Genomic DNA, 288,358 nt, shown 5'->3' with positions numbered 1-288,358 from the left:
TTTCCCTGTGATAAGTATGTAATGTCCATCCTGATCTCTTTTGATTGATTTTAGTTTGAAGTCTATTTTATTAGATATTAGGATAGCTACATCAGCTTGATTCTTAAGTCCATTTGATTGGCAAGTCTTTTCCCAGCCTTTTACTCTGAGGCAGTGTCTGTCATTGAAGTTAAGGTGTGTTTCTTGTATGCAGCAGAAGGATGGATACTGTTTTCGCATCCATTCTGTCAGCCTGTGTCTTTTTATAGGCGAATTGAGACCATTGATATTAATGGATATTAATGGCCAGTGATTGTTAATTCCTGTTATTTTTTTGTTGGTAGTGCTGTGTTTCTCTTCTTTGGTATTTGTTGGTGTGGAATTATCTACTGTCTGTGTTTTCATGGGTGTATCTAACTTCTTTAAGTTGGACTTTTCCTTCTAGTGCTTTCTGTAGGGCTGGATTTGTGAATATTGTTTAAATCTGGTTTTATCATGGAATATTTTTTTACTCTCTCTATGGCGATTGAGAGTTTTGCTGGATATAATAGTCTGGGTTGGCATCCATGGTCTCTTAGTGTCTGCATAACGTCTGTCCAGGACCTTCTGGCTTTCAAAGTCTTCATTGAGAAGTCAGGTGTTATTCTGATGGGTCTGCCTTTATATGTTACTTGGCCTTTTTCCTTTGCAGCTCTTAATATTTTTTCTTTATTCTGTATGTTTAGTGGCTTATGTGGTGAGGAGACTTTTTTTTTTTGATCCAGTCTATTTGGTGTTCTGTAAACTTCTTGTACCTTCATAGGCATTTCCTTCTTCAGGTTGGGAAAGTTTTCTTCTAAGATTTTGTTGAATATATTTTCTGTGCCTTTGAGTTGGTATTATTCTCCTTCTTCTATCCCTATTATTCTTATGTTTGGTCTCTCATGGTGTCCCAAATTTCCTGGATGTTTTGTGTTATGACTTTTTTGGCTTTAGTGTTTTCTTTGACTGACGAATCTATTTCCTCTATTGTATCTTCAATGCCAGAGATTCTCTCTTCCATCTCTTGCATTCTGTTGGTTATGCTTGCATCTGTAGTTCCTGTTTGTTTACTCAGATTTTCCATTTCCTGCATTCCCTCAGTTTGTGTCTTCTTTATTGCTTCTATTTCAGTTTTTCAAATCTTGGACTGTTTTTTTCACTTGTTTAATTGCTTTTTCTTGGCTTTCTTTAAGGGATTTATTGACTTCTTCTAATTTTTTGTTTGTCTTTTCTTCAAAATCTTTCAGGGAAATTTTCATTTCCTCTTTAGAGGCTTCTATCATCTTCTTAAAGTCATTTTTAAGGTTGATTTCTTCTGCTTCTTCTGCTTTAGGATGTTCAGATCTTGCTGATGTAGCACCACTAGGTTCTGATGGAGCCATATTGGTCTTTATGTTGTTGACTGTATTCTTGCACTGGCATCTACTCATCTCTTCCTCCACTCTGTGCAAGTAGTGTATGTGTCTGAGGGAGCCTCTTTTGGTCCGCTTGATATTCTCGGTCTAATGGGAGCTCTTGGTCTTACCCAGGCTCCTGGTCCAATCGATGCTGGTGGATTCTGTGTCTCAGGGAGTAGACCTTAGTCCAATGGACACTAGTGGGCTCTGTCTGAGGGAGCAGCTATTCCTATTTGGTGCAGGGTGGGACCTGTTTTCTTGGCTAGGGAGCAGGGGAATAGGCAGCTGGCAGATCCCTGGGACTCCAATGGCCCCCAGGGCCTAGGGGCTAGGAACCTGGTCTTCCCAGTCCAGAGATGGGGTCTTACCTATTCTCAGTTGGTGCAGGGTGGGCTTGCCTATGCTATTTTCAAAGGCTGTTTTAGGACTCTCTTCTCTCCTTGGCATTTCTCTTTCCCTGGGCCAGGTTTTATGATGGCTTTGTTAAGAGGCCAGTGTGTGCCTCTAGGTATTTCTAGAAACTGTGAGAGTGGGCTAGGAAGTTCTGTGCACTTTGAGAGTTAGGATGTATATGTTTACATTCCTATTCTTCCGTTCTATGTTTACATTATGATTCTTGCTTCATGACATTTGGCTTTCCAGTCTGTGTGATGAGAGTAGTAATGTATGGGGGCCTCAACCTCCCACAGTGAGAAGTGCTCAGCACTCGAAGATAAAGGAAATTTTCTTTATCAGCGTGCAGCTGTAGCCTCTAGCTACTGCTCAAAGAGGCCCATACCCAATAAGAAATATATCACGGTATATATATGTTTAGGCATTATCACAATCTTGTGACCATCTTAGGAGGGATCTTTTTTATCCCCTCTTCAGAGGAGATTTTTCCCAGAGCTAAGCATGTTTTAAAAAGCTGAAATTTGCAGGTTTCTAGTTAAGACAGTCGCTCTTAACAAACAGAACTTGCTGTCTAAGGGGATATTGGTGATGCTCATTTCTCAAGGGAGAAGAGTAGATAGATGTTTAAGAAAAAGAGAAAGAGAAAGAGGCAAGCAGGCTTATAAAACAGAAGTCAGTAGTTCAGTTTTAGCTGTGTTGTCTCAGATCAGTTTTAACCCATTTCCTAAATGAGCATATTAATCATATTTACTAAATGTTAATGCTTGCAATTTTCCTTTTCTCCATTAATAATTCTAGTGAAAGGGCCCTAAATTCTCCAAAAAGACAGTGGTATATGTGCTGACCATGACTTATTATGTGGCATTTGTATTTGTACAGTTCTGCTTGCCTCTTCAAGTGATATTTTTGGCCCTGTCCTGCACCACATAGCCTCACTAGTACTCCTGGTTTGATTTTTACCAAAGTTTGTCTAAGACCTTATTGCCAGAGACTGTGGTGCTGGAATTAAGTGAGTTTAGCAGTTTCAATAAAGGAGACCTTTTCTCTAAAAAGACAATCTCCCTTCCCTCTGAACTCTCACCAGCATTTCAGAGCCACAGGAAGGGATAAATCTAGTTTTATATAAGGCTCAGGCAAGTAACCCTACTGCCTAGAGTACACAAGATTTAAGGTGTTCTATTTAATTTAAAAGCTCTCTACTTCTAGGTGCGGTTACATATAAAATCATACTATATTATACTTTTGTTTTGTTTTGAGACAGGGTCTCACTATGTTGCCCTGGCTGGCCTTGATCTAGCTATGTAGACCAAGCTGACCTCAAACTAAGAGGTCTGCTTGCCTCTGCTTCCTAAGTGCTGGGATTAAAGATATGTGGCACCACGCCTGGCCTCCTACAAAATTTCGTTTAAAAAAAATGAAGTTTTGAAAGATAGAATGTCAGCATTTGCTGTATGTAGTGAGCCAGCACAACTGGCAAAAGCACTCAGCGGATTTGTGTATTTGAAGTTGTGTAGATTCGCATGTGTGAGGTGGGCTCAGCTGGGCTTCTTGTGCTAGCTTTGTTTGCCTCATGATGACTGATGCTGGTTGGTTAAGATATGTCACTCATGTGGACCGAAAGTTTTGCTGACTCTTGGCTAGGCTTTGTATCTAGAAAACACAATACAGGCTCTTCACAGTATGGCTCTCCAAGAACACCAGCACCAGCAGGTAATGGTTTTTCAGAGCTGTGTTTATGTCACATTTACTAATGTCACATTGGCCAAAGCAAGGGAGATGGCAAAGTGTAGGTCATTGTTCCAAGGTGTATATGAATATTTGAATACTGGAAAATGTGTCATTGAGAACCATTACTGGAATAGTTTACCATGGGAAATACTGTGCATTTTTTTCTGTGTAACTGTGGGTGAGAAATATTGGGTTGCAACATGTATACTTTTCATGACGTTTAAGTATGTAATAGCTAGTGGAAATGCTTATATAGGATCCTGTTTGGTATCCCAGCATTTATAGGAAAATAGTTCATACATCCTAAGTTTACTTTTATGTGGTGATATTTTATTTGTGCTGAAATGTGATATTTTATTTGTATATTAATAAATAAAGTTTGCCTGGAGATCAGAGGTCATAGCCATAAATAGAAGTCAGGACGTGGTAGCACATGCCCTTAATCAGACCACATGCCAGGCAGAGTCTCTGTATGTTCAAGGACACAGCCAAGTGTGGTGACACATGCCTTTAATCCCAGTACCAACCATAGAGACCTGGAGGTCTGTATAGACAGGCAGTGACGAGGAAGTGATGTGGCTGGGCTTAGAGCCAGTGAGAGGGCAGAACACCATGACCAAAAGCAACTTGGGGAGCCAAAGGTTTATTTCAGCTAACACTTCCAAGCCATAGTTCATCATTGAGTGAAGTCAAGGCAGGAACTCAAGCAGGAATCAAAGGGAAGGCATGAAGGAACACTGTTTCCTGGCTCATTCCCACTGTTTTATGCTTAGACAACTTTCTTATAAAACCTGGTGTTCAGGGTAACACTATTCACAGTGGTTTGAGCATTCCTACATAAATTAGTGACTGAGCCAATCCCTCAGTTGAAACTACCACAGATGTCTCTTGGTTGTGTTGACAACCAAATCTAACTATAGACTAGTTATGCTCATGTTTTATATGTTTTTTATATATGTGATATCATGACTGGACTCTAGCTGCCTCATGTTTGTGGGAACACATTCATGTGGAAAATTTAAGCATCTTTGGCTTTTCAGTGGAGTAAATCTGATTATACAGAAAGATGTTTTCTACTTGACTGTTACTATGATTTGTAGTAAACTTGTGTTTAAATGAATTCAATATTCTATCCCAGGCATGTATGTATATTTAATGTTGTCCTAACTGATTGCCAGCTCTTAAGTTTTTAATCATGTGTTTAATCCCTACAGACAAAGATATTTCCTGATCTGAAAGGGAAACCTTGATCAAGCCTTTTTTTTCTTATTTAAGAAAAGGGTATAAGAAATAGTACAGAGTGGGCTATTTCTACTGTGTATTTCTAGTCTCTCACCATATAAAGCACAGAACAAATACTATCTTATGTAAGCAACAAATACACACAGGAAAATGAATTCCTAGACTTTATGTTCTTATGAGTTGGAGCTGATGTCTTTGGTTGAAAAGAACTGTGCTGTTCTAGGGGTTGGTATCGTTTGAAGATGTAGTTATGGACTTTAGCTGGGAGGAATGACAGGACCTGGATGATGCTCAGAGGACCCTGTACCGGGATGTGATACTAGACATCTACAGCAGCTTTGTATCCTTAGGTAAGTCAGAATTACAAGAATTCTCAGGAACAAGTTATTTTTTCAGTAAATATGTGAACACTTATGAGGTCAATGATATTTAGGCATAAGATTCCAATCCAAGATAATGTCACCTTTTTTTAAACAAAAGGTTCATATCGGGCCCTTCATTGCCCAGTTCTTGAAACTGTATACTGTCATTCTTCAAAGGACCTGAATTATCAGTTTGGCAAAAATCCTATACTCTTTCCTAATGACAGGACACTGTATTCTAAAACCAGAAGCCATTGTCAAGCTGAAGCAAGGGGCAGAGCCATGGATGAGAGAAGAACCCCCAAACCAGAACTTCCCAGGTGAGTTAATCTGTCCTATGCACAGAGGCTAGGAAGAGGTAAGCTCAGTCAATGTAGTCATGTCAAGCTGTTCTCAGCAATGTCCCCAACTCCCACACTCAAGTGCAGCTGTGTAGTCTCCAAGGTGACTAATGTAATTTCACCTCCATATTTTTTTTGTCTTTTCATGTGCATGTGTGTACACATATATTGGGGGCACATGTGTGTATGCACACACTTGTGTGCAAACATGTGGAGGCTTGAGATTGATGTTGAGAATCACCCTCTACTCTTCCACCTTATCCTTTGAAGCAGGGACTGCCAGTCAAACCCAGGGCTTGTCTCTATGGCTGGTTTTACTAGTCAGCTTGAGGCTGGAATTAGAAGCAAGCCACTAGGTCCACCCACCATTTATGTGGGTTCTCTGTATTCAAACTCCAGTCCTTTTGCTTTTAGGGCAAGAGATTTAACCACTGGGCTGTGTCCCCAGGCACTTTCCCATTTTCCTTGGAGTTTATAAGATCCAAGGGATTCTCTGACTTTTAGATTTTTGTCTTGGTCAGTTTCTCTAAATTCTCAGTTGCACCTACTCTCCATTCTCAAATAGTAATTTTTTCAAGCATTTATTAATAATACATTGGATAATTCTTTCAGTCCTTAGTAATTGAATAACTAATTGGTATTGATGTTTTGTGGCTCTGAGGATAACAACATAAATCAAACAAATACATCTCCCTTTAAAGAGCTAGTATACATAGAGAACAAAGTTATGTAATTATATGAAAAAAGTGACAAAGAATGTTTTATTAGGATAAGAAAGAAAAATGGGTAATTTTAGGAAGAGTCTTTCTGGAGGCAGCTTTAGAGAGATTATTTTTTACTTCTTGGTAGCTTGATTTTTGAAGCATAATTTTCCAAAGTTGACAAATAATACATAGATGTATATACAGAATAGAGTGTCTATAACTGCCAGCTGTATGACTTTGGAAATGAGTAGTTGAAAACTGAAGTCAGGCAGTGGTTGCCAGCATCTTTAGTCTCAGCACTCAGGAGGCAGAGGCAGGTGAGTCTCTGAATTTGAGGCCAGCCTGGTCTACAGAAATGAGTTCCAGGATGGTCAGGATTGCCCAGAGAAACCACAAAAGAAAAAGGAAAAAAAACTTGTATATATAAAGGTCATCCAGGAAGCTGATGAGAAAAGAGGTCCAGGTATAAAACTTGTGTATCTAGACATCAAAAGTCCTAAATTTGATTGGTCAGTAAATAAATCACTGATTGGCCAGCGGCCAGGCAGCAAGTATAGGCAGGACAAGGAGGAGAATAAAGCTGGGAAGTGGAAGGCTGAGTCAGAGAGACACTGTCAGCCGCCATGACAAACAGCATGTGAAGATGCCGGTAAGCCACGAGCCACGTGGCAAGGTATAGATTTATAGAAATGGATTAATTTAAGCTGTAAGAACAGTTAGCAAGAAGCCTGCCACGGCCATACAGTTTGTAACCAATATAAGTCTCTGTGTTTACTTGGTCGGGTCTGAGCTGCTGTGGGACTGGCAGGTGAGAGAGATTTGTCCTGACTGTGGGCCAGGCAGGAAAACTCTAGCTACAAAAACCTGAGGTTTTCATCAAGCTGGATGAAGAAGCAGATCCATGGGTAGGAGAAGAATGCTTAGACAAGGGCCTCACAGGTAAATCAGTGCGTTCTGGGGAGGATGGGAAGAGCTGAGCCTAGCCCCTGGGGATTTGTTATTGGCAGTCTCTTTCCCAGTGCTACAAGTTCTGGATGTAGGAGATATAGGAGATCCTAGGTTTCAAAGTTAAGTGAACAAAAGGTTTCATGTTGAAGGGCCCAGATTTCTGTGGGAGATTGAAGTTAACATTTTCTCCTTCTCTTTTTAGAAGTAATTCTGAAACAACAAAGAGAATGAAAACCATATAGACTTCATTTTCTATGAATCTAGGAGATGACTGAAATATTGACATGTATGGTGAAATCCCTAGGAGCAGTGAACAGGGATACGAGCACTAGGAACTAGTGGAGAATGCCAAGGCTGTTGACATGAGAGGGACTTCTCAGTGATGCTAGGTGCAGCGTGTGATGCAGAACCAAAACCTTTTCAAAAGCAGTGGTCCAGCCAGCAGAGACCAGGATAGTGGGTGGATAGCACTTGGTTTTGCTGTGGTCCTGGGAAGTGGGTGTGTTAGGTTAAAACTGGAATTTGGAGAGCAATGTCTTTGTTTATGATGTGGAAGAAGATACTTGAAAACATCAGTGGATGCCTGTAGCATTCTTAGGGACAAGTGAGGACTAAAGAAATATAGGTATAATTCATACATGCACAACACACACACACACACACACACACACACACACACACACACACACACACCCAAGAACTATTTTGCTTAGGTGACAGAAAATGATCTGGTAGTCTGTAATCCTGGAAAGGCCCACTTTTTCCCCCAAGATAAATAATGATAAGGGAAGCAGTATAAAACACTCAGTTATTCGGGGGAAAATAGAGAAAATCACTAAGGAAAAGAAATAGCAGGTGAGAGGTGTTCAAGAAAAACAGTATAACACACAGTTTTATTAAGGGAAAAATAGAAAAAAAGAATAAGGAAAAAATTGAAGATGAGAGGTGTATGGCTTAAAACTATACTGATGTAGCAGTTATTTTGACTAAATGTTTCCATAGCTATGAAAAGAGAAAACCAAAACTAAAAAACAACCTTGAAGAAGCAGAGATTTATCATAAAATCTATCAATATTGTTATGTTAACTTATTTGAGACAAAAGGCATAAGTCAACACCTGCTATTGAGACTTAAAATCTGTAGCCACTAGGATGGAAAGACTTCTTTACCTTTATGTGAGCATTCCATAAGAAATGCTTTGGTATGGTTATGGGTTCATGTGTGAGTATGATTCATGCGTGGATATGGTTCATGAGTGGTTATGGTTTGTGAGTTTGGTTGTTTTGTTGTTAATAATTTTAGGTATCCAGAAAGTAGATGACCTGATTGAGATGAGACAGAAAAGGCCAGACAGACACCTGTGGCAAGTTGCAATCACAAACAGCAACACAGTGGAGGAGACAGTTGCATCAGGAAGAATACTGAATTTGAGCCACACTTCAAAGATGATGATGAACACTGAGGACTACTTACAAATGAGGACTGAGGTATTTATTGCATATCAGAATATGTGTCTCTCTTGTGTGCCTGATGAGATATATGCTGGAGAGAAACTGGGTTTCTGTCACATGTCTGAGAAATCCTTCAGATGTTCTGAGCTTCTTAGTCAATATCTTGAAAGTCATCATGGTCAGCAATATTTTGAATATAGTGGGAAAGAGAGAACTTTTAAGACAAAGATGATCTTTATACATAAGAGATCAGGAGAGCCCTCCTGTAAATATAATGAATATGAGGAAACCTGTAATGAGTCAGCTGTTATCGTCCAAAAGATAACTGAGGCAGGGAAGAAAGGTTACAAATGTAATATATGTGGGAAGACATTGTATATGAAACCTGTACTCACTAAGCATCAGGAAATGCACCCAAGTGATTACTGTGGTATCATAGTCATTGTGAGAAATCCTTTATTAATAAAACAAACCTAACAAAAACTCAGAGGAAACATACTGAAGAGATGTACTATGAGTCTAAGAGTTGTACAAAATCTTTTACCAGATGTCAAACTTCACTTTTCAACCTAGAACTCACACAGGAGAGAAACTCCATGAATGTTATGAATGTAGGAGGTCTTTCTACCATAAATTAGACCTCACTGTTCATCAGAGAGCTCACACAGGAGAAAAACCCTATGAATGTAATGAGTGTAGGAAATCTTTCAATCAAAAGTCAAACCTTAGCAGGCATCAGAGAACTCATACACGAGAGAAACCTTACAAATGTAACAAATGTGGAAAGTTGTTTAACCAGAAGTCAGATCTCATTTTATATCAAAGAACCCATACAGGAGAGAAACCCCATGAATGTAGTGAGTGTAGGAAATCTTTCTACAAGAAATCAGACCTCACTATAGATCAGAGAACCCACACAGGAGAAAAGCCCTGTGAGTGTAGTGAATGTAGGAAAACTTTTTATCAGAAATTAAAACTCATAGTACATCAAAGAACTCACACCAGAGAAAAACCTTATGAATATAATGAATGTGGGAAATCATTCTGCCAGAAGTCAAACTCACAGTGCATCAGAGAACCCACACAGGAGAGAAGCTCTATGAAAGTAATAAATGTATGAAATCTTTTTACCAAAAGTCACTCCTCACTGTACATCAGAGAACTCACACAGGAGGGAGACCCTATGAGTGTAATTAATTAGAAAAACCTTCGGCCAGCAGTCACACCTTAGTAGGCATCAGAGAAGTCAACACAAAGTATAAAGCATGTGAATGCAAAGAGTATAGGAAATCTCAACTATAAGTCAAACATCAGCAGGCATGAGAACTTACAGGAAAGAAAACCTCTGAATATAGGGAAACCTTTGGTCGGCTATCCATCTCAGAAAACTGAGGAGAACTTAGACAAATCTGATGTAAGAGACATGGGTTGGGTGTCTCCAAATCCACTCTTTTCTCTTGGGCAGACACCGAGTCCACATATCTCAGCTTCCCATTATGTAGGTGAGACCATGGCCCTGAATATTGTCTCTCAAGATATAGACACAAATGATGAGCATTGCTTCCAAGATTGGCAACAGATGTGATACTTCTAATTTTTCATATACCTTGGGCTGAAGTCAGATGATTCTTTATTGTGAGAAAAGGTTTTCATTATTTGAGACGAGTTGATTGAGTGAAGCATAGATTTCATCACCTCTATCCTAAAAAGTTTATTTGTGCTTTGTTAGTGAGAAATTAACTACCCCATTAAACTGTTCAATGTGTGATTTTTTTAAATTGCAACACAAACAGCCTACTGTTGCTAATTCAGTTTTTAAATGTGGATGTTTACTAGTTACTTTTCTCATTGCTGTGACAAAATTCCTGACAAAAGCAACTTACAAAAGGAAAGGGTTTCCAGGCAGTGGTGGCGCACACCTTTAATCCCAGCACTCAGGAGGCAGAGGCAGGTGGATCTCTGTGAGTTTGAGGCCAGCCTCATCTACAAAGGAAGTTCCAGGACAGAAACCCTGTCTCTAGAAACAAAAGGGGGGGGAGGCAGGATATTTGGCTCATAGTTTGAGGGTACAGTTTATCATGGGGAGAGGAAATTTATCACTGCCAGAGCTTGAGGTAGCTGGTCATATGCATTCAGAGTTAAGATGCAGAAGGCAATGAGTGTTGGTGCTCAGCTAGTACCATTTGTTCTTTTTTTTATACCAGTTTTAGGTGTTCTGTTTTTTTGTTTGTTTGTTTTTACAGGTCTGAACGTGTGGCTCTACCTGGCCTGGAACTCACTATGTAGACCAGGTTGGCCTTGAATTCACAGACCCTAATACTAGTGCTAGGATTTAAGAAATGCTCTACCATATCCAGCATCCTATGATTTTTTTATTTCCCACTTTGTCCCATGTAGTAGCAAAGACACTTTAAATGATGATTGTCCTGTAAAGTCTCGGGATTTAAATTGCAGCCTACTAATGGTCTCTCCTTCAGGAGGTTCCACATACTCCTGAAAGAATATGTATACTGTGATCTTTGAGTAAATGATCCTTTGAGTTAGCTATTTCTGTCTTCTCCAGTTGTTCTACTCCATTATATTCCCTCCTTTTTCTTTTGTCTAGTTGTCTTACCTTTTGTGATGAGTACACCTCTAGTATCTCACTCCTACCCTCCCCCAAGATCCCTGATCCTTGCGATTGCCATCAGATAAATTCAGACAAGACAAAAGAGCACAGTATAAAGGATAGGCAGGGTTTATTATAGGTTAAAGGAGGCACTAAAGGGTGACAGTGAGCAATGGCCAGAGGTACACTCTTGAGGGATGGAAGTAGGTGATGGTCAAATGGACCATCATTGAGAACACTCTTAGGTGATGTGAAAGGCCAGAGGCTAGAGGTCACTGTGCTGACCTACATGCTGAGGTAGGTTTTTATATTTTCTATATTAACCAGAGCAGACAGCTTTCTTGAGGAACACTTTCTTGTTTAAAGGATTAATAGGCCCACTTGGATTAACTCTTAAGGGACAATGGTATGTCTTTGTTCTTTAGTAGAAGGCCTTCTGTTGGATAGTGATCCTGTGATCTTCCTGGCAGTTCAGTTATGGTTCCATTTAGGGCTAACATCTAGGTTGGAAGGATTCTTTTCTGTATGTCAAATGTGTTGCTCTGATTGGTTAATAAATAAAACACTGATTGGCCAGTAGCCAGGCAGGAAGTATAGGCAGGACAAGCAGAGAAGAAAATTCTGGGAAGTGAAAGGCTGAGGCAGAGAAACACTGCCAGCCGCCACCATGACAAGGGAGATGTAAGTTACTGGTAAGCCACGAGCCACATAGCAATGTATAGATTAATAGAAATGGGTTAATTTAAGATAGAAGAAGTAGACAGATAACAAGAAGCCTGCCACGGCCATATAGTTTGTAAGCAATATAAGTCTCTGTGTGTTTACTTGGGTCTGAGTGTCTGTGGGACTGTCAGGTGAGAGAGATTTGTCCTGACTGTGAGCCAGGCAGGACCAGAAAAACTATAGCTACACTTTTCCTCTGGGCAGGTTTGAATACTGCTTACTGAAGTTTCTACATTCATTTACAAAGAATTAGAAGTACACCTATAAATTAGTTCAAGAAGATAGCCTAAATATGCTTAATGCATTTCTAAAATTATTTATCTTGCATAAAACTATAATTAAAATATCCACCTGCAAACCATGTGACTCGGTGGCCACACTGAAGCTTCCACTAGGAGTCTTCTTCCTTCTGTTTTGTTTGTTATATTGGATCTTTGATTTTTATTTTAAACTTTATTTTTGCAGGGGAGGTTGCAAGGGCAGAGGGAGGATGAGCAGATAAGTGGGATTGGAATGTATAATGTGAAATCCACAAAAAAATCTATAAAGGTTAAAAGAATTTTTAAAAAATCCACCTGTAACTGTGGACTGAGTTAAATTTCTTAAATCCTTTATCTGTTAGTTGACATATTTGTCTAATGTAATATTTGCTATAGCTTAAAAATGGTAAAGTAGATCAGTGCTAGCAAGGTATTATTCAGAATTTCAGTTGTCTTTTCATCCTCGAAATAATATGAACATTGTGTAAGAAATGGATGACACTTTGTTTCTTCTCACACTGTCTGTGGTAGTTTTGGTCTTGCTTATTTCTGGACTTTTTTTTTAAACTGCTGCGAGGCACCAGTTGTCATATTATCCATTAGGAGACTGGGTTTCAAGTACTACAATTTCTTCATCAAGTATTTGACTATCTCTATAAAACAAAGCAGTTTTCATTTGGCTCATTAATTAGCAGCCATGCCACTAACTATGACACTTCTGAGTGCATCTAATGGGGAATAGGTCTGCTTTTGTTAAAGCTAACAAAAGATTGAAGAGTATAGTAGAATAAAAAATTAAAATAATGATTTTTTCATTTTTGGCAACACATAAGATATACATTAGTTCTTCCAAATCATGTCCCTAGGACCCACTGTATGAAACATGAATTTTCTTTATCTACAACTTTAGCAAACAGGCACTGAAAGAGTGAGAGACAAATGCTTAATATAAAGCAACAAACATGATAATGTTTAGAAAAGGATTTCAAATGAATCAAATTACATACAGTCAGACAAGCAAAAATCATGCCAGGCAGTGGAGGCACAGGCCTTTAATCCCAGCACTTGGAAGCAGAGACAGGTGGATTTCTGAGTTCAAGGCCAGCGTGATCTACAGAGTGAGTTCCAGGACAGCCAGGGCTACACATAGAAACCCTGTCTCAATAAACCAATACCACCAACAACAAAATCATGGGAATTTAATAAAATAACTGGCCTGGATTCATAAAATGCTGGTGTTCTTGTTTCATTTATAGTTTTGGGTTTTTTTTTTTAATATCAAAAAGTACCTGACATGAGAAAAGGTTTATTTTTGGTTACAGCTTGTGCTGTAACCAGCTGGCTAGTTTTATGTCAACTTGACAGAAGGTAGAGCCATCAGAGAGGAGAGAGCTTCCAGTGAGAAAATGCCTCCATAAGGTTGGACTGAAGGCAGCCCTCTAGGAAGTTTTCTTATTAGTGATTGATGGAGGAGGGCACAGCCCATTGTGGGTAGGACAAGCCCTGGGCAGGTGATCCTAGGTTCTATAAGAAAGCAGATTAAGCAAGCCATAAGGAACGGGAACAAGCCAGTAAGCAGCATCCCTCCATGGCCTCTGCATCAGCTCCTGCTTCCAAGGTTCCTGCCCGTATTTCCTTCAGTGATGGCCTATGATGTGGAAGTGTAAGCCAAATAAACCCTTTTCTCCCCAACTTGCTTTTGGTCATGATATTTGATCATAGCAATAGTTACCCTAAATAAGACACAATTCCAGGCTCCCGTCTATCACTATGGGAAATTCATAGTAGCAGGAGATTGAAGCAGCTGTTCAGTCAAGGACAAAGAGAAATAAGTGCATGTGGTGCTGGTTTGCTTGCTTTTGCTCAGATGGCTTTCTCACCTCATACAGTCAGTTCACCTGGCCTAGGAAATAAATAGTGCTGCCCACATTAGGCTGAGACTTTACAAACCCCAGGTAAGCCTATAGGGAAACCTGATTTAGATAATTCCTCACTTGAGACTGTTTTCTATGTTGTGTCAAGCTGACAATTAAAATAACCATCACAGCAGGTATCTTAATTAGGGTTTTTATTGCTGCAATGGAACACCATGACCAAAAAGCAAGTTGGGGAGGAAAGGGCTTATTAGGCTTACATTTCTGGATTGCTGTTCATTACTGAACGAAGTCAGGACAGGAACTCAACAGGGCAGGATCCTGGAGGCAGGAGCTGATGCAGAAGCCATGGAGGGGAGCTGTTTATGTCTTGCTTCTCATGGCTTGCTCAGCTCACCTTCTTATAGAACCCTGGAACAACAGCCCAGTATTGGCACCACTCACCATGGATATCCCCTCCACCCCCACTGATCACTAAATGAGAAAATGCCTTACAGCTGGATCTCATGGAGGCATTTCCTCAACTGAGGCTCCTTCCTCTCTGATGACTCTACCTTTTGTCAAGTTGACACACAAAACCAGCCAGTATAGCAGGAGATCCTATTTAGATTAAAGAATACAATATTTAAGTGGATCTTGAATTCATTTAAAAACTGACAATAAAGGATATAGAAAAATTGGGTAAAGGTGAAGCATGAATCTATTTTGTCTTATCAATAAAAACCAGGAGTCAGATATCGGGGAATAACCTGAAAGATCAGAGAAGCAGAGCAGCCACCAGTGATTTCTTTCCTCTCTAGATCCTCAGATCCAAAAGGTGCAGAGATTCTGTCTCCACCTCCTGATTGTGCTGGGATTAAAGGCATCAGCCTCCCAAGAGCTATGATTAAAGATGTGAGTAACCACTGCCTGGCCTCTAAGGTTAACTAGTGGCTAGCTTCACCTCTGATCTCCAGGCAAGCTTTATTTAGCTTTATTTGTCAGAACACAAAATACATACAACAAAAGGAAAATATGTAACACTTAATTTACAACAGGTATAAATCTCTGCAATGTAATAACTGCATATAATTATGCAAAAACACTCTTGCTCTTAATATGTACTGACACAATAGGGATGAAATACCACAATGAATACCACAATGAATGCAATGTGTTCAGGATATATATATTATTCCTAGTGTGTGTATGTACACACACACACACACACACACACACACACACACACACACATATATATATATATATATATATATATATATATATATATATATATATATTGAAGAACAGAAAACAGAGAAGATAAACTGAGCATAGATGCAAAAACCTCTAATTTTAAATGAATGGCATGCCATTAGATTTAGAGCTAGGGATTAAATTGGAGATTCTTCTCTTTATGGCCTCCTTAACCCTGAGGCAATGCTATTGTCATATCTTTTGGTCTCTATGTTTTTTTTCCTTATTCCTTTCCATTTCATTCACATGGGAATGTATATGCCTAGCTTCTGTCCCCATTTGTGGTTACACCCATCTGCTTATATGACTCTCAAATGTACTAAACTACAAGTTTCTTAGGATTTTTTCCTTCATTTTATTTTTCTTATACTTCATTATCTGTCAATTGTTTTCTGAATTTAGAAATTTGTTAATCAACAGAATTGGAACAATTCAGATTGTTGGAGTTTTTGTTTGTTTTTTAAAAGACAGAGTTTCGCTGTGTAGCCCTGGTTGTCCTGGAACTCACTCTGTGGAACAGGCTGGCCTTGAACTCACAGAGATCCACCTGCCTCTGCCTCCTGAGTGCTGGGATTAAAGTACCATTTTGTGCTCCACCACTGCCCAGCAGGAATATTGTTCTTAAACTCTAGTAGTTGATTGTTGTAATTCTGCTAGTTACCTGCTTTTTATACAGTCCAGGATCCAAGCTCAACGGTGCCTTCTACTTTTAAGTTGAGTCTTTCCAGTCCTATTAACCTAATTGTGGTGGTTTAAATATAAATGACTCCATAGGCTCATATATTTGAATGCATAGTCACCAGTAAGTGGGACTATTTGAAAGGATTACAAGAATTCAAAGTTGTGGCCTTGTTGGAATAGTTGTGGAGGAAGTGTGTTACTAGGAGTGGGCTTTGAGAGTTCAAAGCCCATACCAGGTCCAGTCTCTCTCTATCTCTGCCTGTGAATCAGAATGTAGCTCTCAGCTACTGTTCCAGTGCCATGTTACCTACCTTAATGATAATAGTCTAAGCCTCTGAAATTGCAAGCAAGCCCCAAATTAAATGCTTTCTTTTATGAGAGTTACATTGGTCATGGTGTCTCTGCATAGCAAAAGAACAGTGACAAGACAGAAGCTGGTACCATGGGTTAGGGTATTACTGTGACAGACCTGACCATTCATGCTGTTTGTTGGAAGAATATAGAACACTTTGGGACTTTGTACCAGAAATCCAGATGGGTACTTTAAGTAGAAATTAATGGACCATCTTAGTAGGAGTATGGAAGACAGTGCTGAGGACAATTTGAACTGTGGAAGCTCAGATCAAGAAGTTTCAGAGGGGTAGTAAGTGTGGCAAAGAATGTGGCTGCTTTTTGACCCTGTCCAAAAATCTACCTGAGCCTGCAATGAAGTTTTGAATCAATGGCACTGGCAGAAGTGATTTCAAGACAGGCTTGTATTGACTGTTGTGTGGTTATTAGTAATCCCTCTTACACAGATCTATACTGAAAAAGAAAAAGCTGGGCAAACAGAAATACAAGATAGTACACTTTGAGGAAAAAGAGCACAAGGAAGTATAATTGAGCTAAGTCCAGTGCTGAAAGAGATTAAAAGTTTAAAGAAAAGCTTAATGCTAAATGGAATAAAGAGAGTAATGACCCCGGGGCAAGACCCTACCAGGCTAAGCTTCCAACTTGTTGAAAGAAATTAAAGGAAAGCTTAAGCAGTGAAGGAAACCATCAACCACAGAAAATTGATGCAAAAGTAATTGAACCAGGGGGCCAAATTCCAGCACCATCAAGCAGCAGAACTTGCCAACTTTCGCCTCATGGGTCTGAATTTAGAGTCAAGGATACAAGAAGAGTTGTGGAATCTCCTTCCACAACTAAGGAAAGCTGCTGAGGCCAGTTGTGTGTCAGGGGTGTCCCTGCATGGAGGCCCAGAGAGGCCAATACATGAAGCTGTGAACATGGTTGTGTTGTAGTCTCCAGGATGTTAGAGATGCCAGAGTTGTTAGATAACTGATGCCTTCATAAGACTGGGCTGTAGGTACACTTGTAGGGCATTTTCTTAATTAGTGATTGATGTGGGAGGGCTCAGCCCATTGTGGGTGAGGTCACCCCTGGGCTGGTGGTATTGGATTGTGGGGGTCTCTTGTGACCACCAAGGCCAGCATAGTAATGATACATGAGATAAGAAGGCAGTTCAGTTCAACAGGACTTAGTAGCCAATGTTGGTTCAAACTTTAAGAGTCTGACATTGGGTAGTTTATTTTAGGCATATTTAAGCATGGCCCAATTTGGAAAAAAAGTTTCCTCACTCCCATGTACACCACAAAGCTTAAGACATGACTAAATTGAAACTCTTGTAAAGTACAAGTAATATCTCCCATAAAGAAGATGGGTTCTATGGATTAACTGAAGAAACAGACTTAATAAGCAATGCTCATGGTAAGGGTCTCGGGGAGGATAGCACTATATCGATTAACTGACACAAACAAGCTCAAGCTAAGGATCTAAGAAGCCAGTGTGACTATTCACCACATCTGTTCCCAGCCTTCTGGGGGGAAAACAGGTTATATATCTCTTCCTTTGTAGAAAAAACCCTCTGTGTTTAACATTCCTGGTTTCCCTGGTGCTTATCTGAGCACAAGGACCGACATTCCACCTACAATGTGTTCTATTAAAAAAGCTGGCTAAGGAAGCCATGAGGAGCAAGCCAGTAAGCAGCATTCCTCCATGGCCTCTGCATCAGCTCCTGCCTCTAGGTTTCTACCCTGCTTGAGTTCCTGTCCTGACTTCTTCCAATGATGAACAGTGACATGGAAGTGTAAGCCAAATAACCCTTTTGGCCCCAATTTTCTTTTGGTCATGGTGTTTCATCACAGCAGTAGTGACCCTAACTAAGACAGTATCTGCTGAGATGAAGCCACACACACACATAGCCAAGAATGGACAGCTGAATTAAAAAAAATCAACAATTTCCAGAATTTAAAATCCTGAATCATGACATGACACTAGTGGAATTCAGGTGTTTCTGGTACATGGACTGCTCTCACCCAATGTGAGGTCGAACTGTTGACCTTGTGTACATCCTACTTCACAAATGAGTCTGTCAGATACGCTAAACCTATAGGCTGAAAACAATGCCCCAACACTGCGGAGAAACCTCAGGTGACTGTCCAGGCAGCTGGCTGTTTCTGTCAACTCACATTTTTTTTGGAAGCTGCTTGCATGCACTTCCAGTTTTTATTTTTTATTAGGTAATATTATTTCCTTCTTGGGTCTCTGAGGGAGTTGAAGATTAGCTAGTTATAGTTGAAGATTAGTTAGGATAGAAAGTGAATTAGGTACATTTTGGAGTTACCAAAATAGGATAGATAATGGAATTATTTTCTCTGAATTTGTCAAATACAAATGGACGAGACATTGTTTAGGTATTTATTACTTGTATATATTGTATATAGTTATTGTACTTTTGTATATAGTTTTTCTTATGTTAGTTATAACCTTTTTCCTTTTTTCTTTTTATTAAAATAGAAAAGGGGAAATATGGTGATATCTTATTTGTACTGAAATGTGATTTTATTTGTATGTTAATAAATAAAGTTGCCCGGGGGTCAGAGCTAAGAGCAAGAATAGCAGAGCCGGTAGGATTTGCTGAAGGAGGCAGAGGCAGGAGGATCATGAGTTCGAGGCCAGCCTGGGCTATACATAAAAAAGAAAAGAAAAAGAAAAAGACAATTACTAGTTTTAAATACTTTACATTGGATTGGATTGTTTTATATTATATACAAATTATATATATATTGAAATTGATATTGTTAGAAAATGCTATATGTATATTTCTAATTGTACTTATACCGTTCATTTAACAATGTAATGCAATTTTCTGATCTTTGAATGTTGTTATTACCAACTATTAGGATATAAAGAAATGAAAGTAGTTAGACATTATAATAGAACTTGTAGTCATATTAGGTATGTTTTCAAGATTGAGCAGATATATTTTAGATAGACAGGTCATCTTCAAACCCTTCAGAGATCTACAGAATATGGCATTTAAAATATTTTAATAACTTAGAAAAATTTTTTTTTGTTATGACTATGATACATGTCGGCTCCTGGCAGTAGCAATCTACTTCAGAGAGAATATGGGCATTGAAGAAACTGCATATGGAGTTAACTTTCATTGTGGCAAAAGTTAACCACTGGACAACAAAGTATCCTCGAATCAACTGCTGAAAAACAGGACAAAATAGACAGACAGGACACGAAACAAAGGACTACCGATTCTTGCCAAAACAAGTGTGGTTATGGCTTTATCAAAAGGCATCTTCTGAGGCCAGGACAATATGGCACCATCCCTGAAGTGGCCTTCACAATCCGGAAAAGGTACAACAACAACTTGTCAACAACCCTTGACAACAACTTGTAACCAACCCCTCTAAATAATGAAAATTATCCCAGACCCAAAACCCATTAAAAGAACAAAAAACCACCCGCCCCACACCACCTCTTTGGGAATGTGGGCGTCGTATTCTTAAAATTGCTTCCTGCTGGGTATGGGTGAAGGTATCTTTATCCTGAAAAGAAAAATTTTAGGTTCATTGTCAATTTCTAGGAAAGGTAACTATATCCTTTATTGTCCAGTTTGAGCATAATGCCAAAGTTCAGAGTTTATCTCAAGTCCTTACTCAAGTAGTATTTGAAATTGGATCATCTCAGCTAGCCCTCTAAAAATTGCTCTGAGCACGTTGCAGTCTAAAGCTGATCTGTAGATGATGTTTGTCAGCTTAGTGATATTATTATTGTCCACGTGGAATTGTTGTTGTTGTGGGGTCCCATCTTCTTCCCGGAGACTTCAGTTGATGTTAGGCCTAGCCGTGATTTCCTGCAGAAAATTGATAAGAGACTCGAACACAAAGACATATATATGCAGCTAATTGAAGCCTTTTTTTTCTAGAATTAGTTAGTACTCTATATGACCATTCATATCTTAACAAAGTTTAAAATGTATATATATATTAATCTTGTAAATTTTGATATAAAATTCATACTTTAAGAAAAATTTAAAGAATCAGAATAGAATCAAAGAGTTGAGATTAGTAATAGAATAGTCCCTTAATTAATTTGGTTTTTCTCCTGTCCCATAGCAGAAGATGGCTCTTTTCTTCTGGCATGATACAGGGAGTTTGCATTTTCCTTTTAACAACATGCTTGAGTTTAAAGAAGGAGAGAGCCATTCTTCAACTCCAAAGTCAGCTTTAAATTTTAATTGAACTGGGACTATTAAAAGACCAATAGTGTTAAATTTCTTTAGAGAAGAGCAGAAACAAACATTTAGGAAGACTTATAAAATTTTTTTAGATGATATACCCATAGGCCATTTCACTCTGTTTCCTGGGATAGATGATTTGTCCCTTTTCTTCAGTTGTCTCATTTGTCCAGTGTTCTTCAGATTCCTTAACCTTCATTCTCCTAAAAGACAAAAACAAAAACCTTTCCCCAAGACTAATTTTGGGGATGTTCCCTTTCGGCAAGTTATTATCTGATTAAATGAAAAGGCATGTGTTACTGGTATAAGTTAATTTAAATTGGATGTTCATGCTGGATGATGAACTATCACCTCCTCTAATTAAGAAGTACCTTATCAGAGATACCTCTGTATTCTCTAGAACAGACTTAAGTATCCAGACTACCTGTTTGAGAAGGCCTGGCAGATGTGCCAATTAAGCTTAACTTCCTCCTTTCCCAAGTCTTATCTCTAGTTCCAGATTTCCCTTCAGAGGCATCTAGCTGTACACAGGTTGCCTAGCGACTGAACACACCTTCCCTCAACCCTGCAGAAAAAAAAACGGCAGATAGCTTGAACAGATAGGAGCCAAAGGAAAAAAGAAGGCAGTTTTATTTTCTCCCATTGACCTAGCAACTTATATTTTTAACATTTTCTACCAATCACGTTTAAGATTATAGTTGAGCACATAAGATCCCTCTTCTTAGATATTACCAAAATTTAGCCTTTAGTTCATTAGTTACTTCCTTTTTGAGTTGCAAATGGTAATTAACAATGACTGCCCCTCTATGTGATTCTTATCACTCTTCTGTTTGACCCTGGAAGCCTGACAATCACTGCCTGAGGAAACTCTTACCTGCCTTTATGACCACACAAGAATTCAAGCCTGGTGACCTTGCTCAACCAGGAGACTGCTATTGCTTGGGTTTATAATTGGATTCCTGGGAAACTTGGGGAGAACTTAGAGATGGAGAACAGAGAGAGACAAGGAGGATTTTGACCAGAGAGAACGTGTGGACGAGATGGAAGATGTGGAAGAGTCAGATGGGGAAGTACTATCTGGGTAAGAACAAGATGAAAAGGACCTAGATGGGGCAGAATTAAGAAAGACGAGAGAAATAAGATAGAACTTAGAGGGAGCAGTAGATAAATAGAGAAATCAGGCAAGAAAGGAGCTAGGCATGAGAACAGAACTGAAGCTGTATAAATAGGATGTTATGCCAGAGGAATTAAAGCAAGCAGACTATAGAGCTCAGTGTGCTGAGATTTATTTCCCAAAAATAGTCCTCGCCATTCGTAATTTCTCTCCTGAGCCCCTGGGAAGTATTAATATTAAGGCTGGTCCTTCTAATATTATACAAGATTTTTTTCCACGTATACAATCATATGGTCTACAAATAAAGGCAGCTTTGTTTTCTCTCCCATAAACTGCGTATCTTTGCTTCTCTTTCTTTGCATGTTGTTGACAAGTACTTTTACTACAATGTTAAAGATATGCAGTGAAAGGGAACATCCCTACCTTGTTCCTGATCTGTTGGAAAACTAAGATGTTAAGCTGCATCAAATATATGTCTTTATCAAAACACGGAAGTTAGCATCTAGCTTTCCTAGTAATATACTAGTAAGAATATTAAAAATGAAAGTTATCCAAGATCACCTACTACTCCAAGTACTAAAAAACAGTTCATTTATTATATCAACTATAAAGTATCCAATTGAAACACTTCCATCCTAAAGTTTCAGTTTGGGAAGAACTGTGACAATAACTCTAATTACTACATTCCTTTAGTATGCTGTCTTATGATGTGTCCTACATCATCTCCACTCAGTTTACTGCGTGGCAGGGCTGGTGAAATCAGTAATTACTTATTTCAGGCATCCTTGCCAGTAAGGCTTCTTCTGTTAGGGTTCTGTCAACTGTAGGCATATACAAGAGACTAAAAAAGCTAAAGAAGGCTGCTCTTCCAGAGGACCTGGGTTCAATTCCTCGCACCCACATAGAGGCTCACAATCACCAATCATTCCCGTTCTGGGGAATGCCATGTCCTCTCTGGCCTCTGCAGGCACCTGGCATGCAAGTGGTATAGACATACATGCAGGCAAAACATCCATACATTAAAATTTTCACAAAGTACAAAAAGGGAGAAACAACCTTGTGGTACAGTCAGGAATGCCAGCAGACTGTCACATCCATGTGTTTAACAGTTGGATCCTATACCTGGGCAGCAGCTTAACAGGGGTCCTTATATGGTGGCACTGCCACACGGCAGCCCCAAAGAGCACAAAACAAACACACAAACGTCCTTCCATGCTATAATAGGAAGTCCACGCCACACTGAAAATCGCGGTGCAACGACTGCCTACCCCGCCAAGAACTCACCTGAAAATGTCCACTAAAATGCAAATGAGTCCATCTTCAACATATTTCACCTTCCAAACAATTATATGGAGATTCACTTGGGGCTGGAGAGATGACTCACTTGTTGCTCTTGTAGAGGACCTGGGCTTAACTACTATAAATGGTGGTTCACAACCATCTGTAACTCAAAGTCCAGAGTATCCAATGTCCTCTTCTGACCTCTGCAGTCACCAAGCATGCACATGGTGCACATACATACATACATGGAGATAAAACACTTACATATAAAATAAAATGAATAAATCTTAAAAAAATGTTTTCACTCAGTTGATCCCACAAAATGCTCAGAATTATGAGATATACTGTTGTTTTATGGGCTGAAGATGTAGCTCAGTTGGTAGAGTGCCTGCCTAGTATACACAAAGTCCTGGATTCAATCCCCAGCACCACATAAACCAAGCATGGTGGTGCACACCTGTAGCACCAACACTTCAGGAATTGGAGGCAGAAGGATCCGAAGCTCAAAGTCAGCATCCACTACTTAACAAAGACAGGGGCTACTGGAAGAAACAGATGAAGGAGGGACGACGGCACGATGGTTAAAGTAGTTGCCAAGCAAGAAAGACCGACCAGAGGTTCAGATTACCCGAATCCACATAAATGTTACGTGGGTGGGTATGTGGTGGAATAGTTGTTTAACTATGTAAAGATGTGTTGCATTTGTTTGTGTTGCAGAATGTTTAACTATTTAAAGATGTGTTGCATTTGTTTATGCTGCATTTGTTTAACTATGTTAAGATGTGTTGCTTTTGTAAAGATGTGTTCCTGTTTCACCTTGCCTGCCTAAGGTACCTGAGATTGGTCTAATAAAAAGCTGAATGGCCAATAGCTAGGCAGAGGAGGGATAGGCAGGGTTGGCAGGCAGAGAGAAAAGCAGGATGGACAGTATGTAGATGAGGTAAGCAAGCCTCAGGACAGTTCATAGATTAATAGAAATGGGTTAAGTTAAAAAAAAAAAAAGAGCTAGCTAGAAACGAGCCTAACCTAGGGCTGAGTATTCATAATTAATAATAAGTCTGTGTCATGATTTGGAGGTTGGCAGTCCAAGAAAGCCTGCTACATGGGTGTGGTAGCTCACCAGTAATTCCAGCCTTTGTAAGCAGAGACAGAGAATCCCTGGAGGAAGCTGGCTTAGCAAAACTATCCTTATAGATGACCTCTGGGTTTGACTGAGAATGAACAAAGTAACATAACAATCAAGGAAGATTGCTGGCACCAACATTGGGCTTCCACATGCAAGTGTACACACACATACACCCACACCTACCTGAACATATATTAATACATGCATGCATGCATGCATGCATACATACACAGGGAAAGAGAAAAATTACCAGATGAAAACCAGAAAAGCTTTTATAAATTAAGGACTCGTAGACGCCCAACCTCCAAGACTGGAATACAGTATACTAATTCCTACAGTAAAGGTGGAAGTATTACTCTTGAGAATGTAATAGTCAATTACAAAGTAGTTAAGAACCCATAGTGACCAGATCATGTTTTCTATCTATATGACAGTAAGATTTAACTGGGATATGGAAAACAGCATTCTTACAATTTAAAGTTCTTCATTTGTTCTTTTTTTTTTTTTTTCTTTTTTTAGATTGATGTCACTCTGTAGCCTCGGCTGACTTGCAAGTATGTAGTTCAGGCTAGCCTTGAATTCATTGTGATTTTCCTGCCTCAGTCCTCAGTCTCAGGTAGTATGATTACAAGTTTGAGCCACAATGCCCAGTTGGCCTCTCATTTTAAAGAAAATATTAGCCCAAAGTAGTGGTACACATCTGTAACCTCAGCACTTACAAGGTAGAGAGAGGAGTAATTTCATCTCTTCTCTTTTCCCAGAGGCGCATTGTGGTGGTATTGTGTTCCCCAAAATATTGTGTACCTTAATAAACTTATCTGGGGTCAGAGAACAGAAAAGCCACAAGATACTTAGGCTAGAAAATGTTAGCACACGCCTTTAATCCTAGCATTCCAGAGACAGAAATCCCTCTGGATCTCTGTGAGTTCAAGGCCACATTGGAAACAACCAGGCATGGTGACTCATGCCTTTAATCCCAGAAAGCAGCCTTTAATCCCAGGGAGTGGTGGTAGAAAGCAGAAAGGTTTATAAGGCGTGATGACCAGAAACTGGAAGCATTTGGCTGGTTAAGCATTTGGCCTGGTTAAGCTTTCAGGCTTCTAGCAGCAGCTCAGCTGAGAGCCATTCGGAGATGAGGACTCAGAGGCTTCCAGTCTGAGGAAACAGGACCAGCTGAGGAACTGGCGAGGTGAGGTAGCTGTGGCTTGTTCTGTTTCTCTGATCTACCAGCATTGACCCCAATAACTGGCCTCAGGTTTGATTTTATTAATAAGAACTTTTAAGATTCATGCTACAGCACATGTATCAGCTTAGAGAGATATTTTGGTGTTGTTACAGTGAAGGGGAGATTAGAAGGGGTGATAGCCTTTAGGTTTAAGGTAAGGATGCTGAAAAATATAACACGCAAGAGAGCCTCCCACAAGAAAAAAAAAAATAGCCACCTCCAAATGTTAATGCTGAAGCTGAAAAATCCTGTTTTGGGTTTTATTATTTCTTGATTTATGGTAGAAGTAATCATAAGACCTCATTTTACCTGAAGAACTCAGGTAAGAGCCAGTGCTGACTTGAGCATTTGAAGACCACTTATTCAGCTATAGCTCTGCACCTTAACCATTCTTAGTCTGTGGGCCAGAGCAAGGTAGAAAGGACAGGGAACTGAACAGGATTTAGAGACAAAAACCTAGAGACAAAGAATCAAAGTAAAAAAGTGTCTTTACTATCTGGATTGAACAATTCTTTCTGATGGTCATTTGGGTTGGTTAGGTATCATTTAGAGTCCAATATGAGGAAAAAGCTGTGTATTTAAATAGTTACAATAAAAAATTTTAAGAAATTATATTTCTCTACAACTCAAAATACCATTTGAAAACCTAGTATTTGCTTTTCTTTTTTGAGAATAACCTAATGACTGATTAATACTTCTGTACCAGTAAGAACAAATGCCTTAAATAATTTTACAAATTTTATTACTGTGTATGTATATGTTATGCACATATGGATGTCTGAGAACAACTCTGAGCAGTCAGTTCTCTCCCTCCACCTTCCCACAGATTCCAGGAATTGAACTTAGATGTCAGGCTTTCGAGGCACTTGCTTTTAACCAGCTGAGCTATTTTATCAACTGCTTTTTCTTTCTTTTTTAAAGATGTGTTCAGTTTATTTTTATGTGTATTAATGTTTTGTCTGCATGTATGTATGTGCACCACGGGCATACCAGATGCCCAAGGAGGTCAGGACATCAGGTCCCCTGAACAGTAGTTAATTATGGTTGTGAGATACAATGTGAGTGCTGGGAACAAACTGAGGTTTTCTGCAAAAGCAGTTAGGGCACTTAAGTGCTGAGCTACCTCTCCAGCTCATTTTTGCTTTTATTTTCCTCTTATATGATGTTAAATTAACAAACTTCATTAACTAAATTAACTAACTTTAGAAGTAGAATTCATTTATTAATAATTTAGGTGTTCTGAGAAATACTCTCAGGCTGCTAAACTATTATAGGGTAATTAGTCACTAAGGTACACATTAAAATGGTACCTAACTATAAGCACTCTGCAAACTATATGATAATATATATTAAACTGAAATATGTACAAGTTGTGATTCAGCATTTCCATTCCTAGGTACATATTCAATGGAAGTGTATGCATACATTCACCAAAAGACAAGAATGTTCTCCATAGCACTATTTTTTTAAATAGTCTAGAAGTAGAAATTCCTCAAATGCCCATTAATGGTAAAAGAACAAATTCTTTAAAAAGTGGATAAATACTATATGAAACAACATACAACAATATGGGTGAATTTTAACTTTGAGAAGTTGAACAAGGATATCCCAGGTCCTAATCTCTACAACCTTGAATATCACTATATCTGGGAAAAGACTTTGCATATATAATTAAGGATCTTTTTTAATCATTTTGGAATATACAGAGGTAGAGGAAGACCTGACTATAAAAGAGAACAGGTATGGTGACAAAAACAGGCTTTGGACATGGAAGAAAGGGCCATTAATAAAGAATAAGGAAGTTAGTAGAAGGTGAAAAGGCATCAAAACAAATTCTCCCATCACCTACCTGCAGAAGGAACCAGTCCTGCTGATACCTTGATTTTGAACTAATGAAACTGGGAATTCAGATCTGTAGGATTGTAAGAGAACAAATCTGTTGTTTTAAGTCACTAAGTCCTCATTACAGATAAAAGGCAACATTCACAAAAAGGAAAATTAAAAAAAGAGTGATTATATATGGCTGCATTCACCTCAAAATTTTTTCAAGGCAAAAACAATTTATAGCTCTGAAAAGAGAGGACTGTTAAGAGCCAGGCAGGGTGGTGCATGACCTTAATCCTAGCAGTTTCAAGGAAGATGGAAATTGATGTCTTGTAAGTGCAAGTCCATCCTGGGGTATATAGTGAGACCATGTCTAAAAAGAAAAGAAAAAGAAAGTTGTAGGGCTGGAAAAGCGGCTCCTCAGTTAGGAGCACTGGCTGCTCTCTCAGAGGACCTGGATTTGATTCCCAGCATCCACACGGGGTGGGGGGGGTGGGGGGAGAGGGGGAGAGAGAGAGGGAGAGAGAGAGAGAGAGAGAGAGAGAGAGAGAGAGAGAGAGAGAGAGAGAGAGAGAGAGAGAGATGAACAAGGACTTTTAAAGATATTCATGATGTCCTATGTTTTTATCTGAGGACTATGTTTAGTTTGCAAAACTTTAATCTGTGCCCTCTCCTGCACATATGGTATACATAGTTTTAAAAATAGGTCCCCTTTTGGCTATATGTGATGGGACACACGTACAACACTGGCAAGTTGGAAAATATTTAGTAAATAACTTTATTTCTCAAAAATTAGAGATTTTGTTTTTCTAAGATTAAACCATTCTAATGACTAAGGCAACAAATAATTGTGACTTTTAAATGCTAAAAACAAGTTACTGCTTAATGAACTTTGTTGTGCCCATAATTGGACATTACAAAAAGTAAAACTGTTTTCTGAAATAGCAGTAAACTAATGAGAAAGGGGGTACTACATACCAAATAACCAGTGTCTTCTGTACTTACCATTCTCAAAAGTAGTGAAAATGGTAACAGAAATTGCACTATAATCATTAAATACAAAAACAATTTATAAAACACATCAGAATTTTATTGCTTGAAGAATACAGCATATGAAATCACAAGAACATCAAAATGAAAAGTCACTAGGCTTCAAACATATAATACATTATCAGATGCAGTCAAATATTAATTAACCTGAAGTCTGCATCAGAAAGAAAAAGGTATGGAAAAATATCTAAATTGTTTACTTGAGAAACATACACTTAAAACAAAGTAAAAGAATGTTACAGTACAAATCAGAAAAGCCAACAGTGACTAACTTATTTTTGTAGACTAAACTACCTACCTTTGGTACTTAACCTTTTTGAAAAAACGATTCCTTCTATTTTTTCCAAACACTTCATGGGCATATCCATGAAATACCTCGAAATAACTTCAGCATAAAGCATTCAGCAAAATTACTACCCTTTTTACTACCTTTTCTGTTATACTGGGGAAGTATATGTATCTGATAAATGCATAACAATATATCCCTTTTTCTAAAACTGCAAAATATGAATATTAAGAAATCTAATACTTATAAACTTTACTTAGTTCTCCAATTAAAATTAAAATCCTGGCAGTTAGAGTCTCTTCTGGAGTTTGGTGAATACAGAAATTTAAATAACTTGGCAACTGACGTAGGAATTTAATGACTTGCTATTACCTTAGGTGGCATTTTTCTGTTTCCAAAATACAAGCAATACACCATTTCTCCAAAGACACTGGATCCTTCTCACAAACATTACCACACTTTATTCACTGAAACCAAATTAAAGCTGCTCCCTTTTAATAAGAAACTTAACACTTCATATAGGGCTGGTCAGTTATGACACTTTTTAATCAAACTCAAAACTTTTAAAGCTATCAATTATGATGATGGGGACAACGATGCCATATCAAAAGTTAGCACTGGACTCTTTAGGCCACCTAGTCAAGAAAATGTAAATGCTATGCTAAAACCAAACAATAAGTAAACTACATGTTAAATAATATTTTTAAAGCCCTCTTTCAGAACAAACATGTTTATTAGCTTTCATTTATTTCCCCAGTAAAGGTCTGAATATCCATGAGCCTCAGTTAAACCAGCGGGACCCAAGCAACTGTCTCACAATCCCACCTATATACTCAAGTGACATAAACAGGAACGAACTATGCAAGTAATACTATGAACAATTACTGAGCTGGAGTGAAATAGTAAGAATCATGACAATCTTCAAGATTAGCCAGTCTATGAAATGGCATAGTGTAGGTCAGGATAAATTATACTATAATAAAACTAGTCTTTACTGCTACACAAAACAGTAACGAAATCAAAAAACATAACTCACCAAATTTATACAACTACTAGTGAATACAATTCCTTCCTAGTTTTTGAATGTTTTGAGTTTTTCTCTCAGCAAGTATATTTATCTGAGCATATATAATTGTTGCCTGAATATATATATTCACTTTAAAAGACAAAAAAAATTTAGACACTATATAGAACTGAACTTTTTTCGCCAACCTGATTCAATGTATTCTGCATCATACCATGCCCCATCTCAATATAAAATTCTAATTTTAGTTCAGTTAAAAGGGCAGAGAAAATGCAAATACAGATTAAGAGAGCTGTATAAATTTCACTGTATTTTTATAAACCTGAAGTTTTCTGTAATACTGTTTATTGACCAAATAAAGGATTCACACTGCTCTTAGATTCCAGAAACACCATTACAAATTCAAAGTTGATCTTATACTGAACCTTAAATTTACAATAGTTCAAAGAGACAGTTTTACATATATAGCACAGTAGTTGAAACCTGACAGCAGATGTCTCTAGAATACCAATGGTAAGTCCACCAAGATGCATACACAATTACAGATAAGCATTTCTTTCATTGTTTTCTTATAGAGGAAACAAAAGCTGAGATGGTGAATTTCAGATATCATCATCATCTTCTTCATCTTGAGAAGACCCTGCCTGATTGGATGCGGTCGCTGAGGCTGCAGCAAGCTGGGCTTGCTGGGCGGCTTGCTGCATGTGAAGCCATTCCTGTTGGGCCAATTCTGCTTGTTGCTGTCTAGCCTATGAATTAAAAACATACACGCAAGCGTACACATTTTGGTTAAGTGTAAATTAAACTAACAGACTTATCAAATGTAGATATTTTCCAAGTACTATGTAATTATGACATATCAAGAAAACAAGAACTCTTAATATTTTTAGTTCAACTAAAGAAATTGAAAAGGTTAATAGAGGGACTGGAGATGGCTCAGCAGTTAAAAGCACTGGCTGCTTTTCCAGAGGATCTGGTTTTGATTCTTAGCACCCACATGGCAGATCACAGCTATCTGTTAACTCCAGTTCCATGGGATCCAACATCCTCTTCTGGCCTCTGCAGGCAATGTACACATGTGATATATACACTTAAAAAGGTTGATAGAGCCAGGTGGTGATGGTGGTAGCACACACCTTTAGTCCTAGCACTTGGGAGGCAGAGGCAGCAAATCTGAGTTCAAGGCCAGCCTGGTCTACAAAATGAGTTCCAGGACAGCCAGGGCTACAAAAACAAACAAAGAAAAGGTTGATGGGGGTGGGGGGCGGGAATCACATTAGTTGTTCTTTGGCTCTCTTTACTGTTTTTCTTTCCTGTCCCTTCAATTATAATTTTCTTATAAACATACTTTGTGGCTTAAAAGGTCTCCAGTACAGTTAGGGAAAAATACCATAGTGAATGCAACAGCTACCCTGATATTTTCTTCTGAGTTCCTATTATAATTCATGCTTCAAAAGAAACCTAGAACATAAAATGTTTCTCAAATGTATGCTATACTTTTTACATTTCATTGTCTTTCTTTATTTAAACAAGAAAAAAAAGATTGTTAACCAAACATAAAACTGCTAACAGCAAAAGAACTGAAAAAGCAAAGAACACTAAGACACTGACAGCTACAAGCAGCAGTCGACAATCTAATCCGGGAATAAAAGAAGAGGAAAGAACATTTAAAACTTATGTCTGGAGGAACAATCAAGTAGAACTGAACTCAGATCTCCAAAGAACAGGTATATCTGCTAAAGCATGAAAGCACGGAGACCTCACCTGTGGGGACCTACACCCAAGAAGGGTACAGGTTCAGGCTGGTTCTGTAACAAAGAAAATGCATATTGGATTCAGTTCCTACTACAAGACAAACTGGGTGTGGTGGCACACACTTATAATCCCAGCACTGGAAGACAGAGGCAGCCTAGGCTACAAGTGAAATCGTGTCTCAAACGACCTAATACATAAATAACTGTTCCTGGATTGGTCAAAGGAACTGGAAGAGGAAAGAAGAGAAGCAAGGCCTATTTGCTTACACTAGCCTCTATTGGTAGTAGAATCCAATGAGGACTTCAGATAGTAAAGCAGATGTACTTTGTAAATCTGTACACAGTACAAGGATCTCCCCATATATAGTTTCATTTTTTATGATTTCTGTTACCTGGAATCAACCAAATATTAAATGGAAAAGTCCAGAAATAAGCAAGCAAGTACCTTTACCTGCTGAGCCATCTCGCTAACCCATGTTATATAATCCTCATAGATTCTTATGAGGATTAAATGAACTAATATATACAAATTGCTTGGTAATATCATTAACCAATGTTTAGAACTCAATAAATATTGGAAAATGTTTTTCTTATTAGTTTATTTTTTAAGATTTATTTTATTATTTTAATTATGTATGTGTCTGTAGGGGATATGTGCATATGAGTACTGGTGCCCTCAAAGGCCAAAGGTGTTGGATCTCCTTGGAGCCTCCCAACGTGAGTGCTGGGAACTGAACTCAGAAAGAGTAGTATGCATTCTTTTTTTAAAATTTATTTATTTTTATGTCTATAATGCTCCATCTGCATGTACACCTGCATGTAAGAAGAGAGCATCAGATCCTATTATAGATGGCTATGAGCCACCACGTGGTTGCTGGGAATTGAACTCAGGATCTCTGGAAGAGCTGCCAGTGATCTTAACCACTGCCATCTCTTCAGCCCCAAGTAGTATGCATTCTTAACCAGAACTCTTTCTAGCCCTTCTTATTAAACAGCACTGTATCTTGTGCCTAATAATGTTTAAGGTTCAAATACAATGACATTTGGTGGTACAATTCCTATTATCTTGGTACTTGGGGGACTGAGACAGGAAGACTATAAATTTAAAACCAGCTTGGGCTATAGATCAATACCTTGCTACACAAAAAATGTTAATCAGATTTTCCTTGTATTCCACTCAAAAAGAAAGAATGAATGAATGAAAGAAAGGAAACTGGTTATTGCAATCATTTACATGAACCAGAGTCAAAGTGACCAAGTTCTAAACATCAGACTCTGTAATAAGCAATGAGCTGGAGAAAGAATACTCTAGGTATGTTGATTTATAAAGTGATTTTCAATAAAACCCTTGATTTTGGTAAATTTCCAATGAAATAATTTAAAACATTACTTACCTTTGCAAATAATTCCTGTTGCTGTCTCAGTAATTCTTCTTCAGGAATGCCAAGGTTTTCCAAGCGAGAACTGGCCTTTCTTCTTTTTAGTGCTACTGTTTTGCATTCTTGTAAGACTTCTTTTACTTCACTGATGTACGAGCCAAAGCCCAAACTTTCTAGTGCTACAGAAATGAAAGTATGAAAGATGAAAAAATATAGCTTTCCACTTATGTAACATCTGTTTTTGTGTTAGTTTCCTCTTGGGAGACAGTTATTTAGCAACTACCTGGGTGGCCAAGACAAATATCTTTATCAACCATTATTCTTTAAGTTTTATTTTTGTTTTTAACTGTGTGTATGCGAGAGAGAGAGAGAGAGAGAGAGAGAGAGAGAGAGAGAGAGAGAGAGAGAGAGTTTGTACACGTGAGAGAGAGAGAGAGAGAGATTTGTACACGTGAGTGTAGTGCCCACAGAGGCCAGAGATGAGGGTATAGCATTCCCTAGGAGATGGAGTTAAAGGTAGCTGTGAAGCACCTAATAGGTGTGTAGGAATACAGGTCCTTCTGCAAGAACACCACCATGCTCTTTACCTCTAAGCAATCTCTCCAGTCCCATACTCATCTACTTCCTTAATATTTGACTAGAGACTGGTTAAAACTAATGGAACATTTCAAGACAATCTTTATGTTTCCCTCTTTTAAAATTTCTTACAAGAACATGTGGTTTGAGTAAGAAAAATATCTTTCTTTGCCACTCATAGTAAATCAAGCATCATTAAGTCTGTCCGTTTCTTAAAGAATACAAAAAAAGGGGAGCTGGAGAGATGGCTCAGCGGTTAAGAGTACTGGCTGTTCTTCTGGAGGTCCTGAGTTCAATTCCCAGCAACCACATGATGGCTCACAACCATCTGTAATGAGATCTGGCACCCACTTCTGGCTTGCAGGTATATATGCAGGCAGAATACTGCATATATAATAAATAATAAATCTTTAAAAAAAAAGAAAGAATACAAAAAAGGGAAACATTTGGAATTTACTGGTTAATAACATAGTTTGTCCCATTACAAAAAAGTAGGCTAGGAACACATATTACGTTACAGAAAGATAGGGTGAAAGAGTAAGTTTTTCTTTCCTCCAGTGTACCAACAAAGAGTGGTAATACACACCTGTCCCTGGGTTGGGGATTTAGCTCAGTGGTAGAGCGCTTGCCTAGCAAGCGCAAGACCCTGGGTTCGGTCCTCAGCTCTGGGGAAAAAAAAAACAAACAAACACACTTGTCCCAATACTCAGGAGGCTAAAGTAGGCATCTCAGCTATTGAGATTCAAGAAGAAAAAAATATATACAGCTCCCTTTAAAGTACACAAATCAGCTTTTCCCAGCAGAGATAACCTCCCTACAAGAACATGCTTCTGGCAAAGGATCTTCTTTATTCCTCTCTAGAAGACAAGAGGAAATAAAAGAAAAAAAGAAAAAAAGAAAAAAAAAAAGTGCACCTGGTGCAGAGCCCCAATTCCTACTGCATAGATGTGAAATGCCCAGAATGCTATAAAATCCCGTTTTTTAGCCATGCATAAATAGTAGTGTTTCTTGAGTACTGGCTGCTCCGCTGTCCTCTCTGTCAGCCTATAGGCAGTAAAGAAGGATGACAGAAAGATGCTACTTCAGGAAGTAGCAGCACTAAAAGCACCTGAATTAGTAAGGAATCATCCCAACAAACACATTTTTGGATTAAAAACAACAACACACAAATCAGCAATTTCTAGTTTCTTATTTGTGGGAGGGAAGAATGTGACATTTTTCACTTAAAATACAGCAAGACAGTGTAAGTCAAAATATTCTTGCCTCACTGGCCTGGCATGAAGACCCGTGACAACCATGTCATCCATGGTACAGCACTCCCAAAAAACTAGGAAATACTTCAGGAACCGAGTATCATTTATTTCTATAATCTAACCAGTTTCTACCACAATGCTAAATGCTTAGCAATATTCAGTAAGCAAGTGTGAGACAGTAGAAGGAAAACAAAAACCTTGGGCTGTGGATGTAGTGCACTTGCCTAACATGAATGAGGCCCTAGGTTCAATCTTTAGTAGCATTTCCAAAAAAAGATCATTTTTAGAAAAATAATAAATAAAAAAAATAATAAAAGGGATGGTGGTATACACCTTTAATCCCATCCCTCAGGAAGCAGAGGCTGAGGCAGATAGAGGCAGGCAGATCTGTGAGTTCCAGGCCAGCCAGGGCTATACAGTGAGACTCTGTCTCCAAAAACAGAAAGGGAAAGAGACAGAGAGAGAGAGAGACAAAGAGAGAGAGAGAGAGAGAGAGAGAGAGAGAGAGAGAGACAGAGACAGAGACAGAGACAGAGAGACAGAGACACAGAAAATGGGGGGGGGAGAAAAAGAATAAAATCCAGAAAAGAAAAAATCCTACTGTAAAAAACAAATAGTTTATAGTGCAAATTTCAAATATTGGTATTATTTAGGCAACACAGCATGTACCATTCTTATTCTATGTTACAATTTCTCTGCAATCACTGTTTCTCTGATTTCAAAATTCACATTCACTTTCCAAAATACATTGACATTTAGGCTTTAGAGCAAAGCTACTCAAAGTATGGTCCAAGGACTTGTACCAGAGGTTGTGGTTATAATAGTTGTTGCTTGTAACAGTTAAGAGTGGAAATTCTGGGGGCTGGAGAGATGGCTCAGCAGTTAAGAACACTGACTGTCCCTCCAAAAGACCTAGTTCAATTCCCAGCACCCACGTGGTGGTTCTCAACCATCTGTAACTCCAGTCCTAGAGGATCTAATATCCTCCTTTGTGGGTACTGCACATGCATAGTGCACAGTCATACTGGCAAGAAATACATCCATACGTATAAAAATAAATAAATATTTTAAAAAATAGAATTTCAAAGTAAGCATTTAAGAATCTTTAACAGCAATGATAAGAGTATTTTATACCTGTTTGATCTAAAACAAAAATTGAAGGTTTAATTTATGAATTTTTAAATTTTGTTTTCAGTGATCTATTTTAATGTATTTACCAGTATAGGATGGACTGATATTAAAAAGGAAATACCTCTCCAATGCAAACAACTTGAAACTCATTGGCAGAATATCCTCAGTAACTTTATCTAACTTTAACTTTGACTACTTTCAGTTACTTTTCTCATAATGTAGCACAGGTTAAAAATGCAAAAGAATGATATAATTAAAATTTTTTATTTGAGCTTTGTAAATGCCATCATGTTGTAAAGTTAAACAATAATAGATTTTGGTTTTATTTTTATTTTCTTTTGGTTTTTCGAGACAGCCCTGGCTGTCCTGGACCTCGCTTTGTTGACCAGATTGGCCTTGAACTCCCAGAGATCTACCTGCTTTTGCCTCCCGAGTGCTACAGATTAAAGGCTTGCATCACCACATCCAGCTTGTTTTGTTTTTTTGAGACAGTCTCACACTCCATCCCAGGCTAGCCTGGTACTACTATGTAGCTCAAGCTGGCTACAAACTCAAACCAATTCTCCTAAATGCTAAGATAAAAGGCCTCCACATTAGCTTTATTGTAGCATAGTTTATAAAATTCTTAAACCCTATCTGATTTTCAATACTTGTGAATTATATCTATAATCAAGTGTTGTTTGTCATCCCATAAGGCAACAGAACATATTAGAACTCATTTAGGAATATGTGTTCACAAAAACCAGTAATGAAATAAAAGACTATTGGCAATAGATAAAAACTCTCTATTCATGTACCTGTGATTTTTAATACCAAGTCTACTTAAAACAACAACAACAAAAAAAGATTTAACTAAATTATGGTACTTTATATATTTATATATTTATTTGGTAATAAAATTATTTCAATTCTTATCCACACTTTACAAAAGTGCCTCAGAATATTTAATTTGCTCTATTAAGATAAAGCTAGGTAGCAACGAGGTGAAATGGCCTGAAGTGAGGTGTAGTTAATTAACTTTATTACTACAAACCCAAACTTCACCATGAAAACCTTTTTAAAATGTATATTAACAAAAAACAGGGGCTGGAGAGATGGCTCAGTGGTTAAGAGTACTGGCTGTTCTTCCAGAGGACCCAAGGTTCAAGTCCCAGCACCCACATGGCAGCTCACAACTGTCTGTTACTCCAGTTTCAGGGGATCTGACATCCTCACACAGACAGACCTGCAGGCAAAACACCAGTGCACATAAAATAAAAATAAACAAATTTCTCTCTCTCTCTCTCTCTCTCTCTCTCTCTCTCTCTCTGTATATATGAGATATTTTTATGTATTTACCAGTATAGGATGGACTGATATTAAAAAGAAAATGCAACAACTTGAAACTCATTGGCAGAATATCCTCAGTAACTTTATCTAACTTTGACTACTTTCAGTTACTTTTCTCTGTATATATGAGAGAGAGAGAGAGAGAGAGAGAGAGAGAGAGAGAGAAAGTTAAAAAAACCCACAAAATTGTATATTATTATTCCATACGTATATATCTTCTGTTTTTAAATAATCAATGCTGACAGAAAAACTTTTTTTTTGAAACCAGGTCTTACTAGGTGGCTGGCTTAGAACTTACCTACTTCTGCATCTCTCAGAAAAGCAATCTGAAAAGGTTGTATCTATCATAATTTTACCAGCTTCTCAGAGTTCCTCAGTAAGGATACACTTCAAACACCTAAAACATGTACCTTTAAAAAAAAGAAAAATTTCTCTGCTGTGCAGTGGTGCACGCCTTTAATCCCAGTGCTAGGGAGGCAGAGGCATGCTCATCTGAGTTCAAGGCCAGCCCAGTCTATACTGAGAAATCCTGGCTCAAGAAAACAAACAAACAAACCCTTAAAGCAATTACATATGAAATTACAAATGTATAAAATTTACACTAATTGGAGCAAAACTATAGATATTTATAGATATTCTTATATACTTTTTTTTTTTTTTTTTTTTTTTTTTTTTTGGAGATAGGGCTTCTTTGTGTAGTCCTGGCTGGCCTAGGACTCTGTAGATCAGGCTGACTTCACAGAGATCTGCCTGCATCAAGACATAAGCCACCACCATCTGGTTGCTTTGGTGTTTTACCTGAATGTATGTCTGTATCAGGGTGTGGGGTTCCCTAGAACTAGAGTTACAGACAGTTGTAAGCCACCACGTGGGTGCTGGGAATTGAACCCAGGTCTTCTGGAAGAGCAAGTCAGTGCTCTTAACCGCTGAGCCATCTCTCCAGCCCCTCTTACATACTTAATGGCAACATTACAGGAAAAAGGTACATTTATGAGTACCAACAGGTCAATTCACAGTTTTTAACATCAGTAGATTGCCATCATCACAGAAAACAGTCTTTCACTGTAACTTTCTGAGTCATGCATTGAACTAAGTTAGCATATTCCAAAAGTGAACCATTTAGCACACTGCTTGCTACAGCTGCATTTTTATTCAATCATCATGTCAATCAGAACTCTAAATATATCCTAGAAAAAAAAATGACCCTTCCCCCAAGACAGTGTGTTATTAGATTTTTGAAACAATCATCACTTTTGTGGTACAAACAAATGTTTAAGGCAGATCCTACTGAAATCCTCTACAGTTTTCATTAAAGTGCTAACGCTTGACAAAAGTGTTTTTTCTTTTCCTTTAAGAAGAGTCAAAGGGAATTTTAGCTTTTTTTTTTGGTTTTTCGAGGCAGGGTTTCTCTGTGTAGCTTTGCGCCTTTCCTGGAACTCACTTGGTAGTCTAGGCTGGCCTCCAACTCACAGAGATCCACCTGGCTCTGCCTCCCGAGTGCTGGGATTAAAGGTGTCCGACACCATCGCCTGGCGAATTTTAGCTATTTGTTAGAAAATCTTCTCAAAGACTTAGGACAACAATCAAATACACAACGTAAAAATAAAAACAGACAACCTGGCTTCCATTTTTCTTAATACTCAGCAAACCAAACCAATAGGAAAAAAAAAACAAAACAAAGAACCAGAGTCAAGAACCAAGTAGATGTCTGAGAATACAGCCCTGTCGTACAAGTTTGCCTAGCACATAGAAGGCCTTAAGTTTAACACACATAAAAAAGAACCAAACAAACAGCAGGGAATGGGGATTACAGAATGCCCATAATCCCAGCATTCAAGAGACTGAGGGAAGAGGACCAGGCTGGGCTACACAGTAAGATCCTGTTAGCATCCTGCTTCTCCTAACCCTGAAAAACAACAACAACAACAACAAAAAAAAATGTTGCTTTATTCTTAGGGGTTGTCTACTATGTATTGAAATAGCAGAGCACATATGTATGTAACATAATTATTTATATTAACATAGCTATGTGTATATATATATATATATATATATATATATATATATATATATATATACAGTCTGTGTGTGTGTGTGTGTGTGTGTGTGTGAGATATATATACCATGGCTCTACTCTCTACTGGGATTAACTTCTGGCATGCTAAATACTCAGCCTTAAGAGACACCCTTAGTACAGCAGGGTGTACTTTAAAACTACCTTCAGCACAGGATAAAAGCTCAAAAATGAATCACTTGATCTTTTTGTCAATCCTGACAGTGGAAAATGGATATGGCCAATCTGAACAGATGTGTTCTCCATTTGACCTTAACAGAAAAGTAAAAAAAAATTTTTTTTTTGGTTTTTCGAGACAGGGTTTCTCTGTGTAGCTTTGGAGCCTGTCCTGGAACTCACTCTGTAGCCCAGGCTGGCCTCAAACTCACAGAGATCCACTTGCCTCTGCCCCCCGAGTGCTGGGATTAAAGGCGTGCGCCACCCCAGCTGAAAAGTAAAATTTTAAAAGTTAAATTATAAAAAGGCAATCATACATGGTATGATTAAATGTTTAACTTCAAAAGTAATCAAGAAATTGTTTTAATTTCACTAGATTATTACAAAATAGAAGTTATTGCCTCAAACTGAATGCAACTTTCTCTTAAGAGTTCATGAAAAGCCACAGAAAGCATTTCTCCCAAAATTGCCAAAAGTACTTTTGTCTCCCTTCCCTGTAACCATCAAGTCTCCCAAATTCCTACTGCAAATCTTTTCCAAGATAAGGAAGAAATTGTTGAAACTTTTAGAAGTGCTTTTTAATAAAACCTTAAATATACATACACATCTAATGGGAAAAGCACAGAGAAAGGAGAGAGTATTTGCTAGCATGTGTCAGGCCCTAGGTTCAAGCAAGGCCCAGTACTTGTGGAGTGGGGGGGGTGTTGGCGTCACCTTTTGCATAACTTGTACAAGCTTTTAAACATTTTCAAAGAACAAAACAATCAAAAGTTGGAGTCAAAAAGAAAAATGTGGCACTTGGCTTTTTCTTACAGGAGTGCTTTGGGAACCTGGTGATGATTATTTTAGCACTTTTTTTGTTTTGTACTTTGAGACAGGGTTTCTCTGTGTAGCTTTGCGCCTTTCCTGGATCTTGCTCTGTAGACCAGGCTGGCCTCGAACTCACAAAGATCCGCCTGCCTCTGCCTCCCTAGTGCTGGGATTAAAGGCGTGCACCACCACCACCCGGCACTTTACCATTTTTTTAAAGCAAAAATACCCTTTTTTTTTTTTTTTTGGTTTTTCGAGACAGGGTTTCTCTGTGTAGCTTTGCGCCTTTTCCTGGAACTCACTTGGTAGCCCAGGCTGGCCTCGAACTCACAGAGATCCGCCTGGCTCTGCCTCCCGAGTGCTGGGATTAAAGGCGTGCGCCACCAACGCCCGGCCAAAAATACCCTTTTTGGAAAGCAATAAACTTTACAACATTGGACACACTCATGTTAATACTTTTTTTTTTTTTTTTTTAATTCAGTGCTGGTAATCAAACCCAGGACCTATGCATGCTAGGTAAATGATGCACCACTGAACTACATCCACAGCCCAAAAGTTTTTTCTATTCGTGTGTTCAAAATTAGTCTTTTCCTCTACACTGGTAAAAAGGGTCAGGTGAGGATGAGGTACTCTCTGACTCAACTCATGCTTGAAGTTCTGTCTAAAATTTAACTTTCCAAGAGAGAACTTTTAGGTTACTTTCTCGGGTGTCAATTCTTGTTGCTTTAAGACCTGACTGCAAACCATACTAGTTGAGGATGTTTGTTGAGCCTAATGTTTGCTTTCCTTATTTGCATTAGCTGGATGAAAAATGAAAAATGTCCAAAGAATGCTACATAGGTATTTTCTTAAGGTACAAACTGTCTCCTATGCCTTTGTGACTTTTTCTTTCTTTTTTATAATTTACTTATTTTTATTTTGTGTGCATTGGTGTTTTGCCTGTATGTACGTCTGTGTGAGGGTGTCAGATCTTGGAGTTACAGACAGCTGTGAGCTGCCATGTGGGTGCTGGGAATTGAACCCAGGTCCTTTGGAAGAACAGCCAGTGCTCTTAACCAGAGCCATCTCTCCAGCCCTTTGTGACTTTTTCATTAGCACTACTTAGTAGTGAAATGGAATAAGGGCTCTGTGACACTAAGTGGTTATGCTATTAGTAAGACTGCGCCCCTGGACTTTCATTTAAGCAAAGTCCCACACAAATGACTTACCTTGTATGACATGCTCTGGTGAAATTGTCTTCTTTTCCGACTTGTTGCAAATCTCATTGGCTTCAGAAGATATAAGGTGAATGAATTCAGTGCAGCAGTTCACTACCAGCTCTCGGGCATCGTTGGCCACCCGGACGTTAGGGAGGGTCTCTTTGATCATCTTATTTATAGCAGCTCTGGGAATAGTGAGATCATCATCGTTGCCAGACGAGGAAGCCATCGTACCTTCCTGTCTTTCAAGCTCCAACTTTTAAACTCTCGACTCTGGTCCACCACCACTCCACGGAGATTTCTCAAAAGGCTGCCCTCGGACAGGGATGACCGGGTCGGGGAAGCTCAGAATTAAGAGGGTGTAGAAACGAGGAAGGAGCGGGTTCGAGGGCCAAGAATACCCACTGTGTGGGGAATTCTAGTGCGAGTCTGAAGGGAAGGTCAGGGTGCTGAGGGCTCTGGGGACACCACTCCCACGGCTGGACGTCCGAGGGGCCGGAGAACCTCACTCGTACCGCCTCAGACGGACTGTCGCTGTCGTCTAACCGGACCTAAACGGCTCGCAAGACCCAGCAGTCCCCGCCCGGCCGCAGTACCGGGCGGACACCCAGCAGGCCCGGCTCTACAGAGCCGGAGCCCCCGCGGCCGCCGCCACCAGCAGCGGTTGCCGCCGCCTCGGCCAAACCATCCTTCGGGCACCCGCGCCGCCGCCGCCGCCGCCGCCGCCGCCGCCGCCGCCTCACAACATGTCTGCCGAGGCCGCGCGGGACGCACGCCGGCTGCCTGGGAACCGAAGCGGACGGGGCCGAAAACAGCCGGAGCGCGTGGCGGGGCCGCGGCCGCCCGAGCGAGAGCAGGCTGTGGAAGCTGGAGCGGCGCTAACGGTGGTCTCGCCACAGGCCGGGAAGGAGGTTTGCCGCAAACTGATCCCAACACGCTTTGCGCCACCGGAAGTCTCGCTCCCCAGGTTCCACCCTCCCTCCTCTACGGATTTCCGTGTGTACTCTCCGCCCTCCCCCTCCGAGGCGGGCGGGAACCGCGGGTCCTCTTAGCCCGCAGCTTCCGCCTGTCGCCGCACGGTCCTACAAGTCGATACGGCGTTTCCTCTGTCAGGCCCTAGGGGAGCTCGCTTGCTCTGTGGAGGGTTGTATGGCAGAAGAGCCGGCGGAGGGCCACGTGGCAGAGGAACCCTGGTCATTACTGAAGAACTTCCTTTTCCTATTTCCTTAGCTTAGGGCACTGAGTGCAAGGAGCAGACCGTGGACTCTGAATGGGACATGGGGAAAGTATATCCCTGTGAGTGTGTGTGTGTGTGTTTGGAGGAAAGGCTTTTATAACTAGCTAACAGCGTTCAGTGTGTGTGTGTGTGTGTGTGTGTGTGTGTGTGTGTGTGTGTGTGATTGGAGGAAAGGCTTTTATAACGAGCTAACAGCGTTCAGATCAGAGCTCCCTGTTCTCGTTTGAGAAAGAAATGAAATACTGAAAGTGGCTCTCCTCAGCAGCACAAATGGCTAAGATTAAAGCCAGCAGTCAGATCCATTATAGTAGAAATGTTTGGCATACCATGAGCTACAGATTACTGACTTTTGGAGGGAATAGAGAAACAAAATTGCATTATCTCAAGCAACTCGGATATTTGCTTCTTTCCAGGGTGGTTATTGAGAGGATGCCAGGGCTGCAGCCATCTTAGAGAAGGTAAGAATGGGGGCAGCAGGCCCTGGGAAACCCACCAGAGGATGTGCTGCCCCTAGACAATAAAGAGCCACATAAAAAAACGAGTTCCAGACATTTCCTGCCATAACCTAAAGGATATGATAGATTATATACTATAGGTATCAAAGGGAGCAAGTTTACTGCAGATAAGAAATGGGATGTCTTATTGTCAGAGAAATGGGTCTGCTGATGATATTGAGTGCTAAAAGATAAGGCAATTCCCTTGAAGCTGCAACTCTCCAATCAGTTCAAACCAAGCATCTCTAACCTAAGGTAAGCACCAATCCTGACCTTGTAACTACGTAGAGTTGGATTCTCCCCGATCCCCTACCCTAACTATTATAAAAATGTTGCTTGATTGCTACTCAGGGTCTCACCTGCTCAGCTGCTGCGTCAGACTGACAAGAAACCCGTGTTAACTCACAATAAAAGGACTCTTGGCCAGGCAATGGTGGCGCCCGCCTTTAATCCCAGCACTGGGGAGGCAGAGGCAGGCGGATCTCCGTGAGTTCGAGGCCAGCTTGGTCTACAGAACGAGATCCAGGACAGGCACCAAAACTACATAGAGAAAGCCGGGCGGTGGTGGCAGATCTTTGTGAGTTCGAGGCCACCATGGTCTACAGAGCGAGATCCAGGAAAGGCGCAAAGCTACACAGAGAAACCCTTTCTCAAAAAAACCAAAAAAAAAAAAAAAAAAAAAAAAAACCTACACAGAGAAATCTTCTCTCAAAAAACCAAAAAAGACTCTTGGCTTTTGCATCGGATTTGGTCTCTTGGTGGTCTTTGGGGGACTCTAGGTACAACAGTTATTAATAATTAGTGTCAGATTCATCACAGAAATTGTATTATGGTGACACAGGCCTTTAATCCCAGCACTCGGGAGGCAGAGGCAGGCATACCTCTGGGAGTTTAAGGCTAGCCTGGTCTACAAAGTTCCAGGACAGGTGGGGCTGTTAAACAGAGAAACCTTGTCTCGAAAAACCATTAAAACGTAAAAGAAAAACTCACATACTGTCACATTAATGAATAGTAGAACATTAAAATTTTTAAAAGGGCTTAAGCTACTTAAATCCATGCAGTTTAGTTCATAGTATTCTTCATTGATAGATTGGCAGGTGGGATGTTTCCAATATTTTCTTAAAGTATTTGGTTTCCAGGAGATGATCACTGTCAGCTACCCTCTCCTACCCACCTTATTAGAGCTGAGCTTAAACACCAGCCTTGAGTAATGTTTTCATTCAACATTTTCTCCAAGATGCTTGCTAGGAAGTGTAGATTCTTGATTATCAGTGCTATTAAGTTTAATCTTCGATATACAGAGTAAATTTTTTTCTTCAAAATAAATGAAACTTGGTTCAGATGTATCATCTTTTGAAGTGTTAGTTTACTATTTGTTTAAAAGATTTAATATATTGTCTAAATTTATTTGGGCCTTAGTTTATCAGTCTGAAAAAGCAACTTAGCAAAAATTATCTCCAGAGTTGTCACATCCAAACCTTGTTTCTGAATATATATATATATATATATATATATATATATATATATATTCAGAATATATATATATATAGAGAGAGAGAGAGAGAGAGAGAGATTCTTTTTCATATAACATTTATGCTTTTTAGAGTTGTGTGATGTAGATCAACAGAGCAAGTGCTAAATTGATATTCCAGTAATGGGTCATTTCTACAGATTCTGTGGTAATATAAGTAATGTGGAATGTGGAGAAAAAGACGTTGCTAGGATTAAAGGTGTGTGAGCCACCACTACCATAAAAAATTAATGTTTAAAAAGATTAGTCTGGTTTGACCTGTGAGATGGAATGGAATGGAATAGGAAGAGACAAAAACACTAGTTATTAAGCTATTCCAAAAACAAGTTAATGGTGTAGACAAAAGAGTACAGTGATAAAAGGATGGGAGGAAGAAACCAGGTATTTGAGAACAGAATTTACAGGGTTAATCTTTGTATTGCATTTACAGCAAGATCAGAGCATCATGCATAAATAGAGAAAAATGGTAGCTAAGAAGAGAAGGAGCTTTGGATGGAGAAATATAAATAACAAACTAAAAGAAGAGTGGAAATATGGGAGTCGTCTCTACAGAGGTGAGTACCACAGAGCCACTGTTGTTTATACTTTCACCTCCAGGGTTTTTGTTTTGTTTTGAACTTTTTGTTTGTTTGTTTGTTTGTTTGTTTGTGGGACAGGGTTTCTCTGTATAGTCTTGGCTGTCATGGAACTCCCTCAGTGATCAGGCTGGCCTCAAACTCAGATGGAGTGCCTCTGCCTCCCGAGTGCTGGGATTAAAGGTGTGCATCACTGCTCAGCTCAATCCCAGGTCTAAAATGCAGTATTTTTAATTTTGAATGTGCATAAAGACCTTTAAGGATGGAAAAGTACAAAGACATAAAGGAAAATATGTCAGTAAAGACTTTACAGAATTAAAAGTCTACTGTAAATGAAGTCATGGGGAGAGATGTCATAGAGAAATACTGTTAGAAGAACAAACTAGTAGGAGTCAGAAATGGTGGCTCACAGATGTAATGGAAATAGAAACAGAAGGACTGAAAGTCCAAAATCATTGTCAGCTACATAGTGAATGGAGGACAGTCTAGAATACCTGAGACCTTCTCTCAGACAAGCAAACAAAAACCTAAACTTTTGCCGGCTGGGGATGATGGTTTGCAATTAATTCCAACACCCAGAAGGAAGAAGCAAGAAGATTACCTTTAGTTATGAGTCATTCTGGTTTTAGGCTATTGCCAAGACTGTAAGGCCCTATTGCTAAAGATAGCACCTACACTACTCATGAAGAAGCTGGTGCCCACCTAGAGCCTTCACACCTACTGATTATCGTTCATGTACTGGAAGGTACTCTGCACACTACCAAAGGAGAGAGGTAAACACCAACCCATCTACAAACCCTTCAGTCTACAAGTGTGACCTACATGCAAGATATGCTGGTGCAATATTGGCACAAAGCTTGAAGGAGTAACCAACCAATATCTGATTTGAGTTAAGGCCCACTCCAAGAGATGGAACCCATACATAATGTTGCTTGGGTGGCCAAGAATCTGGGACTAGATAGTCCAGAGACCAAATAGTACTGTTGTGCTAAAGGAATATTGCAATGAAATGACTCCTAACAACATTCTGCTATACTCATAGATCTGTGCCTGGCTCAGCCATTATCAGAGAAGCTTTGTCCTATAGCAGATGGGAACAAATACATAGACCCACAGTCAGATACTATGCAGAGAGTGAGAGACCTTGAAACACTCAGCACTAAAAGGGATGTCTCTACCAAACCCTCCTCTCAGGGATCAAGGAGCTCTTTGGAAAAGGAGGAAGAAAGAGTGTGATAGGCAGAGGTGATGGAGGACACTAAGAAAGCAAGATCTTCTATACCCAGAAGGACTGATGTACATATGAACAGGCAGGGACTGAGGCAGCATGCACAGGACCTGAGCAGATCTCCACTAGATATAGTTCTAGAACTGAAAGGAGAAATGGACACAAACCCTCATCCCTAGCCCAGAAGTTATCTCCAATGATAGCTACTAGCAAATGAAAAATTAATTTTAGTTTTTTCCGAGGGAGTCTCACTGGTCAAACAAACCACTCTTTTTTTTTTCTTCATGTTTTCACTTGTATTCTTTTTTTAAAAATTCTTTATTAATTTTACATACCAACCACAGTTCCCCCTCCAATCCCTCATTCACCACACCCCACTCTGCCCCACCCCCAATCCACTCCTCCAAAAGGGTAAGGCCTCCCATGGGGAGTTAACAAAGCCTGGTACATTTAGTTGAGATAGGACCAAGCCCCTCCCCACTGCATCAAGGCTGAGCAAGGCATCCTACCATAGGGAATGGGCTCCAAAAAAATTAGCTTATACACCAGGGATAGGTCCTGGTCCCACTGCCGGGGGCCCCTCAAACAGACCAAGCTACACAGCTGTCTCCCGTATGCAGAGGGCCTAGTCCAGTCCCATTGCAGGCTCAACAGCTGTCAGTCTAAAGTTCATGAGTTCCCACAAGCTTGGTTCAGTCATCTCTGTAGATTTTCCCATCATGATCTTGACCTCCCTCGCTCATATAATCACCTCCTCCCCTTCTTCGACTGGACTCCTGGAGCTTGGCCTGGTGCTTGGCTGTGGATCTCTGCATCTGCTTCCATCAGTTACTGGATGAAGGCTGTATGATGACAGTTAGGTATTCACCAATCTGATTACCAGGGTAGGCCAGTTCAAGCATCCTCTCCACTATTGCTAGTAGTCTAATCCGGGGTCATCCATGTAGAATCCTGGGAATTTCCCTAGCACCAGGTTTCTCCCTAACCCTATAACCCTCTATCAAGACATCTCTTTCATTGCTCTCCCATTTCATCCCTTCCCCAGCTCATGTTCTTATTGCCTATCTCCTCCCTTCTACTGTCCCCCCTCCTGTCCCCAGTTTGCTCAGGAGAGCTCATCTATTTCCCCTTCCCAGGGTGATCCATGTGTCCCTCTTAGGGTTCTCCTTGTTACTTAGCTTCTCTGGAGCTGTGGGTTGTAGTCTGGTTATCCTTTGTTTTACATCTACTGTCCACTTATGAGTGAGTGCATACCGTGTTTGTCTTTCCAAGTCTGGGTTACCTCACTCAGGATGATATTTTCTAGTTCCATCCATTTTCCTGCAAATTTCATGATGTCATTGTTTTTTTTTGTTTTTTGTTTTTTTTTTTTTTACAGCTGAGTAATACTCCATTGTGTATATGTAACACATTTTCTTTATCCATTCTTCAGTTGAGGGGCATCTAGGTTGTTTCCAGGTTCTGGCTCCTACGGATAATGCCACTATGAACATAGTTGAGCAAGGGCTGCTGACCTAACAGGAACAGAGGCTGTGGCTAGAAATGTTTTGCTAGAAAGGAACAGTGGGTTTGACAGTCACTGAGCTTGGCCTATAGCCAGGATTTATTTATAACTTTGTTTCTCTTCCTAAAGATGAGTCTTTTGAAGGCAAGGGCCAGCTTTCAGATATTTAAGAGCACTATAAATTGCTTGGCACTTAATAAATCAAATTTTACTGAATGAATAAGTGAATGAATTGACTAATAACTCTGGATTCCCCAAGTGACAGCTGTTTCATCCCTAGCCATTTCTGTTTACCATGAGGGAAACAGCTCTTCTTTGCCTCCCACTCCCATCACCATGATGCTGGGTCCAAACACATGGAACCAACCATGGACTGAACTCTCTGAAACCATGGGTCAAAACAAACTCTTCACTTAGGTTGTTTCTGTCAGGTATTTCACCCAAACACAGAAGAATGTACCCTTAGCAGCTCATGGAACTTTCTCCAAAAATGACCACATACTCGAACACAAAGCATGTCTCAAGAGATACAAGAAATTACATCCTATTTGATTATCATGAATTAAAGCTGGATATCAACAATAGAAAGTTTACAAACTAATAGAAACTGAACAACTCACTACTAAATGAAAAATGGGTCAAGACAAAAACTAAAAAAGAAATGAAAGATTTTCTATAATTGAATGAAAATGAAAACACAACATACCCAAACTTATGAAACACAGTGAGGCAGTTCTAAGAGTTCATAGCACTAAATGCCTAAATTAAAAAATTGGAGAGATCTCATACTAGTAATTTAACAGTATACCTGAAGCCTCTAGAGCAAAAAGAAGAAATAACACCCCAAAGGAGTAGATGGCAAGAAATAATCAAATTCAGGGCTCAAATCAATACAACAACAACAGCAAAAATACAAAGAATCATTGAAACAAAGAGTTGGTTCTTTAAGAAAATCAATAAGATTGATAAACCCTTAGCTGAAATAACTAAAAGGCAAAGATAAAGATCCAAATTATCAAAATTAGATATGAAAAGTGGGACATAACAACAGAAACCAAGGAAATACAGAGAATCATAAGGACATAATTTAAAAACCTGTACTCCAGCAAATTGGAAATCTAAAAAAAAGGACTATTTTCTTGATATATGCCACCAACCAAAGTTAAAACAAGAGCAGACAAGCAATTTAAACAGGCCTATAACCCCTAGTGAAATAGAAGCAGTCATTAAAAATCTACCAATCAGGCCTGGCGGTGGTGGCACACACCTTTAATCCCAGTGCACGGGAGGCAGAGGCAGGTGGATCTCTGTAGCATGAATCTTAGGTCTTCTTAATAAAAACAAACCTGGAGCCAGGTATTGGGGTGAATGCTGGAAGATCAGAGAAGCAGAAAAAGCCTCACCTCGCCAATTCCTCAGCTGATCCTGTTTCCTCAGACTGGATGCCTCTCAGCTGAACTGTGCTGCTCAAAAGCCTAAAAGCTTAACCAGCTCTAGTTCCTAGTCCTCACGCCTTAAATATCTTTCTGTTTTCTGCCATCACTTCCTGGGATTAAAAGCATGTGTCACCACGCCTGGCTGTTTCCAATGTGGCCTTGAACTCACAGAGATCCAGAGGGATTTCTGCCTCTGGAATGCTAGGATTAAGGGTGTGAGTGCCACCATTTTCTAGCCTCTGTAGCTAGTGGCTGTTCTGTTCTCTGACCCCAGATAAGTTTATTAGGGTGCACAATATTTTGGGGAACACAATACCACCACAGATCTCTGTGAGTTTGAGGCCAGGCTGGTCTACAGAATGAGTTCCAAGGACAAGCTCCAAAACTACACAGAGAAACCCTGTCTCTAAAAATAACGAACAATCTACAAAAAAACAAAAACAAAACAACAACAACAACAAAAAAAACCAGGACAAGATGGTTTTAGCACAGAATTCTACCAGACTTTCAAAGAAGAATTAACTCAATATTCCTCAAATTATAGGAACACTTCCCAATTTGTTTTATGAGGCCACAGTTACCCTGAAGCCTAAATCACATAAAGACCCATCAATAAAAGAGTATTACAGCCGGGCGGTGGTGGCGCACGCCTTTAATCCCAGCACTCGGGAGGCAGAGCCAGGCGGATCTCTGTGAGTTCGAGGCCAGCTTGGGCTACCAAGTGGGTTCCAGGAAAGGCGCAAAGCTACACAGAGAAACCCTGTCTCGAAAAACCAAAAAAAAAAAAAAAAGAGTATTACAGACCAACTTATGAATATAAATGAAATAAAATATTTGCAAACCAAATCCAAGAACATATCAAAAAGATCATCCACCATGATCAAGGAGGCTTAATCCTAATGATGTAAGGATGGTTCAATACACGTAAACAGAGAAATGTAATCTACCATATAAGCAAACTGAAAGAGAAAAACTACATAATCAACTCATTAGATGCAGAAAGGCTTTTGACAAAATCCAACACCCCTTTATGATAAAAGTCCTGGAGAGATTAGGGATACAAGGGACATACTTTAACATAATAAAGACAGTTTATGGCAAATCCATAGCTAACATCAACTTAAATAGAGAGAAACTCAAAGCAATTCTGTTGTTGGTTGTTTTTTACTCTTGGAGGGCCTGCCACCTAGCTCCCAAATAAATCACACTGAGTCTTATTATTACTTATAAATAATATAAAGATACTGATATTTTACTGGCTTAGCTTGGCTTGTTTATAGCCAGCTTTTCTTAACTTTAAATTATCCCTGTCTATCTTTTGCCTCTGGGCATTTCCCATTCTCTTACTTCTATAAATCTTACTATTACTTAGTGGTTTGCTATATAACTGAGTGGCTGGCCCCTGGAGTCCTCCTCCTTCTCTGGTTACTTCTTTTTTCCTCCCAGATTTCTCCTATATATTCTCTCTGCCTGCCAGTCTCGGCTATCCTTTCTCCTGCCTTACTATTGGCCATTCAGTTCTTTATTAGACCATCAGGTGTTTATACAGGCAAAGTAACACAGCTTCACAGAGTTAAACAAATGCAACACAAACAGAAGTAACACACTTTAAAATAATATTTTACAACACGATTCCATTAAAATCAAGAACAAGATAAGGTTGTCCACTCTCTCCATACCATTTCAATATAGTACTTGAAGTCTTAGCTAAAGCAATAAAACAACTGAAGGGGATACAAATAGGAAGGGGAAAAAAAATCAAAGTATCTTTATTTACAGATGATAGAATAGTATATATAAGTGACCCTAAAAAATCCTACCAGGAAACTTCTACAGTTAATAAACATTTTCAGCAAAGTAGCAGAATATAAAATTAACACAAAAATCAATAGCCTTCCTATATACAAATGGACTGATTGAGAAAGATACCAGGGAAACAACACCCTTTACAATAGCCTCAAAAAAAAAAGTATCTTGTGCTGATTCTAACAAAGCAAGTGAAAGACTTGTATGATAGAAACTTTAAGACACTGGAGAAAGAAATTGAAGAAGCTATCAGAAGATGGAAAGATCTGCCATATTCATGGATAGGTAGGAATACAGTAAAAATGGACATCCTATCAAAAGCAATCTACAGATTCAATGCAATCCCCATCAAAATTCCAATACAATTCTTCACAGAACTTGACAGGACAATTTTCAGCTCCATATGTAAACACAAAAACAAAAGGAAACTAAAACTCTTCCAAATAACAACAATAATAATAATAATAATAATAATAAAAAACACTGCAGATATCACCATCCCTGACATCAGTTTGTACTACAGAGCTATAGTAAGAAAAACAGACATGCTGATCAGTGGAATATATTGAAGACCCAGACATAAATCCACACATCTATGGACACTTGATTTTTTTAATAAAGAATCTATAAATACACACTGAAGAAAAAGACAGCATCTCCAACAAATGGTGCTGGTTAAACTGGATGGCTGCATGTACAAGAATCCAAATAGATCCATACTTACCACCCTGCACAAAACCCAATTCCAAATGGATCAAAGACCTCAACATAAAACTAGATCACTGAACCTGATAGAAAAGAAAGTGAGGAATAGTCTTGAACTCATTAGCACAGGAAAAACTTTCTGAAGAGAACACCAATAGCACAGGCAGTAAGATCAACAACAAGTGGGACCTCATGAAACTGAAGAGCTTTATATGCAAAGCACATCATCATTTGGACAAAGTTGTAGCCTACAGGATGGGAAAAGATTCTTACCAACTACACACCCTATTGAGGGCTAATATCCAAAATATATAAAAACTAAAAAAAAAAAAAAACCCCTACATATCAAAATAAATAACCAAATTAAAAAATGGGATACAAATCTAAACAGAGAATTCTCAAAAGAGGAAACTCAAATGGCTAAGAAGCACTCAAAGAAATGTTTAACATCCCTAGTCAGTAGGGTAATACAAAGCAAAACTACTTTGATATTTCCTCTTAAATCTATCAAAATGTCTATGATCAATAAACTAATGACAACTTTTACTGGTGAGGATGTGGATAAGGGGAACACTCATCCATTGCTGGTAGGAATGCAAATTTGTACAGCCTCTATGGAAATCAATGTGGCAGTTCCTCAGAAAGATGGAAATCGACGTACCTCAAGATCCAGCTGTACCACTCTTGGCATACCCAAAGGATGCTTGATCCTACTAGATATACTTGATCAATCATGCTCATTGCTGCTCTATCCATAATAGCCAGAAATTGGAAATAATCTAGATGTCTATCAACAGATGACTGGATAAAGAAAATGTGGTACATTTACACAGTAGAATATTACTCAGCCATTAAAAAAAATGAAGTTCTCAAGTAAATGGATAGAACTAAAAAAAAAAAAAAAAAAAAAAAAAAAAAAAAAAAAAATCACCCTGAGCGAGGTAACCTAGACCCAGAAAAACAAATGTGGTATATATCAGCTTATATGTGGATATTAGCTGTTACATTACTAGTAAGCAAGCTACAATTGGTAGAACTACAGAGGTTAGGTATAGAGTAAGGAACTAGGGGTGGTAGATAGATCTCCCTAGGAAGGGGAAATAGGATAGTAATGAATAGATGAGGGGGGTACTGGAATGGGAGGATCAAACAAGGAGTGGTGGTAGAGGAAGCAACAGAGGGAATGTGGGGAGGGACAGCTAAAACTAAAAGCCATTTGAAGTGGTAGTATGGAAACCTAATACAGTAAAAACTTTTTAGAATATATACATATGAAAATTAACTGAAAGTTCAGACTTGGGGATAAACAAAGAAAAGGACTCCATGATATTTTCTTAATCTTTTCAGATTAATTATACATGTGACTATTAGTAGCTTCTTTTGAGGAAAGACATACTGGCACTAACACTGAAGGAACTACTATGGGGAGAAAAGCTAGAATGACTGTCATTAAAACCACTTTACTTTTGTAGTATAGGGAACTTTCCTAATGTAGATGTGAAGAACACTTATTAACACATGAAATGCTGGAGCCTATAAGTGGCTGCTTATGGATGCAAAGGCATAGCACTCTGCTTATGTCATAAAGCAAATTATTCTCCAAATGCCTACACATTACATTAAAAGATATTTTAACTCTGCTGTGTTTTTAAGATATAGTATCTCAAGTAGCAGATCAGTGCTTTGGCTGCCATCAGAATTCTTCTCTGTGAACTTATTCCAAGTCCCAAGATCCTTCAGTCTTTCTTGTTTGCCCTTCCCTAGGGTGTTGTCCTTACTCACATGGTCTGAGTTCCAGTCTGTGGGAAGGGAGAAAGTAGGACTGAAGGACAAAAAATTTTCTTTCAAGTAATTGATGTGGAAGCTGTGCATCTCATGATTCAATGGTAAGTTCCAAGATGGATTGTAGAGACCCACAGAGGTTTATCTAGTGAGAACTTACTCAAGGTCTGAGAATCTGAGCTTGCTTTACCCAGCAGGGCTGCATAAGGGGATGATTTGACCACAGGCGTGGTTACCAGGTGTTTGGAAGGGTCAACAATTGGCTGTGCAGTGTGCTTTGATCTAGCAAAGGGGAGGTCTTTTACCCCACCCCTTGGTATTGTTATAAAAAGCCCCTTTGAAGAGGCAGAAGGGGCCATTGGGTCCTCCCGAAGCTATACTGTGTTTGTCTTTCTCCTCTTTGCTACCTTTCTATCTAATATTTTTATCCCTCTCTCCTCCTCATAGGAACCCTGGAAAAGGTGGGAGCTGGCCTCCCACAATGGATAAATGACTCAGTGTCTAAGAGCACTTGCTGCTCTTGCAGGTGACTGTAGTTCAGTTCCTAGCACCCACATCCACTGGCTCACAACTCTGTAACTCCATTTCCAGGGGATCTGACACACTCTTATTGCCTCTGTGGATACTGCACACACAAACAAGCAGACATTTAAACACAAAGATAGCAATAAAAATTTTAAAAATTCTTGAGGAACTTAAGCTCTGTAATTAGCAAAGGAAGGTGTGGAATATCCCTTTACACTGTGTGAATATATGTCACTGTGATTGGTTTAACAAAGAAGCTGACTGGACTATAGCTAAGCAGGATAAGGTTAGGTGGGAGAACCAGACTAAGAGAATGCTGGGAGGAAGAAGGAGGAGTAGTCTCAGAGTCGGCAGGCAGACTCAGAAGCAACAGGAAAAGTACATAGATAAGGTAAATGAGCCTCGGGGCAGCACATAGATTAATAGAAATGGGTTAATTTAAGTTATAAGATCTAGTTAAAAACAAGTCTAAGCTATCAACCAAGCATTTATAATTAATATATGTCTGTGTGGTTTTTTGGGAACTGATGGGACAGAAAAGTCCGCCTACAGGAAGGTAGAAAATATAATCAGCCAGGGTGTACCTATACCCAGCTAAGCTTATTCTTTTTTCAAGACAAAGTCTCACTATGCAGTCTTGACTGACATAGAACTCACTATGTAGACCAGGCTGGCCTCAAACTCAGAGATTTACCTGTCTCTGCCTCCCAAGTACTGGGATTAGAAATGTGCACCACCACATCTGGTGTAAGCTCAATTCTTACTGAAGAAAGGAAGACTGGACTTGGGGTCTAGGTGTCTGATATACTAATATGTAAGGCATAAGGGGTCGGTAGAAGCACAGGTGAGCTCAGTGTTTTGGAAGGGATTATGACAATACATAACAAGAATCACAATAATTTACAAGTTCTTTGACTTAAGGAAAACTTATTCTAAGAAAATATATGCATGAAGATCTGGCTATAAGGATGTTCATTGTAAATAGAAAAACTGAAATCCATCTAAAGGAAGTATCTCATTGATTACTATAGATAAAAGTTGTGGGATATCTGTACACTGTATGAAAATGTATTGCTGTGATTGGTGTAATAAAAAGCTGAATGGACAATAGCTAGGCAGGAGGTATAGGCAGGACTTCCAGGCAGAGAGAGAGGAAATAGGAAATGAATCTAGGTACACATCAGATACCAAGAAGACATGGAGGGAGTCAGACATACAGAATGAAAGGTAAAAAGCCACGAGGCAAAACATAGATTAATATAAATGGGTTAATTTAAGTTATAAGAGCTAGTGGGACAAGCCTAAGCTAAGGTCAAGATTTCACAATAAGTCTCTGTGTCATTATTTGGGAGCTGGCAGCCCAAAGAAAATTCCATTACAAAGAGCCTTATATTTGTCCTTAGATACCAAACGGCAATATCACTGCTAGTCAAGCACTGTAATCCCTAAGTATTTGTAGTTGCATTTCCATGTTTTATCTGTAACCATAAGATAATGTGTGTGTGTCTGTGTGTCTCCCAGATCTTGAGTTCTGACATACATTATTTAATCAGTTCTGCAAGGTATGTATCAATATATAAATGAATGGAGGCTTAGGGAGCTTAAGAAACTAGTTGAAAAAAATTAAATGGTGAGGGCAGAGAGATGTCTTAGTGATTAAGAGCATTGTTGCTCTTGCAGAGAACCCAGGTTCACTTCCCAGCTCTTACAAGTTAGCTCACAACCATCTGAAGCTACAGTTCCAGAGGATCCAACCTCCCTTCTTCTGACCTCCATGGGCACCAGACATGCATATGGTGCACATACAGACATGCAAGCAAACACTCATATACATAAAGTAAATCTAAAAAAATATTTTAAAGGCTGGGTATGGTTATATACACTGTTAATCCCAGTACTCAGAAGGCAGAGGCAGGTGGATCTTTATGAGTTCAAGGCCAGCCTAGTCTATATAGTGCATTCCAGGACAGCCAAGGCTACATGGTGAAACCTTGTGTCAAAGAATAACAACAACAACAACAAAATTTAAATCAAACAGTGATTAAATAATGTGATTTTATTTTGAAATAAATTCAGTATTGTCTACCTCATCTCACATTTCATTTATCTTTTCTCTTTTGTCTTACCTAGAAAATTTGGGTGGAGCATATCACTTAGAGAAAACAGTACACATACATCCCAGGATGACTCCAGAGGACAACTGACTTCTCAGAGGCCCTTTGAGAACAGTATCTTGCCATCTCCTGAGGATTCAGCAAGGTTTTTATTTATTAAAAGTAGAAACCAACTTGAGCTATTTTAAGTTAAAAGGGTGAACTATATGAGAAAAACCTCATTTTTCCTCATTCAATTTTCTCCTTAGCATCTGGCTTTCTTGGTTGTTCAAACTACAGGCAGCTGAACTGTGACAATTACAACTTCAGTTTCTACTGTAATATAGTTCCAGTTACATAAAAAGACTGAAGTCTCTCTGCTTCTATCCCTGCTTCCAAGTTCCTTGGGAAGACCATTCAGCTTAAGTCAGTAGGCTACCCCAGTCTAGTCATTGGCTAGAGTGGAGCTGGAGAATGTCATACACAATTCTGCCATAGGTGAGAGGACCAGTAAAAAGTTATCAGGATGCCCCTCAACCAAAGAATGTACTGTGTACAGAATGTACAAAGAATGTAATGTCTTTCTGTACACTGTATATGCTGTTCCCATTGGTTAGTAAATAAAGCTGCATTGGCCTATGGCAGAGCAGGATGGAGCCAGGCAGGAAAATCAAAGAGAAATAATGAAAGGAGAAAGGAGAGTGGGGGTGGAGGGAGATGCCAAACTACCGTCCAAGGAGCAACATGTAATGGGATGCAGGTAAAGCCATGGAACATGTGGTGCTACATAGATAAATAATGAAAGAACTAGCTAGCAAGAAGCCTGCCATAGGCCATATAGTTGGTAATTAATATAAGCCTCTGATTGTTTTATAAGCAGCTACAGGACCATGTGGGACCGGAGAAACTTATGCTACAAGAATGCATAAAGGAAATGTGGCATATTTACACAATGCAGTATTACTCAGCTGTTAAAAACAATGACATCAGGAAATTTGAGGGCAAATGGATGGAACTAGAAACAGTCATCCTGAGTGAGGTAACCTAGACCCAGAAAGATAAACATGGTATGTACTTACTCATAAGTGGATATTAACTATAAAGTAAAGGATAACCATGATACAGTCCAAACCCAGAGAGACTAAGTAACAAGGAAGGCACAAGCAGGGACACATGTATCTCTCTGGGAAGGGGAAATAGAAGAGATCTCCTGGGTAGACTGAGGGAGGGTAGGGATGGGAACATGAGGGATCGGGTTGGAGGGTGGGCGGAGGGGGAGAGTACTGAAAGAGAAGTCTTGATGTGGGGGGCATTTTTCAGGTCAGATAGAAACCTGGTGCAAGTGAAGCTCCCACAAATCTACAAGGATGACCCAGCTAAGACTCCTAATAATAATGGATAGGTAGCCTGAACTGACCATCTCCTGTAATCAGGTTGGTGACTACCCACCCCAATTGTCACCAGATAGCTTTCATCCAGTAACTGATAGAAACAAATGCAGAGACCCACAACTAAGCACTGGGCTGAGCTCAAAGGATCCTGATGAAGAGAGGGAGGAAGGATTGTACAAGCCAGGGGGGGTCAAGATCATCACAAGAGAACCCACAGAAACATCTAACCTGGACTTATAGGAGGTTATAGTCTGGACTGACAGCTAGGGAGCCTACATGGGATTGACCTAGGCCCTCTACATATGTGTGACAGTTGGGTAGCTTGGTGTATTGTGGGACTCCTAGCAGTGGGAGCAGGGCTGTCCCTAATGCTTTGGCTGGCTTTGGGGAACCTACTCCTCATACTGAATTGCCTTGACCAGTCTTAATACAAGGGGAGGAGCTTAGTCCTACCTCAACTTGATATGCCATGCATTGTTGATACCCAAGGGAGGCCTGCCCTTTTCTGAACAGAAACAGAGGAGGAATAAACTGGGGGGAGGAGCATGGAGTGGAAGTGGGGGAGGGAATGGAAAGAGAGGAGGGAGGGGAAACTGCAGTCAGGATGTAAAATAAATGAATAAATTTAATTTAAAAAAGTGTATCAGGAGCCATCAAAATGTTCCAAAAATGTGTCTGAAAAATATTTCTCTGGTGGCCTAGCACCAAGTCAGTTCTCATCTCCTTTCTTGCTTGTAGTTCTCAAAAATAAGCATGGAATATTATGGAAGACAATACAGGGATGAAACTATCCAAGACAGCCTGGGCCTGATCCTTTCATCCTATGGAATGTAGCACCTTGAGTCAGAGAAGCACTGCCCAGACAAAACAGACCTTTGTTCTCTCCTCTGGGAGCAAGATGTCATTTAAAGTTTTGATATGGGTTCCTAAGTAGTTTAATTACAGGGGGTATGCTTGGTATATATAAGGTCCTGGGTCCCAGCACCAAAACCAAAACAGAACCAATGAACCAAACAAATAAACACCCTTGCCTAGTGATTCATGATGTGCCTAGGGTATACACTTTGGGTAGGCTGCCTTTTCCAGTTCTTTAACTATGGAGCCAGTGGTACATGGTCTGTCAATAATCTACCCAAATGTTGTGTAAAGTTTCTTCCAATAGTGAAACATTCCATCCATCAGGGAAGCTCCCTGTGATGGCTATTCTTTGTATCAACTTGACTATATCTGGAATTAACTTAAACCTAGGCAGCTGGGTACACTTCTGAGGGGATTTTTCTTAATTAAATTATTTAAAGTGGGAAGACCCACCCTAAATCCAGATCTTTTGAGGTGAGATCTACCTTAATTCTGAGCTCCGCCTTCTGCTGGCAGCCTATATCTTTTGCCTGTATGTCCTTTGTTCTGTCAAGCTCATTCCTTCACTAGCATAGGAGCCTACTTCTTCAGGATTCCAGAGGATTACATTCTTTTTTTTTTGTTTCTTTTTTTTTTAAGATTACATTCTTAATGCTAGCCACCAAGGCCTATTCCTTTATTTGGCCACTTCCTCCTCCTGGGGCTGACTACTAAAGTCCAGCTATCAAAGTATTAAAGTCTAGCAATCAAAAGCCGCCATTTGGCTACCCTAATTAACATGCCCAATCAAAATTAAACACCTCATCCTAACATGGGGTTTCCCCTTTTACCTTTATAAGCTGCCATTTGCCTATGGGTCACATCTGCCCTCTCTATCCATAGGCAGTCCTTTGTCCCTTCAGGACAAATATCCCTTCCTCCTGCCCCTTGTCCTCTATGTTCTGCCCTTTGTCCCTCTGGGACAAATAAATATCTGTTGTGCTGAGAACTTGGTCTTGGGGTGTCTTGTGCTTATACTGGTCCTTTCACTGGAGACCAGGTGAGACATCCTGCCTCATGGACTGAACAACTCCTGGATTCTTGGAACTTCTGTTGGTAGATAGCCATTGTTGAACTAACTGGACTGTTAAGATCAATCTATATGAGTCTATTTAATGGTAAATAGGGATTTATTAAGATATAAATTGAACACAGAACTGAGTAAACAGCTGTTCTGACCAGGAGCAAATCCACTTGGCGATTCAGTCAGACCAGGAAGCAGGCAGCAGGGAGAAGAGGTCACATACAATGGCAAAAAACACCACCTCCTTCTGGCCCTATAGCCCAAGGTCATGGGTGGAGCAAATATCACTGCATTTCCCCTTTTTGTCTAAATAAGGTTCTAAATTTAATGCAAACTATATACAATAAGAATGATTATCAGGTCGGGTGGTGGTGGCACACGCCTTTAATCCCAGCACTTGGGAGGCAGAGGCAGGCGGATCTCTGTGAGTTCCAGGCCAGCCTGGTCTACAGAGCAAGATCCAGGAAAGGCACCAAAACTATACAGAGAAACTTTGTCTTGAAAAAAAACCAAAAAAAAAAAAAAAAAAAAAAAAGGATTATCAAGTATTGCCCAGGAAAAACCAAGGGTAATAACATAAACAAAAATGGAACTACAACCAACAAGAACAACATCAAATAAGAAAGACATGCTAAATGTCCAGAAATGTCCAGATCATAGGTAAATGGCAAATTACTGAGATTACTACAATAGCTGTCCTATCCTGAAGTTTCTAACTCTAGTACTTAATATGTTCTAGCTAAGATACAAGTAGATTATAAGTTGAAAGAGCTAGCTAATATAAGCTGAAGCCATAGGCCATACAGTTTGTAATTAATACAAGCCTCTGAGTGATTATTTTATAAGTGGCTGTGGGACGGCGGGTGGGAGAGATTTGTCCCGATCACAGGGCCGGGTGGGACACAGAGAAACTTTGCTCTACACGGGACCATAGCCTGTAAGCAATTATAATAAATTATATATATATATATGTATATATAACATATATGTATATATAACATATGTGTGTGTGTGTGTGTATATATATATATATATATATATAATCAGTCTGCCTTCTAGAGAACCTGACTAATACAAATTTGGGTACCAGAAGTGGTTCTAAAGGATGAATTTTTTTAAGTATCTGCAATAGGCTTTCCAATTTGCTGACACCTAGTTACTGAAACCTCTCCTAGAAGCTGAGTGCACTAAAAACCCATAGTCTGAACTATGTCACAAACTTAGCAAGACGAATGTGATTCTACAATTGTGAGAGGCAAGGAATTTAGTGACTCTGTATATAAAACTTTTGACAATTTGTGGGGGGAAAAGGAAAATGATGATGTTGGTTGGTTGCTCCTAGCATCTCTGGATAAATTGACAAAAGAAAAGAATGAGCTCTGTGATAAAATTAACCAGTTTCTGGCATCTCAGGATATAGTGATGATAAAAGGTAACAATGAACTTGTGATAACTCTGTGATAGCTGCAGGTGCTCACTAACAGTCTGGTTTCTACGTGTGCCCAGGAATCTTCTCTCCACCAGCTACAGAGCTCAAGTTACAGAAAATCAAACTGAAGCCTTTTATTGTAAGATTGACTGAATGACATACCTCGGAGCATGTCCCTGGTTAAAGGAAGGACATTAATTGGTAGTGACTAATACACTCCTTAAGACAAAAGATGAACAACTCAAAATAGTTTCACTAAGTTCCTGAAACTGATCAGATTCACTAGGCTCCTCTCTACTAAGAGTAAACAATAAGAAAATGCTGAGAGCCACTCTCAGACAAGCTACACTGCAAAGTAGCTGCAGAGACTACCCAAGCAGCCTAAAGAAACAGAGACCAATGGGGCTGCCTGGAAGAGGGTTAGGCCAACTGAGCCACCTGGAAAGGACATTCTTCAGCCTGTTGAGTTGCCTGAAGGCTGTGTAGTATGTTCCAGGTTCCAGCTTTGGTGAGCTGTCACCTATGCTGGGATATAGTGATGCAGCCGTCTGTGAGTTATTTCTGTAAGTAACCCCAATAAAACTCACTGGTTCAACAAATTGGACTTTAGTGGTATCTGTACATTGGTCTGTCATGGGCTTCCTGTCTGGGGTGAGTAGACATGTGTGTTTCTTCTTCCCAGGAAAAGTCTTAACACACAACATGAAGACAGCTTAAGTCTTGGGGAGCCAGTTCATAATAGTCTAGGCTTCGTTTGTCCTTCACTGCTATAGTAAGCAATAAATCTGCTTCATATAACTTGTCACATTCAAGTATGTTATGTTTCACTAGTCTGTCAATATGTGCAGTCCATAGCACACTATAGGAAAAGATTTAAACTCTATTTCTCATGGTCAACATTGCAATGACCTTTTCTATCCTTCAAGCAGTGGGAGTCTCCAGTTGGCTATTAGTAAACCTGTTTCACTGTGTCCATTACATAAGCTCAGTACTACATGCCTTATGGATCCTGGCATGATTGATCCCTCTGTGAGAAAAGCAAATGTGCTGAGAAATAGTCAAGAATGCAGTTTTCTGTATTATATGGATGTATTTTCTTGACAAATCTGATGTTGGAGGTCAGACTAAAGGTGAACTAGGAGAAATACTGGTATTTGTGAATACATTCTCTACAAAAATAAGCAGTGATCAATCCTTTACAAGTGACAATGATCAGGATTGTTCAAAATAATTAATTTTGCAGCCAGGCGATGGTGGCAAACACCTTTAATCCCAGCACTCAGGAGGCAGAGGCAGGTGGATCTCTGAGTCCGAGGCCAGCCTGGTATACAAAGTGAGTTCCAGAACAGCCAGGACTAAACAGAGAAACCATGTCTTGAACCCCCCTCCAAAAACAGACATGAAAGTTATGAGAATTACTTGTTGAGAAGAATAGTTTCAGTGGGAGGAGGGGGTAAGAGAGGATAATGGGTGGTAAAAACAAATAGGATTTATCATTCATATGTATGAAACTTTCAGTGAATAAAATATAAATTTAAAAAAGAATTTTAGGGCTGGAGAGATGGCTCAGAGGTTAAGAACACTGGCTGTTCTTCCAGAGGTCCTGAGTTCAATTCCCAGCACCCACATGGTGGCTCACAACCATCTGTAATGAAATCTGGCTCCCTCTTCTGGCCTGCAGGGATACATGCAAACAGAACACTATGCATAATAAATAAATAAATCTTAAAAAAAAAAAAAGAATTTTATCCCCTTAATGTTTTGCTCAACAGAATTGGCAATAAGTTTACAGGCTTATAAACAGGCTGATTCAAATAATGTCTTCCTAAAAATATGGGCATGTATTCTTGTATTTTAGTTCCTTCTTATGAAGACAGTAGCAAGAATTTGTTTGCTGCTTCTCCAGAAACACCTAGCTTTCCTGTACATTGAGCCACAGTTTGTACTAAAAAAAAAAAAAAGAGGACAGAAGAGACATGGTCAGGGACAAAGGTAAAACATATTGAAAAATAATCCTTTTTTATTGTTGTTGAGACAAGGTCTTGCTATGTTGTGGTGATATATTGTGTACCCTAATAAAATTTGCCTGAAGATTAGAGAACAGAACAAGTCACTAGATTAAACATAGATGCCAGGCAGTGGTGGCACACACTTTTAATCCTAGCACTTGGGAGGCAGAAATCCATCTGGATATCTGAGTTCAAAGTCACCCTGTGCTGCATCCGCCTCGACCAGCAAGGAAGACGCAACACCAGGCTCTTCTCCAAGCAGTTTATTCAGGAACCTTGAGACAATCTTCTGACCCCGGGGAGAGCCAACCCACAACCTAAATAGCCTCTGGGTAGCCTACCCCAGTCTGCCACGTGAGTACTGGGGATAGGTCCAGGTGCTTGGAAGCAAGCCAGATCCTAGCCTTAGCCAAATAAGGAGTTGTTTATCTCAGAGAGCACTCACCATCAGGAGGGTGGAAGGCGGAAGCCAGCGCCATCTTTAAGGCGCGGCTGTACGCAGCTCTCTACAACCCTGGACTACATGAGATTGACTCAGTCTAGGAGAGAAACAGAGCCAGGCAGTGGTGGCACACACCTTTAATCCCAGTACTTAGGAATCACAAACCTTTAATCCTAGCACTTGAGATCCCATGCCTTTGCTACCAGTATTATTTGGGAAGCACAAACGCCTTTAATCTCAGCACTAAGAAGGAAGTCATATGGCTGGGCAGAGAAAGGTATATAAGGCGTGAGGAGACAGGAACTCAAGCCTTTTTTTGTTGAAGGCCTTTTCCGGCTGAGGAGTCCTAGAGGTAAGACGTGTCAGTGGCTTGTTCCTTTGTCTCTCTGGTCTTTCAGCATTTACCCCAGTATCTGGCTCTGGGTTTTTTATTATAAGACCATATAGATTTCCAGCAGTACTGTGTAGCCCCAAAAGGACTGAAACTCAAAATCTTCCTGTCTCAGCCCTCTAAATACTGGGATTACAAGTGTGTGTACTGGCCTATTTCCTTTTAGAAAATGCCCCCCAAAGTATTCTATTTGGAAAATACATAAGTTAGTTTATAAAATTATGCCATTAATTTATAACTTGTGTGTGCTTAATATATATGGATATGAAGGAGTAAAATATTGAGGTTTAAATATCACACATAAAGAGTTACATGACAGAATTTTATAATAAATGGGGAGATAATTATCAATTTAGATCTAATCTGTAAAATATTCCATTAACATAAAACAAGAAAAATTTTAAAAACTCAACCTTTTTCCTGCTATCTGACAAACATTTTAGCGAAAGAAAAGAATGGCCATTCCATAAAAATGACCAGGCAGAAATAACTTTACAGGGAGAATTGAATCTTACTTAGGAATACCACTGTAAGGACTTAGAATTTAGGTAGAATTTAGTAGAATTTAGGTTTCAACTTAAATGTCCCTTCTTTTCTTATTCCTTTAGTTTAAGTTAAAAGCTCTTGCTCTGAATTTGCCTAATTGTAAGGTACACACTTATACTTAGTTAACAGGTTATATGTTATCAACGTGACATTTAGATTTGAGGATCCTATATTTCATCTTACAGTCCTACCTTTCACCATCTTTTCTTTTTTAAGCACATATTTATTATATTTCTCCATGACTACTAAGAGAGAAACCTTTGCTGGGTGTGTGGTTCTCACCTGTAATGCCAGCACATGGGGGCTGAGATAGTAGGATCATGATTTTAAAGTAGCCTGGGTTACATAGCAGGGGATACAAACCAACTAACCAACCAACCAACCAACCAACAAACAAACAAAATACAAATGCCTACTGCAACAAAAAAGCCATAAGCTCTGCTGGGGCAGGGACTATTTCTATCTGGCTTATATTTGCATCTCTGGGACTTGTCATAGTACTGGGCATATAATAGGTATTTTTGTTTTATTTTTTGAGACAGGGTTTCTCCATGTAGCCCTGGCTATCCTGGAACTCTCTGTAGATCAGGCTGGCCTTGAACTCACAAAGATTCACCTGCCTCTGCCTCCTGAGGGCTAGGATTAAAGTCTACATCACCTCTGCCTGGCTTTATAACAAGTATTTGATGATTTTGGAATGAAAGAAAAAATGATTACAACATTTAAGTAATATCTAACAAGCATAACTGAGTGATACATGCCTTACAGGTGTATTCAGCAGTGCAGATTTGGGAGACCAAGGGAGTAGACTCCTCTCAGACACATTATTTTACTTACAAAGGGAGAGTGCCAGGTTTTTTTCTACCCAGCATGCTTAGTTCTCTGGGTAGAGACTGGAACCAAACTAATTGCTCTGATTTCTAATATTTTAATGGCTACTCTATGAGGAAATTTAAGCTCTTGACCAAATGAACAGTGTTAAAAAGGAAAGGCTGTCTCTTAGAGGCTACCACTAAAGGCCTACATCTAAGGTTGTTGTCATTATTACCAAAAGGAAGGGAATACCACACCACCCGACCCCATACCATCTCCTTGAACTTTGAGCAGAAGTGATACAGCATCTTGGAGTCCTGGAAGGATGCTGCTCCTGCTACTAAAGACCTGTTAAGTGGAAAAACCTCAGAAGCTGGATGTTCTCAAAAAAGGAGCCAAGTTCACTTGGCTTTAAGCCAGATTTTGGCTTTCACCACTAATCTTGTCATTCACAGGCTTGAGAGCACCAAGTATGGCTTAGAAAAATCAGAGCTTCATTTGGTGGCCTGGAGTAATAATTGCCACATCCCCAAGCAAGCTATGAATTGTTATGGAGTCATAAAAACTAACTAAAATTTAGTTCAGGAAACATTTACATCTAGATCTGCTGTGAGTTAAGGAAACAAAATAAGGGAAACTTCCAGCATTCAAATGCTTTTAAGACAAAATGATCAAAGACATAACAGTGCACTATTGCCTTTCATACATGCGGTTACTGACCAAATATGGACAACTCTAAAAATAAGCTCTCTAATCAAGATTCTAGATCAAGATTGTTGCTGGAACTGAGCACAGGAGCATATCTGATATCAAGTTCTCAGAAAGCTTTGGCAAAATAAATGAACCATGCTCACTGAGAAGCAACTGGAAGAATAACTTAAACAGGAACCCATACACAGATACCACCCACCTTTTGAAAGAAATGGCCTCAAAAATGAACATAACCCAACAGTATTTCAGGTTTGCTTTGAGAATCACAGAGAAAAAAATTAATAAAGATGCATCCTCTGTACAATCAATATGCTCAATAACAGCTGTTTCTGAAAGTCAGCGTTAGTGGTCACATCAGGGTAAAGCCAAGACCAGTCATTCCTGGAGTGACATAGACACACCACCTGGATCCTGGCTATGGTGCATGCACCTACCCTGTGGCTCTAATTTACAACTATGTGATGTCCTATGCCTATTCAGCATGCCCCAATTTTTCTTTCAAAAATGACTTTGAGTCAGAAGAACAGGTGAGTGACCCACCTGTCAGAAACTGCCCACTCTCCAGATTCTGTTCTCCAAGACCCATCCCACAGCCCTTGCCCTGGGCTCTGGCCTCAACCCTGGCAGCTTCCACTGCTCAGGTACAGGCCACACCAGTCAGAAGAACAGGTGAGTGACTTGCCTGCCAGCTGAACTGCCCCACTCCCTAGATTCTGTTCCCCCAAACCCATTCCACTTCCCACCCCTCCCGCCTCATTGCCAGCCCTGAGGCCAGGCCCTGCCCCAAACCCTGGGGGACTCCTGCTGCTCAGGAGCAGGCCACACCAGTCAGTCAAAAGAACAAAGACCCCCACTGCTGCACCAAAGGCCAAGCTAACCTCCAGAAGGCCAGCTCCCAACTTGGACAGAGACTCCCTACTAGATCAGAAGTCACATCGGCTGCCAGAAATCCAAGCCACAAAGATTAGAAGACCAAAGAAGAAACAGAAACCAAGGAACAAAACACCCCTGCAACAAGGACAAACTCAGAAATCAAGACCTAGACCTAATCATCCCAAACCCCAGATGCCTAAATGCCAGTGTGAGAATACAGTCAACAACAGCCAGGGCAATATAACATCACCAGAGGCCAGCTATCCTGTAACAGCAATATCTAAATATTCCAAGGAAGCCAAAGCACAAGAAAAAAAAGAAACATTAAAAACAACTTTATGAAGATGATAGAGGGCCTTAAAGAGGAAATGAAAAAATTCCTTAAAGAAATAAAAGACAACCAAAAAATTAGAGGAAATCAATAAATCCCTTAAAGAAAGCAAAGAAAAAAAACAAACAGGTGAAGGAAACCTGAAAAATCGAAGTAGAAGCAACAAAGAAAACATGAACCGAGGGAATTGAAAAGATAGAAGAGAGAATCTCAGATGTTGAAGATACTACAGAAGAAATAGATTCATTGGTCAAAGAAAATGTTAAATCAAAAAACTACTAGTACAAAACACCCAGGAGATCTGGGACACCATGAAAAGACCAAACCTAAGAATAATAGGAATAGAAGAAGGAGAAAAATCTTAGCTCAAAAACAAACAAACAAACAAAAATATTGAACAAAATCATAGAAGAAAATTTTCCTGACCTAAAGAAGGACATACTGGTAATGGTAGAAGAAACTTATAGAACACCAAATAGATTGGATCAGAAAAGAAAGTCCCCATGTCACATAATAATCAAAACACTAAACATACAGAAGAACAAAGAAAGAATATTAAATGCTGCAAGGGGAAAGGGCCAAGTAAGATATAAAGGCAGACTTATTAGAATTACACCTGACTTCTCCACAGTCCAGAAGGGCCCAGACAGATGTCTTGCAGACTCTAAGAAACCATAGATGCCAGATCAGACTATTATACCCAGCAAAACTTTCAATCACCCTAGATGGAGAAAATAAGATTATTTCATGACAAAGTCAAATTTAAAATTTCTATCCACAAATCCAGCCCTAAAGAAGGTACTAGAAGGAAAACTCCAACCTAAGGAGGTTAACTACACCCTTGAAAACACAGGCAATAGATAATCTCACACCAGAAAAATCCAAAAAAGGGAAACACACACACACACACCATCACCACCACCACCACCACTACCAACAACAACAACAAAATGACAAGAATTAACGATCACTGGTCATTAATATCTCTCAATATCAATGGACTCAATTCACCAATAAAAAGACACAGGCTAACAGAATGGATACAAAAACAGGATCCATCCTATTTGGTGAATACTAGAAACATACCTCAACATCAAAGATAGACATTACCTCAGAGTAAAGGGTTGAGAAAAGATTTTCGAATCAAATGAACGTAGGAAGCAAGCTGGTGTAGCTATCCTAATATCTAACAAAATAGACTTTAAACCAAAATTAGTCAAAAGAGATAGAGGACATTTCATACTCATTAAAGAAAAAATCGACCAAGTTGATGTCTCAATTCTGAACATCTATGCCCCAAATGCAAGGATACCCACATTTGTAAAAGAAACATTACTAAAGCTGAACTCACATATCAACCCCCACACATTAATAGTGGGGGATTTCAACACCCTACTCTCGCCAATGGATAGGTTACCCATACAGAAACTAAACAGAGAAATGTTGGAATTAACAGACATTATGACTCAAACAGACCTAACATATCTACAGAACATTTCATCTGACCACAAAAGAATATACTTCCTTCTCAGCACTTCATGGAACCTTTTTAAAATTGGCCATATACTCGGTCACAAAGCAACTCTCAACAGAGATAAGAAAATTGAAATAAACCCCTATATTGGACTGCCATGGATTAAAGCTGGATTTTAATAACAGAAACAAAAGGAAGCCTACAACTCATGGAAACTGAACAACTCTCTACTGAATTACCACTGGGTCAAGGGAGAAAGAAATAAAAGACTTCCTAGAATTCAATGAAAATGAATGCACAACATACCCAAACTATGGGACACAATGAAAACAGTGCTAAGAGGAAAGTTCATAACACTAAGTGCCATAAAGAAATTAGAGATATCTCATACAAGCAAATTAACAGCATGCCTGAAAGCTCTAGAACAAAAGAAGCAAACATATCCAAGAGGAATAGACAGTAGTAAATAATCAAACTCAGGGCTGAAATCAAAAAAATACAAAGAGAACAACACAAAGAATCAATGTAACAAAGAATTTGATCTTTGAGAAAATCAACAAAATAGACAAACCCTTATCCAAACTAAAAAAGAATATCCAAATTAACAAAAGAAGAAACAAGGAGGTGGGGACATAACAGACACCGAGGGAATCCAAAGAATCATTAGGTCATACTTCAAAAAACCTGTACTTCACAAAAGATTTTTAGAGTGGAAAAATCTAAAAGAAATGGGCAATTTTCTTGATTGTACAATTTGCCAAAATTAAATCAAGATCAGATAAACAATTTAAATAGACCTATATCCCTAACAAAATAGAAGCAGTCATTAATAAAAGTCTCCCAACCAAAAAAGCCTAGGGCCAGATGATTTTAGTGCAGAATTCTACCAGAGTCTTAAAGAAAAGCTAACACCAATACTCCTCAATTATTCCACAAAATAGAAACAGAAGGAATATTACCAAATTCATTTTATGAGGTCAGTTATCCTAATACTTGAACCACAGAAAGACACAATAAAGAAAGAATTATAGACCAATTTCCCTCATGAACATTGATGCAAAAATACTCAATAAAATACAAACTGAATCTATGAACACATCAAAAGATCATCCAGCATGGTCAAGTGGGCTTCATCCCAGAGATGCAGGGATGGTTCAACATATGAAAATGTCACTGTAATCCACCATATAAAAAAACTGAAAGAAAAATACCACATGATCATCTCATTAGATGCTGAAAAAAACCTTTGAAAAAATCCAACACCCCTTCATGATAAAAGACTTGGAGAGATCAGGGATACAAGAGACATACCTAAACATAATAAAGGTAATGTATAGCAAACCAATAGCCAACATCAAATTAAATGGAAAGAAAAAGCAATTCCACTAAAGTCAGAGATAAGACAAGGGTGTCCACTCTGTCCATATCTATCTAATATAGTAATTTAAGTTTCAGCTAGAGCAATAAGACTACTAAAGGAGATCAAAGGGATACAAATTGGAAAGGAAGAAGTCAACTATTTGCAGATGTTATGATAGTATACATAAGCAATGCAAAAAATTCTACCAGGGAACTCCTACAGCAGATAAACACCTTCGGTGAAGTGGCTGGATACAAAATTAACTAGAAAGAAAAAAGAAAACAAAACCAAGTTAGTAGCCCTCCTATATACAAATGATAAACAGCCTGAGAAAGAAATCAAGGAAACACCACCCTTCACAATAGCCACAAATAATGTATCTTGGTGTAACTCTAACCAAGCAATTGAAAGACCTGAATGACAAGAACTTCAAGCTTCTGAAGAAAGAAATTAGAGAAGAAGATATCAGAAGATGAAAGATCTCCCATTGTGGTATTTTGAAAGAAAATGGCCCCCAAAGGGAGTGGCACTAGTAGGAGGTATGGCTTGTTGGTCTTGTTGGAGGAAGTGTGTCACTGTGGAGGTGGGCTTTGAAGTCTCATATATGCTCAAGCAACATCCAGTAAGCCAGACTACTTATTGTTGCCTGAAAGTCAAGATTCAGGACACTCAGCTACTTCTCCAGCACCATATCTGTCTGTGCACCACCATGTTGTACCATGATAATGGACTAAACCTCTGAAAATGTAAGCCATCCCAATTAAATGCTTTTCCTTTATAAGAGTTGTCATGAGCAGGGCACTGGTGGTACACACCTTTATCCCAGCACTCAGGAAGCAGAGGCAGGCAGATCTCTGAGTTTAAGGCCAGCCTGGTCTACAAAGTAAGTTCCAGGACAACCAGGGCTCACATAGAAACTCTATCTAAAAAAAAAAAAATGTTGAGTATCTGGGGATGATAATGAAAATGTCGATTGTAAAATGAGAGTGCCCTGTGGCATGTGAGATGGACCCAGGTCTCCGAGAGCTACAGCTCTAGCTGCCTCATCAGGTCCATTATTTCCCTTGGAGATGATGGAATTGTTTGCCTGGTACAATCTGCAGTGGAAAATTCCTTTGGCTGGGGAAGATGAGAGGTCTCTAGCAGGGCCATAATTTGGTCTGAATTGGTTATGGCCCCTCCTCTTGTGAGTAGCTCATGATAATAGCTGCATATGATAAGAGAATGTGAAAAAGCATACTTGGAGTCTGTATAAAGGCTTAGAAATTGTCCCTTTGCTAGTTGAAAGGCACAAATAAGAACTATTAATTCAGCCTGTTGGTTTGTGGTTCGGGCTGGAAGGGCCTGTGCTTCAATCAGTATGGTGCCTGAAACAATAGCGTATCTTTCTTTTTATATTCCTTCATGCAGGAAGGAACTGCCATTTGTGTACTAAGTATAGGTGGCCTGAGGTAGTGCTCCCTTGTGTATATGTGTAGGTTGAGGTAGTAACTTCTTTAGGGTCTCAATGCAAGAGTGAGATAGGGAAAATTCTAGGATTGGTTGGGGGAGATTAGAAATGTTAAGAGGTGGGTGTAGCTGAAAGGTAAGTGTGGTGCCTTCTACCAATGATACCTGAAGGGAGAGAACTCAGGACTGGGGTATGTTTGGAGACCCTTGTATGTTAGAAGGTGGGACAGGTGGAGAGAAGACAGGAATAGGTGACCCAAAGGTTAACTTCTTTGATTCCCATATAAGAAATTCACCTGTGGCCAGAGCGCACAGACAAGATTGCCCTTCCTTGGATAGTATGGTCTAATTTTTTCGATAAGTATGCAATGGGCATAAAGAAGGTTCCAGTTGGTGACCCAGGATCCCAAGGGCATATCCCTCCTTTATATAGAGAGAAGGGCGAGTTAAGTCCAGAAGATGTTAAGGCTGGGGCCTGGAGGAGGGCTTGTTGAAGCTTATTAACTGGCTTGGTAATAGGTGCAAGAAGGGGTTTGTGTGAGGGGCCAAGTGCTGCCCCATATAGGGGAGTGGATGAGAATAGAGAAGGAATCAAAAGAAAGAATCCAAAAGTGTAAGAAACCAGCCATCCCTAGGAAGGATAGAATTTCATCCTTGGCGGTGGGGACCATAAGTAATTGAATTAAGTGTTTTCTATCTAGGGTAATTGTTTAGTGAGTTAGAGTAATAGCTACTCCCAGATAAGTAACCAGAGGAGTAGACAGCTGGACCTTAAAGAGTGAGACCCTATATCCCTGGCTGGGCACAAAGTTTAATAAAGTAGAGGTGTCTGCTCAGCTAATTTGCAAGAACTACAAAGAACATAATCTATGAGCTTGGATTTAGGAAGAGCCAAAAAGAGTAAGTCAGAGGCCAGAGCCTGGCCAAATAGATGTGGGCTGCCCCAGAAACCCTGAGGTAGGATAGTCCAAGTAACATTTTGTGACTAGGTTTCCAGAGGAATAGAAAAGAAGGCATCCTTGAGGTCTAGGACAAAGAAATGGGAGGTCTATGAGGAGATGGTAGAGGGGAAAGTATAGGGGTTAGGTACTACAGGGTGAAGAGGAACCACTGCTGAGTTGATAAATCAGAAATCCTGAACCAAGTGGTAGGTCCCATTTTTTTCTTTTAATTTTTCAAGACAGGGTTTCTCTGTGGAACAGTCCTGGCTGTCCTGGAACTCACTGTTTAGACCAGGCTGGCCTCGAACTCACAGAGATCCACCTGCCTCTGCCTCCCAAGTGCTGAGATTAAAGGTGTGTGCCACCACTGCCCAGCCTCTATTGGTTTTTTTTTTTAACCTTGAACATAGGACTATTAAAGGGGGAAGAAGCAGGCACAGGAGATAATTTCTTAAGAGGTCAGAGATAAGAGGCTTAAGTCCCCTAAGGCTTTGGAAAGAGAGTGGGTTGCTGTGGGATGTTCTGTATGGCAAATGTGTTGCTGATTGGTCAATAAAACACTGATTGGCCATTGGCTAGGCAGGAAGTGTAGGCGGGACAAGGAGGAGAATAAAGCTGGGAAGTGGAAGGCTGAGCCGCCAGGATGACAAACAGCATGTGAAGATGCCCGTAAGCCACGAGCCACGTGGCAAGGTATAGATTAATAGAAATGGATTAATTTAAGATATAAGAACAGTTAGCAAGAAGCCTGCCACGGCCATACAGTTTGTAAGCAATATAAGTCTCTGTGTTTATTTGGTTGGGTCTGAGCAGCTGTGGGACTGGCAGGTGAGAGAGATTTGTCCTGACTGTGGGCCAGGCAGGAAAACTCTAGCCACAAGGGTGCCATCATGTGGCCGTTTGGATTGATTATCTAAGGGGTATTGAGGCCAAATTTTATTCCAATGGCAAATAAGCTTAGGGCCTTTTGGGTAGGATGCTAGGTGTAGAGGCTGGAGGTTTTCTAAGAGGCATCCCAAGAGGGAATGAGAGGGTATGGAATACACTGTTCCTATGTATGAGAGAAGGGAAGGAAAATGTCACTGCTGCCTGCAGTTGTGGGCATTCCTTGGGGTCAGGGAGGACCAAATGAAGACCAGGCCATTTAGTGGGTCATCACTACACTCAACAGAGGTCCAGGGCTTAGTCTGCCTAAGCCAGAGAGACTTGAAAAATAAAGTGGATCTCAGGATACAACAGCTTCTGCTCCACCTTCACCCCTATGGACAAATGCCTGCATTTAGGATGATCCTCTAAACTTTACTATTCCTGTAATCTAAAGGGGGAAAAATGACTTAGCTATGTGCTTTTAGCTTTCTTTTAAAATAATTGTTCTACTAAGTGTATCAGGTTTCTAGCTAAAAAAAAAAAAGAAAGGAAAGAAAAGAAAAAGCAATAACAACAACAAGAACAACAACAACAAAAAAAAACAAATCAAGTATATGGTGATATACTGTGTACCCTAATAACTTGCCTGAGGATCAGAGGACAGTGCCAGCCACTAGATTAGACATAGAGGTCAGGCAGTGGTGGCCCACACCTTTAATCCCAGCACTTGAGATCTCATGCCTTTGCTTGGGAAGCACACACACCTTTAATCCAGGAAGTAATATGGCAGGGCAGAGAAAGGTATTCAAGGCATGAGGAAACAGGAACTCACTCTCTTTAGGTTGAGGATTTCATAGAGTTAAGAACTAGTAGTTGGCTGTTCAGCTTCTTTATCTTTCAGCTTTCATCTGATATCTGGCTCTGGGTTTTTTATTAAAAGATCATCTAATGTTCAAACAACACAAGTATATTTAAAAATATGTCTCTGCTAAGCTTTATCTAAATGTTATACAACAACTAAATGTTAAAGCATGGTTTTTCAATCTGAGAATTCAATAATCATACTTGGAATCTTTTATCAATGTGATCAGGGACCTAAAATAATTTGACCCATGCCCTCCAAGGCCAACTAGGTCTCAGAGAATATAAGATATCTCTTAAAAAGGTCCTACAGCTCTAGCAAGTCATGAAGGTAACATTAGGTGGACTCTAAAGAGTGTTAGACTCTTTGAAGAGGAGAGTCAACACAGAGGAAAATGTCCTCAATAATTCCATGCAAAGCCAGTTAAGCGAGGTCTCTGACTCATCCCAAAACAGATGGCACGACTGGTAAACGAAAGGCTAAAGGAGCCAAGGGCTCCTCCCAAGGCCAAGGATCAGAACCTTAACTGGCCTTGATAGTACACAGTGATTAATACTGGCTACCTTCATGGTCTTAAAACACCTAGAAGGAAAAACAAGGGTCAGGTTTTTCTAAGACCTTGAGGTAAATCATTATTTATAATTTCTCTGTATTTTTAAATATTGTCATTTGTAGCTATAAATTGTTATCACTTCTTCCATTATATTCAACAGGTTCTAAAATGCTGTGTTGTATTCTTCATTTGATTCTAGACATTTTTAAAATTTCTTCTAGATTTGATGGCCAATAGTGCATATTAGGTCCCCATAAATTTGTATATGTTCTGTTGTTTCTCTTCCTATTGATTTCTGGCATTCCTCAGTACTTTCCAAAGTTTCCTTATGGAAACAAAGGTTGGTTTCGACTTACAGTATTCTAAGTTTAGGTATAAGTTTAGATAACCCCACTTGTTTGGGCTTCTAGTGAGGATAGCACTTTATGAGTACATGTAACAGCAAACTTATACATTTTAAACTAGGAAGCAGAGAAAGGAGAACAGGGATACCACAATTTCTCTCAAGGGCATGTTTTATAAATAAAAATTCATATTGGTTCATTACTACCATGCTTGCTGTTTCAGCTAGTCTCGATGTCCAGACAGCTCCTGGAATCTGTTTGTCCTTATCCCACCCCTGGTGGAAGTTACAGGCAAATGTAGCCATGCCAAGCTTTTGGAAATGGGTGTTAGGGATTTGAAATCACTGAACAATTCCCCAGCCATATGTCTTTTGTATGACAGAGTAAAATGAGATTTTTTTATTTCCATTACAGCATCTATGCTTTCACTTTGACTAAGTATTTCCCTTATTTCTGGTTTGTTTTCTTTCAAACATCACTTAATTTCCTATAGATTTGAGCTTATAAACCCATTCTGTTTTCCATTACTGAGTAGTAAGGTAAAGGACTTAAAATTATATCATCTCTTTCTGATGAGAGCTGTCAATTTAAAAATTGTTTTATAAAAAAAAATTCATATTGCCTCATCACTACTATATTAATTACTCTTCTAACTGCTGTGATAAAACACAAAAACAAAGACAACTTATAGAAAAGTTTATTTGGGCTTACAGTTCCAAAGGGATAAGAGTCTATTGTGGCAGAGAATTATAGAAGCAAGCAGTAGACATGATGGCAGGAACATCTGACAGCTCACATCTTGAACCACAAACACAAAGCGGAGAGAGCAAACTGTGAAGAGCATGTGGCTATTGAAACATCAAAGCCCGCCCCAGTGACATACTTACCAGCAAGGCCACACCTCCAAAACCTACAAACCAGTGCTACCAACTGCCAAGATTGGGAAACATTTCATTCAAACCACAATGTTTGCATACTCATTTCACTAACATAAATGTTGCATTCCTACACACAAGTGCATTCTATGATTATGGTAATCACAGAATCATGGTAACAAGGTGGAATAGTTAAACATTTACTGAAAATCACAGGAATATAATTTCACCTATTATATATGTATTCCATATATAACTTTTAGCTATAAAATAAAACGTTTAGATCAAATGACGCCAATTCTGCCTCATCAACTAAGGTGCTAAGTGAAACAAGACTGATTTGGGAATCATGAAGTTCTTCTAAGGACTTCTGGGAAAAACAACCATCCAGAGAACTGGAATTTTTTAGGCATAAGAGAATGGTGGCTAGAACTGTTTTTGTTATTAAAGGGAAAGGCCTGGGAGTCCGGGGGAGGCAGTTAAACTGTGCGTCTTTAATGCCAGCACTTGGCTAAGTTCAAGGCCAGCCTGGTCTACAGAGTAAGTTCTAGGATAGCTAGGGCTACAGACAGACCCTGTTTCAAAAAGGAGAGAGAGAGAGAGAGAGAGAGAGAGAGAGAGAGAGAGAGAGAGAGAGAGAGAGAAGAGAGAGAAAGGGAAGGAGGGAGGGAGGGAGGAAGAAAGGAAGGAAAACTAGCCAGTGTGCCAGTTACCTTCCTTCATCTAAATCTTTGTTATATATTCCTTCCTGCTTATATTATTCTTCTCGCCTCCTGATTCTTGCACAGCACTTAGCCTCTTTCCTCACCTTTCTGGTCCGCCCCCCACTCCAGATCCCATGTCCTTTGCCCAAATTTACTTAGTTTTTGTTACCATAAAAGTAATTTTTTCTAGGAATCATTTTCTGACATCTCAGATTCAAGTGCTTTATAGCACCTTGAAATTCCCTTCATGGCACTTAATCCACACTGAATATCAACCAACAGACAGTCTCTTTTCATCATTAGAATATAAGGCTTGTAAAGAAAAAAATGCTTCTATCTTGGTCTACATTTTACTTTTAGTGCTCAGCATTATGCTGCCCTTTCGATGTTTGCTAAGTATTTTTTGTTGTCAGTAAAAGATTCTAATGAGGACAATCTAAGATGATATCAAAAAGGGTGTTAAACAGAGTAGGAATAGCAAACTCAATTAATGTTGAAGAACCTAGGCCATGGAAAGTAGATGACAAAATGGGTAGCTAGACAAGATAGAAGACTAAGAAAAATAAATTTTTGTTGTTCTTTTTGTTTTGGAAAGATTTAGACATTTAATATAGATGTTTTAGTCCATTCTATTATAATAAAATACCACAAACTGGAAGGCTTATAAACAATAGGAATGTTTTCCCCACAGTACTGGAGGTTGGAAAGTTTAAGACTAAGGCACTGACAGGTTGAAAGTACTTTTTGGTTCAGAGACTGTAACTTCTTGCTGTGTCCTCACATAGTAAAAATGGCAAGGGGTTTTCCTTGAGTTTCTTATCCTTAGAGGAAGCAAAGAGGGATTAAGGACACAGGTTACCTATCAGGGAGGTCATCCCTGGAGAACTGATACTCCCTTTCTGAGCATCCAATGATTGACTTTGGCCTTTCATCTAGAGATGGAGCCTTGTGAAATTTTCTCTATCCATGTCAGTATACTAGCTGGTATTGTCATTATGCAAACGTTGTTTAGGCAACCGTATTGTTGAGATTTCATGGGTGTTGCTTCCTTGACATATCTAGAAGGCACTACCTCACAGCAGGTTTCTTGGTTCTCTGGCTCATACAAGCTTCCCATCCCCTCTTCCATGATGTTCCCTGAGCTTTAGGTGTAGGGGTTGCACTGTAGATACACCAGTTGGAACTGGACACCCCATAGTCACTTGTTCTTTGTATGTTACCAGCTGTGGATCTCTGTAATAGTCTCTATCTGGTGCAAAAAGAAATATCCTTGATGAGTGGTGAGAGCCACATTTATCTGTGGGTATGGTCAGCCCTAAACATATGTAATTATGAGCAACACTAAATATATTCAGTAGGTTGATGTATTTATGTATAAGCATATATACATAGATACACAGATGATAGATAACAGTAATAAAGAAGTCATGAATTTGTGGTGGGGAAGTAGGGCATGTGGCAGAAACTGGAGACAGAAAAAAGATGGACAGAAATAATATAAATATAGAATGTATGTAAATAATGTATGAAACTCTTAAAATTTTTAAATTAAAAAAAACAAACAAACCAGAAGCCTGATGGTGAGGGCGCACACCTTTAATCCCAGCACTCAGGAGGCAGAGCCAGGCGGATCTCTAGGCCAGCCTAGTCTACAGAGTGAGTTCCAGGACAGGCTCCAAAGCTACCAGAGAAACCCTGTCTTGATAAACCAAAATAAAATAAAATAAAATAAAATAAAATAAAATAAAATAAAATAAAATAAAATAAAATAAAATAAAATAAAATAAAATAAAAAAAGAACCAGGTTACTTAGAAATAAAGTAAACCTAGCTTTCAATGAGGTGACAAGTAGATAAAATGAATTCATATTATGTTTATAATTACTGGGTCAGGAAACCATGGGAGTTCTCTTCTTTAGTTGTCCTTCTCTCTTTAAAGCAGGAAACTTAGTCATCTGCAAAATATGTATGTATCTGTGAGGGAGTGTCAAAACAGCCTTAGGTTTGCAGAGCTGTAAGATATGCGGACCAATAGAACTTTAAGGTAACAATGAATAATGCTTATGTTAAGGTGAGGTTATACTATTTTAAAGAGATCCTCAAGATTCAGTGGCTTTAAGAAAACAGAAATTTATTTCTCACTGATGTAGCTATCCAAGAATGCTCTAGGTCACTTGGGCACCCAGGTTCCTTTTGTTTGCCATCTATGATGTTTTCTGTATCTTTAAGGTTGGAGTTTAGTACAGGCAATTAACATTCAGATGCCCTGGCCTGAAGTGGTAATATCATTTCTGTTCTTGTTCTGATGGCAAGAATTTAATGGAGGAGCAGAGAAATGTAAAACCTGATGATTGGCCCAGCTAAAAATTATGAAAAAGAGTGGAGAACTGATTTTAGTGAGTTGTTAGTAGTCTTTACATAGTGTGGTTGTAATGCTCTTATTTACTCACATTATTTACTTACTTTTTTTTTTTTTTTTCTGAAACGGTTTCACTGTGTAGCCTGGGCTGGTCTAGAACTCATTATCTTTTTGCCTAAGCTCTTCAATAATGGGATTACGGGTGCATGCTAACATACCTAATGTTTTCTTTACCAAAAAGCAACAGTTTCAGTATTAAAGGGGAGAAAAACCAGGGCAGTTGATAAGATCAGTAGTTTCTTCACATAACTAAAGAACAAGAAATCTTAGAGTAACAGTAAAAGGAAAAAAAGGGGGGGGGAGATTTCCTATTATTTATTAAATGTCAGCTATTATTCTAAGTCAGTGGCTCTCAACTTTCCTAATGCTGTGACCTTTTAATACAGTTCCTCATGTTGTGGTGACCCCCAGCCATAAAATTATTTTCATTGCTATTTTATAACTGTAATTTTGCTACTGTTATGAATCATAATGTAAATACTTGTGTTTTCCAATGGTCTTAGGCGACCTGTGAAAAGGTCATTCAATCCCCAAAGGATTTGCGACCTACAGGTTGAAAGCCACTGTTATAATGATTTACTTAATACTCATAACAACTATTTAGGTAGGTACCATCATTATATTATATAGTTGTGGGGTAGAGAAGCACAGAAGAATTATGTAACTTATCAAAAGTGACATAGAAACTTAACGGCAGAGCCAGACTCCAAACTGGTAAGAATTAATCTGGTTCCAGAACTCCTACTCGTGACACAGGATTACACTGCCTCAGTGATAACATGTAATGTCTATTAAGACCTTGCTCTATAGTACTAGCATACTAGTATTTCACATGTGTCACTTTAGTCCTCACCAGATAAATCTAAAGTAGATATTGATTTTCTTTTACATCTAAAGAAACCGAAGCTTCATTATAAAACATAACCAGAAGCAAGGTCATGTAACATAAGTAAGAAACCCGATTAAATCCCTATCTGTGTAATTTCTAAGGCTACTTTGTATTTTTAAATGTATAAAACTTTTAATTGAAGTAGAATTAATGAAAAATGAAATTTATGTATTTAAGAAAATCAAAGAATCCTGACAAATACTTAAGCTGTGTAGCCAACAAATTAATCAAGGAACAGAACATTTCTGCGAACCTAAAAAGTTTACTTCAAATTCTTCCTATTCAATTCTCAACCAGTAGCAATACTATTCGGAGTTTTTAATATCATAAATGTTTTGTCTATTTTTTATATCTCTACCAATGAAATAATGTATGGTTTACTTTACATATAGTTTTTTCTTTCAGTATAATTTGAGATTTATACATGCTATTATCAAGTATAAAAGTTTACTCTTATTTACAGTAGTTAGTTGCTTAAATATCAAGTACCAATAATATCTGAATTTGTTTCCATTTTTTGGCTTAGATGGAGAAGGTATGAACAAGAATGTACAAGATTTTTGGTGGATATATGTTTTCCTTTCTCTGGTTAAATACAAAGAATGATATAATGTGGTGGTATTTTACTTGTACTGAAATGTGATTTTAATTGTATGTTAATAAATAAAGTTGCCTGGGGGTCAGAGTTATAGAGCCATAGCAAGTGCGTGGCGGTGGTGGCGCACGCCTTTAAGGACCTGGAGGGCGGTACATACAGGCAATGACAAGGCAGTCACGTGTTTAGTTTACAACCAATGAGAAGGCAGAACATCTAGACTATTTAAAGACATACACACAGGAAGTAGGCCTCTTTTTCGGAGAGCTCTCTTGGCTAAAGCAGGATAGCTGAAGCAGGAAGGGTAAGGCTCTTAGTTCTGACCTCTTGGCTTTCTTCTCTGAATCGGCTCTGTGTTTCTTATTTAATAAGACGGTTGGTTACATCTACATTATTGAGTAGACCATGTACAATATTAAAAGAAGTCAACAGATTTTTAAGTGGTTCTAGATACTCCAGGTCTTTCAGGCTTGCCTTTTAGTATTATCTTATATCACATGTGCTTTTAATTCTTTAAGATTTTACTTTATTTTATGTGTGTCTGAGTATATGTAGGTAAAATGTGTCCTCCAAGACCAGAAGAGGGTATTGGAATCCTTAAACTGGAAATACAGGCATTTGGGAGCCTCCATGTGGGTGCTGGAAAATGAACTTGGGTCCTCTGCAAAAGAAACAAGAGGTCTTAATGGCTGAGCTATTTCTCCAGCCCTGCTTTTAATTTTCAAAATTTTCATTTCTCTAGGGACCAAAGATGTTGAGAATTTTTACTAGGGCACATAGTCATTCATACATACTTTGCAGAAGCATGTCTATTCAAGTGTTTATGCCTATTTTAAATTTGGATGTTTGTCTTTTTTGGGGGATAATTGTCTTGTATTGAGTTATAGAGAATTCTTAATTTTTAAAAGCAACTCCTATGTTATATATACTGATAGCATTCATTTTGCCATTTGCCTTTTTCATTTTCTTAATGGTGGGAAATGATAAACAGTTATGAATATTGATAAAGTACAGCTCATTAACTTTTTGTTTTGTTTTGTTTTTTGTTTTTTTCGAGACAGAGTTTCTCTGTGTAGCTTTGTGCCTTTCCTGGATCTCACTCTGTAGACCAGGCTGGCCTCAAACTCACAAAGATCTGCCTGCCTCTGCCTCCCAAGTGCTGGGATTAAAGGCGTGCGCCCGGCTAGCTTTTTCTTTCATAATTAGAACTTTCTGGGTTCTGTGAAATTTGCCCAACACAAGGTCATGAAGTTATTCTATCTCTTCTAGAAGCTTTATGGTTTTAATGTTTATATTAATGTCCATGATCCATCCTGACCTAGTGTGGTGTGCCTGTGTGCACAGGTGTACAATGACTGTGTGGTGTGTGTGTGTGTTGTATGATATTATGTTTCTGTTCTGACAAAGCTTGCCTAGAGATCAGAGGACAGAGCTAGCCACTAGTTAATGATAGATGCCAGGCAGCAGTGATTGTTAAAATAATCACTCAGAGCTGGGAGGTAGTGGCACACACCTTTAATCCCAGCACTTGGAGGAGGAAGCAGGAAGATCAGGAGTTCAAGGCTGATGTGGGATATGTTTATTACCATTCGTTAATAAAGAAGTTGCTTTGGCCTATAGCAAGACAGAATAGAGCCAGGCATGAAATTCAAGCAGAGATACAGGAAAAAGAAGGGTGGAGTCTGGCAGATGCCAGCCAGCCACTGAAGGAGCAAGATGTATTAGGATACAGTTAAGGCCATGAGACACATGGCAAAACACAGATGAATCAAAATGGGTTAATTTAAGTTGTAAGAGCTAGTTAGTATTAAGTATTAAGCCTGAGCCATAGGCCAAACAGTTTGTAATTAATATTAAGCCTCTGGGTGATTTTTTTTTTTCCAAGACAGGGTTTCTCCGTGTACCTTTGCGTCTTTCCTGGAACTTACTCTGTAGCCCAGGCTGGCCTCGAACTCACAGAGATCCACCTGCCTCTGCCTCCCAAGTGCTGGGATTAAAGGCGTGTGCCACTAGCTCCCAGCTCTGAGTGATTATTTTAAAAGCAGCTGTGGGACTAGGCGGGACAGAAAAGCCTCTGTTTGCAAATGGCACCCCTCATTGGGCACCAAATGTAGTGTGAATTCTAACTGGTCTTAATAATGAAAATACAAAGTCAGATATCAGGGTAAATGCTGAAAGATCAGAGGAGCAGGGCAGCCAGCCACTAGAAAGACTTCCTACCTCTAGGAATCCTCAGACTGAAAGGGCTGAGTTCTGGTCTCCACCCCGCCTTATCACTTCCTCTCTCTGCCCAGCCATACCACTTCATGTTTCCTCCTCCCAAGTGCTGAGATTAAAGGCGTGTGCCTCCCAAGTACTGGGATCAAAGGCATGAGACACCAAGTGCTGGGATTAAAGGTGTGTGCCACCACTGCCCAGCCTCTGAGTGGCTAGCTCCACACTCTGATCTCCAGGCAAGCTTTATTTGTTAGAGCACAAACAAAAGTATCACCACACAAGGCCACCCCAGGCTACATAAGATTGAATGTAAAAGAGAAAGAGCTGGGTAGTGGTGGCACACACCGTTAATCCCAGCACAATCAGGAGGTGAGGACAGGAATATAAGGTGGTTAAAGACATGATACAGCCCCATTCAGTCTGCGGATTCATAGAGGTAAGAAGTGGCTGCTGCTCTGCTCCTCTGATCTTTCAGCTTTCACCCTCAATAACTGACTCTGGCTCTTTATTAAAAGACTAATTAGGACCCTGCTGCATGTGTGTATATATGTAAGAGAATGTGGGTGCATGGAAGTCTGAGGACAAAATCTTGGGTGTAGCTGTTGGTCCTTGCCTTCAATCTGTTTTGAGACAGGGTCTCTGTTGTTTTTTTGCTACATATATTAGGCTAGCTAATCTATGAACTTCCAAGAATTCTCTCATTTATGCCAACTACCTCCCTATAGATATGCTGAGATTATAACATTTGTACAACATGTCCAGTTGATATTAAGTGCTGGGGACTTATAGTTAAGTCCTCATACTTCTGAGCCACCTCCCCAGCCCTTGACCTAGTTTTTAAATATAATATGATGTGAATACTGATGCTTCCCCCGGCCCCTGAGTATTTGTTAAAGACATTCAACACGGAATGAGTTCAGTACCTTGTAATTCATTATTACAAGGTACTTGCTTAGCATGTATGAGGCTCTGGGTTTGGTTTCCTGTACCATAAAGGAAAGAAGGAAGGAAGGAAGGAGGCAGGGAGGGAGAGAAGAAAAGGAGAGAATCAATTAAGTGGCTGAGAAATAGTTGAGTGGCTGCTCTTCCAGAGAGCCTGGGTTCAATTCCCCAGTACCCACATGGCAGCTCACAATCATCTATTAACTCTAGTCCCAGGGAATCTATCTGATTCTGGCCTCCACCACATGCATGCATGTGGTACAGACATACATTCAGGCAAACACTCATACACATAAAATCTCAAAAGAAAATCAAATAGCCAAGCATAGTGGTATATGTCTGTAATCTCACTATTTGAGGGCTGAGGCAGAAGGACTGTCATAAGTTCAAGGCCAGCCTGGTGGTTTGTAGAGTGAGTCCCAGAGCAGCCTAGGCAATAGTTTGAGTCCTTGTCTCAAAATAAATCATTGTAAGATGATTCCAAATTTTAAAATATTATTATGATTCAAATTATAGCCCAACACTTGATTTCTCAGAATTTGCTGTTGTACTCAAGTGTGCATTCTCCAGTTAGAGTAAGTGTTCTTTAAATGTTAAGTCAAGTTGCTGTTCAAATTTGCTATATATTTACTCACATTTTTGTTCTTTTATTCTTTCAATTACTAAAAAGCAGAAGATAAGACTTCCTACTATGAGTGTGGACTCCTTCTTTCTCTCCCTCCTTTCTTTCTTTTTCTTTCTTTTAATTCTATTAGTTTGAAGTCTGGCATTTGAGGTATATACATTTAAGAGTATATCTTCATTTTGATGCCCACTTTGTCTGATATTAATATAGCACTGAAGTTTTCTTATGTCTACTGTTTGATATGATATTTTAAAATAAAAATTCTATTTACTGTCAGCATATTAGTGTTTTTAATATTTAAAATATGTCAAATTGCTGGGCATAGTGGAACATGCTTTTAATCCTAGCACTCTATAGGAGTGGCAGGTGAATTTCTGTGAGTTCAAGTCCAACCTGGTCTACATGGGAAGTCCCAGGCCAGCCAGGGATACATAATAAAACATAATAAGACTCTGTCAAAGGGGTGGGGGAGTCAAATTGTTTATAATTAATAGTTAGAAATCAGCCTTCTTTTGGATTGCTATCTTCCTAAATAAGACTTTTGAAATCTGCTTTTAAGATATTTATATTTTTGGTTTTCAGAATTTCACTGCTATATGACTAAGTGAGACTGTGTGTGTTAATTTGTCCTACTTAGGCTTTACTGAATTTAGGTCTACAGGTTCTAATCTATTTTCATTAAATTTGAGGTATTTTCAGCTATAACTCTAAATACTTTTTCTACACCCCTTCTCTTAACTTTAATGCTCTCCACATCCTATATCTTCTTTTCATATTTATCCTATCATTTTTTTTTCTACAGAATCAATATTTGCTATTCAACTGTCTTTAGGAGAACTAATCTTTCTGTCATTGCCAATTATCATCACTCTGTAATGCTCATACTGGGTATTGTAAACTTTCAAATATACGCTCTTCTTCCAGAGAATCTGGGTTTGACACCCAGCACCCACAGGGTGACTAATATTATAACGACTTCAATGTTTAATTCTTAGTGCTAACCATGTATAAATGGAATCACTAACACAAAACTAACTCTAAATACTTGCAATGATTAACATTCTTGAGAACATATAATTCTACCATGTTAAATAATTCTACTTAAAAACAGAAATAGGAACATATCTGCTTCATAGGGCTGTTTTGATGATTAAATATAAAGTTTCTGGTAAACATCGAACACCCAACAAATCTTAAAAACTTATCATAGAATGACTTATAAATTCATATTCCTAATTTAAAAGTAAATATTACAAGATAGCAGATAATATGGTAGCATGACTAAAAATACAAATGCTAAATTTACTTATTAGGTATTTTAGCCATTATCTTTACGTAAAAGACAAGACAAGGAAACCAGCAATTTCCACCAAAAAATAATAAATTAATTAATTTTCACTAAAAATATAATTATATTTTAGAAAGGTTTCTTTAAAATATTAAAATAAAATTTATTCAAAAACAATAAAATAACAGCTTCTATGAAATATGCACTACATATAATAAACAGCACAGTACCAACAATTCCATTTTTCATGACATAGACATCTTCTTTTAATTACAATTTTCCTCCCTAGAATGCAAAATAGAGTAATATTATGAAATTAAAATGATATTGATATAGCATTAAAATCTACCATAACATTCAAGTGCATAATTTAAAGATAAAGTGGGAAATGTTAACCAATTGAAAAAAAAATCAGAAAATGTCAATAATATATAACATGGTTATAAAAAAAGCAAGTAATTCTGGTAATGCTAATATAGGAGCATACAGTTAAACCAGGTTTTACACTCCAACTAGGGGACATAAAAATTAGATGCAGGGACTGGAGAGATGGCTCAGCAGTGAGAGGAGCCCTTGCTATTTTAGGAGACCCAGGTTTGATTCCCAGCACCCATGTCACAAATGCCTGTAACCCCACCTACAGGAGATCCTATATGAAGACATATACACACATAATCAAAGATAAAATAAAAAAGTAATATACAGACATCAACATCTCATTATGGTTTAGACTAACATACACAGTAAAGGAGAGCAAACTGGTTATATGAATATGGAAAAAAGAAGCAAAAAGAGAGCAATGTTTGCAGGTAAAGCAATACAGCATAGAAAAGAAAGACAGAGGAAGACTTAAGAGAGTTTTTTAAAAAAACAGGTCAAATCTTATCATACCTTGAATTGGAAAACATTGTCATGTCCCTATATATTTCCTTAGTCTCTTGCTTCATCATTTTTCCTATCTTGGTTTTTCTTTAGGCTGATTTTGTCATTTCTCATAATCACATTTTGTGAACTATTTACTGCCCTTTTTGGAAATAGGATGGATATAAGTAATATTTTATAAGTTCCTACTAGAGTTCTTAATAAATTTGCTTTACTCTAGTCCAAAACAAAATTATAATGGAAAGCTTGTTTTTTCTTTTGTTTTTGTTTTAAATTTGTTTTTTTTGCTGGCAGAGTAGCTCAAGCTAGCTTCCAATTTGTGTTCTTCTTGCTTCGGTCTGCTCAACTAATGGGATTATGAGATTGTGTAACCATGCCCAGCCAGAATAGGAGAGTTTTTTTGTTTTGTTGTTGCTTTAGTTATAATTACCTGTGCAAGTATGTGTCTGTATGTGGGTTACTGCATGTGAGTGCAGTGCCTGCAGAGGCAGAAGGCCGTCAGATTCCCTGAAGTTGGAGCTGCCTGACATAGGTGCTGTGAAACAAACTTGGCTACCCAGAACATGAAGTCTATGAACAATCTGAATGTTTACAATATAGCATAGTAGTTAAGAGCAGGGACTCGGGTTTTTCATTGATATAATGGGGATAATAATATTACTACAATAGAAAAAATACTAAGCACTATTAGTTATTATTACTAATAGAATAGTATGTATCACAGGGTTGTTTCAGGGATTGAGTTTATATAAAAAATTTAGAATAGTTCCTTGCATATAGTAAATACTATAAGTTATGATTACAAATTTGTCATTTTGGGGTCAAATTTATCCTGTATAAAATAGGTTCTATGCTGGCTGGTGATGGTACACGCCTTTAATCATAGCACTCAGGAGGCAGAGGCAGGCGGATCTCTGAGTTCAAGGCCATCCTGATGTACAGAGAGAGTTCTAGGACAGCCAGGGCTACACAAAGAAACTCAGTCTCAAAAAAAAAAAAAAAAAAACCACAAAACAAAAAAAAAAATTTGGTTCTATTTTTGCCAAAACCAGTCTTATGTATCTGTAGCACTCATTACCATTAGAATAGAGGAGAGGTTCAAAAAAGAAGTAGAACTGTCCCTCTGAGAACACTTTTAAGAGTACTTTTTGGTTGTCCTTATAATGAGAAAAAAGATACCCTCTTTCTAAGATACAATAGGGGAAGTTGATAGCAGCTGATCTTATTTTACAAGGCTATCCGGCTAGTAAGTCTACTAGACTTCCAGGTATTGTGGTGAATGTGTACTTTTCTACTCTGTAAGTTAACTACTACTTCATATAGTTTTCCTCTTTGGGGGTGGAGGGGAGGGGGGAGACAGGATTTCTCCTTGTAGCCCTGGCTGTCCTGGAACTTCTTCTGTAGACCAGGCTGACCTTGAACTCACAGAGATCTACCTGCCTCTACTTCCCTCTTGGGACGAAAGGCTTGCTAGTTTTCCTGCTCTTAAACCTCCAATACCTTTGTCTGGAGTGATGGTGCATGCCTTTAATCTCAGCATTTAAGAGGCAGAAGTAGATGGATTTCTGTTAGTTGGAGGCCAGCAAGGGCTGCCTAGTAAGATAGTGAAAAAAAAAACAAACCAAAAAACAAACAAAAAAACAAAAACAAGAAACTTCCATCACCTTACCCTGACTTGGATAATAAACTTGTTTGTTACTTCACAAAGAGATAATCAGTAAAGAAATTTCTCTCCCACCACAGACCTTCTGCCCCTTGTTTGTTTTTATATCCACATAACCTGTCTTCCTTCTCACTGTGTCCCGGCATTTTTCACATAACACCAACTCCTCTACTTCTCTATAATCTCCTCTTGCAAACTATTACGGACTCTTATTTTTTTCTTCTATTTCATAAAGGGCTTATTTTTCAGTTAACTGTATTGAATCTTCAATCTCAATTTCTCTCTCCTATCTCTCTCTGTCTTCCTCAGACTGGGCTCTCACGACATAGTCCTGGCTGGCCTAGAACTCAGAGATACACCTTGCTTCTGCCTCCCATGTTGTTTTTGGTTGGTTGGTTTGTTGTTCGTTTTTTGTTTGTTTTGAGACAGTATCTCAGTCAGCTCAGGATGGCCTGGATCTTACTCAGTAACCTAGGACAACCTTAAACTTCTGATCCTAGTATCTCCCAGGTGCTAGGAATAATCCTATAATAATAATGTATAATATTATATAATACTATATAATAATCCTATAAAGGTGTATATGCTCAGTGTATGCAGAGCTGGAAAGTGAACCCAGGACTTCAGGCACATTAGGCAGATACCCTACCAACTGAATTACATTTCCCATCCTAGAATCTTCAATTTCTTGAACACTTTAAGCAAAATACTTTAGGAATGACTACTTTATATGGTAATGTGTGAAATACATACCTGAATTAAACCAGTAGCTGTTTTCAGAGAAGACTTTTTTAACAGTCTCACTTCTTTGTTTATATATCTCAGCATTCCACTAAGAGTACTGAAGTCATTACTCTCAGAACTATCATCTTCCAGGTTATATGGGAGAGGTTTAAATGAATCTGAATGCTTGAAAGCTAGGTCTTTATGACCACCTTCTAATGCCAAAGGCTGTTCTAATTGCATTTTCTTTAAGTCCTGTAGCAATTCTTCAGAGAGATCTTCATTGGTATGACTCTTGAAACTAAGGTCAGTGGCACTAACAGAGCGACGTAGTTTTCTGCATTTGAAAAATGATATCTGAGAATGTTTGGCAAACTTTGGATCTTGAATATCAGGCATAATTTCTGTTAGAGTTGTAAAGGAAGCTGGTAGAAACTTGAGGTCTTCTGTCTTTTCATGTCCAGAAATTTTGGCTTGCAATCTGGTTAATTCTGATTCCTGTAGAGAAATTGGTACATAGTACAAGCTCAATATATTTCTGTTTAGAAGTCATCTTTGTAAGTTTTTGTCTCAGTATGGAAACTTTTAAAATAGAAGTTCTTGAGAATTTTACAAGTGTTTTTCAAACCTTCTACTACTAAAGATAGCTGCATTTTGAGATTATGTATTTTCATTTGAAAATTGCTTCCAAGAATTTCATGAAAACTAGATTTTCCATAGAGATCATTGCTGTGGGATGTTCTGTATGGCAAATGTGTTGCTAATTAGTCAATAAATAAAACACTGATTGGCCATTGGCTAGGCAGGAAGTGTAGGCAGGACAAGGAGGAGAATAAAGCTGGGAATGGAAGGCTGAGTCAGAGAGACACTGCCAGCCGCCACGATGAGAAACAGCATGTGAAGATGCCGGTAAGCCACAAGCCATGTGGCAAGGTATAGATTAATAGAAATGGATTAATTTAAGCTGTAAGAACAGTTAGCAAGAAGCCTGCTACATACAGTTTGTAACCAATATAAGTCTCTGTGTTTACTTGGTCGGGTCTGAGTGGCTGTGGGACTGGCAGGTGAGAGAGACTTGTCCTGACTGTGGGCCAGGCAGGAAACTCAAGCTACAGATCATTTTAATGTTAAAGATTTCAATCTTACACTTATAAGTTTATCTGTGAAAGTATAGAGGTGAACTTTTTTTAAAAAAATCTAACTACTTTTAGGACTATTTATAGAATTTCTAATGGGAAGTAAATACATATTGGTTATTGTCTTAGTCACTTTTCTAACGCTGTGACAAGGCAATTATAGAAGAAAGCATTCAATGGGGGCTTAAATTTCAAAGGGTGAGTCCATCACCATCATGGTGGGGAGTCTAACAGCGGGCAGGTAGGTACAGTATTGAAGTAGTAGTTGAGAGCTTACATCTCATCCACAAGCATGAGGCAAAGAAAGAGAGCTAACAGGGAATGGTGAGGACTTTTGAAACCTCAGAGCCCAACTCCACTGACATATTTCCTTCAAAATGGCCACATCGCCTAATCCTTTCCAAATAATTCCACCAACTAGGGACCAAGTATTCAAACATATGAGCCTATGGCATCCATTCTCATTTAAACCACTACATTGCACTTTCTGGCCCCCAAAGGCTTGTGGCCTTATCATAATGCAAAAGTCCAACTTCAAAGTCCTCACAGTCTTCCACAATCTCAACACTGTTTCAAAGTTGAAAGTCTCTTCTGAAACTAAAGGCAATCTCTTAACTGCATTTCCTATAAAATCAAAAAACAAATTATATTTCTAACATACAATGACATAGAATATACATAACCATTCCAAAAGGAAGGAATGAGGGCACAGTGAGGACGTATTGGACCAAAGGAAGACTAACTCAACAGGGCAAACTCCAAATCCTATCAAAAGGCTTAGATGGTTCTACTCTTCCAACTTTGCTGAGTGCAACAGGATTCCCTCTTGTGGGCTGGTTCAACTCTCTGTCAACAGCTCTCCCTGACAATTATCCTACTGCTCTATTATCTCCAACATCTTGGTATCCAACACAATCCAGGCTTCACTTTCACAGCTTTAAGCAATGGCCTTTCCCAGCCTCCATGCAAGGACTCCCCTGCCACATGCCTAGCCTCTGAGACTTTCCTTAACCACAGAGGCTTTCCTTAACCCCTTTATTCCTGTATTCTTCATGACTCTAAAGCCAGAACCATGTGGCTCAAGCTGTCAAGTTTGACTGCTTGCTTGGGAGGTAACCTGGCTCCCTCCTTATATTTGTATAAGCTTTGATTTGTTATTGCTTTTTTGGAACAGATAATTCCTTAGCCCTTTTCATAAGTTGCAGGGTTAGCTGGGTGGGGGTCTCACCTCAGGGTACCACTCCCTTTATTTCACTTCATGATTCTTTCAGTACAAACTTTGGTTCCAACATTAAATTTCCTGCTCTTCTTCTCAAATTACATTTTATTTATTGCCCCACTTGTTCTTGTCATTGTAGATCTGCATGAGAGTGATCACTAATAGCCACATGACAGAGTCAACATTTGACTATCTTGAAATCTCTGCCAACAAAATTAGTCCCAGACTCTTCAATTTAGCTCCAGGTAGGTTTTTAAAAGAAGGGTAAAAAAGAGCCACATCCTTTGCCAAAATATCACAAGAATTGTCTCTAGCTGTGGTGGTTTGAAAGAAAATGGCCCTTATTGTTAGGATCCTGTACATGCGCAGCTTGGGGTCTTGCGTCTTACATCATCAGCAGGTGCCCTCTCTCTGTGTGTTCTCTCTCTGCTCTGCTCCCTCCCCCTAGGCCTGGCTCCCCTCTTTCTTCCCCCTTTTCCCTCCTAATAAAGCTCTAAAAAGTACCACTGGGTTCTGCCATGGCCCGTGACTTTTCTGCTGGTAACCAGCGCCGTTTATCATAACCATCACTCATGAGGAATGGCACTATGAGGAGGTGTGGCTTTGTTGGAGGAAATGTGTGACTGTGGGGGCAGGCTTTGAGGTCACCTATGCTCAAGCTATGCCCAGTATGGCACACAGCTGCTTCTGCTGCCTGCAGATCAAGATGTAGAACTCTCAGCTCCTTCTCCAGCACCATGTCTGCCTGCATGCTGCCTTTATGTTAATGAACTAACATGTGAACAGTAAGCTAACCCCAATGAAATGTTTTCTTTTATAAGAGTTGCCATGGTTGTAGTATATCTTCACAGCAATAGAAACCGTAACTAAGACACTAGTCCAATTGCTAATATTGTTTTCCCTTGAAATCTCTTAAGCTGGACCTCCACAGTCCACATTGCACTCAGCACTACTGTCTTTCAAGTTCATACTAGGGTGGTCCATTAAACTCTGCTTATAATGTTCAACTACTTTTCTAGTTCAAAGTCCCAAAGTCTTCAACATTCCTCGAAAACAAACAAAAATTAAAAACAGCATCTTTAGACCTGTCACAGCAACAGCACACTCTCTGGCATCATCTTCTGCTTTATTTACCTTTGTTCTGCTGCGGCAAAATCCCATGACCAAGGCAATTTATAGAAGAAAGCATTTAATTGGAGCTTACAGTTTCAGAGGGTGAGTCTATGACAATTATGGTGGAGAGCACGGCAGCAGATAGACATACTGCTGAAAGTGTACATCCTGATCAACAAGTAGCAGGCAGAGAGAAAAATCGAACTGGGAATGGCCTGGGATTTTGAAACCTCAAAGCCACCACCAGTGATACACCTCCACCAGGGCCACACTCTCTAATCCTTCCCAAACAGTTCCATAAACTGGGGACCAAGTATTTAAATATGAACCTAAGGGGGCCATCCTCATTCAAACTACCACAGTTAATATGTGTTTATGTTCCTATTACAAGAAAGCTTTCCTAAACTAGATTTTAGAAAAAAAAAACTAAGATAAACACTAAAAACCCATAAGACTTAAAAACAAAGATTTTTTTTTTTTTGGAAGAGAGACAGTGTGTGTGTGTGTGTGTGTGTGTGTGTGTGTGTGTGTGTGTTATGGTACCTAACCCAATCTGGCCTCAAACTTTGGTTTGACTCTCCTCCTCAACCCTTAGTATGATGGGATTATAGACATGCACCATTATATCTGGTTGTAATTTCATTTTTGTAAGAGAAATAATATAAGTAAAGTAGTCTCTTATTTACACGTATTTTCCTCTTCTTTTTGGATAACTGATAAGGATAACTGTTCACAATGAAATGCACTATGCAGAATAACATTAAGCATAATTAAACTTTTTCTTAGGATCAAATGTCACAGTGTAAACATTATGGTATGCTATAATATACTTATACCTTTAGGGCCCTAAGAAAATTATCTTAGCTTTGTACTTGTTCCAGTTGCCCTCAAATACTAGAATACTAATTCAAGCACTATAAGAATTGGACTGGAAAAATCAAGTTGCCTCAAAGTGAGTAATTTCCCTCACTTCTAATTTTGTTCTCTGTCACTGCCTGATATTCTCTGCTGTGGGATGTTTGTATGGCAAATGTGTTGCTAATTAGTCAATAAATAAAACACTGATTGGCCATTGGCTAGGCAGGAAGTGTAGGCGGGACAAGGAGGAGAATAAAGCTGGGAAGTGGAAGGCTGAGTCAGAGAGACACTGCCAGCCGCCATGATGAGAAACAGCATGTGAAGATGCTGGTAAGCCACGAGCCATGTGGCAAGGTATAGATTAATGGAAATGGATTAATTTAAGCTGTAAGAACAGTTAGCAAGAAGCCTGCCACGGCCATACAGTTTGTAACCAGTATAAGTCTCTGTGTTTACTTGGTCGGGTCTGAGCGGCTGTGGGACTGGCAGGTGAGAGAGATTTATCCTGACTGTGGGCCAGGCAGGAAAACTCCAGCTACAATTCTCAATGGAACTGCTTTCTACTCTGCAGCTACTGGGATTTTTGCTTTTGTTTGTTTTTAGTCTTTGAGATGTTAGCTTTAAACTCACTATGTAGCCACCAACCATGACCTTGAATTCCTGAGCCTCATGTCTCCACCTTCCAAGTGCTGAGATTACAGGTATATACTAGTTTATCTGGTTTTATGCAGTGCTCCGGATTGAAATCAGGGCTTTGTGCATGCTAGACAAACACTCTACTGACTGAGCTGCATTCCCAGAACTACTTACACCTACTTCTAATTGCTGCGTTACATCTTCTAAGCTCTTAGATTATTAGTCTTTATTCTTTTTGTTCTCGTTAGTTAAGACATTAGAGCTAGCTAAGGTTGACTTTGAGAGGTGTGTCAACAGCGAAAGAAATTCTGTTTTAAAACGTATCACTCTACATTAGCTACATTAATTAATCACAATACACCTCCTAAGATTTCTTTATCCATGGCTTATTTTTTTTTAAAAAACTTCATGTTTATTCATATTTCTCAAAATCTATGTACATAAAAAAGGAAGATTTACAACAGGAAAGATTGCCTTACATGGAACACAAATCCCAATGACTCATGATGGGATCTCACAGGTTATGATCCAATTCAAGCCCGTTTTCTCAAGTCCATTTCCCAGCCATATATGTAAGCTGCGGGGATCCCAGGAGACACTGCAAGTGGAATGAATCTCAAACAAACACCTTCTCCTCTGGCAGTGTGTAAGGGGCCAGAGGATGTACATCAAAAAGTTTAAGACAATTAAAATGTCAAGTGCCACAGGGAAGGAATAAATGATAAGCAGAAACTGTATTTCTCAAGTAGAAAGCTAGTGCTATTTTACACAACTTCACAATATCCTAAAACAAATACAAACAAAAAGAGGGTTAGGTAGTATAGCTTCATTTGCTTCCCCCTCCTCTCTTCTGTTAAAATATCTGCCTGATATCAAAAGTGCTATGGAGGAGGAGGGCTATCCATGGCTTATTTAAGAACTGCTACTATTTATCTGGCTGGAAAGATGGTTCAGCAGATAAGAACACTTGCTGTTCTTGCAGAGAAACTGGCTTTGGTTTGTAGTACCCACATGAAGGCTAACAACAATTCATAACTCCAGTTCTAGGGAATCTGTTTCCGTCTTCAGGACTCTGTGAGCACTACATGCACATGGTGCACATACAGATATGCAGGCAAAACACTCATACACAAAAGGTAACAATAATTTTTTTGTTTGTTTTTCAAGACAGTGTTTCTCTGTGTAGCCCTGGCTGTCGTGGAACACACTCTGTAGACATATATATATATAAAATGCTATCATTTAATCAATATTTTGGCAATTTCATAAATAGCCAAACTTAAAATGTGAATGATTGCCACAAGTAATCAAATTGTACTGTTCTCATGGACAATCTCTGGTGAATAAGCAAAATAATTACTGTAACTAGGGATACAATATAGAATATTTTGATTTAAAAAAAGGTTTATTTATTATATATACATTGTTCTGCCTTTATGCCATATATATGTATGTATGCCTGTACACCAGAAGAGGGCACATGATCCCATTACAGATGGTTATGAGCCACCATGTGGATGCTGGGAATTGAACTCAGGACCTCTGAAAGAGAAGCCAGTGATCTTAATTGCTGAGCCATCTCTCCAGCCCCAAATATTTTAATTTCTGAAGGATGGTTTTTCTTTTTTTTTTTACAACAAAGATCTGTAATTTTGTGTAAATTTTATAAACTCCCAGAACACTTGAGAAAAAAAAAGTGCCTTGACCAGGGAGGGGTTCAACCTAGGACCTCATACATGCCGGTCAAGTGTTCTGTCACTGAGCTGCAACCCACAGCAGTAGGAACTTCATGTTAGTAAAAGCACTAATACTATGCTCATTCCTTTTTCTGTCTGTCTGTTTGTTTTTCAAGACAGGGTTTCTCTGTGTAGCCTGGGCTGTTCTGGAACTCGATCTGTATAGTTGGCTGGCCTTGAACTCATAAGATTCACCTGCCTGCCTCCTGAGTGCTGGGATTAAAGGTATGCACCACCACTGTCTGGTCAGTGTGTTCATTCTTAACAAACGTATGCATACACAGTGTTTAGCCTAAACATTCTATTAATGCAGAAGACTGAATCCAGAGCATCCTTCATGGTAAGCAGAGACTCTGCCACTAAGCTGTATTGTCAGGTCCTACATATAATTTTAGATTATGTCTATCATATGTACCTAGTACTATAAATATAAACTGTATTATAAAAGAAGGATGAGTTACTCAGCTAAGTACAAAACTAGAAATATATATATATATATAAAGTATTAGATGATTTTATATCTTTTTCAATAACTTCTATTTTGCTACCACTCTATTTTTCTTTTGTAAAGGGCTTCAATGAATATTTAAGCATCCATAATGTTAATTTCAAACTCCACACAAATTGCCATAATCAAAACAGATGAACAGACAGCCTAAGCTATTTTAAAAGCATCTATATTTAAACACAGTTTTTAAAAAGTTCTGAATATATTCTTATATTTTTACTTACAATTTTCAAAGGAATTTTATTGAACTGATTTTGCAAAATGCTTCAACTTTTTTTTAAGGCACATCAGATATAAAACCTACTATACTAAATGTTATAAATGGAATCATTTATATTTAAACATATATAAATTATTTTGTGGTAATATCATGTATATCGTAATAGTATCTTGTATTTGTCTTCTAAACAAGATGTACTTTGTTTCAAGTCAATAATTGATCATGTAGACCTCTATAAATGGGAACAAGAAAAATAAATCATTTATTTCACAAATATTATTTCATTTCTTTCATATGTTTACTTACTTTAATAAGTAATGCTTCATTTGCAGCTTCAATGACTTCATTTCTGTCTTGAACTTGTTGATGCAAATTGCTTACAGTATCCTGAGCTTCTTCTAATTCAAGTTTTGCTTTCTCTAGTTGTTCGTTTAGTTGTTGAACAGAAGTCTTTTGAGAGTCAGCAGAAATTTTCCACTTTGTATGGTTTTCTTGATGTGAAATCATCTTTACAGTCCCAAAATTGTAAAAAGAAAGCAGAGTGGAGTTGTTTTCAACATTTTAATACTTGCTACTATTATTTTTCCTTAAGAGATCAAAATTACATCTGATTTCACACTAAATACAATATTCAAGGAAAAAAAGAACATAGTCTTACATTCACTTAACCGTTAACCATATACCATATTTGGATTCTGATTTACATAAATAAACTATAAAGAAATTTTTTTAGACAACTGGAGAAATCTGAATAATTACTGGACATTTGATATAAAGAAAATACTCTCATAGTTGGGTGTGGTGGCACATGTCTTTAATCCCAGCACTCCAGAGGCAGAGGCAGTTGGATTTCTTTGAGTTCTAAGACAGCCTGAACTACATAGTGAGTTTCAGGAAATCCAGGGCTTATAGAGAGAGACTCTGTCTCAAAAAACAAACAACAACTCAAACCAAACCAAACCAACCCAACACAAATCAAAAAAGGGAGGGAGGGAGGGAGGGAGGGAGGGAAGGAGGGAGGGAGGGAGGGAAAAGGGAGGGAGAGAGAGAGAGAGAGAGAGAGAGAGAGAGAGAGAGAGAGAGGGAGGGAGGGAGAGAAAGAGAGAGAGAGGGAGGGAGGGAGGGAGGAAGGAAGGAGAAAGAAAATACTTGAGAGAGTGGGACATCTGTGGCTTCAGGTCATAATGTTGGTAGTGTTGACCAGCAGGGAGCAAATTAAAAATGGATGAGGTTGAGAACTGCAAGAAGATTTTTGTTCAGAAGTGTGTCCAGGGCTATACTGTGGAAAAGGAATGCAAGAATAGGACTGGAACAAATCTCCATGAGCTGCTTGGGAAGAAGATGGGTCAGGCCATCTAGTGCCAACAAGGTATTGCCTGAGGAAAGGATACTGATGGAGGATTTGGAGAAACCCAAAAAGTTTATCTGTGGAACAAAGTGATTTTCTTCAGAATCAACAAGAGTGTGCTGGCTAGTTTTATGTCAACTTGACACAAGCTAGATTCACTGAAGAAGAGAGAGCCTCAATTAATAAAATGCCTTTATATGACTGGGCTATAGAAAAGCCTGTGTTTTCATTTTTTTTCTTTCTTTCTTTTTTTTTTTCTTTTTGGTTTTTAGAGACAGGGTTTCTCTGTGTAGCCCTGGCTGTACTGGAACTCACTCTGTAGACCATGCTGGCCTCTGCCTCCAGAGTGCTGGGATTAAAGGCTTGCATCACCACTGCTGGGCTTGTAGGGTATTTTAATTAGCAGTTGATGGGGGAGGGCCCAGCCCATTGTGGGTGGGGCCACCCCTGGGTTCAGACAAGCTCTGGGGAACAAGCCAGTAAGCTACACCCCTCCATGGCCTCTGCATCAGCTCCTGCCCCTAGGCTCCTGCATTGTTTGAGTTCCTGTCCTGACTTCCTTTGATGATGTAAGCCAAATAAACCCTTTTCTCTCCATCTTGTTTTTGTTCATCGTGTTTCATCATAGCAATAGTAACCCTCACTAAGAAAGGGAGAAAGGGCAGACCTAACCGTTTGTCTTAAAAGGCTACTAATGAGTAATTGCCACTGCCCTATACATTACATAACAAATTTCTCATGGCTTTTAATGTGTAGCATATTTAATTCATACACCAGAATTAAATCATGAATACTAACAGAATATTTTTGTTACAGGATATTTGGTCACACTGTGAACCCCGAGATAGCATTATTTACGGGAAAAATCTTTTTCTTGTTGTGGTGTGGCTCAGCCTTAGCACACATCTTTAATCCAAGAGCTTTCTGTTTTAATACTGTAAACAGGATTAAATAAAGTCAACCATAGGTCAAGAGGAGGAGCAAGCAACCAGTTGGCAGAAGGTGAACATAGGATAATTAAGAAAAAACCATAAAGAGTAAGAAGGAATCAAGAGGACAGATAGAGAGACGCACAGGAAGTAGAAGGGAGGACATTTAGTTTAAGGGGGTGGTTGGAGATGGCAGGGAAGAAGGAGAGGGCTTAGGGAACACCAGTGGAGGAGGAAGGCCAGCTGGGTGCTTTCCCTGCCTAACTGAGCTAGCAGGCTCTCACCCCAGCACCTGGCTCCTGAGTCTTTATTGGTAAAATCAAACAACTGAAAATTTGTTAAAAACAACATATTTTTGTTGGACAGTCCTGATTTAAGTAAAATTGGCTTGTAGTAATGTGGATATGATCTTTTAAAAAACACAACAGCTTCTGCTCCATAAATGCTATTGTTGCAAGAATCTTTCTGGAATAAGCACTCTGATTCCAGTGAGAGTGGAAGAGAAGAGATGACACTGGTGGACAAGGCCAGGACAGCTCCTGAAGTGCGTTGGCTCTGGGTCTAGGTTTGCATCTCATTTTATATCTGACACCAGAAGGTAGGGTGGACAAGCAAGTAGGAGTTTACAGAACATGCATGGCAGTCGGCAGGTTGTTAAGGGCAATGACTCATTGTTTCAGCTATTTCACCAGGTTATTATGTTCCAGGTAACAAGTAAATCATGCTTGGCAAATAAGTAATATAAGCAGTGATTTAAGTAAAGCACTAAATAAATCAGTATCTAATAATTCATCTTTTTTACCTTATTATACTTCATGATCACTGCTTTCCCTTTCTCAAGATAGGATTGGACTTTATTAATCTTCGCTTTTATCCAAAGATGGGGGATGTCACCTCAAAACCCATACTTAATTTATATTATACTTAAGTTTATATAACTGGCTATATAAATATATTTAAACACTGGTAAACATCTCTTTACTGTCTCAGAACCAAGCAGAAGACTCACTGTCTTCACTGGCCTGGTACAGGCAATATGGTTAAACATCAGGAAGCAACTGTCTGCTCTTGAAAATACCAATTGGAATTCCCTATGGACTGAATGCATTTTAGGGTGGTTTATGTATAATATTACATAAAGAATATTTAACACTTAACAAAAAAAGTTCTCAATTTTGTGATGTGAAAATACCACTGCAGTTTATTAGAACATTTTTTTCAAACAGCCCTTCAATTAGAAGTAATTAATAAACCGGGAGGTGGTGACACATGTCTTTAATCTCAGCACTTGGGAGGCAAAGACAGGTGAATCTCTGTGATTTGAGGCCAGACTGTTCCACAGAGAAACCCTGTCTCAAAAAAAAAAATTTAAAAAAAGAAATAATAGTTCAATTGATAAACTATTGATACATGGATTTACTTATCAAAATAGTATATGACTGGGAGGATGGTAGGAAAGTGAGTGAGGGTAAAGATATATTGACCATACTTCCAAAAATGCCTAAAATTATCTGAGTTTTATATCTAGTGACCTGGTATGATTACTACCAATGTTCTTTTTCATACCCCAAAGTATTCCCTTTAAATAAAAGAAAAAGTAAGTAATTTGTCACAATTGATATGGAGATTTATTCTATTTCTATTATTCCATCCATTTTAATGTTTAAATTTTTCTGTAATAAGTACTTAATATAAAATAGCAAAAATCATTCTCACTCCACAATAATTTTGCAATTATTAAATGATTTTTCTGATGAATCTGAAACCTAAATTTTGGGTTGGCCAAACTTTTTTTTTTTTTTTTTTTTTTTTGGTTTTTCGAGACAGGGTTTCTCTGTGTAGCTTTGTGCCTCTCCTGGAAATCACTTGGTAGCCCAGGCTGGCCTCGAACTCACAGAGATTCGCCTGGCTCTGCCTCCCGAGTGCTGGGATTAAAGGCGTGCGCCACCACCGCCCGGCATACATTTTTTTTTTTAAAGAAAGAAAAAAAACAGTGTTAAAATTAGTAATTCCTAGAGCTGGTGAGATGCCTCAGTAGTTAAGAGCACTAGCTCTTCCAGAGGACTAGGGTTCATTTCCAACACCGGTTTCAGGGCATTCAACATCCTCTTCTGGCCCCCTCAGAGACTTCACACCCATAGTACACAGAAACACATTCAGGCAAAAGACTCATACACATAAAATTAAAAATAAAAACTGGCAATTCCTTTTAAAACTATTACTGCAATAGTATATCTACCCTTTCCTGAACAGAAACGAAGGAGGAGTGGACTAGGGGGTTGGAGGTGGGAACAGAGAGGTGAGGGGGGACTGGGAGAAAAAGAGGGAGTAGAAACTGCAGCCAGGATGTAAAATAATAGCATATCTTCTCATTTTATATATATTTACTTATTTATTAGGGTTTCTTGAGACATGATCTCATGTAGCCCAAACTGGCCTCAAACCCTTGCTATGTAGCCAAGGATGACCTTGAACTTCTGTTTCTCTCAAATGCTGGGATTACAGGCATGTACAAGTGTGCCTGGTTCGGCCCTCTCATTTTATATAGAAACAACACATACACTTTAAAACTAAATCTTTGTTAACAATTAAATAGAAAAAATATTTTATACAAATTATATATGTCGTACTTAAAAATATTATCCCCACATACTAAAAAACACTAAAATCTCTTTTAAAGATATTTATTTTATTTTTAACTCGTGTGTGTGTGTGTGTGTGTGTGTGTGTGTGTGTGTGTGTGTGTAAGTAAATAGGTTAGCAAATGCTTGCAAAAGCCAGAGGCATCAGCTCTGCAGGCACTGGAGTTACAGGTGGGTGTAAGCCACTGATACAGGTGCTGAGAATCAAAGGTCCTTTGAAGAGCAATTAGGTTCTTAATTGCTGAGTCATATCTCCAACCCTGAATTTCATTTTATTTTTTAATTTTATGTGTATGAGTATTTTGCTACATGTATGCCTGGTGCCCGTGGAGGTCAGAAGATGGTGTCATATCACCTTGGAACTAGAGTTATAGACATTGGTGAGCTGCTACTTGAGTGCTGGGGAATGAATCTGGATCCTCTGCAAGAGAAGCATTTCTAGCTGAGTCATAGCTCTAGCCCCTGGAACTATTTGTTTAAACAATTTTTATGAATTATCTGCTTATACTTAACTTTAGGTAATTTATAAAATTAATGGCTTAAAGTGGATAACTACAGACAACAGATTAGAGCATCTGAGCAGTAAATGGCAAATACCTAAAATGGACTAATAGTTGCTTCTGATAATAAAAGGTTACAAATAGTATAAGAAGTGTATTCTTAAACAGCTTGAAACTGTGTTTCATTTTGCAGGCATTAAGTTTTTAAAGAGATCTGAATCTAAATGTACTTAAATAAGATATAAGTTACAAGTGCCCCTGTCCCTACCTCAAAGCCTCACAAAAGCTGGGTATAGTGGCATACATCTTTAATTCTAGCACCCAGGAGGCAGAGGCAGGCAAATCTGTCAGTTCATGGTCAGCCTGTTCTACATAGTGAGTTCCAGGATAGCCAGCGCTACATAATGAGACACTGTTTCAAGGAAAAAAGAAAAGTTTAATACAAATGCATTTGTAGTCTTTGTTTTACAGAAAAATGCTTTCTTAGCACCAAACTCAATAAATATTAAGAAATGAAAGATTTGGGGTAATATTTTCAAATGTTTTAAAAAATAAAAAATACTTTAATTAATAATACTGTTCATTTTTATAAAGGTTCAGAACATATTGATAAAACGATTCTAGTACTACTTCTCTAATTTACTATCAGACCAGAGGTTAGAAATTACAAAGTGAGTTCGAGGCCAGCCTGGGCTACCAAGTGAGTTCCAGGAAAGGCGCAAAGCTACACAGAGAAACCCTGTCTCGAAAAACCAAAAAAAAAAAAAAAAAATTACAAAGTGCTTTAGAGTATATTCACATCACATAAAATGGTTTATGTCTATAATTATTTCCAGTTTGTTTTCCACAAGTTCTACAGTCAATAATGATAAGTCAGACTCTAATAAAAGAACTTCACACATAGTAATTAATTTATTCCTTATGACAGTCCTATGAGATAGCTCTTATCATTATACACATCTTGGAGAGGTTAAATAAGGAGAGGTTATCCATGGTCATACAGTTATCAAACAGGACTTAGATTCAAGATGTCTGCCTCAAGAACTAGACCTCTTACATCTAGAGCACAATAACTTTTTAAGTGAAAGGATAGTAAGTGCAAGGTATGTATTTAACTTAAAAGGAAGATTACAATATATTAATTTACAATGAGAATTTCAAGAACTAGCCTCATAGTTCCATCTTAGTAGGTCAGTTCATTTCAGTAGGGCTACTGACACAGATTATATTTCTCTTTACCTCCATGTGATAAGCTTCTTTGAGAGACTGCACTTCTAAGGATAATTTCTTTATCTCCGCTTGCATTCTTGCTTCTAAATGAGCTTCACGTACTTGAGAAGCCCCTAGTTCTTCAGCCAAACGATTTCCATGAGCTTCCTTAAAAATGACATGTTGAATCAAAGTTATATAGGTAGCTGATTTGGTTTATCATAACTAAATGAATTCAGTGCCTTAGTGGAAACAAGCTAGTCTTTATGTAAGTAAATACACGTGCCAAGCTAGCTTTTTTAAGAAAAAGATTTATTTATTTATTTTATGTATGAGTGCTCTATGGACTTTATGCCAGAAGAGGGCATCAGATCTCATTACAGATGGTTGTGAGCTACCATGTGGTTGCTGGGAATTGAACTCAGGACCTCTGGAAGAGCAGCCCTCTCTCTGAGCCATCTCTCCAGCCCACCGAGCTAATTTGTATGATACACTTAAAATATAGACATTTTAGAGAAGACCAAAAGAAGGCATTAGTATATTATTTGCTACATGAGTTCACTAGCCAATACTTTCTGTGAAACAAAGACCCATAAAATGCTAACTTCAGCAAATAATTATCTCCATTTGGCAGATAACAGCCTCCTCTCAGGTGTTCCTGTGCATTTTTTTTCACCATATGGATTATTTGCTTTTTATAAGAATAATCTGTATTCTTTTTTAAATCTCTAGGCATGTTTTGGCCTGTATGTGCACAACTTGTGCGCCTGGTACCCATGGAGGCCATAAGAAGAGCTAACCCCTGGAACTGGAGCTACAGATCGTTGTTAGACAGATAGTTGTTAGCCACCATGTAGATGCGGGGAATTGAAGCTGGGTCCTCTAAAGAGCAACCAGGCAGCCAGTGCTCTGAACTGCTGAGCCATCTCTCCAGCCATGATATGCATTTTTATCCAAACCTACTTGTGTTAACTAGTACAAGTTGTGTTTGTGATTTTAGTAACAAAATTTTATTACATGTAGTAGTCCCCCCTTGAGTGAAAGAGGTTTTGTTTTTTGTTGTTTTACTCGCTGCAGTTTCAGCAACCTGAAGTCAACAACAGTCCAAAGATAATAAATATGAAATTACAGAAATAAACAATTTATAGGTTGAACATTGTAAACTGTTCTAAACAGCCTGATGACCATGAATCATCTGTTTGTCCAGCATAGCTACACTGTTTTCTACCTGCTTGTTTATTGGTTATCATGTTATCATAATACCTGTGTTCCAGGAACCCTCATTTGATTTAGTACTGGCCCAGAAGTGCCTATCTCAAAGAGTACAGTATGTGTATATAGGGTTCAGTAACATCTGTAGTTTCATACATCTACTAAGGGCCTTTGAAATGTGCATCCATCATGGATAAGGGGAAACATTGATGAAATATGTATGGAAATATTTTAAAGTAAGAACTAAGTTAAAAGTTTGAAACAACTCAACAAGAGTTACAAACATCTGCTATCCATTTAGAACCAGTCGAAACTGTTACAAACTATTTGGAAGTAACACACACATTCCCCCAACAACAAGAACAAAACCAGATATTCTATAATTTTAAGTCTCCCTCTACTAGAAAGAAACTAAAATAACTACAGAGAATGGAATATCACTATGGCTTATGTAAACAGACTAAATAAAATTCAAATCAGATTATTCATAAAAGGAATCAATATTTGACCCAAACCAAAAGATAAATATGAATCTACATTTAGTTTAGGATTAAATTGTATTATAAAACTTTCAATTTAAATAATCTCTCATTTAAACTTATTTTGAGAAATGAGTTTAGCTTATCAAATAAAACAAATTATACTAAACTCAGAAATTACCAACAAAGAATAGAAATGAGATAAAAGTAGACTATGGTGATATTTTATTTGTACTGAAATGTGTACTGAAAAGCTGAACATGGAGGATAGATTCAGAACTTTTGTTTAAAAAAAAAAAGAAAAAGAAAAAAGAGAATATAGATATGAGGTAGATCATCAAATCTACTCTGAGAAATAAGATAAATAAGATAAATGGGTAGATAATAGAATCTACTCTAAAAAGAAAAAGGAGGAAGATATAAAAATGACAAAAGGTAGATTACTGAATCTATTATGAAAAGAAAAAATACTTTTAAAAAGGAACTACTTGTTTTACATAGGATAAGTAATGAAAATTTTTGTCTGAGTTTATCAAATATTATTGGACTGGACATTGTCAAAATATATAATGAAGTTTTTATCAGAATCTGTCAAATGTTAGTGGACTAGACATTGTTAATGTAACTCCTGACTGTATATATTGTATATACTTATTGGATAGTTTTTCTTGTATTAGTTATAATCTTTTTTTAATTTTAGACAAAAAAGGGGAAATGTGGTGGTATTGTGTTCCCCGAAATATTGTGTACTCTAATAAACTTATCTGGGGTCAGAGACAGAACAGCCACAATATTAAACATAGAGGATAGGCAGTGGTAGCACACACCTTTAATCCTAGCATTCCAGAGTCAGAAATCCATATGTTCAAGGATACAGCCAAGAATGGTGACTCAAGCCTTTAATCCCAGGGAGTGATGATAGAAAGCAGGAAGGTATATAAGGCGTGAGAACCAGAAACTAGAAGCATTTTGGCTAGTTAAGCTTTTAGGCTCGGGAGCAGCAGTTCAGCTGAGACCCATTCTGGATGAGGGCACAGAGGCTTCCAGTCTGAGGAAAGAGGATCAGCTGAGGAACTGGCAAGGTGAGGTAGCTGTGGCTTGTTCTGCTTCTCTGATCTTCCAGCATTCGCCCCAATAACTGGCCTCAGGTTTGATTTTATTAATAAGTACCTTTAAGATTCATGCTACTGTAGACACTTTCCCATTTTTATGTAAACACTCAGATACCTGTTATATCACTAATAAATTTTCCTATATATTCTTAGTTACTCTAATAATCCAGAAATGTGAATAAAAATATAACTAAGCCTAACAAAAACTAAAGGTAAAAATGTTTTAAATATATTCCTATGATGAATTACTAAGCATTAAGAGAAAGCAGAAAACTTACAAGAATTTCCAGAATAAAAATAAACATTTTACTCAAGGTCTAATTATTAAACCAAGTCTATCAATCTAAACACTCTTTAAATGAGTTGCTAACTTTTAAAGAAATAATTTTTTGTTAGTACTCTTGATTTTTAATATACTTTACCATCACAGAGCATCTGAACTGAGGTTTTTGTAACACTTAAAATTTTTGACAGTTTTTACTTAGAAGATGACTCAAACACTTGAAAATCTAAAAGCGCTAAATACCTCAACTTACTGAGAACTAGTGTAGCCAGAATTCATTTATGAAGGGTTTTTATTATAAAATATTATATTACAAAGAATTTAAAACCTAAATATAATAAGTTAAACTTTTTCTTTAAAAAACTGTAGTAATATGTATATAACATAAAATTAAAAATTCCTCAGTAATATAAAATTATTTAAAATAGGATTACTTTTTCTTTAGAGAGTTGCTTTATATCCTCCAATTCACTAGAGAGTCTTTCTATTTCTCTCTGCGCTTGGACTTCTTGGCGACGAGCCTCCACCAGTTCAGAACGAGAGCTCTGCATTTGCTCCTGGGTTAGTCTTAATTCTTGCCCCAAATCAATGACCTCCTTGTACTGGGTAGCAATGTACTCTTCCTGCTCTTTTATAACCTGAAAAGCATAAGATATTTGTGTGTTTCAAAATGAAATATATAGTTATAAAGTATATACATACAATTTGCTTCCTTGTTTTCATAGGAGAATTTCCCTACAATTATATCTTTATAAAACATACAATAAAACCAGTATCTCCCACTATAATATTTTTTAAAGCCTTACTGATAATAAAATGACAAAACTATAATAAACTGGGAACGTTTTTCACCCTAGGGATTAAACCTAGAGCCTCAACATGCTGACCAAGTGCTCTGTCACCCACACATCCTCAGCCCCTTTTTACTTTTTAATTTTATTTGTTTGTTCGTGTTTTTTGAGACAGTTTCTTTAAGTAACAGCCCTGGCTGTCCTGGAACTCGCTCTGTAGACCAGGCTGGCCTCAAACTTAGAGATCCACCAGCCTCTGGCTCCAAAGTTCTAGGATTAAAGGCATGCGCCACCACGCCTGGCCTCCAGCCACATTTAAAAACTGCATTTTGAAAGAAGGTTTCTCAGACTGGTCTCAGACTTCTGGTCTTCTGTCTCACCATTCTGGGTGGGCAGAATAACAGGCATGTACTTTGACAGCAAGAACTTTATTTACTTATCTATCTTAGTTGGGGGGTCTTGCTACCTTGCCCAGGTTTGCCTAGAAAGACACTGAGTAGTCTCGGCTAACCTTCAACTTGAGATCCTTCTTCCAGAATGCTGAGATTAGAGATATATACCACCACTCTAACTGAAATATTCTGCATGACTTTAATGCACACAAGTTATATAACCTTTTATCATAATGCATGTACCATTTACAAAACAGTATCAAATACTAAGACCAGAAACAAACAAACAAATAAAAAACCATAACATTTGATTATTTAAACTAATTGGGCTATACAGTGAGTCCCTGTCTCACAAAACGAGGTGAGAGGAGGGGAGTTTGTAGCTCATTTAGTAGAGCTTGACTAACATTCCCAAAACTCTGGGTTCTCACCTCAGCACCATATAAAACCAAGTATGGTAGCACACAATGCAATCCCAGGACTTGTGGGAAAAGGAGGAGATCAGAAGAGAGTTTAAAGTCATCTTCTACTACACAGGGAGTTCAAAACTAGTCTGAGCTACATAAGACCCCGTCTCAAAAAACAAAACAAAAACAAGTAGATGGCTCCTGAAAAATGACCTCTTCAGGAATAATACCCAAGACTGTCTTCAAGCCTACACAAACATGAGTGCATACTCCTATAATAGATAGATAGATAGATAGATAGATAGATAGATAGATAGATAGATAGATGATAGGTACTGGCATGGAATATAGAATTAAAATTCACAATCTACACATCTGGTTGTAGATTCTCTATGAAGGTGAACATTGTCACTTCAGCTATTATTCCTTCTGAAATGTTATTAAACATTTAAATTCCTAGTAAACAACAGGTTAAGTATTTCTTATCTGGAAACCCAAAATCAGAAATACTCCCCATGACCCCCCAAAAAAACTTTGTATTAATTTGACTGAGATAGAAAATTCCACACTATAGCCGGGCGGTGGTGGAGCACACCTTTAATCCCAGCACTCAGGAGGCAGAGGCAGGTGGATCTCTGTGAGTTCGGGGCCAGCCTGGGCTACCAAGTGAGTTCCAGGAAAGGTGCAAAGCTACACAGAAAAACCCTGCCTCAAAAAACCAAAAAAAAAAAAAAAAAAAAAAAAAAAAATTCCACACTATGAAACTTTTTGATAAATAAGCTTATTAAAATAATCTATAAATTATTTTCATATGAGATATATATAGTAAATATAAAACATGTATGCATTCAGATTTGAGCAATTCTGAAGACATAAATACTCCAAAATCCAAAGAAACTCAAACTACAAAACAATTCTAACTAAAATTAAAATAAAACCTGAGGCAGGTTTGACAGAGTTAATGACACTTGACTTCAAGGAAGAAAATGGAAAAAAGCAAGTACTAATTACTAGAGCCTTAGTATCTGGCATTTAGGCCCAGGATATAAATGAATATAATTAGCTATGCAAATAATTTTAGTCATTCACTGTTAGGAAACCAACATGACAGGGCCATCAATCATTTCTACCACACTGTTGTCCAAACTTGCTCTTAGAGACTCTGCTTCACTTATGTTTATAATTAACTCAATAAATAATAACTCATGCTTAGTACATGATAATATACAGCTAAGGATGGTCAGAAAACAGGAATGGAAAAGGAGACAAAGTGCCTTCTCTAACACAGTTTATGTTCTATAGGGAGAGACATAAGCAACCAAACACAATAGTGATTGCTGAAATTCCAAAGTTTTTGACAATGAGAAAGTTATGTCCATTACAGCTCACAGAAACAAATTCACTTTTTAAAAAGACAAGGATGTTGAATAGATTCAACCACAATACACATTAAACTGATAACAAGTCATCAAGTTAACTATGATCCTCTGGTAACAAAGTGCTCTTGGCTGAAATAATACTCAGTTTTCATTTGTCAGTTTCTGGGTGAAATTCCTCAAGTCCCTGTAACTTTTTAGTATCTATATCTTCAATCCTAATGCACAGTATATTTACATATTAAATATTTATTGATAAAAAGCATATACTATGGATTTACTATGTAAAATATAACATGGCAAAGTTAGGGAACACAAAGCATATAAGACAGTGTCCTTGTCTACACCAAAACCAGCGTAATAAAATATTTTTAAAGGTCAAAAGAACTAACAGTATCTGGCACAAATAATTATTTTTTAAAAACTTAGAGCATAGTTTCTATATTTTAAAACCAAGGTGTTAAAATAAATAGAACCAGGGTGCTGGGAGATGTCATTATGTATGCTGTGAATATATGTTGTTCCCATTAGTTAATAAATAAGCTGCTCTGGCCTATGGCGAGGCAGATTGGATGCAGGCAGGAAAGAATAGAGACAAGAAAGAGAAAGGAAGAGTGTGAAGAGACGCCAGCACCGCTAGGAGAAGCAAGATGTGATAGTACCAGTAATGCCACGGCCACGTGGCAGCTTATAGATTAATAGAAATAAGTTAAGTTATAAGAACTAGCTAGCAAGAAGCCTGTCATAGGCCACACAATTTGTAAATAATATAAGCCTCTCTGTGTGTTTACTTGGGGGCGGGGGGAAGGGCGGCAAGGGACCCAAGAAACAAGGCTACACCAGGGTAAACACCTTAAACAAGCATATTCATTTCATTACTTTTCCCTTATGTATAAAATAACTTGCTTACACTTTCCATTTCTTTCATCCTCTGTTGTGTTCTTTCAGTCTCCTTTTTCAGTTGACTTATCTCCTGTTCATTCTGGAGCATTATAAACTCCTTTTCGCGAAGCTGTTCTTTGGCATTTTGCAACTTTTCATTTAAACTTTCTACCTGAATTTCAAACAGATGACCATTATTAATACAAATAAGAAAATATAATTTACTCATAACTGTGTTCTAAGTCAAACATCAACCACTTATGTATAAAATATCTAAAAGCAGGCAGAACATGGAGGTCCAAACTAGCAATGCAGCATTTTGGAGGTTGAGGCAGAAGGATAATGAGTTCAAAGCCAGACTAGACTACACAGTAAGACCCTGTCACAAAAATAAGAACAACAAAAATAACTAAAATCAAATTTTAAAAATTATTTTTCTGGGACTAAAGAGATGGCACAGTGGTTAAGTACACTTACTGCTTTTGCAGAGGACCTGGGTTCAGTTCCCAGCACCCACGTGGCATTGCACAACCATATGTAATTCTAGTTCTAAGGAATCTAGTGCCCTCTTCTGGCCTGAGGGTACTGTATGCACATGATTCATAAACATGCATGCAGGCAAAACACCCACTCACATAAAATAAAACTAAATCTCTAAAATATACTTTTCCTAGCAGGGTATGGTGATGCATGCCTTTAGTACCAACACTCAGGAAGCAGAAGGAGGCAGATCTACATGAGATTGAGGACAACCTGGTCTACAAAGTGAGTTCCAGGACAGCTAGGGCTTCACAGAGAAACCCTGTCTCAAAAAACAAAAACCAACCAAACAAAAAAAATCCACTTTTCTTAAGATGAACATAATTTGTAAGTATAAGAATTCTACATAATAAGATAATTATATATTCTATGAACACTTAAAATCCACTAAAAGATGAAAACCTAAATCATAATTTTCCCTTTAGTTAACATACAAAAAAATGGGTCCACATGTCATTTCAAGAGAGACATTCTTGTACTTTGCTAATTCATATTCACCCTGAATTACCTTCTCTTAACACCCCTGGTCATCTAGTTTGGCTACTTCCTCTTGTAAAATTTAATGTTAGATTTACTTTATGAGTGTCTGGCTACCTGTATATATGTGTACCACAAACATGTCAGGTATCAACGGAGGTCAGAAGAGGGAATAGAGCCTCTGAAAATGTTACTAAGAATGGTTGTGAACTACCATGTGGCTGTTAAGAACCAAACCTGGGTCTTCTCCAAGAGCAGCAAGTGCAATTATCCACTGAGACATTTCTCCAGTCCCATAATTCCCCTTTGAAATGATTCTATTCATAAGAGTAAACAAACAATACTGGCTTTTATTTTATGGCGTATTTCCCTTTATATAAAAATTTCCATTTCCATCCATTTTCCTACTGATGACCATGGAACAAACAAACAAACAAACAAAAAAAAACCCACAAAAAATCGTGTATAGTAAGCTATAAAGTTAAAAACTTGAGTAAAAGCCGGGCGTTGGTGGTGCACGCCTTTAATCCCAGCACTTGGGAGGCAGAGCCAGGCGGATCTCTGTGAGTTCGAGGCCAGCCTGGGCTACCAAGTGAGTTCCAGGAAAAGGCACAAAGCTACACAGAGAAACCCTGTCTCGAAAAACCAAAAAAAAAAAAAAAACTTGAGTAAAGGCTGGGTGGTGACACACACCTTTAATCCCAGGACTTGGGAGACAAAGGCAGGCAGATCTCTGTGAGTTTGAGGCCAGCCTGGTCCATAGAGGACAGCCAGGATTATTATACAGAGAAACTTTATTTTGAAAAACCAATTAAAAAGAAAAGAAAAATTTGAGTAAATATAAAAATAATAAATAAAATAAAGGAAGGAGACAGCAAAAGGGGAAAAAGAAAGAAGCTATCTTAAAGGAAAAAAGAAAAATATTAGAAACATAGAATGAGAAGAGCAAGAGATAAAAATTCTGATCCTGCAGCAAAAATGTGTAAACAAAATTAGAGGATGTAAAAACTGTATTCGCTGTTTTTTACAACTAAATAAACATAATGTTAAAATTATAATAAAAAGAAGGGAAAAGAGATGCAAAAAGGGGGTATAGAAAGGCATTTAATAAAATGACAAAGTATTGGAGTAGTTTCTTTCTGGGTCCTCTCGTACTGAAGTCTAATAGGCGAGAATAAGTATGCAGGTGAAGTTTGAATCTCTTATGCTTTGTACTATTTAAGCAGATGCTTGGGACCAGTGAAGAGTCAGTTGTACAAGGTTGCGTGTGTGTGTGTTTGTGTGTGTGTACACCAAAAGCCACTTCTGGCTGCACTTAGTTTTGTAGCTTGTAAACCAGGCAGGTTCACAAACTCCAAACACGTCCCTGTTTGTAGTCCCTGGAGTTGCTACTAATTCTCCCGAGAGCATTTGGCTAGTCCAAGTTTCAAACCCTGTTCAATATTTAAACACCCCACAGGAGGAAGGATCCTCTGGAAACTGAGTGCTTCCACTGGACCTGAACTTCAGTTTAAAGTCCTACCAGTGGAAAACTACATGGAAGAAAGACAATCCCTGGATGACTACAGGCTTGGGGTTATCACTCTTCAGTTACCCAAGATGTTGGGGTCTGCTCCTCATTAGAGAGCAGGACAAAAGTACTATACTCATAATCTAAGCCTCCTACCACATAACTGAGTTCTCAGCATGTCCATGACTTATCCTGTTCATCTTGCCTAAATACAACAGTTTCCCACCCAGAGACTGTGGCCACAAGGTTCCCTGGCTAGTCATTATTCATTGTTTTCAGGTACCCAGAGCAGCTCAGTTTCAAATAATAGTTCTCTTCTGAAGATGACATCTAGCTATAGCCCTCAGTTTCTTTTCCAATGATGACTTGTCATACATGAGGAACCAAATACTCCAACTTCATTTAAGGCTTATGAGAATAATGAGCTTGTCCTAATGAGTCTGACACCTCCTCCCACAGGCAAATACTTCAATCACTATTTATACAAGTACACTAAACAAATGTAACATGGCTTTATAATTTTAAAGGTAATATATATGTAATATAAAAAATATAGAGAACACAAAGTTTCCTTCCCACATGATTTTTTCAGTTAGGTTCTAGAATTACTTGTAATTCCTACCAGAAATGTTTTATACCTATTCAAACATGTATATATTGTGATAAGTATATACATTGATATTCTATAAAAACAGCTATGTGCAGTGGTGTGTATGGGATCCCAGGGCACAGGAATTCCAGGCCAATTTGGGCAGCACAACAACATGCATCATCACAAACAACACCAAAAACACCGTGTGAATTCTGTACACACTCATGGTGTCAATTTTTAAACAATGTAAAATATGAAATTTTAAGATAATTACCTGTTTGTTGCATTCTTTAAGTTCTAATTCTGATTTCTCAAGAGTACCTTCTAATTTAATTATTTTTTGCTCCATTTCTCCTCTGTGCTCACGAATGGTCATATCCAAATGTGTAACCTAAACACAAGTAATATTAAGCTGGTTGCTCAATTTTATTTTAATGCAAAAACTTGTGTGGTTGGAACGTACTTTTACAACAGGTTCTTTTATTAATGACTGACGAGCTTATCCCAAATGAAGTATTTTTTCAAGTAGGGACTTGAAGCCCATAGTATTATATGCTATAGAAACTTAAAATATAAAATAAGAGAAAATGATGCAAGCTTCCAATTTATATATATTCTTTCTTTCTTTTTTTTTTTTTTTCAGAGCTGAGGACTGAACCCAGGGCCTTGCGCTTGCTAGTTAAGCGCTCTACCACTGAGCTAAATCCCCAGCCCTGGCTTCCAATTTATATTGGAATAAAAACTGCTAAATAATTTCTTGTTCCCCCAACATTTAACTCACAGTAACATGTTCAACCACATGTTCTTTGATACACAATAAAAACCTAAAGGGTAGCAAGCGAATCTTTATGCTCAAAACTTACTGGTCAGACTGAGCTTTAGTTTAGTGGTAAAGAACTTATCTCCCTATTCAGTTCCCAGGAAGACACATAAGTCTTCCAGCCAGTCATATATTGCCAGCATTTGGGAGCCTGAGGCAAGAGGATTATAAACTCATGGCCAACCTGGTCAAACAGCAAGTTTGTCTTAAAAAAAAAAAAAAGATTTATTTCTAACTTTGAAAAATATTTATAAGCCAAGTGGTGGTGGCACACACCTTTAATCCCAGCACTCGGGAAGCAGGGGCAGGAGGATCTCTATGAGTTTGAGGCCAGCCTGGTCTACAGAGCAAGTTCCCAGACAGGATCCAAAGGTACACAGAGAAACCCTGTCTTGAAAAACAAAACAAAACAAAAGAAACAAACAAAAATTATAACAAGAAAAAAATAGTGACTTATAAAACCCTTCATAATTGTCCATTGGTAGAAATTTTTATTCAAATATAATTAGGATAAAACAACCTGAGCTGCTCTTTGCTTTAGCTCCCAATTTCTCTCCTTAAGCGCCTGATCCATTTCAACGAGTTCTTGCTTTTTGTCTTCAATCTCCATCTTACAGTCTCTAAAATTTGTCAAAACAAAAAGATCAAAGCAGATAATACAAATACTATAATTTTTAAAGTTAGCTAAATAAATTGAGTTATTGTTTCCCATAAGTTAAAAGCAACAGAATGTTTGTAGATAATTCAGATCGAAATGACTTAAATCAAAGGAATAATGTATAAAAAAAATGACTGAAAACAAAAGTTAATTCACACAGAAATGGGTTCCCTGGAACAATTTGGCTAGTTCAATAAGTAATTATGGTGAGGCCTTATCTTAATATATAAGGCACAGAGGAACTGAGGAAGACACACAACATCACTCTGACCTCTTCCTACATCCACACACACACGTGCTCCCACATATAAGAATATGCATACATACTCATCATACATGCACACCAAAACAAAACAGAGCAAAAGCAGTATGAAATGAGGCCAGGAAAATAAGAACCTGATCATAAGGGGCTTTGCAGTCTAGAGGCTTGGAGTTTTTCAAAACCATGGTCTTGGTAAAACATACATAAAATATCCTATTAGTCAATTTAAAGTGCATAATTCAGCTGAATTCACTACATTCACTGTGTTATGTAGCCATCACCATTATCTGTTCGCAGTAATTTTTTTTTTAATTACAACAAAAGGAAATCCCATATACTTCAGGGATCATTTTTTTCCTGTTATCCCTTCTTCTAGCTGCTGGCAACCACCAATCTTTACTATCTCTACGGACTTACCAATTCTAGGAATTTCATATAAATACATTATGCTACATGTGTCTAACTTCTCTGACTTAGCATAACATTCTTAGGGTTCATCTACTTTGTAGCATGGATTACCGCTATTTTATTATTTTTTTTTCTGATTAAATAATACTCCTTTTATGAATATACCATATTTTCTTTATCCATTAATTATTGGTGGCCAATTGGTTTCTTGCCACTTTTTTGACTATTGTGAACAGAGGTGCTTTGCTATAAACATTTGTATATAATTTTTGTTTAAATGACCATTTTCAATGCTTTTAGTTATATAACTAGGAAATTATATTTTATGTTGTAAATTATTAAAATTAAAATTATTATAATTTCATGTTTAACTTACTGAAAAACTGCAATTATTTTCCCATAGTGGCTATCACCACTTTTGTTTCCTACCAGCAATGAATGAGAATTTCATTTTTCTACATACTTCCAACACTTGGTATTATCTGGGTTTTTTTTTCTTTCTATCTTTTTTTTTTGTTGTTGTTTTGTTTTGTTTTGTTTTCAAGGACTAATATACTAAGTAATGAAGTTGTATCTCTATACATAATTTTTTCATTTCCAAAGGAATTAAGATTTTACTGAGAATGTTTTAGGAAGCTATTGAAAGTCTAAATAGAAATCAATATGATATTATTTATGTTTGAAATCAGAATGCTGTGGAAAATGGATTAGCAACGAAATCAAGAACATAAGGAGCCCATTACGAAGACCCAGCCACGTACCATAAAAGAAACAATGATGGACTGACTGTACACAGTGGTAACAGGAAGTCAATGGATTTTAAAATATGTATTAGAAATAAGGTTGACAAGACCTGCTAATAAACTGGATAAAAGAGAGGAGAATAATTCTACAGACTTCTGGTTTGAGCAATAATATTAGAAAGACGGGAGGGGCCGAGTTATAAGAAAATATAGGAATGTGTTTGGCTGAGTTTGAGATGCCTTTTAAAATATCCATTATGGAGGGCTGGCAAACGGTTCAACAGGTAAACACGCTTCCTGCCAAGCCTGACAACTTAAGTTTAATCCCTGAGACCAACATGGTGGAAGAAAAGAACTGATTGTCACAATTTGCCCTTTAAACTCTACATGGGCATCATGATACATGTCACACATCCACCTATGTGCACACAAAATAAATGAATGAAAATTAAGTAAGATCCAGCTTAGTTTTTCCCCTGTGGACCATCCCAACCTTCCCTTCCAGCCCACCTCCATTCTTTGTGTCAGATGCTGATATCCAGAAACACTCTCTGCAAGCGACCAATGGTGGCCATTTTTGGTAGGGACTCAGGCAACACTTATTATCCCTCAGTCCTCCATTACAATCTATCCATTCTCACCCTCAGCCCTGTAGCAGCCTGCTTGCTCCTCCTAGCCATCCAGACATAAATCTACACACCTATGGACACCTAATTTTTGATAAAGAAGCCAGAAATACACACTAGAAAAAAGGCAGCATCTTCAACAAAGGGTGCTGGTAGTCTAGATGGCTGTGCATAGAAGAATGCAAATAGATCCATATTTATTACCCCATACAAAACTCAACACCAAATGAATCAAAAACCTCAACGTAAGACCAAATACTCTGAATCTGACAGAAGAGAAAGTGGGGAGTAGGCTTGAACTCACTGGCACAGGAGAAGACTTTCTGAACAGGACACAGCACAGTCACTAAGAACAACAATTAATTAATAGAACCTCATGAAAGTGTAAACTTCTGCATGACAAAGGATATATCACTGGAGCAAAGCAGCAAGCTGCAGAATTCAAGAAGATCTTTACCTACTACACTCCCAATAAAGGAATAATATCTAAAAATATACAAAGAACTAAAAAACAACTGGACATCAAGAAAACAAATAACCCAATTGAAAAATAGAGTATGGAACTAGGAAGAGAGTTCTCAAAAGATGAAACACAAATGGCTGAGAAATCCTTAAAGAAATGTTCAATATCCTCCGTCATCTGGGAAACGTAAATTAAAAGTACTTTTGAGATTTTATCTCCTACCAGCCAGAATGGCCAAGATCAATAAAGCAAATGACATCTCATACTGGTGAGCATGAGCAGAAAGGAGAACACTTATTCATTGGTTGGGGTGCAAACTTGTACAGCTACTAAGCAAATCAGTGTGGCGGTTCCTCAGGAAACTGGGAATAGATCTATGCCCTAAGATCCAGCTATACCTCTCTTAGGCACATATCCAAAGGACTCTACATCATATTACTGAAATACATGTTCATCGAAACAGCCTAGATGAATGGATAATGAAAATGTGATACATTTACACAATAGGATATTATTCAGCTGTTTTAAAAAAATCAATATTATGAACTTTGTAGTTAATAGATGGAGCTACAAAAAAAAAAATTATCCTGAGTGAGGAAACACAGACTCTAAAAGAAAAATATATGTTTTCTCTTATATGTGGACATTAAGTTTTAAGCCTTCGAAAGGCATGCTACAATCCATGTAACAACAGAGGTTAGGTATCTTGTAAGGGACTTGCGGGTAGGGGAGGATCTCCCAAGAAAGAGAAAAGTAGAATACATAGTTATAGAGGGGAGGAGACTGGAAGGATTAAAGGGGGAAGGGTTGGAAGAGGCATAAGGGAGGGAAAACTGGGAGAGATAACTAACACTAAAGGCCATTTGAGGGGCCAAATAAAAACCTACTTCGTTTTAAGAAATCTTCCTAAAATATATACAGATATGAAAGAAATAAAAATGAAGTCTCCAAATAACAGGGAGACAATGCCTCAACTAGACATCTTTTGCCACCAAGTGAAATCCTCAGTGTCAGGAATAGGTTAAAGCTAGTTGGGTCATTCACCAAGGGGGTCCCATGGGAACCCCCAAACATCTCAGGCTATTGCCAAGGCTATTAGTTGCTCTCCACAAACTGATGGTAAGGCCCTATTACTGAAGATAACACCCACATATCTCATTGAACACGGAAAAGTCGAGCTGGTACCTAACTAGAGCCTTCACCCCTACTGAATGGTGTTCATACAACTGGAAGTCACTCTGCTGCTACTATGGAAGAAAAGCAACCATCAACCTACTTATTAACCCTTCAATCTAAAATGGTGAGCTGTTGGCAAGATATGCTAGTGCAATCATGGTACAAATGTGAGAGTAACCAACCCCTTTCTGATTGGATTTAAGGCCCACTCCACAAGATGGAACCCATGCCTGACACTGCTTGGGAGGCCAAGACCCTGAGTGGGGCTAGATGGGCCATGGACCTAGGGGAAAACCAAATATTATTGATTCTGCTAAAGGAAGATGAATAAAATGACTCCTAAAGACATTCTGCTATACCCATAGATCCGTGCCTTATTCATCCACTATCAGAGAAGCTTCTTCTTGAAGTAGATAGAAACTAACACAGAGACCCACAACTGGACAATGGGCAGAGACTGAGGGATTTTACAACTCTGAGTCCTAAACGAATGTCTTTATCAAACCCCTTCCCTCAGAGCTCAGATAGCTATGCAAAAGAGGGGGAAGGTTTCTAACATCCAGAGGAGCTGGATGACTCCAGACACAACAGGACTGATGCACATATGAACCAACAGAGCTTATGGCAGCACACACAGGGCCTGCACAGGTTTAAGACATACAGGTCTCAGTACAGAGAAGAGGAGGTGAACATGAGCTCCCACCCCTAATCAAGAAGCAATCTGCAATTGATACCCGCTAACATAGGAAATGTTAATTTTCTCCAATGGATTCTTACTGAGTATGTTAACCACCCTTAAGGGTAAGGCCTCATGCCCAGCAGCAGATGGCCAATGGAAAATGAATTTGATGATATTTTTGTAAACTTTTTGTCTCACAATGCTTTATTTGGTTAGCTTTTGACTTACTGGTTTTTTGCTTGCATATTAGGGTTTCTGATTTGGGGGTTTTGTTTATGTTAATGTCTTATGTGTTTTGCTTGTTTCATTGGTTTGTTTCTTGTGGGTTTTGCTTGTTTGTTCATTGGTTGGTTGTTGTTCTTTTACCTGTTTGTTTTCTAAAGAGAGAAAGAAAGAAAGGGCATGGAGTTGAACAGATAGGAGTGGATAGGTGAAAAGGATCTGGGAGAAGTTTGGAGAAGGGGAAAAGAAACCATGATCAAATATATTGTACAAAAAAAAAATTATTTTCAATAAAAAAAAATTAAAATGTAGCCAGTGGTGGTGGTGATGGTGCATACCTTTAATCACAGCATTTGGGAGGTAGATCTCTATTATCTCTTTGAGTTAGAGGCCAGACTGGTCTACAGAGCGAGTTCTACGACAGCCAGAGCTACACAGAGAAATCTTGTCTCAAAAAACAAACAAAAAACTGTAATAACTGTTTTTAAATCCACATGAAGATAAAGGATAAATAGTTGGGTGTTAATATAGAGTTAAGGAGGAAGTAAAACTGGAAAAATTGATTTGGAAATTATTTTTGATAGAATTTAAAAGTACATGAATTCTACTAAGGATGAGTTTATAGCTAGAACATGGGAGCCTATGGGTCATCTTGCAGCTCTTGATCCTGTTTGGTATCCTATATTTCACACCTGCTTGTAACTCTATTTCCTTTTCTAGTTCTGTTCACTACAGACGTGAACTGACATAGCATGTCATGCTGTCACTGCTACTCTTAAGAATTTGGACCGCAATGCTGGGCAGACATACGTTTAGCTTCCTTCTTTGAAACATGACTTGTGTTGTTTGTTTTTCCAGACAGGGCTTCTCTGTCCTAGAACTCACTCTGTAGACCAGGAAGGCCTCAAAATCACAGAGATCCACCTGCCTCCACCTCCTGAGAGCTGGGATTAAAGATATGGGCCACCACTACCCAGCTTGAACGTTACTTTGTAAAAATGATTTTTTTTTGGTTATTTTATTTCATTTAAGTCTTGGTCTTAACTATAAAAAAAGAAAATACATGTAAGTTTATTTTAAGAAAATGAGACCATAAATTACATCCCTGGCATAACTCTAGCTTAAAATAATGGCTTAACATGTATAGTATTTTGGGCTGGGAAAGGTGAGACACACTTTTAATCACAGCACTTGGTAAGCAGAGGTAGTGGATCTATGAGATTAAGGCCAGTGTGGTCTACAAAGTGAGATCCTGTCTCCTAAAAGAAGAAGAAAGAAAAAGGGTGTACACACACATAGAGTAACTATTTACAATATTTTGCTCTTACTCACTGCTGTATGCTTGCCTACTCCCCCCCCCCTTTTTTTTTCTTTTTCCCTTTTTCTTAAAAAGCTACTTGGACAGTATAAAACTGATCACAGAATGAGGGCAGAAGTATTAGCAGCTAAAAGCAACTTCTCTCACTTGGTTAGATGGATTATGTGATGGTCAAACAAAACAAAACAAAAATCCAAAACAGAATGAAACAAAAGCAGTTGAAAAGTTGGGTTGTTTAGAGTTTAACAATTTTTGTGATATGGTCCAATGACTCAAAACGATCAAAGAGATACCTATAATTATGGTATCATTTCTTATTATTTAACTCACCTAAGTTCAGCAGTGAGATCCTTTATTGTAGTGTATTTTTCCTCTAATGATAACTGAGCCTTTTGTAGTACATCTCTCAATTCCTGTAGTTGTCTTAAGGTACTTTTCAATTCTCCATGAGCATTTTGTAGTTCAGTTTCAAGTGTTTCCCGTTTCTGCATAGTTTCTGTTAGTTCAGCTTCAGTGTGGTGCTGTAACCTTTCTAGCTCCTTCACTATTAGAGTGTAGAATCATTAAGAACTATATGTAAACCAATTTTTATTAAGAACTTTATGAATAAGCATAATTAAGAATATTCAGGGGGTTAGGAGATGGTTCAGCTAGTAAAATGCCAGCCCTGCAGTCATGAGGACCCAAGTTTAGGTGCCAGATACCCATACAGAGACTGTATTTTAACTTTATTAAGTGCTGGTGGAGACAGACATATAGCTGGAGCTCACGGGCCATCTAGCCTTGCCAATCAGTCCTTGTCTCAAAAAATAAGATGAAAAGCAATTTAGGAAGATACTTAACCTCAAATTCCGACCTCCATATTCACATACACAAAAGTGCACACTATCACATGAACATGTAAATAAACACACACACATTCAAGAATATTCAATCTGAGCGCTGTAATCTACAATACTCTCAGTTTATAGAATGCTTTCTCAGAATGTAAAGGCCCTGGATTTAATCCCCAGCACTGCATAAACAGGGCATGCTGGTCCCTGTCTATAATCTTAGCACTAGAGAGGTAGAAGCAGGAGGATCTGAAGTTCATTGTCTTCTTCTGCTACATAAGGAGTTCTGGTGCCAGCCTAGGATACATGGGACTTTATCCAAAAAATAAATAAAAAATAAAAATCTGATAGAATTTTGTAAATAAATAAGGATATCTACTTTTATTCATCTATACAAGGCAAAACACTGAACACTATCCCTCCCACTCTAACTGCTCACTTTATTCCATTTAAATATAAGGTCTTAGTCAGTGTTCTGTTGTGAAGGGACACCATGACCAAGGCAACAATTAGGAAAGAAAACATTTAATTGGGGGCTTACTTACAGTTTTGGAAGTTTAGTTTGTTATCATCACAGTAGAGAACATGGTGGCATTCAAGCAGACAATGGGGCAGTAGCCCACCCCTAGTAACATAGTTCCTACAAAAAGGCCACATCTCCTAATCGTTTTCAAACAGTGCCATTCCAAGATGACTAAGCATTCAAATATCTGAGCCTATAGAGGCCATTCCTATTCAAATCATCACATATAAATACACAGGTTTTTGTATTTAAGTTAAATTCAGCAAACTAGTTGCTTACCTGCATTTGTTTTCTTTTCTAGTTCTGTCTTTGTCTGATCTAAAATCATATCTAACTGAGAGAGATGTATGGATTTATTTTCCCCATCTCGTTTCAGATGTATGATTTCTTTTTCCATTTTAGACAGCTCTTCTTTGTACTGATCCATCTCAAGTCTGGCTTGCCTAATTAAAAACAAACAATAGAACAGGTAATTTGGAAACTTTAAACCAAAAGACTTGTCTCTGACTTTAAGTCTGTAACTTTTATTAGGTTAAATACCAGCAAAATCTCTACTCAGGATCTTACGTCACCTATTATAACTTTAAAACTTCTCCAACCAATGTATTATTATTCTTTACACCGATATACCATTGAAAACCAAGGCCAGCACTCTTTTCAGTCTAACTACATACAACTTTACAAAGTATCATATATAACATTGAGAACGTTCGGGATAAGCACATGATATTTTTATTATTTGAAACAACAATAAAGAGGCTAAGTAATCAAATTACCATAAAGACCATATTACTCCTATGGAACCGGTAATTTTTATTTTTTAGGATGTCTTTTTTAGTTTTAAAAGTGACTAGAGATTCCTAGATTGAACAGCTTTCCATGTTACACAAATGTGGGAACTAAAACACTAAGGCAACACAAGCAGATAATACAGTAAAAGTGGATGGGTCAGGTTTTCTAACCTTCATTCAGAACTTGTTCCAGCACAGACACTCCAGACAAAACAATATACTGAGAGGAATTTCAAGTCCCTCTGTTAGAAATTTAAACTCCAAAAGCATATTCACTTAAGTATTGAATCTTTGAAACAGCACACAAAATTAGATATCCTTGTGGATGATAGATGGATGGATGGATGGATGGAGGGGCCTTTGTGCATGCTAGGCCAGCACTCTACCACTAAACTATGTACCTAGCATACTGACTCTTACATTTCTAAAATCCAAGGTAAACAATTCTCTACCAAGAGAATTGATATAATATGGATAATTAGAAGAGAATAATCAAAAGAGACTGACATACAATGATAAGAGCTGATACCTTGTCAGCACTAAATCTGGATAACAAAGATATTGTGGAAATTTTATAAAAACCACATATTAAAAACTTAGTCATTTAGTAAATGAACAATCACAGTTCTTTATGCCTCAAGGTTTAGTTAGGATAAGATACTAAGCAATATACACAATAATTATTCAGAGGTGGTAGAAATGCCAAGAAAATACTTAGTTTGGAAACTTTCCACTAAAAATATTCTGTTTTGTTTTAAAGTCTTAGTATTGTCTAGAGATAAACACCTTCATTTCACTTCTGAGCAAGTACTCCTTTCTTGATAAAGTTGAGTAAATAAAGCATTAATAAATATTTAAGAACTTAAAAATATTATCTATATAATCAATAATACCCAAATTTTAACTATCACCTTAAAATTTTTTATGGCTGATTTTAAACCCATTAATCTTTTAGAAACACTTCACTTTGTTGCCTCAGTGTTATTGAAAGGAATCAAGATTGAGATGAGAAATAGGACCAAAGAAATTATTAATACTAAATACTAGACTTTAGAAAATTGATAGTTATATAACTGAAGAATAAAAACCAAAAACCTTATGGTTTCAGAGCATGTCTAACCTGTGTACTTCTGTAGCCTAATTTCTTTGAGTTTCATCTTCCTCATTTTAAAAACTATAATAAACATGTCATATGTTTAAGATTAAATGAGTTAATGTGTACACCTAGAACAAAGAAGGTAGATGTTCAATAAATTGGTTTCTTTTCTATCTGAAAAACACTTCAAAAGCAGATCAAAGGAGACATACAGAGATATATGTTTAACTTTACTATTTTCAGAGAAATAAGTTTTCTAAATTGTAGTTTCAGAAATTAAAAAGAAAGAAATACTAATAGTGGGAGCAGAGAAAACTCCTCATGAAGAGCTAAAGTACAGCTTTCTTGTGAAGTGCAATTATGAATCCATGAGCTTCCTATCACTATTTAGGATTTAACTTTCCTATTGAAAATGGCTATTGGTTATAGTCAATAACTTTCTGGTGTGACTGTTCAAAAGTCAAAAAAGTAGGAGTTGACTAGTGAAACTCACTAGGTCACAAAAAAAGACATGAAAACAGATAAGGGCTGGTAGGGAAAGGAAGGGACAAGAGAGAACAACAGAGGGTGAATATGATCAAAATACATTATGTACATGCATGAAAATGTCATAATGAAACCCACTGTTATATACAATTAATACATGCAAATAAAACACCTTTAAAATAGGGATTAAAAAAGGAAGAAGCTTAATCCCAGCACTCGGAAGGCAGAGGTAGGTGGATCTCTGAGTTCGAGGCTAGCCTAGTCTACAAAGCAAGTTCCAGGACAGCCAGGACTGTTGCACAAAGAAACCCTGTCTCAACAACAACAACAACAACAACAACAAAAAAAAAAAAAAAAAAAGAGGAAGAAGCAAATGTTTCATTTGTTCCAGTGAAGGAGAAAGATGCCCAGTTGGTATCAAAGAGTTGGTAGAGTTTTGAAAGAAGAAGCAAAGGTGCAAAACCAATCTTCTATGAAGCACTTAGCTTGTCACACAATATTAGGGAACACAAGACTATGACTTCTTTAAAGATGCTGGCATCGAGTAGTGTGAGGTGGATTTTGGGTATATGCATGCTTATGTGTTCTTGTGTGTATATACATATACAGATGTACGTGAATGTATATGCATATGCATGTGGAGGTCAGAGGTCAAAGTCAAAGGTCTCCCCAGTCTTTCTTAACCTTATTTATTTATTTATTTATTTATTTGTTTATTTTTGATATATGGTCTCTTACTGAATATGTAAGAGATTTTTACAGACTCAGCATTTCAGCTTCGTCAGGGATCCTGTCTGTGCCTCTCAATGGTGTGATTACAGGAGCAGGCTACCAAGCCCAGCTTTTGACATGGATGTTGGGAATATGAACTCAGGTCCTCATGTTTATGTAGAAAATACTTTACCAACTGAGCCATCTCCCGGCCCCGAACTAGATTTTAACTCTGTGATACGTAAGCCAAAGAGAAGGCTAACAAAGTGATTTTAATGACTAACTTGATTTTAAGGTTAGTAAAGTACAGAGAGTCAAATATGGTGTCATATAGCTATAATCTCAGTTCTGGGGAAGCTGAGGAACAAAGTTGGTAAATTTGAAGGTAGCCCAAACTACATATTGAGGCCTTGTTTCAAAAACAAAACAAACAAAAGCAAGCAAAGGTATCAGAGAATAACACAATAGTAATATTAGAAATGGTCAGCTCTAGGGTAAACTGTGGGGATGTCTGAAACATGACAGAAATATAATAATCAGAGAAGAAAGCTTTTAAAAAACAAAACTCAAGTCATAACTGACTCAGTTAAATTAATACTAACCAGAGCTGGTATTGGAGAGAACAATAAGCCAAGTGGCCTATAAATATCAGCAATAAGGAATGATATTATTCGATGACATTAGTTCAGAGTACACATTTGACTCTCTGGTACAAGAACTTGGGGAAAAGGTTTTTTAGTTTAGAAGCCCACAAGAGAACAAGTAATGTCCTCAGGATAATGGAAGAGGTTTATTATAGTAAGAGAAAATAAAAGACAGAATACAGAGGATGTCTATGAATTCCAGAAGGTATAATGGAAGTTTTCAGAAGTTGGCATAGGATGGGAGAAAACAGCAATGGGCCTTGGTTTGGAAATTTAGCATTTCTTGTGTTTGGCATAAATAAGGATAAAGTTAGAATGTGAATAGGCTTCATGGCCTCACTGTAGGGAAAAGGGGCCAGCTAAAGAAACCCACCCTGACCCTGGAACATAGAACCAGTGAGAGAAACACAGCCTGGATCTGGGACCTAAGCCAGTGAAAGAAACACTTTATCCCTGAATCCAGAACCAAAGAAACAGGCCCTGACTCTGAAACCATTGCCAAGAAACGTACTTTGTCCCTAGAATCTGAGCCAGTGAAAGAAATATGCCCTGGCATTAGAATTAGAGAAAAGAAAAAAAAAAAAGGCCAGTGAAAGAAACACAGTTTGGCTCTGAAATCAGAGCCATCATGGCCTCTGACCAACAAAAGTAACCAATCCCTGAGCAGGAAAAACTAACCAAACCCTGAACAGAAAATCTTCTCCCTGGAGAAACCCCGCCCCTAAGAAACCCTATATAAACCACCCTGCCTGTTCAGTTGTGGGCTGTGCTATTCCCATCTTGGTAGAGGCAGCCACTCTCCTGGACTTCTCCAGATAAATCTCTTTCTCAAAACAGTGTTTGGTATGAAGATCTTCATCAGCTATGACGTCCCTAAGGGGGCTGAGCAAGGTGGAGCAGAATAGAAGAACTTTGCTAAGACGTCTCTTACCAGAATGAGCAAGGCTGAAGCAGAAAAAGTAACTTTTTGTAGGAGCCAGAGGAGACTGCTACATTTTTGTAAAGGTTTCCCTTTTAGCAGAGTGAAGCAAAAGAAGCAGAGCTCTGCTGGGAAGCCCCCTTATGCCGGGGCTGAGCAAAGCTCAGCTGCAGTGGCTCTCCAGGAGAGGAGAGGAGTGAGATTGCTATATCCTGCAGAGAGACCATCTCCCACCACACCCCAACTCCAGGTACAGCCTGACTCCCCAGTCAGGATACCTTCCCCCACAGAGATGTAACACTGGCTTACATTCACAAAAGTCACTAGTGGAAAGGCTGTGATTAGTGGATAGATACCTGTCAATACAAAAGAGAAATCTTGAAGGAAGACTATTTCACTGGCACTGTTGAGAGGAGTGTTTGAGTGGAAGCTCCACCTCAACCCCTGGCACCCTGGCAACCCTATACCCAAAGAGTCTGGAATGTTCTGGTGGAAGATCCACCTCAACTCCCCTCCCCCATCTCTTTCCCCAAACCCGCCCCTTCAAAGCCCACCAAACACAGCTCCTCCCCCAGAGAGGCTCAAGACCACTCCCACAGGGTATATAAGCTGCATCCCAGAAAACAGATATGTGGTTCTTCCAGTTTCTGGGCCCTGTCTCCTCTCTGAGGGGCCAGGAATCACCTGGGAATGCTTTAACCATTAAACCTGAGCTTTTCCAATTTGATCTGATTCAGTTTGATGCGTCAGCGGAGAGGCCTTCAGGGTGCAAAAGACTTATCAAGGAGTATATCTGGTAAAGTAAGTACTACTCTAAGCCCAAGGGCCCTATCTTAATACTCAATCACTATCAATGAGAAAGGAAATCTGGGGACATAAGGTTTTAGTTTCTGAATATAAGCTCACACTTGACTGCTACTGGTATAAAAAAGGTTAGAATTATATCAATTCTTATTGACAAGGTAGAATCTAGATAACTAAGTACCTATTTCAGCTCACAGATTCACTGAGATGATTTTGAATGTTCAGTCAAAGCTGACAACTATTTTATTTATCCCACATACAGTTAGTTAGGTCCACTGGCCAGGCGGTGGCAAAACACACCTCTAATCCCAGCACTGGGGAGGCAGAGGCAGGCAGATCTGAGTTTGAGGCCAGCCTGGTCTATAGAGCGAGTTGCAGAACAACTAGAGCTACACAGAAAAACCTTGTCTTAAAAAAAAAAAAACAAAACAAAACAAGCAAACAAAAAAACCAGTTAGGTTCCCTGAGAGTTTTCCCAGTGTGAGATCTTTGCCTACAACTTTGTGTTATTCGTAATTTAATACCACAGTTGCTGAGTGCCTATAAAGTATAAGGATTTGTGCTAGTTGTCCCAAATGTTGTGGGGAACCCCAAAATAAGCTAATAGGGTTCATATTTCAATGTAAAAAAGTAAAAGTACTGTACTATAATACAAAAAAAAAAAAAGAATATAATGAAGGCTATGAAGGAGATACAACAAAATGCTGCAGGAACATAGGTTATGAAGAAATTAATTCCTCACACAAATATCTCACTGGATTATTATTAAACTCTGAAACTCTGACATTACTGAAACAAAACTGAGAAGGCCAAAAAAAACTATTATATTCAAATTTTACCTGGCAGCAGCAGTAAGCTCAATCATGTTCTGCCTTTTCAAATCTGCATCGTGCACGGCTGCCTCGTATTTCTCTTCCATTTTTCTCAGCTTCTCTGCTGAGCTTTCCCTTTGTTTCTGGAGCTCTTGTTCTTGCTTTGATACCTGGTAAGGCAGTTTTCAGTTAGGTGCTCCAATGCAATTACACTCCAACATTTTACAGAAGGAAAATACTTTCATAAATATATTATTCAGTTTCAAGATGTATTCTAAAAATCAAAGTAAGCTGGTGTAATAGAATGTTAATATAGCCTTAGACACTGGAAAGGCTGAAGCAGGAAGACAGCCTGAGTCTAGAAGCTCCAGACCAGTTTAGACAATATAAAAAGACCCCATTTCAAAACTTAAACTTAGTATTAACAGTATAATCAAAATATAAACCAGGATGCTTTGAAACCATAAAGCATAACTAACTTCTTAATAATAGAAATAAGTTATTCATATATAACTTACTATTTTTATAGAAGGGAGCACATCTAACAGTAAAGTGAGAGTAATAAGAATTGAACAAGTCCAGGTGAGACTGGGTGCTTGCTTGCTAAAGGTGAGACCCTAAGCTCAATCATCAGCACAACAATGAAGAAAAAGGAAACCGGGAGGAAGATTAAAAAATGAACAAAATAGTAAAATTTTCCCTTTTTATTATCCCAATTTGAAAAGTTCTTACTTTTCATGTCAAAAAAGGAGTGGGGGGACTGAGGACAAATTCAGACATATATATATATATATATATATATATATATATATATATATATATATATATAGTACTAAATAAAATAAAATAAAAAATCATAATTTTTTTATAAATTTTATTTCCTTTGAAAGAAAAAAATGGAACATATATGAAAGAGATTGAGACAAAATGTACAAGAAATAAAAAAGATTAGTCACTTTTAATCCCAGCACTCAGGAGGAAGAGGCAGGTAGTTCTCTGTGAGTTCAGGTTATTCTCTGTGAGTTCAAGGCCAGCCTGGTCTACAAAGCAAGTTCCAGGACAGCCAGGGCTGTTACACAGAGAAACCCTGTCTTAAAATCCAAAAAAAAAAAAAAAAAAAAAAAAAAAAAAAAAAAAGTCTCTCGTCTCTATTATCAAATTGTCTAGGATTCTTTCAGTGAAATGATAACATATTTATTTTATTTAAACAAATCTTTGTTGTGGTCTTAGAGACTGACCCTACAGTCTTGTGTGTGCTATAAAGGAACTGTACCATGGGCTACAATCCCATAACTTATTTGTTTAGCTCAGTAGCAGTTCTATTTTGGGGGTAAAGGGGTTCTTTTATTGTACTGTTTTTCCAATTCATTAAAGAATGCTATACCACATGCGTTATTCAAAAAGGAGACTTCAGAAAACGCAATAATTTGGATAGGTATTAAATTTAGATTCAAGAAAAATTCAGTCAGGAAGTCTAAATTATAATAAAATTTTATGGCATGAGAAATATTGCCATCTTAGTAGGGGATCTAGATCTGATTACATTTTCTGTTATTTTGTCTCCCCCCCTCCCGCCTCGGAGCTGAAGACCGAACCCAGGGCCTTGCGCTAAATCCCCAATCCTGGATTACATTTTCTTAATCAAAAATCTGCAAATGATTTTTAAATTCTATTTCATAAAAATTAAACTATTTTTGGTCAATAATATATACCTGTTTTTCAAGTTTAGTCTGAATATCTTCTAGCTCTCCATTTCTAATTGTCTCTTGCTGTAACATCTGTTGCTGCTGCTGAAGAGTATGCTGTAGAATAGCATTTTGCTCACTAGTCTCTTGAAGACTATGATTCTTTATCTTTAGCTCTTTCTGCAAACAATATACCTAGCACAGATATATGTTCCTTGTTACAATGAAATGTTTCAAATAAAAAACAACAAATGTAAAAGCTGTCTTTCTTAATTATCTCACTTTTCATGTAGCATACTTGGTCATGGAGAACAGCATGGTTCATTATTCTCACTGGGGAGATGAATATAGGGTTATGAATACAGGAGATGTTAATAGGGTTTGCTCTTGTTTTGCATGATTTTGAAATGTTCCTATGCAATACATTGTTTTGGCTGGCTAGGATTCTGAAACATTTTCCTTTCTGAGAAGGAAAGCATTTTTATACTTAGGGGCTGGTATCGTACTTTGAATGTAACTGGCCCCTATAAGCTCATAGGGAGTGGCACTATTGGGAAGTGTGGCCTTGTTGAAGGAAGTGTGTCACTATGGGGGCAGGCTTTGAGGTTTCTTTTGTTTAAGCATCAGTCAGTGTCACAGATCACTTCCTGTTGCCTGCAAAATATAGGACTCTCAGCTACAGCACCATGTCTGTCTGTACTCCACCATGTCCCACCATGATGATAAGGGACTGAACCTCTGAACTGTAAGCAAACCACCCCAATTAAATGTTTTCTTTATAAGAGTTGCTGTGGTCATGGCGTCTCTTCACAGCAATAGAAACCCTAAGACAGCGGTCAACTGTTCTTATGTGACCTTTTACTCTCAAGTCACAAACAGCTTCTTCTAGGTACCAAGACTACAACACATCATCTCACATTTTACTGTTACAGGAAGGAGAATGCTCTATGCAACCCATCCCAGAAAGGAAAAGACAGAAGTAGCCCTGAATTGATATACATACAGTTCACTTGATGAACTTTCCCCTTTACAGATATAAAGCCAAAATCACTACATAATAAAATCAGGTGATATTTATCATACTATATAGTATTAATATTATAGTAGTTTATAAAATAATATTGCAGTAAATTGATCCAGACTATTCATATTCTAATACATACAAGAATAACAATATCAACTACGAAACTTCACGACAAATATTTAAGGTCTCAGTACGCTGGTCTCCAAAATTCCTTTAAAAGATGTCTTTAAGGTAGGTATGATGCTGCACACGTAAAACCCCAGCCCTTAGGAGGCTGAGGCACGAGAATTATGAATTAGAAGCTGGCTAGACCTACATAGCAAGGCCTTACCTGTCTATGTGGGTGGATGCTGAGGTTATAGAGATAATAAGACAACTCTTAATGAAAGTGTTAATTTTTGTTTCATGTGTGTATACATGTAGAGGTAAGAGGACAACTTGGAGGAGTCAGTTTTCTCCTTCTACCATGTGGGTTCTGGAAATAGCACACAGGTCATCATCAGTGTTGGGGCAAGTATCTTTACCTGCTCAGTCATCTCTTCAGCCCTTGAAGAAAGGTCTTTAATCTAGTAACTGAAAAATTTATCTCAATAAAGTTTAATTGCTAAACCTAATTTTTTTAAAAAAATAGTATCGCACTATGTAGCCATGGATGTCTTAAAACTAAGTAGCTCAGGAATGCCTAAAATTCATGCTCCTTCTAAGTCAGCCATCCAAGGACTGGAATTATAAACAAGTACCACCATGTCCCCCTATAAAGCTAATTCTTAATCCTTCAAGTAAGAACAAACAAAACAAAATTTTTAAGTTTTGTCGGTACTAGGGAGGTAGAGGCAGGTAGATTCTGAGTTTGAGGCCAGCCTGGTCTACAGAATGAGTTTCAGGACAGCCAGGATGACACAGAGAAATCTGTTTCAAAAAAACCAACACCACCAAAAAACTTAAAAGTTTTGAAGAATTTTATACTCCTATGTCTAAAACGGTGCTTTAAATATTATTCATTTTATATTAAAATTACTATGTAATAATTGTAAAACTCTAACTTACTATTCTGATTCCCTAAAAATAAGTGAATTTGAATTTTAAGGTAGTATATTTTATGCTATACTAAATGAAAGTCTGTTCTTTAAAGAATATATAATTTAGAATTTGTTTTTAATGTCATATATATAGAAGTTAAACTGGTCTACAAAGTGAGTTATGGTACAGCCTGTACTGTTAAGATAGAAATCCCGTCTCAAAAAACAAACAAAAATTACATTTAATGTAATATATATATATAAATATACAGTTAAAGCATATTAAGGAGATGAGGATGTAACTCAGTTGATAGAGTCTGCCTAATGTGGTGGTTTGAATGAGAATGGCTCCCACAGGCTCATATATTTGGATACTTTGTCCCCAGTGGATGGAACTGTCTGGGAAAGATTAAGAGGTGTGGCATTGTTAGAGGTATCTCACTGGGGGTAACTTTGAAGCTGCAAAAGACTCAGCCATTCACCTGCCTAGGCTCAGTGTGCCAGGCTCTGCTGACTCCCCATGGGAGATCTTGATTTGGGGGATGTGGGGTGGCTTGGGAGGGAGGGCTGTGGAGTGGGAGGAGGGAGAAGGTGGGATCTGTGGGTGGTATGTCGAGTGAGTAGAAAATTTCTTAATAAAGAAAAATGAAAAAAGAAGTTACAATAGTTCATACAACAGGTATTGTCACTGAAAATTAAAGATGTGTGCATAACGGGACCTAATTGTATCTCAGAAATAAATTCACAGATTTATGGTCAATTGACTTTTCAATAAAAGTGATTTAAGAATCAAAAAAAAAAAAAAAAAAAGACTCAGCCATTCCCAGTTTATTCTCTGCCTCATGGCTGTGTCTCAAGACATAAGCTCTGGGCTAGTGATCCAGTGCCTGCTTGCTGCTGCTCCCTGCCATGCTGGTCAAGGACTCACCCTCTGAAACTGGAAGCCCCAAATAAATTCTTTCTTCTCTAAGTTGCCTTGGTCATGGTGTCTTAGTATAGTAGCAGAAAAGTAACTTGACACCTAGCATGCCCTAGGTCCATCCCAGAACCACATAAACCAGGTATGTTTGTACACACCGGTAATCTTAGCACTTGATAAGTAGAAGCAGGAAGATCGTAAGTTCTATACCATTACTTATATAGCGAGTCTGAAATTAGCCTTGGATATCCTGCACCATTCTTGTCTTTAAAAAACCCAAACAAAATAAAGTATATTGAAAATACTATCACAAAATTAAAACAACAATAACAACAAACACTTGAAAATTTTCCTAAATAAAAGAATAATTTACTTCTTCGGACTTCTTCTTCAGCTGTTTTTCAAATTTTTCCTTATTTCCTTCCAATTGATTCAAATGCAAAGCAAGTTCTTCCTTACAGATTTCTAATGCTGAATCCAGTTGTCTGACCTAAAGTAAAAACAAGCAATATATAACATCAAAAAAGAAGGAGGAGGAGGAAGAGGAGGAGGAGAAGAAGAAGAAGAAAAGAAAAGAAAAACCAAGGCTGAGTGTGGTGGCACATGCCTTTATTCCAGCACTCGGAGGGCAGAGACAAGCAAATCTCTGTGAGTTCCAGGGCAGCCTGATCTACAAAGTGAGTTCAGGACATCCAGGGCTACAGAGAGAGATCCTGTCTCAAAAAAAAAAAAGAATTATTAATTAATGAATACTTATTATTTGTACAATATTTTACAGATTTATCTCCTAATGTTACTTTACTGCTTGAAACACTAAAATTGAGCCAGTAAGAAGGCTAGGACCTGAGTTTGATTCCCAGAACCTATGGTGGAAGGAAACAATCAACTCAGCAAAGTTATTCTAACCTCCAACCACATGCTGTAACACACGTACATGTGCAACACAACAAAAAGTAATAAATAAAAATTTAAACCTCTAAAATAGCTCTGTTTAGGATATAAAATGATATGGTAGTAAAGATTGACTAAAAAAAGTATTAATCATGGCAAATCAGGGAACTAAAGAAGAACCACAGAATAGAGTCCAGAACAAAGTAAGTACAGAAACACATTCTGAAAGGAGAAAGTATGTTCAGGGGCAAGGCACTATGAAAGACAACAGTGGACACTGGAAAGATCAAGAGTACAAACAGTCATTTGAAAGAATGTAAAGCAGACACACAAAAACACTCTCTTCAAAAGGTAAGCCTATTACTTATTTCTTAAGCCTCCCTGAACAATAAAAATATGAAATTAAGTACAAATATCCTATGAATGTTGCTAAGATAAGAACATTTGGAAATGCTGGTTTATTAATAAGATAAAAAATTTATCACAGAGGAAAAAAACTTCTTTGCTTAGGATCTGTGAAAATATTTTTAAAAAACAGCAATATAACTTGACTCAAGTATGTATAAATGCTTTGTTATCGAATATTAAAGAGCAAATCAAATTTAATATTTAAAAATTAGCTCAATGTCCTTAATTTGTATCCATGTCCATACTCATCTATTACTAGGTTCTTATCTTGCTTTTTTCTTTCCCCTTATAATTTTGAGCTTTAATGTTGCAAGGGGAGATTCCTTGTCTCTGAATAAAAACATCATATTTGAAACTGTGAAAGAAATTTCAGCAAGATTGGGGAAAAAAAGAGAAATTTTCTTCTCAGACACTATTTGACATTATGAAATGTCATCATGTTATGAAATGTCATCATGAAATCACCCCTGTAATTCTTTCTAAAAGGGAATTCTGGAGCCATCATTATGAAAGACTAGCTATCTATGCGTGTTTATATAACTACTGACAGCCAAGAAGTCTGCCATTATGAATGACTATCTTTGTTTAAAAAAAAAAAAAAAACCTGTTGTCCTAGTAACAACAATTTTTCAAGTTTAAAATTTTTTAAATTATGTGTATGTGTGCATGTGGAATTGTGCACATGTGAATGGAGGTGTCCACAGAGTCCAGGAGAGGATGTCAGATCTCCCTGGAGCTGAGTTAAGAGGCAGTTGCAAAGCTACTCAATGTGGATATTAGGAACCAAACCTGAGTCCTTTGTCTCCAGCCTCTAGTTTTAAATTTTTAAATTAACAGTTGTATTATGAAAAACAAAAATCCACCCAAGCATAGTGGCACACACCTTTAATCCCAGCAACCAGGAGGCAGAAGCAGACAGATCTCTGAGTTCAAGGCCAGCCTGGTCAACAGAGAGAAAGATCTAGGACAACCAGGGCTACTCAGAGAAACCCCGTCTCAATAAACAAACAAACAAACAAATAAATAAATAAAAAGAAAGGTAAAAATCCTTGTATGTTCTCTCTCTTAAGCAAGAGAACGGTCATTAATACATTAAAGGATGGTAAAGCCACTGTTACGAGGTTACTAAGGAATCAGACACTCACATGGCATAAACCACTCCAAAGATGGTCCAATAAATGTTCCTCGTAAACTAGTGACATCTGATGGCGGGGTTGTGGCTCAATTGTAGAACACAGCATACATAAGAACAGCATAAATGCTGGGCAGTGGTGGTACACGCTTTTAATCCCAGCATCTCGGAGGCAGAGGCAGGTGGATCTCTGTGAGTTTGAGCCCAGTCTGGTCTACAGAATGAGTTCCAGGACAGCCCAGGCTACACAGAGGAACTCTGTCTCAGAAAATTAAAAAAAAAAAAAAAAAAAAAAAAAAAGACAGCATACACAAGATATATTAGTCACCACACCTTTAGGAAGCTGTCAAGACTGACACAGAATATGGATAGATATCCTTCAAGTCTAACAAGTTCCCAGGTAATACTGCTGCTTTAACCAAGACTATAAAGAGTATTTTTAGATAACTGGTAAACTGTTAAACACCACCTTCTCTCAGGTGGCTGCCAAAAAGGGAAGAATGTTTATAGCAGATGTGGTGCAAATATAAGCATGTATATGTATGTGGTGAGGGAAGGAGGATGATGTAAGTAAAGCTATAGCTTTAAGGACAGTGTATCTAGGTGAGAGGTACACAGATGTTCCTTGGGCTATACTTTGAATTCTTTTGTGGGTTTGACATTTTAAAAACAGGTAAAAATTAACAAATCAAGCAAAACCAATGAATAATGAAAAGATTTCTTTCTTTAAAGAATTTTTGTCTTAATTATATATAAATAATTAACATATACTGTATATAAACTTCTTGTACATGAATAAAATAAGCACAAAAATTAACTGCTCTGCTGAACAAAATAACCTCCTCAGGTACACAGTGTGGGGAATAATCAACTGATGATCTAAGGCTACTTAGCTTCAGTAAATGCTTATTTGTCCATTTTCTTTATTGGGGAGGCAGATAATCCAGAAGGGAAATTGACAGAAAATATAGAAAAGAAACAAATATGATCTCTAAACCTAAGGCACATTCTTTCAACATTCTATTTAACAGATTTTGTTACCTGTTCAGAATTTATTTTAATTATGTTGGTGCTAGGAATCCAATGCAGGACTTTGCTCATACTTAGAAAGGGACCTGACACTGAGCAACATCTATAGACTCAACCTTTTGGTTCTCACTGATCACACTTGTAAAATACAATTTTAAACTGATAGTTTTAACTTTCCTACACACAGTTAATCTAACTATTGGTCTTGCAATTAACAAATTGAATCATGCAAAGGAACTTAGTCAAAAGTTATGAAAGATAATGACATAATCAGAAACAGAGGATCCCAGACATTTAGCTTACTGCTACATATATTCCATGTCAAAATTATTTATATTTAGCCAGGTGTGGTAGTGCACGACTTTAATCCTAGCACTTGGGAGGCAGATGCAGGCAGATTTCTGTGAGTTTGAAGCCAGCCTAGTCTATAAAGTGAGTTCCAGGACAATTAGGACTACACAAAAAAACCCTGTCTCAAACAAACAAACAACAACAACAAAAACTTACTTATATTTGAACAAAGGAATTTTGCTTCTATATTTCTTCCTCATATTTATTTTTTCCCCAAACAGAAAACTCATTAAAAGCATCAAGGGAAAAATATTCAATGTACGATTCATTCATTTTCTGATTTCTTATCTCTTATCTGGCCATTAATATATGGAAATTCCTTATTAAATTACTGCTTAGATGTTCTAGGTGACTTAATAAGAACTAGAAGTTTAATAGCTATTAAATATTATTTAATGAAAGTTTCATGCTTACAACCTTAACATACAAATTTATTTATTTTTTTATTTTTTCCTTGCTTTTTGAAACAAGGTCCTTAGCTGGCCTGGAACTCACTGTATAGATCAAGTTGACCTCAAACTTTTGGAAAACTCTTCACCCAAGTGCTAGGATTACAGGCAGGGGCTACTATGCTTGACCTGCATACTAACTTTTTAAAATTAAGTTTACCCTTACATATGTAAATGAACTGAAAAGACACTAAACGTTAAAGAATTGTTGAATTCTATAGGAATAACTATAATGTGATGGTTAACATTACATTTAAGGTTTAGACTTAGTATGCTTGAGAGACCAAAAAGCACCTCTAACATGAAAGTCCCTCGGTTTTTTTGTTTGTTTGTTTTTTGTTTGTTTGTTTGTTTTGTGGTTTTTCGAGACAGGGTTTCTCTGTAGCTTTGGAGTCTGTCCTGGACTACCTCTGTAGACCAGGCTGGCCTCGAACTCACAGACATCCACCTGCCTCTGTCTCCCCAGTGCTGGGATTAAAGGCGTGCGCCACCGCTGCCCAGTGAAAGCCCCTTGTTGTGGGATAACCTTTTTATACACTGTAAAGATGGCTGCTTTACTTCATCTGCATAAGGCACCTTCTGATAGGTTTAATAAAGACCTGAACAGCCAATAGCTAGAAGGAGAAGATAGGCGGGACTTCTGGTCAGTTATAGGAACTCGGGGAAAAAATCTGAGCGGTGGGGATTAGCCAGTGAGACACAGAGGAAGTCAGATGTGCAGTATAGAAGAGAGATAATGAGCCATATGGCAGAACATAGATTAATATAAACGAGTCAATTGAGCTAGTGGAAACAAGCCTAGGGTAAGGCCAAGCTTTCACACTTAATAAAAATTTGGCATATCATTATTCGGGAGCTGGCAGTCCAAAGAAAGTCCAGCTATAGCCCATAGCTTATAGAGGCTATACCCTAGCAGCCCACTTCCTTTTTCTCTCAAATGTTGAAAACTATTCTTAAATTGTCTGGTCTTGTAAAATTTGCTGTTCTACTAAATAGTAGGTCATAAGACTAACTGCTATCTCTGCTTTTGTAATCAAATGTGCTTACTCTGATCAAAAAGATGACTAGAACAACTGTAAGACATATAATTAGATCCTGCCTACACATAGACAAAATATATACAATCTTGTGGCTTTTCCTTCATAAGCCTTCATGAATCTTGGGAGCACTCTCAGGTACAGTCCTGGCCCCACATTGGATGTCAGTATCTAAAATATAAAGCCTCTTATTAAAATATATTGATGGTCATGGTGAATCTCTAAGTGACCTCAGACCCATAACAATAAATAAAGATGTAATTGTTGGGCTGGGGAGATAGCTCACAACAAGCATGGGCATCAGAGTTCAGATCTCCAGCATGCATGTGTACATAATTCTAGCATTAGGAAGGCAGAGACAGGCAGATCACTGAAGCTCACAGGCCAGGCTAAATAGCTGCTTCAGGTTTGATGACATATCCAATCCCAAAAAAATAAGATTGGGGAAGAGACCTGATTTCAGCTTCTAACCTCCATACACTCATATGCACATGTACTATATACATACACAAATATTCTCTCCCTCTCTCTCTCTCTCTCTCTCTCAGTCTCTCTCTCTCTCTCTCTCTCTCTCTCTCCCCCCGCTTTCCCCCTCCCTGAAGACATAATTGTTTGCATGGGCATACACAATCACAAAATGGTTTATAAACAGAATTCTAGGCAAAAAGTAGGTATTTTTATATTCAAACTATTTATGGTACAAGATGGCAGCATATTTAGACTTATTAACGCTAATAAAAACATAATGAATATGTAGTAGTTCTTCCATCGCTAATAAAAAAATAATGAATATATAGTAGTTCATCCATATTCACAAGGGAAACATTTCAAAGATTATAGGATAATAAATATACTGCTTTTTCATACAGACACAAATGTACAAATTTAATGCCTTTTCTATCTTAATTAAGCACTTATCATGCTCTGTGGCTCCAGCTCTTATAATATGAGGTACAAAAGTAAAACCATGCCAGGCGGTGGTGGCGCATGCCTTTAATCCCAGCACTCGGGAGGCAGAGCCAGGTGGATCTCTGTGAGTTCGAGGCCAGTGAGATCCAGAACAGGTACCAAAGCTACATAGAGAGACCCTGTCTCAGAAAAAAAACAAAAACAAAAACAAAACAAACAAACAAACAAAACCTGTGTGTGTGTGTGTGTGTGTGTGTGTGTGTGTGTGTGTGTGTATGTGTGTGCATGCAGGTACTCTCAGAGGCCAGAAAAGGGTATGGGATCAGAGTTACAGGCAGCTGTAACTGCCCTACAGGCTGCTAGAACTGAACTCAGGTCCTATGCAAGAGCAGTACGGAGCCATTTCCTCAGCTGTTTGACATTTATATATTACAATTTTAATAATTTATTGGGAAGAAAACCATAAAAATGTCTGTAATAGTGCCGGGCGGTGGTGGCGCACGCCTTTAATCCCAGCACTCGGGAGGCAGAGCCAGGCGGATCTCTGTGAGTTCGAGGCCAGCCTGGGCTACCAAGTGAGTTCCAGGAAAGGCGCAAAGCTACACAGAGAAACCTTGTCTCGAAAAACCAAAAAAAAAATAAATAAATAAATAAATAAATAAAAATGTCTGTAATAGTAAAATAGAGGCCTGATAAGATGGCTTAGCAGGTGAAGATTCTTGTCTCCAAACTTGATTACCTGAATTCTATTCTTAAGACCCATATGTTAGAAGGAGAAAACTGACTCTTGCAAATTGTCCTCTGACTTCACACTCATGCTATGGTATGTGTATGCATTCACACACACACACACACACACACACACACACACACACACACACACAGAGGCACAAACACACAAAAAGTATACTATACTAGCCTTGATTGTTTCTTCAGACACATGAATCTGCAATGATTTCAAAGCTTCATCTTTCTTCATATTTTCTTTTTCCATTTCCTGTAAACAAATTTTGGTAAGAAAAATGTGTTTGCAAATAAATATTGAGAATATATTATATTTATGTTACAAAAACATAAACTTAAAATGTTAGCTTTTAAATAGTACTTTTAAAAACATGACATTACCACTTTATTTTCTGTCAAAAGTCTATCTAGTGATTCAAGGTGATGTTGTTTACATAGTATATCTTGCTGCAAAATGGACATAGTCTTTTCTTGCTCTTTGAATTGTTGATCTCTTTTCTCTAGTTGAGTTTCAAGCTAAATATAAAAACAAGATTTTCATGTTATAGTTTTAAAACACTGGGAACACTTTAAACATAAATATATTTGAAAGTAAGAAGATTTTTGCATTTTAGAAATTTCCTTCAATTTCTCTTATTTAAAAAAAATTAAATCATATACCTATCTCTTTTCCCTTTCTTCCACCGTTCTTATTATTGACTGGTCTGTTTTTGTGCTTTTATTAAATATGTGCAGTCATGAACAATATGGAGTACAATTTTCTGTGTTGAAATTTACTATAACAATACCTTTAAGTTTTAACAATTTGCTTTTTCTTTTACAGATGTTTATCTGTATTGACATATGCCGGTCTAGTTCATTTACTTTAGGAAGTATTATACTCTACATAAGGAATTATGGTTTACTTTGGTATCTTGCTTTAATTTCTGCAACAATGTTGCAATAACATCCTTTACACAAGTCTGTTTATTCACATGTGTAAGAGTTTCTCTAGAACAAATCACCTAGAAATGGACTTCCTATTGGTAGGATAGGCACATTTTCATTTCAGTATGCATTCTCTTCCAAGTACATCAAAATTTTTTTCTCTCTCTCCCTTCACCTTTTATTATTATTGGTTTTTAAGACTGGGTGCCACTCTATCATACTAACAACAAATGAAGATTACACTTCTTGTCAGTGTTTGCTATTATCACTCTTTCCTCTCACTCCCTACCTTCACATTCTAATAAGAATTAAATGGTATTTTATTGTCTTTGTCTCATTTTTTGAATTTAAGGTACTTGTCTTGTCAAATGAGTTTGAAAGTAGTTTATCTTCTTCTAGTAGACTATATAGTATCAGTGTATTCCATACACATAAGGAAGAATTTACCAGTGAAACCACATAGACTTGAAATTTCTTTTGGAAAAATGTGAAACTATGTTACTTTTATTTTGTTTTGAAAAACCAGATCTCATTATATATTCCTGGCTAGTCTGAAACTTGCTATATAGACCACACTGACCTTGAGATCATGGAGATCCACCTTCCTCAGACTACCAAGTGTTTGTTTGTTTTTCAGTTTGTTTTTATCACTTTGTGTTTTATGGTCTACAATGATATACCTCTGTGGTGATATTTTATTTGTGCTGAAATGTGATATTTTAAATAAAGTTTGCCTGGAGATCAGAGATCATAGTCAGCCATAAACAGAAGTCAGGCAGTGTGTAGCACATGCCTTTAATCCAATCACATGGCAGGCAGAGTCTCCATGTGTTCAAGGACACAGCCAAGTGTGGTGACACATGCCTTTAATTTCAGTACCAACCATAGAGACCTGGAGGTCTATATGACAGGCAGTGACAAGGAATTGATGTGGCTGGGCTTAGAGCCCAGTGAGAAGGCAGAACAGGAAGGCAATAAAGGCACCCCTGTATTTGGCTCTGTGTTTCTCATTTAGTAAGACTGTTTAGAAATTCGACTACATACCTCTTTTTTTTTTAAGTTCTGGCTGTCATTCTGCAGACCAGGCTGACCTTGAACTCAGAGAGATCCACCTGCCTCTGCCTCCCAAGTGCTAGGATTAATGGTGTGTGGTGACTGTGGCCCACATGATATAGCTCTTTTATTCCTAATTCTTTTAAACCTCTAGGTCTGATTACCAGTTTATAAATTTTCATGTACACTTTTAAAGATTCTCTTTATTGATGTATTCTTTCTTTTTTAAAAAAGGCAGGAGGGGGCATTACATTTTATTTCCTTGTGTGTACATGTGATTAAGAGCATGAAGGTTGGAAGACAACTTTCAAGAGTCAGTCTCTCCTTCCACTACGTGGAGTCCTGGAATTTAAACCCAATAATCAGGCTCGGCAGTAGGCAGCTATATCTGCTGAACCTTCTCACTAGTAGAGTACCTGGTTAGTACGTACAATGCCCTGGATTCCATCCCCAGAAAACAAAAAATAAAAAAATAAAGAAACAACATTGGAGCTGAGTGTAGTGGTGGTACAGTCTTTAACCCCAGGACTTAGGAGGCAGAGGAAGATAGATCTCTGTGAGTTCAAGGCCAGCCTGGTCTACACAGTGATTTCCAAGACAGACAGCGATTCATAGTGAGACCCTAGTGCGCACGTACACACACACACACACACAACAAACATCAGGACATTATTTAGAAAGAGTGAGATTCTTATTATAGGTTTTGCCATTTATTTCTCTATGCCTTTGTTTCTTTATTTGAACTTAAAGAATTTTGGGTTAGAGTGTTTAAGGTTCTTTTCAGTACTAAAAAATATATAACTTACTCGTTCAATCTGTTTTTCCATTTCTTTATGCTGTTCAAGGTGAATTTTCTTTGCTTTTTCAAAAGCAAAACAAATTTTCTCATGTTCCGTATTGATATTGGATTCAAGGCTTCTTATTTTTTCATTCTTCTCCTAGAAATAAAAATATTGGGAAGAATATAACTAAAAGCCTTTTTTAGATAAAAATACATGAATCTACCAATAAACCTTCCATATTACATTCTTTAAGTACACTTTAATCAATACTTAAACAAGAAGACTGATTTCCAGGCAATAAAGTAGCCTAGAAATTGTCTCTGTTATGACCCAGTGATGAAGTATCAAGATGAATGAAAACACTGGAAAAGAAAGAACTCTGGAAATTTAAAAAAAAAAAAAAAAGAGTGATAAGATAGCTCAGCAGTATAGAGAATCAAGACGTGACTTTAAAAAATAGAAAATCAAACAGAACAGTTTCCACTGATACGGAAGAGGGGAGCCTCATTCAAACAACTCTAGTAAAAATGAGACTGAGAGTCCTACTAACAGGACAAATCCATAGCTCTTACAAGCCTCAAATCCAGCTGCTGGTCTTGCTAGGACAATGACTTCTTAGACAGGACAGATCAGGAGTAGAGGAGTTCCCCTGGGTCAGAGGGCTGTGGCTGGACACTATCTTCAGGGAACCTATTATTTAAAACTAAAATACTCTGGGGGTCTGCACAAAGGGAACAATCACAACTAAGAAAGATTAAATTCGACCTGCGACAACTCCAGCTGAGAGAGAGACTTGGGATGCAGTGGTAAGAACAGAAGGGCAAGCCACTAACAAGCTGAAGGGTAGGAAGGAAGAGGCCTGTTAGGCAGTGAACTGTGCTGGGAAAGGGAGCTTTGCCACTAGTAGCCAGGAACAGGCTTCATCAGCTGAGAATAATTCTGAAGAATGAGCACTGTGAGCCTGAGATTGGGGGAGTGTGGGAATTGATAAATCTTTGGAGCTAAGTTTCTGTACTGACACTCACTGACGTAGGGGCAGAGAACTCTGAAATTCCAATGGACTACTTGAAACCCACAGCTACATCCATTCAGCAGGGTTATTAATACTTAGCAAATTTAAAAGTATAAAGGTGAAAAGGCAGGTCCACCCTTACACATCTCAGTACTGACTGCTTCCCCCAATTTCCAGTGTATTTAGGAGAAACGGTACAGCTACATCATTAACCACTCCAACAAGTACAAACCAGAGAGTCTCAGGAAGATGAGAAAACCTGTCCCACTCACAGACTGCAGAGCAGAGTAGGCAGTAGACACTCTTACTGTGTAAAGAATGAAAGCTATTAAAGTGACAGCAGCTCTGGCTGGACACCAGACAAAACAGAGTCAGTGTCAGTTCAAGTCACAGGAAACACAAGTGACTTGTTGTGTAGCTGGGTGGCTGACTCCTCCTCCTCTCTTGTACCTTCCTCCCCATCCTCTCAGATTTCTCCTATACATTCTCTCTGCCTGTCAGCACCACCTCTGGGATTCTCTGGGAACCTACTAATCTAAAAATATTTTTTAAAAAAGATTACCTGGAGGCTACCAGCCTTGCTGTCCAGGAAAGTAGGTAGGTGATCTATAGCTCTCCATTTTTCCCTCCTCTCTTCCAAATACAATCCTCCAGTCTCATCCATAGTCTACAACACATCTCCAATGGATATTACAGACCTTCCCCTCCAATCTTCCCTCCTCCCACTCACTATTTTATCCCAGCCCTGAACCCTCGCAGGTATTTCCTGGGAACCCCACAAACTACTCTGGCTAGGGAAGCAGGTAGGCTAACTGCAGATCTTCACCTCTCCCTCCGTTCCTCCAATCTCATCCCAGCTTTGCAGCAGATTACCTGCTGTGGACTCTACTCACTATCTGTTCCTATTCTTAGGGGACCAAGGATTCTGTTGAAACATCCTGATTATTTTCCTCCTGTGATTCCTGAACCCCAACTAACCCACACCCAGCCCATCCCCATTCCTACATGTCAGCTTCCAACACCCAGAAACACATAGGAATTTCATACCAGGTAACACACAGCCACCACACTCTCCTAAGAACTAGAGGGCAATAGAAACCAAAGAACAAAACATACATATGGTGATATTTTTTTGTACTGAAATATGATTTTATTTGTATGTTAATAAATAAAGTTGCCTGGGGGTCAGAGCTAATAGCAAGCCATAGCAGAAGTCTGGCAGTGGTAGCACACGCCTTTAATCCTGATCACGACAGGCAGATCTCTCTGTGTGTTCAAGGATACCACCAGCATGGAGACACATGCCTTTAATCTCAATACTAACCATAGAAGACCTGGAGGTCTGTATAGATGGGCAGTGACGAGGAGGTCATGTGGTTGGGTTTACAACCAATGAGAAGGCAGAATAGAAAGTCAATAAAAAGGACAAACACACAGGAAGTAGCTCTCTTGCTGAGGAGGACAGCAGCGGCAGTGAAGGGTAAGGTTTTTAGCTCTTAGCTATTGCTCTGACCTCTTGGGCTTTTAACTCTGCAATTGGCTCTGTGTTTCTTATTTAACAAGATGGTTACATCTACACATACATCCAACAAAGACAAGACCAGATATCAGCATCTAGAATTACAATCTTGAAAAAATAAAGTCATAGACTTGCAATCTTCCCAAACCCAGATGCCTAGATATTAGCATAAAAACACAATAACAGCAAAGACAGTATGTCCGCACTAGAGCTCAGCAACCACACACAGCATGCAGCGTGAATCCTAATTGGTCTTAATAATAAAAACCCAGAGTCAGATTTAAGGGTAAATGCTGAAAGATTCTCTCAGAGAGAGAAAGGAGCAAGCCACAGCTACTTCTAAACTCTACTGAATCCTCAGACCAAAAGGGCTGAGCTCCGGTCTCCACCCCGTCTTAGCACTTCCTCTCTCTGTCCAGCCATATCACTTCCTGTTTCCTCCTCCCAAGCACTGGGATTAAAAGTGTGTGCCACCACTGCCTGGCCTCTAGTGGCTAGCTCAACACTATGATCTCGAGGCAAGCATTATGTTTTAGAGCACAAACAAAATATCACCACAACAGCAAGCCCTAACTATTGCAACATAGCTGAAACATAAGAAAAAGGCCTTAAAATCGCCTTTATAAATATGATGGAGATTCTTAAAGAAGAAATGAATAAATCCCTTAAAGAAGTCTACGAAAACATAAACAAACAGTGGAAGAAAATTAAAAAAAAAAAGTTCAAGACCAGAAAGTGAAAACAGAATTAATAAAGAAAACCCAAACTGAGGGAAATCTGGAAGTGAAAATTTTAGGAACTTGCACAGGAATCTTGAACAGATAAAAGGAAAGTCTTACCAACAAAATGCAAGAGATAATCTCAGGCATTGAATACAACAGAAGGAATGGATACATTGTCAAAGAAAATGTTAAATCTAAACAAGCTCCTAGCACAAAATGTCCAGTCAGTCTGGGACACTATGAAGACCAAATCTAAGATTAATAGGAATAAAGGAAGAAGAAAAAACACAGGTCAGAAGCAAAGAAAATATTTTCAACAAAATCATAGAAGAAAACTTCCCTAATTTGAAGAAGGAGGTGTGTATCAAGGTACAAGAAGCATACAGAACACCAAGTAGACAAGATCAGAAAAGAAATTCCCCTTGGCATATAGTAATCAAACCACGAAATGTACCAAACAAAGGAAATATATTGAAAGCTTCAAGGAAAAGATACCAAGTAACATATAAAGGCAGACCTATAAAAATAACACCTGACTTCTCAAAGAGACTCTAAGAGCCTGAGGGCCTGGACAGATGGTCTGCAGACTCTTAAGTGTTCTGTTGGAACCTCCAGCTCACTCCTGCTTGATCCAGAAAGCCCCATTCCTCCCTCTCTCTCTCTCCAAAACACACCCTCTCTGAAAATCTCTGAATAAAGAGAAGGCACCAAAAAGCCCAGTTCCACCTTCTTGGTGGCTATGATAGCTCCTCCCCTGAAGTTGCCAGCTGCCCAAATCCACACCCAACCATTCCAGCTTTTGACCATACTTGGGCACAAACCAGGCTCGTGGCAGACATGCCATTACCCCTCAGCTACAAGTTATATAAGCTCCCTGCTTTAGACTGGGCGTGTGACTTCTCCCACCTTGATCTCTGGGGCTGGAGAAGTCACCTGTGAGTGGCTGTGCTCAAATAAACCTGTCCTTTTACTTTTTCAATTCCGCTTAATCTGGCTTACTGCATCAGTGGAAAAACCTATTATCAGGGTACAGACACCACATTATTATTACTATTATTACTAAGACACCACAGATGCCAGCCCAGATTACTACACCCAGTAAAATTTTCAATCACAATAGATGAAGAAAGACATTACATGACAAAAACCAAATTTAAGTGGTATTAATCTACAAATCTATCCCTACAGAAGGTATTAGAAGAAAATTCCAGTCTAAAAGAGGTGTGATGGCTATTCTTGGTTGCCAATTTGACTACATCTGAAATTAACTAAAAGCCAAATGACAGCGGGATTCCCTCCCCCCCCCCTTTTTTTTTTCTTTTTGGATTTTTGAGACAGGGTTTCTCTGTATAGCTTTGGAGCATGTCCTGGAACTCACTCTGTAGACTAGGCTATCCTTGAACTCACAGGGATCTACCTGCTTCTGCCTCCCGAGTGCTAGGATTAAGGCGTGCACCACCACCACCACCACCACCACCACCACCACCACCACCACCACCTGGTGGATCTTTTTTCTAAATTAAATCATTTGAAAATGAAAGATCCACCTTTAATCTGGACCACACCATCTGCTGGCAGCCTATATACAGGACAAGTAAGAATAAAGCTCGCACTTGCCCCCCACCCCCTCTCTCCCCTTGCTAGCAAGTCCATTTCCTCGCTGGCATTACTTCAGGATTCCAGCATATACCGAAGACAGGCTGAGACGTTCCGCCTTGTAAACTTAACAACTACTGGATTCTTGGACCTTCCATTCATAGGCAGCCAATGCTGAATTAGCTGGACCATAGCCTGTAAGTCATTTTAATAAATGTCCTTTTTATTTATATATATAGATATAAATAGAAAGAGAGAGAGAGAGAGAGAGAGAGAGAGAGAGAGAGAGAGATTCTATAATTTCTGTTACTCTAAAGAACTCTGATTAATACAAGAGGTTAATCATACCCAAGAAAACACAGGGAATAAATAATCATAGACCAGCAAATCAAAAGAGGGAAAATACATGTGTATACACACACGACATAGCCAAAAAACAGGAATCAACAAACAATGCTCACTGATAACTCTCAATATTACTGGTCTCAATTCCCCCCAATAAAAAGACAGAAAAATATAACAGATTCAAAAACAGGATCCACACTTGTGCTGCATCTAAGAAAAACACTTTAACATCAAGGATAGATATCACCTCAGAGTAAAAGGATGGAAAAAATAATAATAATCCAAGCAAACAGACCTAAGAAGCAAGCTGGTGTAGCCATTTTCAAATCTGACAAAATAGAAAATTAGTTTTTCAAACCAAAACTATTCAGAAGAGATAGAGGACACTACATACTCAAAAAAGGAAAAACACACCAAGAGGATATTGCAATTCTGAACACCTACGCAACAAACACAGGGCACCCAAGTCATACAAGAAACATCACTATATCTTAATCATGTATCAACCTCCACACACCAACAGTGGGTGACTTCAACACCCAACCGCCAGCAAAGTAGCAGGATACAAAATTAACAATTTTGGGGAAGCGATACATTTCACAATAGCCTGAAAAAAATATAAAATAAGCCAGGTGGTGATGGTACACCCCTTTAATCCCAGCAGTTGGGAGGCAGAAGCAGGCTGATCTCTGTGAGTTCGAGGCCAGCCTTGTCTACAGATCGAGTTCCAGGAGATGCTCCAAAGCTACACAGAGAAACACTGTCTAGAAAAAAAAAAAAAATTGTATGAAAAAACATTGAAGAAAGAAATTGAGGAAGATATCAGATGATGGAAAGATCACCCATGCACATGGATCAGTAGGATTAATATAATAAAAATGGACATTCTACCCCAAACAATCTACAGATTAAATGAAATTCCCATCAAAATTCTAACACAATTCTTCAAAGAACTTGAACCGACAATTTTCAGCTTCATATAAACACACACACACACACACACACACACACACACACACACACACACACACAAGGATAGCTAAAACTATCCTGAATAATTTTTTTTTAATTGCTGGAAGTATCACCACCCCTGACCTTGATTTGTAATACAGAGTTATAGTAAGAAAAACAGCATGGTATTGGCACAAAAAAGACACATTGATCAATGGAATAGAATTGAAAACTCAGAAATAGGTCCACACACATATGGATACCTGAATATTTTTTTTTTTTTTTTTTTTTTACAAAGAAGACAAAAATGTACTCTGAAAAAAAGACAGCATCTTCAACAAAAGGTGCTGGTGGAATTGGATGACTGCATGTAAAAGAATATAAATAGATCCATACTTATCACCCTACACAAAACTCAACCCGAAACATCAAAGATCTCAACACCCAGCCAAATATACTGAACCTGATAAAAGACAATGTGGGGAATAGCCTTGAATTTCATCATTTGGACAATGTGGAAGGCTACAGAATGGGAAAAGATTTGTATTAACTATATATCCTATAGAGTGCTAATATCCAAAATATAAAAAGAACTTAAAAAAACGGATATCAAGAAAACAAATAACCCAATTAAAAAATAGGGTAGAGATCTAAACAGACTTCTCACAAGATGAAACACAAATGGCTGAGAAGCATTTAAGAAATGTTCAACATTCTTAGTCATGAGGGAAATACAAATCAAAACTACTTTGAGATTTCATCTTATACCAATCAGAATGGCCAAGAAAATAAAACAAATGATAGCTCATGTTCGTAAAGATGTGAAGTAAAGGGAACACTCATCCATTGCTGATGTGAGTGCAAACTTGTACAACCACTATGGAAATCAGGGTGGCAGATCCAAAGGAAGATGGGAACTGATCTACCTCAAGATCTAACTATACCACTCTGCTGTGGGATGTTCTGTGTGGCAAATGTGTTGCTCTGATTGGTTGGTAAATAAAACACTGATTGGCCAGTAGTCAGGCAGGAGGAAGTGTGGGCGGGACAAGGAGGAGAATAAAGCTGGGAAGTGGAAGGCTGAGTCAGAGACACTGCCAGCCGCCACGATGACAAACAGCATGTGAAGATGCCGGTAAGCCACGAGCCACGTGGCAAGATATAGATTTATAGAAATGGATTAATTTAAGCTGTAAGAACAGTTAGCAAGAAGCCTGGGACGGCCATACAGTTTGTAAGCAATATAAGTCTCTGTGTTTACTTGGTCGGGTCTGAGCGGCTGTGGGACTGGCAGGTGAGAGAGATTTGCCCTGATTGTGGGCCAGGCAGGAAAACTCTAGCTACACAACTCTTATGCTTAAAACCAAAGAACACTTTATCCTACTGCAGAGACACTTGCTCAACCATGTTCACTGCTGCTGATAATAGCCAGAAAGTGGAAACAGCCTAGATGTCCACCAATGGATGAATGAATTAAAAAAAAAAAGGTGGTAGACTTACACAATGGAATATTACTCAGCTGTTAAATAAATGAAAATATGAAATTTACAGGTCTATAGATGGAACTAGAAAAATCATCATGAGTAACTTAGATCAAGAAAAACAAATACAGTATGTTAACTGCTAAGTCATTGACAAACAAGTTACATTCTGTAATAACCACAAAGGCTAGGTATAGAGTAAGGGACTAGAGGGGAGGTATGGTAAAAAGGAATAGATAGTCATGGATGAGAGTGGGTGATTAACTGGAATGGGAGGATAAAACAGGGAGTGGGAGAAAAGAGGAAAGTGAAGGAGGGATATGGGGAGTGGCAGCTCAAAATAAGGACCATTTGATGGGTCATACGGAAACCTAATATAATACAAGCATCAAATCCTGTGGAGATAGAGCCCCAGCTGGACGTCTGTCATCACCAAATGAAGAAGCTGCCAGTGCCAGGAATGGGTTATATCTAATTGACTTGTTGGCCAAAGGGGTCCTATGGGAACCCAAACAACCCAGGCTATTTCCATAACAATTGGTGGTGCTCCACAAAGTTAAGACTCCATTGCTAAAGACAACACCTATACAACTCATTGAAAATGGAGAAGTTAAACTGGTTCCTAGTTAGAGTCTTTACTCCTACAGACTGGTACTCATGGTGCTGGAAGGTACTCTGCAAACCACCAAAGGAGAAAGATAAACAACAACCCAGCTACAAATCTACAAGAGTGGCCTGCATACAGATACTCCGGTGCAACAGTGGCACAAGCTTGTGGGAGTAACCAACCAAGAACTGATCTGACTTGAGGCCTGTGGGATGACTCAGCCCTAAGAGGCCTGAGAACAATGTAAATAACATACTTCCTGACAGCCAACCTGGGTCTGCCTGAGGGCCTTGACAACCGTGTCCAGAGGTGGCTTGAGATGACCTGGACCAATGAGGGGGGGCCATGTCACATCAACTTGAGATGCCTATGCAACAGATTCCCTGCCCAGGGAGCAGGAAGGTATATAAGGCTTGCCCCTTCCAGAATATATTGAGCTTCTTGTTTGAGACCTGACTCCTGGCATCTATGTCACTGATGTGCTTCCTCACCCCTTCCCCCGAGGGAGCCGTTCAGACCCAGGGAACAAATGCCCACTCCACAAGATGAAACCCATACCCAAAACGGCTTAGGTAGCCAAGAACCTGAAACTAGACAGGCCAAGGACCAAGGGGAAAACTTGGGAAATACTACTGTTCTGCTAAAGGAATACAGCAATAAAATGACTCCTTATATTATGCTATACTCATATCAGTGCCTTACTCAGCCATCATCAGAAAGCTTCCTCCTGCCGCAGATGGGAATAAATACGGAGACCCACTGCCAGACATTATGCAAAGGGAAAGAAAACACTTAGCTCTAAAAGAATACCTCCCCTCAGGGCTCAGGAAACTCTGAGGAAGAGGAGGTGGAAAGAATATAAAAGCAAGAAAGGATGGAGGACACCAAGAAATTAAGGCCTTCTGACATAACATTGCTGGCAACACCTATGAACTCAAGAGACTGTGGCAGTATGCACAGGGCCTGCACTAGTCTGCACTAGATGGGATCCTAGAGCCGAGAGGAAAAGTGGACACTCACCCCCATCCCTACCCCAGAAGCTATCTCCAATTGATAGCCTCTTGGAAATGAGAAATTATTTTTCCTCAAGGAAGTCTCACTGGGAAATCTTAATGATCAGCTCCTTGCCAGAAATAGATGGCCAACACAAAATGAACTCAATGACATCCCTGGAAGTTCTTGGTATCATAATGTTAACTCAGGGTATTTTTTAAAATTTACCCGTTATAGGTGCTTTGTGTATATATTATGATTTCTGGTTTTGAGTTTTTATGGGATTCCTATGTAAGCCAATGTGTGTGTCAATATGGATTTTTTGGCTCTTTTTCATGTTTGGTTGTTTTGTCATATTCCAATTTGTTTATTTTTTTATTTATCTTATTTTATTATTATGGGTGTGGATCTGGATGGGAGGTGGGGAGGTGAAACTTTAATCAAAATATATTGTATATTGTCACAAGGCCAGTAAGATTGTTCAAAGGGTAAAGACACTTGACACAATGCCTAAAGACCTGAATTAAATCCCTGGGATACACATGGTAAGAAGAGAAAACTGTCTTCTAAAACTGTCCTCTAACTTCACATGTACAGGAAGATACCCAGTGTTAGCCTGGCCTGGTGGCAGAGGCCTTCAATCCCAGCTCTCAGAGGGCAGAAGCAGGAGGATCTCTGCTGCAGGCCACAGGAATATATCTTAAGAACTCAGCTGGTTATGGCAAAGTCACTACCTAGAGGGATCAGGGAATTCCTCCAGAGGAAGCCAAATCCCAAGGAGTTTTTAGTGTTATTTGGCTTGTTATATATCAGCTGTATTCTGTTATGAAAATCATGTGTGCCTTCATAGTTTTCCCAATTGACTTTTCCCTAGAAGGGCTAACAGTGTGGACTGATCACTCTCTGGACATACACATTCCAGGAATTTGGAGAACAGCCTCATGAAAGGCTTTCTCTGGAATCAGATATCTCTCTTAGCAACTTTCAAGGACTAACAGGAGACAACACCTAGGTTGACATCCAACTTTCAAGGACTAACAGTGATAACAGCCCACATGCAAGTCTCCTGACTTAAGGTAAATTCCACAAGGAGACACCACCTAGGTGAGGTAGACTTTAAGTAATAACTTTACACAATTTAGCTCGGACCCTCTCTTTACATACTGGAACTTCCAGGGCACAGGACGGAAGAGAAAAGAGAATGGAAGAACTAGATGGGTAAGAACTTGAGAGGAACAAACTGAGATGGGGAAGAATTAGATTAAAGGGCTAGAAGAGAGTACTAGAGGAAAGAGATGGAAGATGAGCAAGAGCCAGATGAGAGAGAAGGAGATGGGAGAGGAGCTGATAGGGGAAAGAACTAGATGGATGAGAACCTAGAAGGGACAGAACTAGATGAAGGAATTTAGATAGAACCTAGAGGGGACAGTAGATAAATAGAGAGAGAAATCAGGCAAGAAAGGAGCTAGGCAGAAGAACAGAACTGAAGCTGTGTATATAGGATGTTATGCCAGAGGAATTAAAGCAAGTGGACTATAGAGCTCGGCGTGCTGAGATTCTATTTCCCGAAAATAGTCCTGGCCGTTAGTAGTTCTCTCTCCTGAGCCCCTGGGATGTATAATATTAAGGCTGGTGCCTCTAATATTATACAAGAGATCTCTATGAGTTCAAGGCCAGCTAGGGCTACATAGTGAGATCACGTCTCAAAACAAACTAAAAAAAGACACATATGCACACATGGATGAGTGTGCCTGCATACATAAAGAAGATATTGTAAGGATTCGGTCCTTAATTACGTCATCAGCCTGCGACGGCATCCCAGCCTAAAAAGCGGGTGGGCCCCCTGTGCGTCCCTCTCTTTCCTTTCGGCTCCTTCCTTCCGTCTGTCCTCTCTCCCTCTCTGTCCCTCTCTCTTTCTCCCTCTCTCCCTCTCTCTCTCTCTCTCTCTCTCTCTCTCTCCCAATAAAGCTCTAAAAAGGTAACCATGGCTATGATTCTTCAGATCAGCACTCTCTTCTGCGGGCATGGCCCCCGCGGGCTGAGGCCAGCCACAAGCAGCGCCACTCAACCAATAGATATAACAACTGGAAATATACATACACTGAATGTTCAGGTTGCAATTTCAAACGCTAAAAGGAATAAAAGGTTAGATAGGTCCTCACAGAATAACAGTGAGAGACTTCAAAACTTTACTATCATCTTTAAATTAGTAATATCAATTAGAAACCAACAAAAAAACTTCAAAGTCAAACTACATAATAGATCAAATTGACATAATAACAATTAAAAGGAAAATACAATGATAAATTTTACCATGAGCTCCTGTTCAAGTTCTGCATTTTTTGCAGCAATAGAAGAATACGCAATAATTTTTTCTTCCAGCTGTTTCTCTAGAGTTAAAAGTTGAGAACATTTCTTCGTCATCTGAAAAAACAAAAACAAAAACAATACAGCTTTAAAAGTAATGACATGCATTTTAAAATCAAATACCTGCTCCTTATTCCAAACCCTAAATACACTATAACTAATTAACTGGAAAAATTTATGGTAATAGACAGTTAGAATATACATTGAATAATCTTTTTTATTTATTTACTTTTGCTGTTGTTTTTCAAGAGAGGGTGTAACAGTTCTGGCTATCCTGGAACTCGCTGTGTACAACAGGCTGTCCTTGAACTCACAGAGTTCACACCTGCCTCTGTCTCATGAGTGTTGGAATTAAAGGTATGTGCCACCACTGCCTGGCAAATAATCTCTTAGTTTATTTACATTACTGTACATACTTAAGAACAAGAACTAGGCTGGTGATACAACTCATCAGTAGAGTACTTTCCTAAAATGTGCTGACAACACAAATTACTATAGCCAGCAAAATTATCAACCACAATACATGAGAAAGAAAATCATTGATGATAAAATGTAGCACAAATCCTAATTCGTCTTAATAATAAAAACCCAGAGCCAGATATAGGGGTGAAAACTGATAGATCAGAGAGGCAGAGCAGCCAGGCACCAGAAAGACTTATTACCTCTATGGAATTTTCAGCCTGAAAGGGGACAAGGTTCCTGTCTCCTCCCGCCTTATATTACTCTCTCTGCCCAGCCTTATCACTTCCTGTTTCCACCTCTATAGTGCTGGGATTAAAGGCTTGAGATCCCAAGTGCGGGGATCAAAAGTGTGTGCCACCACTGCCTGGCAGTTTCTCTTTTAGACTGGATCAATCTTGTGTAGCCCAACGTGGCCTTGAACTCCTGATCTTCCTGCTTCCTCCTCCCAAGTGCTGGGATTAAAGGTATAGGTATGTGCCTTTAAAGGTGGCCTCTATGGTTATCTAGTGGCTAACTCTGCCCTGTGATCTCCAGGCAAGCTTTATTTGTTAAAGCACAAACAAAGTATCACCAAAATAAAATCTAATTTAAGCATTATCCATCTACCAATCCAGCTATACAAAAGAAACTAGAAGGAAAATTTCAGTCTGAAAGTTTACCGCACCCAAGAAAACACAAAGAATAAATAATCCCAGAACAATAAATCAAAAGAGGGGAAAAGCCAGGTAGTGGTGGCACATGCCTTTAATCCCAGCACTCAGAAGACAAAGGCAGGCGGAACTACGAGTTCCAGGCCAGCTTGGTCTACAGTACAAGTTTCAGGACAGCCAGGATTGATACACAAAGAAACCCTGTCTCAAAAAAGAAATAAACAAACAAACAAAAAGTCCAGGGTCAGATGTATTCATCGAAGAATTCTACCAGACTTTCAAAGAAAAGTTAAACACGATACTGCTCAAATGATTACACAAAATAGAAACTGGAGAAATACTGCCTAATTCTTTGTTCAAGGACACAATTACCTTGATAACTAAATTACATAAAGACCCAGCAAGGAAAGAAAATTGTAGACCAATATCCCTTATGAACATAGATGCAAAAATTTTTAATAAAATACTTACAAACCCCCTGGGCATGGTGGCACATGCCTTTAGACCCAGCACTCAGGGAGCTAGAGGAAGGTAATCTCTGTGAGTTCCAGGCCAGCCTGGTCTACAGAGTGAACTCCAGGACAGCCAGCCAGAGCTACACAGAGAAACCTTGTCTTGGAAAAAAAAAAAAAAAAAAAAAAAAACACCTAAAACACCACCAGGAAACTCTACAGGTGAAAAGCATTTTGAGCAAAGTATCATTAAGAAAACAAATAACCCGCCGGGCGGTGGTGGCGCACGCCTTTAATCCCAGCACTCGGGAGGCAGAGCCAGGTGGATCTCTGTGAGTTCGAGGCCAGCCTGGGCTACCAAGTGAGTTCCAGGAAAGGCGCAAAGCTACACAGAGAAACCCTGTCTCGAAAAGAAAAAAAAAAAAAAGAAAAAGAAAGAAAAGAAAACAAATAACCCAATTTAAAAAGAGTAAAGAAATAAGCCAAGTTCTCAAAAAAGGACACACAAATGGCTGAGAAGCATTTAACTGTTCACCATCCTTAGTAATTAGGGAAATATAAATTAAAACTATCGAGAACTATGGGGGTCCAGCCCCTCAATAGTCCCCTCCCAGGGTCCGGGAAGAATCTACAACCAGCTGATAATTAATCTTTGCAGAAAAGAAATGAATCTATGTGCATGAAATTCCTTAGTCCATACACTTTATTATTCTGTCAGTTCTCTCTCTACAAGCTTATACTCTGCTCTCATTTTTTAGCTCCTTTCTTGCCCAATTTCTCTTTACATTTATCTGTTGTCCCCTCTAGGTTCTATCTAAATTCCTTCATCTTAGTTCTGCCCCTTCTAGGTTCTCATCCATCTAGTTCTTTCCCATATCAGCTCCTCTCCCATCTCCTTCTCTCTCATCTCCTTCTTCTTCATCTTGTCCTTCCCCATCTGGCTCTTCCTCATCTTCCATCTCATTCCTCTAGTCCTCTCTTCTAGCCCTTCAATCTACTTCTTCCCCATCTCAGTTTGTTCCTCTCAAGTTCTTACCCATCTAGTTCTTCCATTCTCTTTTCTCCTCTCCGTCCTCCAGTGCCCTGGAAGTCCTGGTATATATACACTTACAAGCAGTATTCCCTTAGCAGTGTAAAGCCAGGCTTCCAGGGTCAAACAGAGGGGTAATAAGAATCACATAGGGAGGCAATAACCATTAATTATCATTTGCAACCCCAAAGGGAAATGGCCAATGGGGAAATGAATTAACTAAAGGCTAAATTCAGGTAATGTCTAAGAAGAGGGCTCTTATGTGCTCAACTATAGTCTTAAACGTGATTAGTAGAAAATGTTATGAATCTATAAGTTCCTAGGTCAACGGGAGAAAATAAAACTGTCTTCTTTTTTCCTGTGGCTCATATCTGTCCAAGCTATCTGCCATTTTTCTGCAGAGTGGGGGAAAGTGTGCTCAGTCGCTAGGCAACCTGTGTACAGCTAGATGCCTCTGGTGATAGTTAAAGGGAGATCTGGAACTAGAGGTAAGGTTTGGGAAAGGAGGAAGTAAAGCTTAATTGGCACATCCATCAGGCCTCCTCAAACAGATAGTCTGGATGCTTAAGTCTGTTCTTAGAGAGTACAGAGGTATCTCTGATAAGGTACTCTCCTCTATCTGGGGATGGGCCTGGCCAGATGCTGCCAATGATGATTACAGAGAGGCTTGAACTGGGTTTCTGGCTGAGCATAGCTGTCAACACAGAAAGTTATCTAAACATTCCTAGAAGTGGTTAGGTAAGGAGTTAAAGGTCTATAAAGTTAGTAGGGCTGTAAGAAAGGAGGGTCCAAGCTAAATTGTGTAAAGCTATTACTTAACGTCCACCTGACCTAGGCGGTGTCTCCCTGTGGAATTTATCTTAAATCAGGACACTTGCTTGAAGACTGTTATTACTGCTAGTCCTTGAAAGTGGCCAAGGGAGATATCTGATTCCAGAGAAAGCCTTTCCTGAGGCTGTTCTCCAAATACCTGGAATGTATATGTCCAGAGAGTGATCAGTCCACACTGTTAGCCCTTCTTAGGGAAAAATCAACTGGGAAAACTATGAAGGCACACATGATTTTCATTACAGAAGACAGCTGATATATAACAAGCCAAATAACACCAAAAGCTCCTTGGAATGTGGCTTCCTCTGGAGGAAATCCTTGATCCCTCCAGGTAGTGGCTTTGCCAAAACCAGCTGAGTTCTTATGATATATTTCTGCGGCCCGCAGCATAAAACTACCTTGAGATTTTGTCTTACACCAGTCAGAATGGTCAAGATCAATAAAACAATTAATAGTTCATGTTGGCAAACATATGGGGTAAAGGAAACAGTTATTTGTTGCTGGTGGGGGTACAAACTGATACAGCCACTATACAAACCAATTTGGCAGTTTCTCGGGAAGCTGGAAATAGGTCTACCACCAAATCCAGCTACAGCAATCTAGGGCATATACCCAAAGGACTCTACAGCCTACTACCAAAATACTTGTTCATTCATATTCATTGCTGCTCTATTCATAATAGTTAGAACCTGGAAATGGCCTATATGTCCATCATCGGTGAGTGGATAATGAAAATGTGGTACATTTACACAATGGAATATTATTCAGCTATTAAAAAGTTAGCTGGCACACACCTTTAATCCCAGGAACAGATTAATAAAATGACTCCTAAAGACATTCTGCTATACTCATGATCAGTGCCTCATTCACCCATTATCAGAGAAGCTTATTCATGCAATAAATGGAAACACAAAGACTAGGGGTCTTTTGTTTTGTTTTGTTTTTTTCTTGGTATGTATGTGTTTCTTGTGGCACTTGGGGGGAGTTGTGTGTTTGGGTGTTTTTACTTTTGTTTCCTGTTTTGTTTTGTTTTTTTCTAAAGAGAAAGAGAGAAAGAAATAGCATGGAGTTGGGACGGGGGAGATGTGTAGAATCTGAGAGGAATTTGGGGGAAAGGAAAAGTAGGACCAGAATATATTTTAAGAAAATAATTCCAATTTAAAGATTTATTTAAGGAGCTTATGGAAAATTCTCTAGTCTATGAATAAAAATCCTTCAGAATATGAAGAAGAAAGTTTTATCAGACAAAAACTATTAAGAACTTCATTACTAGTAGATTTGCGCTTGAAAACTTTTAGGAGTTGTATAGGTATTGAGAAATATACCACACAGAAATGAATAAACTAAATATATAATTTCTTTAAAAAGATTAGCTAATTGAAAAACATGCATTGTTACCTTTTCAGAATATAACCCATAGTATCAAATTCACATGTAATGTTTTAAAATGGTAAGTCATGAGTTATACCTACAGAATCACAATTGCTAGTTGTTGCAAGATATTTGATTACACTGTGATTGGTCTAATAAAAAATGACTCTGAGATATCACCTTACACCTTGTCAGAATGGCTACGATCAAAAATACCAATGACAGTCAATGTTGGAGAGGATGTGGAGCAAAGGGAACACTCCTCCACTGTTGGTGGGAATGCAAGCTTGTACAACCACTGTGGAAATCAATATGGCGGTTTCTCAGAAAATTAGGAATCGAACTACCTCAAGACCCAGCCATACCACTCTTGGGCATATACCCAAGGAATGCTGATTCAAACCATAAAGATACATGCTCAACTATGTTCATAGCAGCACTATTTGTAATAGCCAGAACCTGGAAACAACCTAGATGCCCATCACCTGAAGAATGGATGAAGAAAATGTGGTACATACACACTATGGAGTACTACTCAGCAGAGAAAAACAATGAAAGCATGAAATTTGCAGGCAAATGGATGGAACTAGAAAAAATCATCCTGAGTGAGGTAACCCAAACCCAGAAAGACAAACATGGTATGTACTCACTCATAAGTGGATTCTAGATATAAAGCAAAGAACAATCAGACTACAACCCACAGAACCATGGAGGCTATATATATATAGCATGGAGGTCCCTAGGACGACTGTGGCTTATAATAAATTTCGGTTTTACTCAATTACTGAGCAAGCCTCAATGAAACATCTCACTATTAAGATAAGAATATATACTGTATCAAGCTGATAATAGAAAAATTAATTAATTAATTTTAAACAATAAAAAATAAATAAAAATAAAAGAAAAATTTGAAATATTAAACAAACAAACAAACATTTTACTAAAGTTAAAAAAAGGGAGAACCAGGGACTCATCATTCCTCTCCACATTCTATTCTTTCCCTTGTTTTATATATTTAAAATTTTTTATCGGTGGATTCTGCTGGAGTTTATCAGTAGATTCTGCTGGAGTATCCGCTGCAGATAAGCACTGGAGGGCTCCTGTTGCAAATCACCCTCTGGAGCGATGGAAGGATCTTTCTACTAGCACGTGGAGGAGACCCGATCTAGTGTTGGTGTGGCCCCGGGGTTCTGTTTATGTCTTTCCTCAGGACAATGAGGTTCCTCTTTGGATTCCTGAGCACTGAACGTGCCCTGTGGCTGCTGCTGAAGCCCAACATGACAGAGATCTAATAGGTCTTCATGAAAAAAATCTACCCTTCTGATGCCAATGGAGATTGAGAGCCCAATATCGCCAGCTTTGGCAAGCATTAATGTAAGCCTAGGAACTGTAGCCATGAGACTGGATTCTCCAGAAGAGCTGCCAGCTAAAGTCGTGCTGGGATCAAGAAAAATGGGCCTTGGTGGTTCGTGTTACTGGAGTTGTATCCATGCCAGTGGATGTCCACACACTCCAGAAGAGAATTTGACATTGCTGCTGCTGCTGTTGCTGTTATAGCAATGGTAGCCACCGCTACTACTATGTCTGGGATTACCATTTCATAATTGCTTACTACAGCTAGCACAGTGGAGACCCTGGCAACAAAAGTAGCTACCACAGTTAGTTAATCTTCCATTCTATTGGGCATGATAAATTTAATTCAGTAGTTATATACATCTCGATTGGCTTTGAAAATTATAAATTTATAAACTCAAGTTTCAGTTGCTTTTGGGATACTATCTTACAAGGACTCCAATGTACAGTATGGCTCGTTAAGGAAGGGAAAGGCTCAGTTGCCTTTAGCCTACTGGCTATGGGTGAGATAGGACCTCTGTTGGTCTTTTCTGTGTCGAACACACAGATTGCAAGCCCAGTGCCAGTTTGAGATCTTTGGCAGCAGTTAACTCTGCAGCTCACAGACGACTGAGCCTGAATGATAATGAGTATTCAGAGACGGGTAACGCCTGGGGGCACTCACCAACCTAACACAGAGCACCTGTGGGGCCTGGGCAGGCGTCTCTATGATGGGTAAGGTGACCTGCTGACATCCCACGCAACCCAAGTCAGAAGCTCATTATTTAATAAAACGGGGACCTGTAAGTCCCTGGCCCCCGTTTTGGGTAACTGTTGCCTTGCTTTCGGATCTTGACCTTGATATCCTCCCTATGCTAATTCCCTGCCAGGTTCCACCCTCCTGAATGCTTAAGGGAAGTTCCTTGTCTGTGTATCCTGAATAATGGGCGTTAACAGCTTAGAAGCAAGATTGTAAAACATCAGTAGCGAACTTCTGCCCTCTGGGGTTCTCCCATTGTGCTGTAAGCCTGTATATAAGACCTCCTCCCTCCTTCAATAAATGACATTCGGCATTTAAAATTTAAAATATATATATATATGTGTGTGTGTATATGTATATACACATATATATATATAATTGAATGAATACTGCGAATGTAATCTTTGAATACCACAAATGTGATTAATATCATGAGTGTAATTAATGAATATCATGAGTGTAATTTAAAAAATAAATAAATAAAAAAACTAAACAGCCAATAGCTAGGCAAGAGGTATAGTTGGAACTTCTGGAACACAATAAGCTCTGGGAAGAAAGGCGAAGTCGCCAGTTGGACACAGAGGGAGCAAGACATACAGGATGAGCGATAAAAGTCATGAGTCACGTGGCAACACGTAGATGAATAAAAATTTAAGCTATAAGAGCTACTGGGACAAGCCTAAGCTGTAGGCTGAGCTTTTATAATTAATAATAAGTCTCCATATTGTTTTTTGTGAGCTGGCAGCCCAAAAAAATAACCATCTACATATGGCAACCAATATGGTGGCTCAAATATCCGAACATAAGGCCTGAGAAAGCTAAGAAAAGTTCTGAGCTTCCTAGTCTTGCAGTCTCTCAGGAGGGCTGGTGCTCAGTGGCATATAAAGGTGCAGCTAACAGCTACTGACTGCAGGCTGGAGCCAGCACTAGCACTAGGCTGAGCCATGCAAAAACTAACATGTCAGTTTAAGATTTGTCTCATGTGATCAGAAAACACTGCAGATGCTTAGTAAAGCCAGGTCAAGACATAAAAAAAACCTCTAAAAAGGTATGTTTCAATATGTGCTTAGGTGCTAAAGAAAAGAAAATGGGTATTGACAGTCATAGAAAAAAATAAGTAGTTTAAAAATAATAAAGTCGGGGTTGGGGATTTAGCTCAGTGGTAGAGCACTTGCCCAGCAAGCGCAATGCCCTGGGTTCGGTCCTCATCTCCAGAAAAAATAATAATAATAATAATAATAATAATAAAGTCTTCAAAAAGAGAGTAAAGATGGAAAAATATAACATAGTGCTTTGTTTATTTGAATTTTTGAGTGCTAATGAACAGAGAACAACAGCTGCTGACAGACACTGGATTGTGGAAGGGACTGCTGAATTAAACCAACCTAGAAACTTTAAAATTGCCTTAACTTTACAATGGAAGTCAAAAAATGTATTGCTTTGGGGAAGGGTTTTTTTTTTTTTTATTTTTTTTAATAGAAAACGAAAGGCTATGGATTCATTCAAGGTTGATAGAGATCAGGTTTGATGGGGAGGGAAGGACTGAAGAGGCCTAACTTAACATTAGTGCAGCCATGAGAGGTTGCAAACTAACAATACTGAGACTAGGCCTCACCTTTGCAAAAACTAGGAAAAGTCACCAACTGTACCCTGCAGGGGACCAATGAGAATTGAGACAAGCAAGTACTAGATGCTCCAGAATATTAAGGATAGCTTACATAACTTGTATATAGGTTGCCAATTTCCTTGCAGCAACACCAGTACCAATCCCTGTATAACAAGACTTCTGTTGCCCCACTCCTGCCCAATCAGGAGCTCAAGCCCCATCTGAATCCAGAATTCCCCTACCTCCCCATCCTTTACTCCTTAAATACCATGCCTCAACTGAGCTCGAGGCTCTCCCTGATCCAGCCACCGTGTTGGAATGGACAGAGAGCCCAAGCTCGGGTTTGCAATAAAGGCTCTTTGCTTTTGCAGATGAACTTAGACTCCTGGTGGTCTTTGGGGGGGCTCATGTTGCAGGCATAACAGACCCCCTGAAAATCTTGGCTACAGACATAAATAAACCTAGAAAAACTACAAGACAGGTGACATATATTTTACTTGCTCACAACATAAAACAAATCATCTTTTGCTGGCTCATGTACAATGCACAGTCCATACTTGTGTTAATACAGATATGTATGTACCTTTGAAAGTCAGTATGCTTTCAGAAAAAGGGGACGCAAATGGAAATGGATGACCCAGGTGATCCAGCCTCTCAGAGTGACTCTACTGCAATATCCTCAGAGTTCTACATCTAGAACAGCTTCAAGGCTGCTGGCTGAGATGTCCAGCCTCACAGACTATCCTAGCCAGGACTGCAGATAAGCCTTGATCTTTCCCATTGCAGAGAGACTGGACAACAAAGGTTATGGCTAGTTTTCCAGGACTGACCATTACCTCAGTTTCCTCTGTGTCCTCCAAAAGAGTCCATCACCCCCAGACAACAGGAAGCAGTCTAGAAAACACAGTACCCACATTCCCAAGAGGTGGGGTGGGTGATTTTTGGTCATTCAGGGTTTATGGATGCTGTCATTTTTTGTTTTTGTTTTGTTTTGTTTTGTTTTTCAAGACAGGGTTTCTCTGTGTAGCTTTGCGCCTTTCCTGGAACTCACTTGGTAGCCCAGGCTGGCCTCGAACTCACAGAGATCCGCCTGGCTCTGCCTCCCGAGTGCTGGGATTAAAGGCGTGCGCCACCACCGCCCGGCGCTGTCATTTTTTAGGGGGGTTGGTCACAAGTTGTTAGTGATCATGGTCAGGGAGAAAGCCAAACAAAGGAGATTTGATTCAAGGATCTCTTTCTTAAGGAGAAAAGGGGAGATAGAGTATAGAAATGATGGGATTAAAGGAGTGGATTGTTGAGTCTCCTTTTTTTTGGGGGGGGGGGGCGGTTTCGAGACAGGGTTTCTCTGTGTAGTTTTGGTGCCTATCCTGGATCTCGCTCTATAGACCAGGCTGGACTCAAACTCACAGATATCCACCCAGCTCTGCCTCCTAAGTGCTGAGATTAAAGGCGTGCACCACCACCACCGGGCTTGAGTCTACTTTTCAATAACCAGTATTCTCAAATATTTTACGTTGGTATAGATTTTTGTATACTGATACAAATTTAAGGTTATTTTTGTTATACTGTATATCTGTTTCTGTTCTTGTTTAAGGTATTGTAGCTATGCCACTCATTTAAAAATTTCATGCAAATTTTTAGTCTCTAAAGGCTAGTTATGATAATAAAGAAATACAGGTTAATAGTCATTTATAATCAAACTTATAGTCATGTTAGGTATGTTTTCAAGGTTATACAGAGATATATTTTCGATAGATAAGTGATCTTCAAAAACTTCAAATACCTACAAAATATGGCATTTAAAATGTTTTAATAACATAAGGATTTTCATAACAGTGAGACACATCCGCTCCTGACAGCACCAATTTACTTTACAAAAGGATAATGGGCATTAAAGAACCTCCATATGGAATTTGCTTTCTTTGTGGCAAAAGCTAGCCATTTGGGCAAGAAACTGCCCTTCCATCAACTGCTTACAGTATGCTGGCCAAATTGGAAAAGTAGGACACAAAAGAAGACAACTGCCGAACATTGCCAAGACAGATTAAGACAGTCCTTCAAAATTCCAGCTTCACAGAAAAGTCTGTCAGATATTCTAGGACACTAGGCTGTAGATGGGTGCCCCAACGTTGCAGAGGAACCTTGGGGTGACTGTCTAGGCAGCAAGATGTCTCTGCTGTTTCTTAGTTTTGGAAGTTGCTTGCTCTGCACTTCCTGTTTATTCAGGTAATATTATATCCTTCTCATGTCTTTGATGGGCTTGAAGACAGATAGTTATTGTTATAGTTTTCTTTAGTCATGATAAATGGTAAATTAGGTACAAAGCTTTGGACTCACCAAGATAAGATAGATAATAGAATATTTTCTCAGAATTTGACAAATATTAATGAACTGGACATTGTGAATGCATATCTTACTTGATAATTGTTTTTACTGTATATAGTTTTACTATGTTGGAGTTAAAATCCTTTCCTTTTTATTTAGACAAAAAGGGGTAAGTTGCAAGCTATTTATTTACACTGTGTAAAGATACATCACTGTGACTGGTTTAATAAAAAACTAAACAGCCAATAGCTAGGCAGGAGATATAGCCAGGACTTCTGGACAGAGAGAGCTCTGGGAAGAAAGGTGGAGTCACCAGCTAGACACAGAGAGAGCAAGATGTATGTATAGGAGGAAAGATAAAAGCCACAAGTCACATGGCAACACGTAGATAAATAAAAATGGATTAATTTAAGTTATAAGAGCTGGTGGGACAAGCCTAACCTATAAGCCAACCTTTTATAATTAATAAGTCTCTGTGTTGTTTTTGTGAGTTGGCAGCCCAAAGAAATATTCATGTACAATCTAAGATCTATAAACATGTACTATTATTACATAAACATATGTTATTAGTTCCATCAAATTTGAGAACTTTAAGGTACTAGGTAGTATTTTCCTACTTTCATTATAAATTAAACATGCATTTCCAATATGGTTTTAAAAGAAATTATAACTGATATGGTATCATTTTCCAAATCCTTATAAATCTAGATTTCAATAGTTATAAAACCTGATAGCAATACTTTTTTCTACCTCAAAGTTTAGCACTTATACACAGATAAATCCAAACTTACTTCATTTTCCAGTTTGCTAGCATTTGAAGCTTTCTCTAGCAGTTCTTCTTGAATTAGCTGAAACTGACTAGTTCTGTGTGCCATGTTAACCTTCAAATCAGAATTCTCAGCTTCTATTTGTATCAGCTTAGCGCGTAGTTCTTCTATTCCCGTAGCAAGTCTTTCCTTCTCTCTTTCATACTGCTTATTCATAGTATGATGATTTTGATCTTTTCTATTTTCTGAAATAAAACACAAAACAAAAATTGCTCTACATAAAAGCTCAAGAAAAAAAAAATTGACTTAAAGCCGGGCAGTGGTGGCGCATGCCTTTAATCCCAGCACTCGGGAGGCAGAGCCAGGCGGATCTCTGTGAGTTCGAGGCCAGCCTGGGCTACCAAGTGAGTTCCAGGAAAGGCGCAAAGCTACACAGAGAAACCCTGTCTCGAAAAACCAAAAAAGAAATTGACTTAAATGGTTGAAAGATTTATTAATAAAGTTTAGTTTCTTATTTAAACAATTGAAGGACATGCAAATTATTAGGTATAATACAGCACATAAAAAGACTTAAGGACAAAAACTCAATTGATGCACAAAAGGCCTTCAACAAAGTTCAATATTCTTTCATAATAAATGACTTAAGAACCTAAGCATAGAAGGAATGTATGTCAGCATAATAAAAGCTATATACAACAAAACCTTTGACCAACATTATACTAAATGGGAGAAAATGAAGAATATTTCCTCCAAAACCTGGAACAACACAAGGGGGCACACTGTCTTGTCTCTAATTTAAAACAGTGCTTAAAGTCTTAGCTAGAGAAATAAGACAAGAAAAAAAAAAAGGTGGGAGAGGATTCAGAAAGAAACAAAAGTTAAATTATCCCAATTTGCAGAAATATGGTCTGCAATTTTTAAAGTAAATAGCAATGACCTAAGGTGGCAAAAGACTGCTTTCAAATAATCTTTTTGTGCACTGTTATGGATACCATCAAAACTGATAAAGGTTAGATTTGAACAAGAGAGAGAACTCTTAATTAGAAGAGTTGATCAACCAGCATGACCATTCAATTTAAACTAACTTATACGACTAACAAATGCTTCTCATTTGATCATATATAACTTGCCAAAAGGGAACTTCCCCAAAGTAAGGGGTGGGGCAGGGTTTTGTTTTTGTCTTTCCAGGAAAATAAAAACAACCATCTTGAAGAATTGAAAGATTTTTAGACAAATAAGCATCCAAAGAAGAAGGGAGAACTACCCAGAATAAATTACCAAGAAAAGAAATAATCTGGCCTAATGCAATCTCTGAAGTCTCCAAAAAGATGGTGGGACCCCACAATGATGATTCCAACTGCACTATGATAACACCACTAAGCTGAAAAACACCACCTCAAGATTGGCTTTGGACTACAAACTACTCAGGACAATTTTGAGACGGCTAGTTGAGATGATCCAGCCTCACAGACTACTCTAGCCAGGACTTGAGACAAGCCCTGCACTTTCCCATTACATAGAGACTGGACAACAAATCATACAGCTACCTCTCCCAGGACCTGACAATTAACCCAAATTTTTCTTTTCAGTTTCTCCTAAAGATGCTGACACCCCCAGACAGCAGGAAATAATTTTTAAAAAATGATGCTCACATTCCCAAGAGGTGGAGTGGGTGGTTTTGATTGTTCATTGGGTTACGGATATTTGTCATTGTTTGGGATGGTTGGTTATAAGTTGTTATTGGTAATGGTTAAAAAAAAATAGAAAAAGAAAAAAAGAGGATATAGATATGATTGGATATTAGGGTAGATTATTGAATTTACTCTGAAAAGAAAAAAAAGGGGATACAGAAGTGATAAGATAAATGGGTAGATTACTGAATCTACTCTGAAAAGAAAAACAGGAATATAGATATGAAAGGATAAAAGGGTAGATTACCAATTCTACTTTTAAAAGCAACTACTTGTTTTAAATATTTTACATTGATATGGATCTTTGTATAATGATACAAAGTTAAGATTATTTTTGTTAGAACATACTTGTACATACATTTCTACTCTTGTTCAAGGTATTATACCTATACAACTCATTTAACACTATAATGCAAATTTGTAATCCTTGAAAGTTATTATTACCAACTATTTAGGATAATAAGGAAATACAGGTTAGTAGTGAGTCACCTATTATGAATGAACTTGTAGTCATGTTAGGTATGTTTTCAAAGTTTAACAGAGATATATTTTAGGTAAACAGGTGGTCTTCAAACACTTCAGAGATCTACAGAATATGGCATTTAACATATTTTAATAACATAGGTTCATTTTTTTTTTAAATGAAAATGAGACATGTCTGCTCCTGGCAGCACCAATCTACTTTGGAAATGATGGGTATCGAAGAAACTTCATATGGAGTTTACTTTCTTTGTGACAAAAGTTAGCCCCTGGGTAAGAAAGTGCCCCTGCCTCAACTGCTGACAGTATGCTGTCCAAATTGGGCAAGCAGGAGTGACTGCCAAACTTTGCCAAGACAAGATAGTACAACCCTTCAGAACATCCTGCTTCAAAGAAAAGTCTATCAGTTATTCCAGGCCTGTAAGCCAAAGAAGGATGCCTAGGGTGACTGCCCAGGCAGCCAGCTGTTTCTGTCATTTCTCACATTTTTTGGCAGTTGCTTGCTGCACTTCTTGCTTTTTCAGGTAATATTTACTTCTGGGGTCTATGATGGAGTTGAATACTTTATAGTTATAGTTTTCCTTGTTACCAGATTCAGAAAAGAAATTCACTAAAGAAGTATAAGTATATAGGGTTGAGAGACATGAAAAGATAGTTTTGGTAGTGCAAGTCAGAATAGTAAGTGAATTAGGTACAACCTTTTGGGCTCACCAAGAAAGGATAGATAATAGAGCATTTTCTCTGAATTTTTCAAATGTTTATGCACTAGACATTGTTGATGTATTTATTGCCTGCATGTATTATATTGTATACATTATATAGTTATTGTACTTATTGTATATAGTTTTTCTTGTATTAGTTATAATCTTTTTTTATTTTAGACAAAAAGGGGAAAATGTGGTGATATTTTGTTCATGCTCTAACAAATAAAACTTGCCTGAAGATCAGAGGGTGGAGTTAACCATTAGTTAACCATAGAGATCTGGAGGTCTGTACAGACAGGAGACAGAAGTGATATGGCTGGGTTGAGGGAAAAATATAAGGTGAGTGGAGACAGGAGCTTACCCCCTTTTTAGTCTGAGGAGTTGCGGAGGTAAGATGTGACTTTGACTGCTCCTTTACTTCTCTAATCTTTAAACATTTACCCCTATATCTGACTCTAGGTTTTTATTATTAAGACTAATTAGAATTCACACTACATTCCATCCCACACCAGTAAGAATAGCTAATATCAGGAAAAACAAATGACAACATTCAGTCATTATGTGTGTGCACAAGTGCATGAGCCACAGAATGCACGTGGCACTCAGAGGACAACTTTCTAGAATCAGTTCACCATGTGATCCCCAGGTATTGAACATAGGAGGTCAGTTACCTTGCCAGACCTTGAAGTTTTCAAGCAACTAAAATTACCATATTACCGAACTATACCACTCTCTATGCAAGAGACTCTAAGTCAACAAACAAGGATACTTGCACATCCGTGTTAATTACTGAAAAGATTCAGACATAAAGAATGGAATTAAGTTGTTTCCTCAAAAGTGGGTACAAATGAAGATCATAATATTAAGTGAAATAAGCCAAACTCAGAAAGACAAGCACCATGTTTTTTCTTCTAATATGTAGAACCCAGATTTCAAATTATAAATGTGTGTGAGACCATGCACACATACATCCATGTGTAAATCAAAGGAATCACAAGATAGGAGAAAGAACTCTTAAGAGTGGGTAAAGAGGGGGTTGGAGAGATGGCTCAGAGGTTGGGAGCACTGGCTGCTCTTCCAAAGGACCCAGGTTCAATTCCCAGCACCCACATGGCAGCTCACAACTGTCTGTACCTCCAGTTCTGGGGGATCTGGTATCTTCACACCAATGCACGAAAAATAATGTTAAATAAATTACATTAAAAAAGTATGAAATTTAGGAAAGAGAGAAAAGGTAAAGAGAGAGGGCATGTTAATGGAATATATGAGATGAGAAAGTAGAATAGGAGACAGGACTATCTGGCATAATGAAAGGAACTAGTCAGAGGTACAGGGAACACAGGTAGGGAACTGGGAAAGAGGAATGATTACAAAATTTAATGACAGAGTCATCCTGGTTACATAGTGAGTTCAAGGCCAGCCTAGGCTACACAAGACCATGACTCAAAAAATAATTAAAGCCAGGCAGTGGTGGCATACACACCTTTAATCCCAGCACTTGGGAGGCAGGATCTCGTGGTTACACAGTGAGTTGGAGGCCAACCTGGTCTACAAAGAGAGTTCCAGGACAGGCTCCAAAGCTACAGAGAAACCCTGTCTCAAAAAAACAATAAAAAATAAATAAATAAATAAATAAATAAATAAATAAATAAATAAATAGAAAGAAAAGAAAAAAGAAAAAGAAAAAGTCATTAAAATATCTATTTATCTGTATGCTAGCCTAAAAATTCTAAAGAAAGAATGAAGCATGAGACCTGTAATAAGGAACATATACAACCAATATAGTAAAGTACTTTCCAATTTAAATACATAACACAGAGGAAAAAGTTTTTTATGAACCAGAAATTTAAATATGTCCCACAACTTAAGAACCTATTTTTGAAATGTTTCTTACATTTATTTATTGACTCTGGGTGTATGTGTGCACACCACACATGCATGCATGTGGGCAAGAGCACCATGCGGTCAGAGGACAACTTGCAAGAGTTAAGTCATTCCTCCCATTATGTGGGCATCAAGCTTGATTTCAAGCTCCCTGACCTGCTAAGCCATCTCCCAGACCCAACAGGAATTTTTTTAAAACAAAATCACTGTAAACACCTATTTTTAAGTTTAAGTTAACCATAACCTTTGAGCCAGCTAAAATTGCTAAGAATATACTTTCTGACTGGGTGGTGGTGCACATCTTTAATCCCAGCATTTGAGAGGCAGAGGCAGGTAGATCCGTGAGTTCAAGGCCAGCCTGGTTCCAGGATAGCCAGTGCTATTACACAGAGAAACCCTGTCTTGGAAAAAAAAGAAAGAAAGAAAGAAAAAGAAAAAGAATATGCATTCTGTATATCAAATAAATGCAGGTTCAGAAGGTATAAGCATTAAATCTATTTAGTCCCACCTTCATCCTCTACAATGGAGCAGGAAAAAATACAGTGATGTTTTAAAACTGAGGGCTGCTTGGATGTGTCCTTTCTCCATTATAAACATATACAGTTTCCTACTCCAAGGTAACTGAACTTCCAAGAGTATTTAAAGAGGCATAATGTTAGAGATGGGAACACAGGTGAAAACAAGGAAAAATGTACTTTGCTTTCAAGGGTTGGATTTAAGCAGCCATTCCCAATCTATGCTTCACATACACAGTATTTCGTTTCCTTGGCTATCTGTCAGTAGCTCCATCAGAGAATCTATATGTATCACCATCTCTAACAACTACACTCCCTCTGCTAAACAAATCATTCTTTCCCAGTTTTTAGTCAGATAACTGATTTTCTGTCATTTCTGCTAACAACCTAGACTTTAATAACGATGCATTTGCTCCCTCAAGGGCCAGAACTAAAGGAGTAAAATTAAGATTTATACTTAATGAATCAATAATCCAAATATAAAATAAAAACAGAGCTAAGCATAGAGGATAGTGGTAGAGTTGGGTGAGTATCCAACATGTGTAAGATCCTAGATATGATTCTTAGCTCCAAAAATAATACAGCTAAAATATTTACAAAAAAAAGGCAGAAAAGATTAACAAAATAGAAAATAAACCCACTAGTACATTAAGTCTAAAATAATAAGTAGTTATGCTAAATCCAAATATCTAATAAAATGTTTATTAAAAATATAGTGTCTGGGCCAGGTGGTGGTGGTGCACTCCGGAGGCAGAGGCAGAGGCAGGTGGATCTCTGTGAGTTTGAGGTCAATCTGGTCTACTATGCAAGTTACATGACAGGCTCCAAAGCTACACAGAGAAACCCTGTCTCCAAAAGAAAAAGAAAAAAGAAAAAAAAAGGAAGAAAGAAAAGAAAAAATTACAGTGTCTTATTATATATAAAAGCAGTCCCAATTGCACGTTTTTTATAAGAAATTCCTTAGCTATTAATGCATAAGTTCAAAAAATGGGGGGAAATTCTATCCGTCAAACCCTAATAATAAAGAAACTAAAAAGACTACATTGATTTCAAACAAAATAAAGAATATTATCAGAAACTTAATATAATAAGAAAGTCTATCCAATAAGATATGACACTATATATGTATAAATAACACCTCTAAAATACAAGAACGAGAGAAGTAAAAGAACATACAAACCAACATTCACATATAGTTGAAGAATTTTATACTACACTCTCAGTAATTGATACAACAAATACATTGAAAATCATTAGGTATGAAGAAAACTCAAAACTAAAACTATCAACCTAACATGATTGCTATTTTAAAAGACAGGGAAAGGGGCTAGATAGATGGCCCAGCACATAAGAGGTCTTGCGGATGATCTAATATTCAGTTTCCAGCACCTGTCAGGCAGTTCAAAACTGCCTGTAATCCAGATCCAATCTGATGTACTCTGCTTGCTTCTGCAGTCAACTGCACTCATATGCACATACTCCCACAGAATGAGATGCAGATCTCTGTGAGTTCAAGGCCAGACTGTTCTACATAGCAAGTCCAGGCCAGCAAGGCCTATACAAGAGACCTTGTCTCAAAAAAGACAAACAACAAAAATGAGAGTTTAGGGTAGAGCTCAGTGGTAGATCACATTTTTATCATGCATGAAGCCTTGAGCTAAGTAGCTACTACCAAAAAAGTAAACAATAAAATCACATGAAGTATGTTTCCTGACTACTAATAACAATACAAAGATATCCCTGAATATAAAGCAAAGTAAGTCAGACTCAGAAAGACAAACATAGAGCCTAGGTTCAATAACTAAAGAAGCAATCACTTTAATATTTAAACTATATAAAATAAAATGTGGGGTTGGGGATTTATCTCAGTGGTAGAGCGCTTGCCTAGCAAGCGCAAGGCCCTGGGTTCGGTCCTCAGCTCTGGAAAAAAATAAAAAATAAAATAAAATAAAATAAAATAAAATAAAATAAAATAAAATGCAACACAAAAATTAGTGGGATGCAAAGTATTGCTTAAAGAAATGTTTAACCTTTTAAATATTTATATCTGAAAAGAGCAACCTTCACTTTAAGAGAAATTAATAAAGGGTTGATTGACTGATTATACAGTTCAGTCCCTGGTTCAATCACCAGCACTGAAAAGCAACAACAAAAAACTAAAACTAAAACTAAAGGAAGGTGAAAAGGACTACAAAGGGTCCTGATAAAAATGTTACATGTTTTGGTTATGGTGATGTTGACAGATGTATACACATTTTTTAAAAAAACATACAAAACAACTGCATGCATATATACATATATACATACATATATATTTGGTTTTTTTCAAGACAGGGTTGCCCTATGAAGCTCTGGTTATCCTTGGACTCACTATGTACACCAGGCTGGCACTGAATTCATAGAGATCCACCTGTATTGTTCTAACTTCAGCACAGTGGCTGTGCCTTAATCTACTACTATCTCAGCTAGCAACTGCAACTCCAGAGTTACCGGCCTGCTTCTCTAGCAGAGGTCTTGCTGCTCAGGCCGCAGCCTGGGGAGAATTCTGCTCCTGTAGGCACTGGCAGCAAGAAGGGAGGGTTAGGTACTTACTGCTCAGCTTATGAATCTCAAGTCTTATTGTCCTGTATCCGTGAGTCTGTTTCCGTATAGGTTCTCGATTCACTGCTGTCAGAGAAGCAGGCCAGTAACTGCGGAGTTGCAATTGCTGACTGAGATAGCAGTAGATTAAGGCACAGCCACTGTGCCAAAGTTAAAATAACACACCTGCCTCTACCTCCCAAAGACTGGGATTAAAGGTGTATGCCTTCATGATTGGCACCTTGATTTCATATATGAAATAGGTAGATGTTATTGGATGAAATTTTGTTTCAGCAATATATTTTTTAAGCAATGCAAAGTCTAACAATTACATAATAATTCTTGCTATCTTTTCAAACCATAGGATTAATAGGAGACTAAATGTTTTTTAATATTATCAATAATCTGATCCTTTAGAATCAGCAAAAACTGATTATCATTATTAAAGTAATTCAATGTAATATACTTACCACCTTGACTACCACCTAGCTTTACAGGCTCTGTTTCTAAAGTGTTTACTTTGCCACCTTCTTGAACATCATCACAAGAAGCAGTGTTCTGAGACAACTGGTTGACAGTTAGGTTCGCATGTAGCTTCTGAATTTCAGCCTCTTTGATTGCAAGCTTAATCCTAGTACAAAAGAAAAGCCAAAAGTTATTACTCTGATTTTATTTTTAAAATAGTATTTTTCACCTTTAAAGTTGTAAATACTGGTCAACAAGATGATTCAGTAAGAAAAAGTGCCTGCCTCACTAGCTTGAGAACCTGAGTTTGGTCCCTGGACCCTACAGTAGGAGAGAAATGAAGTGACTCCTGAAAGTTGGGCTCTGGTTTCTATATAACTGCCATGGGGGGAGTGTGTGTGTGTAGTAAAACAATGAAATGAGTAAAAACTTTTAAAATCTGGTAACAGTTAACTCTTATGCAGGACACAGAAATTCTTTGTTTGGTATTTTTGGTTTTGTTTTTTGAAACAGGGTTTCTCTACATAGTTCTGCCTGTCCTGAAACTCACTATGTAGACCAGACTGGCCTCAAACTTTGAGATCCACCAGCCTCTGTCTCCTGTGTTGGAATCAAAGGCATGCACACACCTAGCTAGGAAATGCAAACTGCTTCAGCCACTTTTCAAACATGATTTAAAAAAAAATTAAAAATATAAATACTCTACAACCTATAGGTAACTATCAGAGAAAATGGATAAATTAATTGTGACACAGTTCTAAAAAAGATTCCTACAACAATTTTTTAAACATAATTCTTTATTAATTCTTTGGAATTCCTACAACTATTAAAGTAACCAAACAAACAAACTTATCTGTAGCATGAATCCTAATTAGTCTTAATAAAAACCCAGAGCCAGATATCAGGAGTAAATTCTGAAAGATCAGAGAAACAAAGGAAGAAGCCACAGCCACCTCTCACCTCACCAAGTCCTTAGCCGAAAGGAAACTGAGCTCCTGTCTCCTCCCACTTTATATTCCTCCTCTCTGCCCAGCCTTATCACTTCCTATTTCAACCTTCCTAGTGCTGGGATTAAAGGTGTGTGCCACCATTGCCTAGCCTCTATGGCCTAACGAGTGGCTGGCTTTGCCCTCTGATCTTCAGGAAAGCTTTATTTTTTAGAGCACACAGAAAATATCAACACACTTATCCTTTGACCAATTAATTAATTACTCTACCTCCACAAGGATGGATTTTTTTTTAAGATTTAACTTATTTTTAATATGTGTATATGTATGTGTTGTAGGGTGAGGTATGTGAACATGAGTTGCAGGTGCTGGCAGAGGCCAGCGGTGTTGACTATCCTAGAGCTGGAGCTGCAAGTAGTTGTTGAGTAGCCTGACATGCATCCTGGGACTCTACCGTCCTCTGTAACAGCAGTACAAGCTCTTACTCACTGAGCCATCTCTCTCTAACCCTGATGAATAGATTTTTTAAATGTTGAGTGTTACAGAAAAACAGCAAATGTAAACATTAGCATACATACTTATGTCTGTGTGAGAATATAAACATTCTAATTGATAATGATAGTTATCTAGGGGGGTGGGAAAGGACAATGGGACTGGCAAAGGGTCAAAGGATGTCCATCTTGTAATGTTTAATTTTTTTATTTAGAAAAATAGATTTGAAACAAACACAAAAAAGTGTTAAGAATCAATTATAACTAGGGAAGTAAATACTTTTATAAGATTCTCTGGAATTTCCTATATTTTTAAACTACTCAACTAAACATCTTAATTTAAAGACCAACAAAACATTCTATTTAGTGTAACTTTAAAAATTCAAAAATATACCTCAATTCCGAAATCATGAATTTATTTGCCTCACAGCAGCCAATGCAATTGTCCTCCTTGTTAGAAAAACTATTCATCTGGTGCTTAGAAAGAGATGACTTAAAGCCAACTATTTCTCTTTTTAACTGCAAGTGTAAAAACAAACATTTATAAACTTATAATATATGTAAGATACCACTTTTTTATTTAGAACACTCAGGTTAAAAACTATGAATTTCACAGAAACAATCTGGTATCTATCAATAGAATGTCTAAGCTTGTTTGAGTTATGTAAATCAATATAAACAATTTCAAAACATAATAATTAAAACAAATTATAGTACTTACATATAGTGTTTTCAAAAACTAAGCAAAGTCTTTCTGGAGGTATTTATATGTAGCAATATTTGAAATATGGGTAGGAAGGATATACATGAATTTCAAAATAACACAGGACGTTAAAAAGTAGCTATGACAAAGAGCAAAGCACTCAATGACTAAAAATTTCAAACTATAACCAAGTCATGCTTTCTAGAAAAAAAAATTCATTTTTCCAAGTCAGACTTAGCACTTTGTGAAACAAAGGATTAAACATGTATTATAGTCACCTTTAGAATCATATGTGAAATCACACTGAGCACAAATATGGATTTCAATTTAAAATGAGTATATTAAAATGAATATATGCCTGCATATTATGTTTCAATCTTAAAAGGCAACAAGTTGTATACTAAAATCTTGGTAAATAACTTCTAAGAAAAGCAGATAAAGCAAAGGCAAGTAGCTTGGAACCTGCTCCTGTTAACTGGTCATTAGGCTAGTATTTCTCTGTAACCACATATTCTTAACAGTGAAATATCAAATCTGATGATTTCCAAGTTGCTTTCAGCTTCATAGTTCCATGACTGACAGTATTTTAAAATTGTTAAGAATCTGCCATGCAGTCTACCATCCATTCTTAAGTGAAACAAACCATGACATATGTGTGTAATTTTTCTCATGCTTACCTTTATTTCACACCTGTCAATGTCAAATTCCTGGCACATGCATATTTACCTTTCTAATCTCATGGACACACATGAATTTGTTTGTTTGTTTATTTTTTCGAGACAAGGTTTCTCTGTGTAGTTTTGGTGCCTGTCCTGTATCTCGCTCTGTAGACCAGGCTGACCTTGAACTCACAGAGATCCACCTGGCTCTGCCTCCCGAGTGCTGGGATTAAAGGCATGCACCACCACCGCCCGGCACGCTGTCATGTTTTTTATTGTTCATTGGACTTAGCTTTGTGCTTTCAGTGTGCACAGTGTGGGGCTGGTTCACTACTATATCAGTGCCACCTTCAAGTTAGCTTGTCAGTATATCAAGGCATGTCTTGGGCTGACTCCCTTTTGAGTTGTCTTGTGGCTGGTTCATTAATATAACAGAGCTTAGGGGTAGGGTGACTATCTCCAGTCTGAGACAGGCTCCTATCTTAAAGGCATTACATTATTTGGAGTCACACGAAATGGTTTTACTTATGTTCCTAACATCTTTTATGTTAATTCGTCTATAAAACAGAGTTGGAATAATGACTAGGATTAAAGGCGTGCACCACCACCACCTGGCACATGAATATTTTTAATTCCATGATAGACTATTATAGCATGAATCTTGAAGAGTCTTATTAATAAAAACAAACCTGAAGCCGGGAACTGGGGTGATTGCTGGAACATCAGAGAAGCAGAACAAGCCATAGCCACTTCACCTTGCCAATTCCTCAGCTGATCCTGTTCCTCAGACTGGAAGCTTCTGAATCCTTATCCAAATGAATCTCAGCTGAACTACTGCTAAAAGCCTGAAAGCTTAACCAGGCTAGTTCCTGGTTTTCACGCCTTCTATACCTTTCCGTCATCACTTCCTGGGATAAAAGGCTCTTGTTACCACACCTGGCTGTTTCCAGTGTGGCTTTGAACTCAGGGATCCAAATGGATCTCTGCCTTTGGAATGCTAGGATTAAAGGTGTGAGTGCCACCATTTTCTTGCCTCTATATCTAGTGGCTGTTCTGTTCTCTGACCCAGATAAGTTTATTAGGGTGTACAATATTTTGGGGAACATAATATCACCACAAACTATGTAATGTTGCTCAACATCAGCCATCAGAAAAATTAAATTTAGAACTATATTGAAACACTAGTTCTCACAGACTAAGATGGATATGGAGAGACACAACAAATGTCAACAAGGATGCAGAGAAACAAGAATCAGTGGTAGGAGAGTTCCAAATGTGGAGGAGTCTTAGAAAATATTTTGACATAAATTTAATATAATTTCCCAGAAATTTTACTCTAAGGTATCTATCCAAGAAAAAAATGAAACATGTCAACAAAAAGACTTCTATGCCAATATTCACAGAAGCACTATTCATATAGACTAAAAGCAGAAGTAGCCCAAATGTTCAAATGGTGCTTAAATAAGATATATGCACACAACTGAATACTACTTGAGGTGGTTTGAAAGAAAATGGTACCCAAAGGGAGTGCCACTATTAAGAGGTGTGGCTTTGTTGGAAGTATGTCACTGTGGAGGTGGGCTTAAGGTCTCATACATGCACAAGATACCACCCAGTGTCTCAGTCTACTTCCTTGTTGCCTGCATATCAACATGGAGCAGCTCCTTCTCCAGCACCATGTCTTTCTGCAGGCCACCATGATTCCTGCCACAATAATGGACTAAACTTGTAACACCCTCCTCAATTAAATGTTTTCCTTCATGAGAGTTCCGTGGTCATGGTGTCTCTTCACAGCAATAGGAACCTTAACTAAGACACTATTCAACGCTAAAAATAAATGAAATACTGTGGTGATATTTTGTTGTACTCTAATAAAACTTGCCTGAAGATCAGAGGACAGAGCCAGCCACAGAGTTAGCCACAGAGGTCAACTAGTGGTGGCGCACGCCTTTAATCCCAGCACTCGGGAGGCAGAGCCAGGCGGATCTCTGTGAGTTCGAGGCCAGCCTGGACTACCAAGTGAGTCCCAGGAAAGGCGCAAAGCTACACAGAGAAACCCTGTCTCGAAAAACCAAAAAAAAAAAAAAAAAAAAAAAAATCCTAGCACTCCCGAGGCAGAGATCCATCTGGATCTCTGTGAGTTCAAAGCCACCCTGTACTACACATTAATCCAGTTTAAAAGAGAAACAGCCAGGCAGTGGTGGCACACACCTTTAATTTCAGCACCTGGGATCACACATTTTTAATCCCAGTACTTGGGAGTCACACGCCTTTAATCCCAGCACTAGGAAGATTGAGACAGGAAGTGATATGGCTGAGCAGAGAAAAGAATATAAGGCAGGAGGAGACAGGAATTAGGCCCTTTCGGCTGAGGACTAAGAGGCATTCAGTCAGAGTATTTGTGGAGTTGGCGAGGTGAAAAGTGGCTGTGGCTTGTTCCTTTGTTTCTATGATCTTTCAGCATTTACCCCAATATGTGGCTCTGGGTTTTTGTTATAAGACCATTTAGGATTCGTGCAACAAAACACTGATATCTCAACATGAATGACCCTCAAAATATGACAAATGCAAAAGGACACGCAAAAAAATCCTGACATGCTGTTTTGACTGTATTCATATGAAATGTCCAGAAAAGACAAATCTATAGAAACACAAACTATTATTGGTTTCCCAAAGTGGGGTACACTAATTATAAAGAGGCACAAAAGATCTTTTAGGGATGATAGAAATGTGTAAAACTGGATTGTGACTGTTACAAATTTGTAATTTTAGCAGGGTAGTAGTAGTGCACGCCTTTAATCCCAGTACTCAGGAGGCTGAGGCAAGCGGATCTCTGTGAGTTCGAGGCCTGCCTGGTCTACAGAGTGAGTTTCAGAAAAGGCACAAAGGTACACAGAGAAATCCTGTCTCAAAAAACTAAAAAAAAAAAAAAATTGTAACTTTACTAAACTCACTTAATAGTATACCATAAAGAAATGAATTTTCAATATATAAATAATACTTCAATAAAAATCTGTGCTTTTTTGTTGTTGTTTTGTTTTGTTTTTTGTAACAGGGTTTCTCTGTGTAGTTTTGGTGCCTGTCCTGGATCTCACTCTGTAGATCAGGCTGGCCCTGAACTCACAGAGATCCTCCTGGCTCTGCCTCCCAGTGCTGGGATTAAAGACATGTGCTACCACCGCCCGGCTTTCTGTGCAGTTCTTATAGATGGCATCTCAGAGACTAAGAAAAGTGAAAGAGTAGAAGGTAAGTATGAGGAGAAACTAGGTACTAGACTAAAGAACTGGCTGAACAAACAAGTAGAAGAACATAAGCTAGTAAACCATCCACAAAAATGCTCTATAAAATAGCAAGTGTCCTTTTCCACTGCACAGGCAAGTGTACTACATTTCTTTTCACACATACTTACTGACATCTGGGACATCAGTTTTTCTAAGCTCCTCAGTTCCAACCTTGAACTATCAATTTCCTGCTGACACAAATCCAGTCGTTCATTCTGTGTTGCAACACGAACCTTCAATTCTCGGTTTTCTTTTATTAAAGAAATTTTTTCTCGCAATATTTCATCTTTGTCCTCTAACTCACTCTCTAGCTTCAGGACACTTTGTCTAGATTCAGTTAACTGTGACATGACTTCTGAATTTTTCATTGCCATAATTCTTAATTTTTCTTTTCCACTGTTATGCTCTTCTTTTAACTGCCTATAAAGAAAACAGCATTAAAATGAAAATAAAATGAGCATACATTTTTAATAATCACATTTACATTCTCTCACCAAGGGCACAACAACAAAAAAAAGGGAAAAGTAGAAGCCAATATTCTATATGAAAATAACAAAAATCCTCAACAAAATGCCAGTACACTGAATACAGTACTTTATTGAAAATTAGTCACATGTATCTTAGAGATACAAGGACGGTAAGCCAGGCATGGTGCTCACATGTATTACAAGCAATTAAGAGATGAAGGCAAAAGAACTGTTGAAGTTTGGGGCTAGCATGAGTTACAGTGCCTCCAGACCAACCTGGGTTACAGTGTGTGAATCTATCTTTTGAAGAAAGGAAGCAAGAAAGGGATGGTTACAGAACTGGCAGTCAAGAGTGAGCTCTGAGGTAAGCAGGATGTGTTGGGAGCTGTGTCCTGATTGTAAGAATGCCTTGTTATGGTTAAAGTTGCTTAAAGCTGCAGTTATATTATTCCCACAAGAGGAGAAACTGAGGTACCAGGGCACTTTCCTAACTGCCACACATGCACACTAACAAAACGCTATGTACTAAAAGGATCTGATACCATTATACTATTTACATTATTGTTTTGACACCCGCCCTTCTCATCTTTGTGGACTTTCAAGAGGACTGTGGGAATATCTGGTCCACTATGATCTGTGAGGGGGAAAAAAAAGTTACCATACCCCAATGAATATGCCATCTACTTCATATATATTTTTAAGTATCCAAACATAGAACCAATGTCTCTTATTCTGCTCCCTCAGCACAACCCACTCCAATCTCTGGTGTGTATGTTTTAATTTGCTTTGCTAAGTAAACTTCTGTTTAAACTGTATGTCTCTTGGCTGAATTTCCTCTGAGAATAGATTACAAAAAAAGGTATGTATGCTGGGCATGGTGGCACATGCCTTAATCCCAGGAAGCAGAAGCAGGTGGATCTAAGACCAGCCTGATCTACAAAATGAGTTCCAGTATAGCCAAGGCTACATAGAGAAACCCTGTCTTGAAAAACAAAAGAACAAAACAAAAACAACAAAGAGAGTCTGAAAAAACAAACCAAACTCAAAACAGATAGGAAGAAATAATTAAAATCAGGCAGAAACTGCTGAGCAAGGTGATGCATGCCTTTAATCCCAGCACTCAAGAGGCAAAGGCAGGGGGATTTTTGTGAGGTTGAGGCCAGCCTGGGCGACAGAGCAAGTTCTAGGACAGACAGCCAGGGCTGTTACACAAAGAAACCTTATCTTGAAAAAACAAAACAAACAAAAAAGAGGTAGAAATTAATGAAATGAAAAAAAATACAAAGAATCAAAGAGCTGGTTCTTTGAAAGGGTAAAGGCTGGGGAGACAGCTTAGCAATTAAAAGTATTTGCTGCTCCTAACATGGGAACTGAAGTTCAGAGCCCAGCACAGATGTCAGGTGGCTCACAACTGCCTATAACTTCAGCTCCAGGGGATCCAATGCCATCTTCTGGTTTCTGAGGGCTACTACATTCACCTGCACACACATTTAAAATAAAATTTTTTAAAAAGAAAAAGACAAAAAGATTGGAAAACTGTAAGACAAATTAACCAAAAGAAAGAAAAGACCCAAATTAATAAAATTAGAGATGATCAGGTTGGCTTTATTCCAGACATGCAGAGGGGGTTTAATATATACAAATATAATAAATCATACAAATGGATAAAGAAACAGAAATCACATGATCATCTCAACAAATACAGAAAATACCTTTAACAAAATCCAACATCTCTTCACACTGAAATCCCAGGAGAAAATAGGGATGGAGGAAACATACCTCAACACAATAAAGGCTATATATGACAAACTCATAGCCAACATTATTTGAAATAGAAAAAAACAAAAAGGGCCTCAAAATGTTATCTTCTGGACATGAAATATCCACTGTAATCACGAATTCATGGCACTTGCCACTGCCTGCACTACGCCTGTGTAAGACTGGATCTGTTAAAAGACAGGAATAGGGAGGGGCACTTGGGGCCCTACCCTTCCCTGATGAACTATTGACTACTGATGGATTTGGAAAGAAGGGAGTCACTGTCTTCAGCTGTACACTCACTGGTGAGCCCATCAAGTTCACTTAGACAGTCCTAAACACATGCACATAGAGACAGCCCTGGTTAAACTCAGTTGTACACAAAACAGGAAGACATGAACATGAGAATGGGACTTGGGGGGTGATGCTAAAAGTAGGAGGGAGAATGGAGGAAGAGAGTAATCAGACTATATTGTGTATATATATACACACACGAATATGAAACTGTCAAAGAATAATTTAATAGAAATGTAAACATGTAAATCTAATTTCGAGACGAGGGACATAGATCAGTAGTACATTATTTGCATGACATCTGCAAGGTCATGGATTTGATCTCCAGTATTGGTAGGTGGGGTAAGTGTCATAAAAGAAAAATAAGTATAAAAATTATTTTACAGTCCTGGAGAAAAGGCTCAATGGTTCAGAGTGTTGTTCTTACAAAGGACCTAAGTTCAGTTCTCAGTACTAATATTAGGTGGCTCACAACTATCTGTAACTCTAGCTATAGAAATTCAGTGCCCTCTTCTAAACTCCAAGGACACTGTACTTATAAGCACAACACCTCCCCATCTGGACACATACATATATATAAACATAATTTAAAACAAAAACAAAGTCTTTTTTTAAAAGTTACTTTATAAAATATAAAACAAAAATTTTAGTGATCAAACATATCAGAGTATAATTAGTTACATTTCACTTCTGGAAGTTTACATTATTATTGATAACATCAGATTCTACAACTTACTCAAGTAATTTTATCTCATCTACCAAAGCAAAAATACTAAATGTACCAACCTTAAGGAAAATGTGCTACAATTATACAATTAGGCAAAAAAAATTATTTTAATGCTCTCTCCACCTTAACAGCCTGAGGTTATGAAAATGGTTTAATATTAACTTCTGAAAGTTGATCAGGATTATTAGTTATTAAAAAATTATATTGTATAGGGTATCAGAGTCAGACAATCCAGAATAATATCTTTAATTTTTTAAATTTATTCATCATTATTATTAGTGTGTGTGTGTGAGAGAGTGAGAGAGATTGGGGGACAGCATGTGCCACGGTGCTGTGGGATGTTCTGTATGTTAAATGTGTTGCTCTGATTGGTTAATAAATAAAACACTGATTAGCCAGTAGCCAGGCAGTAAGTATAGGTGGGACAAGGAAAGAGGAGAATTCTGGGAAGTGGAAGGCTGAGGCAGAAAGACGCTGCCAGCCGCCGCCATGACAAGGAACATGTAAAGATACTGGTAATCCACAAGCCACGTGGCAACTTATAGATTAATAGAAATGGGTTAATTTAAGATATAAGAACAGTTAGCAAGAAGCCTGCCACAGCCATACAGTTTGTAAGCAATATAAGTCTCTGTGTGTTTACTTGGGTCTGAGCGGCTGTGGGACTGGCGGGTGAGAGAGATTTGTCCTGACTGTGGGCCAGGCGGGAAAACTCTAACTACACCACAGCACTCATGTAAAGGTGGGAAGACAACTATGTGGAGTTGGTTCTTTCCTTCCACTTTTATATGGGTGCCAGCAATCAAACTAGATCAGCAGACTTACACAGAAAGAGCCTTTATACTTTAAGGCAACTTGCCAGTCACTAATCTTCTGGACTGTGGGGAAAAAAATGACTACTCTCTGTGTCTTTTTTTCTTCTTTAATTAAAAAAAAAAAAAAAAAGAAAAGAAAAAGAAAAAGAAAAGAAAAAGAAAATTGCACTAGATGATTTTCTTCCTATTTGTTTACTAGCTAGCTAATGTGATTACATTCTAAGAACATTTTGTCTGTGTTGATTTGTATTATTCTATATTTACAAATGTGTTAGAATTAAGATGTCTTACTATGTTTAAAATGCTGGTTTTATACCTAGAGAAGTTTTAGTCATGAATCTTAGCCTTCTAAATCACATTAAAAACTCTCTATATACAGTAAAAAGGGGTTTCCCTTTTTCCCATTTGCGTATTTAAAAAATTCTTTTTTAAATAATAATGTACCTGAATTTCTCTTTCAAAACTTCAAGTTCACTTTTATACAGATTACACTTTTCTTGAAGCCTTTTGTTTTCTTTTTCACAGTTATTAAGATTTTTCTCTAATAATTCTTCTTCAGCTTGAACCTAAAACAAAAATTTGTTTTAAGTGAATATACTAATACAATCACAAGTTTGACATTGTTTCAAATTAAAACTATGAGTAGTGATTTTGGAAAGAAATAGGAATAGGCTAAATACTTCATATATTTAAGTCCCTGGTACTGTAGTGAAAAGAAACAACATAACACAAATGACAAGAAGGAGGATGTTACTACCTATTCAGAAATCCTTAAGGGCCAATAACAGATTGGCAAGAACAATGTCACCTGTAGGCATGAACAAAGCAAGCAATTTAAATAGGCATTATACATCCAACTATACATTAACAACTGCCCTTAGGCCAGGTGGTAGTGGCACACGCCAGGCAGGCAGATCTCTGTGAGTTTGAGGACAGCCTGATCTACAGAGCTAGTTCCAGGACAGCAGGGCTACACAAAGAAGCCCTGTCCAAGGTAGGGGTGGGGGTGAGGGAACAAGTGTTTCAGAAATCTAATATTTGAAATTTTAACCCAAATGATGTTTGTTTAATGAAATGTAACGTTTAATGAAATAACAACCCAAGGGGCCAAAAAGAAAGCTCAGTGGGTAAGGGTACTTGCTGTTTAACAATGCAAGCCTGACAATCTAAGTTTGTTTCCTGGAACCCACGTGCACTGGTTTAAATGAGAATGGCCCCCATAGGCTCATTTTGAATAGGCACCCAGTTGGTGGAACTGTTTGGGAAGGATGGGAAGGTATGGCCTTATTAGAAGAGGTGTGCCACTAGGAGCAGGCTTTGGAGTTTCAAAAAACTGTCGCCATTTCCAATGTGCTTTCTGCCTCCTGCTTGAGGATCCACATGTGAGCTCTCAGCTGTTTCTGTCACAATAACTTTGCTCTTCCATCATGGACTCTAAACTATCTGGAGTCATGAGCCCCAAATTAAAAGCTTTCTGTTATACATTGCCTTGGTCATGGTGTTCTGTCACAGCAACTGAAAAGTACTAAGGCACCATGTAAAGGTGGAAAGAGAAAAACAATTCCACAAAGTTGTCTGCTGTCTCATATACACTGTTTTGTGCACACATGCACACACGCGTGCACACACACAATGATAATAATAAATTATGATAGCACTCAGATTGGTGCAAGAAGAGTGGAGGACTGAATTAACCTATTCCATTTCCTGTGTTATCCTTTGTTATATTAATCAACTACAGGGTTTTGCTGAGCCAAATTAGAAACCATTAACCCTAAGAAATTTTTAAAAACCTATTACCTTTTCCTTTTTCCCTGAGGACATTCTTCCTAAAAGTTTTTTTCCTCTCACATGTCACCTTACTAAAAGTCCCTCCTAAGATATATATTCCCATGAGAACCCTCTCAAAGGCTTTTAAAAATGGTGGTTGGTGACACACACCTTTAATCCCAGCACTCGGGAGGCAGAGCCAGGCAGATCTCTGTGAGGCCAGCCTGGTGGTCTACAGAGCGAGATCCAGGATAGGCACCAAAACTACACAGAGAAACCCTGTCTTGAAAAAAAAAAGCACTTATTATATAGAATAATCTGTTCCATTACAATAATGTCATATATCCATATATTTTGGATAACTGGGGTTTTTTATGCTTAATTATCTCAGCTTTTCTATATTACCTAGTTCCCTAATTTATTTGTCAATATATTTAAAAGTTGTTTTATTTATTATCTTCCATAGTTATACCTTTCATCCTCCTCTCACTCTGTAACCACTTAAATACTGTAGACTATACCTGGGATATGAATCCTCATTAGAAATCCACAACTGAATATCCTGCAGTGATTTCCAAAATAGAATTCATTTCCCCACAAATTATCTATTTTGATTCAAGATAAAATCATCCACAAGTTACTTACACGAACATCCTAGAAACACTATACTTTTCTCTTGTTTACTATCTTTACTATTCATCACCAGATTCCACCTATTCTCCAGCTTTCATATCTCTCATTACTTTCTACTCAGACTAATCATCTTTGTAGTTTTTTAAAATATTATTAAATGTGTACATACAATGAATGCATGTAGACATGTGCATGTGTAGCCAGAGGACAACTCTCCTTTCATCTTTACGTGGGTCCCTGAGATCAAACTCAGGTCGTCAGGCTTGTACGCCAAGTGCCTTTATCCACTGAGCCATCTCACCAACCCAGCACTGTGATCTTCAATGCCTCTTGCTTGGTCTCTCACACTAGGTTTGACTTGAATCTTGCCACTTCCATACAGTTTCAGATATAAATGTGCATTTTGAACATGTATTTTACTTTCTCCTCAGCTTTACACTAGTGCATGATACACAATTATCTTTGAGATACAGTAGCAGCTCAAACATACTGGCATTGTCCACTTCATAAAGCTTTCTCAGCCCCCCAGAGACTCCTTTTCATGACTCCAACTACACCTAACTTTTGTATTATGTTATTCCAAAATACTGACATCATTTTTCTACATAATTGCCAGTCTTACTAGACTGTGAGCTTTTCATAGTAAGCATTATGTATTATACATCACTACATCTCCCAAAGACTAGCACTTACCCTGGTATGTAAAATAACCATCTTTTTAAAATGTATTTACTTTTATTTTATGTGCATCAGTGTTTTGCCTACATGTATGTCTCTGTTAGGGTATTGGAAATGGAGCTGCCATGTGTGTGCTGGAAATTGAACCCTGGTTCTCTTCAAGAGCAGTCAGTGCTCTTAACCATTGAACCATCTCTCCAACTCCAAATAACTGTCTTTTTTCTTTTCTGCAATACTAGTGATTGAACTTAGACTCTGATGCATAATAGGCAAGTGTTCTACCACTGAACTCCAGCTTTAGCTCCATATATAAAATAATTAATTGTAATTAAAATTCAACAACTAATAAAAGTTCAATATGTGAATACATTTATTTAACCATACTCAGTAATAACTTTTCTTCCTCCTCCTCCTCTTTGTCTTCTTGAAACTCTTTGTAGACCAGGCTGGCCTCACTCAGATATTTGCCTGTCTCTGCCTCCAAAATACTGGGATTAAAGGCGTGTGCCACTACACCCAGCTAGTAACTTCTTATTCTAACACTTTCCTTAAAGAATTTGTTCTCTGACCTTCTTTCTTTTAACAAAACCATTAAATTCCTTTTCTTAAATTATAATCTCAAAATGGAAGTCTCTCCTATCAATACACTTGATCAGACCTCTGTTCTGAGCTCAATATCTGAATGGTCAACTTGTGGTCTTCTTTGATATAGGTTTTATTACAAAGATATTAAATTGGTAATAAAATCATTGCATTTTTGTATAGGATCAGATGAAAAGATGTTCCTTCTGAGAGGACAGTAGGTCAAGTGGGCAGTGAAAGGTTGTACAATGATCTCTGTCTTCATTTTCAGTGAAAATAGAAATAAATTTCCTGCTTCTGCTTCTCTAGTTCCAACTTCTACTCACTTACTCCTTTCTCTAATTTTTTTCTATTTGTTATACCTATTCTTCAATAAAGGTTTCTCTTGGTAATAAAAGTACTGGTGAACATCTTCCTTAACTAATATTTTAAATATTAGTTTATCCCAGCTACTTTGGAGGCTAAGACAGAAGGACCTTGAATTTGAATTTGGGACAATCCTGGACAACATCATAAAACCAATCTCAAAAAATAAGCAGGACTGGAAAGATAGCTCAGTGGTTAAGAACACATATTGTAGAGGACCCAAGTTCAGTTCCCAGCACCAACATCAGGCAGCTTACAGCTTCCTGTAACTTGAGCACCAGGTGATCCAACACTTTCTTCCGGCCTCCATGGGCACCTACACTCATGTGCATACAGCCTCCCTTCCAGATATATATGTAATCATTAAAACTTATAATGATTTAAAAAACACAAAATTAAAGTAAGTTTGAAATAAAGTTTTGCTACAATTATTTTATTATAAATAAAATCTTTAAAATTATTATGCCAGGGCTGGAGAGATGGTTCAGGGGTTAAGAACACTTGCTGTTATTGCAAGCTCCCACAAGATGGCTCACACAACCATCTGTAATTCCAGTGCCAGGGGCTTTGACACCCTCTTCTGGAAAGCACACATGTGGTATGCAGACAAAAAATCATACATACGAGTTAAAATGAACATTTAAAAAAATTATTATTCCATAGGTGAAAACAGTCTATGTATTATATACTTTTAGATATGAACAATAGCACAAGACACGGAATTTGAACAAACACTTCTCTCACCTTTTCCAGTTTTTCAGCCACTTTTTGTTTATACTGCTGGAAAGCTTTACTCAGCTCTTCAGCATTGTATAGTGCTTCATTCCTTTGTTGTTCAGCCCTAAAGTTTAAAAAGAAATAATAAAAGTAAGGAATTCTCTGCTTGAGAAGTTAATCTCTAAGCAAATTTGTGTGCATGTATGTATGCGCATACCATGTGGGTGTTGTATATATGTATGGACATATGTGGTGTATGTGTTATTGTGTATGTGTACACATGTATGTGGCTACACGTCAATGTGTTTGAACATGAAGTTGGAGGCCAAAGGTCAACATCAAGTTTCTTCCTCAATGGTTCTCCACTTCATTTTTTGAGACAAGGTCCCTTCATTGAACCTGGAGATCATTTTGACTAGACTGGCTAGCCAATGAGTTCCAAGACTCTACCTGTCTCCATCTCCCCAGTGCTGAGATTACAGATGTATGTATGCAGCAGTGCCTAGTGGGTACTGGAGATCCAAACTCAGGTCCTCATGTTTACATTGCAGATTTTACCAACTGAATCATCTTTCCAGGCCCAGAAGTAGATTTTTTTAAACTAAAACTAAAACAGAGTAGTAGGCTTTACTGTGAAATGATGGTTTTACTACAATAACTTTCTCACTAGAGCAAAATAAATGAAATAGAGCATGAAATGGTTATCAATTCAGAAACATATATAAATTCCTATGCATAGGCAATTCTATCCCCTAATCTAGAAAACAGACTAGAGGAGCACCATGACACTGAAAAATACATTTCTAAAAGTTGTCTTATATAATCAATCTACAGCATAGAATGTTAGATATCAGTTCTATGACCCATGCAAAAATTAAGCTAATTTTTAAAAGGTACTTAAAAAACAAAAACAAACAACCACAACAAAAACCACTAACTCTCAGGAGACAGAAGCAGGCAGATTTCTTTCCATTTGAAGCCAGTCTAGTCTACATAATAAATTCTAGGTCATCCAGAGTTACATAGTGAGACCCTGTCTAAAAACAAAAACAGAACCAGCAATTTTTACTAACATAAAACTGAGCCAGGCGGTGGCGGCGCACGCCTTTAATCCCAGCACTTGGGAGGCAGAGCCAGGCGGATCTCTGTGAGTTCGAGGCCAGCCTGGGCTACCAAGTGAGTCCCAGGAAAGGCGCAAAGCTACACAGAGAAACCCTGTCTCGAAAAACCAAAAAAAAAGAAAAAAAAAAACTGAACAACAGAAAACCAACCACAACCATGCAATATTTAAGCCAGACCTTACTCCTTACCTCCTGGGTGAGCCTGACTTTTTTCTCACTTCTCACAGTGAGCTGAACGCACTAAGTTTCATTAATTAATATCATCCCTATACAAGAAAGTTTTTTTATACTTAAAATCATACCTGTGGTGGTTTGAAAGAACCAACAACCAAGGAGCCTGCATGGGACCGACCTAGAACTCTAGATATATGTGACAGTTGTGTAGCTTGGTCTGTTTGTGCAATGGGAGCAGGGCTGTCCCTGGTGCTTCGGCTGGCTCTTGGGAACCTATTCCTCATGCTGGATTGCCTTGCCCAGCTGAATACAGGAGAAGGTCTTAGTCTTGGCAGCTTGATATGCTATGCTTTGCTAATGCTCATGAGAGCTATGCCCCATTCTGAGCAAATATGGAGGACAGGTGGGTTGAGTGGGGAGCAGAAGGGAGGTGGAAAGAGGGAGTGGATGAAGAGGCGGAAGGGGAGGCTGCAGCTGAGATGCAAAATAAATAAATTAATCAATTAAAAAAGTAAAAGACAAATACAATTTTCTGAAGGACAATTTATTTGGTAAATTTATTTTCATAAGTCTTAAAATATTAGCCTTTGATTCAGAGATTCTATTTCTTAGAAGTTAACCTAAAGGAAATGATAGACATACAGAATGAATTACATGCAAGTACAGTCATGTGACATCATGTCTTAATATTGGTAAAACAGCAAATGTTCAATATGAGAGAAATTAATGAAACATGATCAAGCCACATGATGATATGTAATGCAACTGTTAGAAGACATGATTCTAAAAATAATGGCAAATAGAATCCTGGCAATGTATTTTTGCTGTGGGATGGTCTGTATGTCAAATTGCTCTGATTGGTCAATAAATAAAACACTGATTGGCCAGTGGCCGGGCAGGAAATATAGGCGGGACAAGGAGAGAGGAGAATTCTGGGAAGTGGAAGGTTGAAGGAGACACTGCCAGCCGCCGCCATGACAAGCAGCATGTGAAGATGCCCGTAAGCCACGAGCCACGTGGCAAGGTATAGATTTACAGAAATGGGTTAATTTAAGATATAAGAACAATTAGCAAGAAGCCTGCCATGGCCATACAGTTTGTAAATAATTTAAGCATCTGTGTGTTTATTTCATAAGTGGGCTGTCGGACTGCCAGGGCTTCATGGGACCTGGAGAGAAGCTCTCCAGCTACATATTTTGAAAATAAAACAAAACAAAAAAATAAATAAAACAATGTGATCTGTGAGTACTGGAAGAGGTGGAGGGCATAGGCAAATAAGAAAAATAATACGTGTGTCAATTAAGAAAATAGCAGACGCCAGGTGGTTGTGGTGCACACCTTTAATCCCAGCACTTAAGAGACAGAAGCAGGCAGATCTCTGTGAGTTCGAGGCCAGCCTGGGCTACAGAGTGAGTCTCAGGAAAGGCGCAAAGCTACACAGAAAAATCCTGTCTCAAAAAAAACCAAAAAAACAAAAAACAACAACAACAAAAAAAGAAGGAAAGAAAATGAGGCAGAAAGACTACAGCAATTTGGATATCAGCCTGGGCTGCCCTGTAAGTTCTAGGCCAGGCAAGATTACATGGCAATGGCCCATCTCAAAAATAAGTTATTTGCTTTAAAAGAGATATGGCTCAGTGGTATAGTTGTTGTATAGCATTCACAGGTTCAACTCTCAGTGCTATAAAACAAATAAGGAAATCTCACAGACCTTTTTCCTTGTTTACTTTGTTCAAGTAAGTCCACCTTCAATTTTATACATTCCTCTTTGGCTTCTTGTAAACTGTGTTCCTTCTCAATCACCATTTTCTGACTCTGCTCTAATTTATCTTCTGCTTCCCTATAAATAGAGAATAAATTTTGAGAACTGTAAAAATGATTACTGGAGAAATATAAGAATAATGTAACAATAGGAATTCAATTACTTTAAATCACTGACTTAAAAAGACAAATATACAATGAGAAAGGCATATTCATAAGTTATTAATGGAAGACTATTCATATGGCATAAAAGAAAACTTTCATCAAATGAAAAGCCCATCTAAAGTAAAAGCTCACATCATATTTCACATTCAACAACTGAGCATGGTGGCACACACTTATATTCACAGCATTCAAGAGGAAAAGAATCAGGAATTCAAAGTCATCCTTAGCTACAGTCTCTACAAAAACAAACATATTTCATACTAACTAGAAGCACCTCTATATACTTCAGAAACAAAGCAAATATAATTGTTATCATTTCTACAACCAAAGATATCTTTGACTGTTCTACCCAATAAAAAAACACAAAAATGGTAAAGTAGCCAGAAGTACAAATTTATTGATAATTATCATTTAGTTACCCAAAATATTAAAAACAGTAAAAATGAAAAATTACTACATAACAAGCGATAGAGAGATGGCTTAGTGGTTAAGAATACTTGCTGCTTTTCCATGGGACCAAGGTTTGATTCCCAGCACCTATAATTCCAGGTCCAAAGAATCTGACACCCTCTTCTGGCATGTACATGGTGCACAGATTTACATACAGACAAAATACACATACACATAAAATAATTAGAAGAAATAAGAGTACAAGAAATAGTCCAGGAACACCTTTAATACCAGCACCCAGGAGGCAGAGGCAGGCAGATCTCTGTAAATTAGAGGCAAGCCTGGTCTACAAAATAAAACCCTACCTTAACCCGCAAACAAATGCCAGCAAGATTGGTAAAGGTAAAGGTGATTGCCATTAAGGCTGATGACTTGAGTTCAAGTCCTGGAATCCACATGGTATAAGTAAAGTAACTACAACAGGTTTTCCTAACCTTCACTTGTGTGCCATGGCATGCTCACATCACCACCCACACCCAATGAAGTAATAAATGTAATAAAAACATTTTTAAAAAAGAAATACCCAATTACAAATAACTATTACATGTGATATAAAAATCACACCAGATACAATGAGGTATGCCTTTAGTCCAATCACTTAGGACATTAAGGCATGATGACTTGAGCCCAGAGATTCAGGTCCAACCTGGATAACATAGCAAGACCTTGTCTCCTAAACCCATAGAGTTTAGGTAACTAGAAAGGGTACACAGGAAAAATCTTTCAAGAAAAGGGAAATAAAATGTTATGAAAGGGAAAAGTGGAAAAATTAGACAAGAAGGGTTAAATGGTATGGGAGATGGAAGGGCAGGGTAGAAAGACTATGGGGAGGGAGGGATAACTAACACTAGAGACCTTTTGAAAAAAACACATGGAAACCTACTACTGTAGAAGCTTCCAAAAATATATACAGATACAAAAGTTTAAATGGAGTTATCCTATAAGGAGGGGAAGAGGAGTTCCCTAAGTAGATACCACACTCTACTAAAAAGGAAAAAAAAAAAAAAGGTACCAGCTCCCCATACCAGTAACAGGTTACCCCTTTTTGAGTTATTAGACAATGGGCCCATGCAACCCCAAACATTACAGACTATGGCCACTGCTCTTAGTTACCTTCCAGAATTTGATGGTAAGATCCTACTGCTGAAGACACTATATACTTGAGTCACAGAACATGGAGAAATCTAGCTAGTACGCAACTGGAAGTTTATCCCTACTGGATAGCTTTCACAGGGCTCCAAGGTTCTATGCATGCTACTGGAAAAGAAGTTATCATGAATCTTATCAAGCTGAACACTTCCAGCTACAATAATGACCTGCCTCTCAAGATATGCCCACTGAGGCAACAATGGCACAAATGTTATGGAAGTGATCAACCACTCTGTCCTTGGATTTAAGACCTGCTCCATGAGACAGAACCCATACCTGGCACTGTCAACAAGACTAAGAACTTGTGGCTAAACTGGCCATAAACTCTAGGGGAAAATCTACTAATATTATTCTGCTAAATGTACATAGCATGAAAACAATTCCTAATTAGTTATTATACTCAACAGTGCATGGATCAACCCTTATCAGAGAAGCTTCTTCTGATAGTAGATGGTAATTAACACAGAGATCCACAACTGGTCAATATGTAGAGAATAAAAGAGTGTTCAGCCTTAAATGGGACATCTAGGCTCAGATCTCTTCGTGGAAGAGAGAACAAAAAGATTTTAAGATTTTAAGAGTGTGTGAGTTGCTGGGCGATATTGGCACACGCCTTTAATCCCAGCACTTGGGAGGCAGAGCCCGGCAGATCTCTGTGAGTTTGAGGCCAGCCTGGTCTACAGAGCAAGATCCAGGACAGGCACCAAAACTATACAGAGAAACCCTGTCTCAAAAAAACCAAAAAAAAAAAAAAAAAAAGATACATATATCACAACAATAATGAGAGCATGCACAAGACCTCTATAAGCTCAAGCCAGATGAAATTCCAGAATGGAAAAAGGAAGGTAGGTACAAAGTCCTACCCATAACTGAGAAGCTATTAGCATTTGATAGCTTCTGAAAGGAGAGTCATTTTTCTTTAATGGTGTAAACTCTAGTATATCAATCACACTCCAACACAAAAAAGACTCAAACTTGGGGAGAGGGTGTGAGTGAGCGAGCTCCTGCACACACACAAAGTTGCATGCATAGGGAGATATGGGTGAATCTGAGAAGAGTTGGGAGAGTGGGACGGTATGATCAAACTACACTGTATGAAATTCTCAAAGAATTAAAAAAACTAATCAGAAAAAAAATCACAAAACCAAAAATACATTAAATTTAATGTAGCATAAGGAAAGTTCTAAAACTGGTAAAAGACATTTTTAATATACATCAGAATCACCTATGATACTTATTAAAACTTAGCTGGGCATTGTGGTACATGCCTTTAATCCTAGAACTCTGGAAGTAGAGGTAGGAGGATCTCTTTCAAGGCCAGCCTGGTTTATAGAGAGAGTTCAAGGACAGCCAGAGCTACAGAAAAAAAACCTTGTATCAAAAAATATATATATATATATATATATATATATATATATATATATATATATATATATATATAAAACCAGGTGGTGGTGGCGCATTCCTTTAATCCCAGCACTCAGAGGCAGGTGGATCTAGGTGAGTTCGAGGCCAGCCTGGTCTACAAAGCTAGTTCCAGGACAGCCAGGACTACACAGTTAAACTCTGTCTCAAAAAACAAAAAACAAAACAAAACAAATATATTAAATACACACACACACACACACACAATCTGAGCTTCATCTTCCAAAATATGTGTGTGTGTGTGTGTGTGTGTGTGTGTGTGTACACGCGTGTGCGTGTATGTGCAGGTGTGTACCTGAGCTTCACATTTCGAGGTTTATGGTTGAGTAAGCTTGAGATGAGACTCAACCAAGTTCCCAGATAATGCTAATACTGCTAGTCCCAGAACTGAAGTTAAAATTGTCTGTGTTCTGTTTTTCAAGGGTCTGTGGAAGAATTAGGGTTACTACAGGATGAATTTTAGCTTAGGAGCAGGAGGGAAATCAGCTTCTGGTGAACTGACTGCCTTTGCTTCTCAAAAGGCCTTTTTAAATATTATACAATTTATACCTCTTAGCAAGTCAATTTCGGCAATTTGTTTGAAGGAGCCAAATGCCCACGTAATTCTCAAGCACCAGACCTCCTGGTTTTCAAAGTGCTCTCATAACCAAGTTTTGCAAAGGCTTTGAACCCTTAAGGAAGAACTCAGTTAAGAATCAAACACTTCGCCGGGCGGTGGTGGCGCATGCCTTTAATCCCAGCACTCGGGAGGCAGAGCCAGGCAGATCTCTGTGAGTTCGAGGCCAGCCTGGACTACCAAGTGAGTTCCAGGAAAGGCGCAAAGCTACACAGAGAAACCCTGTCTCGAAAAACCAAAAAAAAAAAAAAAAAAAAAAAAAAAGAATCAAACACTTCAAACAAAAGTTAACAGTAACAAAAGGTAGAATCACAAAAGGTATTTCAAAGCCTTGGTGCTAACACTCTGGAATTCAAGCCAGATACAATGCTCTGTGGGATCTCCCGCTACAAGAATAACTCAAATATAGCATGATGCTCAGTATACATTATATTCAAAGCAAAAGATAAGAATAAATTATAAAATACCCTATTTCTTGTCCTTACACTATATTGAAGCAAAGAGTTTGTGTTGCATTATAGGGCAAGAAATGAAGTAATTCATATTAAATAAAATTCTGCAAATAAGCACCTCAACTTAAAATAATCCATCTTTAGTTCTTGTACCCTGAAGGTAAGTTACAGCTGTGAGAAGCTATAATTGACTGAAATGAATTTAATGATGTGCTAAGATCTTATTAAATTACTAAAGATCTACTGGAATGGAGGTAAGAGATAGTACTTAATAAGATAAAACAAATAGAATAAAAAATACAAATTTCCAAGCTACACAGTGCATTTACCTTAAAACTTTATCTTGAGCTGAAACTTCTGCTTCCAAACTTATAATCTGTTCTTCTAAGATTGGGATGTTGGCTGCCTGCTCTTGCACAGACTCAAACATAGACATCTAAAACATAAAAACAACTTTTTACGGTACTATGTTTCAGGAAATAAATCAATTTATTTAGATTTTAGCCTTTCTTTGTCAGATGAGAAGGTTTGGCTAAACACAAAGCCAGTCTTTCCTGTTGCTTTCCTCACCTTTCATATGTATACAATGATCCTAAGACAGACTCAGCATAGGACCTGCCACCATCCTCAAGTATCTTAGTACACTTGGGGGAAACTACATACAGTAACTCCTGATACCACCTAGGAAGATTAATTTTACATAAGTTAAAAGACTATATTTATCTGATCAAAGTGAAAAATTAGGTAAGAAATATATATTGAATTTTTATGACTTAAAAACTAATTTTGGGAGCTGGGCAGTGGTGGCTCATGTCTTTAATCGCAGCACTCAGGAGGCAAGGGCAGGCAGATCTCGGTGAGTTCAAGGGCAACCTAGTTTACAGAATGAGTTCCAGGACTGCCAGGACTACACAGAGAAACCCTGTCTCAGAAAAAACAAAACAAAAACAAAACTGATTTTAAGTAGGATGTGTAATAGAGAAAACCTAGATAATTCAGAAAAGTACATTAACCCTACAGTCAGAAAGACATAGTAAAACTACTAAAGCAGGAGAGGAATACACAATATAAATGGTGAGAATTGATTTTTCTTGAATTAGGCAATAATCAAAATATCAATGAGAATTGCTTATACTTATGAAGTAAGTTTAGAACATGAAGTTGGGGACAGGGAAGACATCCTGAATACAAAAAGATAGTCCAGAGTCTCTACAGTTATCACCAACTCCCAGAACACCAACAGCAAGCTAAAAGTAGAAAGTATATGAGATATTGAGCAGGAAAGCCTCAGAGATGAATTAGAGATATAAATAATGGGATCAATATAAAACCATCAAGCCCAAGTTTCTACTCCCATCTCATTTGGGGCTATTCCACAAGCAAAAGCCAAAGATTTTTATTGTTGTTGGGGAGTTTTTTGTTGTTCTTGTTTTGTTTGTTTTTGAGATAGGGGCTCTCTACATAGCTCTGGCTGTCCTGGAACTCACTATGTAAACCAGGCTGGCCTCAAACTCACAAAGATCCACCTGCTTCTGCCTCCAGAAGTGCTGTGATTAGTCTTGCATCACCACTGCCTAGCTCCTGCCTCTGCCTCCCAAGTGATGCATGCACCACCACACCCAGATCCAAATATTCTTTACTGAAGAAATTAGCTCCAAATAAAGACCATTACAACTAGTCCTCCTCTGGGGTCAGTGAATACTTTAAATGGCCACTTCTATAAATCATCATTCACAAATGAACAGACTTTGCCACCACATGGACAATTTCCAATTTCTGTGCTTGCAACAAGCACAGAAAATACAAAAAAAAAAAAATTACATTTTATACTGCACCTGGATATTATAAAACACAAAACAAGCAGAACCAAGAGCTTCACCAAAGGAAGAAATAAAGCGACAGCCAAAAGACTCAATGGAAGTATAAAAAATAATACTGAAAACATATCCTGGAAAAAAATCAAATAACATGAAAAAATCAGTTTGACTTACGCAGAACAACAAATCCTGAAGATCTAGAAGACAAACACAAGTGACTTCACATTTAATAGGCAAAATAAGAGGCAGTAAGGGAAGATAGTTACACTACCATACAAAAGGTAAAAGAAAAACTAGCAGGACACAACTCTACTGGTGTAAGGTGCCCTTAATGTACTCAACGTAAGTAATAAAGGGCTATTTAAAGACATGTTAACACAGCGCGCGCGCGCGCACGCGCACGCGCGCGCGCGCACACACACACACACACACACACACACACACACACACACACACACGGGCACACAAGAGTAGATTTTACAAACAGGAAAACTGAGGGGCTGGCATAAAGGCAGGACAATCAGGAGTTCAAGGTCATTCTCAGCTATGATGAGTTCAAGACCAGTACAGGCTACATAAAATCTCAAAAAAAAAAAAAAAAAAAAAGACAAAAACAAAAAACAATGGCAAAGGATTTAGTTCCGTTTGTAGAGTTCTTGTCTAGTATGCTGGAGACTCTGAATTCTATCTTGAGCACCTTAAAAACAGGATATAGTAGTACTTGCCTATAATCCTAGCCCTTGAGAAGAGAAGGAAGGAGGTTCATTTTAACTACAGTGAGTTAAGAACAGACTGGGAGCCGGGCGGTGGTGGCGCACGCCTTTAATCCCAGCACTTGGGAGGCAGAGCCAGGCGGATCTCTGTGAGTTCGAGGCCAGCCTGGGCTACCAAGTGAGTTCCAGGAAAGGCGCAAAGCTACACAGAGAAACCCTGTCTCAAAAAACCAAAAAAAAAGAACAGACTGGGATATATAAGACCCTCCCACAAAAACCAAAGTTTAGCAGAGCAGTGGTAGTGCATGCCCTTAATCCCAGCACTCAGGAGGCAGAGACAGACAAATCTCGCACGCCTTTAATCCCAGCACTTAAGAGGCAGAGGCAGATGGATCTCTGTGAGTTTGAGGCCAGCCTGGTCTACAAAGCGAGTTCCAGGACAGGCTCCAAAAGCTGCACAGAGAAACCTTGTCTCGAAAAACAAACATACAGAAAACAAAACAAAAACCAAAGTTTTTTTTTTTTTTTTTTAAAGTGAGACCTTTACATGTGTATAGCTCCATAATGATTTTTGTTGGTTGTTTTGGGTTTTTAAAACTGGCCATGGCTGATCTGGAACATCCTCAATAGACCAGATGACCTTGAGACTAATGGTGGATCCTCGTGTCTCTGCTGGCAACACAGATGTGAGCTTTCATAACCAGATATACAGTGCTTTTCTATCACTGGAAATATCAGACAGCATGTTTGAGATTGACAAGTAACCCAGAATGACCTTGAACATCTGATTTCTTTTCCTTCAACTCACATGTACTATAAACATAATGTATCATTTAATCTCATAGTCTTTCATGTAAATCAAGCAACTCCTGATATATTTAGCTTTTCTTCTTTTTCGGGTTTTTTTTTGTTTTGTTTTGTTTTCTTGAAACAGGGTTTCTCTGTGTAGCCCTGGCTGTCCTGGAACTCATTATGTAGACCAGGCTGGCCTCAAACTCTGAGATCCACCTGCCTCTGCCTCCTGAGTGCTGGGATTAAAGGAGTGCACCACCACTGCCTGGCTTACCTTTTCTTCACAAAAAGAAAAGAAAATTATGTGTATGAGTGTTTTGCTTGCATACATATGTCTGTGCACATGTGTAGAGTGCCCATGAAGGCCAGAAGAGGGCATCAGATTCTCTGGAAGTGGAGTTACAGACTGTTGTTAGATACCATGAAGATGCTGAGAACTAAGCATGGATTCTCTATAAGAGCAACAAGTGTTCTTAAACACTAACCCACCTCTCCAGTCCCAATACTTTATTCTTTAAAAAAGAAAGGCTTTGTTGCAATATATTTCATGGGCATACCAGTTTACATTATCATCTCTCTGTGACTGGACATCTTGAGTTCTTCCATTTTGGGGTATTTTACTAAAAGGAGAGGTGCTATTTGTTATGTGTCACCACAATCAGCTAGCTATTCATATTTTATGATACCAATAATACAGTAAAAGATGCAATAAAATAATTTAGATAAGAAAATTGAGTTATGGTATCACATAATGGAATATACTGCTAACAAGATATAACATGGAAAAGCCATGTAAAAGAACCAAAAAATGCCTAAGAGTATATATGAAGTAAAAACTACAGGCTGGAAATTGGCTCAGCAGCTAAGAGCACTGGCTGCTCTTCCAGGAGCCACATTCAATTCCCAGCACCCACATGGTTGCTCATGACCACCACTCCAGTCCCAGAAATCCAGCACCCTTTTCTGGCCTCCACAGGCACTGCCTGCACATAATATAGAAACATACATGCAGGCAAAATATCCCGACACAAAATAAAATAATTTTTTAAATTAAAAAAAAAAAACTATTCAAAATAGTATGAATACAACTATGTAATAAAACAATAAGGGGGTTTCTAAATGACAGAATTTCAAGATGACTTTTCTTCATTTTTTTAAGATTTATTTTTATTTTATGTGTGTAGGTGATTTGCCTGTCTGTCCACCACGTGTATGCCTAGTGTCCTCGGAGGGCAGAGAGAGCATGAGGTCCTCTGAACTGTAGTTGCAGATGGTTGTGAGCCACTATGTGGGTGCTGGGAACTGAACAGATGCTTTTTAACCACTAAGCCATCTCTCCAGTCCCTTTTTTTTCTACTTTCTAAGTTTCTAACAATTTTAAGAAGTTGATTTGAGCTGAAGAGATGGCTCAGTAGTTAAGAGCACTGGTTGCTCTGACAGAGGTCTGAGTTAAATTCCCAGCAACCACATGGTGGCTCAAAACCATTTATAACAGGATCTAATGCACTTTTCTGGTGTGTAGGCATACATGAAGACAGAGCACTCATAAATTAAATTTAAAAAAAAAGTGATTTACCTAACTGAAAAAATAATTAAAAGTTATCCTAAATGAGCTTCAGATATAATAATGATTTTATCCCTTGTCAATATTCAAGTAGCATATAAAATTTTCTACCTGCTAGATAGGCAATATAAATATTTTCCAATTATAAATCATAAAATATTATAAATATTCTCTTAACATGTCAAGAGACATACTTTTGCTTTTGACTGTGTCAATTCAAAGTGGATAGATTCTATTTTAGTCATTAAAGAATGATTCTGTGTGACCAAACAAGCATTCTGTTGCCTAAGTCTATTAAGTTTCTCTCGAAGGCTTTTAATCTCTTGATCCACAGAAGCAGATGAAAAAGACACCTGAAAATAAAGAAAAGAACAATGTACATGAAATTCTTTGATGTTTATATATAATTAGTAGAAAAATATTAAACAACTCAGGACAATGAGATTTGGGGGTACTGATAAAACAAAGGTGAGAACGTTCTAACCCACTTGTGTAGTCCAATTAAGTATAAACTGTGAACGAGTAGGTACACTTTACTAAACTGGGGTATTATTTGGTAAGTCAATAATATCACTCCTGAGTATAAATATGACAGTAATCTTTCGATTTCTTCACCTGAAGATATTCACAGCCACCCTGTGTATAAAAGAGGATATGGAAGGAATACATATGCCAACCAACAATGAAACAAAACATTCTTTAACTTATGCATGTATTTTTACTATGCTGTTAAATATATCTTATAATACATTTTATTATTTTCAAAATTTTGCGAAACATATGTACAGATTATAAAGTCAAGCCAAATAAAAGAAAAGGCATACAAAAACACATCCTGCCATCTTCAGTAGCTAATTGTTTTACACATTAACTTTTTTTTAGATAGGTTCACTTACCCAGGTTGATCTCAAATTCCCTATATATACAAGGATGACTGAACTTCTAATCCCCCTGCCTCTCTCTCTTGAGTGCTAGAGTTATTGGACAAACTCACCATGCCTAATTTATGAGGTGTTCAAAATCAAACACAAGGGCCATGCTAACTAAGCAACAACATTCTACCAACAGCACTATATCTTCAGCCTTTTTGTTGGTTTGTTTATTTGGAATAAGGTTTCGGGCCACGCTGTCCTGAAACTCATAGCAATTCTTCTACCTTGGTCTTCCAAGTGCTAGGATGATAGTCATGAACCACAACTGTTGCGTGAAACCTAAATGGTCTTTTAATAAAAACCCGGAGCCAGATATTAGGGTAAATGTTGAAAGATCAGAGAGACAAAGGAACAAGCCACAGCCATTTTTCACCTCACCAACTCCACAAATCCTGACTGAATGCCTCTGAGTCCTCAGCTGAAAGGGCCTCTTGAGTTCCTGTCCTTCACGCCTTATATGCCTTTCTCACACAGCCATTTCAGTCCCCATCCAAACCTTCCTAGTGCTGGGATTAAAGGTGTGTGCCACCACTGCCTGGCTCTGTTTCTTGTGTAGTATAGGATGGCCTTGAACTCACAGAGATCCAGAGGGATCTTTGTCTCTGCCTCCTGAGTACTAGGATTAAAGCTGTGTGCCACCACTGCCTGACCTATGTGGCTAAATCTGTGGCTAGCTCTGTCCTCTGATCTTCAGGCAAGCTTTATTAGAGTACAACAAAATATCACTACACACAACCATGCCTGGCTTTTTACTGCAAATTTATAATTTAGTTTTTTAGTGATTCCAGATGTATATAAAAAATTACTCACTTGCCTTTCTCTTTATACAAAGCTAACATATTTTATATTTTTTTATTTAAATAATATAAACTGGCAATTTCTCCAGAATAAATACAACGAAAAATTCATAAGTTTTCCTCTTAACTGTGGAGTTTTCATTGCATGAAAAGTCAGGATATAGAAGGAACAATTATGGAGCAGGGAAATGGCTCAGCAATTAAAAACACTGGTTGCTCTTCTCAAGGACCTGGGTTCAATTCCTAGCATCCATATAGAAGCTCACAACTGGAAGTTACCACCTATAATTCTGGTTTCAAGGAATCCAACACCTACTTCTTACCTCTACAACATAATTGCAGGTCAAGTACTCATACACATATAACAATATTTAACAAGAACAATTATATTCCAATCTCAAACACTGTAGTAAAAGACTGCGGAAAACATGAATAAGGCATGTAAAGAAAAACTATTTTAAATAGTCAGGTATAAAAATAATAACCTTATCTCTTGGTTTCTTTTGAAAATCAGTACTACCAGATGTTTTACAAACTTTCTTATAAAGTGGGTAATTTAAATGTCCCAGGCGGCTAGGTTGAGTAAGCTCTTCCAAAATAAGCCTTTCAGATCTTGAAGAATTGCAGACACAATCAGAATTTTCACTTGGACTAACACTATAGAACAAAGAAAAATTACATTTCAGTCTGACATAGTTTTTTACCACAAATTTCCACATATAACAATTAGAAATTAGATCCACAGCTATGAACATAAGATGGTGTTTCCAATACATTTTCCATAAATCACAATTAGTTTATATTAGCAATCTATGTATTTCCTGAATATCCTTACTTCAGGAGTAAAAGAAAAAAAAAAGCAGCTATAATAATGAAAGATTAATAAAATGTTGAATATACATTTTATACGGATTCCTGATATACTAAAGATGTTTGATTTTTTGTTGTTGTTGTTTATTTTTCGAGACAAGGTTTCTCTGTGTATCTCTGGCTGTCCAGGAACTCACTCTGTAGACCAGGCTGGTCTCGAACGCAGAGATCCACTTGCTTCTGCCTCCCAAGTGCTGGGAGTAAAGGCATTCACCACCACTGCCCAACAAGATTTTTTTTAAATATATAAATGATCATTAATATTTCCATTTTGCCAGGCGGTGGTGGCATACGCCTTTAATCCCAGCACTCAGGAGGCAGAGGCAGGTGGCACTCTGTGAGCTGGGCTACACAGTGAGTTCCAGGAAAGGAGCAAAGCTACACAGAGAAACTCGGTCTCGAAAAACCAAAAAAAAAAAATTCCATTTTCACAAACTGAATTGTATTAAAAAGTATAGAAAATTATACCTTAGTCCAGAGGCACATTAAACATAACATATAATGAAATCTAGTCATTTTGCATTTATAAACTAATACTTTAATTTATACATGTGATTTTATTTCCTTGCCTGGATAACTCTTCCCCTAAATTCTGCAAACTCCACTCTGTTATTTTCAGTTCATGTCTTAATGAAGCAACATTTGCAAGCAAGCTTTCTTCCTCATTGTCGTTGTCTTTATTATAGTTGTCTGATGAACTAGATTCCATTTCCTTAACAAACAAAGAAAGAAATTTCTTATATTTTGCCTGAAGATTTTATGGTCAGTGAAAATATTCTCAGAGCAATAAAATTTAAGAAGAAACTGTAAAAGTGCTTGGCACCAAGACAGACAGCCTGAGTTTGTTCCTCAGGACCCACAGATCAAAGGAGAGAACAGACTCCCACAATTCATCCTTTGACCGCCACGTTAATGTGCACACGCACACACAAATGAATTGATGTAATTTTTTAAAAATTTGTTCAAAATCACGCAAATTTTAGAGGGTCAAACCAAGATACGAATCCAGGTATACTTTTCTAATTAATATCAATATGAAGTGTTAGAATTTAATAATCACCTTACAAGCACTGGGCATCTGATAAGATGTTACCACTAAAATCTTCCATGTTTTCTTTTTTTTTTTTTTGTGGGGGGTTTTTCGAGACAAGGTTTCTGTGTGTAGCTTTGCGCCTTTCCTGGGACTCACTTGGTAGCCCAGGCTGGCCTCGAACTCACAGAAATCCGCCTGGCTCTGCCTCCCGAGTGCTGGGATTAAAGGCGTGCGCCACCACCTCCCGGCTTTCCATGTTTTCTTAAAAGGTAGTATTATCAAATAAGTTATCTTCCTCCCATTCACAGTGGTTAGAAAATTTAAATATACGCACATTCACAAGTCATAATCACAGATCAAAATGACATTTAGAGGCTGAATATGGTTACTATTCCTTTAATCCTAGCACTTGGGGAAGTAGAGGCAGATGAGCTCAAGGCCAGCCTGGTCTACATAGTAAGACATTCTCTCAAAAAAAAAAATACAAAACAAAAAAGACATTTAGCAATTCAACTCATGGAACTACGTGGGGTGAACCTTTTGTTGCATCAACTGGTGAGCAGGCAGCTCTAGGGTTAATTTAAAGAGAAAAATCAGCCGGGCGGTGGTGGCGCACGCCTTTAATCACAGCACTCGGGAGGCAGAGCCAGGAGGATCTCTGTGAGTTCAAGGCCAGCCTGGGCTACCAAGTGAGTTCCAGGAAAGGCCCAAAAGTACACAGAGAAACCCTGTCTCGAAAAACCAAAAAAAAAAGAGAAAAATCATGATGCAGCTGAAGAGATGGCTCAGCATTTAAGGCCTCTTTCATTGCCCTTCTTAAAATCTGGACTACAAATGTTAATTCCCATGTATTATGTTCAAGAGTGTAATGTAAAAAATAATAATAATAGGGGCTGGAGAGATGGTTCAGCGGTTAAGAGCACTGGCTGCTCTTCCAGAGGAAGCAGGTTCAATTCCCAGTAGCCTCATGGCAGCTGACCAACTGTCTGTAACTCCTGTATCTGACACCCTCACACAGACACAGGCAGGACAGACACCAATGCACATAAAATAAAAACAAATAAATTACAAAAAAAGAAAATAATAATAGTAATGTAATGTATTTAGGAAAGCTCAATATTTTGAATGGATAAATTAATGAGCTGCCTTCTCCCTCCCTTATTCAGGTAAAATAGTTTAGTACATTAATTCCCTACTCAAAATTTCGCAGGAGTAGGGTGGATTAATAAAACCTCTCACCTTATTCGAAAAAGTTGAGGATTGAAATTATATGAGATGTTTTGTAAATAAAATGTTTCTACCCTCTTTCTGGTTTTGTTTTCACGATTTGCTTCTGCTTAAGTTCGAAGACTCCCCCAGTCAGTGAGTGACTCAGGTCCCCATTCTGCTTCACATCTATTCAACAACATCATGAACTTCCTATAAGATAATGATGCAGAAAAAAAAAAAGAAAAGAAAATTTAGACCAAAAAATGCTGCTTAATACTGTATAACACCATCTAAGTCAAGTTTTTATATTCAATGTCTGCATTTTCGTGTAAGAATTTTCTAACTGTTCTGAAGCAGCAATGAATACGTCTAGTATTGGCACCTTCTTATTTTCCTGAGGGCCATTTACCCGCCATATGTATGTAGAAAGGCTCATCATCTTACCTAAGGCCCTGACAACGGTATCTTCAAGCCTACTGAAAAATAAAAAATAAATTTTTAAAAGATGCGTTCTAGCTGTACACCCGGACACTCATCAAACGGAGGACACGCACTCTAGACTCCCCGAATGTGGCAGGCTTTTCCTCCTGGGAAAGACTACAAGGTTTTATACTGTGTTTTATCTCAAGAACGCTCAATCTGCTAGAGGAGGAGCTCCATCTGCCTGGGGGGAGCAGAGCATTTGGCATCCTCCTCTCCGATTCTGCCTCAAACAAAACACACCACCTCAGAGGAGCAGACTGGGCGCCAGGCCAGGCCGAGCGCAAGCCGAGTGTCCCCGGAGAAACCCGTCCCTCAGGAAAGCCTGTTTCCAAGCAGGAGGCGTCCGCTCACCACCCAGGTCGCAGCTGGAGTTAGCGACCCCAGACCACGGCGCACCGCGCTGCTCCCCTGCGCTCGGAAGCTTAGGACACTCGCGCAGGCCACGACATGGAAGCCTCTAACACACGAAGCGGAGAACCAGCGAACCTCTGAGGCTCCGAGTTCGAACCGCCGCGGGAGCGGTTGGGACGCGCCTCCCGGCCACAAACCCAGCCCCCACGCAGGCTCCGCAAATGCGACGCCGGAGCGCAGAGCATGCCGGGAAAATGAGGCTGGATGCGTGGACGGCTACGCGCCGAGTTCATATTGAACTACATTTCCCATCATGACGGCCGCCATGCTCATTGGTGTGTGTGCGGGAAGCCAAAACCTACAAGTCCAGAGTGAAGCAAGGCTCCGAACCCCAGGGGGGTGCAGAAAGGGAAGAGCAGCCCCGCCCTCACCCAGCCCAGTGGAGGACAGCGCTTCCCCCTTCGAAGGCAGGGTGAGCCGCAGCCGCCTGAAGTTCGCTCGAACTCGGGATTTCAGAGCGGAGACGCCAGCATCCCGCACCTCCCTACTCTTCCAGTCCGAGATCGCTCCGACAGGGATGGGCGGCAGGATCTGGCTGCCATTCCCAGTGCTCTTCCTGGCCGCTCTGCCGCCAGCGCTGCTGCGGGGGGCGGCCGGCTTCAAGCCCTCTTTGGACAGCGACTTCACCTTCACGCTCCCGGCGGGCCAGAAGGAGTGCTTCTACCAGCCCATGCCCCTGAAGGCCTCGTTGGAGATCGAATACCAAGTAAGTGCGGGGGCGAGCTGGCCTTCCCCGGGCCCGGCTGCATCTTCGCTTGGAAAACTTAGGACCGCGGGCGAGGTGAAATCTGGAGGGTCGCCTGGGAGTGGCCTGCTCAGCGCAGGCGCACTAGGCAAGGCTCTTGGGTACCTGGAACTCCCAAGTTTGTCCAGTCCGAAAATTGACACTTACCCTCTCTTCCCTTTCCTCTGGTCGGAAAGAGGCCAGCACTGGTGACGTCGGTGGCGTTACTCTTTGTTTCTTAATTCACCCATAGCTTTCCTAGCTAGTATACACTACAATTCTGAGAGTTTCACAGTATGGGGCTGATACACGTTTTTTGTTTTGTTTTTTTTTTTTTGTTGTTGTTGTTGTTGTTTTGTTTTTTCGAGACAGGGTTTCTCTGTGTAGCTTTGCGCCTTTCCTGGGACTCACTTGGTAGCCCAGGCTGGCCTCGAACTCACAGAGATCCGCCTGGCTCTGCCTCCTGAGTGCTGGGATTAAAGGCGTGCGCCACCACCGCCCAGCCGATACACGTTTTTTGTGGTTTTGTTGTTGTTTAATTATTGGACGAAATGATGACACTTGTTTGAATCGCCCTCACCACTTTCACCAAATTCCAATATTATAAAATTGTCACGGTGTTTGCTTCAGTTAAGGAATTTTGAATTGTGACCACGTGAATATCTCTAAGTCAGATTTTGAAATATGTTGAAAGGAGCTGTTGCCTTGTTTACTGGTACATTTCCGTCCCTGTTGTGTACCCATTACTTTCAAATCAAAGAAGGTAATAGTGTATTACAACTTTATGACCGTTTTTTTCATTGAATTCGTCAGCATTCTCCCCATGTCTTTTGTTCTTATTATCTACAGAACACGGCAGTAGAAAGAAGTGTCTTAATTTATGTAGTCGTTCTAGCCAGTAATTTCTTTTTTTTTTGTTGTTGTTTTTTTGTTTTTTTTGTTTTTTTTTTTTTAAATTTATTTATTTATTATGTATACAGCATGTATGACTTCAGGCCAGAAGAGGGCACTAGATCTCATTACAGATGGTTGTGAGCCACCATGTGGTTGCTGGGAATTGAACTCAGGACCTCTGGAAGAGCAGTCAATGCTCTTAACCTCTGAGCCATCTCTCCAGCCCCGCCAGTAATTTCTTAAAGACAAGTTCCACCTGGCAACTTTCTGTGTATCCAGATAGCAATGCACCAAATATATGTTCATGTGTTTTGTCTTTGAGCCTTTTTTTTTTTTTTTTTCAAATTCAGTTCTGAATGCTATTAGGTGTTAGAGCAGAAAATATTTACGTAGTAGGCAAGAGTAGAAGCTCGGAAGTTGCTGCATGCACGTGTCGCACACAGGGGGACACATCTAATTTTTAAACCTTAATGTAGAATTTTTATATGAAGAAACATTGGGATTATTTATAGTTTACAGGAAGTATCTGAAAATCTAAAACTGAGATTACAGCTTAATATTGCTCAATTTCTACATGTAAGCATAAGTTCAGCATTTCCTAAACAGTTAATGTGTACAAGAAACTGAGCAGGGAGGAGGAATAAAAAGAATCCTTGTTCTCAGGAGTTTTAGGGTTCATAGGCAAGCTTTGTTTAAGTTCGAGGATTTTTGTTTTGTTTTGGTTTTTTAGTTTTTTTGTTTTGGTTTGGTTTTGATTGGTTATGTTTTGCTGGCTGGTTGGTTGGTCTGTATTTTGTTACAGGGTTTCACAATGTACCCCATGGCATTGAATTCAATATGTAGCCCAGGCTAGCCTCAGAACTTCACAGTAGTCCTCCTTCTCCTCAGTCTCCCAAGTACTGGTATTACAGCATGGGCCACCACCCCCTACTTAAACAGGTAATTTGAATAAGGTAGGATTACATACTGTTATAGTCATTTCTTGGTTTTCAGAGAATAGGATTGTTGGAAAAAGTAAAATTAAATCTGAAAATGAGATAAGAATGCAAGAAATGAGGCCAGTTTCAGAAAAGTGAAAAACTGAATAGACTGATTTTAGGGACTATGGTTTGAGTGTTCAGAAGTACACTGTAAGTACTGAGTTTTTAATTGGTTTGAAAACTGTAAAGTCTGAGGGTAGAAGTAGCAAAATAGGAAATAGACCACACAGCTAGGGAACAGAGACGGGGTTATAAATGTGCTTCAAGAGAAATAGCTTTTCCCTTATTTTTTACAATGACACGTAAGATTTTTTTTTTCTTTTTGGTTTTTAGAGACAGGGTTTCACTGTGTAACACCCATGGCTGTCCTGGAACTAGATCTTTAAGCTAGCCTGGCCTCAGACACACAGAGCTCCACCTGCCTCTGCCTCCTGAGTGCTGGAATTAAAGGCATGAGCTACTGTAGCCAGTTTTCATTTGGGCCACAAGCTCACAAATAGTGACACAGAGACTTATTAATTATAAAAGCTGGGCCTTACCTAGCATAGGCTTGTCCCACTAGCTCTTATAACTTAAATTAACCCATTTATACTAATCTACATTCTGCCACATAGCATTACCTCATCTCCTTACTGCCCATCCTGCTTCCTCCAAGTCTGGCCAGTGACTCTACCTTTCTTCTTCCCAGAGTTCTCTCTCTACCTGGAAGTCCCACCTATCTCTCCTTCCTAGCTATTGGCCAATCAACTTTTTATTACACCAATCACAGCAATACAAATCTTCACATTATACAAATATCCTACAATATGCCACCACACATAAGACAGACACATAAGATTTAAGCAGATTGCTGGGGGGAGTGTGAAGAGCAGATTTAAAGGAAGCAAAATGAGACACAGGGAAACCAACTATGAAGTTAGTGAAAAAGTCTGGATGGGAAAATAATTTTTATTAACCAAAAATTTCCTTGAAAGGCAAGAATGGTGCAATCTGCTGGTAATTCTAAACACTCAGGAAGCTGAGGGAGAAGGATGACAAGTTCAAAGCCAGCCTAGGCTATGTAATGAGACCCTGTCTCAAAAAAATTTGGAGCACAATGGAGGATGTCAACCGCTGGCCTCCACTTGCACCTTTTAAAGGCAGGACATGGTGGCATATGCCTTTAATCCTAGAACTCCAAGGGAGGCAGAGGCAGACCTGGCCAAAAATGTGGCTTACATAGTGAGTTCCAAGACAGCCAGGGCCACATAAAGAGACCCTGTGTCCAGTAAATAAGTAAATAAATAGATAAAATCTTTTTGGGGGGTGGGGGGGTTCCAGACAGGGTTTCTCTGTGTAGTTTTGTGCCTTTTCTGGCCTTGAACTCACAGAGATCCGCCTGCCTCTGCCTCCCAGTGCTGGGATTAAAGGTGTGCGCCACCACCGCCCGGCTAGATAAAATCTTTTAAAAGCCTTTACATCACATGGTTTACTTTATAGAAGTTTCTATTTTCAATTTGTAATATGTATTTTTTCTCTTCTATAGGTTTTAGATGGAGCAGGATTAGATATTGATTTCCATCTTGCCTCTCCAGAGGGCAGAACCTTAGTTTTTGAGCAAAGAAAATCAGATGGTGTTCACACGTAAGTTGACTGTTTGAGACACATATATTTACATAAATCCCTGGCTGGCTTGGAACTTGGAACAATCCTTTTACCTTAGCCTCCTGAGTGCTGGAATTACAGATGCATGCCACCATGCCCAGGAAATGTCTCTTGAGTTCTTTTGGCTGAATCTAGTGAATGGTGGAGAAAATCAGTACATTGGCACATTTATTACTATTTATCAATATTATATAACAATGATTTTTTAAACAGTCTTTGATAGTGAGACATTTCAATGAAAATGTCTTCCACTTACCTACTCCTCATTTTTAGTTTCTTTTGAAACTAGGTTCTTTATTACCCAGGCTGACTTCAATTTCATGGAATCAGGGGATCCTCCTGCCTTAGTCTCCCCAGTGGCTGTGATCTTAAGTGTCTACCACCAAGGGCACCACACCCAGCTAACTTTTTGCTTTGGTTAATCTATTGAGACATTTTATATCTGCCTTTTTGGCTTAAAAAAAAATGTTGTTTTGTTTGTTATTGTTTTCAAGACAGTAGTTCAATCAAGTAACTGACTGGACTGGAACTCAGACTGCTTGCTTATCTCTGTCTCCTGAATGCTAAGAGTAAAGGCATTCAACACCATGTCTGGCTTTTTCTCCCCCCTTTGGTTTTGAGACAGGATTTCTGTGTAGCCTTGGCTATCCTGGAACTCCATCTGTAGACCAGACTGGCCTCTGCCTCCTGAGGTCTGAGATTAAAGGCATTAGCCACCACCACCCAAATATTTTTTTTAATTTTGTATGAGTGTTTTGCTTGCATAAAAGTATGTGGTCCACGTGTGTAATTGGTACCTGCGGAGGCCAGAACTCAATATCAGATCCCCAGAAGTAGCGCCAAGCACCCACATGGTGCCTCACAGCTGTCATAACTCCATTTCCAAGGTAACCAGGCACTCTCTTCTGACCTCCATAGGCACCAAACATACATGGTGCACGTATATACACAAGGGCAAAACATAAAGTCATATTAACTACTTAGTTGTTCAGATATTTTTGAATTTTTTCAGCATGTAGCATGGTTAATGAAGGGTTGTGATCAGTATTTTGAAATCCCCAGTAGCAGGTAACTCCGCTGATGCAATAAACAAATCAAGCTGATTTAAAGTGCAAGTTTAGTGAGCAAAGCATCCCTGGGTGATCTTGAAGGAAGAGAAGTAATCGTATGGCAGGTCTATGGACCGTACCTTATAAACACCCTGTAGGCATGGTCTTGAGGAGGTCAGGGGGAGGAGCGACTGCTTGGTTAGCTTTCTGAGGGCAGGGTCTGGAGAGGGAGGAGGGGACTGAGGTGGAGCTTCCAGCTAAACAGGTTGAATAACCTCTCTAAAGTTAATTAATAAAATATAATCTAGTTTTATTAAATTCTTCTAATTTATTTAATTTAATTAGGAAAACACTAAAGATTAAACATAAATATGTATAATGCTGGGCATGGTGGCTCATTCCTTTAATCCCAACACTCAGGAGACAGAGGCAAGCAGAGCTCTTTGATTTTGAGACTGTGAATTCCAGGACAGCCAGGGCTACACAGAGAAACGCTGTCTCAACAATATTCCCCACCCTCAAAAAAAGAAAAAAGATCAGGCAATCAGGTCTCCAAAAAAAGGTATCTATTGGCAACTTATTTTAGCATCATTCTTACATACTACTTCTCTATTGCCTGTGAATTCTTGCTGCTTTTGGGATACTAGGAAAGATAGATAGATAGATAGATAGATAGATAGATAGATAGATAGATAGATAGATAGATAGATAGACAGTCAGACAGACAGACAGACAGACAGACACATATATTTTTTTGCCCTTTTTGGAGCAGTATCATAACCTTTTGGAGTACATTCAGGTGTGTCCAACCTTTTGACTCTACAATACAATCTCCAGAGCTTACACTGAAAAACTACAAAATCAAGTTATAAAAAAGATATTTTAAAAAAAAAAAAATTCCCATGGAGGCAGAGGCAGACAGATCTCTGTGAGGCCAGCCTGGTCTACAGAGTGAGTTCCCAGGACAGCCAAAGCTACACAGAGAAACCCTGTCTTGAAAAACGGAAGAAAAAAAACCAAAAACATGTTTTTAGCAAGTTTACTGTTTTGTGTTGAGCTGCATACATAGCTGTCCTCTAACATATTGACACACGCAGTCTGTGACCACAGGTTAGACTCTCCTGAATGAACGCTGTGCCCTTCAGAAGAGCCATCAACTGGTTTATGGTTACTATAACAGCAAATACATGTGGTGATATACATTGAGTATAATAGAAAGTTTTTCTTGGGAAATAATCATTTCTTTTTTTTTTCTTTCTTTTCTTTTCTTCTTCTTCTTTTCTTTTTTGGGTTTTTTGAGACAGGGTTTCTTTGTGTAACAGCTCAGGCTATCCTGGAACTTGTTCTGTAGTCTAGGCCTTGAACTCACAGAGATCCACCTGCCTCTGCCTCCCAAGTGCTGGGATTAAAGACATGTGCCACTGCCTGGCACTCTGTTTCTTTTTAAAATTGTTCCTGATTCTGTTTACCAGTATTTGCTCAGGCTATGACAAAAATATCTGAGAAAGTCAACTTTTTAAAAAAAAAGGTTAAGCCAGGCGGTAGTGGCGCACGCCTTTAATCCCAGCACTCGGAAGGCAGAGCCAGGCAGATCTCTGTGAGTTCGAGGCCAGCCTGGACTACCAAGTGAGTTCCAGGAAAGGCGCAAAGCTACACAGAGAAACCCTGTCTCAAAAAAACAAAAACAAAAACAAAAACAAAAACAAAAAAAAAGTTAATTTTGTGATTTCAGTTGATGGTAACTGTCTTAGTTAGGGTTTCTATTGCTATGAAGAGGCACCGTATTATATTATATTGAAATGGATATTTCTATCACATAAACAGAATAAGAAATTAAAGGCATATGTGGAAAAGATTTCTGATTTGATTTTCTAAGGAAAATTAAGACTTCATCAATTGACAGGAAAGGACCCAGCAGAAATTGTAGTACCTTTAATTAATGAGGAAATTTCCTCTTTATAGGCAGAAAATGAACATTGGCAAAGGGCTTGCAGTAATTTTTTAGGGAGAGATTAACAACAGTTATCCCAAAAGCGAGAGAATCAAATTCATTTAAAAAAAAAAAAAAAAACAACAAAAAACTCGATGGTAGATGGGTCCTTCCTCACATTGTACAGAGAACACCAATCTCTGGAGTCCCTACCTTCTATGCTGATGCAAATAAATAAGGAAAGGCAGAATATAAATCAGGAAACTTTACTTAAGTGGTTCAAAGCACTTCTGTACAAAGGTCAGAATTGTATGCCATTTTTATGGTATTAATGGACTTTACAGAGCCTCTCAATATAGTTGACTCTCAGTATGCAGAAAGAGTTGTTTTACATATTGAAACTGCTGAATTTATTCCTGATAAAACAGAATTAACTTTGTATATTGTCACAACCTCGAGGTCATTGTCCCTATACTGTACATCTGTTTACAGATTGTTTTTCTTTTTTTTTTTTCTTTTTCTTTTTTTTTTTTTTTGGAGCTGAGGATCGAACCGAGGGCCTTGTACTTGCTAGGCAAGTGCTCTACCACTGAGCTAAATCCCCAACCCCTTTTGTTTTTTTCAAGACAGGGTTTGTCTGTGTAGTTTTGGTGCCTGTCCTGGATCTCGCTCTATAGACCAGGCTGGCCTTGAACTCACAGAGATCCACCTGGCTCTTCCTCCCGAGTGCTGGGATTAAAGGCATGCGCCACCATCGCCCAGCTAAATGTTTTAATAACTTAGAATTCTGTTGGCATGAGACACTTTGTTCCTGGCAGCACCGAGCTACTCCCAAGAGGATGTTGGGCATAAAAGACACTCTATATGGAGTTTATCTTCTTAGCAAAAAATGGCCTGTTGGGCAAAGAACTGCCCTTACCTCCGCTGCTGACAGTAAGCACACTGTCCATTGCGGACAAGCAGGACACAAGAATAAGTGACTGCTGAATTGTGCCAAGACAGGGTAAGACAGTCTTTCAAATACCCTGCTTCTGAAAATGGTCTGTCGGATATTCTAGGCCTATAGCCAAAAGTGGATGCCCCAACATTGCAGAGAAACACTGGGTGACTGTCCAGACAGCCGGCTGTCTCTGTCTTTTCTTGCAGTTTTTTAGAAGTTGCTTGCTTGTTCTTCTGTTTACTCGGGTAATATTATTTTCCTTCTCAGGTCTTTGATGGGGTTGAAGACTAGATAGTTACAGTTACAATCCTCTTGTATCTAGCTAATAGCATACCAGGTACTAGAGTTAGATTCTTCAGGATAGGACAGCTGTTGGTGTAATCTCTGTAATTTGCCATTTAACTATGGTCTGGACATTTAGCATGTGTTTCTTGCTTGATATTGTTCTTGTTGGTTGTAGTTCCATTTTGGTTTATGTTATTACCCTCTGAAAGGGCATCTACTTCACTTTTAACTCAAGTAAGCTTCCACCAGATCAAAGCCCCACACTAGTCCCTAGGCTGTTCCAGCTAACTCACCTACGTCCCACTACAACATACCCATTATAACTGGCAAGACTCCTACCATTTCACTTCTCTCTGCACTCAAACACAAGAAAGCCTTGACAGTTTGAGTAAACTTTGCTTTTCAACCCATGGAGTGGTCAGTAGTTTCACTGCACCCTCACTTACAATAATGATTAGAAAGAGGCACAACAGTAAAACCTGAACATTGTACATGAATATTGCTGGTCAAAGGCTCTATCACTAAGCTATATCCCCTCAGCAGTTTTATGCTTTGTTTGAGACAGGGTCTTTCTATGTATCCTTGGCTGTCCTAGAGCTCTCTGTGTAGACCATGCTGGTTTTAAACTTGCCCATCTCTGCCTCCCAAGTGCTGGGTTTAAAGGTGTGTACTTCAAGTATTACAGGTCTGTAGGGAAAGGTATCCTGACTTGTCCAGAAGTCAGGCTATACCTAGAGCTGCAATATGACAGCTCTGGAGGGAGAGGTATCCTGACTTGTTGGGCAGCCAGGCGATACCTGAAGCTGGGGTGTGGTGGGGGATGGTCTCCCCACGTAATACAGCAATCCTACTCCTCTCCTAGACAGAGCCATGACAGCTGAGCTTTGCTCCTCCCTCCCCCCCCAAACCCCCCCCCCCCCTTTTAAGTGGGCTTCCCAGCAGAACTCTGCTGCTTCTCTCTGGCCCAAGATGTTGCTTCTTCTGCTTCGCTCTGCTAAAGGAGAAACCTTTGCAGAGATGTAGCAGTCTCCTCCAGTGCTGGCAAAAAGCTGTTACTTTTTTCTGCTCAACCCTGCTCAGCCCCCCAAGAGAACATCTCAGCAAGGTTTTTCTGCTCAGTCCCCCAAGGGACGTCTCAGCAAGGTTTTTCTATTCTGTGCCAGTGAATGAAGATCTTCACCCAAGTCTCTTCTAAGAAAATTTATTTGGGAAGGAGTCCAGGAGAGTGGCTCCCTCTGCCAGAGGGGCAAAGCACAGCCCACAACCGAACAGACAGAGGCTTATAGAGGGCTTCTTAGGGACGGAGTTTCTCCAGGGATTGGTCAGTTTTTCTGGTCAGGGATTGGTTAGTTTTGTTGGTGAGGAGCCAAGTTGATTCTGATTTCAGGGCCAAACTGTTTCTTTCATGGCCCATTTTAGCTTTTTGGCTCAAATTTCAGCCCAGGATATATTTCTTTCACTGGCTCTGATTCTAGGGACAAAGTATGTTTCTTTGACTCTAGTTTCAAGGTCAGGGCTTTCTTTCACTGGCTCTGGTCTCAGGGCCAGGGTGGTTTTCTTTGGCTGACTCTTTTTCCCTACATGCACCACCATAACCAGCTGTTTCAGGCCTTTTTAAAGTATAATAAGTACTCAACATCCTTTGATATATGACTCTTGCCCCAAAATTAACAGGTGCCAAGTAGATCTGTTTCACTGAAGATCCTAACTTTGTCAATCAAGCGTAATTATATAATACTGAATGTCAACCAAAATATAGGCAAGATATGCTGAAATATAAGGAAGTACAAGTTAATGTCCAGTTTAATAAAGATTAATTAAAGATATCAGAGGGATGTAAAAATAAACCTAATGATGGATAACAAAAGACCAATACTTCCAATACCAATCGAAACCTCTCTTGAGAAAGTGAAAATTGAGTGGCCGCCAATATAAATGTATCCAGAAAGGTTCATCTAGTGAGAAACTTTCTTACATATCTAAGCCCTTATTAGAATTCTCAATAAAGAAAATTATCTTTTGTATGGAGCAAGATCCATTCTGGTAATATACATATTAGGTTCTTTGCTATTTGTAATTTCTCTCTGGCTCAATAAAAAGGACAATGAAGGGATATTTTACCTGAATCTAGAATTCTCACAGAACAGATTTTTTAACTCAATAGGCCTACCAGTGTCTGAGTCAGTTTTAGAGGAGTTAAGTGTTATCCACAGTCTCTTGTGGAATAATTAACTGAAGGGTAGTTACTGTATGGATAGATTATAAAATGTAGTTTTGCCATTCTTTCAAGAAAATGGTGTTTATTTTGTTGAGGGGCAACTGTAATAAATGTCATTAGCATGTAGAGGTTTCCTTTGTAGGGTTTTTCTCCACCAAAAGGGAAGGGGCACAGAACTTGTTAGAAAACCACTTCATAGCCACAAGACTTTAATCCCAGCACTCAGAAGGCAGAAGCAGGTGGTTCTCTCTGTGTAAGTTCAAGGCCAGCCTGGTCTACATAGAAATTCCAAGCCAGCCAGGGCTATGTAGTAATACTCAGTCTCAAAAAAGCTAAATTTTTTGAGACAGGGTCTCATACTGTATCGTAGACTGGCCTCAAAGTCACAGCAATCATCCTACCTCACCTCCTGAATTATGGGGATACAGACAAGAGCTACAATGGCCAGCAAGACCAAGAAACTTCAGTTCAGCTTAGCTATGAATGGCATTTATTCCACACAGGCAACTGCACAGAGTAAAATACCAGCTATTGGCTACAGACCTCACCTCTTACCTTTGTAAACTACATTTTAGAATACAGTTAGTGTGTCAGAAACCTGAAGGAAAACCCTTGGTGCAATTACTGATTTAAAAAAAAAAAAATGTTATATTTGTGTGTATGTGACCTGTGAAGGTCAGAAAAAGATGTCAGATCCCTTGAAACTGTAGTTAGAGTTGGGTGTAAGTCACCTGTGTGGGTAGTGGGAGCCTAACTCCAGTCCTGTTTTTTGTTTGTTTTGTGTTTTGAGACAGGGTTTGTCTGTGTAGCTTTGGAGCCTGTCCTGGAACTCACTCTGTAGACCAGGCTGGCCTCAAACTCAGAGATCCACCTGCCTCTGCCTCTTAAGTGCTGGGATTAAAGGCGTGCGCACCACCCACCACCCACCACCCCAGCCAACTCCAGTTCTCTGTAAGAGCACCGAGTGCTCTTAACCACTGAGCCATCTCTCCAGTTCCAACTGTCACTGCTTTTGAAAACTAAACAAAACTCAGTTTAAAGATTAATCTTAATTGAAGGGTAAGTTGTTATATTTGCATATAAATAGGTCTCAGTATAGAATTTCTTTAAATTATAAATATTAAAGCATATTATGATTTATCATGTACTTCAACTTTGAATCCCATTCTTCCCCCCACCAAAAAGAAATTTAGAACAAGCCAGGCATTGGTGGCACACACCTTTAATCCCAGCACTCTGGAGGCAGAAGCAGGTAGATCTCTGTGAGTTTCAGACCAGCCTGGTCTACAGAGTGAGTTCCAGGACAAACAGGGCTACAAAGAGAAACCCTGTCTCAAAAAAAAAAAAGATAAAATAATTTAACATAATTGACCAAGTAAATTCCAAGTATGTGTAACTTGCAAGTATTTGAATATATTGTCCAGTTGGAAATACAGAATACTAAAAATGTGCCCTTTTTTAATGTAGTATAGAGACTGAAGTTGGTGACTACATGTTCTGCTTTGATAATACATTCAGCACCATTTCTGAGAAGGTCATCTTTTTTGAATTGATTCTGGATAACATGGGAGAAGAGGCTCAAGAACAAGAAGACTGGAAAAAATATATTACTGACACAGATGTGCTGGAGATGAAACTGGAGGATATCCTGGTTAGTAGGACCTTTTGATAAGTAATGACAGTGCAGCAGCCAGAGATTTTATTATATGACAGAGATTGAACTGAGCATTCTTAGCTATATTTTCCAAAAACTGTTGTCTCTGCCATTTTTAACATCATTTCAAATCTCAATTTTAGCTTATGTTTACCTTTTTATTAGAGTTTTTCAAATCATTTATCTCAAATGAATCCCATCTTTGCAGAAAATTTAATTTTAAACATGAAAAACAAAATAAACTTATTTTCTCATAGTTCCAGAAGTCACAAATCTGAAGTGAATTTCACAGGTATGAGGTCTTACAGGTGTGGACAGGGCTGAGCCTTTGGAAGGCTCTGGGACTCTTCACTGCGAGGTTTGCTGGCATTCCATGGATTTTGCCGCTTAGATCACTCCAAACTCCTGCATCTGTTATAATGTGTGCTGGACCTCCCTGGATGACAAAACATTCAAAAGTAAAATACTATAGACACACAATGGATTAGGTAAAAATTGCCAAATAACAAGAGAGATAAAATATATAAAAGTCCTGGTGCTATGCTACTCAAATATTTTGATCTTCTCTTTTCAATTCATGGTATATTTTTAATCTCTGTTAAATAAATTTATCATTACTATTTTAAAGCCTCATGGAGGATCTCTAGGTGATACAAGTCATACCTGCACTTTAATTGAATTGTATTCCCATATATTTAAAAAAATTGTTTTGATTTTAAAAATAGCATGAAGCATATTACTAAAGGAATGTGTCCTTAGTATTTTTAATAGTAAAATTACTGTATTTATCTCCAGGAATCCATCAACAGCATCAAGTCCAGACTAAGCAAAAGTGGCCACATACAAACTCTGCTTAGAGCATTTGAAGCTCGTGATCGGAACATACAAGAAAGCAACTTCGATAGAGTCAACTTTTGGTCTGTGGTTAATTTGATGGTCATGGTGGTGGTGTCAGCAATTCAGGTTTATATGCTGAAAAGTCTATTTGAAGATAAGAGAAAAAGTAGAACTTAAAACTCCAACAGTGTCACTTAACATTGAAAAATAAGAGGTAGAAAATTCTAATACACTGTTACAGTCAAGATCATTAGTAGTTTTTACCATAACATTTTCAGAAATTAAATATAAGATATATAAAATTTAGTAGAAAAGGAAAGTCCTCATTTTATGTCCAGATAACATTGACCCACTTATACACTTATGTATACAACAGGATATCATACAAAATTTGGATTTAATTAAGGCATATTAACTATTTTTCTAAGTTTAAAAATCTTTCCCAAATAGCATATATGAATTAAATAAATGGACAGTGTTCATAAACACACCACCTGTTTGCTTTTACCCACAACTTTCTCTGTAAATGTGGCGGTCTTATATTAGGTTACAATTCATTTAAGAATTATATAATTATGGACTGAATAGATCATTTTTCTCTATTACATCTCTCCAAAAAAGTAAATAGAAGTATATCATGGAAATAATATTTTTAACATTTTTCTTTTTGTTTTATTTTGTTTTTTGTTTTTCAAGACAGGGTTTCTCTATGTAATAGTCCTGGCTGTCCTGGAACTTGCTCTGTAGACAAGACTGGGCCTTGAACTCACAGAGATCCACCTGCCTCTGCCTCCCAAGTGCTGGGATTAAAGGCGTGCACCACCACTGCCTGGCTGTTTTTAAGATTTTTATAACCAAATATAATGTGAAACATTATCCAGAGTATTAGTTTTTATATACTTAGTCTACAGTTCCAAAAGCTGACATTTGATAATTAAAACTGGAAAGGCATTCTTTCCTCTTAGAAATTAGGCGATGTCTTTTTTCTCTTTGAAATGATATTACAAAGGTCTTCTTATGTGAAGACATATAAAGGGTACTTGATGTTTATGAATGGGATGCATTCTGTCTAGACATTAGCTAAGATTAAATTCAAGATAAAATGAATATATTTTTATATTACCCATCAAAAGTGTTGTATTGGTTTTTACACAACTATTGATTTTGCTTGTTGTTTTTTGTTTGTTTTTTCCAGACAGGGTTTCTCTGTGTAACAGCTCTGACTGTCCTGGAACTCACTTTGTAGACCAGGCTGGCCTCAAATTCACAGAGATCCACCTACCTCTGCCTCCCAAGTGCTGGGATTAAAGGCATGCGCCACCACAGCTGGCCAATAGTTATTGGTTTTGATAATACATTGTCACCAGCAGGTGTGAGGGGCATACTTCTGAAGAGATCTGACCTTAGTGTAAATAAATAGCTCCTTTCTAAGTTCTCAAAATCATCAGAAACAGGAAAATGAGATAAACTTGAGAATACCACGTACAAAAAGTTCACCTAAATAGAACCATAATATCTGGAACCAGATGGGCTCATCGTACAATCACAATTCTAATAGAAAATAGAGGAGGGTAATTTTAAGTTCACTGGAAGAAATTGTATTTGTCATAGTTTTTATTTTCTAGTTACTGTTTTGAATTACAATTGGTCAGGTAGATTTTATAAAATATACATCCTACCATAAGATTTAGCACTGGGTATACATATTTATTATAGTTTTATTATAATTTTCACAGAATTGCCTATGATCACCTACTGACTTTGAAGGATTAAAATAATCCCCAATTATAAACACCTAATATGGATATAAAAGCCAATATACACAAAACGCTCTGCCTTTATAGTTTATTAGTCTGTAGTACAATCTTATTCGAGTACTAGTAATTTAACTTCATCATGAAACAATTTACATTACACCCATTTATAGTGTTATGATAAGTGTATTGTCAATGAGAAAAAAGTCAAATCTGGGTATTGAACCCATATATTGTGTGTGTGTATATATATATTATATACATAACCCATAAATATATATATATATATATATAGCTGCAATTCTTACTGAGCAATAATGATCTTGTACTACCCTATCTCACATACACACAAAAAAAATATGGTACACAGAGAACAAAATTCACTTACAACTATATTTTTTTTCTCCTTCTTGGGGCCTTGGGAGAAGACTAGAAATTTATTTTTCCCTATTCAGAGGCTTTTCAAAAGATGAAATAAGTGTCATATATGATCAGTACTGGCCAAGAAAATGCTCCGGTATTCTAAGAAATGCTCCTACAGCATATAAAGAACAAAGTCATTGAGATCATTACCTAAAAAAGCCTCCCTTTTCCACTTTTAAGTACAAGAGAAGCAAGCTATAGGTACCATAACTGATAAGCAGAGTACACTTAAGAGTCTACTGCATCTTTTCTGTAAGACTGTGATTAAGAATTCTACCTCTTAGATACAGCCAATACTGTACTGTACTCCTAATTCCTTACCTAACACTGTATTTGTTACATCATCTTGTATGTATGTAATTTGTGCCACTCATTTTTAAATCTATAATTCAGTTACTTCCCCTGCCATTTAAAATGGTAGCAGTATCTTTATTGGAAAAATTAACTTAGGAATGTTAAAGATTTTATTTTTATAGACAAAAGTAAAAAGAGATATTAAGAACCATGTTGCCTGTATTAATCATAAAAAAGTAAAACTGTAAGCAAAAAACAAAATGTTTATTTTTTAAATGTGTATTATCTGCTTCATGAGTCTTTTGATGTTACTTTCTCAATTATGCTAAAATCGAGTAAGCCTTCACTTGATCTAATTTTTATCTTGTTCTTAATTGTATAAATTACTACAGTAGTTTAACAGAAATGTAGAGGTAATCATTCTGAGTTGCATTTGGATTATGTGCTCTTTTACAAGAAAGTCAATAACAAAAGGTAAGTGTTTGGAAACACTGTTGAAATAAATTATAAATCAAAATATACTTAGGTATATTTACATCTTAAAATTAACAAAAACCATGTCCCTGTAACTTTGTACCTCCAGTGAAAGTTCTTTATCAAATTTTAAAACAAATTAATTTAGCATGTAATGTTTTTTTCTTAGAGTATAATAATACAGTGTTGCTTAAATTATGCTATATTTGTGTCATCTTAAATGAGCAACAGACTATGTATATTGGGTTCTTTACAGCTAATAAAAATTACTGTTAGAGAAATTTTACCAACCTATCATTATTGTCTACTCCTTAAAGCTTTTTTTTTTAAATGCGTCTTCTATCTGCATGTATGCCTTTATGCCGCCAAATTCTTAAATGTAAAAGGAACAAGATTTTTAAAATTTTTGTGTGTTAAGACTCACCAGGCCTGTTTGGAAGCACCTGTCCCCACTACACTATTTTGATGACCCAGGACATTTTTTGTTTGTTTGCTTTTTGGTTTTTCAAGACAGGGTTTCTCTGTGTAACTTTGGAGCCTGTCCTGGTACTCATTCTGTACACCAGGCTGGCCTCAAACTCACAGAGATCTACCTATCTGCCTCCTGACTGCCAGTATTAAAGGCGTGCTCCACCACTGCACGGCTCCAGTACAGCTCACAAACATAGCACAGGCAAATATTCCCTGGCCAAACAAGGCAGGGAGAAAACAATAGTTTACAATGTGTCCAACCTTTGGACATTGTATCACAGACATTGTCATCTACAGAGTTTACACTTGAAAACTGCACAGCAGAGTTTACACTTGAAAACTGCACAGCAGAGTTTACATCCACCCTCACCCCAAAAATCATGTTTAAGTAACTTTATTATTTCATATTGGGGCCCAATTATAGCTATACTCAACCACAGACTGGATATGCCTGGTAGACAAGCTATAAGAAAAGCCTACAAAATATGCAGACAGCCAGCTGATTATCAAATGCAATGATTTCCAAACTGAAGATCAGTGTGTAAAGGTCATCCTCAACAGACCTGACGTACCCACCCTAACCAAAGCAGTGGTAATAACAAAATTACACAAAGTACTACGTATAGTATTTTGGAAAACATAAAAGCAAAGAATCTGCTTTTCAGTAGGGAGAAAAATACGAAGTACTAACTACTAACTTTTTTAGGTATCAGCTTGCCATCTCTTGTTTTGTAGACCATTAAGCTTAGGTTGTGTTTGTCTCTGGTGCCTCTGGCAGACTTCTCTTATAATGCACTAATCATGCCATCTCAAAGTGATGTACACAAACCCTCTACTAACTGAGAGAACTTGTGATTGCCATACAACACATTACCAAGGACATTGTATATAATTCTGTCTTCGGCAGCCCTAGTATTGGAATTACCTGTGTGCATCACTACACCCAGCATTGCTTTAGTTCTGCTTTTCACGTGGTATAAAGACAGGACAAAGGTCTCTCTGCCTCGTCTTTTGCCTCCATGAGCGGCCATTGCCACCACCTTTGCACTAGCCGTACCCGCGTTACCTTGGACCTGCTCCACTCATCTGCTCTCTCCCTGCCAGCGAAGACATGATCCTTTGGAGTTAGCAGAGAAGTAACAAATGTGGGTTACTTCCAAGTCCTGTTTAGATGGGAGAGTACTTTACCCAACTTTAAATAATAAAATATCCAGGCTGGACAGTGGTGACGCATGCCTTTAATCCCAGCACTCGGGAGGCAGAGCCAGGTGGAGCTCTTTGAAGGCCAGACTGGTCTACAGAGCAGGATCCAGGACAGGCACCAAAACTACACAGAGAAACCCTGTCCTGAAAAAATAAACAAAAATTCCGAACTGGAGCGTTCCCTTTTTAAATTTTTGAATTTAGTGTGTACATGTGTGTGAACACACACCATAGCGTTCTTAGGGGGCAGGGGACCAGTGTCAAGAGCACAACTTTCAGGAGCCAATTATCTACTCCTTATGCAGGTCCCAGGGATTGAACTCAGGCTGTCAGGCTTGGTGGTAAACATCTTAACATGCTGAGCCATCTTACTGGCCCAAGATTTGTATCTTTTTTTCTAAAAGGGTCTGAATGTTTAGTATGCAAGGTTCTCTTTGACTAGACTGCAACAAATGCCTGTCATTTTCTAAACTATTTCCAAATACCAAAGACAAAAGTAAATACGCTAATCTGGAAGGCACTTCTGGGAGCTACTATAAATTAGCCTCTGCTGTCTTTTCCAATGTTGCCCCTCCCACATAAAGTCAAATTTTCATTCAGCATTCAAATATCTTAAATTTTATTTTTGTTTGTTTTTGTTTTTTGATACAGGGTTTCTCTTGGTGACTAAGTTATTCATCAGTACAGTACAGATTTAGCGCACCGTGTTCAACCCCCAACATAACCAAAAACAGTATGTGCAGGCTGGTAAAATGGCTCAGTAATAAAATGTTTGCAATGCCGGGCGGTGGTGGCGCACGCCTTTAATCCCAGCACTCGGGAGGCAGAGCCAGGCGGATCTCTGTGAGTTCGAGGCCAGCCTGGACTACCAAGTGAGTTCCAGTAAAGGCGCAAAGCTACACAGAGAAACCCTGTCTCGAAAAACCAAAAAAAAAAAAAAAATGTTTGCAATGTAAATCTAAATGCCGGGTTGGGGATTTAGCTCAGTGGTAGAGCGCTTGCCTAGCAAGCGCAAGGCCCTGGGTTTGATCCTCAGCTCAAAAAAAAAAAAGTAAATCTAAATGCCTAAATACAACCCCTGGAACCTACGTAACAGTGGACAGAGAGAACTGACTCCACAGACTTGTCTTCTGACTTTCCACACATGCACTACAGCATGCATGCACATACATATACATGCCATGTAAACTTAAGACAGGGTTTCACTATGTATCCTAAGCTGGCCTGGAATTGAGACCTACTGGCCTCTGCCTTACCAGTCCTGGGAATAAAGGCATGTGCCACCATGCCCAGCAAAATAAAATCTTTTGGGAAAAAAACTATTTATGAATTTTCCTCAGCATTTGTCTACATAACTTGGGTTTTGTTGTGAATCTTTTGTTTTTTGAGACAGGGTCTCACTGTGTAGTCCTGGAATTCTGAGATCCACCTACCTCTGCCTCCCTGACCCACCATGCCCAGGCTATTCATTTTTTAAGAATTATGTGTGTTTTCCCTGCATGTTTACAAGTGCACCATGTGTCTACCTAATGCCTCCAGAAGTCAGAAAAATCAGAACCCCTGAACTAGTAACAGACGGTTGTGAGCCACCATGTGGGAATGTTGGGAACCAAACCTGGTCCTCTGCTAGAGTAGCAAGTACTCTAAACCACTAAGCCATCTCTCCAGCCTCAAAATTGTTGATTTTTGAGATAGGGTCTCATGTAGCCCAGGCTGGCCTTGAGGTGTAGAGCTGATAAGCCTAAACTACTCATCTTCCTGTTTCCCTCTCTCCAGTGTTAGAAGGAGAAGCATGAACCACCACTTTCAGTATTATTCCGTGCTGATAATCAAGTCCTGGGCCCAATGCAAGATAAGTAAGGACTCTCCAATTATATTAGTATTACTTTAAAAAAAATTTTTCTTCTGCAAAATTTTTATTCTAAAAATTGTTTTTGTATACTGTAAATTATTTTTGTATACTGTAATAACAAGAAAGAAACATCTACAGGGGCTAGAGAGATGGCTTGGTATTTAAGAGCACTTGTTGCTCTTGCAAGGACCTAGGTTCAGTTCCCAGCACCCACAAGATGGTTCACACACATCTGTAACTCCAGTTCCAGGGAATCTGGGGCACTCCCTTTAACTTCCACAGACACCAGACACATATGTGGTGTTTTTCCTTCTAGTTTGTATGTGCACAACTCACTTTCATTTAAATTTTAAACATACCTGTCATGTATCCATCACAAAGAAATCCGTGGGCTGTTTCTACTTTAAGTATTCAAGAGCATGCTTTTAAAATAAGGGATATAGGCTGGGGGAATACAGCTTAATCTGTTGCATTGTTCTCTAGCACAAGTGAAGCCCTGGGTTTGCCCCAACATCTCATAAAATGCAGCAAGGTAGTTGCAAGCCTGTAATCCCAGCACTCAGAATGGAAGCAAGAGGATCAGAAGCACAAGATCATCCTAAATAGCAAGCTCCAGAGTAACCTGAGATACATGAAACTGTCTCAAAAGATAATAAAATATAAAAACTATAAAATTCAAGTGTAGCTAGAGTTTTCCTGCCTGGCCCACGGTCAGGGCAAATCTCTCTCACCTGCCAGTCCCACAGCCTCTCAGACCGGAACAAGTAAACACAGAGACTTATATTGATTACAAACTGTATGGCCGTGGCAGGCTTCTTGTTAACTTTTCTTATAGCTTAAATTAATCCATTTCTATAAATCTATACCTTGCCACGTAGCTCGTGGCTTACCGGCATCTTCACATGCTGTTTCTCATCATGGTGGCTGGCAGTGTCTCTCTGACTCAGCCTTCCACTTCCCAGCTTTATTCTCCTCCCCTCTTGTCCCGCCTATACTTCCTGCCTAGCCAATGGCCAATCAGTGTTTTATTTATTGACCAATCAGAGCAACACATTTGCATACAGAACATCCCACAGCATTCAAGCTGGAAAAATAGCTTGCTATTCTTTGGAGGATGCAAGGTCAGTTCCCAGCCCCCACATCATGGGGCTGCTCACGGCTGCCTGTAACTACAGCTCCAGGGGATCCAGTGCCCTCTTCTGGCCTTGGTAAACAGAAGGCAGGTAGCATACATTCAAACACACTCCAAATATGGTCTTTCTGTTAAAATAAATAAAAGAATGTAAGCATCTGGGGAAAATGTGGCAGAAGCTACAGGCATGGACTAGAGTATGCAGGACTCCTCATGATTCAGTGTGCCCCCAACTCAATTTCTTCTACTACCATCAAGCACTACTTACTACCCTCTCCCTCAGCCAAGCCTACCTTCATGCTTCAACATTCTCTTATTACTACTCATTTCCTTGATTTAATGCCTACTTCTGTTTCTTCTACTTAATGACATCATTATATTCCAAAGTCCTCAAACTCCATGCTGTCAATCATACTGCTTCTGCCTAGGCCTAGTAACTGGCTTAGAAGCTAGAATCTTTTCCCTCTCTAATTCATTCTACAGACTTTTAATTACTTAAAACATACCGAATCTAGCAGAAGCCACATGCACCAAAATCTAGATCATTCCTCACCTAAATAGTGCCACTGTTGAGTCAAATTCTTGAGTCCAAGCGACCTCTAAAATAAACATCAGTCCTAGAGAAAGTTCTCTGGGCCAAAAATAGAAAAATCAAAGAGGGTATTTGAGATACCTAAAATCCAAATATCTATGAAGGTTTGAATACAAGAAAGCATAAACTGTTTATATTAAATGTATACAAGAGGCCAGTGTAGTGGTACACACCTTTAATCTCAGGAGACAGAGGCAAATGTATCTTTTAAGAGTTCGAGACCAGCCTGGCATGCATAATGACATGATACCTCAAAAAAGCACCAAAACAAAACAAAATACCTCCACTGGTAGGAACGTCTGTTAAGAAGAGTGGATATGTGACAGTCTACGTACATCAGGATACCTTGAAATTCATCCAAAAGACATGATCTAAATAAGTAAAAGATCTCAAAATAGAATCTAGAGCGGGTCCTATTACTGCTCCTTTGATTGGTTATTCCAGGCTTCCAAGTTCCCAGATCTTTTGCCTTTTAATCCCAATTTTCCATAAAATTATGGCTAACAGGAGCCAATAAGATGCTGGGCAGTGGTGGCACACGCCTTAAATCCCAACACTTGGGAGGACAGGAAGACTTCAAAGAAGCAATGTAAAGACGACGGTGGAAGTTCAAATGACATTAGACGAAGGGGCTGTGCTGCCACTGACCCAGAAACTATAAGCCCTGCAAACACTGATGCCGCTCAGAGCCCCAGAGGAGGCCATCAACAACTGCCAGATAAATTGATGGTTTTGTTCCTCAGAATTATGTTAATATGTGTCTTATTGAACAATCTCTGCAGCCACCAAATATAAACTTTTAAGAGATGTAAAAACCACTGGGCAGTGGTGGCAGACAGATGCCTTTAATCAGGAAGCAGTGGCAGGCAAATCTTTTGAGTTCAAGGCCTACCCGGTCTACAGAGCAAGTTCCAGGTCAGCCAGGACTACACAGAGAAACCCTGTCTCCAAAATGAATGAATGAATGAATGAATGAATGAATGAATAAAGTGAAACCACGAGGACATGCTGGTACATGGTTTTAATCCCAGCACTAGGGAGGCAAAGGCAAGTGGATTGGAACATGAAAATTATACAGTCTTATAATAAAAAAAAAACCCGGTGCCAGATATTCTAAAAGATGAGAGAGACAGAACAACCTCACCTTGCCAACTCCACAGCCAATCCTGTTTCCTCAGACTGAAAGCCTCCGAGTCCTCACCGGAATGTTTATCAGCTGAACTGCGGCTCAAAGCCTCAGGTTCCTGGTCCTCACGCCTTATATGTCTTTCTGCTTCCTGCCATCACTTCCTGGGATTAAAGGCATGTGTCCTTCCCAAGCAAGACATGAGATCTCAAGTGTTGGGATTAAAGATATATGCCACCACACCTGGCTCTGTTCCCAGTGTAGCCTTGAACTCACTTGATCTCTGCCCCCGGAGTGATAGGATTAAGGGTGTGTGCCAACACTGTCTGGCCTTTATGTCTAACCTAGTTAGTGGCTGGCTGTCTCTGATCCCCAGATAGGTTTACACAGATAGGGTACACAGTATATTGGGGGACACAATATATCACCACAGTGGATGGATGTAAATTCAAGGCCAGCCTGGTCTACACAGTGAGTTCCAGGACAGCAAGGGCTACACAGACATCCTATTTCAAAAAAAATAATTGTTTTGAAGCTGTAGATACCTCAATGGTTAAGAGCACATATAGTTTACAAACTCCAACTCCAGAGGATTCAACACCCTCTTTAGGCATCCAACAAAACTACATTCGACGCACAAACCTCCACACAAATATAAACATAGAATTAAAACTAAAAATATTTTTTAAAGTTTTGAAGTTTAAAAATATTTTGAAGTTAAAAATATTTCAACTTGGGGTGGTGGCATACACCTTTAATCCCAATATGAGGCAGGTGATTCTGAGTTCAAGGACAGCCTAGTGTACAGACCAAGGTTCAGGACAGCTAGGACTACGAAGTGAAATCCTGTTTAAAATTTAAAAAATAAAAAAAAGAAATAGCCAGGCGTTGGTGGCGCATGCCTTAAATCCCAGCACTTGGGAGGCAGAAGCAGGAGGATCTTTGTGAGTTCGAGGCCAGCCTGGTCTACAGAGTGAGATCCAGGAAAGACGCAAAGCTACACAGAGAAACCCTGTCTCGAAAAACCAAAAAAAAAAGTCAAGAGCTGGGCGGTGGCAGTGCACGCTGCTTGGGATGGTCTGTATGTCAAACTGCTCTGATGGGTCAATAAATAAAACACTGACTGGCCAGTGGCCAGGCAGGAAGTATAGGCAGGAAAAGGAGAGAGGAGAATTCTGGGAAATGGAAGGCTGAGGGAGACAATGCCAGCCGCTGCCATGACAAGCAGCATGTGAAGATGCTGGTAAGCCACAAGCCACGTGGCAAGGTATAGATTTATAGAAATGGATTAATTTAAGCTATAAGAACAGTTAGCAAGAAGCCTGCCATGGCCATACAGTTTGTAAGCAATATAAGTCTCTGTGTTTACTTGGTTGGGTCTGAGCGGCTGTGGGACTGGCGGGTGACAGAGATTTGTCCTGACTGTGGGCCAGGCAGGAAAACTCTAGCTACAGCACACCTTTAATCCCAGCACTCAGCAGGCAGAGGCAGGTGGATCCCTTTAAGTTCGAGGCAACCTGGTCTACAGAGTGAATTTCAGGACAGCCAGGACTGCTTCACAGAGAAACCCTGTCTCGAAAAACCGAAAAAGAAAGAAAGAAAGAAAGAAAGAAAGAAAGAAAGAAAGAAAGAAAGAAAGAAAGAAAGAAAGAAAATAAGAAAGAGAGAGAGGAGAGAGAAAGAGAGAGAGAAAGAAAGAAAGAGAGTGAGAAAGAAAGAGAAAAAGAAAGAGAGAAAGAGAGAAAGAAAGAAAGAGAAAGAAAGAGAGAAAGAGAGAAAGAAAGAAAAGAGAGAAAGAAAGAGAGAGAGAGAAAGAAAGAAAGAAAGAAAGAAAGAAAGAAAGAAAGAAAGAAAGAGAAAGGAGAGACACAGAGAGAGAGAGAAAGACAGAAAGAGAGAAAGAGAGAAAGACAGAAAGAGAGAGAGAGAGAAAGAAAGAAAAAAGGGAGGGAGGGAGGGAGGGAGGGAGGGAGGGAGGGAGGGAGGGAGGAAGGAAGGAAGGAAGGAAGGAAGGAAGGAAGGAAGGAAGGAAGGAAGGAGGCAAGCACAGTGGAATCCTAGCAGCCAAGGGGTAGAAGCAAGAGCATCAGAAGTTCATGACTTCTTCAACTACAAAGCAACTTCATGGCAGACATGAACTACACTAAGACCCTAATGAAAGAAAGCAGGGAGAGGCAGAGACAGTGAGTTCATAAAGGAATAAACCAGACATTATCCCACTACAGACTTATTATATCATCTTGAAATCTGGAAGTAACCAAGAAGGAAATAAAGAAATCAAACTTGAGTCTTAATGACCCAAAAGACTCCTCAAAGAACTTACCTACAGTGATATTTTAGGTTTGGGGTTGGAGAGATGGCTCAGAAGTTAAGAGCACTTGCTGCTCTCTCAGGACCTGGGTTCAGTTCTCACCACCACACACATCTCATGACTGCATGTAACCATTTTCAGAGAATCAGATCACCTCTTCAGACCTCGTGCACCTGTACCCAAGGGGTGCACATGTCTACATGCAGGCACACACACACACACATAAATCTTGAAGAAAAAAAGTAATAAAGTGGTTTAACAAATTTTCAAACTAAACCGGGCAGTGGTGGTTCAGCACTAGGAGGCAGAGGCAGGTGGGTCTCTGTGAGTTCGAGGCCAGCCTGGTCTACACAGTGAGTTCCAGGACAGCCAGGACCATTACACAGAGAAACTTTGTCTCGAAAGAAAAAAAAAAAAAAAAAAAAAAAAGAGGGGGGGGGGCCTGAAGAGATGGCTCAGCGGTTAGGAGCACTGGCTTCTCTTCAGAGGTCCTGGGTTCGGTTCCCAGCAACAACATGGTGGTTCACAACCATCCACAGTTCGATCTGGTGCCCTCTTCTACCCTATAGGCATGTATGCGGACAAAATACTATACATATAATGAATAAATAAATATTTTTAAAAAACAATTACACAGGAGGCCACAGGCATGTACAGAACATCTTTCAAATGTTTTAAAGACTGAGCACCCAATCCTTCAGAAGAGACATTAACGTGCTAGCTTCACATCACTGATCTTATACACATTGAGTACATTCTACAAACTCCATAAAAATGCCATTCACATGAGGCCTGAGAAAAATCTAACTAAACACTACAGAATAAAAAAATGTTTTTCAAATGTCTGTCGTAAATCAAACAGTGAAGGGGAAGATGAATAGGAATCTCACTTATACAACTTAAGTAAAACACAGCTTTCTGAATAGATGAAGATAGGTTTCTTCTGAATCCCAGAATCTAATCAATATTTATATGTATAATTCAGCTACTATTTGGCTTAAAAGGGCTTACTGGGAAATGTTACCATTTTTACTATTTTCTACAGAGAAAATATTTTCCAGTTTCAAACAACAACAAGGCCAGGTGGTAGAGGTTCAAGCCTTTAATCCCAGCACTCAGGAGGCAGAGGCAGGTGGATCTCTGTGAGTTCCAGGCCAGCCTGGTCTACAGAGTGAGTTCCAGGACAAGCTCCAAAGCTACACAAAGAAACCCTACCACAAAAAAAAAGAAAAAGAAAAAGGAAGAAATGGGGAGCGGTGGGTGCTGCTGTGCTACTGTGGGGAAGGACTGTGCTGTGAGAGGGAGAAAAGCATGGGCAGCAACCTGCTGAAGAAACAAAGAAAAGAGACAGGAGACACAAACCCCCACTTCAGTGATAGAATCAATCTTTTCAATTTTCTTTCTAGAAACTTACAAATTCCAGCTCATATTTTTATAATAAAAAGATTATTTAAAAGAAAATGCAATTTACTGGCAAAATCGTAGAATGTGGGCTTTGGAGAGGCAGGGCATGGAAACAGCTTGGTCCCCAGAAGAAGGACTAGACAGCTACGATTTCCAACTTCACATTCAATGTTTCTGGTATGACTATAGACCTCTGTGAGGAAGGAGGCATTTCCCATGAAGAATACTGCCTCCCAGATACATTAAAAAATATATATACAATGTTAAAAAAATTTTTTTTTTTCATTTTTGTCAGATTCAGTTGAGTAAAACGATACCTAGGGCTCTAATTATTGGTCTCTCTCCAGATACCAATTTTTGTACCTTCGGGACTTACCCGCTCCAGGAGGAACGCATGTCCTACAGTAGGGACAAAGGGGATAACTGAATATAAATATAAGAAACAGGACATGGACTAGGATTTTGAGAAAATTTTACTCTGGATCACAAGCAGGCTCCGAACTCCCTGTCTCGGCCTCTCAAGTGCTGGTAAAACAGTACAGGCCTGTTGTTTGACACATGGATACACTAGGAATTTTGAACACGATACTTGTCTTATCCAAAACTACATAATACATCACCTGTGAAGGTTTTACATGCTTGTTTTAGAACCAATGGGAAATCATTTAAATGACAAATTACATTCCTAGAAAAAAAAAAAAAAAAAAACAAATTACTAAGAATCCAATTTTTATACACATCTCCAGAAACAGAAAATGTTAACAAGGGGAGTGGGCTAACAAAGAAGATTCTGCCAGGGACAAATGGGCAGTGATCTTCTTTATTTGTAATCTTATTCATTTTAAATTTTTAATTAATTTAGACAGATTCTCACTAGGTATGTAGCCCAGGCTGGCCTCCAATTTTTTGTTTGTTTGTTTTTTGGGTTTTTTGGTTTGTTTGTTTTCAAGATAGGGTTTCTCTGCGTAGCCCTGGCTATCCTGGAACTCACTCTGTAGCCCAGGCTGGCCTCAAACTCACAGAGATTCACCTGCCTCTGACTCCTAAGTGCTGGGATTAAAGGTGTACCAAATCTTAATCTTCCTATCTCAGCCTCTCAAATAATGAGAGATACTGGCATTCACCAGCACACTGAGCTTATTCTAATTTTAAATATAAAGAAAATTAACATTTCATGTAGCTATTACTCTGAGACACTGGTATATAACTGACAAACATTTTTATATAATCCCATCTATTTACCTTAAGAGATTCAAACGGTTTGCTTACAAAGTTTCTCCCATGTCAGAATGTATCACACATCTCGACTCCCTAATTAACACCAATTAGAAAAACACCCATGATTAGATCAAGTTCTTACTTTACATTTAACTGTCAAGTTTTTATTTTCCTGTAACATATCAAATGCCTTAAGAGAACCTGAATGGGACTTTTGGAGTTTTGTATTCAAATATAATTAAGAAAGAAAATTTCTCCATAGAGAGGGCCTGGGGGAGTGGCTAATTGCCACTATTGCATGGGTATCTTCCTTAGCCATAAAACAACCTCTTTCAAACTCTAGTAACTGTTTTAAGCCAGAACATATTCCAACCAAAATTTAATAGTACCTAACAGGAACACAATAAAGTAACCCAAAACATAATTTTATCCCCAACACTGATATACAGGAATCTAAATATATCCATGAAAACAAACTAAATACAAATACTTGGACATTAACCTGTCAACAAAAAATGAAGATGGGACAACCTCAACACACACACACACACACAGACACACAATAAACTTCCACTAACCATCTTCCAGGAAGTTCTGACTTCCATTATATTAGAACTTACAGACTGGCTTGGCGTTATACAAACTCGTAACCTCAGCACCTTCAGAGAACAGAAGACTGCCTGAGCTCAGAAGCTTGAGACAAGCATTGAGAATTTATAGTTCTGGTAAGAATTTGTTTATCATATAGTACCAGGATCATACAAAATGTCTTAAATTAAAAAGGAGAGAGATTAAATTAAGGCCTACTACAGTCTCTTCCGGAGCTGCTACCAAGTCTCTCTTAAGTCTGCCTGCTCTTCTGAGTCAGTCTTTTCTTTTTCTTCTACCTTCTTCAAAAACCTGGGCATACTTTCATGACGCTTTTTCTAAAATCTCCACTTCTGCTTTGTAGCTGCTTGCTGAACATGCTGGAGCCTAACTCAAAAGGATGGCTCGTCCGATCTTCATGTCTGCCTATTCCACCAGCTGCCAAGATCTACAGCTTGCTTGCTCTTTTGTTTTCACTTAAATGCTTAAAAAGAAAAAGAAAGGAAGGTATATTATTTTTACAACTTTTCAATCTGTAGTTTAGGGACAAAACATTTTAGCAAAAATGGTAAATATTTTTACATGTGCCATAACACCTATGTGGAAGAAATAGCTCTGAGGTCTGAAATTCTCTGATATTTGGAACAGGGTAGGACAGAGTCTTGAGTATGAAAGACATACTGTCTTTCAAATACAAAGCTCGATGCAAGCTGCCTAAATAACCTTTTTAAAAAGATCATTTAAGATGAAAACAAAGTATTTATTCATGTTATTATAGGGGTAAAGAAAACGAAAGCAAAGGTCTTTAAAGATTAGCTCAAGTAAGTAAAAGTAGAATTAGAAAATCCTTCTCTCCCTAGATAAATAAAAGCAGCTTACTACTGCACCAGTGTGTATTTTCAAGCAAATACAGAAGAAAAACTCATTAGCTCTTTAAAAAATACACACATTTAATGTTGGTCTGTTTTAATTCTAAGTAAAGCAATTTCAAAAATACAAACTGAACATCAGAGCCATGTGAACCACCATGATAAAAGAAAACAGACATTCACAATAATTACGTCTAAAGACAGTTCAGCTTGATAAATTGTCTTCTGAGTATCTCAAAGAGCTACTAAAAATACTGCTGGTGTTCAATTAGAATTAAAGGATTTTGGAGAAATGAAATATGATACAGCTAAGAGTGAAAAAAGATACACGGGAATTACATTTTGCATTACCCCTAGATATAAACAAACATTCAAAAATCAACACAATCTCTGTGTGTTATTCAAAATATTGCAGCTGCAGGAAAGGCAACTTTAAATTAATAGCTAGGGGAAATCAAGTTTTGGTGGAGGTGAACAGAAGTGACAGTTTGTAATTTGCACTTTGTAAAGCTCATTTATACCTGGGTCAACCAGGAACCAAATGCAGGACAATGAAGTTCTCTGCTTCTTTTGGCTATAATGTGACAAGAAAAGTCATCTTTTGAAGATGCTTAAAGAAATAAAGCATGTTTCTTTAAAAACAGTCAAATAATCAATTAATGGAATAAATAAGCACTAACCCACAGTTTTACCATTCCGTCATCAATACACTTCAAGATTTTTCATTTTGGCAGAAACTTCCCCAATTTTTTATCTAAAATCCACCAATGGTTTAAAAATTAAAATGAAGAGCTACCTAAACAATATTTTTCTGTTTACTCTTTGGCTAAGAAAGAAAACAAAACAAAACAAAACAAAAAGAAACAGAAGACAACTCTAACATGTGATAAAAGAAACTTTTTTTAACATGTAAAATAAAAATATCAATTTAAATCTTGGTACATTTTATAAAAACAAGAGGTAATGTTGTAATAAAACAGCAGTTAGCCTCAGCTAGCAACATACTGTTTGTTAACCCTGTGCAATAAAATACTTTGTTCATACTACGCTTATTCAAACATGACTAACAATTACTACAGACATTTCAGGAGTCTTCACCGGGCTCCTACAGACTTACTGTTAAAACTGAGACATTTACAATCATAATGTGCCACGATAAATTGAAAATGTCACTTCTAATAGGATAATGTAGATATCACTTGAATTTGTTTTAGGTATTTAACAGCTGAGTTACAAGGACTGAAAAGCATTCTAAAAGCCCATGAACACTGTTGTTCACACTCTTCTTCAGTACACACTAAACTTGTTTGACACATTTCTCTTCATACATAGCAAGCAACAGCACCCAATAAAAGCCTGAGAAGAAATGCTGCTGTGTAAATACTGCAACTATTCCTGAAGAAATAATTATGGGATATATACTCCAAAGCTGCCCATTCCCATAATTTGTATTGCATAGGTCACATAATCACACACACATATATACACATATGTGTGTATACATGTACATGCAAAGAATATATTAAACGACAATGAAGTCTAGTCACAGAGCAATTTACAGGCTCAATATATTTTTTACATTTTGCTTGAAAGAAATTTCATATGTTACAGTCTTTCAGTAGACATTATATACACTGCACTTTATGAAATCTACCAACATTTTGGTAACAAAACACACAATGTTTCTCCAAATACTTGTGCTATCTACATGATCTGTTTGCTCTGGTAATCACTAATCACAAAAATGGACTCAATGGAATAATTAGAAAAAGTATCTAACACCATGCATGGGTTTGAATCAGGTTTAATGTCCTATCCTAGAAACATTCTACAAATCTTAAGATTTAAAAAAATTAAGTCTCTCCTCTGATTTTTAAAAGATATCTTTTTATGACAACATCTGCAACATTGACAAGTACATGTTAAGGCTAGCATCATCTCCTTTGTGATTTTTTTTGTGTTTTCTGTTTGTTTGTTTTTTTTAAGAAAGATAATAAAACCCACACTTTTAGGGCTTTAAACTGTACCAAGAGAAAATGAGTGCAGTGAACATAATGTTCAGTCCTACAGTCAGGACGCAGTCGCTCCTTCCCATTCCACAAGGTACTGCACCTTCCCATCAAGCGTCACCCGGCGAGCCAAAACTCTGTATTTTTCACCACATGCTATTCTACCCGCAGCACCAAAATAACTAGTGATGGAGTTTTTCAGGTGATTGAGTTGCAGCTCCTGATCGGCTAAGTTATTCAGGATTTCTGTGTTAAGTTCTTCAAACTGGTATTCTTCTTTGCCTTCATCATCTTTTACAACTTCTGAGTTCTGAATCTGGAGTGCTCTTCTTGGAAGGCGACCTCTTCTTCTCCGCAGATGTGGTATTGCAGCAGGCCAAGCTCTTCCTGTGCGAGTTCTTTTTCTAGAGTCAGATAATCTAGGATAGGGAAAAGAACACGTCTCCTAAGTTGTTTTTCTAGCCAGGAGTTTAAAATCTTTGCACTGGCAAAAGGCTGTGATTGATTCAGACATTTAAAATACAAAAAAAAAAAAAAAAAACCATTCCTAAAGCAAGGCACACACTTTTAGACCCAGAACTCTGGAGGCAGAGGCAGGCAGATCTCTGTGAGGCCAGCTTGCTCTACACAGTGAGTTCCAGAACAGCCAGAGCTACATGGAGACCTGTCTCCAAAAACAGGAGGGGTAGGGGGTTGGGGTTAGATTTAACAGAAAAGTGTACAGCTTTTGCATAATGGCGAGTCCACATATTCTTTGACAAATTTGGTACACACCTATAATCTTGGTATTCAGTAGACTGAGGCAAGAGGATTGCCACGAGTTTCAAGTTCTGGGTTGAAAAGCAAAGCATTTAATGTAGGGGTCCTCAAGATGGCTGAGTGAACAAAGGCACCTGCTACCAAACTGACAACCTGAATCCGACCCCCAGAACCAACAAGATGAAAGGAGAGTACCAACCACTTTATGACCTCTACCCACACATGCTTGTGCATATCCACATCCAAAATAAATGGAGGGAGAGAGGGAAGGAGGGAGGGAGGGAGTGTTTGTGTGTATGTATGTCCATGTGTATGTCTGTCCATTACTAGAGACTGAATCTAGGACCTCATGCAAGAAAAAAAATGTTTTAAGAATAATTTTAGTGTGTGTGTGTGTGTGTGTGTGTGTGTGTGTGTGTGTGGGTGTGTGTCTTTGTCTGCCTGCCTGCCTGCCTGCCTGCCTGTCTGTCTGTCTGTAATGAATGCCACATATACAGAGATACCCAGGAAGGCCAGAAGAGGGTTGTATGCTGGCAGATGTGGGTGCTGGAAACCAATGGGGTCTGCTCTAAGCACTTTTAAACCACTGAGCCATCTCTCCAGGCCAAAGGGGAAAAAATTCAATAAAAAAAGTAGTGTTTGTATTCTAAAAGCAAAAATATTCAGATGATTAACAACACTACTCCTCAAAAACCTCAAGGTTCACTTAAATCAATATCAACTGCTAAGTTATTCAATCATCATTATACAAAGAAAGAATCTGAAAGGAAATCAGGGCTACAAAGTGAAATTCATTCTCAAAAACAAACAAAACAAAAAACGAGAAAAAAACAACTTATGCCCTTGCTCAAGGCAATGCATTACCTATCCACTCATGCAGGCAATCCTAACTAAATGCAGTGGGGATAAATAAATAGATAAAATGTAGGACTTGTTGAAAAGTAAAATAAGAGGGGTGTGTGTGTGTATTTGTATTTTGGGGTGGGGGATCTTTGTGTAGTCTCGTCTGTCCTGGAACTCATTCTGTAGATCAGGCTGGCCTCAAACTCACAGAGATCTGCCTGCCTCTGCCTCCTGAGTGCTTGGATAAAAGGCATGCGCCACCACTGCCTGGCACATGTAGTTTTTATTTTGAAAAAACAAGTAAACTGTTTTTAAAAAAGTACGCAGGGAAACTCTTAGGTAACTTACAAGACTGAGAAAACAAAGTTACAAGACTCACTCAGGAGGCAGAGTGAGATGGATATCTGTGAGTTCAAAGCCAGTCTGGTCTACAGAGCAAGTTCCAGAGGAACTGTTACAGAGGAACCCTTCTCTCAAAAAAAGAAAGAAAGAAAGTTACAAGACTCACAAGCCTCCTCCCTAGTTATGCAGACAGTGAAAAATCCCCGGGGAGGGACTCCTTTGGAGCTATCTACAAGTTGTGCAGGGACTTTCAGGGACGACGACGTCGCTTTTATGAGTTGTCAGCTATGCTTCACAGTAACACAGCTGCCTTTAAGTCACCTACGGTCCTGTAAGTAACGCCCTACCTCCCGCCCCGAAAAACTCCTCACTATACTTAAAATAATAATAATTTTATTAAAAATTAAAAAAAAAACCTAAGCCAGGTAGTGGTGGTACACACTTTTAAATGCAGCACTCAAGGCAGAGGCAGGCAGTTCCAATCTCTGAGTTTAAGGCCAGCCTGGTCTACAGAGCAAGTTCCATACCTGCCTCGAAAAAATAAATAAAATAAATTTAAAAAACCAGAGTAGGACTGGGCATTGGTGGCGCACGCCTTTAATCCCAGCACTCAGGAGGCAGAGCCAGGCGGATCTCTGTGAGTTCGAGGCCAGCCTGGTCTACAGAGTGAGTTCCAGGAAAGGCACCAAAACTACACAGAGAAACCCTGTCTCAGGGAAAAAAAAAAAAGAAAGAAAGAAAGAAAGAAAAAAGAAAAAGAAAAAAACCAGAGTAGGAACATAAAATACCTACCCATAATGCCTGGAAATGCTAGATGAGGTAGTTTCTTTTGCACTGGAAGCACCCGTGAAGTCCACATCTGAGGTACTGGATGAATGTGCAATTCCCTCAGTTCTCCTGAGACAAAAGAATTTAAATGGTATAACAACTATATTACATAACAATAGAAATACTAATTCCCTGACAAAGAAAATTCCTAGGAAAGAAGAAAATTAACTATTTACCCTATAGAACAAGGTAAATCCAACGCAGAATTCTCTGAAACTGATTCCTTATCCTGGAAAATTACCAAAAAATAAAAAAAAAATAAAAAAAATTAAAGAAAGAAAAAAAAACATACTAAAAGGACAGTTCTGCTGTAACTGGAATAAAACACTCAATAATTACACAGGCCTTTACTGAGAACATTTACAAACAAACCCTCTTACCAAATGTGGCTCAGCAGTTTTCTGAATCATTTTTCTTGTATATGGGCCAGGAGGACGACCTACAGATTTCTTCTTTCCTTTTTTTTCTATCCCATTGCTTACGTCCCTGAAACAGAAAGCCAGTTTGCATTTAATCTTTGCATAAAGTAAAAAGGACAGTGGCTTTACACAGCTAATTAAATAACTTTAATTACATAAAAGTGTTCTCTTTACTATAACTCTAATATATGTTTATCACTTCACGATTTTAAAAATAATGAATCACCAGATAGCCATAATTGGCTAGATTTTTAAAAATTTTACTACTAAAAATGACTACAAAATTAGTCAGTCTTGTGAAAATAACAGTATTAAAATTTCAGTATCTATCAAAAGTTCAGTTCATCTTTAAATATATAGTCACATACATACTATCTCTTATATGATATATAAACATATAAACTCTTGAGTGACACCATCAGAAACAGGATCAAGCCAAAGGTAGCAGAACATAAACAAGAAATAAAATCTTCCATACTGGGGACAGGGCCACTGACAGGTCAAACAGCAAACGAGAAAATCATTCTCAAAGCATAAAGTACCAAGCAATACCAAGGGGGAAAGTCCAAAAGCCACGAGTATCTCTGAAAGAGGAGGAGAACAACAGGTACAAAAAGCAACATGAAGAATACGGACTCCATCAACAACAGCTGCTACAGAAAGGACATAAGAGGGATACAGAATGTTTCCTGTGCGCCGAAGGGCTCACAACACAGACCTTCACAAATAAATACAAGAAAGCTAATAACGAGTCATGAGGACGTTATCAGGAAAACGCAATCAAACAGAAAAGCAACACTACTATAGTAGACTGGAAAGAAGATAAAACCAGGAAAAAACTCAAAGTGGATGCAAGTGGAAGGATGACACTAGGAAAGAGAAGTAGGTCTAGAAGATCTTAAGGACAAGGACGGGTGGAATACACACTTTTACAAGGTCATCTAAAGACAATGTAAAGAGGACCACCGAACTAAAAGTAATAATACGCTCAGCCTTAAGAGGACCAGAGTATACATAGGGCCCAGAAGGAAGGCAGGATGCTTTGAAGGAAGCTGAGTCCTTCTTAGTAGCATAAGGTAATCTGAGAACTGCCACAGACGAAGCATCCTACTAATATCATCACAGCAATGTGACGTTTGTGGGATTCTTTTTTTCTAATCTATAATGGCAAATGATAGTAAAGGGTTAGATAAAATTGGAAAATGGTAGGAATAAGCATTTCCCTTTTAAATTAAACCATACAGTAGTATGTACTCTATTAAAACCTTAAAATAGCTATAAGGTATGGCCAATGTTTTGTAAAGACTTTTTCTTACTCTCCAGCATAACTATTCCACACTTTCCTCTGCATATAGCACTTTCAAGCAACCTTCCACCTCACAGTTCCTTGAGAAAATAGACTCCAGCCGATAACTTTACTCTCTAATTTCTACAGTCCTATAATCAGAACGATGCTTCGTCGGCTGTCAAAAGCCACTCTCAGACTGAGGCGACAGAACCCTTCCCTTCGGTCTCTCAGAGAGGTTCAGTCTGTGCTACACTCATCTTTTCTTGTCCACTGGGTCACTCTTGGTACACAAAAATGGATTCAAATTATTTCCTAACTACTAAAATAGCCGTCATGTTCTACTATCATTCCCATCTTCAGCTGCCAATCCATTTGTCTGCTTCACTTTACAGTAAAACTTCTCAGCTTTGATGACAGTTTCCTCTCCATTCTTTTCTGCCTAATTCAGGATTCTCAATTCCCTCCTATTCCTCTTCTCTTTATTATCTTCATTATTATTTGACTATGTTAGTGTCCCTGACATGCAGGAGAAGCATATTTTTTATACATAAATCAGGAAGTGCAGATACAGTCACACTTCATTCACCTCAGTCCAATCTTTACTACTCTAAATAAAATACTTTTGTCAAGGTCACCAATAACATGATGTTACAATATCCAGTAAACATTTTCCTCTTGCATTTTACTAGTTTCCAGTATCATTTAATTTATCCATCATTGAAACAATTAGCTTCTTTTGGTTTTCGTCACATCAAAGCTCCTGGTTTCCTTCTACCATGCTGGTCATGCTGTTCTCATCTCCTTTGTTTATTTTATACTTTCCAACTTTATAAACTTCTAAATCCAGGCACCATCTGCAATCCCATTCTCTTCTCTTCTTGTTCCCTAGATCATTTTATTCATGCTAACTTTAGAAATCAGCTTTTAAGTTTATATCATCAATCCTGACCTTAGAAACAGAAGTCACTTACATATCATTTAGATATGAATCACAAGAATCTCGACTCAATGAACAGAAACAGGAAATGCTCCCACCACCTCACCATCATGTTCTTTCTTATCCTGGTAACAAACCAGCATCCATGAGTTGCTCAAGCTGGAAATCTGGAATCTGTTAACTTATCCTATTTTCTCATAAATTTAGTTCAGTAGCAAATCTCATCAATTCTCCCAAAACCTATTCATTCCACTTCACTGCCCAAGCAGGCATCTCATCCAGACAAAATGAGTCTTTATCTTTTCCTACTTCTATTCTAACCTCTGAACTACCTTCGAAATAACTGTTTTAAGGAAAATTAAGTCTGCTTACATTTAAAGGGCAACCATTGTTTGGTGGGAACAGGGGATCCCCATCTACAAGTTGCTCTATGATCAAGACCAACCCAATCTTTTAAATATCCAATCCTTACTCTCTAGTTCCCATTCATATCAAACTAGTTTTCTATGGATTTCTAGACTATGTCTCATGGCCTCCACATCTGTACTGCACCCTGGAGTATTTTGTCCCTTTATTCTTCATACTCTTACTCTAAATTAAGTCTCCAATATTACCTTATATAGTCCTTCCTTACGCCTCCTCTTTCAGAACATTGTTCCCATCTCTACTGACCCAGTGGGGTCTAAAACAGTGTGTTAACTCTAAATGGCATCAGAATAATCAACAATTATTTTACTTGTTTATTACATATTTTCCTCACTATAGTGTAACCCCATCAAGGAAAAGGGAAAAGTATGTCTTGTCATTATATCTTCAGCACTAGAAAGTAAGGCATCTGATTAAAGTGCTGAATGAATGAATAAAAAGTAAATCAACAGATGTAAATATTTTATTTCTTTAAATCAACTGTCTATTCTTTGAATGCCAAAAGCCTAAAATAAATAAATAAATATCTAACATCACATTTTCTTACCTTGTCTAAGAAGGAAATCATGAGGTGGATCTGGAGTTGGGGAATTGTCCAGGTCACTGGGCCACTTTCACATGCTCTAATACGACCATATAACACACATATGCAGTCTCAGATAAGCTAAGAGAACACTACGCCACAGATCAACTTTTACCTTGAATCAGATACAGGTTTGGATGCCTTTCTGCCTTTAATTTTAAATTCATGAGATGTTCCTTCAGGTTCTTTCTCTGCTTTGAAAGCCACATTTGGTGGCACAGGAGGAACACGAATTCGCAACCCAAACAAATGCTTCTTCTTCTTTATTTCTTTCCCAGACATAAACCTAAATTTTTAAAAAAATTTACTAAAATTTTAAAAACTGCACATATACATGGAAGACCTAACTTACAACTTTCAGATACAGGCCCTTATGAATAAAAAGCTACCCATACCACAAAAGTATTTTCCCCTTGATTTCCTTGATTCTTATCTACCCCAGAGCAGGCTATAGATTCTGATCTACAGGCTATCATAGGTGGAAGGGAGAGGGACAAGAATAGAGAAAAGTTTCACGGTCACCTTCTTCCAAATATGGCTTCTGGATTAGGTGTGATAACAGACACCTACAGTCCCAGTACAAGGGAAACCAAGCTGGGAGGATTATCTGAATTCAGGTTTTTGTGGTTACTCCTGTTATGAGACAGGGTCTCATTATGAAGGTGAACTGGCCTTGAATGCATGATTCTCCTGCCTCAACCTCTTCAGTGCTTGACCTTATAGTCCTGCTTCTGGCTCTGAACCCAGGACCTTGGGCCAGCCTGATCATACACCAATACCCTGCATCTAAATTAATAATTAAATAACTAACTTCATAAAGTATTTAGTCCCACCAGGCGGTGGTGGTGCACGCCTTTAATCCCAACACTTGGATTGCAGAGGCAGGCGGATCTTTGTGAGTTCGAGGCCAGCCTGGTCTACAGAGCAAGATCCAGGAAAGGCGCAAAGCTACACAGAGAAACCCTGTCTCAAAAAACCTAAAAAAAAAAAAAGTATTTAGTCCTAATAAATTCTATTTCAGAGTATATTTGTAGCACACAAAATCTGACCAGAAATAACTTTTTAAAAGAGGCCATCTCTAAAGACTCAAAAGATAAAATGAGTATATAGAAGGCCAGATATCAAGTTGAAAGCAATTTAGACCCTGTAAGTGTTAGTATAGGCTTAGGCCTCTGAAAAACACTCTCCCCTGGCCTACCTTTAGTCTTTAAGATTTTTGTAACCAAACATTTCCATGTACCTTAACTCTACCAGAGCCTTCCTGGCCAAAAAACCTCCATCAGTCAGTTGTTTGAAATGTTCTTCACTTTTATGCACCTTTAAGAATGTGCAGCTCTCATGTCTACCAGTAACAGATGTATTTCTGATACTTTAAGGTGGAATTAAGAATTGATTCAAACAATATTTTATCAGTACAATTAACTACTCAATTACCTTATACTTTTTCAAGCTAATTTAAACATCTAGTTATAAGTAATTAAAACATATCTAATAAGAAAATAACTGTCAAGTTCAAAACAACAACTTGGCAAAACCAAAACTTTTATAATACACTGTAACTGTGTGGGAGTTGCATACATACATTTATAAAAATTTCTTTGGCATTTGGAAAATATTTTCAAGAAATGCAGACATGCTGATTTTAAAGGAGGAAGGAGGGTGGTCTGTACAAGAACATAAGATCTTATCAGTGGATCATCACTCATCAACACTACTACTTCTCAGGAACTGACTAATAGCAATAACCAATCTTAAAGAGACCCTCCATTTCTTTGTGTATTCCCACTAGCTAACAAGATTTCACTTTATCTCCACTATTTTGCATTACAGAGTAAGTTATTACTGAAAAATGACTCTTCAGGAGAACAGACTAAATCCAGCCCCTCCGAATATTGGCATGCTTCCCACCACCCCTTCTCAGAAGTATTACTCTTTCCTTCCCAGCCTCCTAGAATCCCTGCTTTACTTTGACCAAAAGAGACTAGGACATTAAACATTTAGAATGGTATGTACTTTTTCCATACACCAATCCCAAAATTCTTAATGCCCTTTCTCTTTACACTATCTCCCTCATGGGGATATGTAAAATAAATCCACTTACATGGTCTTGTAATCATTTAATGCCTCCAGAACATGCTCATATCTTTCAGATTTGGGTGTGTCTGCCAGCTGTGAAGTATTAAGAAACAATTTAACATACTATAATTTCATTCATTAGTAATATACAAGTGCTAGACAGAGCTATAGGATGCAAAGAAAAGTATTCTGAGCCAGGCAGTGATGGCGTACACCTAAAATTCCAGCACTCGGGAGTCAGAGGCAGGCGAATCTCTGTGAGTTTGAGGCCAGCCTGGGCTACCAAGTGAGTTCCAGGAAAGGCGCAAAACTACACAGAGAAACCCTGTCTTGAAAAAACCAAAAAAAAAAAAAAGAAAAGAAAAGAAAAGAAAAAAAAGTATACTGATTTGTGTTCAGAAGACCTAACTTCTATTCTGTGTCCTCACTGACACTATGTGACCTACCTAATTCCATTCAACCTCAAGACTTACTTTTTAAGTTACAAGAGGAAAGTTTAAACTTTATATTAATTTTGACAGTTTTGTTACATGAACTGTAACATTTCTGTGAAGCAATTGCACATTATAAACACTACAAAACTGATATATTAGTAGTTGTATTCAATTTCTTATAACTCTATGACCTAGAGAAATATATCTCTGTTACACATAATCTCTAAATAATCTCTACAGTAACAACAAAATCATTGTGAAACTGGGTTATTTTCACAACTGTACACTTTAGTGGGTCCCAAATATCTCAGCACTTTTTCAACTTCACAAATCACTTTTTAAAAATCTATATATTTGATGTTCTATTTTGTTTTAGTAGCACCTCCCCATCGCTGTACCTCTCTTCAAAATTTAAAGGTTATCTCCTCTTATAATGTGCATGGGGGGAGGGGGGAAGACAGAGAAATACAGAGAGAACCAATTTAAATTAAAGCCACAAACATTTAAAATACCATACTTGGCTTGTAAGTTTACAGTAACATGTTTTTTACCAGTTGAAGTTCCCAAGCCTAAAGACACATCAAGTAATAGAGAAACTCAATCTGCCAAAAAGAATATGGGTGCTAGAAAACACTCACAAGTCATTATTCCAACTCTGTTTTATAGACGAATTAACATAAACGATGTTAGGAACATAAGTAAAACCATTTCGTGTGACTCCAAATAATGTAATGCCTTTAAGATAGGAGCCTGTCACTAGGCACCTCAGACTGGAGACAGTCATCCTAACCCTAAACTCTGTTATATTAATTAGTCTTTGGAAAGGATCACATGCCCAGATAACACTTCTGGCATTTATTTGTTTGTTTGATTATTTATTTATTTTCCATGCAGGGCTTCTCTGGTGTTTGTTTATTTACTATTAATTATTTTCCATGCAAGGTTTCTCTGTGTAGCCTTGACTGTGCTAGAACTCACTCTGTAGACCAGGCTGGCCTTGAACTCAAGAGACCGGCCTGCCTCTGCCTCCCAAGTGCCAAGATTAAAGGCGTGCACAACCACTGCCCAGCAGGCTTGTGTTATTTCTATACAAATGTAAATGCTACTATGTAAAATATAGCACTTCCTTCAATAAAACATACTCTTTGACAACAATTTATGGTTTTGACACCAATACAATATTAATATATAACAATTAAGGTCCTAAATATTGCTGTTAGTGAGACTTTTTTTTTTTTTTTGGTTTTTCAAGACAGGGTTTCTCTATGTAGTTTTGGTGCCTGTCGTGGATCTCACTCTGTAGTCCAGGCTGGCCTCGAACTCACAGAAATCCACCTGGCTCTGCCTCCTGAGTGGTGGAATTAAAGGCATGCGCCACCACTCCCTGGCGAGACTTTTTTTACTTAAAAATATACTTCTACTACACTCCATTATCACCAGCCATCTTTCTTCCACAGTATCTTGAGTTCCCTCCACCTTTCTCTCTACTCAGAAGTAAGGCCACACTACCTATAGCCTCTTGTCATTCTTGGTAGTTTAAGGTTTTAAAAAGTTTCACAGAAAGACTACAATTCACAGGAATTGAGCTATTCAAAAATCAAAGATTTAAAAATCATAGTAGGAATCAAAAAAACTGGTATCAGGCAGAGTTCAGAATCCATTAGTATCTTATGTTAAACCCCAAAGTAATCTAATATAAACACTTCAACTAAAAAACATTAAAAGTAACTTTCCTATTATGTCAAATTTAATATTGTTGTATTAAATGTTTTTATTGTCCCAAAGAAAATATTTCAAAACATAGAACTAACTTAAACTCTACTAGCTACATATGATAGTCATAAAGATGAGGAAAAAAAACATAAAACTATCAATTATTAAGCAGGTATGGTGACCTAAAAGTTAGCACTTGGGAGGCAGAGAGATCACTGTCTAAGTTTCAGGCCAAGCTGGTCTGCACAGAAAGCTCCAGACAAGCTAGGGTTATACAATGAGGCTATATCCAAAAGAAATAAAAATTTAAAAAGCTATCGTTATCTTCTGATATAGTTACAAAAAGTTTTAAAGTAGGCACAGTTGCTGAGGATGTCTTTCTGTGTACTGCTCTGATTGGGACCACCACTGCACAGCCCCGTTTTTCTTTCTGAGACAAGATCTCACTTGGTAGCAGACTGGCCATCAATCGGTCGTCAGTTTGTAGCAGTCCTCTAGCTTCAGTCTCCCTCAGCTAGGACTACAGGTATGTCACACCACATCCAGCTCTACATTCCTTTTCCAAAAGCTGTTTGCAGTACCAGCACAGGTAGCTAACCCTTTGCAAAGGAGACATCAGAAGAAGTCACTCTGCAACTAATTCTACTACTAAGTGGATCCCAGCATTCCTAGACATTAGAGATATGTAAGAGAGAAAGAATGCTGGTTACATCTTCAAGATTTTTCTACAGGAAACTGAAAAAGGAAGAGAAATTATACATAAGACACCTAATACAAAGAATTTTTCTTATCTTTAACTACAATGATTCTTACTTCAGAATATGGAAGAATTAGATAATTTATTTCCACCATGTATAAGTTTCCCAAGACAAGGAACATAACACAGTAAAAGGGCTAGTTGTGATATTCCAAACTTACTTCAGAAAACTTAAAAAAAAAGTTTTAACTTTAGTTGTCTGACTTGTTCATGTGTCTTCATTGTCTTTAAAAAAAAAAAAAAAAGACATCAAGCAGCTTTAAGATCACATACCTCTCCAGGGTGCAATCTATCCCAGTTTTCATTAATGTATGTCATAAGCTCAAGTTCAGAGTCAAAGTATTTCTTCTTGTGAATAACACTTAGGTTGTAAAGGCATAGGTGTGCTATATCTACCCTGAAATCCAAAAATAATCAAAATATACGAAAACAGTGTTTTTGATTATTGTTAAGAAATCAGTTTTTAATAAAACCAGTGTAATAAAACCAAAGTGACATACTTAGGTGAACAGGCAGTCAATAACCTAAATCATAGTCACAATACAAAAAAACGTTACATGTGAAGAAAGTGGAAAATATTAGCTTATATGAAATAATTATAAACTAAAACATACTCAAACTACTTCTTAAATGAATTAAAAAAAGATCTGGCACCAGGCTGTGGTGGCACATGCTTTTAATCCCAGCACTCAGGAGGCAGAGGCAGAGGCAGAGGCAGGCAGCTCTCTGAGTTCAAGGCTAGTGTGGTCTACAGAGGAAGTTTCAGGACAGCCAGGACTACCCAGAGAGACTCAGTCTCGAAAAAGAAAAAAAAAAAATCTGGCTATAAGAGAAAATGACTGATAATTAAGATCACGGTGTTTCACTACAAAGCGGACTGTTCATTACTGGGCCTGGTACCATCTGCATGAGTCAAGGCATCATCTGTTCTTAAGTATGTAAAGCTCAATAAAAATTTGTAAAATTTTAATATACACATTAGATCTCCAAAATTCTTCACATTTACCACAAAAAATTACTACACCAAAGCAGAAACTGTTATATTATTTTTATCTGCTTCTCTTGTGACACTCTGAAGGCATAAAAAGCTGAAAACACAAAGAACTTAAAAGTATAAAAGACAACTGAAAGCATTTATATATACCCTTCTATAATGAACAGCGTTATTAACATAACAATAAAATGGATAATCCTGGTAAAGGTGGCATAAGCCTTGAGGATTAATAAAAGAAGTAAAAGCCAGGTACAGAGAACAAAATTTTATATACTTTTCATGTGAAAGGTTTTATATGATATGGCACTTCTTAAAAAAATAGAAAAGTTCATGCTTACCACTGTAATGGTAGACGTTTGAGGTATTCTGGTCCAGAACTGCAGACAGAGCAAATAAATGTATAAAACCTAAAGAAAGGAAAAAGAAAAAAAAAAAAGTTGTTTTTTGTTGTGTTTTTCACAGTCCATGGAGGCTTTTCATTAATGTGTTTTACATCTCTAGAAAAAGAATCCCAGGACTTTTCCTCCTGTGTGTTTTCATCTTTCTTCTCCATGGTCCATGATGCCAGCTGAGGTTGTCAGTACAGTGAAGCCAAGCTGACGGGATGGGAGCAGATTGTTCTGCCCTTTTTCTAGATCTTTGAGTTGCACATCAAATCTAGGGCTTCTCACCCCACACTTGTTCAACCTGCCTGGGAGGTTCATGACGATTTTCCCAGCTCTGTGGTCATCAGTGATTTCAAACTCAACAATGTAACCATGCTTCATCATCACAGTTAGGAACCTAACGATGACTTTGGAGCATTGTTGATGCTCTTGAGGGCATCAGCCAGGACATTCATGCACACCATGGTGATGGCGCGGAAAGATGGTGGAAAAAGCTCAAAGTTTTAAGTATTCAAAGGTAAATATAAACTAGTTAACAATTACAGCCAATATTCAGCAAATGATATAAGGCTTCATAATGTAAGGACTGATACACAAATCAAAAATGTAATTTCAATTATGACAGTAACAACAATAATGGTTAAAACTCCTGTCTGGGGGTAAGGGACAATTTCTTTAACCATTAGAGAATTCTGAAGTTGACAGATTCACCAGTATTCACAATAATAGCTTATATGTGCCAAAATCTATGATGGCTATTTCTATAAGCATTATTTCACTCAATGTTCAAAATTACCTGTAAAATAAATTCAAAAGCACACCAAAGTCAAAAAGACAGTAATTTTTACATACACTAAGATTTAAACCAAAAATTAATATGAGAGATCAGTAAGTCAGCTTTACTGATCAGTCTTAATTTTTCTTCCTAGAGCTCAATTGTCCTACCCTAATATCCTGACATAAAAAGGACACTCTATCTGCTTTCACAAGTTTTTAAACTTAATATACGATTTGTACGTCCTTTGAGATTCCCGAAGGAAGGATAAGAATAGTTTAGAGAACTGTAGAGTAATAAAGACAAATGTAAACACCGAGACAATGCTTAAAAGCTTTCCAGAATAATATTCAAAAGCATAGAAAGTATATATGAAGCATGTTTACTGTTCAGTATTTTCCTGAGTTGATCCCTTTACACATCACTGTCAAAATTATATTTGGAAATCTGAAACTTCGAAATAACCACAACTACAAAGCAACCATGACAAACCAATCATTGAAATTCAAATGTTCTTCTTACCTATCTCCAAACAGCATTGGCTTTTGAAGGCATTGCACACAAGCCTCATGAAACCACTGCTTACATTTGCAACACTGCAACATCTTTAAATACCAGCTGCCAAAGAAAAAGTGCAAATTAATACTTTTTTTTTTTTTTTCCCCAAGACAGGGTTTCTCTGTGTAGCTTTGGAGCCTGTCCTGGATCTCGCTCTGTAGCCCAGGCTGGCCTCGAACTCACAGAGATCCACCTGCCTCTGCCTCCCAAGTGCTGGGACTAAAGGCGTGTGCCACCACCGCCCAGCCAAATTAATACTTTTTTTTAAATATCCCACTATATAATTCAAGACTGGCCTCCAACTCACAACCCTCCTGACCTCTCCAGAGCTGAGATTACAGATGTGCACCACTACTGTCAGGCTAAATTACTACTTATTGATAAGGCAAGGGTTCTTTTAAAAAAAAAAAATACTGCATTATATAATAACCAAAAGAGTTCTGATAAAAGTACTACATTTCGGCCGAAGAGATGGCTCAGAGGTTAAGGGCACTACCTGCTCTTTCAGAGTTCCTAACTTCAATTCCCAGCAGCCACGTGGTGGCTCACAACTATCTGGTGATGAGATCTGGTGCCCTCTTCTGGCTTGCAGTCATACACGCAGATGGAATATTGCATACATAATAACTTTTTTTAAAGTAGTTATTAATTTCTGATATACTTAGTATTAATTTTTCCCCAAAAAGGTTTATAATATCAATTATTTCATCCTTCCTCTTCTATATGGGAATGTATATGCTCTTTAAGCATAACTAATATTTCAAGTCAATAATGCCTTTGATCTCTCTCAAATCACAAGATTCAGGGGTTTTTGCTTTTTGTAGTGAGATCTAATTCAGGTCGTTACACACTATACCAATGAGCTGCACACCCAGACAGCACTTTTTATTTTGATTGTTGTTTTTCTTTGGTTTTTGTTTTTTGGAGACATATCCCAGGCTAGCCTCAAAATTGAAGATGACCTCAAAACTGGGTCCCTCACACCTCTCTAGTACTAAGATGAATTACCACTTCACCCAATTCATGAGGTGCTAGGAATCAAATCCAGGACTTCAAGCCTGCTAGACCAGGCACTCTTACAGTTGAGCTATAACCTCGGCCCTCTTTTCTTTTCTTTTTTTTATCATTTTGAGGTCTTATGCTGCACAGGTGAGTTTCAAACTTCTAGGCCAGGGGTTCTCAACCTGCGGGTTCCAACTCCTTAGGGGTTGTTAAACGATGCTTTCACAGAGGTCACCAAAGACCATCCATAAACACAGACATTTACATTATGATTCATAAGAGTACCAAAATTAGTTATGAAGTGGCAACAAAATTAATTTTATGGTTGGGGGTCACCATAACATAAGAAACCATATTAAAGGTCACAGCATTAGGAAGGTTGAGAGCCACTGTCCTATGCTGAAGCAGACAGCCTTCTTCAGCCTCCTGAGTAAATACAACTACAGACATGTGCCACCAGGCCTGGCTCTTAGGTGGCTTTTTTTTTAATTTATGTGTATGTGTGGTTGCCTGCTTCACTGTATATGCATCATGTATATGCAATGCTTTGCAGAGGCCAGAGAAGGTACCAGATTGCCCCGCCCCAGAACTAGAGTTACAAGTAGTAGTGAGCTGCCAGTGGGTACTAGGAATGAACCCAGGTCCTCTGCAAGAGCAGTAAATTCTCTTAATCACCAAGCCATCTCTGCAGTCCGTTTGTTTGTTAGTTTGTTTTTCGAGACGGGGTTTCTCTGGGTAGCCTTGGCTGTTCTAGAACTCACTGTAGCCCAGGCTGGCCTTGAACTCACAGAGATCTGCCTGCCTCTGCCTCCCAAGCACTGGGATTAAAGGTGTGTGCCACATCACCCCTCTAGTCCCTATATTTTTTATTTATGTGCCTGTATGTGGCTATACACATGTTGAGTGCAGTTGCCCACAAAGCCCAGAAAAGGGTGTTGGATCCTCTGGAAGTAGAGTTAAAGGTGGCTGGTTGTGAGTCACCCAGTGTGGTTGCTGAGAACTCAACTCAGATCCTCTCTGGGATCCAATGTCCTCTCTGACCTCTGAAAGCACTGCACTCATGTGCACATGATCCATATACAAACAAATCCACATATACAAAATTTAAAATCTTTTAAAATAAACATAAGACTCCCAAGTATGGCTCTCTAGTACCTGGATAGAATATTTCTTTAGTAAAAGCCTCATCTGGACTCCATCATTTAACTAAAATCTCTCTTAATTACTCATTCAAATAATATTAAGCATATTTAAATTTTTAAATTTTAAGCATACCAATTTTTAAACGTGTAATCACATTAAATATAACATCTAATGAACCGAGTAAACTTCACACTCCAAAGTGGCAAACTGGGCCTCTACAGCACACATTTTCCTCCATAATTTATTTTAATGTCATGTCTGACGTAAGCAAGAAAGAAGAGGGAGGAGGGAAGAGGAAAGAGAGGATGGGAAGGAAGAGGAGAAAAAAAGAAAAACAGGAATGGTATTTCCTCAGAGTTTTTATTTTAACTGACTCTTTCATACATTTGCAATTCATTCTTACACCTCAGTCAGTCATAATAAGTCAAACCAAGCATGGTAGTAAGCACCTGTAATCCTAGTGCTCTTGAAAAGGCCTGCAGAATTTGAGGTCAATTTGGAAGTATATACAGTAGACCACGTCTCAAAACATGAAAAAGAGGTCTTCATAAAGTTTTTTAAAAAAGAAAAAAGATAATGTGCATTAGCAAAAATCACTTCAAAGGACATTTAGATAACTGTGTTTACTTACTCTCCAGGGCCTCCACAATAGCAGTAACACTGCTGGACATTGGTTTTATGACCTGCATCCCACTCAAGGTCTGCCACACTATAGGGTAAGGTCTGCTTCATGACTTGCAATGCTTTGGCATTTGGTCCTTTCTTAAGCGCACCACCCCTCTATATATTAGAGGGAAAACATTTGAAAAAGTGAAGGTCAAATTTTTAACCAAATTTTCTAATTAATAACTCTATAATTTAAAAATGCCTGACACTTCTGAAATAATTTCCATTCTAAATTTCTATGATATCCTATTGTCTGATCTGTTATTAGTAATATATTTATTTTTTTGTCCCAATCCCCACACCACTATCAGAAAGTACAAATAACTGCAAGCCATTTAAGGATTATTATTAAAACAGTAATTTTTTCTAACCAGCATTAGCTGCTAATTTCATTCAGAACAAACTTTCCAACGTACACAGTCATTTCAATGATAATGCCTTACAAATTCCATTTAGGGCTTTAGCCCAAAACACTTTAAAAGATACCTTTGTTGTTGTTGCAAAAACACACTGTCGACAGAGCCATTTTTCATCTGAATCAATCACACTCGAATCAATATGAGGTGTGTGACACAACTGATGATACCCTTAATATCAAAAAAAGCATAAAGCAAATTCTATTTTATTAACAAATACTGCAGAACATAAAATTTTCAAGAAGGTATTTTAGTTTTAGTTTTGTTGTTCCCTACATTATAAATGATAAATAGATCTTGCGATACAGTTTCAAACTAGCAAGACAAGTATTTACAGTCATTAATCTTCAATAGGCTCATTCGGTATTTTATAAAACTAAGAAGAATGAATGGTTACCTTGACCACACTTATCACATATAACCATTTCATTGGGAGCTTCTGAATACTCTTCTTGACATATTGTACAGACCATTTCCCCACTCCCAGTGGCTCCTGAAATATGAAAAGCAACATTAAACAGTCATGAAGAATTTCACAGAACTTTTATGACTCAGTGTAGCCATATGGCCTTCCCACCGTGACAATAAACTTCAGAACTGTTTATTGTTTTCTTTTATAAGAGTTGTGGTCACGGTGTCTCTTCACAGCAATAAAACCCAAACTAAGACACTGGAAGAGATTTATTAACACTAGAACTACTCTATAGAATGCACATCTACTCAGGTTCATGTATTCACTCATCTTATACATTAGTATCATGAGACCACAGGGAATAGGCAAGGAAGTTATATGCTCCCTTTCTGGTCTTAAGAACAGTTCTTTTTACTAATTATGAAAGAGGCTGGATACCAAGTATTTCGTGGCTGAAGTCTAGAAATATAGTGTTTAATAATATACCTGAAGAGAATTCTACTGCAACAAAAATTGGAAGTGCCAATTAGTTATATGTGTCACCTAAGAAAGAAATTACTGTTTCCTTAGCTTTTTTTTTTTTTTTTTTGGAGACATGTTTTCTCTGTGTAGCCCTGACTATCCTGGAAACTGATCTATAGACCAAACTGGCCTCAAACTCAAAGATCTGTTTGCCTGTACCTCCCCAGTGCTGGATTTAAATCAAGTACCACTACAACTCTTTAAAAAAAAAAAAAAAAAAAAAAAAAAAAAAAAAAAAAACCAGCCTACCTGGTCTACAGAGTGAGTTCCAGGACAGCCAGGACTGCTTTGAAAAACAAAACAAAACAACAATAACAAAAAAAGACCAAAAAAAACCCCTTCTCAGGTGGGTGGTAGTGGAACACACATTTGATCCCAGCACTCAGAGAGGTTGAGACAGGTGGAGTTCTGTGAGTTCCAGGCCAGCCTGGTCTACAGAGCTAGTTCTAGAACAGCCAAGGTTACACAGAGGAACCCTGTCTCAAAACAAAACAAAGCAAACCTTCTCTGGGCAGTGGTGGTGCATGCCTTAAGTCTCAGCACTTGAGAGGCAGAGGCAGGTGAATCTCAGGGTTCATGGCCAGCCTGGTCTACAGACTGAATTCCAGGACAATCAGGGTCACACAGAAAAAAACTGTCTGGAGGAATGAACTGGACACTTCAAGGCCAGGTGTATGGCACACACTTTTAATCCCAGCACTCAAAAGACCAGGGCAGGTTGCTCTCTGTGAGTTCAAGGCCAGCCTAGTCTACAGAGCTAGTTCCAGGATTGCCAAGGCTACACAGAGAAACCCTGTCTCAAAAAAACAGAAAAAGAAAGAAAGAAAGAAAGAAAGAAAGAAAGAAAGAAAGAAAGAAAGAAAGAAAGAAAGAAAGAAAGAAAGAGGGAGGAAAAAATAAAAAAACAAACAAAAAAAAAAACCCTTAACTTTGTTTGGTGATTTTCTTGAGACAAGGTCCTACTATATATCCCAAACTGGCCTGCAACTCACTATGTAGCCCAGGGTTTGCCTTGAATGCTTGTCACATTATTTCAGCCTCGGTCTCCCAATACACGGTAATATTTCTTCTACCAGAGCATTTTCACACAGCCAGTTTTCAAAACCATAACTCCTAATAGCTGCATAACATTCCATCTAGTGAAAGAAAATAAATTTGCTTTACTATATCTTTATAACATACAGGTAACGTAGAAGGTACCAATTATAATTTTGTTTGTAGCATTGACTATTTATTTAGGTCTTCTGTCCCTTCCAAATTTTGTTTCCTGATATACCTAGTGGGACTTGTTCCATAATTCCTAGGCTTACAGCCATAGATAGAGAGTAGTCAATCTGAGCTTAGCCTTCTCATGCTAAATGTGCTGTTTCACAAGAAAGGGCTGTATAGCTCCAGCCAGGAGTAGGTGCCTAAGATGACCCCCACTATATCCATGTGGACTGGTGAAGAAGAAGGCAATTCTGCAGAAAAGGAGTTATTAATCCAATAAACTGTATGTATTCACCTCAAGAAATGAACCTAAGGAACCTGGGAATTATCTTTACTTGTGAAATCCAAGTATACCTTTTTTAATATCAAATTTACAAGATTCCTGGACCATTGCACATGGTCTTCCTTACTACAGATTAAGCCATCTACAAAGTCTTAGCTTTTTCAGCTTAGTAATACCAAAATGCTGGGCAGAAGATAGTTCAGTGGTTAAGAACACTTGCTCTTCAACCGCAAGTATGAGTTCAGATCCCAGTAGTCATAGATACAAATACTTGTAAACCCAGCTCAGGTGGGGGGTAGTGTAGCAGGAATCTTAAAAGTTCTTATTAATAAAATCAAACCTGAAGCTAGTTATTGGGGTGAGTGCTGGAAGATCAGAGAAGCAGAACAAGCCACAGCCACCTCACCTCGCCAGTTCCTCAGCTGGTCCTGTTTCCTTCAGACTGGAAGCCTTTGTGATCTCATCCGAATGGATCTCAGCTGAACTAGTGCTCAAAAGCCTAAAAGCTTTACCAGTAAATGCTTCTAGTTTCTGATCCTCACGCCTTATATTATCTTTCTGCTTTCTGCCATCACTCCCTGGGATTAAAGGCTCACTTTCTGGGATTAAAGGCGTGAGTCACCATGCTTGGCTGTATCCTTGAACACACAGAGATCCAGATGGATTTCTGACTCTGGAATGCTAGGATTAAAGGCGTGTGCTACCACTGCCTATCCTCTATGTTTAATATTGTGGCTGTTCTGTCTCTGACCCCAGATAAGTTTATTAGGGAGCACAATATTTTGGGGAACACAATACCACCACAGGGTGGTATGTGCAGAGATAAAATAATCACTGGGGTTTGCTGGCTTTCAGCATCAATGAGACACTAGCCTCAGGTTCAGGGAGAGACCCTGCCTCAAATGAATAGGTAGAAAGTTGTAAGAGTACAATATCCAACACATTCTTCTGACCTCCATAAATAACCCCCTACACACACACATGAATAAATAGTTAATCTTAAAAATATCTATCAAGGCCGGGCGTTGGTGGCGCACGCCTTTAATCCCAGCACTTGGGAGGCAGAGCCAGGCGGATCTCTGTGAGTTCGAGGCCAGCCTGGGCTACCAAGTGAGTTCCAGGAAAGGCACAAAGCTACACAGAGAAACCCTGTCTCGAAAAACCAAAAAAGAAAAAAAAAAAAAAAAAAAAAAAATATCTATCAAATATTTACTTCAAATAAAGCTATAAAAGTGGGCATGGTGGCAAATAGCTTTAATCCCAGCAGAGCTAACTCAACTTTTTGTTGAGTTCAAAACCTACCTGTTCAACATAGCAAGTTTCATGCCAGCCAAAAGTACACAGAGAGACTGTCTCAAAAAAAAAAAAAAAAGGTGCTAGGCAGTGGTGGAGCACACCCTTAATCCCACTTGGAAGGCAGGGACAGGTGAGTCTCTGAGTTCCAAACCAGTCTAGTCCAGAGCTACACAGAGAAACCCTGTCTCAAAAAACCAAAACAAAATAAAATAAAACAGCTACAATAAGGCTAGAGAGATGGCTCAGTGGCTAAAAGCAGGTGTTGCTCTTCTAGGAGACCAGAGACCAGTTCTCAGCACCTATGGGCTCATAAACCCCTGTAGTTCCATCTCTAGCATATCTGATACATCAGGCCTCTTCAGTCATCTACACTCATACACATGTTGTACACTTTATTTTATTTTTAAAGATTTATTTTATTTTTATTATGTATACAGTGTTCTGCCTGCATGTATGCATGCATGCGCTTAACCTCTGAGCCATTTCTCTAGCCCCACACTTTATTTTTATTTTCTATTTCTAAATTCAATTTTTTAATTAAAAAAATACAAGAATAAAGCTATAGTAAACATTTCTTTTTTTGGGTTTTTTTTTTGTTTTTTTTTTTTTGCTTTTTTATGACAGGGTTTCTCTGTGTAGCTTTGTGCCTTTCCTGGATCTCGCTCTGTATGTAGTCCAGGCTGGCCTTGAACTCACAGAGATCCACCTGCCTCTGCCTCCCGAATGCTGGGATTAAAGGCGAGCACCACCACCACCCGGCAAAATGTTACTTATTTTTATTTATTTTTTATTTTTATTATTATTATTATTTTTGGTTTTTTGAGACAGGGTTTCTCTGTGTAGCTTTGCGCCTTTCCTGGGACTCACTCTGTAGTCCAGGCTGGCCTTGAACTCACAGAGATCCACCTGCCTCTGCCTCCCAAGTGCTGGGGTTAAAGGCATGCACCACCACCGCCCTATAGTAAACATTTCTACCTAGCTTCTTTTTAAAAAAATATTTTTCATTTATTATTTTATTGGTGTTTTCTTGTATGTATGTCTGCATAAAGTGCTGGATCTTGGAGTTACAGATAGTTTTGAGTTGCCATGTAGATGCTGGGAATTGAACCTGGGTCCTCTGGAAGGGTAGTCAGTGCTCTTAACCCCTGAGGCATCTTTCCAGCCACTCTACCTAGCTTCTTTTTCAATATTTTTCAATTATATTTTATTAATAAACTTCTAGAGAGAAGTTTACTGAATATACAGTTTGTTTTTATTCATTCAATGCAACTGCTGAAAAAATAGCCCAAACAGAAATTTACATTGTCAACAGCAATGCAAGAATATATTATTTCACAGAAAAAAATTAATACTAGGTATTAAAACCTTTCTAAGCCAGGCAGTACTGGCGCACACCTTTACTCCCAGCACTCAGTAGGCAGAGGCAGACAGATCTCTGTGAGTTCAAGACCAGTCTGTTCTACAGAGAAGAGTTTTAGGACAGGTTCCAAAGCTACACAAAGAAACCCTGTCTCGAACCGTCCATCACCCTCACCCCCCAAAAAAAAAGATTCAATTAAACTATAGAGAGCTTTGTTTATAAAACAAGGAAAAGGGAATATTTCTGTATATTGAATACATTTTTAAACCTCTCCTCATACATGCTACTGAGTCATAGAAAGACAGTATATTCAATTTATTTAGCACCAGAAAATGCCATGTTGAAGAAAGCTCAATTTAGTCTACATTGTGTTCAAGAGAAACAGTAGCACCTGCCTGTTTGGATGTCCTTCCAGAGAACCCAGGATTTGGAACTGTCCTCAAATATGATGAAGCAGCTCTGTTTCAATATGTTTATCTGCAACAGAGAGAATTCAGTAATCTCTTAAAACTATAAGCACAAGATTAAATTTTAAATTATTACAAAGTTTATTACAAAGACTATTAAGGTAACTTGCCTTTTTGATAGTTCCAAGATAAAACAAGCCATCTGACCATCTAGCTAGGACATCCTGACCCTCTTCAAATTTACACGCTGGCTTTTTGGCTTTATGTCCATCCTGTAAAGACAGCTTGTTCAAGGATGCTGGCGTCTTTTGGTTTCGACGTAAAGGAGACCGCTTGTGGACCAGTGAGTTACCTGCTCCTGTAGAGTCTCTATTCAGGAAATAAAAAGACCAAATGTAAGACTTACAAGAGTTTTACACCAATGATATATTTCATATGTTAAGCAATACTTTTGGTACAAAACCTTAATTTGTGAGAAAAACAACAAATAAATGACAAATGCTTTCAAAATAGATTTAAAACAAAACAGAAATAATTCATAATATTTTCTTGTTGCCTACCCTAAGTGAAGGATTCAGCAGTCATTTCACCAAAACACATTAAGACAACAGCTGAAAACAACTGGGTATGGTGGCAAAAGCCTGTAATGTCAGCATTTGGGAGGCTGAGCACAGGGAAAAGGCCAGGCCAGCATAGGCTACTTAGGCGTTCCAGGCCCACTTGAGCGACACAGTTGGAACCCTGCCTTTAAATAAAATTTTAAAGATTTAAGCTTCAACTTCTTAGCTAGGCCACATGTAAGTAAGATATATGAGTTCTGGAGTAGATGATCATGTTCACATTAATGGAGAAGGCAGTAGTATGGAGACTCACTACAGAAATTTTCTTGTTGGAAGAGGGAAGAATATATCAATCTAAAAATGCACACTTAAAAGTTGTGGTTTTTTTGTTTTTTGTTTGTTTTTTTCTCTTTTAATCAGGCAGTGGTGGCACACACCTTTAATACCAGCACTTAGGAGGCAGAGACAGGCAGATCTCTGTGAGTTCAAAGCCAGCCTGGTCTACAAGAGTAACCTTGTCTCAAAAAACCAAAAGAGTTCTTTTTAAAAATTGACAACTGAGGTGGGTTAGAAAGATGGCTCAGAGGTTAAGAGCATTCATTGGCTGCTCTTCCAGAGGTCCTGAGTTCAATTCCCAACAACCACATGGTGGCTCACAACCATCTATGAGATTTGGTGCCCTCTTCTGGTCTATAGGCAAATGTGCAGGCAGAACACTGTATACATAATAAATCAATCTTTAAAAAAAAAAAATTGACAACTGAACCAGTGACAAGCTCAGCAGATAAGGCACTAGCCACCAAGCCTGACCACCTGAATTTGATCCCTAGGACTTATGTGGAAGGAAATGAATAGACTCCTGCAATATGTCCTGACTTACACATGCATGTAACGGCACACACATACACAAAATGAATGTAATTAAAATAGAAAACTTTAGATTTCACAAAATCATACTCAAGTGAAAAGTATAAGATCTTACTTTTTAAGGAATGGTTCCAAATGATACTATAAAATCATTTTAACTTACATTTTAGTAATTCTTTTTTTTTAATTTATTTATTTATTATGTATACAGTGCACATATCACTGCAGGCCAGAAGAGGGCACCAGATCTCATTACAGATGGTTGTGAGCCACCATATGGTTGCTGGGAATTGAACTCAGGACCTCTGGAAGAGCAAGCAGTGCTCTTAACCTCTGCGCCATCTCTCCAGCCCCACATTTTAGTAATTCTGTGAACAGCCTAGCACAGCATCAATTTTTCAAAAATTTTTTATATATTTTTTATGTGTGGGTATTTTGTCTGAATTTATGTCTGTGCACCATGTCAGTGGCTGGTGACAGAGGAGACCAGAAGAGGATGTTGAAGCTCCTAGGACTGGAGTTTCAAGATGGTTGTGAGCCACTTTGTAGGTAATAGGACTCCAACAGGAGTCCTCTGGAAGAGCAGTCAGTGCTCTTTTAACTGCTGAGTCCTGTCTCCAGCCCCAACATCAATTTTCTTAAAGGACAAAGCAGTGTTTGGTTTCATTGTTCTGATTTAGATATTTCACTGGCTAACATACAAGGACATGTAAAACTATACAGACAATAAGAGAGCATAAAAGTTCAGAAAAAAAAAAAGGAAACAAAGTAAGAAAGTAAAAGTGAGAAAAAATCTCAGTAGCTAAGAACAAAGGAAACCTGTTTTCAATGCCTAAAAATAACACAAATTCTGGGAATCATGCCCATGCTACAGCATGGGATCTTGAAGACATTACACTAAGTAAAACAATCCAGATAAAACAGACAAGTACTGTTTAATTCTGGTTATATGAGATACACAAAACAGTCAAATTCATAGACAAGAAAGAAGCAGAATGGAGGTAGCTGGAGGTAGAAGGAAGGATTAAATGTTTATGGTTACAGCCGGGCGGTGGTGGCGCACGCCTTTAATCCCAGCACTTGGGAGGCAGAGCCAGGCGGATCTCTGTGAGTTTAAGGCCAGCCTGGACTACCAAGTGAGTCCCAGGAAAGGCGCAAAGCTACACAGAGAAACCCTGTCTCAAAAAACCAAAAAAAAAAAAAAAAATGTTTATGGTTACAGAGTTTTGGTATGAAAGAAATACATTTTAAAGTTGTCCAAAAAGAATTAACAATTGATACCTTCCCTCTAAATTGCTGAAAAATGTTAAATCTATGTACTCAACAAACTCAAAACCTACAAGTGTAGTAACTGCAAACAGTCACTGAAAAATGAAATGATAATCTTCAAACCAACAAAAGAGAGCTGGAGATGTAGCTCAGTTGGTAGAGTGCTGGCCTAGCATGTCCCCAACACTGTAAGACAAAAATAAACAAAAGAGCCGGGCGGTGGTGGCGCACGCCTTTAATCCCAGCACTCGGGAGGCAGAGCCAGGCGGATCTCTGTGAGTTCGAGGCCAGCCTGGGCTACCAAGTGAGTTCCAGGAAAGGCGCAAAGCTACACAGAGAAACCCTGTCTCGAAAAACCAAAAAAAAAAATAAAATAAAATAAACAAAAAAAATAAACAAAAGAAAACCAGGTGCAGGTGTAGTGGTACACCTAAAATCCCAGTACTGGGCAAGCAGGAAGATCAGAAGTTCAAGGTCATCCTCAACTACACAGGAAGCTTGAGAAGTGCAAGATCGGCCTGGGCTATGTCTAACCCTATATAAATAAGCAAACATCCCTTATCTAACTAACCCAAACTTGAATAGCATAATTAGTATGAAAAATAAGTCAGCAGAATGCCCCCTAATTCTGGAATGGAAACTATACAATCAAAGTGGCAGACACTCCCAGATACCTTCATATGCTCTGCTACGATTGATTTCAACACACCCTCTCCCTTTGTGGTGGTGATCGAAGCACCTGTCTTACTCTCCACTGTATTACTTCTCTTATGCAGCACACATTCTTTGATTAAACATCAAACTTTGTAATTTTTCATTTCCTAGTGTTTCTTCCCTGCTCCTGAAACTGCTGATGTGCTGTGTTTGGTAACAAGAACCCAATCTAGGAATAGGTTACACTTACCCTTTGACCTTACTTTTTCCTTCCTGTCCACAGCAAAATCTCTAGAAAGCTATTAAGAAGCCCAACACTTAAGAAGCAAAGGCAGGCAGATCTTTCTGAGTTCAAGGCCCAGTCTACACAGTATGTTCCAGGTCAGCTAGTGAGACCCTGTCCCAGAAAGTGGGGCTAGGGATAGAACGACAAAAGATGGCTCATCTGGGAAGTGCTCCCCACCCCAAACCCACATGGTAAAAGAAAAGAACTGACTCCCATAATCTGACAAGTTGTCCTCTGACCTCCACATGCAAGATGCTATGCACCTCCATACTCAATAAATACTAAAAATGAGGACACAGCAAGATGGGTCAGCAGGAATGGATGCCTACTGCCAAGCGATGACCTGTGCTCAATCCTCAGGATCCATATGGTGGAAGGAAAGAACTCCTACCAATTTCCTCTGACCTCCACATGCACATATATACACATGTCCACATATATATGTACATATATTACATACATACACACAATTAACAAATAATAAAAATAAAGATTAAAAAAAAAGAAAGAACCCAGTAAGGTTGCCAAAACATGGTCAACAATAAAGATTTATGTGTAGAGCCAGAGTGGTAGTGCACACCTTTAATTCCAGCCACCTGGGAGGCAGAGGCAAAAGGATCTCTGTGAATTCAAGCCAGCCTCGGGTACAAAGCAAGTTCCAGTACAGCCAAGGCTACAGAGAAACCCTGTCTCAAAAAAAAAAAAAATGAATAAATGAATGAATAGATAAATGTAATAGAATTGTTTTTCAAGTTTTTTAAATTGTTGTCTTTCTTTTTAATTACGTGTATGTGTGTCTATCTGTATAGGTATGTGTGCACATTAAGTGCAGGTGCCCTTCGAAGTCAGCAGTATAAGATACTCCGGTAACTGGAGTTACAGGCAGTGTTCAGCCACCCAACATGGGTGTTGGGAAACAAACTCTACAAACACAGTATGCACTTTTAACCACTGAGCCACCGCTCCAGCCCCTGGGATACCTAATTTGATAGAGAATGCCACTCAATAGAGAAAATGGTTAACAAAGGGCTAAAAAAAAAAAGTCTTCCCTTTTTGGTTTACTACACATACATTAAATAAGGCCCTGACTCAACAACTTGGTAATTGGCTGAATAATTTAAATAATGTAGATTAAAGAAAAAGAAATAATTTTCCCCACCTATCTTCCCATTTTGTTCCCCTAGTTAACTAGGAAATCATCTGAATTAATTGTTAGAGCCTAGATAGATAATCTAAATAATCTTTGGACCAGTGAGACGGCTCAGAAAGTAAGGGTACCTGCTGCTGAGTTTGATCCCCAGAACCCACAGACTGGAAAAAATTAATTGCAGCAAGTTGTTCTCTGATCTCCACATGAAAGCTATGGTACACAGGTATATGCACACACACCAACAATATATATTTTAAAATGTAACTGGGAGGTGGTGGTGGTGCACACCTTTAATCCCAGCACTCAGGAGGCAGGCAGATTTCTGTGAGTTTAAGGCAGTTTGGTCTACATATTGAGTTCCAGGACAGCCAGAGCTATAGAAACCCTGTGGGGGAGGGGGTTGCATTTAAAATACTTTCTGAGGCTATAATATCAAGTTTTAGTATATGGCCCTCACACCCAGGGGCAGCACCATCTGGACTCAGTGGGATAGTTTAACAGTGGGGGTAGGAGGAGAGTTGCTAGGGGTGAGGAAGTCTGAGAGTTGAGGATGAAGATGATCAAATATATTTTATCAGCTGGACAGTGGTGGTACAGCCTTTAGTCCTAACACTAAGGTGGATCTCTGAGTTCAAGGTCAGCCTCAAACTCAGTACAAAGCAAGTTCCAAGATAGCCAGGGTTACAGAGAAACCCTATCTAGAAAAAAAAAAAATACATTTTATCAAGTTCTCAAAGAATTAACAGAAAGTGAAAAATACAACTTAAGGACCTAGTATAATTTCTCAAAAAAAAAAAAAAAAAAAAAAAAAACAAAGAAATCTGTCATTTCAATTATTTTTTCTTCAATAAAAAAGAAAATGGCCGGGCGGTGGTGGCGCACGCCTTTAATCCCAGCACTCGGGAGGCAGAGCCAGGCGGATCTCTGTGAGTTCGAGGCCAACCTGGTCTACCAAGTGAGTTCCAGGAAAGGCGCAAAGCTACACAGAGAAACCCTGTCTCGAAAAACCAAAAAAAAAAAAAAAAGAAAAGAAAATGGGTCTTTACTCTCCACCCTGTATACAGCCTATGTTCTAAAGGGTAGAAAAACTGTCCAAGCTTGTTTACCATATCCTCCTGAGTACTTAGCAAAACGCACAGATAAACAATAAGCAGTCAGTAAACTACTAGCAAAAACTGGCTGTTTAATTTAGGCTAGATTAAAATCTAGTTGAATCTAAGGGCTGAACGCTACCACCCCAACACAGGACTCACCTCCCTAGTAGGAACTTTCATCCCTCTATTGTGCTGCTCCAATTTCCCTCCTCTTCTCTGGGAACAGCAATCAGCCATGACACCTCCACTCCACCACAATCATGTTTCCAGTACCCTTGCCACTACTCTAGTCCATGGTGAACCACTCGGCAGCTAAGGGAAAAAAGGAAGGAAAATCTAATCCTACTTCACACTGCCACCTTGCAATAAAGCATTTCTCCTTGATTCATCAACCTATAAAGCAAAATGATCTTGCAATAGTAGGGGGAACAGAACTACGGGACAAAACAACAAAGCAAACAAATCAAAACCCACCTAGTCTATCCTTACCCCAAACCCAGGAACAAGGAGTCTCATCTTTTTGGGGGTTTTGATTTGATTTGGTTTTCAGTTTTAAGGTCTTGATTTTTCTTTTTTTTCTTTTCTTTTTTTTTTTTTTTTTTTGAGACAGGGTTTCTCTGTGTAGCTTTGCACCTTTTCTGGAACTCCTTTGTAGACCAGGCTGGCCTCGAAGTCACAGAGATCTGCCTGGCTCTGCCTCCCAAGTGCTGGGATTAAAGGCCTGCGCCATCACCCCACCACCGCTGGCTAGTTTTAAGGTTTTGAAACAGGATGTCACACTGTAGCTCAAACTGGCCTCTGCTTGCTCAGTGTTGGGATTACAGGAGTTTGCCACCACACAGGGCTTAAGTCCCTTCTAAAGGGCACAAAACTGCTATGGTTGCTACATTCTTTCCCAGAATTTCTTCCACTCCCTGTGATGTGAAGGATATAACGTAACAAATGAGGAAGACACTTTTGGTGGACTCTTTCATTCAGATATGGTCAAATTCACAAAGCTCAATAGAGCCAAAACAGGACCCAGATGCAAAGGAAGCAGCAATCTACTTAAGGTTGATCCTGCACCAAAGGAAGCAGCAATCTACTTAAGGTTGATCCTGCACCAAAGGAAGCAGCAATCTACTTAAGGTTGATCCTGCACCAAAGGAAGCAGCAATCTACTTAAGGTTGATCCTGCACCAAACCTATGAGGAAGTAATTCTCTTACCTTTTGAAGCAGATAAAGTAAAATAAAATCTGAGCCTGGATGCTTTCTGTTTAACTGAGGAATATATGAACACCTAACATCAAAGAAACCAAAGTTCTACCAAGATCAGAAAGCATAAGGCAAGCAGATTTGAGACTAGCTCTAAGACTGGAGAGACAGCTCAGTAGTTAAGAGCACTTAAGCTGCTCTTCCAGATCCCCAATTACCACACAACAGGTCATAACTGTATATAACCCTAGCCTCAGAGGATCGGCATCAACCCTTCATGGGCATCAGGCACATGTGTGATACAAAGATACACAGGCAAAACATATTAAAAAAAATTTTTTTTTTAAAGCTAGCTCTGCTCTATTTCTTTTGTTTGTTTCAAGACAGAGTTTCTCTGTGTAGCGCTAGAACTCACTCTGTAGACCAGGCTGCAGGCTAGCCTCTGTATAACTTTGGAGCCTGAGCCAGGCGGTGGTGGCGCACACCCCTTTAATCCCAGCACTCGGGAGGCAGAGCCAGGCAGATCTCAGTGAGTTCGAGGCCAGCCTGGACTACCAAGTGAGTCCCAGGAAAGGCGCAAAGCTACACAGAGAAACCCTGACTCTAAAAACCAAAATAAATAAATAAATAAATAACTTTGGAGCCTGACCTGGATGGAACTCACTCTGTAGATCAGGCTAGCCTCAAACTCACAGAGATTTGGCTGCCTATGCCTCCCAAGTGCTGGGATTAAAGGCATGCGACACCACTACCCGACTTCTGCTTTATTTCTTAGTTTTAAAAAATTAACATTATCGCCGGGCGGTGGTGGCGCACACCTTTAATCCCAGCACTCGGGAAGCAGAGCCAGGCGGATCTCTGTGAGTTCGAGGCCAGCCTGGGCTACCAAGTGAGTTCTAGGAAAGGCGCAAAGCTACACAGAGAAACCCTGTCTCGAAAAAAACAAAACCAAAAAAAAAAAAATTAACATTATCATACATAAAAAATTTTAAATTAGCTGGGCGGTGATGGCACACAACTTTTTTTTTTTTTTTTTTTTTTCCCAGAGCTGAGGACCGAACCCAGGGCCTTGCGCTTGCTAGGCAAGCGCTCTACCACTGAGCTAAATCCCCAACCCCGATGGCACACAACTTTAATCCCAGCACTCAAGAGCATCTCTGAGTTGGAGGCCATCCTGGTCTACAAAGCTAATTCAAGGATACACAGAGAAACTGACTCAAAAAAATTTTTTTTAAATAGCAAGAAATTGCCAGGCAAAATGGCTCATGTGTTTAATCCCAGCACTCCAGAAGACACCGGAGGATCTCTGTGAGTTCAAGATCAGCCTTGAAAAGAAAAAAAAAGAGGGCTAGAGATATGGTTTATCAGTTAAGAACATGTACTGGCCAGGCAGTAGTGGGGTACGTCTTGGGCACGTCTTTAATCCCAGCACTAGGGAGGCAGAGGCTCTGTGAGTTTGAAGCCTCAGTTCCAGGTCAGGCTCCAAAGCCACACAGAGAAACCCTCTCTGGGGGAAGGGGGAGCGGAGGGGAGGAGAGGAAGGAAGAAAGGAAAAGAATGAAAACACATGCATTGCTTTTTCAGAGAACCAGAGTTCAGTTCCCAGAACCTACATTAGGAGACTCATAACAACCTGTAACTCCAGCTCCAGGGGAGCTCCTCTTTGGGCACTGCATCAAAAGTAAGTCTTTTTTAAATTTTGTTTTATGTGTTTCAGTGTTTTGCCTGCATGTATATCTGTGTATGACTTGAATGTAGTGTCCAGGGAGACCAGAATAAGGTGTTAGATTTCCCTGGAACTGGAATTACAGATGGTTGTGAACTACCATGTGGGAACTGGGAATAGAACCAGGGTCCTCTTCTGGAAAAGCAGCCAGGGATCTTAACTGTTGAGCAATCTCTCCAGCCCCACAAATATTTCTCGAAAGAAAGGAATAAACTGAAAAGCAATTGTTCCTCTCCCTATCCCAGTCTTGTTTTCAAAAGCAGGCGGTATTTTTTCTTTTAAGTCAGAATTTCCATTAAAACCCCATAGAGGAGACAGGGCAGTGGTGGCAGACCCTTTAATCTCACTCAGCACTAGGGAGGCAGAGACAGGTGGATGGATCTCTGTGAGTTCTAGGAAAAGCTCCAAAGCTACAGAGAAACCCCATCTCACAGAACTAGAAACGACTTAGCAGCTCAGAGTACTTACTGCTCTTGCAATGCTGTTTCCCATCACTACATGGTAGCTAACAACTGTCTCTAACTCCAGATCCAGGGGACCCAGTATCTTGTTCTGACCTCCATGAGTATACCAAGCAAGTACATACATGCAGGCATAACACTCAGACACACAAAAATAAGTCCATCTAAACAAATGAAATTTTAAGAGCCAGTGAAATGACTGACGGGTAAAGAGATTTGCCACCAAGCCTGCTGACCTAAAGTTGTCCTCTGACTTCCACATGTGTGCTGTAGCTGTACAAGGGCTCCAAACAGCTGGACCACACAGCTGCCATGACAGGCTTTGAGGCCCAGACACAGCTTCTGTGACACAAACTTACTGAGGCAACACCCAGACCCATTAAAAGTCATAAGCTGACCCCACCCAGGGAGGGCCTACATCTAAGGGGAAGTACCTGACATCCCAAACATTCCAAACATTAGAAAATGTGGCCAGATGTCCCTGAGTCTAACACACATCTATTTTTGTTTTATAGATACCCCTAGACAAATGTCAACCAAAACAAGGTCCTGAACCCTGGAAATCCCCTCACCCCATCCACTGCTAGGATTAAAAACTCTGCCCCGCCTGAGCTCAGGGCTCTCTGCTCTCACCACTGCTTCAGACAGACAGAGAGACCAAACCCCGGAGCTTGAAGATAATAAAGGCTCTTTGTTTTTACATATGGGATTCGGTCTCCCTAGTGGTCTTTTGGGGGTCCCCGCGACCTGGGCATAACAGTAGCAACCACACATACACAATAAATAGCTTTAAATTCCATAAATATACGTAATTCTTCATATAAACATATAGTTTAAATGAAAAAATTTTCATCTGGGCTGACAATACTCCCTCCAAGAGCCAAAAACATCTAACAAAATCCCCAATACCACACGAGAAACCCAATGTTTTGGGTTTCGTTGGTCAGGATTGTCCAAGAGAACCCTAAAACATTACAGGCTACTGCTAATGCCCTTGGTTACCCACACCCAAGTGGTAGAAAGTAAGTCCCTACTGCTGAAGATAACATGAACTTCAGACGCTAGGCCCAGAGACACCAGAGCTAGAAATAACCTGAAAGCCTCCCCAGGCCTGTTAGGTACCAAAAGGTGCCATGCAAGCTGCCAAAGGAAGGAAGCAGCAGTCCTATGAAGCTATGACGTCTATGAAACAACAATGGCCAGCATGGCACAGTGAGTTTTAGGGTGTGGTAGTGCATGCATAACTAGGCAGTAACCAAAAACTCTCTTAATTGTACTTAGAATCCATATAACAGAGAGGGAACTCTTGCCTAGTACTGGAAATCTAGCCAACTACCCAGGGCTAGTAAAGTCTAAACCAGCATAATCCCTAACTACATACTAAATATTTTTTCTTATGCCCACAGTTAAGTGTAGTCCTCAACCCTCACCCAGGAAACTTCCCTTTGCAACTGATGTGGAGTCCAGTACCAACAGACACATCTACAACACAACCCCTGTGACTTCGGCTCAGGGAACATCGAGGAAAATGAGGACAGAAAGATTGTAAGAGCCAGAGGAACAGGGGATTTGCTGTGAGATTGTGTCTGCAAAGAATGTCAGAAGACACACCCATAAAGTCTCACCAATATGACTGCCTAAACATGAGCTGAACAGGGTGATGCACACCTTTAGTTGTAGCTCTTAAGAGGTAGACGCAGGCAGATCTCATTGAGTTCAAGGCCACCCTGATCTGCACAGCGAGTTCACTACCAAGTGAGACCATGTTTCAAAAAAACAAAAAACAAACCGGAGAGACATGTCAGCACGGGCAGGGGAAAGCCCAGGAGACCTCAACCCTACACAAAGAAAGACAGGCAATTAATGAACACTAAGAGTGGGAAAAATAGCCTTACTCAGGGAAGAGCACACCAGTTGGTTATCCAATACCCAATGATCGTCCCTTAAAACATATACAATAACATTATTCAGACTAAGAATATTTATGTATTTAGGAATAAATATGTGTATGTATATATATATATGTATGTGTGTAACAATTATTGAAAAAAATAAGTCACAAATTTGAAAGAGAGCAGGGAGAGGTATATGGGAGGGTTTGGAGGGAGGAAAGGGGGGATGATGTAATTATATTATAATCTAAACAAATAAAGGAAATATATTTTAACTCCATAAATATTAGTCACTGAAAATTAAGTAGTATTAACTGGCACACAACCAGCAATCCCAGCACTCAAGAAGTAAAGACAGAAGAGTCAGGAGTTCATGGCCAGCCTGGGCTACATGAGACTGTCTTAAAAACAACATCTGCGGGCTGGAGAGATGGCTCAGAGGTTAAGAGCACCGACTGCTCTTCCAGAGGTCCTGAGTTCAATTCCCAGCAACCACATGGTGGCTCACAACCATCTGTAATGAGATCTGGTGCCTTCTTCTGTATACATAATAAATAAATAAATCTTTAAAAAAAAAAACACACATCTGCAAAGTATATTTAATATCTGATTATGGTTTCCCTTCCCCAACTGGTTGTGGTAATATACTGTGTGCCCTAATAAAATTTACCTAAAATCAGAGAGACAAAGGAATATACCACTGCCACGTCTCACCTCCAGAACTCCTCAGCCTGAAAAAGCTTCAGTTCCTGTCTCTTCAACACCTTATATACTTCTCTCCACCCAGGCATCACTTCTTTCCTAGTGCTGAGATTAATGGCATGTGATTCCCAAGTACTGGGATTAAAGTGTGTGCCTCCACTGCCTGGCTATTTCTCTCCTAGACTGAGTCAATCTCATTCCAAGGTGGCTTTGAACTCACAGAGATTCAGACTGGATCTCTGCCTCCCCAGTGCTAGGATTAAAGGTGTGTGACACCACTGCATGGCTTCTATGTTTAATATAGTGGCTTGTTCTGTTCTCTGATCTCCTGGCAAATTTTATTAGCATACACAATATATCACCACAACTGGTCCCAGATCCTCCCCACAACCCCATCCACTGAAATCCACACCCTTTCTCGCTCTGTTTAGAATACAGGCATCACATCTAAGGAAAAAATAAAGTAAGATAAAATGAAAATAAACCAGAATAGGACAAAACAAACTCTTTGCCCAGAATTCCTAATATATCCTATTACCATCTCATTTTAAATTGCCAAAGACAATTTCAAATTTTCCCTTTCCACGAGTAACCCTTGCTTCTAGATAGTGTTCCTGAACTAATCTGGCTAGGATGGCTAGGCTTTATTCTTGTCATCTTAGAAGTTCACATCATAACAGTTTCCAGATCACATATTCTTTGGCCACAGAAGTGATATACAATAAAATGTATGTGCATAAAACTTCTAAGGTCTTCTTCTATACCTAAAAATACCTCAGTCCTCATCACAACTCACTGGTAGGGTGGCAGTCCTAGCTAGGAAAGGCAGGAAGACAACTTCAAAACAGGAGTGCCAGGTCAGGCTGGGCAATAAATAACAAGACTCATCAAATTCCTACACATAGAATTTATGTTGTCAATAATTTCCCCAAGAAGTTTGGTGCTGCTCATCTACTATACCCAGTATTATGATGCAAAAAAAAATTTGACTCTATTGAGTGCCAGTCCTTCTTCCTTTATCCTTCATGGCTTGAAATTTTATTAAAAATATATGCATTCAGTATTTTTCTCATTGCTGAGTAAAAAAAAAAAAAATGACAAAAGCAATATAAGAAAGTATATATTTTGGCTCACAGTTTCAGAGTACAGTCCATCATGGAAGGGGGAGGCATGGCAGAAGGAGCTGGAGGCAGCTATCACACTGTATCTGCAGTCAGGAAGATCAATGTTCATGCTCAGCTTGCTTCCTCCATTGAGTCTACCCAGGACCCCAGCCCATGGGTGTGGTGCCTCACATAGTCAGGGTAGGTCTTCCCTCCTCAGTTAAACCTTTCTGAAAACAATCATAGGCACATCCAGAGGTGTATTTCCATGGTGATTCTGAATTGTATCAAACTGACAATGAAGATCAACCAGCACCATATGTCTAAGTATAAGGCCTACTTTTAATCAAATTATTTAGAAAAAGTTCACTTTTTTCTTTTTTTGCAACAGGGTCTCATGTGTCCCAGGCTAGCTTTGAACTCCTATCTGGCTGAGAATAGCCTTGACTTTCTGATCCTCTTGCCCCTACCTGCTAACTGTGAAGAAATATATTCATGGGCTGGAGAGATGGCTCAGAGTTAAGAGCAGTGGCTGTTCTTCCAGAGGACCCAGGTGCCATTCCCAGCACCTTTGATACTCAGAATCAACATGGCAACTTATAACCATCTGTAACTCCAGTTGCAAAGGGATATGTCACCCTCTTCTGGCCTCTGTGGGCACTGCACCCATGTGATGCACATACATACATGCAGGCAAACACAACCATACACATAAAAGAAAAAAGGCAGGGAAGTGGTGGCACACACCTTTAATCCCAGCACACATGGGAGGCAGAAACAGTTTGAGGTCAGCCTGGTCTACAGAGTGAGATCCAGGACAGCCAAGGCTACATGGAGAAATCCTGTCTAAGAAAGAGAGACAGACAGGACAGACTGGGCTGGGGTGGGGTGGAGAGACAGTTTAGCAGTTAAAAGCACTGACTGCTCTTCCAGAGAACCCACATGGCAGCTCACAACTGTCTGTAATTCCAGTTCCAAGGGACCTGACACCCACGGCAAAAACACCAATGCACATAAAATAAAAAAGAAAAGAAAAAGAAAAGAAGAGAGAGAGAGAGAGAGAGAGAGAGAGAGAGAGAGAGAGAGAAATGCATTCATTACCACAGATTAAATTTTAGACCACTATAACAGGTGAAAAATATCCTTTATGGGGGCTGGAGAGATGGCTCAGCTATTAAGAGCACATACTGCTCTTAGAGGAGAACTGAGTTTGGTTCTCAGCACCCACGTCAGGCGGCTCACAACCACCTGTGACTCCAGCTCAAGGGGATGTCATGGCTCTGGCCTCTATGCACACTGGCACATATATCCTCCCCCCCCCCACACACACACACATACACACTGCACCCAAGCACATATAAAAATATTTTTAAATGTCCTCTATACTTTTCCCCCCAAAATTCAGGATGCAGTCACACTTGTATATTTCATTTGACGAGCATGTTTTTGTCTCGGCTGTCTTGTTATTTGTTTTTCTGACACTTGATAGTTTTGCCCTCAGCTATCTTGACACCATGCTCCATTATGAATCTATGTGTACTTTCATCATGACTAAGGTCAAGGTTCATTAGTTTTGGCAATTGTGTGTGTGTGTGTGTGTGTGTGTGTGTGTGTGCGCGCGCGCACGCACGCGCCCTATCATTCCTCACTGCTCAAAATCAAATTTCATACTCTACATGGGCACTGAACATGTCTTAACACTTAAGACTACATTCAACCCAGAAAGTCCCCAATATACACTTTTTGAACAAATAAGGAAAATAATTCTCCATAATATACATGTAAGTAAAGTACTTTAAGTTGGATACTCAATGATAGTTGCTGATGTTAACTCAAGATCAAGAATATCACTGTATGGTAGCTCACACCTTTGATCTCAACACTCAGTGGTTCAGGACAGCCAGAGCCAGAGCTGCATAATAATAAGACCCTGCTTCAAAACTAAAGAAAAAAAAAGGCTCCATTTAAAGCATTATCCAGCATCCTAAAAGATCACTTAAGAATTTAAGATTAAAAAAGGAAGAAGAAAAAAAAAAAGAATTTAAGATTACAGGGCTCAGCGGTTAGGAGCACTGTCTGCTCTTCCAGAGGACTCAGGTTCAATTCCCAGCACCCACATGGCAGCTCACAACTGTCTGTAACTCCTGTTCCAGGGGACCCAACACCCTCACACATGAAAAAAAAAAATGTAATTTTACCTTATTTTATCCACAATTACTTTTAAGTTTACTTCCCAAAAAAGAAATTCCCAAGAGAAAAATGAAAGCAGTCTGCAGAGAAGGTAACATGGAATCTATTTGAAGGAGAAAGTTACTGCTAGAGCAAATGGAGTCAAATCAACCACTATTTACATAGTTCCTAGTTCTGCTTTGATCTCAATTAGGTACTTTTCTAGGTTATTCACAGGCTTGTCTAGGTTTTCGAATTACTGCATGGTAATATCTTCAACCAAAGTTAAATGTTTTACTTAAAAAATACAATAGCATCCCATATACCTTTTGCTATTGTTCACAAACAATCGAATCACTCAATAAATCCGTCAGTTCTTCTAATTTCTTCCAAAGAAAAATTCTAACAACCAAGGATATCAGATTGTAAATCACAGTTAAGAGTTCTGGCTGGCACTATGAAAATATGTTAAGACAGCCTGGTTTAGTAATTACCTAGGTTGTGACGATGAATAAAAATATCTGGGGAGGAAACTTAAATTGAACAGAAGAAATGCCTCCTAATAAGAAAATCTCTTCCCCTATATCAATTCACCTCCCACTTGTTCCCTTTAAGCTTCCAAGATTTGCTTTCCAGACTATTTCCCTCATCCTTACACTGTATCAGGCCCGTCCACTAGAGAACTATATACCTACCTATTCAACACAATTCTAGCACTGTCGGGTTCCATATTGCTACTTCCCTTAGCGCCCCCTAAAATGCCAGGCAGCCCCTCTACTGGACTCCCCACATTTTGACGGTTCCACCCCCCAGTTCCCCACCCCCTCATCACCAGGTTCATCCTGCCCCTCCAACCGTCTCCCGCCCTCGGGTTCCTTCCTGCCCTCCAAACACAGCTTCCCTGTCTCAACGACTCTAGTTCCATCAACCGACTCCCCGAACGCCCTGCTCGTTCCTCCTGTCCCTATTTTTATCAACATTCCACTGAGTACTCCTTTCCATCCATTCTTTCAACACATGCATCAATGCAAAAACACCCCCGCACAGGAGTCCCTTACCCAAAGCCGGATCCTCCATCTTTCCCCTTTCTTTTGCTTCCTTTCGTCTCTCCCCCATCTCTACCTCCTCTCAAAGAGTCGGTTCCCAGGCCAAGGTCTCTCACCTCATTCGGTCACTTAAGTGGTGCCAACCGCTTCATACAGGAAAATAGAAGCAATCACGTCCCCGAGGACGCTTCCCCGCGAGTCCGGGCACTCCCTGGGCACCCGCCCCAGCGGGAACCCTGCGCACACGCACACACACACCCCGAACTCCTTGGGGACGAGGGTTGGAGAGGAGAGTGTGCGTTCTCACACCGGCCTCAAACACAGACCACTTCGTTACAGCCCTTCGCCATTTTGGTTTCCCGCGGACTACCGGTGCATTCTGGGAGCGCGGAGCTACTCCAAGGCCGAATGGCAGCTCTCCAGGGCCGCAGAGGGGCGGGGACTGCGCAGCGAGCGCGGAAGAACACCGCGCCCTACGTCCCGGACCAGCGCTGAACAAAGAGGGACTCTTTAATGTCGCGGTGGGACTAAGTTCTGCTGCTGCCAGTGCAGACACAATAGTGAGCGCAGCGCTTGGGGACGCTGATGCTCGCTGTGCGATCTTCTTTAAAGGAGAGGTCGTGTCCAACCTATCCTGTGCATTTTTTTTACGTCCTCAGAAATGGGATATTGGTCAGTACATCTCGCTAGGCTGATTTCCTTTCTGTGGAGATATTAAATGAAAAAGTACTTTTCTCTTACCTTCACCCGGGAGGCCTGCTATTAGAATTCACATAAGTGGGGAGGAAACCTTGGATGTCAAATTTCATTCAATGATTACTCTCCAAATCCAAGTTTATTTGGAATCTGTATAGGAGAGTCTCACTCTTTTTTTCCTCTGACAACGAAAGGGACTTCTTTTTTCTGTTTTCCTGCTTCATGACCTTTCCTAATTGTAACAAAACCTGAGCATACTCTCCTGCAAAGCAGTTGATTGTAGGAACACAGAACTTCATAATATTGTTAGCTGTGGACCAGAGTTCCAACTGATAAACGGAGGACACACTTATCTCTTTGACTTATATATAGATGTAACCCGACACCTGTAGAAACACCTGTAATACCTTTATATTTTCAGAGTCATATTTTTATCGCAGATTACGTCACAGAGAAAGTCAATACTGTATTTTTCTCTCTCTGAAAAAGTACCTGTAGCACAAATCTTAAAAGGTCTTATTAATAAAAACAAACCTGGAGCTGGGTATTGGGGTGAATGCTGGAAGATCAGCGAAGCAGAACAAGCCACAGCCACCTCATCTTGCCAGTTCCTCAGCTGATCCTGTTTCCTCAGACTGGAAGCCTCTGAGTCCTTATCCAAATGGGTCTCAGCTGAACTGCTGCTAAAAGCCTAAAAGCATAAGCAGCTCTAGTTCCTGGTTTTCACGCCTTATATAACTTTCTGCTTCTTGCCATCACTTCCTGGAATTAAAGGCGCGAGTCACCATGCCTGACTGTTTCCAGTGTGGCTTTGAACTCAGAAATCCAGATGGATCTCTGCCTTCGGAATGCTAAGATTAAAGGTGTGTGCACCACCATTTTCTGGCCTCTGTATCTGGTGGCTGTTCTGTTCTCTGACCCCAGATAAGTTTATTAGGGTGCACAATATTTTGGGGAACTCAATATCACCGCAAATACCTCTTGTGACCTACATTCCTTTCACTCATACATATTTCAAGAGTTCCCTTGAAGGGCAATGGTGGCACATGCCTTTAATCCCAGCACTTGGGAGGCACTCAGGATCTCTCTGAGTTTGAGACTAACCTGGTCTACAGACTTAGTTCCAAGACAGAGCTACACAGAGAAACTCTGTCTTGAAAAACCAAACAAAAAAAAAAGTCCCCTTTACTTATATTCTGAAAAATCTGGCAAATAAGCATATTCATATTACACTATAGATATTTTTTTTTTTCTTTCTTTTTTTCAAGACAGAATCTCCATTATGTAGCTCTGGCTGTCTCTCACTTCGTAGACCAGGATGACCTCAAACTCACAGAGTGCCTGCCTCTGCCTCCTCAGTGCTGGGATTGAAGGTATACGCCATCATGCCTAGCTTTGTATTATACAATATTTTATTCAGTACATTTCAGTCTTTCTCTATCTCTCTGTGTGTCTCTCTCTTTGTCTCTCTGTGTCTCTGTTGCTCTCTCTCTTTTTCTCTCAATACAGGGTCCTATGTAGCCCAAGCTGGTCTCATATTAGCTATGTAACTAATGCTGGCCCTGAGCTCCTGATCCTCCTGCTTCTGCCTCTTGATTACTGTTATTTTAAGTGTGAACCATCACACCTAGCTTAAATATTTTTAAATGTGTTAACCATTCCTTTCCACTCTTCTGTTTTTTCTGAGGCAGGGTTTCTCTGTGTAGCTTTGGAGCCTGTCCTGGAACTCGCTCTGTAGACCAAGATGGCCTTAAACTCGCAAAGATCCTTCTGCTTCTGCCTCCGGAGTGCTGGGATTAAAGGCGTATGCCACCACCACCTGGCCTGTTTTTTCTTCTTCTTTTTTTTTTTTTTTTTTTAAGATTTATTTATTTATTATGTATACAGCATGTATCCCTGTAGGCCAGAAGAGGGCACCAAATCTCATTACAGATGGTTGTGAGCCACCATGTGGTTGCTGGGAATTGAACTCAGGACCTCTGGAAGAGCAGTCAGTGCTCTTAACCTCTGAGCCATCTCTCCAGCCCTGTTTTTTCTTCTTATTGCAGCCTCTCTGTATGTAACTTTCCAGTCTCACTACTATAATTCCATTATTTCATAGTTTGGTGGTTGTTGATGTTTGGAGACAGGATTCTCATGTATCCCAGGTTGATCTTGAATTCCTCAATCCTCTTGCCTTCACCTCTCAAGTGCTGGTATTTCAGACATGTACTACCACACTTGGCTCATTATAACACAGTTCCTTATAAATTTATCTAATGTATTTCCTGTATTGATTGAAGGTTTTGAGTGAAACAAAGTAGATGCAGTTCAAAATTGGTTAAAGATAATTATACATAAAGAAATGTATTTGCTTTGCAACCACATCTGATTTGTAGATCATCAGTCTTGGATAGAACTTGGTCTAATTGTTCTTGAGATTCCTGTTAAGTAGTCATCAAGCCTCGTTGTAGCTAGAGTTTTCCTGCCTGGCCCACGGTCAGGGCAAATCTCTCTCACCCGCCAGTCCCACAGCCACTCAGACCCAACCAAGTAAACACAGAGACTTATATTGCTTACAAACTGTATGGCCGTAGCAGGCTTCTTGCTAACTGTTCTTACAGCTTAAATTAATCCATTTCTATTCATCTATACCTTGCCACGTGGCTTGTGGCTTACCGGTACTTTACATCTTCCTTGTCCTGATGGCGGCTGGCAGTGTCTCCTTCACCCAGCTTCCTGTTCTCTCAATTCTCCTCTCTGTTAGTCCCGCCTATACTTCCTGCCTGGCCACTGACCAATCAGTGATTTATTTATTGACCAATCAACAACACATTTGACATACAGACCATCCTACAGCACCTCGTCTTCATCGTTTCCTGTAATTCAGTGCCTCTGAGCAGCCATTTCAATCTCAAAAACTTTAACACTGTGGTCCCTTTTATCCTCAGAGGGTAGACCCCATTGCATGCCTGAACTTCATATAGACTTCATATGGCAATGAACTCTCATGTACTTTTTCTTACACAAACACACTAATGAAAAAGTGTAATTTATATATTAAATTCAGGAAAAGATTGGCAATAATTATAAAACTATAATATGTTGTAATAAAAAAATCAGCTAGATGTGGTGGCTCTTACCCATAATCCCTGCACTTGGCTGAAATTAGAGTCCTAGTGTGAGTTCTTTGTCAGACTGGGATACATCGTGAACTTAAGGTTAGCCTGGGCCAGAGTGAAACCCTGGGTCAAAAAATAAATAAAAGTAGACTGAAGAAGAGCTGAGAACAGCTACCAGATTCTTGGCTTTTCCACCCAGGGACAGGCATTGTTGAAGTGGTCAGACCACAGCCCATAAGCCATTCTAATAAATCATACACGTACAAGTTCTGTTCCTCCAGAGAATTCTAACCAATACAGCATCCTGAGTTGATCAGCTTTACTATTTGAATTTGCTTTTAGAAAATATTTTTCAGAGGCTGGAGAGATGACTCAGAGGTTAAGAGCACCAACTGCTCTTCCAGAGGTCCTGAGTTCAATTCCCAGCATCCACATGGTGGCTCAAAACCATCTGTAATGAGATCTGGCTCCCTCTTCTGTGTACATAATAAATAAATAAATAAATAAAAAGAAAGAAAATATTTTTCAGGTCTGGAGAGATGGCTTAGTAGTTAAAAGCACTCACTTTCTCCTCTCCCAGAGGACCTGATTTCAGTGCCCAGCACCCACATCAAGGCCATTCACAACTGCCTGTAATTCAACCTCCATGAATTCCAACGTCCTCTCTGGCCACCAGATGTAACATACATACATAAATACATACAAATAAAAGTATAAAAACAAAAGAATAAATAAATAAATAAAAAAGTGAAGGTAGTCTCTCCATCTTTCCTCTCCCTTCCCCTAAAATTTCTTAGAGACTTGAGCAATCTCAGCCTTTTTGTCTTTCCTTATTAAACTTGCACTTTGGTGCCATTACTAAGTAAAATAAAAGTTACTTGAACACTAACACCACAATTCAGGACAGCTGGATGACTGAGAGACTCTGTAGAGTGTAGCAGGTAGTGTAAACAGCATGGACATGCATGCAGTATAAAGGCATGATTCCCATCCCAGGCAGAGCAGAGTGGGACACTGTGAGACTTGGTGAAGCTACTCAGAATAGTATACAATTTAAAACTTACCGTGGATGCTGGAGAGATGGCTCAGCAACTAAGGACGCATACTACTATTGCAGAGGATCCTGTTGGTTCACAATACCTGTAACTCCAACTCCAAGGGAATCTGACACCGCTGGCCACCTCCAGAACCACACTCTCCACTGCACATGCCCCAACACAGATACGTGTCCCCATAAATATCTTAAAAATAAGCCAGGTGGTGGTGGTGCACACCTTTAATCCCAGAACTCAGGAGGCAGAGGCAGGTAGATTTCTGAGTTTGAGGCCAGCCTGATCTATAGAGCAAGTTCTAGGATAGACAAAGCTATACAAAGAAACCCTGTCTTGAAAAAAAAATTAAAAAATAAAACAAAAGTTATTTTTATTTCTGGAATTTTTTTCATTTAATATTTTCAGGTCACAGTTGACTTTAGGCAATTGAAAGTGGCTGGGTGGCTGGGATGAAGTTCAGCTGGATGCTTGTGTAGCATGTCTAGGTTCCAACCTCAGTACCGTATATACCAGGCACGGTGGCACTCACCCAGAATCTCAGAAGTGAGAAAGTGGAGGCAAGCGATAAGAAGTTTGCAATTATCTTCTGTGACAGAGTGAATTCAAAGCCACAGTGGGCTTCATAAGACCCAGTCTCAGTAATAATAATAATAATAACAACAATAAATAAAAGCCCAGCAAGGTGGGTCAGTGGCCAAAAATGTTTGTTGCACCTAATGACCTGAGTTTGATCCCTGGATATCATGGTGAAAGGAGAGAACTAACTCCCAAAATTGTATTCTGACCTCTACAAGAGCATGTATACACCTACTCTCTGTCTCTGTCTCCCTGTCTCTCTGTTTCTCTTTGTATAGATATGTTTCTGTCTCTGTCTGTCTCTCTCTTTCCCTCTCTTCCCCCCACCCCATACAGTAATAATTTTGTTTTGTTTTGTTTTTGTTTTTCGATACAGGGTTTCTCTGTGTAACAGCCCTAGCTGACCTGGAACTCCCTTTGTAGACTAGGCTGGCCTCCAACACACAAAGATCTGCCTGCCTCTGCCTCCCAAGTGCTGGGACTAAAGGCATGTGCCACCATGCCTGGCCCACACAGTAATAATTAAAAAAAAAACTCTGAAAGACAAAATGCAGATCGGGGTGGGGTGCCATAATTTAAAAATTATTATATAGAAACACAATCTGCTTTTTACTTACTGATCTAACTTTTGGTACCTTTGGTCATGAAAAGTGTTCTAATTGTAAATTAAAGAGCTCTATGACATCTCTACTTTTAAAAAAAGATTTATTTATGTTTACGTGCTTTGGTGTTTTACCTGCATGTGTGTTTGTGTGATGGTGCCAGATCACCTGGAACTGGAGTTACAGACGGTTGTGAAACTGCCATGTAGGTTCTGGGAATTGAACCCAGATCCTCTGGAAGAGCAGCCAGTGCTCTTAACCACTGAGCCATCTCTCCAGCCCCCCATGTTTCCATTTCTTAGAAAGGGTTTTTTCCTATGTACACATCTGAGTATAAAGTTAGAACCAACATGTAACTTAAGAAAACTGGTACTCAAAGAACTAAAGGAGTCATGATAAAAGGTAATGAAACCTATAAACATGGGCTTCAAAATCTGTACTAATTACACAAGACATAGTAGAGTCAGACTTAGAAATAGGTGTCAAATCCCTCAAAGGATAAAACAAAGTAACTCTAGTTAGAATAAACTGTACTCTTTATGTTGCTACTTGTTTTTCAAGCATTGTTTCTTCTTTCTTCTAGACACACAGTGAAACTCTGCTCCTGCACCCCTGTAGTTGGCCCTGTAACTTTGACATAGAAAATGGAAGGAGAGGTAATATCTATAACAACCTAGAATCTTGAACACATCTTCTGATCTCTATTGTGGAAGTCATGGAAATTTGTGTTGCCATAGAATGTTGTCACTTCCAGAACAGCCAAGGCTACAAAGAGAAACCCTGTCGGGGGGGGGGGGGGGGGGGGGAAGAATGTTGTCACTTTAGGTCCCTAAATGATGACAGTAAGCAGACTAAAATTGTGCAGTGGTTACAACTGTTTCAAGCCTGGGACAACCTGCTGAGGTTTAACACATCAAAGCTGGACCTGGCCTGCAGGCTCTCCCAGCATTCCCCAGTCCCTACCTTATACAGGGGTGTGGCTGGCATACTGGCTCCCTACAATGAACTCTCCAGCCCAGGGCCTGTGGGCTGTGATAAGACACCATGAACAAGGTAACTTATAGAAGAAAACATTTAATGGGTGCTTATAGCTTCAGAGGGTGAATCCATAACCATCGTGGTAGGGAGCATGGCAACAGGCAGGCAGTCATGGTGCTGGAATAGTAGCTGAGAATTTACATCCCAGTCAACAGGCAGAAGGCAGAGAGAAAGCTAACTATGAATGGCAAGGGCTTTTGAAACCTTAAAGCCCACCTCCAGTGATACACCTTCCCCCAAAAAAAGCCATACCTCCTAATCCTTCCCAAACAGTTCCATCAAATAAGAACCAAGCATTCGCCGGGCGGTGGTGGCACACGCCTTTAATCCCAGCACTCGGGAGGCAGAGCCAGGAGGATCTCTGTGAGTTCGAGGCCAGCCTGGTCTACCAAGTGAATTCCAGGAAAGGCGCAAAGCTACACAGGGAAATCCTGTCTCGAAAAAACAAAAAACAAAAAAACAAAAAAAAAAGAACCAAGCATTCAAATATGTGAACTTATAGGGCCATTACTTATTCAGAGTACCACAAGTAGTGATCAAATGCAGGGGAACAAAATTGTAAGAGTTTCATTGTAGTTTTGTTTTGGAGATTTGGTATTTGTTTGTTTATTTGTTTAAGATAAGGGGCTCAGTATGAGGTCCTAGCTAGCCTGGACCTTGTTATATAGGCCAGGCAAAGCTCAAACTTGCAATACCACCATGCCCATCAGTGTTCTTTTTTTTTGGTAGTGGGTTTTAGGTTTTTTGTTTGTGTGATTTTGGTTGATTGGTGTCTTAATTAGGTTCACTATTGCTGTGATAAAACACCAATACTAAAAGAAACTGGGGAGGAAAAGGTTTATTTGGCTTACAATTCCATATTGGTAGTCATCATTGGAGGAAGTCGGGACAAGAACTAAAGCAGAGGAGGAAACGGGAAGCAGGAAGCAGGGGCTGATGCAGAGGCCATGGAGGGTGCTGCTTACTGGCTTGCTCCCCATGACTTGCTCAGCCTGCTTCCTTTTTTGTTGTTGTTGTTTTTGTTTTTGTTTTTTTGAGACAGGGTTTCTTTGTGTTGGCCTGGTTGTCCTGGAACTCACTCTGTAGACCAGGCTGGTCTTGAACTCACAGAGATCCACCTGCTTCTGCCTCCCTGCATGCTAGGATTAAAGACATGCATCACTATTGCCCAGCTCAGCCTGGAGTCCAGGAACACCAACCCAGGGATGGCACCATACACAACGGGCTGGACCTTCCTCTATCAATTACTAATTAAGAAAATGCCTTTATAGGCTTGCCTACAACCTGATATTATAGAGGCATTTTCTTGATTAAGGTTCTCTCTTCTCAGATGACTTTAGCTTATGTCAAGTTGACATAAAACTACCCACCACAACTGCTTAAGAACTTTTATTTCTGTTTTTTTGAGAGATGGTTATGTAGATGAGAGTGACTTCAAATTTATTGCTATCCTCCTGCCTCAGCTTCGCTAATTCTGGCATCACATCATGCTCGAAATCGCAGTTTTACAACTGAGGATGAATTTGTGATCTGTAGGCACAGAACTCTGAAGTAGCAGCAAGTAAAGGGTCTTTTCACTGACATCTCCCATCTGCTGCCAGAACACATCAGTGTGTCTTCATTCTCCATTGCCAAGTCTGCATGTGTGTCTGTTCCATCTACTGACTGTCCATCAGATTGAAATCTATAACTGCTTGGTTGGCAAGCCTTGTCATTCACAATAAGCTTTCATTAGTTTATTGAATGGGGTGAGCTCCTTAATCTTAAATAGCACCTGTCAGAGTCCAGCTCCAACCTGTCAAAGGGTTCTTGGGGGGAGCAGAGAGGAGTGAGGAAGTATTAGAAATATAGGCAGAAGCCGGGCGGTGGTGGCACACGCCTTTAATCCCAGCACTCGGGAGGCAGAGGCAGGCGGATCTCTGTGAGTTCGAGGCCAGCCTGGACTGCCAAGTGAGTCCCAGGAAAGGCGCAAAGCTACACAGAGAAACCCTGTCTCGGAAAAAAAAAAAAAAGAAAAAGAAATATAGGCAGAAATGTCAAGAAAGACAGAGACACAGGATAGCTTCAGGAGGGCCCTGGATCAATACCCAGCCACCTCGAGATTTATTCTAATAGGGATTTTATACAGTACCAAGGGGAGCGTCAAAAGACCTCCCCATTTCAAAATCAAAGCACAATGTACAGCCAAGTGTAGACCCTTCAAAACGCCTGGTAACCACGCCTGTGGCCAAATCATCCTATTATGCAGCCCTGCTGGGTAAAGCAAGCTCAGATTCTCTGACGTTGAGTAAGGCCTTATTAGGGAGCCTCTGTGGGCCCCCCACAAGCACCAAAGAACCATCTTGTCCCACTACTTTCAGTTTCTTTTTTTAAACATTTTCTAAAAATTCATTTTCAGGGTTGGGGATTTAGCTCAGTCGTAGAGTGTTTGCCTAGGAAGCACAAGGCCCTGGGTTCGATCCTCAGCTCCAAGAAAAAAAAATTATTTTCATGTATATGGCTGTTTTGCCAGCATGTATGTGTGCATACCACATGAATTCAGTGCCCACAGAAGCCAGAAGAGAGAATCAGCAACCCTGGAATTGGAATTATAGATGGCTGTTAGCCTTCATGTGGGTTCTGGGAATGAACCTGGGTCCTTTTGAATAGCATCCAGTGCTCTTAACCTCCTCATTATCTCTTCAACTCCTCAATTTCTTATTACAATTGTTTATTTGTTTTGTGTGCATGTTTACAGGCCATGGCACACACTCAAATGGAGATCAGAAGACAATTTCCAGGAGTCTCTTCTCTCCACCATGTGGATCCCAGGAATTGAACTCAGGTATTCAAGCTTGTCACCATTACCTGCTGAGTCAACCTGTCCCAGTTCCTATCTCAGTATCCTTCTGTGGGCAAACCATGGCTCATAAGTGATCATTGTCATTTCCTCTGTTGGTCCACAAAAGAGGCACCAGCTCCACACTACCAGGAATTGTACTGAGCCATCTCTCCAACCCCATACTGATGAGCATTTTGATTGCAGGAATCACAACAGCAGTCTGAACAAGTAGAAGCCAGCAACCTTGCCCTGTGGATGCCTAGAAACAGAGACCCGAAATATGTCAAATCTCTCTCTCTCTCTCTGATACGTGTGTTCATTGTCATAAATATACCAATCCAATTAACAATAATGTGCATGTAAAAATATGTACTCCCCTTTTACATTTCCAACAGAACAGAAACCAAAATATGCCAGGCACGGTGACACACACCTGTAATCACAACACTTAAAAGGTAGAGGCAGGAGGATTATGAATATGAAGTTATTCTCTGCTATATAGCATGTTCAAAGTTAACCTAAGCTATTCAAGACATATCAAGGAAAACCAAGATAAATAAGTAAGGCTGGGGGTATAGCTTGGTTGGGAGAGTACTTTAATAGGTTTTCTGCCCCAATAATGTTTCTTCATTGACGTAGTAAGCCAGATCAAGCTTAACTGAAAAAGCATAACAGGTTTATTAAGGGCAAAGCAACTCCCAGGCAGATTCACTGGTCTCAGAGATCAAGGCCAGAGAAGTCCTGCCTGATCTAAGGCAGGAAGATTTTATAGATTGTAGGTGAAGGGTGATGACATGTCCACCACAAGCTGGGTTTGTGCCCAATATGGTCAAAAGCTGAGCACTTTAGGTGGGGACTTGGGTAGCTGGTGGGATCAGGGGAGGAAGCTGCAGTAGCCACCAAGAACACAGAACTTTTGGTGCCTTTCTTTTGTTTGGAGACTCTCTGAGTAGGCAGAGTAAGAGAGAGAGGAGCAATGGGGCTTCCCAGTCCACGCAAGGGCGAGCAGGAAGCTCCAGCTGAACAAACCTACTTAGCATACACAGTGGATGTTCTTTTTGCCTACACATCTAAGTACTGTCTAAAACATGTCTGTCTTTGTAGCACCTAGTCCTTGGCACTACTGTGCCTGGCTATGTTCACAAAGTCTGTTATAAACTTCTCACTTCTCTGGCTCTCCTGACACACTAAGCTTTAGTCCTGGAAACAAAGCCTGTCATTGCCGTAGCCAATTCTGCTCCTGAAACCATCTTAGGCACCTTGACTTCATGGCTTGGCAAGATATTGGCTTTGCTGGAGGTAGTAGCCCATGCCTTTAACCCCAGCACCTGGGAGGCAGAGGCAGGTGGCTCTCTGGGTTTGAGGCCAGCCTGGTCTACAGAGTGAATTCCAGGACATCCTGGAGCACACAAGAGAAACCCTGTCTTGAATAACAACAACAACAACAAATATTGGGTGGAACTTCTGCCTTGAAAGTTTCTTCCCTTTACAGGTCCAAAAGTTCATTGTTGTAGTTGCCAAAATCATTGTAGTTCCTATTAGATTTTTTTTAGGCAACAAAGGCAAAAAAAAAAAAAAAAGAGTTGAGACCAAACTCTATTCCAAAACAGCAAAGGACAGACACTCCCATTGAAAAACGGGCACCTGTGTGGGGAAAGGCTGGCAGTAACTCATAGAGGTAGAGTGAGGGTATTGATTCTGAAGTCTCTTTTACTCTGGGCCTCCCAGGATGCAGACACAGGGTGCCGTAGCTATTCCTGATTCTAGGGTGACTGCCCAATATGCACCTCAGCACTATTCCTGATTGATTGAGCAAGGTCATTTGTATGAATCCTGTTTTGTGACCAAGGAATTCTACCAGTTTCTATCATTCCAAAACTGACTATTCCAAAAAAATCATCATGGCTGCCCCTTCAGCCATCACCATAACTACCATGGTGAGTACTGTGTTTGGAGCTCCAAAAAGGGGAAAGTTGGGGGCCATAGATGTAGCTCAGAGATACAGCATTTACCTGCCATATGCCAAGCTCTAGATTCAATCCTTAACACTGAAGGGGAAAAATAGTTATTTAAAACCCATGCACAAAAAAGAGAAAGAGATAAAACAGAAATAAATAAAAATAAAACCCATACAGTACATTTATAAAGTTCTGGTTTGATGAGACCATGAAAGGACTTAAGTGTTGTCAGTGAGAGCATTTGAAAGCTCCCAAATTGACAAAGCGTGGGCTTTTCTGGGCGCTCTCTACAGTA

At 38.8% G+C, this 288,358-nt stretch overlaps 4 protein-coding genes and 1 long non-coding RNA gene across 34 annotated transcripts; 2 read left to right on the top strand and 3 right to left on the bottom strand.

Annotated features, from left to right (window-relative positions):
* Positions 1-28,162: 28,162 nt before the first annotated feature.
* Dr1 (down-regulator of transcription 1) lies at positions 28,163-41,840 on the bottom strand. Its single transcript, XM_059274942.1, has 3 exons — positions 41,125-41,840; positions 32,603-32,766; positions 28,163-30,203 (listed from the first exon to the last, which is right to left on the bottom strand). The coding sequence occupies exons 1-3, from the start codon at positions 41,342-41,344 to the stop codon at positions 30,057-30,059; spliced, it is 531 nt and encodes a 176-aa protein (XP_059130925.1). The 5' UTR covers positions 41,345-41,840; the 3' UTR covers positions 28,163-30,056.
* A 97-nt stretch (positions 41,841-41,937) lies between these two features.
* On the top strand, positions 41,938-59,268 carry LOC131920533 (uncharacterized). Of its 13 annotated transcripts, none has more exons than XR_009381695.1 (9): positions 41,940-42,082; positions 42,766-42,810; positions 43,002-43,101; positions 44,808-44,931; positions 53,396-53,517; positions 53,861-53,939; positions 56,069-56,197; positions 56,912-57,070; positions 57,352-59,268. It is a non-coding gene; the product is annotated as an uncharacterized LOC131920533 (long non-coding RNA). The 13 variants fall into 13 exon arrangements; XR_009381694.1 differs by having other exon boundaries at positions 42,934-43,101; XR_009381696.1 differs by having other exon boundaries at positions 41,940-42,111.
* An 18,907-nt stretch (positions 59,269-78,175) lies between these two features.
* Positions 78,176-206,454, bottom strand: Ccdc18 (coiled-coil domain containing 18). 6 transcript variants are annotated; one of them, XR_009381674.1, is made up of 32 exons: positions 206,277-206,454; positions 205,473-205,652; positions 203,770-203,912; positions 202,816-202,987; positions 200,796-200,954; positions 196,045-196,151; positions 191,409-191,537; positions 188,430-188,526; positions 184,101-184,222; positions 179,724-180,015; positions 175,347-175,471; positions 173,520-173,680; positions 165,220-165,440; positions 153,559-153,669; positions 142,044-142,175; positions 139,639-139,773; positions 139,433-139,510; positions 132,681-132,797; positions 129,373-129,540; positions 127,688-127,830; positions 121,677-121,840; positions 120,372-120,585; positions 114,007-114,106; positions 112,941-113,057; positions 109,576-109,719; positions 106,134-106,337; positions 102,644-102,781; positions 96,292-96,492; positions 88,590-89,057; positions 86,183-86,315; positions 85,522-85,576; positions 78,176-78,271 (listed from the first exon to the last, which is right to left on the bottom strand). XR_009381674.1 is itself a non-coding variant. In XM_059274933.1 (31 exons), exons 3-30 carry the CDS (start codon positions 203,907-203,909, stop codon positions 85,562-85,564), a joined length of 4,374 nt encoding a protein of 1,457 aa, XP_059130916.1. In that variant the 5' UTR covers positions 203,910-203,912; positions 205,473-205,652; positions 206,277-206,454; the 3' UTR covers positions 78,176-78,271; positions 85,522-85,561. The 6 variants fall into 6 exon arrangements, 4 of the variants coding, with proteins under 4 accessions (XP_059130916.1, XP_059130915.1, XP_059130918.1 ...); XM_059274933.1 differs by lacking the exon at positions 86,183-86,315; XR_009381673.1 differs by lacking the exon at positions 78,176-78,271 and having other exon boundaries at positions 85,414-85,576.
* A 38-nt stretch (positions 206,455-206,492) lies between these two features.
* On the top strand, positions 206,493-222,720 carry Tmed5 (transmembrane p24 trafficking protein 5). Of its 2 annotated transcripts, none has more exons than XM_059274941.1 (4): positions 206,493-207,042; positions 210,460-210,557; positions 218,468-218,655; positions 219,426-219,560. In XM_059274941.1, exons 1-4 carry the CDS (start codon positions 206,590-206,592, stop codon positions 219,509-219,511), a joined length of 825 nt encoding a protein of 274 aa, XP_059130924.1. In that variant the 5' UTR covers positions 206,493-206,589; the 3' UTR covers positions 219,512-219,560. The 2 variants fall into 2 exon arrangements, with proteins under 2 accessions (XP_059130924.1, XP_059130923.1); XM_059274940.1 differs by having other exon boundaries at positions 206,503-207,042; positions 218,468-218,651; positions 219,450-222,720.
* Mtf2 (metal response element binding transcription factor 2) lies at positions 218,975-276,611 on the bottom strand. Of its 12 annotated transcripts, none has more exons than XR_009381681.1 (22): positions 275,668-276,069; positions 275,500-275,575; positions 273,036-273,234; positions 260,216-260,414; positions 260,034-260,115; positions 254,954-255,049; positions 254,627-254,727; positions 254,106-254,254; positions 251,294-251,389; positions 249,949-250,017; positions 248,890-249,013; positions 245,738-245,805; positions 243,752-243,922; positions 240,364-240,469; positions 240,160-240,212; positions 239,948-240,052; positions 237,315-237,630; positions 235,724-235,776; positions 234,553-234,817; positions 233,770-233,838; positions 233,148-233,212; positions 218,975-219,635 (listed from the first exon to the last, which is right to left on the bottom strand). XR_009381681.1 is itself a non-coding variant. In XM_059274936.1 (17 exons), the coding sequence occupies exons 1-17, from the start codon at positions 269,695-269,697 to the stop codon at positions 235,729-235,731; spliced, it is 1,857 nt and encodes a 618-aa protein (XP_059130919.1). In that variant the 5' UTR covers positions 269,698-270,434; the 3' UTR covers positions 235,264-235,728. The 12 variants fall into 12 exon arrangements, 3 of the variants coding, with proteins under 3 accessions (XP_059130919.1, XP_059130922.1, XP_059130921.1); XR_009381677.1 differs by lacking the exons at positions 273,036-273,234; positions 275,500-275,575; positions 275,668-276,069 and adding an exon at positions 269,544-270,434 and having other exon boundaries at positions 218,975-219,090; positions 219,435-219,635; positions 260,216-260,317; positions 260,398-260,414; XR_009381682.1 differs by lacking the exons at positions 275,500-275,575; positions 275,668-276,069 and adding an exon at positions 276,336-276,611.
* Between the last annotated feature and the right edge of the window lie 11,747 nt (positions 276,612-288,358).

The sequence above is a fragment of the Peromyscus eremicus genome, chromosome 10 (assembly GCF_949786415.1).
Source record: "Peromyscus eremicus chromosome 10, PerEre_H2_v1, whole genome shotgun sequence".
Classification (NCBI taxonomy): Eukaryota; Metazoa; Chordata; class Mammalia; order Rodentia; family Cricetidae; genus Peromyscus; species Peromyscus eremicus.
This window is presented reverse-complemented; position numbering and strand designations above follow the sequence as displayed.

Coding starts and splice junctions, on each gene's coding strand:
- Dr1 (XM_059274942.1), bottom strand. CDS start 41,344: ATGGCTTCCTCGTCTGGCAACGATGATGATCTCACTATTCCCAGAGCT. Junction 32,767..41,124: donor ACCAGAGCATGTCATACAAG/GTAAGTCATTTG, acceptor TCATTTCTGTAG/CACTAGAAAGTTTGGGCTTT. Junction 30,204..32,602: donor AACAGGAATTATTTGCAAAG/GTAAGTAATGTT, acceptor TTTAATTCATAG/GCTAGACAGCAACAAGCAGA.
- Ccdc18 (XM_059274933.1), bottom strand. CDS start 203,909: ATGGAATCTAGTTCATCAGACAACTATAATAAAGACAACGACAATGAG. Junction 184,223..188,429: donor TGGCTGAAAAACTGGAAAAG/GTGAGAGAAGTG, acceptor TTTTTGTTTTAG/GTTCAAGCTGAAGAAGAATT. Junction 139,511..139,638: donor TTTTGACAGAAAATAAAGTG/GTAATGTCATGT, acceptor ATTTGTTTACAG/GAAATGGAAAAAGAAAATAT.
- Tmed5 (XM_059274940.1), top strand. CDS start 206,590: ATGACGGCCGCCATGCTCATTGGTGTGTGTGCGGGAAGCCAAAACCTA. Junction 210,558..218,467: donor AAATCAGATGGTGTTCACAC/GTAAGTTGACTG, acceptor TTTTTAATGTAG/TATAGAGACTGAAGTTGGTG. Junction 218,652..219,449: donor TGAAACTGGAGGATATCCTG/GTTAGTAGGACC, acceptor ATTTATCTCCAG/GAATCCATCAACAGCATCAA.
- Mtf2 (XM_059274936.1), bottom strand. CDS start 269,697: ATGACTTTTAATGGGTCTGGGTGTTGCCTCAGTAAGTTTGTGTCACAG. Junction 255,050..260,033: donor CTGGAAGGACATCCAAACAG/GCAGGTGCTACT, acceptor TTCATATTTCAG/GAGCCACTGGGAGTGGGGAA. Junction 245,806..248,889: donor ATAGATTGCACCCTGGAGAG/GTATGTGATCTT, acceptor AATACTTCACAG/CTGGCAGACACACCCAAATC.